We start from the raw sequence: 264,473 nt of genomic DNA on the forward strand, positions 1-264,473 counted from the left end.
ATTTTGCCAGACACTTGCCCAAGTCCCATAAAATATCCAATTTTTCACCAGTTCTGATGTGTGTGCAAAATTTCATGAGTTAGTCCCTGAAAAATGCAATTGAACTCAGAGATCAAAAATAATATCTTGTATTTTATCAGGGTCCTAAACACTGTCAGAGCAGTAATACATTTTTTTAAAACAAAAAGCACTGATAAGGAAGGTGTGTCCAGACTTTTGACTAGTACTAGGTTAGATTAGATAGATACTAAAATTCACAAGTTCCAGTATCCACAAACAATAGACAAATACTAGATGGATCGGTATTAATGATCAAGAACACATTTTACTCACATGGTTTCTTCATCGTGACTTCTGTTCTTCTGTTACAAATTCTTCGTCAAAACATTTTTCGAATCACATCAACCCCAAAAGCACAGCCGGCAATGATGCAGCCAAACAGCTTCTCCTGCAGTACAGCATCCAGAGGTCTTCCATCAATCTTAACACACCTGAGCAGACCTAAGATGATCCCAGGAGTTTGGCGGTTGTTTTCTTCATACAGCTGTCGGAGCTCCATCAGCGACAGCGTCACGTTTCTGTTGTTTCTGTGAAGCTGCAGCTCAAACTGGCTGTTCATCTCCCAGTTCATGACTCTGACTAACTGTCTTCCTCAAGTTTCTTTGGGGTTTGCATGTCATGCTGCTCTCTGATTGGACGAGGAGACAAGAAATGACATCAGTGGAGGCTTACAGCAATAGTAGGCAGCCCGCTCTGAAAAAGGACTGGTATTTTACAGATTTTTCCTGTTTTGTTAATTTACAAATAATATTTAGTACATTTATAGGAAACAAATATTGATTTAAATGTTCATTGTACACAGACAAAACAAAATTTTTAAAAAATCAAAACTTTAAAATCATGTCCACATCAAAAATCTATATTTTAATAAATGTAAATTCTACAATTTCATTTAGTAGATGCTTTTATCCAAAGTGACATACATCTGAGAGTAGATACAACACAAGCAAGGATCCAGTCAGGAGAAAACAACCTGGATAAGTGCCATAAAACAAGTTTAAGTGTGATAATCATGAAGTTCTGCATTGTTCTAACTTTCATCCATTTCTACATTAAACTGAAAAACAATCGCTTTTAAGGAAGTGGAAATGCTGGCTCCAAGGACAGAGTTGCAAAGTGACGTGTTAAAGATGTGGAAACGCTGACAACCAGGACAGAGTAGCTGCAGCCTGTCCTGTTTCAGCATTGACTGGTGTAGTTAAGACTTATTTGGTTAAACAGAATCACTGTAAATCATTGTTTAATACTTATGAAAATCAACTTTAAAGAGGCATACAATCATCAGGTTATAATACTTAAAAGCTCTAGTCCCTTATTCTGCTCACTTATTGCCAGAGTCTGCATTAATGTCTGTTCCAGGGACCTCAAAACTCAACTCCTCTTAACAGCTCATATTAATATTACCCAACACTCAGTGATCACATGTTCACCTTCACAGCTTCTGCCAAAACAGGAAGTGAGAGTCATCCTGCAGTTGTTTCCTGTTCATTTCTGCTCTTATAATTCAGAGATCACTGACAGACACAATCATTTAAATCAACGTAACACCAAGAAATTAAATCTAAATCAAACATTTAACCGTCATAACAAAACTTCTTACATTTGTTTCCGGTTATGCTGCTGAATTAGTGCCTGTATTTTTCTTTTTGTTGTTTCTGGAACCTTAAATATCATTTCAACCTGACAGGTCTGAGCTTCCATTTGACACACGGATTGTCATGTACACTATATAAGGGCTTCCCGTGCCAAGACAAAGACATTCAGATCATTTCAGTCTTGTATTTAAATATATGAAAGCACTTAACTCAGTAAGGGCTAGTGCCGTAGTGGTTAGCACTTTCGCCTTGCAGCAACAAGATCCCCGGTTCAAATCCCAGGGTGGGCCTGGGATCTTTCTGCATGGAGTGTGCATGTTCTCCCTGTGCATGCGTGGGTTTTCTCTGGGCACTCCGTCTTCCTCCCACAGTCCAAAAATATGCTGAGGTTAATTGGTTACTCTATATTGTCCGTGAGTGTGATTGTTTGTCTGTATATGTAGCCCTGCGACAGACTGGCGACCTGTCCAGGGTGTCCCCTACCTTCGCCCAAGTCAGCTGGGATAGGCTCCAGCTCCCCCGCGACCCAAGTGAGGATAAATCGGTGTATAAAGAATGGATGGATGGATTAATTCAGTAAGGTGAAGCACCAAAATTCAACAGTGAAACCCAACAAAAGCAAAGTTTCCCTTAAGCAACAACAATGAGGAGAGAAACCTCAATCAGAACCACTTTTAGGAATTTAAAGCAGGACGTTTACTTGTCCTGGAGTGTTTTCAGTCTGAATGCATTTGAATCCTGGAGCAGCTTTTATCCACTGAAAGAATATTTACATGTCAATAAGTCAAATTATTATCTGTTGACATTAGCGTCCATTTCAGTAGGGTGTTTTGCTGTCTTGGTCATACATTTGGCTGCAGGTTCTGAGGTTTTCTTTGGTTTTTATCCAGATGAGGCGAAGTGAATCGTCATCGTGCTGACACTCAGTTTGCTGTAAATTACCTTCTATTGTGAACAGCGTCAATGTGATCAGATAGAAACTTAGAACTGAATGAGACAGCAAACAAAGATGACGAAAGATGTAACAAGTGCATTCTGGGTAATCTTTCAAACCTCATATCAGCATGTGTGATAAGTGGTTGGTCAGAAGAAGTTCTAGACTATGAAAGGATCACTTCAAACAAAGAAGATACAAGGATCGTCTGTAGACAGGATTCACTCTATGGTAAAGTTATAGTTTTATATGGACATATTTTAACTCTGCTGTGCATCACTGCTCAAACTATGAAATGAGATGAAATTATGGAAAATATCCAGTAAAAAGTGACAAATGTGGACCAATCTCTATGTATTTTAAGGACCTGGAATTCTGGAAATATTTATAGTATGACAGTAGAACTTTTCAAAAACAGCAGAATACTGTGATTTGCAAAAACATTTGTAGACTAATGATATATTTAATAGATTTAAATACAGTTAAACAGTTTTACAAAATACTGTTTATAGAAATACAGCATTATGATGTGGAAATTATTTGCAGTTTTGGCCCTTTTTTTACAGTTAACATGTAAATTAATATTTTTTTTAATTATTGGAACGGACTGATATTGTTGTTGATGTTGAGGTTTCAACGTTTATTGTTCAATTGTAGATTTACCTAATGTCAGTGAACGTACCATGTTTAGTTTGCTCACCTCTGATTGGCTCAGAGTCAGCAGTTAGTGTGTGTGTCTAGCCAGAGAGAGAGGTTGGATGCATAGACTGTATATATAATGGACATAGCATCTGGCTCCAGAATTGAAGCCAACCCGGAAGTGTCAAAAACTTGCAATATCACGCCGTCCGCTAGGGTTGGCTCCAAAAAGCTTTTTCTCCATAGACCCCAATTCATTTTTGGAAAAAATAAAATTTGATAGACTGATTTTCTACAGCTCAGGATTTTTTACCCATTAGTTTTCATGGTCAAAATGAGAGATCAGGTGGCCGATCTTAAAATAAATCAATACTGAATTTTAAATAAATCGTTACAGTTGGCGGAGCCAGGGGGCGTGGCTATACTTGATGGACAGCAACAGAAGGCTCTGCGGTAAAACGTGGGCGGGATAAGAGAGTCCTCAGCCAATCCTGTCCCTAGTTGCTCTCCGGTCCATTCTGTTTGATGACGCTTTTTACGTCACTGGCTCCAAAAAATCCAAAACGGCGACCAGGAAGTAGCAAAATCCGGGCTTCATTTTCTCGGCGTTGAAACCAACAGGTGACGTCACGGTTAGTTTACGCCTGGTTGGATGCAGCGTGGGGGAGAAGTAGAAATGAACTAAAACATCATGAGGTAGGAAATGCCAGAGAGGAAGTTAGCTATAGACTGCAATACTATTAGTATTGTGGAAAATATCGGTCTGAGGAACGTTGTTAGCAAATAACAGCACGTATGAGCCTCAACCAGAGGCGGGGCGTGCCAACAGGCAAACCAGGCATTTGCCTGGGGCCCCGGTTTTTAGGGGCCCCTGAGAGACCGGGTGCCCCAAGTGCTAATACATGTACTGCACAGAAACGACAGCAATGGGCATTTACGATGCAATTATGAAACTACGACGTAGCAAACCCCCTTGGGGGCCCCCGCATGGCCCTATCTGCCTTCAATGCTGTCTGCATCAATCAGCGTGAGCCGCGAGGTTTTTTTGTTTATCGGCCACCAAGCTCCCCACTTGTGAGAGACACGATGAAGAGGAGTTATTCTAGTGGGGCAGAAAAGAAAAAGCAGAGGAAGGAAAAGGAGGAAAAAAGAAAGAAAGACAGTGGTCAGTGCATTATTATGATCTGCTTACAGACTGTTGTCACGGACTCCATAGGGGCTAATAAGCTAACAACTAAGCTATGACGAATGCTTAACAGGACACAACAACATTGAAGCTAGCTAGCAGGAGTAGATGTGCTACTCCAGTCTCAACTAGCTGAAAATAACAAAAAGTCTAGTGAGACAGACAGTCTAATAATAATAGATAATGATAATTATACTAAAGTACACCTTGTATGAAAAGCTTTGTATAATGATGAAATAAACTTGATGGTGCCCAGAGGGGGAAATTTGTGTTGGGCAGTACATATGATACGTGAACTTAATACTTGTTGAACTTGTATCTATATGAATATATGTTTCACTCTTATCTCTCCTCAGGATCATTACTAACTTTTTTAAAACCAAAAAATCCAGGGAAGGATAATGTTCCCCCTCCCATTCCTGATAATGAAAACCGTAAGTTCATTATTCCACATTAATTGATACTATGTTATGCCCTCTAAACATTCTTCATGGCAGAAGCATCAAGTTGTAGTAGTAGAACATACTGTGCACATACATAATCATATGCCTGCCCTTAAAGATTCTTATATGCCCTGTTGTCCTTTTTTGGGTTCAGTTCCATCAACATCCACCTCCAGCAGCACAGCAGTTTGCCAACCTCCTGCGCAGGAAGATCAAACAGATGATCAAAGATCAATTTCAACTGCGGATACAGATGACTGTAAATTCAATAGTTTTTACTTCCATAGAGAACATATAACAACGACAATAATAATAACTCCAACAAGAATTGGTGTAATTAGCCAATGCTAGTTAAAGATTATTGATGACAAATATGGCCTGTTGTTTTTTTTCCTATTTTTTGTCATTAGTTCCATCAAGACCCGAAGGTGAAGAGTTGATCTCAGCGGACCCTGCACAATGGCCAAGCATCCTAAGCCATACCAAACTGTGCCAACTGGTAACAAGGGGACCCATACAGGTGAAAGATATGGCTTTCCTCCAGAATACAGACAAAACTCCACGTAGATTCAAAAAGGAATATTACGAGCACTGGAGAGGTGTAATACACAGAGTCATTGCCATCATATGCCATTTAGCTGAAAGAAATCAGGGTTTGAGAGGGCATACAGAGGCTCTATATGATCCACATAATGGAAATTTCCTAGCCCAGGTGGAATTGATGGCCCAGTTTGATCCCATCATGAATGAACACGTAAGAAGGATTCAAACCAAACAAACAAAAGTGCATTACCTCAGCAACAATATTCAAAATGAAATAATTTCATTGGTGGAAGGCAAAATTAGTGAGGAGATAGCCAGACAGGTGAAAGGAGCAAAGTACTTCTCTGTCATAATGGACTGTACTCCAGACACAAGCCACAACGAACAACTGTCTATCGTCTTGAGAGTGGTGAAATGTGAGCCATCAGTTGGTGCTTCGATCTCTGAACATTTCATTGGATTTGTTGCTGTTCAAGACACCACTGGAAGAGGTCTATGTGAGACACTTTTAGAAAAGTTGGTTGAGCTCAACTTGAACATCAGAGACTGCCAGGGACAGTCTTGCGACATTGGAAGCAACATGATGGGACATAAACAAGGGGTTCAAGCAAGATTACTGCAACTGAATGAGAAGGCATTGTGTGTCCCATGCAGCAGTCACACTCTTAATCTGGTTGTAGCAGATGCCCCCAAATCTTCTGTAGGCTCCATCTCCTTCTTCAGTGTTCTTCAGAGAATGTACAATCTTTTCAGCTCCTCTGTGCAACGCTGGGCACTTCTACAGGAACATGTTAAGCACGCAACAGTAAAATCCTTGTCAGTGACCAGATGGGAAGCCAGGATTGACAGTGTGAAAGTTGTCCGTTACCACCTGCCAGAGCTCATACAAGCACTGTCTGGCCTCCAAACCCTCTCGGTGCAGAAGAAGGACTCTGAGACATTGTCCACAGCAACCAGCATAAAGGCTGGACTGATGACATGGAGATTTGTACTGTGCACTGTAACCTGGTATGATATTTTGTATCAGGTCAACCGGGTCAGCAAGATTCTGCAGAGCCCCAGTCTTTCTCTTGAAACACTTAAAGCAGAAACAAGCGCAGTGAGAACCTATCTGGAGAATGCAAGAGAAAGTGGACTTGCTGCCGCTCAAACTGAAGCTACAAAGATAGCAGAGAGCCTTGAAATTGCCAAGACATTTCTGGCAAAAAAGACAGCGAAAAACAACAAAGCAGTTTCTGTATGTGGGCAGAGAAGAAACCCAGTCCACCCCAGATGAGCAGTTTAAGAGAGAGTTTTTCCTGCCTCTAGTGGACACAGCCCTCACCAGCTTGACTGAACGATTTTCTAAAATCGAAGATGTTTTCTGCCTTTATGGTTTCCTGTTCTCAAAAGAAAACATGAGAGAGAGTGATCAGAGTGGCAAACTCACAGACAACTGCAAGAACCTCGAGAAAACACTGCAGGATGTAGAGTCTGAGGATTTGGTTCTGGAGATAAGAGCTGCAATACATACCTTCCCTGATGCTGTAGCCTCCTGTCCAAGAATGATGCTGGATTACATCTACAAGGAGCAGCTTCTGGATCTCTATGGAAACCTCAGCATTGCTCTTCGTCTGCTTCTCACTCTACCCATCACTGATGCCTCTGGTGAGAGAAGCTTCTCTGCTTTAAAACTGATAAAAAACTACCTCAGCTCAACCATGTCCCAGGAGAGACTTACTGGACTTGCTCTCATTTCCATTGAGCACAATGTGCGAAGGTCTTTGGATCTGGATGACTTTGTGACAGCGTTTGCACAAGCTAAAGCTCGCAAGCATCATTTTTAGAACAGCGGACCTGTGGGTACCCTGTTTTGCACAAGCCATGTTGATTTTGTTTTGTTCTGTTTTTGTTTTTTTGTACATTATTTATCATTCACTTTGTTGCAATTTTATTTTACATTTTATCCTTGGCACCATCCACTCAGATTTGTATATTTTGGAATTGACAAAAGTTCATATTTTATATGTCTTGTGGGTGTCAGATTATTTTCGTAAGCATCATTTCTAGACCAGTGGACCTGTGGGTATCCTGTTTTGCACAAGCCATGTCGAGTTTTTTTTTGGTTCTGTTTCTGTGTTTGTTCTTGTTCTGTTATTTATTTATTTATTTATCATTATTTATTTATTATTCACTTGCACGTCAACTTATTTTACATTTTATTTATGACAGCATTCAGTTTTGTATTTTTGTAATAAACAAAGTTCATATTTAATATCTTGTTGGTGTCAGATTATTTATAACAACAATTATTGATAAGCCAGGGCTTTCAAGGACTTCTGTTGGTCCCTGGATCTCACTTTGAGAACCCCTAATCTCTTCTATTAGATTAGGGGTTCTCAAAGTTTTTCAGTATACATATCAAATGTCCCAGAAATTGTGTGCAAAAAAACAATTTTTTTCGGTGTGCACGGATGGGGTGGGGGCCCGATGCATTTCTTGCTTGGAGCCTCCAAGGACCCTTGCCCCGCCACTGGCCTCAACCTGCATCACTGGAAGGTTAATGTGATGAAATAAACCAGGACTGCAGTCGCAGTGATGACGGGTTCAAGTCCGGCCCACGGCCATTTGGGCTTTCCTGTCATTCTCCACTGTACTATATATTAAAGCCTAGAAAGGCCCAAAAAAAGGAAGTACTAACATGGACTTCACAGACCTAAAGGTCTTCTTCACCACTTCACCTTAAAAAAAACAACAACTTTATTTTACCAGGTAAGATCAGTTGAGAACAATTTGTGATGACCTGACAAGAAACCTCATTCTAACAGGGACAGCTGCTACTGAACATGGCCCAGATAGCAAACTATGGGTGAATCAATGTTGAATCTATGTTGAGACCTAACGTCGAAATTATACAGAAAGCGCAAGGTTGATAAAATGTTGAGTCAACGTTTGCTTTTCAACCATAAATCACACTTTACCCAAATAGCAAAAGATGTTAAATCAATGTTGAATTAGGGTTAAGAAGGTTGAATTGTGGTTACGGTTGAAGACTGATGGTTGGATCAACGTTGATTCAACAACATTTTGTCAACATTGAAGTTTGTGTTTAAAAGATACCATTGAATCTACATTGTATTTTGGTTTAATTAAAATGTTTGACAGGTCAATGTTTAATTAATGTTGAATCTATGTTTGCAAACATGTAATCTATGTAAGCAAACGTTGACTCAACATTTTATCAACCTTGCGCTTTCTGTATAATTTCAACATTAGGTCTCAACATAGATTCAACATTGATTCACCCATAGTTTGCTATCTGGGGGACTTCTTCTGCTGCTCTCTAATGAAAGAAAAAGGTTTCTGCTGATACCCGTTCAGAAAAAATAACAATACAGATGTATAAATTGTTGTTGTTGGGAAGTTTCCTGTTATAATGTTATGATCGTGGCTCTGGACTCTGAGGGTAAATAGTTTTTCTGCAACAAACCAGATAAATTGTTAATGGCCTTGCTGTGGCAAACAGCTTTGGTTTTACTTGATTTGATTACATTAATGTTTAAGTTGAGATTTACAAGAAATATTTTAACTGCTACGGTAAAGAGAATACTGCTGTAAAAAAAGCACTGTATTTGTTTGAAATGTTTGCAAACCAAATGTGATTGCATTTTTGTTGGAATAGCAGTACTTGACAAATAAAAGTGCAGAATACACTACTTTTAAATTCATATTTAATTTTATGCATAAAAATGTGATTAATTTTGATTATTATTATTATTATTATTATTATTATAAGTTTATTTAAAAAGGGACCATGGACAATGTTAAACATAAATGTTTCCATTTGATGTCTAGTACCAGAGTTAGCTTTAAGCTAATTTCCATCTGCAATCGCAGTAAATCATGCAATTAATCGCCATTAAAAATTTTAATTGTTGCCCAGCACTAAATTTAATACATTTCCTGTTATTTTACTAGACATTATAGCTATAATTCTAACAAAACAGAGAAAATCTGTAAAATACCAGTGAATATGAAGAAGTTGTTTCTCTTTTTCTGTATTTTAGAACCACTGTGTGAACAGCGAGGTGATGTGACTTCATCTCCTCAGATCTGAACACGAAGCTGCTCTGCATCATAAAGAAGATGAATGCTGACAGCAGCAACGCCTGCAGCCAGAACTGTGTTTGTGAGTCATGTCTTGAAAGAAAAGTGGTTTTAAACTCTTAATGTCTGCTGGCGTCAACACACTGAATTTAGCTGCTGTGAATCCTCCTGCAGACGCTCAGTAAGCTGCCATTTAATGAGATTATAAATCAGAGAATCTGTTTTAGTTCTGATCTCAGTGCAGCCGAACTTTAAGCTGTTTTAGGGTTTCCATCATGTCACTGCACTGAGGAGAATAAACTGTAACTGAGGTCTGTGTAAGAAGCGTTTCACAGCGTTAATTAAACCTTTAATCCTATTTGTTTGCATTCAGCCCCAGTTTGTAGCATTTAATGGCCTCTATGAGGCTCTTAGATCCCACAAACAACTGCAAAGAGAAGGTCCACTGCCCATCCTACTATGTACATACATGAATGATCCTCCAAAAACACACAAGGAGAAAGCCCCGCTCTGACCAGCAGCATCCCCTCTGTCACTTATCACAGATCGGAGAGTCAGAAAACAACTCCTGAAAGACAGAACCGGCCTCATCCTGCTGCTGGGTCTCTGCCTGACCACCACCTACTTCGAATATAACAAAGGTTTCTACAGACAGAAGCTCAGTTGGTCTGACTGGCTCTCCAGGTTAACCCATAGTGGTCGACCTCCACATGGAGGACATGGAAACCAGCACTGTGCTTGTTTAAGGGAACATCTAGCCACTGGTTCAGAGATGTGGACGACACCTGGATCAGAATCAATGCACAAGAAGTAGAACCTTCATGGAGAACATCAACTCAGGGGACAACAACATAAAGTTCTCCAGGGAAGATAGGAATGATAACAGCTTCCTTTTTTGGACTTTGATGTGTATTTTGAGGAGAATGAAGCCCTCAACACTGAAGTCTACAGGAAACTTAAACACAGACCAATATCTGCTGTTAGGTTCTCACCATCCGCTGGAACATAGACTGGGTTCATCAGAACCTCAAAGCACTGGACTGAGAATGTTCCTTCCAACACAGAGAGAAATGAGAAGGAGCGTTCCCACAGTAGGAAGGCACTGTGGCTAACTGGGCCTTTATCAAATCCACAAAAGATCTAGGAGACACAACATGACAACAAACAGCGAAGAAAACAGGAGGAACAACGCCGTTATACCTGCTGCAAAACTGTAGAAATTGTCTCGCATGGGAGCACCAAAAATACATATATGTGGCAAAAAGTGTTGCAGAAAAATAAATACATAGGTAGCAAAAGTGTCGGCTGCAACACACCTAACGGTAGAAACTACACTTTATGATTAAAATCGCACTCGTTAATTTAGGGGCACCATTCTCAGCTCATGTGAGGAAATTATCAATTTAGACGAAGTCTCAAAGAGACTTTGATTGAAATGAAATGAAGTGTTGTTTGTTCTTCTCCACAAAGTAGACTTTTTTTTACACACACACACATTCTTTTTAACATAGTATTTAAGAGCACTTTACTGTCCCATACATGAGGGAAAAAAAGCACTTTAAAATTACAATGTTCTTTTTAATGTCATTTTGTCTTTTTGCATGTAATTGTGTGTCTTGCTGGGTTGTCCTTTTTAAGCTGCTTGTATGCCCTTTTTAATTGCCCCTTGTGAACAAATAAAGTTTTATGAATTGAACTGAAACACTTCAGATTCTATGTGTCCTTCTTCCATTCTGGTCCTGATCAACCTGGTGTCAGAGTCCAGATCATCACTCCGGTGATGCTGCATTTTTTTGATGTCAGGATTTAAGCTGTTCAATTCATTCCTGTGTAGAAGGTTCTGTGTGTTCCGTAGGCAAATGAGAAGGTCTGAATCAGAATCAGAATCAGTTTTATTGCCAAGTAGGTTTTTACACTTACAAGGTATTTTCTCTGGTGCTCTTGGTGCAAGTACAAATAGAATAGTAAGTAAAAAGATAGAGATAATAATAATAATAATAAAAGTCAAGGTGCAATGAAAAATATAGAATAAAATAGACAAATAGACAAAGATATGCACAGTTACTACACAGTAGTAATTAATGTGATCAACAGAGCTGATTTGCAGCGGGTTTACAGTGGGAGTTGGTGTCAGGTAGAGTGTAGGGGTAGGGGTGGGTCACAGGCAGTGTTCAACAGCGATGCAGCAGAGGGGAAGAAGCTGTTCTTGTGGCGAATGCCAATCCTGCAGAGGTTTTCCTCACACTTGACACTTAATGACCTTTATCAGATTCTAGTGGAGGTAGGAGGCATCATGTTGCCTCCCAGAGAACCGTTAGTGGTCCTTTAGCGGTAAACATCCGATCAGCAGATGTTCTATTTGGGGGTGAATTTTGGGTCAGCTGTCTTCTGAAATGGTGTCTTGCCAAATTCACAGCTTTGGGAAAGGGTCTTTGGATCTTTGTGTGTTGTTCTGGAATGTTCTGCTCCTTAGTACGTTACACACCAAACATAGCTAGAGTGTCAGAAAAACTCCAAACAAAACAAACCGCCGTACTTCAGACCCAACAACACTATGAGAAAAAAACTGGTTGATCCCAAGAATGAAACACCAACAATAATAGAGAGAATAAACTACAGAACACAGACCTTTATAAAGGAAAATAAACTACAGAACACAGACCTTTATAAAGGAAAATAAACTACAGAACACAGACCTTTATAAAGGAGAGGACTGAAGGAAGACATCTATGTCAACCTGGAACATCATCTCTAAACAGAGGAGGGTAATAACAGAAGGTCTTCAAGAGCCTACAAGATAAGTCCAGTTGGTTTCTACTGAAGCTCCTAGGATCACCATGACCTGATGACTGAGACTCTACACAGAGACATTAAGCTTTGTTGTGTAACTGTAGTTTTCTGTTTGTATTTTGTAGCTCAGCTGCTTTCAAACCACAATTATATTTAATTAAACACTGCTGCTGCAAAAACAAACTGTAAAAAGAGCAAAACAAAAAAACACATGATAGAGAAGTGAAATATTTTATCACCTTCAATATTATTTTTGTATTTTATTTTAAATGTTATATTCAATATGTTCTCATTTCAAATGTGTTTTTAAACCAAAACAATTTAAGTTCAATTTCAATATTTTTGATTCACAGAATTTCATGAAAATCTGATTTATCTGCATAAAAATACTAAAATGTGTCAGAAAATATATCATTAAATGAACCATCTTCATCTCTACAGATGTCATGTATTTGTCCCTGTAAAAATGAACTATGAAATAAATACAAAATACACTTCAGGTATGACAGAGAATTGAAGAGAAGAATTATAATGAAATGTTTTAAGAAACAGACAAAGTCAGAATAGAGAATAAAGTCATGTTGTAAGAAGAAAATCTGACTCTTAGAATTTATTCCTGTAATGTTTAGGTTTGTCTTGTACATTTTGGGATACACATATTTATTGTAAAAGTACACAAAGTTTATGCTGTAATTTAGTCAAAATGTTCAGAAGGAAGTCACTCTGTAATATAATAACGGCAATAATAAGTAATCCAAGTCTGTCCTGAGGTGAAATGAAGCTGCAGGTTTGTATCAGCAGGTGATGAAAGTAATCTGATTACTAATGAAGCCTCCATTGAGTCATGCTGCCCCCCAGTGGACGGTCACTGTTATTACACCAAAGAGTTTTCTGTCTCTTTAGGACAGTTTTGTCTTTTCTGCTGTTCTGTTCCTCATTTTCTACTTCTGTGTCTCATTCTGGTCTTTTTGTGACAGTTTGGCCTCATTTTGGTTTAGTTTTTTCTGGTCTTGTGTGTTGTTCTGACCGGATTAAAGATTCACCAGGAAATACAACGCAAACATATTTTTACGAAGCCAAATCTCACCACGATGTTCTAAGGGTCAGTATATAATTGAGGGACTTTTGAAGTACATGGGATATATCTTGCATACATTATTATCAAAAGTAAAAAAATAATAATGTTTTTTATGTTCATTATGATCATGTCTTTACAAATTCCATAGTTAGTTATTATGGAAGTAGTCACTTATTAATAAAAAAAAATACTGGGTGTCATTGAAATGTCAACAAAATAAACATCCAAATTTAATAACAACCACCCTCAAATTAGCTAAACGATAATAAAGGGAGCTTATTCAAAAATGGTTTTCATTGTATTCTTTTAATAGAGATAATCATGACGGATATTTCTTTTTTGGCAATATATCAAAATTTATATGGGAAAAACAAATTGTATCTGTCTCCGAGAAACCACTTTCAACTAAGCTCCCCCTTAGAAAAACATTTCTCAAGGTGTAGTGTGTTAATTCCAAATCACATACTGTCTATAATTCTCACGTTAAATATTTATCCTTGTGAGGTTAATTTATTTTTAATTAACTTATTTTATGTATTTTTTATGTAATATTTTCTTTTTCTTGCTGCTTGGACTAGTTGAATTGTATGACACAATTGGTGCCTATTTGTTGTATAATATTTGTTGTTGTGCAATGCTTAACGAAAAAATATTTTAAAAAATTCCAAATAAAAAAAAAATCTAAATCAAATGACCTGCTCCACATGATGTCATTTCCTCCTAAAGAAAAGACTGCAGAGACTCCAAGGTTTTCTCAGTTATTTAATCTAAAGTAGTGTGCGAGTCAAGTGTGGATTTATCGCATGTCAACAGGTTTACTACAATATCTTTATAAAAAACTTTCAATTTCAGTTTTACTCAATTTCACATATAATATTTAGAATAATCTTTCTCTAAAAATGCCATGTGGTGTTTGGTTGTAGGCAGCCATGTTGATTTTAGGCCTGAAAACAGCAAAAATATCAACTATGACACCTGTCAACTGTATTACAAAAAGTCCCGCAATTATATATTGACCCATAAAGTGTGTGAGAACAAACTTGTGGTCAGAACCAAAGGAACCAGAACACAAAGACTCTCCAGAAGTTCTGATGACACAAATACAGATTAGAAAGAGAACAGAACATGTTTTGTGCATCTTTGGGACAGTTTGGTCTCTTTTTTTGTCATTTCATGTCACGTTTTTCGTCATTATCATTGCTCTGTGTCTCTTTGTGGTCGTGTTGTCTCCTCATACTGTAGATGTTGAACTATCGCCAAGTTTCCTCTCTACTCATCCGCTGTAAAAAGGTGTTTCACCATGCTGGATGTATCTTGAACAACTTACTGCATTCATTTTATTGATCTAGTAGCTTTGATTTTCCTCTCAGTCTTTCTGTATTGGTTCAGATTGGTTTACTTTCAAAACATTTTTGAATATGAACAAAGCGATTGTGATGAAATTCAGATTTTAAGCTCAGATTTGATTCAATTTCCTGACAGAACTGCAACTATTATTTTAATTTTTGTAGACTCTGGTTGATAAATTGTGTTATCTTGGTTTTGTTTGTTTTTTTAAAGATAATGCACCTTTGAAAGCTGCTTGTAGGTTTTGTGGCTGAAGTTTCCTGCAGCAGGTCAGTGAAATAATAGATCTGGATGTTGAGTTTCTCTGCAGCGACAGCAGAGGGAGCTACCACAAACAGCATCAAGGCCTTGACATCAAAACATGTTATTGTGAGCTGCTGTGGCCCACTGAGCAGCAGGAGGTATTTATAGCCGATAACAAGCACTACACTGACTGACAGCTTCTACAACAGCTTCTCCCAAATCAAAGACACTCCACAGAGGGCTGGAAAACAAAGTGTGTTTATTAAGACAACAAAAAGGCCCTGAATACTCAGGAACATTATCAGACGCTTCGCTACGAAGCTGATTTTCTTTACACAGAGAAGAAACAAATAAAAAAAAAACCAAATGAACTCCTCGCTGGAATTCCAAACAGGTGAAGCACCACCAAAGTGTGGCAAACGGTCAGAGCAGGTAAAGGTTGGTGGAGCCTGTCTGAGCTGACATCACCACAGTGAGGATCCATCAGCTGCTGGACAACAGGGTGAAAGTCCAAGACCCAAAGCCCAAAGACAACCAGAAAACACTCACATTTAACAAGCTGCAATCACAGAATTTAGACTCCAATCAAGAGTTTAAACAGTCAACAGTAGAGAACCAATGAACTAATTATTGCAGCTCTGGATGGTTAACTGAGTTTCTGACTGGTGGGTGAACAAAAGTACTTTTAAAGATTCCACCTTTGCCTTTTAGACACTGATGGACATTTTCACCATCCTGTGATTTCTTGGAGACAAAACAAGACAAACAATCAGCGGAACAAATTGCTGATGAAAATAGTTGTTGCCCTAAAGAGGCCAGAAATACAGAATTAATAATAGTTTCTGTGTCGACTGATCAGCTGCTTGGAGGACAAAGTGTCAGAAAACGGCAAAAAATGTGGATCAGTTTTTCCACAAAATCCAAAGATCTTCAGTTTACCGTCAGAGGAGATAAATCAGAAAATATTCACACTGAAGAAGGTGAAATCACAGAATCCTCTTTTCTCTCCAGTTTAACTGGTGGAAGCTGCTGTCAGTAAACCGGTGAAACAGCCAGTTAAAGGGCAACAACAATGAGCCGAGGAGGAAGCTTCCTGCACGTACAACCAGCACTGTAAACAAAACCACCCAGGGCCGGGCACGGCGCTCCCAACCCCCACAGCACATGGACACATTCCGGGTGGTAAATAAATGAAGCTGGGGCTTCCTCAGGGTGATACAGACGTCCTGGAGGGGACAGCTTTTGTTCGATTTTACAGTCACACTCTCCCTGGTGAGCCAGTTCTCCTCCGGACCTCCACAGCACATTTACACCGTGAAAATCACCGATTTTACCTACAATCAGCGACTCTGACACTCCGACACATTCAAACATAAACAACACGCTCGTTAGCCGGGCGGCTAATAGCTAACTGTTAGCAGCTCGCTAAATTAACTGTTAGCGGCCAGTAGGGCTAACTGTTAGCAGCTAGCCAGGCTAACTGTTAGCAGCTAGCCAGGCTAACTGTTAGCAGCTAGCCAGGCTAACTGTTAGCTGCCAGCAAGGCTAACCGCTACCACAACAAACAGCAGAAACACGTCGATGAAAGTCATGAAATTAGAAAACTGAGTCTTTTATCAAATTCATCTCTAATCAGTCTGACGGTACAGTCTCGGTTCTAGAGTCCAAACACCGTTATCAGCACGGCACATTGTCCGCCGCCCGGGGGAAATCTGCACAGTCTGCGGCCGAAAACTGAAGCCGCCTAACGGCCTCCTTGATGAGGTTCCCCGACAGAATGAGTTCCTGGAGCAGCCGGTGCGGGTCGTCCTCCTCCATCCTCTTTCTGTTCCACGGTTTGATTTGGTCCCAGTCCGGGTCGCCGTGAGACCCGGGGATGTGGTACGGGCTCGCCCTGCTGCTGTTCCCTCGGTGACCCCGGAGCCGCATGCAGCATCCGCGGCGCTTCTGCCCCGGTGCACCCGCCGCGCCGCCGCCAATAAGGGCCGTGGACACGGACACCGTCTTCTGGTGGCCGCCGCCGGTGTTACTGTGGAGCTGCAGCGCCTCTCCGATCTTGGTGACCAGCGCGTCTACTTCTTTGGGGTCGACCGTGACGGACTGCTCCAGGAAGATGTAGTTCTCCTTCCGACAGGGCATGGTGGTGGTGGCGGAGCTTGGGCTGGGTTTGGTTGGGTTCGAGATGAATGAGGTTCCGCTGCTGCTCAGCGCCGCTCCGAATAACCGACGGTTCATTTGTAAACAATGGGTGACGTGAGGTGGACCGTACCATCTGCGCTGAAGGAGGGAGCGGAGCTTTGTAAACAAATATAAATCCCAGTCATATAGTCCAGGAAAACAACCAACCTTCATTTAACACTTTATTATTTTACAAAAACAGCCATATTTTTTCAGTCCTCTGCCGGAGCTGTAACACCGGGGAACTGGTGCTCTGTTTCCCGGCTCTACCCGGCCGAGCCCCGACGGTGTTCCACTCCGTCCAAATGGACATTACATAAGAGTGTCTGCTGCTGTCTGTTCAGGCAAAACAAACAAAGAACTGATTCTGCATCAGCTAATCACCAAATCAACGAGAAGCTGCAGCAGAAAACAGACATTTATCCATTCAACAGTCCATATCTGTGTTTAAACCAGAAGGTGTGCTGAAAAAAAGATGTTCAATAATACTGCACAACCATAAAATCAAACCCCACATTCAAGAGTCGGTTGAATTATCATCATGCAACACATGATCCTAAGTAAAACCACAGATTTTGCCACTTAATGTGGCTCACACAACAATATTAAAGCGAGAATTAGCGCTGAATGATTTGGAGGAACAACTATTAGAGCAATTCAGTCCAATGCATTCTGCAGAGGACAAAAATAAATGTGCCCAGACACACTGTACAACCTAAACTGCAGCATTTATTTGATGACTGCATTGTTACAAATTGTGATTTAAACCCGATTAACTGTTCTGTCTCAGAATAAATCATCAGATAAGAAAAATCTCCTTCTTCACACTTGACTTCTGCAGGCGACGATACAACAAAACTGTGTCATCTTATTTGATCACACTGTGGCTTCAATTTGACCTTTTTCTGGTGCTTTTCAAAGTTCAGGTATGTAGGTTCATAACTGGAATATTTAAAATAATCCTATAGTTAGTCAGATTATTTATCTGCTTCATCGCTATGCAAATGTAAACCGATTTAAGAGATTATGTCTCCCAAACTCTAACAATAGACTCCTGAATCATGTAGGTCATATAAAAAGTGAAATTGCGGGCACGTTTTACTGCTTTCCAACATTAAACAGACTTAAATTACATCTCTGCATGATGAAAGCAGTTTCAGCCGGCTGCAGCCCGACTGACAATGATCCTTTGAGTTCAGGTAATGAATTAATAATTGAAGGAAATCACAGTTAATATGGAGACACTGAGGATGTTAACGTGTGATGAAGGACAAAACATCTGCAGCAGTAATTCAGCAGAAATAATCCACTATTAGTTTGTGATGCAGCAAAAATGATTCTATGATAATCTGAGCTCATAAAACACTTCAGAGTGTGCGTGAGTGTGCAGCAAAGTGTGACTGTGGTCACAATAGCAGCCGGCTGGGTGTGTGTGTCTGAGAAGAACATGGTGTACATTTCTGTTTCTGAGAAGCAGCAGCCTGAACCTGATGCTCCACTCACACCGAGCCCTCATGGCCATAAAAGGAGCTACTATCAGTGCCACCACGTGCTGCAGCAGCCAATCACAGCACTGGCTCACACTTCCTGTGTGTGTCAATGAGTCCAGTCATTCTGCAAACAGTGGAGCAAATAAACCGTCACACCCTCCTGAGACTCATAACAAGAATCAGAGACACAAAGCTACAGCTCAGAGTCAAGGAATAAAAACAAACCAAGTTTAATCATTCCCAGTTCAGTGTTTACATTCCTTCATACAGTCTGATAGGAGCATCCAGCTGATAGTAAATCAATAAACTAAACTTTATTTGAACCCAACCAGCTTCTACAACTACTTTCTCTCTGTTTATAAAAAAACTTTAACTACATAAATATTTAATTCAAACAACTAACATTGTTTTCCTAAAATTGTAAATAAAACTAAAGTTTACTGTTTTGTTGTTTAGAGTTCTGTTTAAATAGAAGTGTAATAGTATGGAAGGAAGGTTATAGTCAGAGTGCAGACGTGAGGAGTTCAACAGCACATGGGTGTAAAAATAAATAAGCTCTGAATGAGTGAAGACGTTCCAACAGGACGTTCGTTGTTCTGAAACAACCCCAGCTCCACATTCTTGTCCGTCGGTTCCTCTGTTCCTCAAACTCCCGGGGTTTCTCTTAAAGCAGAACAGCACAGTGAATTATTACCACAATGTTCTGATTCAGCAGAAAACATCCAGCTTAGTGCTGCTTTTAATGTTCTACTGACTGAAAAGATTCAAACACAACATTTTACTCGTGAACATCCTCCTCCCTCCAGCTTTATTTGTCAGTGTGACATCTTATAGCTCTGAATTTTAAGAAAAAAAGGCCCAGAGTAAACAACAGATTTGTTTAAAGTCTATTAACAATTATCAATTACAATTATTATTATGATAATCAAATGTTGTGTTTTGTCCAAAGATCTTCAGTTTACTGTTAGAAGCTCATAGATTACACTAAAGGATTCATTGTTCAGCTCTGATTACACATTTGAATCCAACAAACAGTCTAAAGGACAGATTCATTGTCCGTCTTTGTGGTGGTAAACACTTTAGTTCACATTCGTGTCCTTCAAGCTACAAACTGACACACAAACTCAGTCAAACACTTCCTGATTCCTCCTCAGTGAGTCAGAGCCACTGTAAACACAATTCCTGTTAGTCTGCAGCTGCTGCTGTCAACACAGACAGACCAAGCGTCACACACTGTGAGCTCAGCCTCAGTTGCTGCTGAACCAGTTTCTAACAGGAACAACACTGTACAAAAAAGCTCTCACAAAAAACAAACAAAAACTAAAGTAAAAAAAAATGCTTTGGGCAGTTTTTGTGCAGATAAAAAAATGCGTGAACTGTTATTTTACACATTTTCAGTTTCATTATAGATAATAACTAGTAAAGAAAACGAAACTGTCAGTAGTTTTGTTTTTAAATTTTGAAAAACTGTAATAAAGTTTTCTAGTGATTATTGAAAAGCAAAAAATAAAAAACAAAAAAGATAAAAAAAATACTTAGAAATTCATTACACAATTTAAATATGTAAAGAAAAATATAACATCAAAATAATAAATATTTTTAAATATCAGAACACTTTTATTTGAAAAAATAACATAGACTAATAAAAAATCAATTCAAATATTACTGCAAAACAAAAATATATTAAGAGTTAAAAATTAAAGCAATTATTTACTTAAACATTTAAATACTAAGAAAACAGTAAAGATAAATATTATTGTTGTATATATAATTTTTTAGATTTTAAAATTGCTAAAAACCAGCTCGTATTTTTTTTCGCAGTTTGAGCTTCAACTAGAGTTTTAAAAATGAATTTAAAATACATTTAATATGTTTGTGTTCTCTTCTTCTGCTGTGGTTTAATGGCAGCAACTGGAGAATCAGCGCCACCTGCTGTTTATGTGAACAAGTAATATTACTGATCTGCTGCAGCTTTAATCTGTTTCTGTATTTGATGTCATTTTGAGTTTTCAGTTTCATCTGTTCAGTGGTTGTTTCGTATCTGATGCAGGGTGAACGCAGTGTATTTTACAAGTTAATCAGATCTCTGAGCGTCAGTGAACGCAGCAGCAGCAGGAAGAAAACAGGCCTTTGAGCTTCAGGATCAACTTTGGCAGCAGTTGGAGAAAATCCAGCCCCTTGGTTCATCGGGTTCGTTTCCTCTTTCAAACATTGGGAGCGTCCACTTCTATTTGCCCCCCTCATGGTGCAGACCACACCCCTGCTATGGACCACGCCCCTTTAAATAGGCCCACGCCTCCTGCTGGGGAATGTGAAGCACATGGCTGGAGGTCAGTTTGTGTTGGTGCAGGGAAACACCCAGAACCAAGCTGCAGCTCAACAACACAAACCGTGATCCAACACTGCATGTGGCCGAAAGTATGTGGACGCTCTGTGGACCAATCAGAACTCAGACTGGGAGTCACATGGTCTCAGCCAACAGTGTTAGACCATTCCAAGGATTGGGGCAGAATTATTTCTTTAAAAATCCATCACATACTCGTAGTAAATGTCTCAGAGCTTTTCTACAGCCACTCAGCAAGACCGACAGACAGAAAGTAGATCTGATGGAGGCTGATTTCTGAAAACAGACAAACAACAGGAGAATAAAAGCTCCTTCATTAACAGTATCTTCTGATTTATCCTCATCACTGACACTGAAATGGTCCACGAGAGAACCAGTTGTGGGCTCAGTTTGACAGACCTGCACAGGTAGTTACTCTGTTTCACCTTTGGTCCACACAAACAGGATGAAGATGATCTAGAATGACAAATACCTGTCAACTAAATGTGTAACAAATGACTCAACAGTGGATCAAAATGACACAAATATTAAAAATTACTGAAAAGGGTCCAAAAACATTTCACGAATAACTTCTTAAAGCAAGTTCCAAACTGACTCTTAAACAACCGAAAGTCTGATAGAAGCGACTCAGAAGCTGTCCACCGAGATTAAAACCTGGTGAATAGAAAATGACCAGAGCTGCAGATACTGTGCTCGCAGAGTACCTAAGTACACGGTTATGTGTGGGGTAAAGTACCTGTACTTCGTTCACCTCTGCATGGTGTTACAGTTACATAAGTGAGCATGAAGCTGCTGCAGCATGTCGGAGCCCTGTGGCATCATGGGACTGATAAACAGCTGATATGATCCAGACTGTAGAGCTTCAATGTGCAGTTACATAAGACATGCTACTGCAAGTACAAGTACACAAGTACAAGTACAGAGCTGCTGACCGTGAGGTCACAATGAAGCTTCATCTGCGTGACACTAACAGTAATAGTACTACTATGTTAATATTTTACTAAAAATATTACTAAATATAACAGTACTTTATCATTATTGTGAGTAGTAGTACTAGTGATAGTTGCAGTGATAGTAGTATTAGTAGTAGTGGTGATAGTCGTAGTGGTAATAGTACTAGTAATACTATTACTAGTACCACTACTATCATTACTACTATTATAGTAGTAATGATAGTAGTAGTAGTGATAGTGATAATCATAGTGATAGTACTAGTAGTAGTGTTGATGGTAGTAGTGATAGTAGTACTAAAAGTAGTAGTTTAAGAAAACAGACGTGATGGAAAGCTGCTGTGTGTCTTAGTTAAATTAACTTCTGTCTGATTCTATTTGTAATAATGTAAATTATTCCGACCAATGAAAAATTTGTAATTTATCTAGATGGAGATCATTAAGACAGAAAGCTAAGTGAAGAAAAAACTTAAAGTTAGAAAATGTAAAAGAGGAAAAGCAATCTGTTTGTAAACACAGAGAAAAACTGATTTAAGTTAATATTTGAAATTTATAGAACTTGTTTTAAACTCTGTTTTAATCAGGCGTGAACTAACCGTGACGTCACCCGTTGGTTCCAACGCCGAGAAAATGAAGCCCGGATTTTGCTACTTCCTGGTCGCCATTTTGGATTTTTTGGAGCCAGTGACGTAAAAAGCATCATCAAACAGGCTGGACCGGAGAGCAACTAGGGGCAGGGCCAGTCTTATCCCGCCCACATTTTACCGCAGAGGTTTCTCTGCCCTAAAAGATCAGTTAATCATTCCAGACAAGACTGTCTATCAAGTATAACCATGCCCCCTGGCTCCGCCAACTTTAACGATTTATTTAAAATTCAATATTGATTTATTTTAAGATCGGCCACCTGATCTCTCATTTTGACCATGAAAACTAACGGGGAAAAAATCCTGAGCTGTAGAAAATCAGTCTATCAAATTTTATTTTTTCCGGTGATGAATTGGGGCAGTGGTTGGCAACTGGCGGCCCGCAGGCCAAAACTGGCCCGTCAGGAATAATATCTGGCCCGCCAGATGATTTTGAAAATTTGATTTGGCACAGAGCCAACCCAGTCCGTCACCGCAACACGAAACTCACGTGGTCGGCTGCTGCCGGGCATTTCCGCGTTTGCGCTACTGGTCGGACACGGTTGTACCAGCCAGATTTCACTGAGCAACAGTGTGTGCAAAACATGTGTGTGTCTCGGGAGTCATTTTTAATACATCTGTGATCAGAAATGAGACGTGTGTCCCAAGCAGCGCCGATCAGCTGCAGAAGGGGCTAAGTAAAGTTTTATTGTATTTTTAAGGTTTTAAATGCATCAGAACTCGTGATGGGATGTGATGAAAAAAACTATTTAATTAAAGGCTTTGTAATCAATTAATCACTTATTTGTCAAATAGCAATATTTGACACAGCAAAGTTTCTCAGTTCAAATAAATGTTGGTTGACGACTTAACCGTTGAATAGATACCTGAACGTAAACAAAAATGTTTTTCTTTAATATTTATTTGCATTTTTCATCTGTCTGCTACATTCAGACTACTGCAAACTCAAAGTGAAATTATACTGATACTATTCAACATTTTAGGACTTTCTGTAAACTCAAGCACTTTCAGTGTCTTGAAAAGTGGTCTATTAAGGGACGGCTACACCGTTTGCAGTACCAGGACTGTTGTAGCTAACTTTAGCTCTTGTGCTAACAGCAACATGTTTTACACTATGGTGATGCCGAAGGTTTGAAGTGATGCGGTGATTGATTTGTTGCACAATTTACATACAACCATGCTTTTATCCAAGCTGCCATCAGGAAGATTTTGAAAACTTTCTTGTGCACTGACATCTCTCAGTGCGTCCTGTATATCTTCTTCACAGCTGATAAACAGACTTTAGGTGCATTATCGCCACCTACTGGACTGCAGTGTGCATCAGTGTTACAGGTGTGAGAACTGAGAAACGTAATTAATATGTTCAAGTCCCAGACCTAGTCAGAACTTATAAAACATTACAACACTGAGGAACCACTCAGTCAATATATCTATAGAAAACAGCAGACGGTGAAATATTGTGAAAAACTGTAAATAAGAACAGCAAAACCTTCGTCATTATACAGCAAAACTGGTGGGAGTATCTCCCCATAATGTACTTAAAAATACAATTATGCATACATAATAAAAGTAACAAATGGAGAGAACAACAAAAGTCCCCATGTACACACATTCATGTTGCACTGCCCTATGTTTCGCCAAGAGAAAAACTGTCCGGATGTATCCTTGGAGGTTACTTCTTTGAGTTTAAAAATTTACGTGCCCACGGATAAAAACAGCTCCTCAGTCAGTTTGTCCAGTATCCAGTGTTTCTGTACTTCCTGTCAGAAAGCAGGAGGTTGAAGAGACCCCAGCCAGGGTGTGAGAGATCAGACAGTTTGCAATGGGGGTACTCGATTATTTTCTGGGTTGATCTTATTACCCCCTGGAGGGCTTTTCTGTCCTGAGTTGTACAACCGGCCACACTGTGATGCCAGCACACTTTCTATCATGGAACAATAGAAAGTCTCCAGGTGACATTTCCTCAACAGTCTAAGTAGTGCAGTCTCTGTCATGTTGGTAGACTGACTCCACGCAGAAACTGTTGATCTGTAGTGAAGCAGGATCTCCCATCAACCTCCTAAAGCCCTCCACCATCTCTTTCATTTTACTGGTGTTCAACAAAAGGACATTATCTGAGCATAACGACATGAACATCAGGACCTCCTCTCTGTATGCTCCTCCGTCACCATGAGACCCACCACTGTTGTTTCATCTGTCAATTTGCCGATGATGTCTGAGTGGTGGGAGGAGACGCAGTCATATGTGTACAAAGCTGCCCTGAGTGGAGCCTGTGCTGAGTGTCAGGATGGAAGATCTCTGAGGTCCAACTCTCACTGTTCGTGGGCGATCGCACAGGAAGTTCTGAATCCTGTCACAAGTGAAGGGTGGGAAGTCCATGTCAGTTAGCTTTTTGACAAGGATGTCAGGCAGGACGGTATTATATGCCGAACTTAAATCCACAAAAAGCATTCTCACAGTCGTGCGGTTTCTCTCAGTGGCTCACGGCGGTGTGCAGGGCAGTGATGATGGTATCAGCTGTCGACCTGATAGCTCTATAAGCAAATTGGTGCTGGTCAAAGTTTGCAGGGAGGCAGGAATGGAGGAGGTGAAGGACTAGCCTCTCAAAGCACTTCATAACCACAGATGTTAGTGCCACAGGTCTACACACACATTAACAGACTGCACCGGAGTGGAGAGCTCAGAGCTGCTGCCTTCCACCATCTTGTGACGATGGACAACAAACAAGATGTGGAAACTGTAAATGACTGTAAAAAGATTTTGATTAAAGAAAAACAACAACCGTGGTTCTATGTGAGTGAACTGGCATGTACGGGTCAAAATCCTGAACATGAATGAACGTTTGTCATGTATATCAGGACTGATGGTTAAGAAATACTCAGTAAATGAGACAAATAATAGAAATATTCATTTTCAGGGCTATTGTAAAGCTTTAAAACTGACACAAAAATAATCACGCATCAGAATCAATGTTCCTGCTGATCACTAACACCCAGACTGTGGTTACCAAAATAAAGTACACCAACTGCTTAATATATGAAAAACAGAACATTTTCTGTTTTTTTTTTAAATTAAAAAAATCATGATTTATAGAGTGGTATGTTCAGTAGTTCCATCAGTGAAAGTAGAAAATCTAATTAATTCACAATAGTTTTAGCAGTGTGAGTCAAATATTTGTGTCTTAAACCCTTCTGTTGTCCTCGTTTACGGGCACCAAAAAAATACAGTTTTCTTGTCTGAAAAAAAATCCAAAAATTCAGCAAAAAATTCCTCAACTTTCTGAATGTTTGCTAAATCTTTAGGAAGAAAAATCCAATAATTCCTTAAAAAAATTCTCTTAAAAGTTTTATTTAAAAAAAAATCCCCCAAATGTGGAAAGAAAATTCTTGCAAATATTGTCAAAAAAAGGGTCACGGGGGTGCTGAAGTCTATCCCAGCTGACTCGGGCGAAGGCAGGGGACACCCTGGACAGGTCACCAGTCTGTCGCAGGGCTACACATACAGACAAACAATCACACTCACATTCACACCTACAGGCAATTTAGAGTAACCAATTAACCTCAGAATATTTTTGGACTGTGGGAGGAAGCCGGAGAAAACCCACGCATGCACAGGGAGAACATGCAAACTCCATGCAGAAAGATCCCAGGCCCAGGCCGGGACGTGAACGAGGGATCTTCTTTCTGCAAGGCGAAAGTGCTAACCACTACCCCAATGTGCAGCCCCCCAGTCATTTCTTAGTTTATATTAAGTCTGAACTCACATGAGCTCCAGTGAAGCAGCAGCAGATGAACATGAGTCTGTGCAGAGTGGACTTCGTCACTTTCTATTTCTGAGGATCCTTTAATGTTGTTGTTGAATCTGCAGAGCAACACGTGCCCTCAGATTATTTCTGCGGTCTGAAATCAGAAAAAAATAACCTGGATTTACATCAAACACTTAAACTCCAGCAGTCAGGTGTCACATACCTGCACATCAGAATGCAAACTTTGTTCAAAATGACACTAAAATTGTCCACAATGAATGAACTATGGTTAAAAAACCCACTAAAAATTAACTATAACCATTCAGCAATTGTTCATAATAAGAAAAATTAATGAATGCAAATGATGAACAGCAGTAAACAGTGAATCGGCTTGTCTGAATCACAGAAACAATTTTAAATCTTAAAGCTGCACTTTGATCGATGTTGTTTCGTTATACTTTGGTTTCATGGATTCCTCTTCACGCGCTGAGGTTGTGTCACGTTCTCATGTTCCAGTAAAAACTGAGCCAGCAGTTTGTGGGTTCTATCACAGAACACATAAAGCAGTTCCTGCAGAACCAACAGAACCCACTGACCAAAGATCCGAACACAGCAAACGTCTGCTGATCTATTTGTGTCTGAAGCTTCTGGGAAGCTGCAGCTGAAACCTGCAGCTGAATATAGAACCGAGTGCACTCACAACGTGCAGAACCTGCTGCAGCTGGTTTCAGTCTGAACAACAAAGTGGAACACACGGTTCTGCTGCAAGAACCCAGGCAGAGAACAACCGAGAATGTTCTGCTCAGGAAGTGATCCATATCAAAAATCAATCAGAATCATTGATCAGCTCTGATCTGATCTCCATGCACACTTTGTGGTGCACAGTTGTTTAATCAGTGTGTGTTGTGTCAGCAGGTGTCTCTGTGCTGTTACATCGTGTGTGTGTGTGTGTGTGTGTGTGTGTGTGTGTGTGTGTGAGTGAGAGAGAGAGATGTACAGCTGCAGGAGAATGTTCAGTATGTGTATAATGTCAGGGAACTGCACACATATAGACACACTATCAGAGAAAACAAGACACAAAAACTACAGTTTAGTGCAAACAACCACTAAAAATGTGTTAAACTATGAAAATGAGACATAAAACAACCATTAAAACATTAAAGTACCCATCTAAGCTCATCTAAAGAAGTCAGTTACACCAAATAATACACAAAAATGTCAGAACTTAAATGCAAAGAACCACAAAAAGATGTGGAAGAACCAAAATAAGGCTCAGAGGAGCAGCTGGATCTGGACCTATTGATCGGATCATGTGAAGAAACACAATCACTGATATGATCAAACTGATTGATCAACACAACCTGAAACCTTCCTGCTGCTCAACACAGTTGGCTTCTGCTTTCAGAGGTTTCTGATTATTTCCAGATTCACATGAAAATGTCAGATTTGTGATCTGTGCTGCTGCATTTATGACCAAATGAGAAAATCACATCAAAAACTGTAAACAAGAACAATCTGATCAGTTACAACTGACAGATCAATAAACTCCAAACATCTCTATAGTGTTTATCTATATCTACCATGCTTCCAATGTTGGTAACTGCTGTGGACATACTGATTCCAGGTTTTGTACATTTTTATGAAATAAAGAATTTTTTAAACTATTTTTCCTGATTTCCATCATTCTGTTACTGACAGAAGACACGTCTGGCATCTGAGCTGGTTCCTACTTTAAATTCTCCTGATCATCGATCGAACCCTGAATATCTCCAGACAATAATCTTCTGTTGCTATTCAGAAACTGCAGCTGCCTTCACTGCCTGCAGGACAACAGAAACACAATCTCAGACATCAACTTTTTACTGAACCACCAGTTGTTGTTTTAAAGTTCTAATGAAAGAAACTCTGCAGTTTAAACTGTGACTGTTTATGTTTTATTTAACTCTTTACAGGATTTCCAAAACACACAGATCAGTGAAGTGCACACACACTGGCCAGGTCAAAGAAACAAAACAAGAGAACACAACAACACAGCAACATGTGTTCTTCCAATCCTGCTGCAGCTCACTTGACAATAACTAAAGTCACACTGCTCCACCTGAGAGCAGCAGCCAGTCAGCAGGCTCACCTGGGAGCCGATAGTCACACAAACTAAACTATGCTGAAGCTGCTTTCAGTCAGTAAATAAAAGCAGCTGCAGAATCCACAGCTGGAATCTGTCCAACATCAGACAAACTGTCTACAACCACACTGAACATCGTCCACAGAACCCTCACAGTCTTCAGTTTCTGTCCTCGAAGTCTCAGAGTCTCAGTCCTTTTTAGTAATTTTAGTCCTTTCAGTCTTCAGTCTTCGTCTTCTCCATCTCCGTCCCAGACCAGCGTCTGTCCTGCCATGGACATGTACTCGTCCAGCTGTTGGTCCAGTCTTCTCCGGGACATGGACATGTAGTCATCCAGCTGTGCGTCCAGCTGCTGCCTGGTTGGAACGTCCTTCTTGGTCCTTCGCAGCTGCAAATTTGTCTGTGTTCGTCCTGCTGGAGGAAACTAATAAAGTTATTCAAACAGTCCATAAAAACTTTTGGATCCTCTTTTAGGAACTTTTCCACGATTCAATCTTTGGCCAGACAAAGGTAAAGTGAATCTGTTGAACTTCTCACAGCGGCTGATCTCAGAACCTGCATCAGTCTGAACTGAAGAGTTTACAGAGAGCAGCAGTGAGCTTAGAGCGCCTCCTACAGGCTGCAGGACTTATCACAGCAACAACAGCAGCCTCCACAACTACAAAGCAGGTTCAACATATCCACAGAAGCTTTTAAACGTCTGATAAACTCACCTGATGTCAGTCTGTGGACCTCTGTTGTCTTTAGGAAGCGACGGCGACCGACTCCACGGTTCAGGTTTCCTCTTCCTGCATCAGCAATCACACAGGTAGAAGACAGGTGAGGCTTCAGGCTGCTCTTTGGTTACAGTTACAGAGTCATAGTATGTTTGAACAACAAGCTCCGCCCACTCGCCATAACTTCTAACTACAGGAATCTGCAGCATCATTTCTCCAGGTCACAACTCTGGTTCAGCACATCTGGAAGATGCATTCTGAGGAGGTAGAACTCTACCAGCATCATTCTGACCACTTCAACCTTCAGCTGAGAACCAATACAGGACAAAGTAGATCTGATGAACCGAATCAAAAGGTCTGGAACCTGAACGACGAAGAGTCAGAATTTAACTGTAGATCTGATGAACCGAATCAAAAGGTCTGGAACCTGAACGACGAAGAGTCAGAATTTAACTGTAGATAAACTGGAATCATAACCAGTCAGAGTCCAGCTGCAGATATTCATGTTTTTAAACACGTGAAGGTAAAAGTCTTTGTCTTGGAAAGTGAATCAACCAAAGACGTCTCCAGAGAATCAGCGTTTGAAGTAAAACTCAGCTGGAACATCAGGATTTATTCAGTCTGTTAAAACACACAGACTGTGCTGACCAATGAATACATCTATTGATTTTCAGTATTGCTAACATCATCGTAAACTCACTGATCATCTCATCTGATTCTTCAAAGTTAACCTGATTTGGAGCAGCTTCGGTCTCCACGGTGACCAACCTAGTTGACCCAATTGGTTAAACTGCTCTGCTTTGATTGGCTCACTGGTGCTGCTCTGTGATACTCACTCCTGCAGCTGGGGCAGACCCTGGACATCCACCTGTACTTGTTCCTGAAGCTCCAGAAGCCCACCTGCTGCCCACCAAGTCGAGTCCAGATGCTCCGGCTCCTCAGGTGCCGCTTCACCGTCTGAGACCCGCCAGCCTCCAACTGAAACACGACAGCCAAGTTAGCACAGCTCAGCCTGCAGTGACAGACAGGTGACCTGCTCACCTGTCTGCAGCGACTCACCTGTGGGTGAGGTGGTGATGACAGATCACTGTTCCCCAGCAGGACCAGCGGCGGCCCGGACACTGGGTCACAGGGCCTCATTCTGGACCGGGTCAGCTGCTCCACCAGCACCTGAGAGAAGCTGATAGAGCTTCATTTCAGCAATATTTTAATGTGACGATGAATCAGTTGATAATGTTAGAACTACAATCTGTTTTAGAACCCTGAAACACGACATGTTGGTTTTATTCACCCGTTTAAAACAGCAACTGTGATTTAAAATACACTGTGACTGAATTAACTCAACAAGGCTAAAAAATTCAGATGCATAAATATATATAAATATAGTTTCGACTCTACAGGCTTGTAGATTAGTTGTGGTCTTTAGCTGACAGTATCATACATTAAGAAAAAGCTTTAATACTTCTAAAACCAACAGAACCTCAGAGATCTGATCATGAATCCGTGTCTCTCTCATTGTCTGCAAGAATTAAAGAAATGAAACGACAGAAATGAAGTTGGGTCTGACCGCTCGTTGAGGGAAATCTTGGAGGTGCCGGTGAGGAGGAGGCGGTCCGGCTGAGAAGGATCCATCCTCCGGTCCTGATTCATTCTCCTGCACAACACCAAACTGTACCAGCTGAACCGAATGTCGTCCTGCGGGTTCAATAAACACAGACACGTTTCTCTCAGCACAGCGAAGAAATCGGAGTTTAAATTATCGGACCAGGTCTCAGAGGTCTGTTAGGTCCAGCAATAGTTGGATTTTACCGGGTCAACTGTGCTCTTCCCGCCTGTTAAATGCTGACCTCTAGGTAAACATAGATCAACTTTGTGTTTCAACGACAGTCAAAAGTCAGAAAAGACCTCAGAGACTCACCGGTATCAGCCTTTAGTCGGTAAACTCTTAATTTCGCCGACGAGCAATGAAATGTTCCGTTTCACCGATTTTCATAGGATCTGCCATGTTGTCCCGTTAAAAAGCAGCTTCGCGGCTAACGTTAGCTTCCCTTTCTATCTGTTCATGAGTCAAACGTTTCAGTTCAGGATAGCTGGATTCAAAACTACAGAGATGCTAACTGACGTGGGTAGACACGCTTGTGCTGTCAGTGGACACACCTGTTGGCTCTTGTTACCTGACCCACCGTGATGCTAATGCTAACTGCTGTTACGTTAACCTCACAGCCTTAGCTAACGGCTACTTAACTGCGGCTGTTCTAGCTTTAGCAGTCCTACTAAAGCTAAAAGTCTTTATAAAGGTTTTAGTTGCAGGTTTTGAAGTTTTAGATTTAAGTTTCCAAAGTAATGTTGTTAATTGAAAAGTAAAGTTAAGCAGCTAACTAGCAGCCTCACCTGTCCTTATCCTCCAGTGTGCAACTCAGACTGAAGCCGGTGAAGTGTCTGTAAGCGGCTGTCAGTCACAGAGTCATACACCAGCCTCCAGACAGTCTTTCAATCCTCATTTGTATCATCTGACAGCAAATTATAGGCAATTAAATAATTTTACTCTTCTATTAATTTTTAAAATAATTGTAATTAGTTTTAATATATGATGCCACAAATAAAACTAAAAATGATTTTACTACAAAAATAAAATACATTTCTAATTTTTTTACATTTGATATATATATATATATATATATATATATATATATATATATATATATATATATATATATATATATATTTACATTTGATATGTATTAGAAGTTACATAATAAAGCTAAAATGTATATATTTTAGTTTGTTAAAAATGTTAAAAATGTTCTGAAGAACATTCACCGATGTCATTATTGACAGTGTAACAATTTTCATAAATTAGTAATTTTGATAATTGCAATAAATTTAAATAATTCCAACAAGTCAAAACTGACTTTTGCTATATTCGTCATAAAACTAAACACCTAATATTTTGTTATTAAAAATACATTTCGAACAAATTTCGAGCAAATTTCAGTATCTTTCCTAAAACTGAAATGGTTCATTATTTCAGAAGTCAAAGCTTCTACTTCTGTCATAACTAAATAAAAGTATATATAAATACAAACGTAGAATATTGATAGTTGAAGATATGTGTCTTTGTACGTTGTTTTCCGAGTTGTTGTCACAGCTGTTGTTAAAGTCAGGGTGAAACAGAAGATGAGATAATCCTGTATTAATTCCACAGCAAGAAAATCTGTGGCATTTTGCAGCAAAGGAGAAAAAAATGCAAACAGGGTAAAAATTATAATAAAATAAAATCAAAACGAAAAAAGGGAACATTTATCACACATAACTACATAGAAAAATATTTTACTGTGTGGCTATAATGATGCGTGTCTGTTTGTGTGCGTGTGTCTACGAAAATGCTCTATTTGCTTTTATTTAAAAAATAAAAATAAATGAGTAAATAAAAAACGTACATGCATTTTATGAAAGTTTTGTATAATAAAAAATAAAAATAAATAAATGATTGAAAATAAATAAAAATTTATTTCAGAAGAAAAAATGCATATGAAATGTAAAATGTCTTCTGACGTTGGTCTTCTCACCCAGCTTTAGTCTACATGAAAAGTGAATGTAATGACATAAACTAACGAGATGTCTCAGAAAATGAGAGTTGGAATGAGGAGTCTCTAAGTTTATTTTGCCTCTACTCTTATTGTCGTAAGGCCCAGAGAGCCAGACTTCCTGTTATGTCTGGCTGTCTGTGACCCCCCCACCTCACCATCCTCCTCCTCCCGGTGAGACTCTGTCTGGATCAGACGGAGACACACCGACACACCGAGCTTCGGTCCCACCGACAGCAGCAGCGGATCGCAGCCGAGCGGAGAGCGCCGAGTCCCGGTGAGTGCAGCTGCGGCGGCCAGCGGAGGCTTCGGAGCTTTTTTTTTTTATCGGGACAACTGTTGATGCAGCGGAGGCAGTTGGAGCTACAGATAGTCAGTCAGACGGACGGACGGACATACAGACAGTCTGTCGGCGGCTGGTGACGTCACTGATCAATCACAATGACGTCATGTTATTGCCAGCTTATTCATGTGATCATAAATTAATGAAGATTTACAGGATGTCATGTCTGCCTGCCTGCCTGTCTGTCAGACTGACTGTCTGTATGTTTGTATGTTTGTCTGTCTATCTGACTGACTGACTGTATATCTGTCTGTCTGACTGACTGACTGCCTGTCTGTTTATATGTTTGTCTGTCTGTCTGACTGACTGGCTGCGTGGCTGTCTGTCTATCTGCCTGACTGTATGTCTGTCTGACTGACTGACTGTCTGTCTGTCTATCTATCTGACTGTCTGTCTGACTGACTGTCTATATGTTTGACTGTCTGTCTGTCTGACTGACTGTCTGTATGTTTGTCTGTCTATCTGACTGACTGACTGTCTGTATATCTGTCTGACTGACTGACTGACTGCCTGTCTGTTTATATGTTTGTCTGTCTGTCTGACTGACTGGCTGCGTGGCTGTCTGTCTATCTGCCTGACTGTATGTCTGTCTGACTGACTGACTGTCTGTCTGTCTATCTATCTGACTGTCTGTCTGACTGACTGTCTATATGTTTGACTGTCTGTCTGACTGACTGCCTCGGTGTCTGTCTGTCTGACTGACTGGCTGAGTGTCTGTCTATCTGTCTGTCTGTCTGACTGTCTGAGGTTCTTCATGGACACTACCATGATGTCTGTTCTGCAGTTAAACTGATGTAAATGTTCTACCGTGTGGTTATGGAGGGTCTAGAGGACTGCCGGGTTTCATTTCAGGTTCTCTTCTTATGCTAATTATCAGCTGGTGTTCTGTAGAGTTCTGCATGTAGACATTCTGTTGGGCTCATGATGAGTGGAACCATAACTAACCATTATTCCAATGGACTGTTCTCTGGAGGAATCAATCAGCTGTTTGGTCTGAAATGGTGAAAATGTGGATCAGAGTTTCCTCAGATGATGTTCAGTTTACTGTCATAGAGGAAAGAAACAGAAAATATTCACACTGAAGATGCTGAAATGTAGAGAATTTACATACTATTATCAAAAATCAGGAGTCATGCAGAACGTTCTCTGTCTGGATTTAAATGAGAACTTTTTAAAATGGACTCTAGTACAACCAGGCACTGGGTTGTGGGCAAAACGAGACATTTGTCATTTTGGAATTTGGGAAACACTGATGCACATTTTTCATCTTTGTCTGACATTTTAGAGACCAAACAGCTGATCTATTCTTCCAAAAAATATGAGTTAAAAACTTGTTATTTGTAGTGTTTAACTGAAGCTTCATCAAACCAAACTCCATTTACAAACATTCTGAATGAATCATGATTTTTAGCTCGGTTTCTGTCCCCTTCAGCAGGTTTAATATTTTTAGCTTTAATGCTGAATTATGAAGCACATTGATCATCAGTGTTAGCTTGTTAGCGGTCCTGTTTGTATCGTATCAACATTGCATGGATTCTTATCATGTATTGATAATCTTTCTGCCGGTATGTTCTGATCAATAATCAGAACACATGATATCAGGGCCACAGCAGCTCTTACAGAACCTCTATTTGAAATTCTCCACCTGGTTCACAGGCTAAAAGTTCTTATTTTGTCTCATGTTTTATTCCATGTTTCAAATCAACTCTTCAGAAAAACCTCTGGAACCAACTTTTATCCTCACAATCAATACATCTGACAGGTTCATTATTCTGTGTGAAAATGTCAGAAAGTCGTGAAGAAAAATAGATTCTGACATTCTAAAACTCAGAAATGCTGACTTTACTGTCAGAAATACTCACTTTTTTAAAGCTGCAGCAAATTTTAATTTTGAGTATTGAATGACATTTTTTTTCTCCAGGATTTGTCAACATTCAGAGGACGTTCCTACAGCATTACCTACAAGTTTTGTGACATTTAACTATAATGTTCTTTTGAGAACATTGTTGAGAAACGCATTTGATAGAACAATGTTCTATAAAAGCCCGAACGTTCTCCAAACATTCAATTTGGAGAGCGTTCGGGCACAACGTTCTAAGATGTTATCACAAAACTTTTTCAGAACATCTTCAGTTTTCCTGCCGTTAAGAAGAAAATTCTGAGAACTAAAAGAAAACTTCTTGCCAAAAATATTTGTAGAATTTTGGAATACTTTGTCAGAATATTTGTGGAACATAAAATTCTAGCTGATAAATGATGACATGTTACAGCCGATTGAGAGTTTTACTTTTGATAGTGAGATGTTCAGTGTGACTAATATCATTGATTGATTGATTATTAATTCACCTACTGTTGCTTTCTGAATCAATATTTTAATCTGAACAACATTAAAAAAAACTGTGATAGGAACAGATTTAACTGTAAACTCCTCTTCTGTCTGGCCTCCGTCAGGTGACCATGTCGGTGCTTGGCTCCGCCCCCAGCAGTGCCGACGCCTGCCTCAGCATCGTACACAGCCTCATGTGTCACCGGCAGGGCGGCGAGAATGAGGGCTTTGCAAAACGGGCCATCGAAAGTCTGGTGAAGAAGCTGAAGGAGAAGAAGGATGAGCTGGACTCACTCATCACCGCCGTCACCACCAACGGAGTCCACCCCAGCAAGTGTGTCACCATCCAGAGAACGTTGGACGGACGGCTGCAGGTACCACGACAAGGTTACACGGGTCCACAATGTTCCGATCCAGGTGGATTTCAGGGGTTCTCAGAAAGCCTCCATGGAGTCCTATGTGAAAACAGGGCTTTAAAGGTTCTCAAGAACACCTCAGATTCCTCTAGTTGTACTGGAAAAGGTTCTGTGGTTCCAGAGAAGTGCTACTTGCACTTTAATCAGATCCTGATGAGTGTCTGAAGGTTTTTATTGTTGAGAATTTCAGAGATGAATTAAAGGAGCATCTGTAGTGGTTTAACTGGTTCTTGAAAAGGTTCCATGGGGTTCTTAGGAAACTCCTGTGGCTGCCATTGACCTTGAAGGATGATACCTTTAGGTCTGAAGGTTTTTGACACAGGTTCAAAATGTTCTTAAGATACCTCCACGGCTACTTAAGCAGATCCCTGTAGATTCCAAGGGGTTGTCAGAGAGCTTCCATTGTGTTCTAATGAGGTTATGTTGGGAAACATAGGTTCCAGTTTGTGACTAAGAGGCTTCAAGAAGTCTAAAGAATGCTTTAGATGACATTTAAGAGGTTCTTGATGTACTGGAGAGGGTTTTATGGTTCCAAAGAAGGGATTCTTATACTTTAGTAGGATCCTCATACTGTCCAGAGTTGGTTTGGAGTTCTCGATGATAAATGATGATTTACTTGTTGGATTGACAAGAACAGCTCTGACAGACTGCTAACTGTCCTTGAAATGGTCTCATTGGTTCTTGAAAAGGTTCCAGAGGGTTCTCAGGAGGCTAATGTTGCCTGAAAGGTGGGTCCTAGGTCAGAGGTTTTAAACAGGTTTAAGATGTTATTTTGGAACTTTCAGGACTACTTATTATGATGTCCATGCGTTCTCAACGAGGTTCCAGGCTGTTCTCATTAGGTTTTAATGATAAACAATGAATCCATTAATAAATTATGGATATTGGCCTTTAAATTTTCTTAAGAACACTTCAGAGGATCTTGATAAGGTTCTACAACAAGGTTTTTGTGGTTCCTACAACCAATTTAGAGGTTTTGTAGGGGCATTGGTGGCTCCTAAAGAAGGGTTGCCTGGTTGTAGTCACAGGGACATGGTGGAGTCAGACGTCAGAACAGGGACCCACGTGAAGTTCATTCACACAGTAACAAGCCTGCCAGACTGATCTGCTTATTGTGTGAATTAACTTCAGAGTTTATATGCGTGTTCTCCTGCAGCTGTCAGGTTCAGGTGTTCCTCACTGGGTTCTACGTTCCATGTGTCTCTGATAATAACATGGTGTGTGGCAGCAGACGGGGTGTGTCTCACTGTCACAGTAATTTTCAGACCAGACGACATAAACCTGGATGAGTCTGCAGCAGGAACCACCAGAACATCAGAGCCTTTGAAGGAACGGCTGAGCTCCTCTTAGAACCACAGCAGCTCCACCTTTCTAAGGAACCAATAGAACCATCTCATGATTTCAGAGATGAAAGATAGGAACAGCTCTGATGGTTTCTCTAGTTCTTAAAAGGGTTCTCAAGAGACAGCTGTGATCTTAAAGGACAATGGATTTGGGTCTGAGCTTTTAGGGAACATTCAAAATGTTCTGTAGGACATCATTGTAGTGCACACCAGGAGGTAGCGTGTTATTTTGATAAGTCTATGAGAAAAGGTTCATCCAGTTAGTGTTCAAAGAGCTGGAAGTTTCTAAAGAATGCTTTAGAGGATCTAGAGGCCGTTTTTTGTTCCAAAAGCCATTTCAGAAGTTTTGAAGTTTCAATGAAGATTTCCTTGTACTTTTAGAGGATACTAATGAGGTCCACAGGATTGCTGATCTAGATAGGTATTAAAGTGCTTTAAAAGTTCTTAAGAAGGCTTCAATGGACCTTTGAGATGTTCTTTGTGTGCTGGACAGGGTTCAGTGGTTCCAAAATGGGTTGTTTAGTATGATCCTGATGAGGTCCAGAGCTGGTTTCAGGATTTTGGATTAGGTTTTTTGGGAAGATTCTTACAGAGATGAATGAAGATTTAGTTCTCACGAGTTCTAGAAAATGGGTTCAGTCAGTCTTTAAACGATGATGGCTTTGAGTGTGAGGTGTTTGGCAGGTATAAATGTTCTTAAGGAGCCTGCAGGGTACAAAAGGAGATCTCTGTGGAGTCCAGGCGTTCTGAAGGAGGTTCTATGCTGTTCTGATGAGCATCCTCCTCCTCTGAGGAGGAGGAGGAGGAGGAGGAGGAAGCTGTCGTGTTGTTTTGTCTGGATCACAGGAAGTGGGTGGAGCAAAGTGAAACCAGACGGACTGTGTGTTTGTGTGTGAACATGTGTCTCTGTGAGGACTCCTGAGGGTTCCTCAGACTCTGGTTCTCTGTTTGAGGCTCCACATGTGGTTCAAAGTTCTAGTTAGAACCAGGTTCACAGAGACAGAAGGAGACAAACATGTGAGTCAGTTCAGAACTGCTGTAATCCAGTTTAAAGGCTCTAATTTAGAGATTTAGTCTCATTTCTGTCAACATTAAACAGTTTAACGTGTGAACAGTGAAGCATGAAGCACAGAAAAGTTAGTTATGATGACATTTCATGTTCTTTTATCTTTTTGTTTCAGTTTTATGATTGGTTGTGATTTCACCTTAACAAATCACATATTTTACTTTTTGTCATTTTACTCTTCTCTCATAATTATGGTTCAGTCAGACAAAGTTTGGATTTTAGATCTCTACTTTTAGTTGATAAATCAGAGATTTAACCTGAATATTTTTGCTTCAGTTGTGACTGACTGCTGTTTAATTGCACAAATGAGCTCAGTATCTTTTTAAATTTTCCATCTCAATGCCTTTAATGTTGATAAATTGCTCGTCTTTCTGTCTGCTGGTTGCTGTGTTTCCAGCTCTTTAACAGATAAAGAGATAAGCCCTTCTTTATTTTCTGTCCGTCTGGATTCAAACCACGAAAGTTGTTCCTGAATGTGTCATCAGGTGGAAATATTCCACGTTTTGTGCATCATTTGGCAGAAATGTCTGTCGTCTGACGTGTATTTGGAAACTTTGCAGTCAAACTGAAATACTTGATTCATTGTGTTTTGTTCTGAGGTTTGGATACAGTTTGTGAGAGAAAACAACAACTTCAGGCAACAGAAACAGGTTTTCTAAAACTCTTACTGAGAGCAGAGAGTTTTTGAGGATGAATAGATAAACATTATAATGAGGAAGATTGTAAATGATGGTTCCAGTAAGAGGCCAGTTTCAGATCAGTAGTAGAGAGAAACTGCAGAGTTAAACTGCAGACTGATTCAGTGTGTGTCCATGTTGTGTCTGCAGTGTGTTATCCTGCCCTTCACCTGTGAACACACACAACACATCACAGCCAACACACAAAACACAGTTTGTCTTTGTGCTTCCATATTACAGACACACTGTGTCATCAAAGGCCTTTTTAACTTTAATTTCATATTTCTGACCTCATTGTTTTCAGCAGTTCAGAGCTGAGTGTCGGACAAAACATAAAGAGTAAATATCATTTAGTAAACCTGTTTTCACTTTAAAAGATACAACAACAGTAATAACGGTTAATGACAGACACATTAAACATGTTACACACAACATGGATCGATCATCTGCTCCTTGTTCTGTGTAACACGTTTAATGTGCAGCAGACAGAGCGGGACTTTGTGCAGCTGAGGTCAGACATGATGTCATCATGGTGGTTTGTCCTCATGATGTAATTCTGACACACACACACACACACACACACACACACACACACACACACACACACACACACACACACACACACACACACACACACACACACACACACACACACACACACACAGTGTTTCCATGGTAACCTCTGCTCTCCATGACTCAGTTTGTTCTCACACAGTTTATTTAAATTTCCAAAATAATGCTTCTGTTTGTCTGTCTGTCTGTCTGTCTGTCTGTCTGTCTGTCTGTCTGTCTGTCTGTCTGTCTGTCTGTCTGTCTGTCTGTCTGTCTGTCTCACCTCTGCAGGTAGCGGGCAGGAAGGGTTTCCCTCATGTGATCTACGCCCGTCTGTGGCGTTGGCCCGACCTCCATAAGAATGAACTCAAACATGTCAAGTTCTGTCAGTTCGCCTTTGACCTCAAGTACGACAGCGTCTGTGTCAACCCCTACCACTACGAAAGAGTGGCGTCGCCCGCCGCCACAGGTAACATCTGATGTTCACCTGCCTCAGTCACATCAGTGCTCATGTCTGATAGGTCCACAGTAAAGATGGAGACTTTCTTTCTACTGTCATGGTGCCTCCGGAGGCAGAACCTGGAACTGCAGAACCTACAGCTGCATATTTCCCTGAGTTTCAGTTTGAAGCTGACGTTCTACTGAAGGTTGGATGTCTGTTGTGGTTCCTGCAGCTCTGATGGAACCACAGCAGCAGCTCAGAACACTGTTTGTGTTTCAGTCTGTCCTCTCAAACAGAAACAGTCGCTGTGTTTAGTCTGAGTGTTATTTCTGTCGCAGCACTCTGAGAACGCATCAGGAACACCGACAGAACATCTAAAGGCAGGCTGTAGATCCTGGATTTAAATGGTTCTGTGGCGCTCAGTAAAAGTCTAACAGAATATCGCTGCTCAAAGTGAAGCTTAGTGTTGCTGCTGTCAGATGTCATTGATCCTCCTTAAAGTATTCATCACATCATTGGACCAGACTGAGGCTGGAATTCATCCCAGATACTCCAAAAAACGACCAGTAGAAGGCCTCAGCTGCTTCTGATGGTTTACTGGTTTTTTTTTTTAGAGTTAATCAGATATTGCTAATAATTAATATTAATCTTGATCCTAAACATGGCAATATCAGTTTCACTTATTTCCTTTGACTTTTTATCACAGATTATTGAAAATAATTGTAATTTTTTTCCTCAAAAATTCCACTTCTTGATTTTCTGACCTTTATAGTTAGAATTGTTATTTATTTTTAATATCTAAAACTTTTTCATGTTCTGATTTTTTTCATACTTTTTACTTGAATCCTTTATATTTTGACAGTTTTCTCTGGCAAGGTGAGAGCCGAGCTTCAGGTATGTTTTCAGTGCTGTCTGTTTGTCAGATAAGCTCACCTGGTTTCAGGTAAATGTGACATCAGAGCTCATGTCAATGTGTTCAAAATAATGTCTGGCCTCTTGAGCTGCTGCTGTAACTGATGGAGACTAGTGAGGCGTTTAGGGAACATCTGGAAACTGCAGGTTCTATAGACGACTTGCAGTGTTTACTAACACAAGGAATGCGGGCGCAGATCCGGTGCAGGAAGTGAGAAGTTCATCCGCGTGTTTCATATATACAACAATGGCACAGCCGAAAGTTATTGTTAAGAAATCGTACCTTGACGAGCTGTCACCTGCCAATCGTACCTGTTACTTAAGCAAGTTGACACTTAGTACAGGTACGCAACTACCGGACCCGTATTCATTGCCGCAACAAGAGTGGTTACAGGATATGAGGCAATGGCCTCATATTCAGTGGCCGGACATCTATTTATATTTAATCAACTTGCCAAGCGTTTACACGAAAGAGAATTTAAAGACATAGAAATCCCTTGATGCTGTTTAAACTTAAATGCTATTACAGAACTGGCAAAATCCTTGGTGTGAGTGTACAAATTACCTGTCAATTTTGTTCTTAGCTTTGGTGCTGTTGGCACTTTCACGCCTGTGAGGAAATACCGAAGACACGAAATCAGGACTCTCTGAATCGTCAGATGCACGACCTGTTAAAATTGTCACAACTGCCTTCGATTTTGTTGAAATGGATGAGCCCCTCCAGGTACTGAATAAAACCTTAAATGAGGGTTGTCTTTACTTCGATTCTGACAGCCGACAGCACAACAAGAAGGCAGATTTAGTGTAATATGTGTATATAACAACACCTAGTCGAGCTTGCAATATCCCGAGTTGGCCAGCTAAACAAGCTTTGTTTGGCACCGGGTCTGCACGTGCAGCTGCCTAATTAAGTATGCATACGTCATGTGAAATCCATCTATGGACAAGCAGGTTGAGTTGAACTGATGTTTTGAGTTACTCTCCTGTCTTCCTTCAGGTCCTCAGTCCCTGATCAAGGAAGAGTTCATGCAGGACTGTCTGCAGATCGACTTGCCCCCCCACGCAGACCCCTACAGCCAGCCCCATGCCGGCAGCATGTATCCCAGCATGCCTCTCTCTCCTCCAGGTCAGTGTGGGGGTGTCGGCCTCTCAGAGTGGTGATTTCAGGTGTTTAGGTGTGTTAATGCTGCTGTGTCTCTGCAGGTAGTGGCTCCATCACACCTGCCGGGGGGGTCGGTGGGGGAATGGGCGGGGCTCCTGAGGGCCCCGGGCTCCTGCAGATTGCCTCCCCTCACGACCACGGCAACCGGACTCCCCCACCTCACCTGACCACACCCCACCCGCCTCACTCTTCGGCCGCTGCCTCCCCCCACCAGCAGAGCCCCGAGTACAACTGCCCCCCCAAACCTGGTACTGCATGTTTACTACATCTGTACTACATCTGTACTGTATTGTACTACATCTGTACTGCATTGTACTGCATCTGTACTACATCTGTGCTAGCATTAGCAGCAGAAGTAGCTGTAGCAGTGATGTCAGTTGCTACTTACTAGCAGAATACTTACTAGCAGAAGTAGTGTCAGTGATTCAAGTAACGGTATTGCTGCTTGTATTAGTAGTGGTATTGACAGTAATATTTGTAGTATTGTCTAACAAATACCTGATGTGTGTCCTGTGTCTCTGCAGTCACCTGGTCAGGTAACAGCCACGCCCCCTACAGCCCTGGAGGACCCCAGCTGAGTGGGCGGAGCCATCAGCAGCAGGCACCAGTACATCATCAGCATCACCACGCCCCCAACACACACTTCTGTATGACACACATGATGAGTGACATCAGTGAAATAATACTGCAGTTTATGCCGTACTATGTGCTGTGTAGTACTGAGAGTGTGTTTTCCTGCAGGGTCGCAGCATCACAGCGCTGCTCCGTATCCTCAGCCAGTGTCCAACCATCCAGGTGACTCGCCTGCTCTCACCTGTCTCTCCCCCTCTGTCTCTCCTCACCTGTCCTCACCTGTATGTCCTCGACCTCACAGCTTTGCGTCCGTCCTGCAGGTCCAGAGTTCTGGTGCTCCATCTCCTACTTTGAGTTGGACGTTCAAGTTGGTGAGATGTTCAAGGTCCAGTCCAGCTGTCCTCTGGTGACCGTGGACGGTTACGTGGATCCTTCAGGTGGTGATCGGTTCTGTTTAGGGCAACTGAGCAATGTACACCGAACCGCCGCCAGCCACCGTGCCAGGTGACTAGTCTAAACCAATCTGAACCAGTCTGACTCGTCTATACCAATCTGAACCAGTCTAAACCAATCTGAACCAGTCTGACTAGTTTGCTGTATCTCGGCTGGTACTACATCCAAACTGTTGGTGTCCTTTAGGCTCCACATCGGTCGTGGGGTGCAGCTGGAGTGTCGGGGGGAAGGTGACATCTGGATGCGTTGTCTTAGCGACCACTCGGTGTTTGTCCAGAGCTTCTACCTGGACCGGGAGGCGGGACGAGCGCCAGGTGATGGAGTTCATAAGATCTACCCCGGAGCTTACATCAAGGTGAGTTCATGAGAACGTGTTCAGTTTTTAGAACTGTGTCACTGAGACATTGAAGGAAACCTAAAACCAGACAGATTCTCTATAGAGTTCTGAACTGTATTCATCTCTGGGTTCTAATGGATTTCTGGAAGCTTAGTTGTGATGGACATCAGAGATAATAATGTCATGAAGAAGTGGATCAGAACATGCTTGTTTCATGTGACTGAGTTCAGATATGGCAGAGTTCTGGTTCTGAGAATCATCATGATGTTTGTTTCTAAAGGTTTTTGACCTGCGACAGTGCCACAGACAGATGCAGCAGCAGGCGGCAGCAGCTCAGGCAGCTGTAGAGACTCAGCCAGTTGTCGGTTCGATTCCTGGACAGAATGGCGTTGGAGGAATCTCACCTGCTGTCAGTAGGTATCACCTGACATCATAATACAGTGTATATGTGGAGAATCTGTCAGGAGGAAGAGCTCCGCCTGCTGGACAGGTGTTTGTACATATTACGTTTCTTCAAATAGAAAACGTTTCTGAAAACCAAAACCTTCTTCCCTCTGGTTCTGGTTCTTCAGGACTGAGTCTTCAGAGACCAACAGTGAAACATTCAGAGAGTTATTTAGGTTGAACTGCAGGGAGTGTTTCTACAGAGAGGCTGAGACGAAAATCAAAGCTACAGGATCAATAAAATAAATGCAGCATGACTCAGAAACAGTGAACAGAAGAGCAAGTTGTGGATGATACATAAAGCACGGTGAAACATCTTTCTACAGCTGATGAGCAGAGAACAGAGAAAAAGTCTGGAGAGGAAACATGGAGATAATTTAACACCTACAGTATGAACATTAGTTTCAGAGTGTAACATCTGAGGAAACATGTTGGACATCTTGGTTCAGGGTTTTTATGTTTTGTTGAATGAATAATCAAAGAAATGTTTATTTTTTTCTGATTTTCATCATTTTGAGTCAAACATTTCTGAGTTCTCTCCTTTATGTTGTTCTGTTCCCATGGAGCTGCAGGATTTCAGATTGCAGAGAAATTGAAACCACAGTGAAGAAAAGTGAGGCAGAAGCTGCTGCTGGAGTTAATATGGTTAAACTTTCTCCAGAAGAACCATAAATAGTGTTTGAACTGAGCTGGACGTCTCGTATCCAGGAACAAATATTTCTATATTTCTTCACGCAGAAATACATAAATAGACGTAAATAACTGATTATTGATCAGTGAAACTCAACAGGATCTCTCGGTCTAATGTTTGAATGTAAACAAGGCAGAGCTGCATGATGTAATCTGATTACAAACTCCATGTAATGTTACTCCTGAGGTAACACTATGTTTAATGTAGTTCTATCTTTGCTTCTCTGAGTTCCTCCTTGAGTTCAGAGAATAAATCACAGAGCAGCTGAAGCCTCCAGCTCTCAGCAGGTGAAATAATGTCTCTTAAAAAGAGAACAGAGGATTAATGTGTCAATGTGCAGCGTCCTCCAGTGGCAGAACAAGGTGGCACAGCAGGAAAACTTTTTAGACATCTGCTGGTTTCTCTTTCTTTTCTAACACAAACTCACACCTTGGTGGCCTTTTCCACAGATCAGATATTTTAAAAAAAACTTTATTGTCCATCTCTGTAGCACAAAAGGAGGAATTTATCTTTACCCTACTGAACAGTCAATCAATATGTCTGAAAAACTAGTTAAAACATTTAGTATACAATATCCGATGCAACTTTATAAAAAAAAATCCTCAGACATAATTCAACACAATTTAAATTAGTCATGTAAAATTATATAATTATTAATAATGTATTTACCTAGTCTTAATATTTAAATTGTAAAGTTGTACACCTGAGGATTCAGGTGTTCTCAGTACCCTGCTTCACTGCGTGTTCCCCTCCTTCAGGTGGGCACTCGGCGGCGGTTCATCCTCCAGGTGTGCGTTCGGTGGCAGGTCTGGGCGTGGACGACCTGCGCAGGCTGTGCATCGTGCGGCTGAGCTTTGTGAAGGGATGGGGCTGCGACTATCCTCGACAGAGCATCAAAGACACGCCCTGCTGGCTGGAGGTTCACCTGCATCGAGCGCTGCAGCTGCTCGACCAGGTGCTGCACATGCTGCCATCACGAGAACGCACACTCTGACACACACCTGTGGCGGTGCAACACCTGAACCCTGACATCTGATATCTGTAACTTGATACCTGTTTACTGACAACTGATACATGTTTAAAGACACCCAATACCACACACTCAACACCTGATACCCATTTAAGGACACCTGTCATCTGTCACCTGATACCCATTTAAGGACACCTGATACTTGTTTTAGGACATCTGATACCTGACAACTGACTCCTGACATCATCTAAACCACATGTGTCAAACTCAAGGCCCGCAGGCCATATCCGGCCGTAATACAATTATATCCGGCCCACGAGATCATTTTACATTGATTTATTATTATTGTTATTAATGGCCCGACGATATGAAGCGCTGATAACACCCAAACTACAGATCCCATAATGCAGTGCAACAGCTGCCTTGCCGAATGAGAGGTTACCTGGGAACATTTCCGCGTCGTTTAAGTCAAGTGTCTGTTATTGTCTGTAACCCTATTGTAACGTCAAAGCTAGCCCTTAACAATGGCGAAAAGAAAAGTTGATTCTGAAAGCAGAGCCTTTCAAAGCGATGGGAGGCTGAGTATATGTATGTTGACATTGCTGGTAAAGCCGTGTGTCTTATTTGTGGAGCTAATGGCTGTAATTAAGGAATTTAATCTAAGAGGGCACTTTGAGACAAAACATCAGGACAAGCTGAAAAACCTGCATGCACCTTTGCACTAAAATGTCGGAAAAACTTAGACTTATTGTTAACTTATTGTCGACTTATTATGCGATAAGTTTACTGGTCTGGCCCCTTTGAGATCAAATTAGGCCGTATGCGGCCCCTGGACCAAAAACAGTTTGACACCCCTGATCTAAACAGTCAGGATTGAGAAGCTCCGCCCACATCCTCCTCCTCACAGGAGTCAACAAACACACCGTAGCACCTCATTGGTCGTTTTAGACAATCAGCCAATCGCAGCATCTTATCCTTCCTGTCAGTCATATGAGTTTCCATCAATACCAGTGGCAAGTCTGACAAATTAAGGGATCAGTTCACACAAATTATTATCTTGTTGTGTTGTTGTATTATAATGTCAGCTCACTGACATCACCCCCTGCTGGTTGGTTGCAGTAGAGGCCATAAGGCCCACCCCTGTACAGTTACTAGTCACTGTTATCAAGAAAATTAATAATTTGAGTGAAGTGACCCTTTAACTGCTGGAAAACATGTTGACAATCAGCTGTTACCAAAAACACGCCCATCGTCACGTCTCTCCTTATTGTTTTGTTTCGTTTTGCTCTTTCCATTTTGTGTTGGACTGTTTCTTCTTCTACTTTATTTATTTTTGTCATCTACAGAACCTTCGTCCCCTCTTGTTGACATCATATCCTGTTTCCACTGTGATTCCTCTCTGACCTGTCAGATTATTTATTCTGTCATCAGGTTTTTTTCTGTCTTTTAGCACATTTTACATTTTAACTTTTTATACTGAAAAGATCTAAAACTCTGTATCATGCTGTTTATTCAAATTAAACTTTTATGATTAAAACTAAATGAATCACAACGTCTGTATCTTTGTTTCCTCCTAGTTTGTGAACAATAAACTGTAAAATTAGATTCTTTAGTCTGTTTTTTTATCCTTAAAATACTTTATTATAAAACTTCAGACTCAGTAGCTATTATAATTTTGATTTCCACATTTTAACTGTGGTTTTATGTTCCATCACCCTAAATTTTAGTACTTTTCGGAGTGAGAAAATGAAAAGTCTTCATTGTGTCATGGGATCTGATCCCTCATTGCAATGACTAAATCATTATTTTTTAGTAGAAATTAAAAAAGTACCTATTATTATTAATGACCTCTGTAAAATAAATGTACACTGCAAATACATTTTAAACTGTTCTATTTTATGTTTTTTGAGCAATTGACTGCAGATATTTACAGTTCTTTTAACTTACAGATAATATCTTGTGAAATCTCAGAAAAAGCTCCAATTTGCATGCTGACTGTATACAAATGAAAAATCTCAAATAAGTATTTGTACAAACAGTAAATCTTATTTTTACAAGATGCAACTGTAAAAATAGACTATATTATGTGCAGTTTAGATCTTGGCTTTTTAAAATTATTTCTACAGTGTCTGAACATTACAGTATTTCATCATTGTTAGCATAATTTTTTTTTCAGGCATCCTTGCTCTCGGATTTTCACCATTATTTTTGTCACAGTATAGTACAGTAAAAAAGGTATAGTAATTTCTAAATTGTAGCATCAGAAAATAGAAATACTAAAAGTTAAAGTACCAAAAAAGTGCAATGAAGTACTTGAGTAGGTGTAAGATGCTTCACTTCGGAAAACTGGACATCAAAGGTTTTTGTTGTTTTGTTGTATTATTTAAAAGGCTTTATCAAAATGTGTTGACAGACTGAGTCCAGTTCTGCAGAAAACCTCTTTATTTTCTCATTTTATTGTGTATTTCTGCTGCCAGAGAGTCGACCAGCCGCAGCAACAATTACACAACATAAAGCAGTACAATACCAAGAGGACTGTCAGCAGCTGAAGTAGCTAATTTACTGTCAAAGTTCATTTCATGTTAATAGTTTCAATTTATTTAGAGGATTATTTGGTTCCACCGACTCCAGTCTTCAAGCAGATCTGTGCATTGGTTTACTGATCTGTCATCTGCACACACAGATTTTCATGTTTTATATTTTGTCCACCATGTGACTGCCGAGGTTCCATAATAAAGCTATTTGATTGTTTTTATTCGAATGTCCAAAGCAGAGTCCATTCATTTCTGCTCACATCTACACATACTGTTTTATTCAGCTGCTCTTTGCTGGAAAATACCACAAAGGTTCTGCTGGCTTCAGGTCAGGACTCACACTGTCCAGGTTCTAGTTCCACTTTGTTCTAGTGTAGAAGCTCTTGTGTGATGTTGTTCTTTGAATCTTCTCCTGCTTGAAATATTCCTCTTCTTCCATCTTCTGCAGACTGGGAATCATTTTGTCAGCCAGTGTTTTGATTTATCATAAGACATTCTTGGTGCATCTAGAAATGTCATCAATACCCTTTGTACTCATGCAGCCCCTTATCATGACACTCCAAACCTCTGTGCTTCACTGTCAGGACTTTGCATTCACTGTGGTAGTCCTGGTCAGGGTCACGCCAAACATGCTGGACTCCATCTGAACCCAACTAATATATCTTGGTCTCTTCTGTGGTTCACTGATTTTTAATTGCTCACTGATCTTCCTAGAGCCTTTTCCATCTTCGTGAAGTCTCAGAGTCAGATTTTTCACTTCCAAAATTCAATTATTTTCTATATGGAGTCATGAGGTAGACATAAATACAGTCTATGACATAAATAGACACAGTCCATAGTTTCATTTTCAGTTGTGAACAGCAGAATTTTCTCAGTTTTGTTGTTCACAGCTCATTTTTGAACCATGTTCATCAGACTGATTGTAATCCCAGCTGGACTCAGTTTAGTTTCACTGATCAAAGCTGAATTCACTTTGGTTCTTTAAGTTTCTACTTTGAAGCCTGAATTTTCTATAAAGTGTTTCTAAAGCATTTGTTTCTAATTGTTAATCAGTGGAAAAAGTAGTGTACTTATAAATAATTCCGTGTTTGTACAATGAACCAGTGTAGAATCATTTGACATAGCAGTGATGTTCCACAAAGCTGCTGTTATAAACTGTATTTACTACCGACTGTAGTTTATGAATGGAAAACAACTTCAGCTAAATATGGCGCCAATAAGGACAAAGAGTGAGCGCCTGAAGAGTTTAAATGTTTCGTTCTCGCCTTCTCACTGGTCACTCTGAAGTACCGCCTTCGAAATTCAAACCAATCGTTGACAAGAAATCTACATAATAAGATGATAGGGAAGGCTTTAGTGAGTGGCTCGTGTTTGGACCAATAGGAAACCACAATCCACTAAAACCTGAATATTGATGAGCAGGAGGCGTGGCCTATGAGTGGAGGTCGGTCGCAGCGAACATGGAGGTTTAGTTGTTGGCTGATGTCTGCTTGAGCAGGAGGCCTCACTGAACGAGCCACTTTTCCTTTGTTATACTTTGTTTTTTCCGCCTCCGTTCGACATGGAGATGAAGAAGAGGATCAGCCTGGAGCTGAGGAACAGAAACCCCGCCGAGGTGAGTCACTACAGCGGCAGACTTGAGTTATTTCCTGGACGGACTGGTGGAGGATGCCGAGTCCAGCCGACATGACGATGCTGGAAGCACTCGACAGAAGCGGACGTCGAGTTTCTCCATCTGTAGCGACCCGAGCCTCTCTGTCCGACATTTTGTCTCCTTCTGAGGCTCTCTGAACCCAACATGGAGAGAAATGCGTGCGGAGCTCCTGTAGTCCGCCGCGTGCAGCTGCGTTCCGTCTCGCGCTCTCACGTCTCACCTGCTCGTGGGAGAGAGAGACTCGCGCGAGCCTCCTGCAGCTAGCATCCGAGCTAACACGCTAGCCGAACGAGCACCGGGCGGCGGATTCCCGGGCTGACGGTCGACGCTGTGCGCGGTCTAAAAAACAAAACACAGCCTTGTACGGTTTCTCGGTTTGGAATAAATTAGACTGAATGCCGCCTATTTACCCCAGGGCCCGAGCGGACTCCCATTTTAACATTCAGTGTTAAATATCTGGAGAGCCTCGATGCTCGGGCCAAACTCCGTTCATAAATACACAACTTTAAAGTTAACTGGGGGGCAGCCAGGAGATCTTTCCACTGCTGCGCCTTTAAATCAGTATACATGTTGTCGGCTATTTTAACTCAGTTCGGCTCTGACTCGGTCCAAATTCGGCCTTTTATTCGGGTCAGACTGTAAACTTTATGGGGAGCTTGCAAGCTGCGGTTCCCGCCCACTCCGCCGTGTTTTGGTGGCGAAGCTCTGAGATGTTTGTAATCTGATGGCGCCTCCAGTCAGACTCCGCTCTGAAGTCTCCCACTTTAAAGTTTTCCCGGTACCGACCGCGGTGCTCTCCTGCCCGCCGCCGTTAGAGGCAATTGGGCACCGCAGCTCCATTCGTCCACATTTAATCCAAACTAAGTTAAAGAGCAGGTCGCCGTTCCCGCCTGCACGGCTCTGTTTAGAAGCTCCATGGTGCACTTCAAGCCAGACTCCATTTTAAAATTCACATCTTTTTAGTCTGCGTGGTCACAGACCAGAGTGTTTTCTAATTCATCACCTTTAAATGTCTAATATATTTCCTGAAGTGTTCCAGGTCGTTTCGGCTCACACCAAATTCAACATCGGCCGGTTTCCGGATCAGACCGTAAAGTTTAGAGGTTCGGGTGCTGCCTCCGCCCAGTCCGCCGTGTTTTGGTGGTTCTAAAATCACACTAATCTTACTTGGACTTTGGTGGACACGGTTAGCGTCACAAAGCTGCTGTTTTCAGTTTGGTTGATGAAGCGAAGATTATTCGGAGTGTCAGCACAGTTTCCCTCCGTTAGTGAGACACTGCCGGTACCTGTGACCGGCAATGACTTACTTCTGTGACAGTTATCGGTCCTGATCGATTGATCAGTTGAGTCAGGTGGATCCCTCCTCTTGATTTACCTGCTCTCAGGTGTTTCCTTGCACTGTGGACTGGCGGGTACTAGAACATATAAAGTGTTGTTAATTTAAATAGTTTCACAGGAGGTTTAGTTACTTTAAATAACATGTTACTTTAAGAAGTTCCTGTCAGACAGACCTGCATTTTGACTATTTTTACAGAAATGGGTAATCAAACATAAATAAAATTGAGTAGAAAAATCAACGAGCTGCCAATTTTTGGTGGTAATTAGTTGGGTTGTTTACATTTTTAAGAAGAAACTGTATTCTCTGATTCCAGTTTTGTTGTTTATTCATCTGATTCTATGAATATGTTGTTGATCATAGAAAGATATTGAACAAGTCAGAATTTTGTACTTGCAGCTTCTTTTTCTTCTTTGGACAAAACATTTGCCCTCTTGGACTTTTCATCCAGCTCAGCTCATCAGCTGTTTGCTCTGATGTTCCCCTGTTTATTCCAGCAGCAATTGATTAGCTGAAATGTACTGTTGACTCTTACATTACTGTTGTTTTCAAATGATGTGGTTTCGATTGATTTGGTATGACTCTGTGTTGGTGGTGTCTCATTGGCTGAATCCTGGTCACATGGTGTGTTCAGGTGGCAGAGCTGGTGGTGGATAACTGTCGCTCAGGGGATGGAGAGGTGGAGGGTCTGACAGAGGAGTACACGGAGCTGGAGATCCTCAGCATGGTCAACGTCGGCCTCAGCTCACTGGCCAAACTGCCATCACTGCCCAAACTACGCAAGGTGAGCTCACATGCCCTCATCACCAGGTGTCTGAACCGCCCCTTTACTCTACTGCCACCTCAGTTAGACGTGTAAAAGTACTGATTCAGAGTCAGTAGTATCGAACAAGCAGATCTAATGATCTCTGATTTATGGCTGAGTTGAAATATGAAAAGTCTCCTATTTGACCTCATATTAAGAAAAACTGATGATCCAGAAGTCAACCAGTGATATTGTCTGAACCACATGTAGCTAGAATAAATAGAACATAGAGTAAATGATTGTTTCTAGGTGAATTCAATAGGTATTTAGTCAGAAAATGTTAAGTAAAATGATAAGAATTGAGAATGAAAATATGTTCATTCTTCAATGATGAACTGTGACTATCTACAAGTGCTCTTATTATATACAAAGATTCCATAAAAAATACGTTTTTTTAACATCTTGGAACTGAATTAGATCTATAAAATACTGTGTGTACATTACTGCAGCTGTTATAAACTGAGCATATGTATTATTTTAGTACTTTAAATACATCTTAATACACTTAAACACTTTTTCTTGGGTACCATTATAGTGTATTTTACTGTGTGGCTTTCTGCACTGTTTATTAATCAGAACCAGTTGATCGGTGACAAAAGAAAACTGAGTTTTGTTTATCAGCAGCAATGGTAATCACAAAATAAATGATCTGAGTTATTTCTGCAGACTGTATTTGTTCCCGGTGAGTTTGTGTTGTCTTGTGTCTGAGTGCGTTTGCTGTGTTTCAGCTGGAGGTCAGTGATAACACCATCACCGGAGGTTTGGACACGCTGGCAGAGAAATGTCCAAACCTGACGTACCTGAACCTGAGCGGAAACAAGATCAAAGAGCTGAGCAGCATCGAGGCGCTGGTAGGGGTCACCATTTTACTAATTAATGCACACTTACGTTAACGTTATTAAAATCCAATTAGTGTACACATTTGACAGCTGAACAGCTACATTACATACAGGAGCTTTAAGACAAGGTTCCACCTACTGAATGTATCATGTTCTGTAGGTGGAACCTTGTTGTAAAAGTACAGTAGAAGACTGTCTATATGTAACATAATGTAATAGGGTAAATGTAGTGTTAGAGGGTAAATGTAGGATCATTACGACAGGCACATTACTAAAAATTTAGCATCCGTAGTAGAAACATAATTTCAGAAGCATATTCAGGCCCAAAATATCTCCACTTATTTATGAATTAAGTTCTTCACCTAGATCAAACCAGCCAAACCAGGTCATCCTTTGGTTTGGTAATCACTCGTCAAACAGACGTTTTCTAACGTGGTTTTGAGAAATAGAGACACTTCTGCTGTTTGGACTGTCTCTCTGAGATGTTCTTTGGTGTCTTCCTGCAGCAAAACCTGAAGAACCTGAAGAGTTTGGACCTGTACAGCTGTGAGATCACCTCGCTGGACGACTACAGGGAGAGCGTGTTCGAGCTGCTGCCTCAGCTCACCTACCTGGACGGATACGACCAGGAGGACAACGAGGTGCCCGACTCTGAGGCCGACAATGGTGAGCAAAAACACAGACCGACCACAAAAACCTGCAAACACAGACCAATTCAACCTCCGAACACCAACTGAAAAAGCTGCAAATATCCAAACACAACCCAAATGCTACAGATACAGACTTAAACACTGACCAGAAACCTTCAAACAGCAATATATGTTGGGTTTTTCCATCAGAGCTTCTTCTGGACAATCTCTGATCTGCTTGAACTTTTTCAGCCATAAATGTTTCTGTATATTTTTCAAAGGATATTGAATTAAATGAATTAATTTATCGAATGCAGAATGTTGCTGAATACAAAATGGATCATACCTGCTCCACAAGCAGGTGACAGATATGAAGAATTTGTAGAAAACTTTTTGTTGTTTTGCTTCCAGACGATGACGATGAAGGAGGTCCACATGGAGACCTTGATGATGATGAGGACGATGAGGAGGATGAGGACGACGAGGAAGGCTCCGACGGAGACGAGGACGAGGTCGGCCTGTCGTACCTGATGAAGGAGGGAATCCAGGTGAGTCTACATGTTGCTGTTCCACCGTTGACCTCTGGGTGGTGCTGTTCATCCAGCTTCCTGTTTCCTGATGGTGTTTCTGCTCTTTTCAGGATGAAGAGGACGACGGTGACTACGTGGAGGAGGAGGAGGACGATGAGGAGGAAGAGGAGGATGGAGGTTTGTGATGAAGTGAATCTGTAAATATAGATCATGAGGAGGTTCTGCCTGTGTGAACAGGTGTTTCTCCTGAGAGAGCATTCAGTGAATCCACTTTATTCTTTATTTATTCTCCCAAAAAACAGTAATTCTTTGCAGCACTAAATAAAAGACGAAAATGTTGTGATTGTTTCATAGCAGAGCAGCGATACTGTTTATTATAATTCCACTTATAAAAGTATATAATGTAGTTACTGTAAAAGTGCAGCATTTTATTGACCTAATTCTTGAAACAGTTCCGTTTTTCTGGGTGTAATGGAACGGACTCCCAAAATATTCAGATTATTGTTTTTTATTTTAACTAAAAATCACTTAAATCCTTGCAACTAATGTAGTGTTCATTATGATAAATACTCGTATAGATTATATATATTTATAGATTATACATATATTTTTAAAAATTATTTTCTTGTACAGTTTAAACTTTACTATTTGTTAAAAGTAATTTTGCTTGTTTTTAATGGAATTCTCACTTTCCTCCCATAATATAACATTGCTCAATAACAGAATTCTGTAGGTGATACTGTATTTATCATATTATAAATTAATTCTGCCATTTAAACAGTTTTATGGGTGAAATATAAAAAAATTAAAACTGCCAATTTTTTTATTTTAACATTACAAATGTCTTACAATTTTGTTGCCTTTTTGCAGTTTCCCATTTTTCCCCTCACAGTTAGCCTAATAATATATTTGTTTTTCTAAACACTCAACCTTCTTCTTTAATCAATTGCATTTTTGCTGATAATATTTTGCCATTTCTCTTTAATTACTTTCATATGACTTTGTTCTTATACTTAACTGTAATATTGTGATTTAATTGAACTTAAATTATGTATTTTTTCATCCAACAACAATCTTTGGTGTCAGTATTACTTTTGTCTCAGGATCTGATCTTTTTTTTTTTTTAATTTTATGTTATTTTATGTTATTACAGTTTTCTGACGCATTTTTAACTCGTGTTTTTCATGTGACTGTTTTAAATATTTAACTGTTATTTGTGGTTTTGTCAGACGACGACGGAGCTGCTGTTCAAGGGGAGAAGAGGAAGAGAGATGCCGAGGACGACGGTGAAGACGACGATGACGAATAGTTGGACGCCTTCACCTGCCGTTCCGCCTGACCCCGCCCACTGCCTGGCCCCGCCCCCTCCAGTGACCTCTGACCCCTGCGGGCCTCTGAGCTGCAGACTGACAGGAGGCTCAGCTGAGATCAGGTTCAGGATCACTCACCTGTGTTTACCTGCTCGTGGCTGATGATGCCATCGTTACCTCGGTGATGTCATCGGCTCACAAGCAGGAAACCAATCAAAAAGCCTGATTGGTCTTTTAAAAGTTTGAACAGAAACACGCTGCATTAATCTAAATGTAGATTTTCAGCGCTGCCATTTTCTCACTTTCAGGTAACAAATGCATCATTTAGTAGTTTATTGGTCTGATGTTGATCAAGGCTTGAAGAGGTGCATTTTTCCCCGACATGTCCATTAACCTCACGGTTTACGTCTGTAAAAATCAAACCTCATTTGAATTTAATCTCATCCTGATTGAAGTGACTCCTGCTCTGCTCCAGAGACCCTACAACACTTTTACAATTACTAATTTGTTTTCAGAATGACACGTCACAGTTCACACTTTTTACTGATCCGTCCTAAGCCTCTAAACTCTCATCAGTCATTTTAACTCACTGTGGTTCATTTTTCAATCTAAAGTCCCGCAGTGGAAACAGAACAACGTGAAGAAGGAGAGAGAACTCAGAAATGTCTTCTTTTAGTAGAAAAGAAAAATAAACATTTCTTTGAGTAATTTCATAAAACTGAAAAATCCAGGAACCATCATGTTTCCTCAGATGATAAAACTCTAGGACTGATATGATCTCCTCATACTGTAGATGTTAAATTGTCTCCATGTCTCCTCTCTGGACTTTTTCTGTCTCCTCTGCTCATCACTCATCAGCAGTAGAAAGATGTTTCACCATGCAGAATGCTGCATGTCTCTTCAAACAGCTTACTCCTCTGTTCACTGTTTCTGAGCCACACTGCTTTTATTTCATTGATCCAGTTCACCTGAAACCTGTGGATTTTTCATTCTGTCATGGAAATTCATTTGCAACCAGGAGTAAAGAATTTCTTCTTTTTTCTTTTTTTTTTTTACAAAATCTGACTATAGCAAAGATTTTATTTTTGGAAAAAATTTTAAATGACACATACAGAATAAAGTGATATTAGTGAAATATCGTGATTTTTACACTCAGATTTGGTATTTTTTCTGACAAAGCAGCGCAATACAGATGACTGCTTCAAGTTGGACTTTTTGAAAGTTGATTCTTTCTGATTTTTATCACTGGTGATGTTTTAGGAGTTTTTAAAAAATCAGACCTGTTTCAAACCTGCCGGCAGGTTTTGAGGTTCAGACGTTTAATTACTTAATAGTTAAATGTTTTGCTCACAAATAGTGAAAACTGTTTTTGTTGCTGTGCTTAAAGAAAAACATGTTTGATTTAGTTAAACAGTAGATTCTGTTAAATGCAGCGAGTTTCTGTTTGATCTTTCAGTTTATTGATCATTGCTTGGAGCTGATCAGGTTTCACTGTGATCAAACTGATTTCCAGATGTTTGATCAGGTTCTCCAGTGAAACCAGATCAGCTTTTCCTGACTTCTTCTGTTTCTCCTGATCCTGAACTCGGCTTCTGTTCAAACTTTCTTCTCTTCAGTCTGCTCTGACTGAATACTACATTACCCATGAGTCTCAGCAGCTGTCACCATGGAGACACTTCCATTCAACGCTGTGACATCAGAACTATCGCAGCTGCTGATTGGTTCAAAAGTTAATCCAGTTAATCTCTGATTTGATGTTTCTCAAAGCAGATGCATTCTGGGACTCATCGTCGACTCAGGTGTGTTTGAACTGTTAATGCATTAACCCCGCCTCCTCTCACCTGGCACCTGTCCGTCTGCAGCTCAGTGACCTTCCAGCTCCTCCCTGTGGGTCTCGGGTCCTTGTAAATAGAAGTGAACTGGTCTGTGTAGGTTTTGTGGTGTCGTCTCTTTGACCCTGACTTGTCGTGTTGAGTTTGGAAACGTGAAGTCGGAGTCGACTCTACTCGTCTCTGACTTAATTTTATTTTTTTATTCCTGTCTGCTGATCGTGTTGCTGTAACCGCCGTGTTTTCGAATAAAACAACTGAATTCTCCACGTTTCTGCTCAGTCTGGTTGCTCGAAAAGGACACAAAAATCTGAAAACTTTGTCATCAGCTACGTAACTATTGAGTATAATGGCAGAGATTCAGTATTGTGAGAAAACAAAATTAATTTTACATCTATTTGTACATTTTGTTCAAAAGTGATGGTAGATATAATCAAAAAAATTTAAATAATATAAACTTTCTTTCACTTTAATTGACAATTGAGTAAACTTTTATTTTGGCATATTTTTGTGCTTCAACAGAAGAAGGAAATTGTCAGGAGTTCTTTTAATATTAAATATGAATGCAAAGTTTCACTCTAAGAATAAATCAAAATACAAATCGTTTTTTGTTTTACTGCAGGGAAGCTTTTCCACTGCAGTAAAAAAAAAAAATTTCCCTTCTGAATTTCTTTGTAAAATGTTGTTTATTCCTAAATGTGGGTAATTAAACTTTATTTGTTTAAAACCTTTCATACAACTCAGTGCTTTACAGATGACAATCGAATAAGTTCAGATTAAAAATAAAGCTGATTAAAGACATGAAAGTAAAATAAAAGCTAGATTAAAAGATGGATGCAATGAAATAAGAAAAACTAGGCATAAAATATTTTTTGAAAATAGAACTAAGCAAAATAAAAACTAGATTTGAATGTGTTAGAATTAATTAACCCTCCTGTTGTCCTGTGGGTCAAAACTGACCTGTTTTAAAGTTTGAAAATGTGGAAAAAAGATTTTCACAGTGAAATTCTGGTGTCCACATTTTCAACATTTTTGGGGGAATTTTTGAACATTTTTTTTGGTGAAAAAAAAAATGTTAAAAAAATATTTCTTTAAGAACATTCACAAAAAACAAAAAATCCAGCGAAAGTTGCTGGATTCTTTTTTAAAGAAACCATTAGAACACTTGCTGATGTATATGTAATCACTTTAGATATTTTTCGGATTTTTTTGGAATGTATTTACTTATTTCTTGAAAATATTTACAAGAATTTCTTGCCAAATTTGGGGGATTTTTTTAAATAAAAATTTAAGGGTAGCTTTTAAAGAATTATTGGAATTTTCTTCCTGAAGGTTTTGCAAAGTTTCTGAAACCTGGGAAATTTTTTTGTTGATTTTTGAGGATTTGTTTCAGACAAGGAAACAACATTTCTGGTGCCCGTAGATGAGGACAACAGGAGGGTTAAAAGAGCTACAGTTGTTGCAGCTTTCAGCCTGCAGGGGGCAGCACTGCATCACATCGTTATTAAAACACCAGTATTTCTCTCAGGTTTTTAAGGTGTTTATTGAACCTGGAAATAAAATCACATTTAAGTGTTTTGTGATCTCTATGACTTAAAATTCAGTTCAGTTCTGCTGTAAATACGACCACTGATCAATAAGATCAATAACCTCTGTGTGAGTGTCTGACACACTCCTCCCTTGCTGTCATTAACACACACATTGAGTGTGTGAGCTCTTCTGTGAAGCTTCCCTTTCTCCTTATATGGGCGTGCAGGACAGTCAGAGGCGGGGATTATCGCTGCTTTACAATAGAGCTGAAAGAAAGAAATAAAGACTCGACATTATTATTTAAACAAACTTTACTTTGATCAAAAACTGACCTTTAAACAACCTCAAACATGTAATGATTCAGCTGCACACATCAAACAAGGTGTGTGTTTGTGAGGTACGTTCATGTAAATAGTTGTGGTTTGATTTGTTTTGATACTGTGATTTTGCCTGACAAACAAATCAGATAGAGCCGACTCACTGACTGACTGCTGAGTCATCCAGGTGAGGCAGCACCTGACCGACTGACCTCTGATCTCAGGTGTATGACTGATGTTACAGGTCAGGTGGGCACACTGTCGTCATGGAAACAAATCCGAAGCACAGAGTTTGCATCCAGTTTGAATGAAACGTCTCTCACTTTCAGACAGGTGTTCTTCAGCACAGGTACTTCACACTGGTTCTACCTGGAGCACACGTGGAGCAGGTGAGCTTACACTCAGTGCAGGCTTGGTTCAGGAATGGGCAAACTACGGCCCCCGGGCCATATACGGCCCGTTGGGCTTTTCAATCCGGCCCGCGAAATAATTTCGTCAATCTTTGAAATGACGAAATTACAGTAAAGACCACATTCATTTGGCCTTCCCCTGCAGTACCCGACGTTTCTGTTGTTCCCACTAGATGGCGGGCTCTCAACACAAGTGACCTTTGTTGTTTTTTTTTTCTTCTTCTACTGCTTTGCAGCTGCATTGAGCCTTGCCGTAACAAAAAACACTAAAGAAAAGAAAAGTTCAAAGTGAGTGTCGAGTGTTTCAGAAGGAGTGGACTACTAAATATTTTTTCGCTTAAGTCCCTTCAAAGGCTGTATGTCTTATTTGCAATGAAACCGTTGTGGTTTTTAAAGAATACAATATCAACCGGCACTTTTCCACGTAGCATGCTAACTACGCTAACAACCAGTCAGCGCAAGAACGGACAGCTACGGCTCATAGGCTGGCAGCCAGTTTACAGACTCAGTAAAATACGTTTTTTTTTCTGCAAACTACGATTCAAGAATAAAGCACGAAGGCAAGTTATTTGCTAGCATTCAAAATTGGAAAGGCTAGCAAGTCTTTCTCTGAAGGGGAGTTTTTTTCACAGAGATTGGCTGTGATTTTGTTTTTGCCGTGGACATACTGAGTCACATGAATGAGCTGAAGGTGAAGCTGCAAGGGAAAGATCAATTTGTACACGAAATGTACACAAATGTGACACCCTTCAAAGCCAAACTGACTTTATTCTCAAGACAAATGTCAAAAAAATCCTTCACTCATTTCCCTGTACTGGCGACGCTGACAGAGGCCAGTGGACATGTGATGAAATACAAGGAATCACTAGAAATACTACACGGAGAATTCTGCCGTTGGTTCTCTGATTTTGAAAAAATTGACAAGACACTTCAGCTGGTATCATGTCCCTTGACACAAGACCCAGAAACAGCACCTCAGGAGTTGAAGTTGGAACTGATCCATCTTCAAAGTGACTCGGTCTTATAGGAGAAGTTCAGCTCCCTTAAACTGAATGACTTTTAGCTTCACTAAGTGAAGCCAAGTTTCCAAACATTGGGAAGATGTCACAGAGGATGCTGGTGTTGTTCAGATCTACCTACGTGTGTGAGCAGACGTTTAGCGTGATGAACATCAACAAAGCACACCACAGATCCCAGTTAACTGATGAACACCTCAGATCCATCCTGACAATTGCGACAACCAAACTGACACCAGACTTTGATGCACTGGCAAAAAAGGGTGACTAACAACACTGTTCCCACTGAAACTGAATGTGAGTATTCTTTGTCAGTATTGTCTTTATCATGTGATTCATATTAGTTTGCACGATCTCCAACCATCTGATGCTGGTCTGGTTCGTCTGTCGCATTTCAAAAGTCAATGTGGCCCCTGAGCCAAAAAGTTTGCCCACCCCCGGTTTAGACCCTTTTGAGCTGCTTTACACCTGTTTTGGAACATTCCTTGTCTGTGAGGTCTAATTACACTGAAAAAATGCACCTCTCAAAACAAGAAAAAAACATTTCAAAGAACTTTTACCTTGAAAAAGTGGGAAAAAAATCTACCAATAGAACAAGTGAAAAATGGCTTGGTAAGATTTCTTGAAATAAGATATATTTAGAATATTGAGATTTTAAAATTAGCTGGGAAAACTTATTTTAAGCTGCATTTTACCAGGATTGTCAAGCTTCGGTGTCTTAACTAGGGATGGGAATTTCGACTATTTTCCTAACCGACTAGTCTCAAAAAAAAATGCGACTAGTCTATAAAGCCACATAATGACAGTGAAGAAACATTTTCATTTATATTCCGCTCCGTAAGTCTTGATGGGATCTGTGACTTTGCGCATGCGCGATTCATCTGCCGTCTGACCGCGGAGTGATGTCTGGGACTGCTGCGGGATTACTTGACTGACAGCCTGGGCTTCAGGATGGGGAGAAGCTCACAGCAGCAGCTGCTGCTCGTTGAGGACAGTAACTGCAGAATGATCCAAGTTTTCCTGTCAGTCTCCAAAACGGCAGAAAAAGTCGCTAGTCGCTTTTGACAAAAAAAGTCGCTAGGACGCTTTGGAAAGTCGCTAGATTTAGCGAGAAAGTCGCTAAGTTGGCAACACTGGTTTCTGCTTACACAGCCGACAGGCGACCTTGTTGTCATCTGCTGCGTCAAAATACTGCCAAAGGGTGCTGATTTTCTTACGCGGGAGCGTCGCCATCTTTCCACATTGGTAGTGTCTACAGATACGGACCCGTACCCCTAGCCTGTGGCCTACGGATACGGCACTTTCCCTTCTCATAAATATTAATGAGCCTACATAAATATTAATGAGCCGGCTGATGAACGCGCTTCGTGATTGGCTGGTAATCCGACGGACATGAAAGTTAATGAGCCGGCTACGCTGATGAAGGCGCTTCCGTGATTCGAGGTGAATCTGCGTGCGGAGCCTGTCATGTCAGTCATCTTTGTGTATTAACAGTGTATTAAAGTCCATTCATTCCATATCAAGTTCCAATAAAGTTACAAGAAATATTTTACAATCAGTGTGCTGGGGTCATCGTTGTCTGTGGAAAAGTCCAACATCATTATCTGACTTTTTCACAGACAGCGATTTGGGGGTTGAAATCAGCACTACTATTAAAAATAACAAAACTTTTTATTCACGTGGCGGAACTAACAGCCAGCAAACTGCAAGTATTTTTTTACCTTCAAAAGTAGCGACAGACTATTACATATTAACAACCTAAACAAAACCCTGACGTATTTTCTGCGTCTGTCAACACAGACACTGTCACAGTCACTTTAATGTTAGCGGACTCTGTTGAATGGCTAATTTACATCACCACAAACAAATCTCACAATATCACAGTAAATCGAGTTTGTGGGGTTTTTTTTTAATTCATGCCGAATTAAAGAGCTGCTCCTCACCATTCACGAGTGTTTGTTTCATATTCGACATCCTTAATTTTATCTTGTAAATTAGCGTTCGAAATTAAATGGGAACATTTGCAATGGAGTTCGTCAGCCGCTTCCACCACTGAACGCGGTAAACTAATTAATAGGAACTGGACTTCAAACAATTTAGACAGGGCGTCTAAAAGCGTAAAAACTACATTGTCTAAAGTGTGAGAGGAGACGGTGTATTTTTGGTTAAATTATACAATGTTCGCCGTCAACGTCATTCATGTAAACTGCCTGTAATGTGCAGCAATAACCGGCGCCAGCTCTTCAGTGACCTTAACGGTCCGTACCTCTAGTACAGATGCTACGGGTACGGGTCCGTACATCTAGCATCAACCTTCCACATTACCTTTCCAAACTTTCTTCCCCAGACTGTGTATCCCTGCCCCCCGCTACGTGTGCATGTGAGGGGAGGGGAGGAGGAGCAATTCTCTCCCTGGCCGCTCAGCCTGTTTACAAAGGAGCCGAGGCAGACGCACGAAGAACAAGGTGCATGATGCTTAATGCAGCGTTTAACCGACTAGTAAAATACTAAACGTTTAATAAATGAGTAGGCGGTTAAACGATTAAACGACTCGTCGCGCACATCCCTAGTCTTAACCCTCCTGTTGTCCTCATTTACTGCACTGAAAAATATTGTTTCCTTGTCTGGAAAAATATTTAAAAATTCAGCAAAAAATTCCCCAAATTTATAAAAATTTGCAAAATCTTCAGGAAGAAAATTCCTTAAGTTTTCCTTAAAAGTTTCTTTTTAAAAATCCCCAAATTTAGCAAGAAATAAAAATTTAAAGCATAAAAAATGAAAATTGTAAAAAAAAAAAAAAAAAAAGAATAAAAATCTTTCAAAAAAATCCTAAAAATATCTAAAGTGATTACAGATACATCAGTAAAATTTCTAATATTTTCTTTAAGAACATTCAGAAAAAAAATCAACCAAAATCCAGCGAAATTCTGAATGTTCTTAAGGAAACATTTTATTAACATTTCTTTTTTTCCACCAAAAAATGTTCAAAAATTTTTGAAAATGTGGAAGTTTTCACTGCGAAAATATATATATATTTTCCCCACATTTTTAAACTTTAAAATGGGTCAATTTGACCTGCAGGATGACACAAGGGTTAAAACAAGAAAATTTCAAGATTGTTTGACTTAACAAGACATTTAAGATGCATTATTTTAAAACAAGTTCCTCCATCTTGCTGAAATGTCACTTGTTAAGTGAATTTATCTTAAACCAAGTGAGATGAGACATTTTGACTAAAAATAAGACAAACAGACTTAAGATTTTGAGTTTTTGCAGTGTAGTGACTGCAGTTTCCTCATTAGCATTTTATAATGACACAGATCCAGGTTCAATTTGCAGCTTTTATTTTAGCACATGAACTGATCACAGCACCAGAACCTGCTTCACTACTGGACTACATCTCCCATCATCCCCTCTGGGCTTCAAGCTCCAGCAACAGAACAAACAGTACCATTGAAATCCATTAAACAGGTGAAACATCAGAGAACCACCATCACTGACTAAATCCACATTTTCCAGTGATACAATGTTGGTTCTGTTTTCTTTAAGTTCACATTCGTACCTTCTGGTTGAGCCTCTGGTAAACCTGTGCAGGTGAATCCACTGAAACAGATGAAAGTTCAACATGTTGTGACTTTTATCATCTTGTCACTTCTCCAACAGCTTCATCAGTACAAAATGTAGCTTGAAAAAATAAAACTCTGAATGATTGTTTGTACCTGCAAAGGTGCTTCCATACATGTCGTTTTAATACGACAGTCATTTAGCAAACTCATGAACATTACAGTCGTGATGAACCAAAACAAAGAAATAGTAAAAAACATTCAGGCGTTTGTCTGAACAGGATCAGGACCTGATAGAAGAAAATTACTTCTAATGTCAAAATGTTGGTTTTTGAAATCTGAAAACTGCATTAATCAAATAATATTTTATGACTTTATCATTTCCAAATGTAATGAAAGTATCTTTTGTTTTATACTGTGCTTATGACATTGACTGTTACTAATTTATCTGCTAAAAGATCTGAGTCTCTGTCAAATCATTTATAGACCATTTGAACCCATGAAAACAAGTCATGTGGCTTTTACCTTTTATTTCATGTTAACATAAACAAACAATGTAGTCAGTTTGTTTTGATTATTAATATTATTTGATTCAGACTGTAACATTTTGAAACACGTTTTAGTCCAAATCATGGTTTCCTCTTCTGACGTTTCCCTGCAAACAACCATTCGTCTCTTCTTAGCTGCTGAACCTGAGCTAATCTGTTAGCTAACTTTTCTTCATAGCATTGCAGTAACTGACATATTTTTAAAATCTTTAGTTTCATGCACAGGAAGTTGGTCAAAAGATGTTAGTTTAGCATTACGTCACCTTCATCTTCACTCATTTATGAAACCCAGCTGGCTAGTACTTGCTAATGCTAAATTAATGTTAGCTAGCTAGCATTAGCCAGCTAATGTGAGCTCTCTAAATACTACAAAGAGTTCATGATGTTGAGAATGACTAAAAAAATTTCAAACGATCGTGCAAACTGTGAGTTTGTACATATACTGAGCTAAATTTAGCTTAGAACGTATCACTTAGCTACTGTTTGAACATTTTGTTTAATATTTTGTCCCACTTTCAGTCCAAAGGATGGAAAAAGTTGGTAACAGCGAGCTAGCGGTATTCTTAGTTTACTGTAGCAAGGATGGTAAACTATTATCCTGTAGCCACCACCATTAGCCAATTAATTCTAGCTCTTTCAATATTAGCTTAGCAACTACAGAAGTTTGGTGACTAGATTCAAATTTAGTGTGGATGTTTAAACAAAACATCCACACTGAATTTGAACCAAGTCAACAAAATTTGTTTGTTAGCTCAGTTAGCATATTGTTGCTGTTGTTGCAGGGACAGCTAGCTTGCTTGTTAGCCTTCTTTTTCTTTACTGGTTTTCATTCTAATATTATAATTTAAAATTAAGTTTTTATTGTTTAGTTTTACACAGTTTTTGTTTGGTAGCTTTGTTAGCACAGCAGGTCCTGATACCTGCACAGACAAACAGTCAATTTGTCTGCAGGTGTGTCAGGTTTACTGAGGATTGTTGGGTTAAATTAAAAGTGAACAGAACCTTCACATCTTTACAAACATCTACAGCTGAGACTGAAGGCTGGTGATCCCTGAAAACATTCAGAAAGAAGTCTGACGTTTAGACTTCTTAAAGGTCCACAATGTTGTACCAACCTAAAATGGGACAAACCAAAAAGGAAGCAGTACCTGTTCATGTAAACACACCCCAAAAAACGGACTGTCTGACAGAACGTACCTTTATTCTATGTACTTTTCTCCTTCTAACTTTAATCTGAGTAACAGAGTAATTGTCTGAAAACTTTGCCTCTTGAGGGATGAATGAATTATTTGAATATTAAAGCTGAACAACAAATCGATCAGCTGCCAACTGATAAATCAATTCTCCATTATTTTGATAATCAAGTAATTCTAATTGTAGAAACAGTCTAAATTCTGGGATTCAATTTGAACATTTTCTGGTTTCTTTCCTTTTCTATGACAGTAAACTGAACATCCAAGTTTTTAACTAAACAGCTGATCGATTCATATAGACAACAATCAACAGATTAAGTGACTGGAAATATTGATTAGTTTCAGCCTGAGCTCTAACAGATGACCTGCTGTTGGATACAAACTCAAATGGACCCAAAATCCAAAGAAACTGGGACGACATTCAGGGAAGACACTTCATTTCACTATAAACTCCTTCATCTACGATCATAATAAATCTACATGTTTTTAATTTTTTTATGGAAAAGGGAAAAGCTCACCAGCTTTTTCCAGAGCTTTCAATCACATCAGACGGTTTCTGCAGTCCCTTAGGAACAGAGTTTCTGTTTGGTAACAACAGGTGTTCTGTAAAGGTGGGACTGGTTTTTGATGTGAAGTTCTAAAACAGAAAACTAGACCAAAACCAGTAACACTAACTGGTTTAAAACCAGGTATCATACCTACACCTTATGACAGCAGAACCTCCTGGCAGATGTAAAGAAAGGAACCAAAAGTCCTCAAAACCGTTGATGACCCCTGAGCAGGTCACATTTTCTTGAAGAAGGCAATGAGACAGTATTGAAAGCTCCAGAAAAGATGAGTAAATTTATATGTCTACTGCTGCTCCAGTCATTACTTCTTTGTTCTGTTATTCCACACAGATGAACATCTGTGACTTAAAATAAAAGTTCTCCTTAAAGATCCTGCAGATCAATAAAGGCGATCAGTTAAAGAACCATGAGTCCAGAGGAGGCCTTCACCACTGAGCTTCACAGCTTCACCATATCCTGCATTCGTACCATTCAGCTGCATAAATCACATCATAGCAGAACGTGAAGGATCCAAAGCTGTGGACCCTTAACTCTCCTCTTGGCACATTTTCATGCACTTTGACAACAGAAAGTTTCCTTCAAATATTAAAACGCTTCATCAACAACCATCATTCAGTTGATTGGAGACTTTATGGTCCAGATGTTTATGAGGAGAATATATCAAAATAATTTAAAATTTTTCATCTGCAGCCTTCAGCTTTGTGCGTATACCTGGACTGGATCCATCTGACCTAGTTCCTACCTGTCTGAACTGGTTCCTACCTGTCTGAACCAGGTCCTACCAGTTTGAACCAGTCCCTACTGGGCTGACCCAGTGCCAACCAGTCTGAACTGGTCCTGTTTACATCAGGCTCTTGCGGTCGGGGCTCAGTTTGTTGCTGTTGGTGGGACTGACGGCGGAGGTGGAGTCCAGCTGTTGGTATAGCACCCTCAACTCCTTTACCTCCTCCAGAACCTCGCGGGCCTGGTTCCAGGCCGCCGCTGCCTCCTTCAGGAGTCTCTCAGCTTCGGCTCGCGCTCCATCAGTCCCGCCCTTCACCTTCCCCAGCTCCCCCTCGCCACCTGTCCGGACCTCCATCAGCAGCTGCTCTGTCTTCTCCAGCTTTTGACCGATGAGGTCCTGCAGCTGGTTGATGGGTGCTGCCGTTCCGGTCGTCGATGAGGCTGACGAATGAGACACTGCTTTGTTCTTGACAGCTTTAGTCTCTGAGTGCGTCAGGATCTCGTCCATGGAGGCGCAGCGGTTCTTCTCCGCTGTTGTGAGGCGTTTCCCTGCCTGAGGGGTTTGAGCTGGGCCCGTCTGTTCCCACACCACCACCACCTCACGGGGAAGGCTCTGAGACTTCCCAGAAGCCTCAGCAGTCCGAGCTGAGAGGGTGCCATCTGTTTTGGACCTCGGACAGTCTGGCGTGAGGCGGGTTTTATCGACGTCAACCCTGAAGCCATTGGCACCTTGGGGAGACACAGCGTCCTCCTCTTGGATCAGGTCCAGAGTCAGCATCCCGTCTGAGGATGAAGTGGAGGCCTGAAGGTAGAGAGGAGGCAGGTCAACCACTCATATACCTGAGACTAGGTTTGGTAATGATAACCACTAATTCATCAATTGTTGTTAATATTTTAACAGACAAAAAATATAATAACCATTAAGGCAGAAGAAGAAGGTTGTGCATGTCAGTAAATGTACTGCAGATTAGCTGTAGTACCTGGTTGTTCCACCAGGTGGAACATCTTACTGTTTAATACTGTAGAGACCAGAGGAGGCGTCACTCAGACTACAGTTCATGTTGGTAAGCAGACAGCATTTTTGGAGTTTAGCTAGCAATGGGTACCATGACAAAGACTCATATAAGCAAGATGATTTGTGTTCCACATATATACTATACGTTATAATAGCCAAGACACTAATGTTAGCTAGCTGCTCTTCTGGAGAAACTTGTGTGTCCATGGTTAAAATGAGCTATATCAATATGTAGAATAATGTTTACAAAATCCACATTGATTGATTGATAGGGCTGTAGCAACTGTTGGTTCAGAAAATTGTTTATACTTTAATTTTCAGCAGCTTTTGACACTTGTAACTGCAACTATGAGTACAAACATCCTGAACACTCCTGAATGCTGATGATCTGGTAACTGAAGCTTTTGATCGAGTCACGCTGTCTTCAACAGCAGATTCATTAACATGGGTGTGGCACTTGAGCTGAAATTTCTTGCTAATTTGAATGTGTGATAAGCTACAATTTGAATTTGTCAGCTGTAAAGAAGTTATTTAATACAATATAAGTCCAGTTTATTTTCAAATAACATTTATTGGATATTTTTTATTCAGCAGAAACAATCAATTATCCTTCTGCTTGGCCATAATTTACTCATAAACCCCCCCACTAATCACATTGTTGTGAATGTGTGAGCATCTGTTATAACTTTGCGTTGCTTTTGTGATAGATGATACTGACCACAGCCAGCAGGTGACCTCTGGTCGGCAGTCGGCGGTTGTGAGGAATCTTCACTCGATCTCGAGTCAGATGAGACAGCTGAGAGTCTTCAACCGTCACCTGAAACACAACATCAGAAGGTTTAGTACAACATTGTGAACTCAAACTAATTGATTATCAGAATAGTCGGAGATTAATTTAACAGTCGAAAGGGCCTGGGATCTTTCTGTATGGAGTTTGCATGTTCTCCCTGTGCATGCATGGGTTTTCTCTGGGTACTCTGACTTCCTGCCACAGTCCAAAAAATATGCTGAGGTTAATTGGCTATTCTAAATTGCCCGTAGGTGTGAATGTGAGTGTGATTGTGTGTCTGTATATGTAGCCCTGCGCCAAACTGGCGACCTGTCCAGGGTGTCCCCTGCCTTCGCCCGAGTCAGCTGGGATAAGCTCCAGCACCCCCGCGACCCTAATGAGGATAAAGCAGTGTATAGAGAATGGATGGATGGATGTCCTGATTGGTTGTTTCATCAGGTTATGAACAAAACATGACTGGAATGTTAAGAAATGTGTGAAGAAATGCATAAATAAATCAAAATAAATAATTTAATATCTTTATTTTATTTCTACATTTTAATACATCAACTTTTGTTTACACTGAACTGAGACAGGATTTATTCCTCTCAGGGATGACTTTAACATCACAGATCTTCAGAAGACCCAGGGTGGAACCCTGAGGAACTCCTGAGCTGTACTAAACTCCACTAACACTTAACTTGTTCTGGTTAAAGTTGTTTCTAAGTTCAGATTTGAATCATTTAAAATACTCCTGGCAGATATTCATTATCAGGAGTTGCTGTCTTTAAGAGCAAATCAGGATGCAGATACCATGAAGGAACTGTTTAATATTTCAGGTGAATAAACACCTGCAGTCTTTGTCTCTGAGTGTGTTCTTCTTGTAAGTTAGATAAATTAAAACTCTGAGTCCATCATCTGAGAGGAGTTTCTGTTAGTTGTGATAACAAGAGGAACTCAGCAGAACCAACATTTTAACACTTTAAACTGACCCTGAACATCAGTTTGTAGCTGTGAGAGTCGCACACTGCGATTCCCTGGATAGAAAACACCACAACATCAATACAACATGACTGTGGTAGTAGTGAAACCTGGAACACAGTGTGCGACAGAGTCAGAGTATTATCGATGAGAGCATTGACTGGAGTATTGATGGGTGGAAAGCAGCTCTGACACACATCCTGCTGCTGTCAGCGAGGACGAACACAAACACAGGAAGCTGCTTCGAAAGTCAGACCTGCAGACACCTCCAAATAATTCAGCTCTTAACCAAATCTGACAGCAAGCAAAGGTGGCCCTGTTTTAAAAAAATAATGTCTACCTAAAATATCTTTTCACAAACCAAACACTAAACAACCTGTTTAAAACTGCACCAAATTAAACTGAAGGAAGAGTAACAACAAAGAACCAAAACGCAACCAAACTGCAAAATCTGTCTATCTAAAAGAAAGTAAAACTCTCCAAAAACAGCCAAAAACCATCCAGCAGCATCAGAAACTGCTTTAACAGAACAACAGGAGCTGCTAACAGCAGATTCAGCTGCAAAACTGTGAAACAAAACCAATCTGAAACTCTACAAAAACATCTGAAAACATCAGCTCACCAAACAATCAAACTCTGAACAGAACCTAAGACTGCACAAGTTGTACTAAAGTGATGAAAAAGTTCCAACAATGCAGCAAAAAACGATGAAAATTGTCAACATCCAAAAAATATGAAACTTGACAAAAAGTTCCAAAACCTCTAAACTGGGCTTCTAAGGAACTGTTGAAAAAACAAACCAAGAGTCAAAAACGGTCTGCTAACAGTCAAAAATGGACTGTACATACACTGTATGTACAGTCACTGCTTTAGACTGAAAACAACGGCTGCTAGTGTTTCATTTTGTGTTTGTGTCTCTTTAGAACTTGATTCTCAAGAACAGAAAAGACCCACCTCATCCAGAATGCGGTTCTTGGCTCTGGTGAGGGCAGCGTTGAGGACGGAGATCCACGACTCTTTATCCTCTGGACTGACAGCCAGGAAGACCAGGTTTGGAACCTGCAACCCCAACAGACACAGAACACGCACACACAGTTTTACTCCGTGTAACATCACACACATTAAACATCAGAGTCCAAACTTTCTGCTGAGAGTCTGTCGTTGTTCTGACGTGTTCTAGTCGGCTGTCAGCGTAAGAACCTGTTCAGAACCTCAGGTTGTTTTAAAGCTGGCAACAGGAACAACCGCACACTGAAAAAACAAAACACACTGATCAGAATCAGCTGCAGAGTTGTGCAGTGTGGAATTGTGGGATTGTTAGCAGACAGGCTGTTCTGGTGTTCGTGGTCCTCACAAGTACAGGAATCTGTGTAGCAGAAACTGCAGGACACCTGACACCCCCAGTGCATTCTGGGTGTTCGTGTCCATCTGTTGCACTGCTGTCGAGGGAAGTGTCGCAGCAGAATGTGCAGCTGTGTTCAGTCAGCTGCTGAGTCACAGCAAAAACACAACCTGCTTCTATCTCACTGAGCTGCACATGAGCAGAACCAGAACCAGCAGAACTGAGCTGCAGGTGGACAAGATACCACACTGATTCAGTCAGGTGACAGTCGCATGAATCTGAACTTCTCTGTCTGGAACTCCTCATTATTGTTGATCCTCTATGTTTGTAACATTACAGCTGATCTGAACCAGAACCAGAACCAGACCCTCATCCAGTTGACCCAGATCCGCAGTGTGAGCCACGAACGTAGCTTTGATGTGGAAAACATGTTTCTGATTTTCTGACTTTAATGTAAAATCCACACATGGATCTTAAATCAGTTGAAACCAGAGAACTTCAAAACCTGTTGATGGATTTTACAAGACATTTTATCTTAAAAAAAATCAGAGCAGTGCAGAGAAGAGACAACCAGAGAGAGTGAGAGGAAAATCAGACTGGATCAGTAAAATAAATGCAGCATGGCTCTACAGTATGAGGAGACTACTTTAGTTCCAGTGTTTTAGTATTTAAGGAAACATAGTGGATATTAAGGTTTTTTGTTTACAAAGTAAATAATCAAATGTTTTTATTCCTGATTTTTGTCATTTTAACTGACACAGAAGACATATGAGTTCTCTCTCTCCTTCTTGATGTTGTTCTTTTAGTGATGTAGAAAGTTGATTAAATATATTTTTCTTAGTTTCATGACCTCTTAACTTTTGTGAGTCACTGCAATCGACTACAGCTGCTGACTCCTCTGAGCCAATTTAAATAGAATCCATTTGATCCACTCATTAGACTCGGACACAAACACCACAGTGGGAAAGTCTACGGAGCTCAGAGCAAATCATTGACTAGAACGAGTCATAAAGTCACTTGGAGCCACAAAGTGACATAAAGAAATGGTTAAATCAGGCTAAAATGATGAGTTTTAGACAGGTTTTCCCAAAGTCCTGATTAAACCCATCAAGAACCTGTGGACTGATGGAGAAACAAGTTTGAGTCAGAAAGACAACAGATTTAGCTGAACTGCACCAATTCTCTCCAGAGGAGTCAAAGATAGACCAGAAGCTTGTGGACAGAAACCAGAAGAAGTGAACTGAGGTGAAAATGGCTAAGGACGATTAGCCCAGTAGTAGCATTTGTGTATGTATATTTATGAGCCAGCAGATTAAGTCATATTTATCAAGATCTTTAATAAATCTAAGAAAAAAACTAAATTATTATTTTTGAAAAAGATTCATGTTTCAATGATTCCATTAAATTCAGAAATGGTCTTTACAAGCGGATGTAAAATTTTGGTCACGATTGTATAAAAGTATGTTCAGGTGTATGTACAGGTATGTTCAAAGTATGTACAGGTGTGTTCAGGTGTATGTACAGGTGTGTTTAGGTGTATGTTCAGGTGTGTGTTCAGGTGTACCGTGTTCCCTGGCGAGCTGCAGCGCTGCAGTCTGAACTTGCTGTGGTTCTTTTTGCTGCGACTCTTGTTCTTTCTGATCTCCTCGCAGCGCTCGTAGTCCGACAGGTCCAACACCTCGTCAGCCCGACCCAGTTCCTTCACCTGTAGACAGGTAATATACCAGTAATTATAACAGGTAATATACAGGTAACTATCACAGGTAATATACAGGTAATTATCACAGGTAATATACAGGTAACAGTCAGGTAACGCTCAGGTGAGTTAGTGTCCTGGTTTAGGGGGTGGAGCATAGAGAACCACTTCATCCTCAAATATATTTCCTCTCAGTTTTTGTTTTGATGTCACGTGATGCTGTGAAGATGAAGGATTCAGGCCCCGCCCACACCAGCTGAGTTCTGGATGAACTCAACCGGTGTGGATGTCAGTGTGATCAGTGATCAATATTGATCCCCGTGCTGATGTAATGTTCGGTATATCGCGGTCTACACCAGCTCATGTGTTTTCTCTGTTACTGTCTTTGTCTCTGAGCGGGAACTTCATTTCCCATGAGGCTTTCAGAGAATAAACTGGAAGTGTAGAGTTTCTGTTCAGTGACTTGGTCTTTTTTTTTTAGCTTGTGTCTGTTTTCCTGATCAATTATTGATAATCTATTAGCAGCTCTGCTGTCCAGAGACGTCTGAGAAACACATGAATAAAACATCAGATTATGAAAACCTATGGAACAATACTATTAGAATATTATAATTAGAATATTATAAAGAATAACAATAAATATTTGTTATGTAGTTTTGTTTTATGGTTTTCTATAGTTTTTGGATAGTTTGATAGTTTAAACATTGTTGGATGGTTTAATGTAGGTTTGAACAGTTTTGGACCATTTCTTGGAAGGTTTTGACAGTTTCTGACAGTTCTAGATGCTGAGAGACAGCTTAGTTTGATTTTGGACAGTTTTTCAGGGGTTTAAAAACTTTTTGATCATATTTGGATGGTGTTAGACATTTTTTGAAGTTTTGGACAGTTCTTAACAGCTTGGAACAGTTTTAGTTTAGTTTTTAACAAGGTTGGTTCCAGGTGTGTACAGGTGGTTCTGCTGTCAGGTGTCAGAGCAGCACTGATCATCTATCAGTGATCTGCTCTGTGTTTACTCTCAACTCTTTATACTGGTCAGCACTCATGTTTCCACCTACAGACAGACAGTTTACACACAGACAGACAGTTTACAGAGAGACAGTTTACAGACAGACAGGTAGAAAAGACAGACAGACAGATTACAGACACAGTTTGCAGACAGCTATTAGCCCGTTAGCATGTCTCCTGCAAGTTTTGGCCCGTTGGTCTCCATGGAAACAGCATCCATTATTAACCAGACTTAAACTGAGCCTTCCTGGGTGGGAGGCCACACCCACCACACACACACACACACACACACACACACACACACACACACACACACACACACACACACACACACACACAACTGTGTTTTTCTATCATTGTGGAGACCTACCATTGACTCCCATTCATATCTAAACCCTAACCCTTACCCTAACCCTAACCTTAACCCAGACCAAAACAATGGCTAACCCTAAAGAAACGTTTTTGCACTTTTACTTTTTTCAGTAACAACAACATGGCCAAGAAAACACTGTTTAAACTTGTGGGGACCAAAATGAGGTCCCCACAAGTTTTCCTACAGTTGTGGGGACATTTGGTCCCACAAGTATAGCCAGCACCTGAGCGCGTGTGCACACACACACACACACACACACACACACACACACACACACACACACACACACACACACACACACACACACACACACACACACACACACACACCTGTTGGCACTGGTGTGTTCGTGTGTTTGTGAGGACTCTGAGTGTGACTGCAGCAGCTGACCGTCTCTGGTTGTTTTTCGGCAGTTTTACTTCAGATTTGGACACACAGTTCAGGACAGTTTATTTTAAGTTCCTGTATATTGGTGCACAGGTGTACCACAGGTGTAGAGCAGCTGGGTTGTTCCAGAATTGGAGGACATTTTACGTCTAATCCATCAAATTGCAAATCATCCATGTACAAAATACTAAAACATGGAGCTGTTGTGTAAACTTACTTGTCCTGAGATCAAATCTAAAAAAAATGGAAGACAAGAATGTTTGAAAATGTTTTTAAAATACCAAATAAGTCTGGAGTTCCCCCTAAAATGCAATTTTTCTCTTATCCCACCCCCTTGAATTGAATTGATGAATTGAATCTCAAATAAAACTGTTAAAATGTAACCTAAACCTCCTTTTTTGGTATTTTATTGATGTCTTTTGTAATTGTGGGATTTTTTTAAATCAACAAAATATTTTAAACAATAATTATTATGCATGGAACGTGTGTCCCAAACAACCCTGTTAGCATAACCTTTTTAGCTGGTAGAAGAAGAAGAAAACAGTGAATCACATGATACACTGGAATTAACATCATCCAACAGTTTTCTAAAAGAATGGGTAGAGCAAAGCTATGTCCTCTCTGCTACATTTTTATATTTTCATAACATTGTCAGCTTTGATTGAATGTCTCACTCTCCCTTATAAGGATAACACAAATTCTTCTTACTTCTTCTTTACTTTTTTCTGTAAGTAGGTTTGTCCTCTTGGTCAGCAGCAACAGCGAGCTAAATAGCTGACTTCTACTTCCAAGAAAAAAGCTAACATTAGCATGGATTAGTAGTAGGGTTAGTGAACAACAAATACAACATGGGATAAAAATGGTACCATTAATGTGTAAGCTGAGCCAATCATGCCTTTGATAGTTTATTACCTGTTATTGATAAATATGTAGCAGAAAACTGTAAAAGACAAGGTTTATTTTTCAAAAAAATTTGAAGCCCAAATGTGCTTTAATTCTGGAATGACTCAGCTAATTGGTGAGTTTTTGGCCCTTTGTTGGAGGGTTTCTGAGCAGATTAAACAGCTCCACAGGTTCTCCACTTTATTGGTACTGAGTCTGTCAGTGTTTGAACTGAACCTGAACTGGTCTGAGCCCTGAGGAACATCACGTCCTGCATCATCACTCATTCAATCAATAATTAGTATTCATCCCTCAGCTTCACAGTTATGTAATGACTGACCTCTGACTGTCACATCCATCAGTGTTTGTTATCGAGTCAAACTCTGTATTAATGACGCTGCCAATCAGACAGCAGTGCCGGGTCCATGTGAATTAAATGACAGACCGAGCAGCCAATCAGAGCACGACTGTCTGATGGAAAACAGTCTCTGTTTCTGAACATTTTAACCTCCATCTGTTCACAATAATCCACAGTGTGCGTGCGTGCGTGCGTGCATGTTAAACATGATATCTATATATGGACACAAATCTGTCCTTATGTCAGTGTTTCTGTATTAATTAGTTGATTTACTGATATTTTGATTGATTCGATAAATTAATTAAATTATTGTAATGACTTAACAAATAGTGTTTTATAAAGTATATGATCATTTTATTGTTATTTTTACTTCACTGTGCTGAATGTATTTTCCAACAATCTGTCTCAGGCTGTACAGTTAGCACTTTCTCCTTGCAGAAAGAAGATCCTCGATTCAAATCCCGGCCTGGGCCTGGGATCTTTCTGCATGGAGTTTGCATGTTCTCCCTGTGCATACGTGGGTTTTCTCCGGGTACTCCGGCTTCCTCCCACAGTCCAAAAATATGCTGAGGTTAATTGATGACTCTAAATTGCCAGTAGGTGTGAATGTGAGTGTGATTGTTTGTCTGTATATGTAACCCTGCGACAGACTGGCGACCTGTCCAGGGTGTCCCCTGCCTTCACCCGAGTCAGCTGGGATAGACTCCAGCACTCCCCGCGACCCTAATGAGGATAAAGCGGTGTATCGAGAACGTATGGATGGATGTTCGTCTCAATGTTGTCTTTGAAATATGTGACAGGAGCCAAAAACAAACCGGAACTGCTCAGAGTTCAGAGGTTTAAATGAAAAACTTAAATATTTGCTGTGACTTAAGGACGGGATAAGTTTATAAATGTCACTTTGTTTTGTCAGAAATTATAACAGATGTTTGTCTTTAATCCATTAGTTGATGAATCTGGAAAATAATCTGTTGATGACTCCGTAATGACAATAATCATTCGCTGCAGCCCAGCAGTGACAGAAAACCTAATAAAACATAATATATTACAAATAGAAAATAGACAGGAACAGTTTCAGATAACATCTGATGAAGATGGAAAGCCGCTGAAACTGAACTACATTTCCCATCATCCCTCAGTATGGGCTCACCTGCTGTTAGTGACCTTATCTTCACCTGTGAGGAAATGATGCGTTCACTGACCTTTGCACCCGAAACCACATCTGAGACTTCACAGAGCAGGTTAATCAATAATGATGTAGTATTGACTAATCTGCTGATGATCTGTCTGATCAATCAAATGTTTGACCTATAAAATGTTTTAATCCAACAAACAAATTTAAAGATATAAAAGTGAAATAAAATGGCTCATTTCTGCAAGTTGGGATTTATAATCAATTATTAAACTGATCAACTAAACAATTGATCTGACTGACTGATCATTTCAGACACATCTGGAGAATTTCAGCTCATGTCATTCAGTGAAAATTACTGAGAAAAACAGAGACAAAGTGGACCTGAGACAGTCAGCAGATCTATTATCACTAATCACATTTATTGATCAGAAATGAATGACATAACAGGAGCAATAGTCCCTGATGCAGCGATCATGGGTTCGAACTCAGCCCATGGCCATTTACTGCATGTCATTCCCCCACTCTTCTACCCAAGTTTCCTGTCTCTCTCCACTGTCCTATACAATAGAGGCAAAAAGGCCAAAAAAAATAACTTTAAAAAAAGGAATCAACGATAGACGAAGCTGCTGAAGAGACGAAAGAAAGACAAGTGACTGTCAAATTGAAAACATGGTCAGTGTGTGTTTCTGTGTGTGTTTATTAGTGTATGTGTGTGGTTTGTGTGGTTCCACTCTCAGTTTCTATTCCAGTCAATCCGGATGTCGCTGCTGACGGTGGGACTTCTCGTGAACCAAACCTCAAACAGCAGCAACTCAGACATCCTAATTTGGTCGTGAGACAGTTTTTAGGAAGCTCTGAATGGTCATGTGACCACCGAAGAAGACTAATCAGAAAAAGGAACCAAAGAAACCAGTAGTTCTACAGTAGTTTTGTGCTTCCTAAATTAAACACAGAACCGAAACTCTTACCCTGAATGCACCACAGAGAGTCAGCTGACAGACGCTGAATCACTAACCTGAGAACTTTTTTTGAGAGAAAAAGCTTCTACAAGAATGTTCTGTGTGTGATAAAGGTTCTACAAGAACTTTCTGTGTGTTATAATGGTGGTTATACAGGGACATTCTTTATGAGATAAAGGTTCTACAAGAAAGTTTTATGTTCAATAAAGGTTCTATGAGGACATTCTAAGTATGATAAAGGTTCTATGTGCACGTTCTCTGTGGTAAAGGTTCTAAGAAGACACTCTCGGTGTGAAAAAAGTTCTACAATAACGTTTTCAGCATGATAAAGGTTCTATGAGGACATTTTCTGCATAATACAGGTTCTAAGAGGACATTCTCAGTGTGATAAAAGGTTCTATGAGGATGTTCAGTATGTTTTAAAGGTTCTGTGAGGATGTTCTATATGTATTAAACGTTCTATGAAGATGATCTGTATGTATTAATGGTTCTATGAGGACGTTCTGCATGTATTAAAGGTTCTCTGAAGATATTCTGTTTGTATTAAAGGTTCTGTGAAGATATTCTGCATGTATTAAAGGTTCTGTGAAGATATTCTGCATGTATTAAAGGTTCTATGAGGACGTTCCGCTCTGTGCTGCGGCAGTGAAACCAGAGCTCTCTGTGTGTTTGCAGCTCAGACTGAAACTCGACTCCTGCACAACGTCGACTGTAGAAAGTGGAGAAACTTTGTTTGCAGAATGAACCAAAACTGCAGAACCCAGAGGAACAAGTCAGACACTACGTACAGTACTCACAGTACTTCTTTCTTTAGTTCAAGGATGTGGTGAAGGAAATAATTATCAGAACCTGGAACTAAATCATGTTTGAATTCAAAATACAACTGAGGCGTTCTGTTAGAGTATTGATTACTGATCAGTAACCTGAAGTGATCACTGAATACTGATTCTTATTTTAGATGCTGTCAGTGACGTTCAGTCACTTTAAATCTATTTTAGTAACTAACAAGGTTAATGATGTCATGACCTCACATGTGATGTCACCCTCAGCTGTCCGTCTCCTTGACAACCTCTGACACCTGGTTGCCATGGTGAGAACTGAAGCTCCTAAGGAGGGGACAGCATCAGTCAGCTGACGGCGAGGTGGATGTCAGTACCTGTTGGCCCCGCCCCCCCGACTCACCTCCTTCTCACAGATGAACAGCTGGTCTCCTCGTAGAACCACAAATCGGTTCTTCCAGATCTCTCTAAAGATGCCCTTCCCGCAGAACTTCCTGATCCAGCCTACTTTGTCCGGCGGAGCATTCTGCTGTGCCGAGTCCGCTGGACCCTGAAACAGGTAACAGAAACTGTCAGTTTCCAGATGTTCACTAAACGCCTCACAGTCACAGAGAAGCTTCTAGCCTCCATCAGTTAGCTTTCAGAGCTCAATCTGTTAGCATCTGTCTTGTTAATTATTTGACTAACGTAGCACCTGCACAGCTTGGCATCTGTACTTCACATCTGTATTGCTTAACATCTGAACTGTTTAGTGTGTGACTTACTTAGCATCTGAGTAGCTTAACATATCTTTAGCCTAACATCAAACCTGCTTAGTATGTAATTAGCTCAGCATCTAACTAATAGTCTGGTTTGTTTAGCATGCAACTAGCTTAAGGTGCGACTATGTTAATATCTGACTAGCTTAGTACACTTTGCTATTGACAAACTTAGGGTCTGACTTGCTTAGCATGTTTAGCTTAACATCTGGTTAGCTTAGCGTATGACTATTTTAGTATCTGACAAGCTTAGCATCTATTCAGCTTAAACATTTTCTTGAGCCATGCCCTGTAATTAATGAATAGATGATCAGATATTTCCTTTTGCTCTGTGGTGCATTCAGGGCCTTGTTTTAAAGAGTTAGTGTGAGGTCATTCTGTGGTGCGTTTGGGTGTCTGTGTCAGATATTTTTGATCCAAGTCCATTAAACAGCTGTAGAGTGAAACTTGCTGTGTGTTGCTTGTGTCCTCCTTCTATAACTATGGATTCCTGCAGTCCATAAACTCACCATAATCTGTTTTTATTACTTTTTAAATCATTAATGAGGCTCTTATTGTGAAAACCGAAGTTCAGCTTTAATCAGCGGCTCTGCTCTCCTTCAGAATAAAAGCTCAAAGAACAAAAGGATTACTTTTGTTCCTCGCGCTCCGATGTAACGGTTTTAACGGTTTTAAAGCGACTGTTCGGAGCCTCTGGTGCTGCTGTGGGCTCCGTCAACACTCACCCGTTTCCCGGAGCTGTTCTTCTTCATGTCTCGTAGCTCCGCTACTTCAGCACTTTAACTCCGGTAACGCAGCGGCGGGAGGAGGCGCTGAAAGCGGCTTAAAGGCCGGTAAAGTCCGGCAGGGAGGACCGGAGCCTCCGCCTCACGCTGCGCTGCTCGACTGCTGCTCCTCGGTGTGACTCTGCTCTCCGCCCCGCTGCTGTCTGCTGCCGACGGGCTCCGCTGCGCTCTGACCGGCCTCAGCCTCTCCGACGGTCGGTGTCCGGTTACTGCTCCTCCCCTGGACTCCCGCTGCTCAGCGGCTCCTCGGCAGCATCACAGCGCCCCCATCCGGAAATAAACCAAACTCCATAAAGAACTGACCGTGTCCACAACGGTTCAGTGTTTATGCTACAATTACATAGCGAATAACTATATAAAATATAAAGTGTTTGATAAATATTGTTTCCATCAGATTTTAAATTCAGTTTCAGTTTGGGAACTTCACAAACTTTTTTTTTAAACTTCTTTTGATTGTTTTAACAAAGGGAATACAACATTATTGTGCAAATAGAACAATTAAATACATTATGATGAAATAAATAAAAAATAACCCCATTCCACCCTTTCCCTTTGGTACCTTTCCCCTACACAAAACAAATAAACCATAAAAAGGATGTGGGACAAGCCAGGCATACATAGCCCAAGTGCACATAAAGAGTTAAACAAAATAACTCATAATCTTAAGAACAAACAATAAAATTCTTCTTAGCATATTCTGTGGTGTGACCTTAGTGAATCAAGTTATAGAAATCACTCCAAACAACAGCTCAATCTGGTGTAAATGTAAATTGTGTGCTGTTAATCAGGACACAAAATGGATTCCAGATCTTACTGAACTTTTCTGATTGTCCATTAATCAACAACCTGATTTTTTCAAGTTTTACAAAGTGTAAGACATCCCTGAGCCACCGCATGTGTGTGGGAGGTAGAGTAGATTTCCATCTTAATAGAATTAGCCTCTGGGCAAGAAGAGTAGCAAAGGCCAAGGTGTCTTTCTGTGAGGAGGAGAGGCTGAGTGGGGGCAATGGAACTCCAAAAATAGCTATGAACGGACATGGTGGAATCAATACACCTATAATTATCGATAACGTGGAGAAGATTTCTTGCCAAAATTTAGAAAGAAGTGGGCATTGCCAGAACATATGAAAATAATTAGCAGGGGTATGATGGCAACGATCACAAGATGGTGACACATTCTTAAATATCTTTGCCATACGTTCTTTAGTATAGTGAGCACGGTGTAAAATTTTACATTGAATAAAACAGTGTTTTAGCCTAGCCATGCTAGATCCCATGTTTCTGACGGCACAAGGGTCTTGGGAAGCTCGACAGGGAGGGAGGTGGGCTAAAAGGTTGTCTATCAAATCCCTCTGCAGCAATTGGGTAGGTATACAACCAATCAACGCAACGAATAGGCTGACGTGGTTCCGAGAGCACCGGCGGATTGTGTGGCTAAGTCCCATTAGCTTCCCAACCAGCTGAGCCAACTGGTATATTAAGGATTTGCCATATCCCGTCAGCATAAGTCCAAATACGTCTTTCTTCTCAATGAAACACTTCAGTGCCGTCCTTTGTTTATCTTTCAAGTTGAATTTTAGCTTCAAATCTTTAAGGGCTGTGGCCAAAGCCGAGTCGAAAGATAACTGTTTATTGTGCGCCGGTTGTTTCTGTCAGAATCGTCACGCTTCTGTCGTCACTTCGTTACGCCCGCCTTCTGACTCTACACTTCATGGTGATTGGTCCGGCCAGTTTTAGGAGAATCCAGCCTCGAGGCTTATGGAGGGTAACTAGACCCTCCCTGGCAGAGAATTAAATTCGTTGCCGTGGGTTGTCTAGCGCGGCTAGGCTAACAGTGTTTGGCACAAATAGAGGATTTATGCACCCTACGTAAAGCCTCACCCCAGATGTTTCCAGAGATTTCCATTCCTAAGCTAGTTTCCCCAAGTTCTTCTATAACTCTCCAAGGAGTCTGACCTGAGTTTGTGAATGTTAGAGTATATAGATGAAACAGCTCCTTTAAGGGATGAAAAAACAATCAGGAAGCTGTCAATATCAGAATCAGGAGGTAAGGCAGGGAAACATGCGTATGTCTTAGAAACGAAACTTTGCACTTGAAGATATCTGAAAAAATGATTTTTTGGCAAGGAAAATTTAGACACTAATTCCTGAAAGGAGGCAAATATCCCATCAATAAATAAATCCCTGACGCACCTCACTCCTAGTTGTGCCCAAACTGAAAAAGCATTATCCATCAGTGATGGAGTAAATATTTGGTTACCAGATAAGGGGAGTTTAGTGGAGAGTGATTGGAAGCCAAAGTAACGACGGAATTGGACCCATATTCTCAGTGATGACAACACAATGATATTATTTGTATGCTTGGAGACCGAGGAGGAAAGCTGTGAGTATAATAAAGACTGCAATGCGACCGGGTGAACAGAATTAGCCTCCATAATTAACCACACAGGTGGAGCCTCAAGGTTACCATACTGAATCCAAAATTAAGATTTCTTATATTCACCGCCCAATAATAAAATAACATATTTGGTAACGACATCCCCCCCAGATCTTTCGGTCTCTGAAGTGATTGTAGTCTTGGATTGGGTGTTTTTTTATTCCAAATGAAGTTCAAGATAATGCCATCAAGTTTACGAAAAAAGGCGCGGGGAATAAAAATTGGGATACATTGAAACAAGTACATAAAACGAGGTAGAATAATCATTCTAATTATATTGATTTTAGCAGCTACCGATAAATATAAAAGGGACCAACGGTCAAAATCGGATTTAATTTGTGTCATCAGAGAGGTGAAGTTTCTTTTAAATAGTTTATCATATGTGTCAGTTACATGAATGCCTAAATAATCAAAACCTGACCCAGCTAATTTGAAAGGAACATTTTGAAGGGGGTAATTTTTAGAATGTTCACCAATAAGAAATAACTCGCTCTTACCGAGATTCACTTTGTACCCTGAGATCTTACTAAATGAGTCAATAATAGAAAGTGCTACTGGAATAGATTGAGATAAGTCTGAAGTGAACAAGAGTAGATCATCTGCATAAAGAGTAAGTTTGGATTCTACCCCATCTCTAATAATTCCTGTTAATTTAGGGTGGCCACGTATGGCGATAGCCAAAGGCTCTATAGCTATAGCGAACAAGAGGGGACTAAGTGGGCATCCCTGTCTGCTTCACAAACTTAAAGCTTCACTTTTATTTTGGCTGCAGATGTTTCACTGAGCCACTTAGCGGCTTCCAGTAATCAGATTACTGAAGATGTTCAATAAAATGTCACTTGGTGTACCTGATAGGATCCCAACTCTGTAGATTTTTATTATTTTAGATGAATTTTGAATTATTTTGGACAATTAAAAAAATAGACATTCTTCTATTTCTTTTAGACATTTATGTGGTTTGTTGGACATGAAGCTGCAGGAAACTCTGAAAACCACTGTGTGACCTGAACATGAACACAGAAACGGTCTGATGGAGAAACCAGGAGCAAAGCTGAGGAGCTGTGTGATCTTCAAGGTGCAGCAGCTCAGGTGAACACAGAAGCTGCTTTTTGTTTCAGTCACACACAAAATCCAGATGTGATTTAAAAACCTCATAGATGTGGTTCCAGATCAACAGCTTGGAGGTGGACTTCAGGTGAGCTCAGATAAAAACAGGTGAAATATGTCTTTAGACTTGCTCTCTGATCACCAGACATCAAAAAGTCATGTTCACACCTGCACCAAAACATCTAAAACATGGAATGATTTATTAAAATAAAATATTAAGTTGTTTTTTGTGATTATGAATCTGATCAATTAAGGGAAAGTTTTGAACTGCAGCCATCAGGTCAGCAGGTTTTACTGTCTGCAGAGGTTCACACTGATCCAGGATCTGGATCTGGATCTGATATGGATGTTGGCAGATGTTAAAGGCTCAGATGTGACCTGCAGTCGGATCACAAACTGGGTCAGACAGACGGATTATCTACTGACACGCTGCATTAAAGGCAAAACACACGCAAACAACATCAACAACAACAGATCAGTCCTGCAGTTTAATGTTCAATTGGAAACCTGATCTAAGGTTTAATCACCTCAACAGAAACGGCAACACATCTCACAAAAAAAAACACAACAAAAGAGCACACAAAATAATACAAATAATAAACAGACAATAAAAATTTAAATAATAAAACCTGAAGTGTTAAAACAATTCAAACAAAGAAAACCACAAAACTCAAAAAAGTAAAGTCCAAACAATAAAAAAACTTAATGATTTAATGATATATCATTCAAAAATAGTAAAAAATAATAATAACTAGGAAGATTAATTTCAGAAATGAAAACAAATATTAAAAACTTAAATACTGAAACAGAAAACTAAACATGAAAAGGTGTTGCTTTTCATTTCTGCCACTTAGAATCATTAAAACCACATAAACATGCAGGACTTTTATTGTGGCGCTCTGTCAGTAATTGAAAGTACATTTACTCGAGTACTGATGGTACATTTACTCTAAGTATTTCGTTATAACTCTTCACTTCACCTTTTTAATTCATTAGAAAATGTATTTACTCACAAACAGATGAAAAGTTGCAAAACATGAAGCTTTAGACAACAAATAATATTTTTATCACTATTGTTATTATTAGTATTATTATTTTCAGTCTTTGTCGTGTCACTTGATTTACACTTTCTTTCAAAAGTTTTAGAACACCCCAGTTCAAGTTTTTTTTTTTGGAAATTATGCATGTTAATGTCTCATTGTACTCTGAATTGAAAGCATAGAATAAATAAACAAATGATCAATTTAGAAACCAAAATGTATTCTAAATTTCTGGCTCTTCAAAGTAGCCACCTTTGGCAGATGTAACAGCTGAACACACTTTTGGCATTCTTTCCACAATGGAAATCAAATATTCTTCAGAAAGTTCTTCCTAACTCTGTTGCAGAAGTTCCCTAAATGTGTGGAACTTGTAGGTTGCTTTTCTTTCACTCTTCTGTCCATTTCATCCCAAACTAGCTCCACGGAGTTTAAGTCTGGAGACTGTGCTGCCACTCCATGTTTTCAATCTTTCCATCTTGATCTCTTCCCCGAGGTAGTTCTGGCATGGACTTATGTTTTGGGTCATTATCTTGCTGTAGGATGAACCCATGAACAAATAGGAACATACCAGAGGGTACTGCATGACGTTGCAGAATGCTGTGGTAGCCATTTTGGTTCAGGGTTCCTCTCACTCTGTACAAGTCGGCACCCTGGAGCCAGCAAAACAGACCCAAACCATCACACTTCCTCCTCCATGTTAGACAGTTGATTTCACACACAAACAATCCTGGATGAAGATTTCAGATTTGAATTCATCAGTCCATAACACCTTCTTCCAGTCTCCAGTAGTCCATTGGTGGTGTTTCAGTTTCCAGACAAGCCTCTTTTTCTTACTCTAACATCTTAGCAATGGCTTTCTTGCAGCAACTCAACCTGTCACATCTGCAACTCCAAGTCTTCTCTCCACAGTTGAAACTGAGACTTCTTTCTACGACCACTTTTAAGCTGTGATTGAAGCTGTTGTCCTGTGAGCTCCTATCACCAAGCTGTTGACTCTCACAAACTTGTCTTCTGATTCTGTTGTGACTTTGGGTCTTCCAGACCTCTTCCTGTCAGAGTTTCCTCCAGTTTCTGAGCCTTTTGATGGTGAAGAAAACTGGACTCACTGATACCTTGACTTTCTTTACAATTTCTCTGTAGGAAAGATCTACATTTTTAAGTGTTATGATGGTCTGTCTCTCTTCTATTTCCGTTTCCTCATAATTTTCATAGCAACACACTATTTTCTGCAATACTGGTCAAATATTTCTCTGAAAGTTATGGAGCCACAGTGTGTTCCAACTCTACTTTAATGCAGACAGAGGGGGTTGTAAGTAATCAAGAAAAGTTGGGACAATTGTAGGATTTGGAAACACCAACTTTCAAGGCACCATTTCAAGCTATTCAATTGCCTCAAACTACTTGAATTTCTATTTTTTTTAAAAAAAACTGGAAAAATTGAGGCATTCCAAAACTTTTGACCAGTAGTGTAAATTATTGAAGCTTTCTTTCGTGACATAATCTGTGATTTGAATTTAATTATTACAATAACTGCTTCCATTGTTAATTTGGTTTGTTTCATGTTGCTTCATGGTTCCTCAGGTTTGTGATGTTCTTCCTAGCAGGAAATCGAACTTTATTAGACCAACTTCTGAGAACCGACTAAGCTAAGGATTTAAAATATGAATTTAAACTATAAAATAAACAAAGAAAAGACATAAAAAGCACAAAAACATTGAAAGAACATTTTTATTTTCTGCGTTTCAGCGTCACTGTGGTTCTGTTGCTTTAACACCCTGCAGCCAATCAATAACTGATCATTAACTGATTAATAAGTGATCGATAACTGATCATTAATTGACCACAAACCAATCACGAACAAATCAGTAGAAATTGATTATAACCCTGAATCTGATCAACTAGACACAAATTCAAATCAAATTTTGACCAAACAGCTTCAGGAACAATGAAATCAGGATTTACAGTAAACTGAGCGGCAGAAACAGCAGCTTTGTTCTGGGGAAGTAAAACCAAGTTCTAAAATTCTACCTTCTAAAAATGAAAACATTTGTTGACTAAATTGCTCCAGCTGGTTTGTCATTTAAACTGTTGTTGTTTTCAGAATCTTTATCTTTATATCTGAACATCGTGAAATATTTGCTAATTTAATAATTATTAATAAATAGACATCTAACAGAAGACATTCTCTGAAAGTAAAATCACTGACAATGAAAACATTTCTGTTTGCAGCGTCTTCTTCAATCATATTTCAGATGAATGCTCCAGAAGTTTTAGTTCCAGTTTTAGGAACTGATGTGAAGAACTTTTCAGGGAACTGAAGGTTCCTTCAGTTTGTTCTCTGTGCTTCAGTCTGAAGTTCTTTGAAGGTTAAAATAGAAAATACTAAATATTTATTAACTTCACAGCACGTTCCGTTGATGTTCTCACTGTGGATCTCTGTTCCCGCTGAACGTCTTTGGTTCTTCCATCAGAAGGTTCCCTGTATTGTCTTTGTGTCAAAGCTCAAAGAACAAAACTCAAAAATGTATTTAGAAGAACTGAACACGGGATTACAGGATGGAACCTCAGATTCCTCCATGAGGTTCCTGTTCCCACAGAGCATGCTCAGTAGAACCCTCCACAGTGAAACCCGTAAAGATCAAGACTCCAAAGACTTTGGATCAATTTATTTCATTTGATCTAAACTCAGACGTTCCACGCTGGTTAAGCACACAGATCAGGTTCCCTGAGAAAAAAAAAACCTAACTGTCTGTCAGCCCTTAACAAACCACAGAGAACAGTCTGCAAACACAGAACCTCTTGTTCTCACATTCTCACAGCCAGAGGCAGAATTTCTTCAAACATCAACAAGCTGAGTCAAGGAAATGAGAAGGAAAATGACACACAGTCAACAAGAACTTGAAGAGGAACAAGAAGGACACAAAGATGGAAACAAAGGGAACACAAGGAGAAGCCATTAAAATATTCAGGGAGCTGGAAGATAAAGAGAACATTAAGGGAACTTGAAGGGAAAACAAGGGAACACTGAGGGAACATTAACAGAAACTTAAAAAGGAACAATGAAAAAATGTGAAGGCAACATTTAGGAAACAATGTGAACAACAAGGAAATGTTTTGAAAGGGGAACTTAAAATAAAAATAAGGGAACATAAAGAGAACAACAAAGGAACATGAAGAAAGCATAAAGGTAATATCAAGGTAATTTTAACGAAAAGATGAAGGAACTTCAAGAGAATAATAAAGACACACTAAGGGAACACAGGAGAAAATTAAACAGGAATACAAAGAAATATAAAGTGGATATGAATAAACATGATGAAAACATTTAGGAAACAAAGAGAACAGCAGAGGAGCATATATGGAAACTTAAACAGGAGTACCGGCAGAACTTAGTGGAAACATGAAGGGAACATAAAATATTAGGGGAACGTAAAGAGAGCAAAAGAACATAAATGGTTAAGTTAAAAAGAAATCCTAAAAGAATGATTCGCAAGTATCAAAGGAACATACAGGGAAAAATAAAGACAAGACGAAAGGAACTTCAAGAGACCATCAAGAGAACATGAAGGCAATGTTCAGGGTACAGTACGGGAACATACTCTTGTTTGAACAGTGTTCAGATCCTTTCTCAAGAGTCCAAATACTTTGGCTGTGTGAGTTAAAGAACATATGTGAATTGGACAAAAACAGAAACATGAAGCTTGACATTCAGATTAACAGAACGAGCAGATGTTGTGTTTCATCTCTTCTGTCCTGCTGGGGGCGCTGCAGCTCCATCACTTCCTGTTTTCACCATGTGTCCTTTAATCCGACCAGTCGTGCGCTCTCTTCCCACAGCTTCCTCGCTGCCACATCATCTCGTCCCTCCGGTGCCGTCTCCTTCTCTGCACAGTCACTGCAAATGTTTTATTCTTCCGTTACACATTGTTGTGTACTGGTACTGCAGTACACCTGATGTCTGGTACTGTGTATATCTGCTCAGTATGCTTGGATTCTGATTTCATGTAAAAACAATTAACAATTTTGTAAAAACAGAGATAAAACTGGGTGTATTTTTCCCTGAGTGTCCTAAAGGCTTCGTTGTCTTCCAGACTAAACTCAGGGAAACCAGACTCTCCTCCCAACAGGTGTCTGTATTTAGCCCCTCCCACTCCTACCTGAAGTAGCGTCCTGAGCATTCCTCGAGCCCCGGCGTCACGGCACAGAACACAGTGGTCTGACAGCCCTGCCACGGCGTCTTCATGAGCAGCAGCGACGGTAGCCTCAGCAGCGCCCCCAGTAGGGGGAACCAGCCCTCCACATGGCGGCCCAGTTCAGTCCGGATCACACCAGGGTGGAGGGAGAACGATGACACGCCAGTACCTGCAAGACAGATGAGAGTTCAGTCAGGGGGAGGGGTTCTAGGTGTGTCAGTCAACTCAACAGCCAATTATGTTGCAGGTCTAATGTGCTGCACAGACATGAGAGATAGCTAGACAACAGACACAACACAACTTACCAGGTACTTATACTGCAGTCCTGAAGGTTCCTCTAAGAACCCTTAGGACTGCACTATAAGTTCCTCCAGAAACCCTCAGGACTGAATTTAAAGTTCCTTTAAGAACCCTTTTAGGTTGTTATGGTTTCAGAATTTTAAGATCATTCATTGAACACAGTGGAACTAAAACTGTGGCACTGATGGCAGCCGACCAATGACTGGAGCCAAAAAGCAGTGATGTCACAATGCAACATGTTTTCAGTCACTGTTTTGTGTTTTCACTGTTTGGTGTTTTTAGTCACTGTTTGGTGTTTTCAGTCGCTGTTTGGTGTTTTCAGTCACTGTTTGGTGTTTTTACCGTTTGGTGTTTTCAGTCAGTGTTTGGTGTTTTCAGTCACTGGTGTTTTTCAGTCACTGTTTTTTATCATTTTGTTTGTGGAGTCAGTGTTTGTAGAACCTGAGAGTCTGCGGGCGAGTTCTCTGGAGAATAGCACGTTGGCCAGTTTGCTCTGCCTGTAGCTCTCCAGAGGACTGTAGGTTCTCCGGCTGAAGAACAAGTCGTCAAAGTTGATGCAACCTGAAGCACAAAGGAAACACAGAGACTGTAAAACAATACCAACTAACACCTCAGAGATCAGAGATCAGAGGTCAGAGGTCTGAGGTCGCACCTCCTCGGTGGGCAATGGACGACACGTTGACCACGCGGCTAGGGGCGGAGCTCTTCAGCTTCGGCAGCAGCAAATTGGTCAGCAAGAAGTGACCCAGGTGATTGACAGCCAGCTGAGTCTCAAAACCGTCTTCTGTCAGCCATTTTGGACACATCATCACTCCTGCAGACAGACAGACAATCAATAATCATTTAACAAAACATAAAAACCCTGAACCAACATGTTTCCTCAGATGTTACACACTGAAACTGATGTTGTCTCATACTGTAGATGTTTGAACTATCTCCATGTTTCCTCTTCAGACTTTTCCTCTCTACTCTGCTCATCATCTGTAGAAGATGTTTCACCATGCAACTTACTCCTCTGTTCACTGTTTCTGAGCCATGCTGCATTTATTTTATTGATCCTGTAGGTTTGATTTTCCTCTCAGCCTCTCTCGAAACGCTGCCTGCAGTTCACCTGAAAACTGTTGGTCATAGCTGAGTCAGTCCTGGAGAATCACAAGGTCCTGGTTTTATAGGATCTGTTTATTTTTGGAGAATTTTTACATGAGACTTGTAAAATAAACTTACTGATTATTGATTAAATGATTTTTAGCTCAGATTTGGTTAATTTTCCTGATGGAGCAGCACGTCACACATGATAGTTTCACAGTTTTGCATTTTTTTCTGTTTTTACTCTTTCCAGCAGATAAAATGTGCAATTTTAGTGATTTTTTTAAAAGATAAAATGTCTTTTAAACCCACTGACTAGTTTTGATTTTCAGTCAGTTAAAGTGGAAATAGATGAGCTCACCTGCGTTGTTGATGAGGATGTCCAGTCTATCTTCACTGTCCAGGAAGTCTTTGGCGAACTGTCTAACAGAGTAGACAGAGGCCAGGTCCAGGTGTCTGATCACCACGTTTCCGTTCCCCGTTGACCGGCGAACCTCCTCAGCCGCCTGCTCCGCCCGTGTCAGGTCCCTGCACGCCATCACCACCCGGGCCCCTGGTAAGCAAAACAAACGCATCTGTTTCAGGTGTTCCTGCAGCTTCTTTAGCCTCAGTTTGCAGCAGTTTGTCTGAACGGACTTCAGGACATCTGTGTGGCCTGAGCAGAGGTCAGACGTCACCGAGATTCTCAGAGAGGCTGAATCCCTCTGAGCTGATTATTAGGATTAACACCGTTCTGCGCGTCTGACAGCAGGAATTACAGCCACCAAAAGAAGACCTAAAGACAACCTCGGCAGCAGAACAGTAATAAATGTTGAACTAGAAACTGGGGGGCAGAATTAAACAATGAATGTGGAATCTGCAGGTTGTGGATCGTAGATGGAGACTGATGGATCTGCAGATTCTCTTCATATCAGCCGTGGTCATCTGCTTGTTACATTCTGCTGCTCCTGAAGATCACTTCAGGTTTTCGGGTACATTTAAGAACCTCCCATATTTTCAGTTTTCATGATGTGGCTAAGAGTAGTAGTTATGAAGGAAGAGGGCTGCAGTGTACAGGTGTGTTCTCGTGTGTCTACAGGTGTGTCTGGAGGTGTAATATGTGCTGGAACCAGAACCTCTTCCAGCCATGTCTCTGCTCGTCTCTTTGCCAATGCCGGTGTTCGCTCCAGTGATCAGAACCGTCTTCCCATCCAGACGAACCGAACAGCGACACACTCCACCTGCAATCCACTTCCTCAGCACCGCCATACCTGCACACACACAGCAGTTGTTACCATAGAAACAGCAGATGATGTGGACATTTACCATCAGTGCTAAAATATCTCCTGCTTTATCATTTATCTTCTCTAAATGAAACCACAATTTATTAAATGAAAATCATAATGTGTTGAAGGAGAAGTGAAACCAGCGACAGAGACAATAAACTCATGAGAAACATGTTCACTGAGAGAACAAATCAACTGAGATTTGGATCGTTTTCTCAGACTTCTATACAAGCAGTCTCCCAGAGGAGTCGCCCTCTGGTGGCTGGTTTAAGGAGATGACATCCATTGTTTACATCCAGTCTGATTCTCTTTACCAAGAAAGTACAAACACTGAAAGAATTTGCATGATTATATTTCAGATAGTTTCTTCTCAGGCTGTTCTGTATGAGAAAGAGTTTGCAATAATCAAACTTTGAATGTTGTTTGAGTTGGATTTTCTTGTTTTTTATTTGGGAACAAAGAACAAACAGACCATGTCATTTCATGTTTTGTTTTTGGTTTAAAATAAAATTTAACAAGATGCGTGACTTTTGTTTTAGGTGTCCAGATGACAGAATGGAATTGCCTTGAAAAAGAGAAATCAAACAGTGACAGAGTTGGTTTTAGTTTTCCTTTGTGAACTTCTTTATTAATGGTGCAACACAAATAAAAACTAATATGACTAATATTAATTAAAAAGCTGAAAACTTCTTCTATTGCCTGCAGACTCATATAACAGTTTATTAAATCCAGTTTAATCAGTGAGCTTTTTGTTGTCTTCAGTTCCACATCTCATAAACAGCATAGAAACAGAATATGCAAAGTTACTGATCAGAAATTAGAAGTGAGGTCTTACAGATCAGAGTGACTCCCAGCAGAGCTCCACTCCTCAGCAGCAGCCTCCCCCAGCCCTCCTCCCCCACACCAGAGTCTGGTCCAACGCCATCACCGGCGCCGCCTCCACCGGGCCACGGCAGCACCAGGAATCCTCCCGGAGCTGCAGCCTTCATCCTGTAGGTCCAACTAGACTGAGAGCGGCACAGAGACGGAGACTGAACAGCACAGATTAACAGATTACAGCAGATTATTCACCACAGGCTGATCTGAGAAACACACTGCCCCCTACAGGCAGCGGCAGGAACACAAATTGTATGAGATATTTGGACTGTTGGTAAAAATTTGAAGTTTAAAGAAATAAGAAAATAATCGTAAGACCAAATGGTAATGATAAATTTAGTGTCTGGTCTAGACCTTAGAAGTGGGGTGCTAAGCAGTGGTGCAGTCTAGTTTTTTCTAGTGGGTATACTCCAGCCTCATAAGCCAAGTCAGGTTTTTATATATGTGCGTGTGCGCTTACACGTGCACACACACACACACACACACACACACACACACACACACACACACACACACACACACACACACACACACACACACACACACACACACACACACACACAGCAGCAGCAGCAGCAGCTCCTTTATTTCAAACTACCAATTAGATACTTATAGACATTATAGCCAGCAGCTCCTCTTCCTGCCATCAGGTAGAGCTGATGTTTCCACTTCATCAGGTAGAGCTGATGTTTCCACTTCATCAGGTAGAACTGATGTTTCCTCTTCATCAGGTAGAGCTGATGTTTCCTCTTCGTCAGGTAGAGCTGATGTTTCCTCTTCATCAGGCTCTCTTTCCTAAATGTTGACCTCATATCCAGCTGCAGTGTTTCCTAAAGCGGCAGTATTCACAGGACAAGCAACAGACTTATTAAAACAATGAAATAGTTTCATTTGGCTTTGCTTTCTTTTTCTTAATTTTTCTCCACTGACTGGTGTTGGATCATTAGAGGTTGTTGACTCATGTCCCTCTTCTTCTAAGCCAGGGGTATTCAGCTAAAATTCAGAGAGGTCCAGTCAGAGAAAATGGATTAAAGCAAAGGTCCAAAACGTCATAATGTCTAACTTGAATTAGTGTGATATATGTTAATGTAACCTGGTAGTTATATTAGAGTCTGCCTGTAATCAAAAACTGACCGTCAAATAAATTCAGTACGGTTCAAAAACATTTCAACATTTATAAATAAATAACTTTTTATGTAACTGTATATCTTAAAATAAAGTGTAGAACTTAAAAACTGAACAACCTGAACTAACTTCTATACATCTTTAACAATACCTAAATCTCATAAATGTAATCATTTGAACACTTTCACATTGTTTTCTTGTCTTATATCACTCCCTGAATATCTCTGCTGCTTAATGGGAGAGCTGAGCTGCTGCTGCTTGTCCTGCCAGTGTTTTGAATCATGGCCTGAATGGTGTCAGGGCCGTTCTCAAACATATTTAGAGGAGCTCATTGGTGAGTCTGGAACAATATTTAGTTTTATGTTCATAGTTGAGAAAGCTGCCTTACAGCTGTATGTTGAGCCAAACATGTTCAGCATGTGACCACAGTCTGTCCTCTACTGATGTATAATGTGCAAAAGACACGACTCTCAGAGCTGATGCTTTGTAGTGAATCTGAAGAGCCGACTCCTAACGTATTTAATGGAGTATAGAGTTCAACACTGTCCTCGCAGAAAACATGTTACTGGATCCTAGATTAAAGAAGCTTGCCTTCAGTGACAACAGAGCTGTTGATGAGACACTTCAGAGAATAAGAGCAGCAGCCTCACACCTCCACCATTAGAGGACCAAGTGGAGGAGGAACCTCAAACTTCTGCTGTGTGGAGGCTCTTTGATGGAAGGGAGATGATTCAGGAGAAATCCTACAGCTGATGTGGTAATGGAGGATCATATCTAGAGGAAGCCCTCATCCAACCAGCAGATGACCCACTGAGCTGGAGGCAGGACAAGGCCTCAGTCTGCCCCACCTGGTGAAGGTGATGGAGGAGAGACTGTATTGTGGCATCTTCTGGTTCATCTGAGAGAATCTTCTCAAAAACACGGCAGATATTCACTGAAAGAAGAAATGTATCAGCCCATCCAAGCTCGGGCTTCTGATTTTTCTGAATGTCAGCCTGCACTGAGGACATTTATACTGTTTGAATACCAAATCTGGTTCTGGTTCTGTTCTGGTTCTGTGGGTTCATGTGCAGAGTTTTGTTCATTTTTTTGTGCAAAAAGTTTTATTGAAATATTAAACAAAAGTAAGAATGCCTGTTTTTGTAACAGAGCAAATGCACAAAATGAGTCAATTATAAGGCTTCTCATAAAAACACTGAATGAAAAAGAATTTGTCAAAACACAAATGATTCATATTTGCCTGATTAGGATAAATATGAGGCTACAAAGAATAATAAATTAGGAGCCGTTTGGGAGCCGAAAGAACCGGCTTTTCTTTGGAAGCAGGCGTATACCTGCGTGTTTACACCCCTGGGTATACGTATCTTTGTGCATTTTTAAGTGGGTATACGGGAATTTGGAAAATTTTCTCGTGGGTATACAGCGTATACCTGCGTATCACGTAGACTACACCACTGATGCTAAGGTACCTCAGCCAAGTACCCCTGACTGCAGCCTGCAGATCGGGGCGTGGCTCAACGTGGCGGAGTTAAACGTTTAACTCCGCCCGCATAGCGCAGTTGAACCTCAATGGAGGCGGAGCTAAACGTTTAACTCCGCCCACGTTGAGCCACGCCCCGATCTGCGGGCTGCAGTCAGGGGTACTTGGCTGAGGTACCTTAGCACCAGTGGTGTAGTCTACGTGATACGCAGGTATACGCTGTATACCCACTCGAAAATTTTCCAAATTCCCGTATACCCACTTAAAAATGTGCAAAGATAGATATACCCAGGGGTAACGGGCAACCCAGAAACAGTGGTCATGGGTTCGAATCCAGCCAAGGGACCGGGAAGGACCTTTGCTGCAGGTCCTTCCCCTATTCTTCTACTTACTTTCCCTGTCTCTCTCCACTGTCCTATATAATAAAGGCAAAAAAAGAAATACTTGAGTTCAGTAATACTTGCATACTATTGAAAGCTCTGCATTCAAAATAATAATAATTAGAGGCATTGTGGTAATGATTGCATTATTTATTGGGTTGGATTTATTTAAGTGATCCTTATAATTTTCTAAACTAGTCTAAATCTAAATAAAGAAAACCACCTTTATGTCAGGATTTCAATATTTTACATTAACTATAAATCTTCCCCCTATAATTTCTCTAATTTGAAAATTGGGTTGTATTACTTTTCCACTTTCTGTGTTTTTAATACCGATATTACTTTATTTAGTCAGATGTCCTTTTAAATTGACTCCGATGTGCCATCACATACATTTGTATAGAGGTGTTCTAACATTAAAATTATTTTAAAGGCCAAATATCAAACATGGGTTGACTCTGGCTTCCTAAATGTGCACATTGTCTGTTTTTGTTTGTCATGTGTGACTATAGACTGTATAATAAGTATTCCAAAGAAGATAAAGATTATTATATAGTCTGTGTGTGAGTTCACTCTCTTTGGATTTAGGGATGGGTTTTGAAGTGACGTCATGCTGGGACATGGTGAAAAGACTTTTTCTTTGCAATGTTTTACTTTTTATAGACAAACTGATTATTTGGCTAACACAGGAAACAACAGTTAAATCATTTGATAATTTAAAAAAAAAACAGTTCCAGCTGTAGTTGTAAAACTGTATACAACCAGATTGTTTGTCTATTAATTTGTTAATAAAGAAGTGCAGTCTGACTGTTTTATTTTTGGTTCAGTGTTTGTTGAAAAAGGTCATTTGACTCAAAATGAATTTCAGATTAGTAATTAATTAATTAATTTTAAAAATTTAAACAGCAGGAGCTTTAATTCATTAAAATCTTTATCTGGTCATTTTTAAAATCTCATTTAGTTTATTTAACTCATAAATAACATTTTGTAAAACTTTTAAAACTTTTATTAAAATTGATTACTCAACTGGCTGCACAGTGGAGTAGTGGGTAGCCCTTTTGCCTTGCAGCAAGAAATCCCCGGTTCAAATCCCGGGCTGGGCCTGGGATCTTTCTGCATGGAGTTCACATGCTCTCCCTGTGCATGCGTGGGTTTTCTCCGGGCACTCCGGCTTCCTCCCACAGTCCAAAAATATGCTGAGGTTAATTGATAACTCTAAATTACCCGTAGGTGTGATTGTTTGTCTGTATATGTAGCCCTGCGACAGATTGGCGACCTGTCCAGGGTGTCCCCTGCCTTTGCCTGAGTCAGCTGGGATAGGCTCCAGCACCCCCCGTGACCCTAATGAGGATAAAGCGATGTATAGAGAATGGATGGATGGATGTTTATTGTGTATCTTATTTTGTGTGTGTGTGTGTGTGTGTGTGTGTGTGTGTGTGTGTGTGTGTGTGTGTGTGTATCAGCAGATTATTTGTATGTCAGTGTATTAAAGACAATCCGGCTGTTTCATTATTTCTGTTCAGTGTTTGATAAAAGGTAAATTAACTCTACTTGAACTCAAATTAATTTAGTATTTGTTGTTTAATGAGACAAACAGCAGAAAAACTTCAGTTATTAAAACTTTATTTTGTAAACCTTGTCACTTTTGGCTTTAGAGTTCAGATTTGACGTCACTTGGCTCCGCCTCTTCACAAAACAACAAAAACAAAATGGCGGCATGGCCCCTGAGCACCTGCTGTTTTTGTGCCTCCTGGTCTCGGTTCTGACCGCCCAGTGAGTCTGCCGGTGCGGCTCCGCTTCTCGTCTCGTCAGTGAGGTTCACCGGAGCATTATCGGCCGCTGCAGAGGTTCAACTGCCTCCAGTCTGAAAACCCGCGGTGCAGAGCCGTACTTCTAGAAGAATTTTCAACGACCAATCAGAGGCAGCGCTGCCTGAAGAGGAAGTTGCGTAACATCCTTGCAGGCCAATCTGCGGCTCTGACTCGGACAGTGGGGGGAAGACCCGCCCTCTGCTATCGAACCAGAGAACGCCTGGCGAAGAACCGAGCTTCTAAGAACCCGTCCGAGGCTCTCCGGCAGCAGGTAAGACCCGCCCGGTCCCGGCCTGGCTCGGCCCGGATTACCACGCAGACCCGGTAAACCAACGGCCCGGAAGCCTCATGTGTGGGGCAGCGAGCTGCTGCCGGCGGGGCGGTGCAGGCAGGCAGGCAGGCAGGCGAGGAATCAAACACACTGTGGCGGGCTGAGATGGGCTCCACGTTCGCTCTGTGTTCACCGTGACCCGGTGCAACCGGTTTACCGGTGCTCTCTGACGCTTCTGTGCCGTCTGGAGGAGAAGTTTGCTCCAGCCGGGACAGACACGCTTCAGGCGGGTTTAAAGAAACACAAAGCTGTGGGAGCAACACCCCAGCGGTCGTAGTTGGTACTGCACACCTGAGGCCATTTAAATCCAACTTTATTGAGCTCTGCGGGACAAACACTGAATAAAGTTTAGTTTCAACCAAAACATCATGATGCCTTATGTTCAGTTCGTTTATCACTTAGATTCATTAATCTTTTGTCATGTGATAAATGATTGGCGCTGAAACCAGCAAATGTTCAAACACATATTTTCAATTGATTTTCAAAATTCTCTATGTTAAACATAATATTTATAATGTCCAGATTTTATATAGAAAGCTGCTGACTGTCCACTAAATAAACTGCCTGTGTGTATAAGCTGCAGCTACTGACTGTTAATGTAATCACCAACTCTTCTGACATTCAGTTTGAAATAATTAAAACAGTCTGAATTCAGTGATTTTAGCTTCTTCAGAGGGGATATTTTCTGGTTTCTGTCCTCCCCTATGACAGTAAACTGAAGATCTTTGGACAAGACAAGACGTCAGCCTTTGAGTGCAGCTTCATGTTCTAATGAAGGTCATGTGATACACTAGAAAGCTGCTCAGTAGACACTTGATCTGTTTCTTGGAACAATTCAAACTTTTCAGGCTGCTAACATTTTCTTTATGATGATGATGGTGATAATGTAGGACAGAGATCATCTATTGGTTCTTGTGGTGGTTTCCATAGAAACATGGATACAGAGCTGTTCATGGAGTGTGAGGAGGAGGAGCTGGAGCCATGGCAACAGGTGGACGACAGCGTGGAAGAAGACGAGATGGACTTTATGGACAACTACGGCGAGCCAGGTGAGACATACAGACATGCTGTCTGTCTGTCCTCCGTGACAGTGTCCTCTCAAAGACTCACTCTGTTGTCTGTTTCATAGTGGAGGATTCGCCGTCTCCTCTTCCTGCCTCTGAGACTCCGCCCCCCAGGGACTCCTCCACCCGTCACCCTGCTCCAACAGGTATCTGTGTGTGAAACAAAGAGACACAAAACAACAGTCTGACACAACGAAATACTAAAAGGACAAAAAGATGTAAAACCAATACAAGCGAGGAAAAACGTTATTTGTGGGCCTCAGCTTCAGGTAAATATTTGTTTATTGGTCCTCAGCCTCCCCTCCTGTGCAGATCATCTCGTCCTCTGTAGCTCCTCGTCTTCCTACGATCATCACCAACCTCCACCACCCCCCGCCTTCCTGCTGCCTCCTCACCTGCTGTCTCGGCTTCCGCCCCTGATGGCTCAGGCTCCGCCCCTCATCCTGACGCAGACAGCAGGTGGAACGTTTCTCCTTCCAGCAGCACCCGGAACCGGCAATGCCCAACCCATCCTCCTGACCACACAGGTACACAAAACAAACGACTTTCTATTTCCTACTGACTGCGTTCGATTTATTGATCTGAAATGAGGTCACTGTGAGGTCATGTGTTCTCAGGGCTTCCCGGTGATGAACTCTGCACTCCTCTGCTGCTTAACTGCAGGGTCAGACAGTGCACCGCTCACACTGATCCAGTGTAAGTTACCCGACGGTCGCACCCATTAATTGATCAGGAAACCTGATCAAATCATTGATCCCAGCTGGTGTGTTTTCTCCACAGCGCCATCACTTGGTCAGCTGGTCCGGCCTAGTGTGGGTGGTGTCCAACGTCCTCCCCAGGGTCAGAACATCCAGACCCGACCGACTGCCATGCAGCTGCCCGCTACGTTGACCATCCGAACTGGCACGACAGGACCTGGTCAGAGTGCTGCAGTCTGAGGGGCAGGGCTCAGGCAGCCACTCACACTGACTCACTGACTGATGTTCTTGTTTACAGTTAACCTCCAGGTGGACGCAGGTGGCAAAACCAGCACCCTGAAGCTCGCAGGTGCCCCCACCCTCCCCTCTGGTTCTGCCAATGGAGTCACCAGAGTCACCACGTTCAGCAGCGGTACCACTGATCAATACACCAATACTTTGATTACAGAACATCTCAGACTGAGTTCTACTGTCTCTTCTGATGGAACCAATTCAGTTCCAGATATCCAAAGTTGTTTAAATCCATCCACTGGACTTTGAGAAAGTTCCTTGAAAACGTTTCAGATGATGTCTGATATCGTCTGACATCACATGATGTCTGAGACATCATCTTTCGCCGATTTACAATCAGGTCCTTTCAAAACTCCCCAAAAAAACTACTCAGCAGAATGACTCGTGAGGTGGCTCATGCTAATGAACACCATTAGCATACGAGGGCTCGGTGAAACTCGCATTTTAATGAACCCCATTGCACTCCCTGACTCCGGCGACCATCGTTGAGGAGCCAGATGGGTCTTGCCAATGGTCATTGGAATATGAATAGCACTGACCACACCTCACAGAGGTTATAAGCTGAGGGAACTCCAACCACCAACAGAACTGAAGAAGCCTCTTGGATGAGAGGTGAAACATTTTCAGGGAACTTTCTTAAAGTCCGGTGGATTGATTTAAACAACTTTGGATAACCATGACCTGGATGAATGAGAACTACACAGACTTCAGTCCCAGTTTAATACCATGAGCTGATCATCAAATACTCACTGATATTGCAGAGGTCCACTAGTGATATTTTTCATAACTACGTGTCACAATAATTCAAACTAAACACACAAAATACTTTCAGTGTTTCCCTGGGTTGAAATGGCTGTGAGGCGGTGGGTGTAGGCAGGGCCAACGGGGGGGACCTGCAGGTTCATGAGTTCATGTGTTTCAGACAAACTGATGGAGTCTGAGGAGAAAATCATGAATCTGTTGACTGAAACATCAGCTCAGAACAACTGAACACTGTGATCAATAAATGTTATTGATTAATCCATTATTGATTGAAGTTGTTGCTGTTTTGGAAAATCACAATTAATCAACATCCACAACTTCGCACCACAAAACTGTGTGAAGAACAAACAGGGATCTGTTTAAAAGCAGCTTGATTGGAATCACAACAAACCCAGATCAAAAGTGTGACTGCATTAAGTTTCTCTGTACCTGGTCTCTCAGCTCCTGGCTCCACCCCCTCCGTCATCATGACGCCCACTGTGACCTTAGCACCGACCTCCAACTCCCGAGGGTGGTGATGAGCGTTGAGGAGTTCTACTACGGAACCTACAAAGGCGACCTGAGTCTGAGGAAGCCACTCCCACTGGGCATCAAAGCCTCCACCTTCACCTGCCAGATCTGCATGCACCTGGCAGAGAACAACCTGAGGTGTGGCCACCGAGCACCTGAACATTTGGACACACTTGAATACACCTGGACTGCTGGATGAAGGTGTTGTCTGTGTTGACCTGTTGTGTGTGTGTGTGTGGTGTGTCATGTAGGTTGATGCAGCACATGCTGCAGCACTCAGAGCTGCTTAGTGAGGAGGAGACGATGAGAGGAAGTGCTGCAGGTACTGTTACCGACAGTTCTCATCTCCAGCTCAACTGCAGAGCCACCAGGAGCAGGTGCATGGCCCCACCTCTCCTCCTGTAAGAACCACACCTGCCTCACACACCTGAGAAACGCATCACAAGAGAGTGTTGTGGACTTGTTGGTCCTGAACTCTGACTGTTTGGTCTCAGTTTGACATTTATCTTTTCAAGATCTGACCTGCTCTCACCTATCTCTCTTTCTAGGTATGTGTCGTATTTGTGAATGGGCGTTGAGAACGAGCCGGCTTCTTGAACCACATGAAGTCAAACCACAAACCGGGTGAGATGCCGTACGTCTGCCAGGTGAGTCCTGACCTCTGGCTTCTGTTGGTGCTCGTTCTCAGGTGTCAGTCTTAACTCAGGTGTGACAACGTTTCTTGCAGGTGTGTTCGTATCGCTCGTCCTCTACTCAGATGTCCTGCAGCACTGTCGGCCAGATTCCACAGAGAGTCTCGCTTCCTGCTGTGTGTGTTTCTGTCTGAAGGTGACCAGAAACCCAATCAGCTACCAAGAGCACCTGCTCCGACACCAGGTAATCACCTGTTCAGACACCAGGTAATTATTTGTTGCTTGGTTGAATTGTTTTCCATTACAATACTTTAATAGATTAAAAACATATTAATTGATGAGACAGAACATGAGACCCTGCCTGCAGACCAGCTGTAACACCTGTTTGTTTCAGCAGGTGGAGCCTCTTAACTGTGTAATGAGATGGAGTTACAGTCAGAATGACCAAAATCAGAGACAGAAAACATTCCTTTGATTATTGTTTTTACAAAAATGTGAAAACCTGGAACATGTCCAGAACAAAAAATGTTGTTCTCCACAAGCTATAGATAACTATTTAACTATTTCCCCGTTTCCAGCCTCTACAAACTTTCTCTAAATTCTTTATGATTTTGCATCTACTGGATGTTTATTTTTATCTATTTGTTTATTTTTAATATAAAGTACATTTGAAACCTGAAATTTAATTTACAATTGATTAACCTTTTTCTTTACTTTAACTGTTCTTTCAAATTCTTTATGTAACTGAGCTGATTTTATAGCCAATATTAAGTGTCAGTGACAGTATTTAATTGATTATTGATTTGAAAACATGGTCGACTATCTGCTAAGGAACCTGTTTATTAATTACATCTGTGGTTGAACACTTGGACAGTAATTCTTTGGTTTTAATTCTGTCCTCTGTGTCTCAGATAAACCAGGCCTTCCACTGCAACCGCTGTCGGCTTCAGTTCATCTTCCTGAAGGACAAAATGCAGCATAAACTGGAGAACCATCGCCAGGCTTCCGCCGACCTGCTCGGTTGGAGGGACTGCCGCCAGGGTCAAAGGTCAGGCCCTGCCTCTCCTCCACCTATTACAGGTGTCAATGCTTTAGCCACAACATCGTAATTATGGGTCCGTGTGTCTCCAGGTGACCATCCGGACATATGGGAAGATCCGGCCGATGATGACATCAGCAGGGAGCCGCCTCCTCCAGAGCCCCGTCTCCATCATCTCAGCCAATCAACATCAAGACAGAGGTTGCAGAGGTCGCCAATCCAGAGGAGCAACGTGATCTCCAATCACCACGATCCCCAACCAAGAGACCAATCAGCCGCAGCCGAGTCCACAGGTAAGTCCAGGTCACAGGTTGAAAACTGTGATGTTTGTCCAATAGGTGGCACCAGATGACAGATCATGTTGTGATCTAAATCTGAAGGATTTTCTTTCTGTTCTACTGTTTGATGTTCCACTGTCATGCATTCCACTTTCAAGTGTTCTTTTCAACTGTCAAATGTTCTGTTCTACTGTCAATCTTTTGTTTTGATGTCAGGTGTTCTCCTCTCAGGTGTTCTACAATCAGGTGTTCTTTTCAACTTTAAGATGCTCTGTTCTACTGTTAGTGTTCTTCTCTTCTGCCAGATGTTCTCATGTCAGGTGTTCTACTGTCAGGCATTGTTCTGTCAGGTGTTTTGTTCTACTGTTGGATGTTCTGCGATCAGGTGTTTCTACTGTCAGGTGTTCTTATGTGGGAACCGTTCCTCCCCTGCCAGGTCAGGTGATTCAGACAGTTGGTGTGCTTGGAGTGTGGAACCGAGGCATCGGACTTCTCAGCCACTACCCGACCCACGTCCACTGCCTGCTGTGTCCTTACAGCAGCTGCTGCTCCAGAGCCTACGCTGCCCACATGATCAAGTTAAGAACCGATCAGCATCATTGACCACTGATTGATTAGATCTCAGACAGGTTCAGCTGATCGATCCATGTCTGACGTTCTGTGATTGCAGCCACCACATTCGACGATCCAAAGACAAAGTCCTGCCCCTGCACAAACTGCCCCTCCCTGGTGAGACCCAATTAGCATTATTGATCTGTTCAGTTTTAGTCTATCTTGTCTGTCGCCTCCCCTGAGGTTGTGTCTCTTCATGCTGTTGTGTCTCTTCATGCTGTTGTGTCTCTTCATGCTGCTGTGTCTCTTCATGCTGCTGTGTCTCTTCATGCTGCTGTGTCTTTCATTGCTGCTGTGTCTCTTTATGCTGTTGTCTCTTCATGCTGTTGTGTCTCTTCATGCTGTTGTGTATCTCTTAGGGATGTGCGGACGAGTCGTTTAATCGGTTAATTGTCGACTCATTTATGAAAACGGTTAGTATTTTACTAGTCGGTTAAACGCTAGTGTGCCCCCCCCCCTCCCCCTCCCCCTCCCAGCCACGCTTCGCGGCCCCGGGTCCCGACCGTGCGCACCATGCAGCTCTACGCTCGGCCGTGCGCCGCACACTCGTCCCGTCTGGGCTACCTGGTTGATCCTGCCAGTAAGCATATGCTTGTCTCTTTTTTCAACCCCGCTATCCCCCTCATCATTAGCGGTGTTTTTGACCACTCCAGCTACACCACCACGTCCCTTCCTGCCACCCCGAAGCAAAGCATCGGCTCCACTATGTGCTGCTTGGACTGTCATGGCGCACCGACCCGCTGCCGTTACGCACAGACGCAGCGGCACTTTCTGTCTCAGTGGACGACTGAACATCTTCATCAGAGGGTGAATATTCCTCTTCAGAATATGAGTAAGCCAATACTTGACAAAGTACTTTGTCAGCGTTGACCAGACCTCTCGGTACGGTGAGTTTTCTCACTCTAAAATGTGCCGTCTTGCGCTCTGATACGCTCGACAGTGAGTCTCGTCTCCTCGGTTTTCAAACTCTGTAAACTCCAAAACTTTGCATGAAAACACGCCCACAACTGATGCTCAGATTGAAGTTCCAGATGTCCGCCATCTCCTGGTGTACAGTACATGAGGCACATGAGGCCAGTATATTTGAAGCTATGGCTTGTTATGTCAGCAATGTTGCTTGTGGCAATATTGCGACTTTGGCGCTTAAAGGGTTAAATTGCAAGTTCAATACAAATTTCCGAACCGACTAGTCGTTAATTTTATTGGCGACTAGTCGGTTCGGAAATTAGTCGAAATCCCATCCCTAGTATCTCTTCATGCTGTTGTCTCTTTATGCTGTTGTCTCTCTTTATGTGTTGTCTCTTCATGCTGTTGTCTCTCTTTATGCTGTTGTCTCTTTATGCTGTTGTCTCTTCATGCTTGTTGTCTCTTTATGCTGTTGTCTCTTCATGCTGTTGTCTCTTTATGCTGTGTCTCTTCATGCTGTTGTCTCTCTTTATGCGTTGTCTCTCTTCATGCTGTTGTCTCTCTTTATGCTGTTGTCTCTCTTTATGCTGTTGTCTCTTTTATGCTTGTCTCTCTTCATGCTGTGTCTCTCTTCATGCTGTTGTCTCTCTTCATGCTGTTGTCTCTCTTCATGCTGTTGTCTCTCTTCATGCTGTTGTCTCTCTTCATGCTGCCTTGTCTCTCTTCATGCTGCCTTGTCTCTCTTCATGCTGCCGTTGTCTCTCTTCATGCTGCCTGTCTCTTTCATGGCCTGTCTCTCTTCTCTTCATGCTGCTTGTCTCTCTTCATGTGCCGTGTCTCTCTTCATGCTGCCGTGTCTCTTTATGCTATGGCTCTCTTCATGCTGTTGTCTCTCTTTATGTTGTTGTGCTTCTGCAGTGTGTTCCTGCCTGCGGTGTTCTCAGTGTGACTTCAGGCCTCAGACTGCTGATCAGATGGCCGATCACCTGCTAGTAAACCCGGATCACGACAGCGCCACCTGCTACCCACGGAGTAAGACTGCACCACAACACCCACACAACTATGACACAATAACACACATACACCTGAGCGGTCAGAGGTGATTTATCAACCTGACGTTCTCTTGGTCAGTCTGAGTCAAATCAGACAGAATCGGGAAACCTATTCCTCCACCGTCTCGGATTCTCTTTCCTTATTTGTGATTTGGAACCCAACTAAGTTCTCTAAAATATTTGGTTTGAAGTTTGAGAGTTTCAAGTTGTCAGATCTGTGCTTTCAGTGTTTTCCCATCAGAAATTGGTGTTCATAGGGGTCCAGATGTTAGTGTTATGTGCAGAGTTACAAGCTGCTTCATGTTGTCTTAGTGTGAAATTTAGCAACATATGAGGCTGATTTTGCCCTACTTCAACATATAAACACCTTCAGGTTTCAAGTCAAAATATGCTACAACTGGAACCTTGTCTTGTCAAACTTTCCACACATCAGATTCTATCGATGTTAGAGCCTCAAAAGTTGGTGAAATGTCGACCAAAGACTGTATTTTTGTGGAAATATGGATCCTTTCAGACATACACATTTGCATCAGGCACAAGACCAGTAAAGTCTGAACATTTTGCACTTCATTCCATTTTCAAGATCAAATAATTAAAAATGTGTTCTCTGCTGGATCAATTCAGTTATTCTGAGCTGACGAAACTACTCTGTCTGTTCTCACAAGACTGTTTGTTTTATTTCTGGAGATACTGAACCCTAAAAATTGCTTCACAGTTCTCTTTGTTTTGATGAAAATGCAGAAATTCTCAGGTCTGAAAACTCATGAAATTTTCTATATATCTTATCCAACCAACTTTGGATCCGAAATACCAAATCAGTAAATATAACATTTTCCTGGATTCTGCCTGATCTGACTTAGCTGCCTGATGTCCCAGACATTTCCTGGTGGAGTCTAGAACAGTTTCTCCTCTGACAGCGTCAAGCTGTGCAGCCAAAATAAACACAAGCGACCAGAAGAAAGGGTCAGAGAAGGAGTAAACAGCAGAACAATGTGTTTATACGAAGGGGAAGTTTAACTCCGATTAACCACAATCTGAACCCTCTGAACTCACCTGCTTCCTGAGGGGAGTTGTCTCTTCTTGGTCAGTTTTCATCTCCCCTCTGTCGTTTTGTATCATGTTTGGTGAGTTGTATCTTACTTTTGTTTGTCTCCAATATACTACAGAATATTTTACGTTTTACAACCTTTACAAACTTAATCTTTCTACTCTGCACATCAGCTGCAGAAAGATGTTTTACCATTCTGAATGTACGCTCCTGGTCAAAAGTTTTAGAATGCCCTAATTTTTCCAGTTTTTAAATGAAATTCAAGTGTTTGAGCCCAAATGAAATAGCTTGAAATAGTACATAGGTAAGTCATGAACTGCCAGAGGTTAAAAAAGGTAAGGTTGCCCAAAACTGAAAATAATGTACATTCAGAAGTACACAAAATACCTTTTTCAGGGACCAAGAAATGGATTAACAACATAAAGCTGTTCTGCAGCAATGGAGGTTGATCAAGCCTTGAAAGTTGGCGTTTCCAAATCCTACAGTAGTCCCAACTTTTCTTGATTACTTACAACCCCCTCTGTCTGCATTAAAGTAGTGTTGGAAAACACCGTGGCTCCATACCATTCAGAGAAATATTGACCAGTATTGCAGAAAGTAGTGTGTTGCTATGAAAATGGTGAGGAAAAGGAAATTAAAATAGAAGAGAGACAGACCATCATAACACTTAAAAATGTAGATCTTTCCTACAGAGAAATTGTAAAGAAAGTCAAGGTGTCAGTAAGTACAGTTTTCTTCACCATCAAAAGGCTCAGAAACTGGAGGAAACTCTGACAGGAAGAGGTCTGAAGACCCAAAGTCACAACAGAATCAGAAGACAAGTGTTGTGAGAGTCAACAGCTTGGTGATAGGAGCTCACAGGACAACAGCTTCAATCACAGCTTAAAAGTGGTCGAGTAAGAAGTCTCAGTTTCAACTGTGGAGAGAAGACTTGGAGTTGCAGGTTTGACAGGTTGAGTTGCTGCAAGAAAGTCATTGCTAAGATGTCACAGTAAGAAAAGAGGCTTGTCTGGAAACTGAAACACCACCAATGAACACTGGAGACTAGAAGAAGGTGTTATGGACTGATGAATCCAAATCTAAAATCTTGGTTCATCATCCAGGATTGTTTTTATGCTGTCAAGTAGGAGAAAGGATGGTTCCTCAGTGTGTGACATCAACTGTCTAATATGGAGGAGAAGTGTGATGGTTTGAGGCTGTTTTGTTGGATTCAGTAGGTGACTTGTACAGAGTGAGAGGAACCCTGAACCAAAACGACTACCACAGCATTCTGCAGTACCCTCTGGTATGTTCCTATTTGTTCAGGGGTCATCCTACAGCAAGATAATGACCCAAAACATAAGTCTATGCCAGAACTACCTCATGGAAAAGATCAAGATGGAAAGCTTGAAAACATGGAGTGGCAGCACAGTCTCCAGATTTAATCCCCATGGAGCTGGTTTGGGATGAAATGGACAGAAGAGTGAAAGAAAAGCAACCTACAAGTTCACACAATTATGGGAAACTCTGCAACAGAGTTTAGGAAGAACTTTCTGAAGAATATTTGATTTGGAAAGAATGCCATGAGTGTGTTCAGCTGTTACATCTGCCAAAGGTGGCAATTTTGAGTTAGAATAAATATTTTGATTACATTTGGTTTTTTAAATTGACTTTTTTAACTTCATTTTTATCTGTTATATGCTTTCATTTAATGATACATTAACGTGCATAATTTCCAATAAAAGCTGGAAAAATTGAGGTGTCTACAACTTATGATTGGTAATATATCTTCTTGTAGAACTTCAAGAAAAAAACAACTGCCCAGTTGCCTTTACTGAGCCTTTAGAATGTTCTGTGAAAACATTTTTTTGACAAAATGTATAGACGTTTTGAAGACAGACACATGCTTTGTAACTAATTTTGGGGTTCAGAGGGTTAATGTTGGTTGATTTTCAGTCCTGTTCATCCTGACAGGAACATTGTCTGCTGTGCTGAGTGCAAATTTTAGTTTGTGCTGAAATCTGAATCTTCCTGAAACACTCACATGTATGATCATCACAATATTTGGCTTTGGTATTGATTTTGTTGAAACGCTGGATTTCAAGTTGTTAAAACCTGTCCCTTGTTTTTCTTTCAGCCTACACCGAACTGGACATTCAGTCTGCACATGAAGACTGAGTTCTGCAAAAGATAGGAACCCGAGAAGGACCAGACATACTGATGACTCCGGAGTCAGCGGATTGTTGGAAGCGTCAGTAGAGAGCAGCGAATCCTCCATCCTGCCACTTCACAGAACCAGTGGTCCAAACCACTGCTGTCTAGGAACAGCGATGCTCTAGACTTCTTACCTGCTCTTCCCTGCCAGCGCTCATTGAGCTCATCACCAAGGAGACCAACTCCCATGCTAAGACCTGCCAGTTCTTGGACGCCAGCTATTCAGACTGGGTCCCTGTCACCACCCATGAAGTTAAACGCTTCATCGGCCTAGTGATCCTGATGGGGATCCAGAACCTGCCCGACCCCTCGCCACTACTGGTCTTGGAATCACTACGACACAGCTGCACCTTTCTACCGTGCCATGAGCTTCAAGCGCTTCAAGCAGATCGCCACCAACATCCGCATGGGACAGCTTTGCCACCATGTGAATACTGCGGCACGGGCAACACCTGGCGACTCGCTGCCACATCTCAAGGCCAATGCTGAACATCATGATGGAAGCCATGTGGAGCACCTACCAGCCGAACTGCTGCCTGACCATTGACCGAGCGCTGCTGCCCAGCCTGGAGAGGAAGAGTTCCACCTGAAGGGAAACCCAAAAGACGCAGCCTCAGGTGTGGGTTGCTCTGTGAATCCAAGTTGGTTATTGCACCGCTTTTTTATCCAGGTGGGGCAGAAGGTGGGACAGAGGTGGCTTCACAGTGGTGCCAGAGCTGGTGAAGGTCTGGAGGGCAAACACCACCAGCTCTACCTGGCCGTTCGCTCACATCAATCCCGCTCATGCCAGAAGCTCCTAGGTCAAACATTTATGCTTCCAGCTCTTCCCTCCACCTAATCCATCCTTCCCCGAGGCTGTGGGATGAAGGCCAGCTTGAGAAGCCTGAGACTTCCTGCAGAGGCAGTGTGGCCCCTGTTGGTCATCGTTTGGAGGGACACCAAGGAGATGGGCTGTCTTTCAACGAACGCAGCGCCAGGTGACCGACACTGTTTGGAGGCGGTCTCAGACCAAAGTAGGTGGGCTGGACCCATTGACCGCCCAATGGCCTTCCGCCTCCTGCAGGAGAAACATGCGAGGCGTCGACATCTGCAAGCAGCTGCTGGCCTGTAACCCACTGGAGGAATCCACAGGATCGACACTGGCGCAGCCTTCTTCTGTTTCTGGTCAACCTGAGCATCGTCAATGCTTTCATCATGCTGCGGGAGAGCCGCAAGGAAAACCCACCCGCCTGGGTGCAGGACGGTCTTTTCACTCAGGTCAACTTCGCAAGCGTCTGGCAACCAACTTGTCAAGTGCTCCCAGAAATACTTTGAAACCATGGAGATTGCTAGCAACCGCAGCACAAGGACAGAACGTTGGGTGACCCCAGCAAAGAGAGACACAGAATGGCGAAGTTAGCAGCATCTCAAGAGGTGCAAAGAACTGCAACACGAAGAGCGTCCGTCGCGAGAGTGTGTACGGCTGCATCATCTGCAAGGCCAACCTGTGCAAGCAGCCAAGCTGTTTCTGGGAATTTCACGGCCTGTCACCTCTCAACAAAGGTCAGTGTTTCACACAGTCACTCAAAAGCAACTTGCTTTAATACGGCAATACTTCACACAACTAAAGATGTGTTGATGTTTTCAACAGGACCAACAAAAGTCGGATTTCTCAAGGATAGACTAAGGTAATTGATTACCAGTGATATGTTATTTTTTTTATTTTTTATGCATTGTTTGTAAGAATTAACCTTCGTACAGCAGGTTTGAAGGGTGGGTTCTTTTTATTTCTAACAATTTTAAACTTTCTGATGGTCCTTGAAATAATCACAGGAATACTAACCAAGTCTGCAGTTAAAAATTGCGACTATTTCATCAAAATTATTTTATTCTAGGTGACAAATTTTAAAATTCACCAAAATAGACTATTTGCTGAATCCAAATTCTGTAAAACCAGAACGTCTTCCCTCGTGGTTCCGACTGATTCTCCATGACTAACTCAAACTGTGAGCTCATTAGAGAGAAAAAGTCTGTTGCTGAAAACATGGAAATGGTTCAATACAGGGGGTCCTCCACTTACGTTGGAGTTCCGTTCCTAGAGCCCAATGTAAGTCAATTTTCGACATAAGTCGGAACGCCAGTGAAAATGCAAAGCCGTCTGTCAACATGATATTCATCGATTCTTCGGAAAAGTCATATGAAATTACTAATGACTTTCATGCATGTATGAGTAATTTTACAAGAAGATAACAGAATATGTTGCACTGTTTTTCCAACTTGATCTACTTGATAACGCTTGGGAACCATAATGAAAGGGCAAAAAGTTAGTAAATGTACCAATCCAAGGTGTGGCGTACAACCGGCAAATGTAAACAAAGCCCTCTCAAAGTGCCGCATGATGACGTACTCGTCCGCTCTGTTCACCAACTAGTTCCAAGTGACCAGTTCCAACTAAACGCTGTACGTCGTAAATCGAGGACCCACCCTTAAGCCATTCGGACGTAACGCTGTAGGTCAAAGATGTTGAAAATCGTGGACCTCCTGTATCTACACTATGTGTAGACAACAATGAGGACACATTAGACAGGAGCCAAAAAAATGCGGAGCTCGGGGGTTAAAATTTGCATTGTGTCTTTTGTTTTCATTTGAAGTGGCTGCTGTGGTTTCATATTGACATTAATGTTGTTTGTCTTTTTTGTTTGCTGTAGCGGTGAAGTTGAGGTGGACGAGGTCGACAGCGTGGACCAGACGATGGCTCCTGTGGAGGACTTGGACTTGTCTGATGATGAGAAACTGGACGATCTGGACGACATTGAAGAAAATGACGCTATTAAAGAAGAATTTATCCAAGAAGAGAGAAGTCTGGAGTCTCACTTGCCATCGACAACAAACAGCCATGCCCAACCGGCTGCTATCTTACCCGGGTCTAAAGAGCGGGAGGATTTCCTGACCGCCGGCAGCTGAGGATCGCCCTGTTTGCTTTGTGCGATGGACTCCGTCAGGCCTCAAGGGTGTTTTCCACTGAGACGCAGCAGATCCGGTCATGGCTGAAGGAGGCCAGGAAGCGTCTTAAACAAACCGTGCAGGAAGTCCACAGTGATGGCGAGGACCGCATGGTGGCATGGGTACTGTCCATGCGGGAGCAGCAGCTTCCAATCACAGAAAGCAACCTCTTCCACAAAGTGTCAATGCTGAAGAAGAAGGGAGGCTTCGGCGACAACTTTCGCATTTCGTACGTCTGGGCGGTAAGTTTCCTGCTACAGCGGCGGCTCGGTGTGAGGACCGCTGGCAGGGCTGCGTCTCTGGGTCGCATCCTGCCTTCATCTCTGGACGCCAAGGTCTTGTCCTTCAGACAGTTTACACAGAAGGTCTTCCGTGTCCACAGACTCACAGAAAGCTCTGTGGCTTCCATGGATGAATTGTGCCTCTTTGTGGACGTGAGATTAGCTCAGGACAAGTCCCGATGCTCAGAGGCGCTGGAGTTCACTGGGTCTTCACCACTGGTCACTGTGTACTTGTCGGCACTGGCTGACGGTACTATGCTACCATCTCTGGTGCTGGCTAACCAGCAGGTAGCCTTAAAAACACCGCAAGAGTTCATTATGGTGGAGACGAGCCCAGAGGGACTGCTGGTCGAGGAGGCATTGGATCTATGGACGAACAAGGTTTGGCTGCAGAATCAGTCCGGTCTGGCTCATAAATCAATGCTGGTCCTGGATCGGCACAGGGAGCACCTGGGAGATCAGTTCCTCACTGCTGTCAGTGGGTCTGGCACCCTGCCGGCGGTGATCCCTGGAGGCTGCTCCTTCTGCCTGCAACCGTTGGAGGTCTGTCTGAAGCCGGTGCTGCAGCGCTACCTGCTGGCACGCTGGTCCAAGTTCACCGAAAGAAACCCAAAGGAGCTGGACGAGATCTTACCTCGCCAACTTCAAGCTAACGTGGCTCAACTGCTGGTCGACTGGGTGACTGAGGCCCTGACACACCTGAATAAACTTCAGCAACTGTTGAAGAAGTCATTTGACCTGACAGAACTCCTGCCAAGGTCCAACGACGATGACAAAAAGACAAAGGAGGATGAAATGAGTCAGAAACCAGAGGAGGTTCAGTCAGACCTCCTGAAAGCTCTGACAGAGATCCTGCTGGGAGGTGAACAGGAAGATTCACCTGATCTGCTGGAAATGGAGGATGAAGAGGACGAAGAGGAAGGACAGGAGACAACAGAAGAGACGACAGAAGAGGTACAAAAGAACAAAGATGATGGTCGGAAGGAGGAGAAAGAGGAGAACCAGACAGACGACAGGCAGAAGATGGAGGAGGAAAGGATGGAAACTGAGGAGGAAGGAAGGAGAGAGGACACAGAACAGGAAGTTCAGGAGACAGTGAAGGATGAGGAAGATATGAGGAAGCACAGCGAGGATAAGGAGGACAAACAAATAGTAGCAGAGGACAGTGAGGAGGACAAGAAAGAAACATCAGCAAGGAGAGGCGAGGGACAAGGATCCGTGATCGGGAGAAGACTTGGGAACGAATGGGAGATAACAGTGCAAGAACCGAAACGAAGGCATGGAGGAGGGCAGGACAGGAGGGCAGGACGATGAGGGCGGGACAGAGAGCAGGACGTGGCTCTAACCTTGAGGAGGATGGGACGCGAGAGCAGATACGTGAGGACTGGGACGGAGAGGCAAGGACGCGGAGGATGGGGCGGAGAGCAGGACGGAGGATGGGACGGAAGCAGGACGGAGGATGGGACGGAGAGCAGGACGGAGGATGGGACGGAGAGCGAAGGATGGACGGACGGAGGAGGACAGAGAGCAGGACAGGAGGATGCGACAGAGAGCAGGATGGAGGAAAGCTGAAACTGTTGATAAGGACATGAGACTAAACGCTGGTTGAGTTCCGTGTAGCGACTCTGATTTACTGGTTGGACAGTAAACAGATACAAGTCCAGGTTGGACCAAGGGGTTTGTTTCAGATTTAAGGTGAACCGTGGGACAGAAACTTGAAAAGAAATGCCAGACGTAGCCTGAAATTTAAACATTCAAACCAAACTGACAGCAGAAGGTCAGATACGACCTTGTTGTTTTTAAGTGAGTGGGATCTAGGGGATAACAGAAGAACTGCAGGTGGATTGGACTTTTAATCATGGGTTTTACAGTCTGGAACTTTAATTTGCCACAGATTTTTTGTTTAGATGTCATTATTTTTAAAGTTTTTGCTAATAAATAGCAGGAGCAAAAAGACAGACGATTTTTACGCAGGGCTGATCATGCAGTTGGAGTTGGTGGAACAAAAGCAGTATTTTCAACTAAGTTGTTCCTGGATACAATCAGGATCCAGCAAGTTAAAGGGAAGCTGGTCCACAGATGTAGCATCCAGGCCAAATCAGACATTTGTAATGGAGTGTGAAGATGAATACTTCATCACCCTTGTGTATCTCCCAGGTTCATGACAAACCCAGATAAGCCTCCAATTTGTCATTTGGTGGCAGTTTTTGTTAAATAAACTTCAAAGCCAATCAAGGTTTGTCATTCTGATAAGTTTATTCAGCCTCTCCCAAAATCACATATACGGTTAGTGAATAGTGCAGAACCTTGGTTTTAAAATCAGGGTTATTGCAAGGTGCCCGACTAAAAGTCATAGTGCTTTAACTGTGTATGAGAACCTGTAGTCCATTAAATGACCTGCATTTGTTTAGAAATCACATTCCCCCTTTTAGCTTCTAAAAGCTTATAATGTCCCGTTAAATCTTAATCAAACTAATCATACAAGTATTAATTAGGTTTAATTACACACGTGGACAAAATTGTTGGTACCCCTCAGTTAAAGAAGGAAAAACCCACAATTCTCACTGAAATCACTTGAAACTCACAAAAGTAACAATAAATAAAAATTTATGAAAATTAAATAATCAAAATCAGCCATCACTTTTGAATTGTTGATTAACATAATTATTTAAAAAAAACAAACTAATGAAATAGGGCTGGACAAAAATGATGGTACCCATAACTTAATATTTTGTTGCACAACCTTTTGAGGCAATCACTGCAATTAAACGATTTCTGTATTTGTCAATGAGCGTTCTGCAGCTGTCAACAGGTATTTTGGCCCACTCCTCATGAGCAAACAGCTCCAGTTGTCTCAGGTTTGATGGGTGTCTTCTCCAAATGGCATGTTTCAGCTCCTTCCACATATGTTCAATGGGATTCAGATCTGGGCTCATAGAAGGCCACTTTAGAATAGTCCAACGCTTTTCTCTCAGCCATTCTTGGGTGTTTTTGGCTGTGTGTTTGGATCGTTGTCCTGTTGGAAGACCCATGACCTGCGACTGAGACCAAGCTTTCTGACACTAGGCAGCACATTTCTCTCCAGAATGCCTTGATAGTCTTCAGATTTCATCGTACCTTGCACACTTTCAAGACACCCTGTGCCAGATGCAGCAAAGCAGCCCCAAAACATTACTGAGCCTCCTCCATGTTTCACCGTAGGGACAGTGTTCTTTTCTTCGTATGCTTGGTTTTTGAGTCTATGAACATAGAGTTGATGTGCCTTACCAAAAAGCTCCAGTTTGGTCTCATCTGTCCAAAGGACATTCTCCAGAAGCTTTGTGGCTTGTCAACATGCATTTTTGCAAATTCCAGTCTCGCTTTTTTATGAGTTTTTTTCAGCAGTGGTGTCCTCCTTGGTCGTCTCCCATGAAGTCCACTTGGCTCAAACAACGACGAATGGTGCGATCTGACACTGATGTACCTTGGCCTTGGAGGTTCACCTTTAATTTCTTTGGAGGTTGCTCTGGGCTCTTTGGATACATTCCAACGATCCGTCTCTTCAATTTGTCATCAATTTTCCTCTTGCGGCCACGTCCAGGGAGGTTGGCTACTGTCCCGTGGGTCTTGAACTTCTGAATAATATGAGCCACTGTTGTCACAGGAACTTCAAGCTGTTTAGAGATGGTCTTATAGCCTTTACCTTAAGATGTTTGTCTATCATTTTTTTCGGATGTCCTGGGACAATTCTCTCCTTCGCTTTCTGTTGTCCATGTTCAGTGTGGTACACACCTTTTCACCAAACAGCAGGGTGACTACTTGTCTCCCTTTAAATAGGCAGACTGACTGATTATGAGTTTGGAAACACCTGTGATGTCAATTAAATGACACACCTGAGTTAATCATGTCACTCTGGTCAAATAGTTTTCAATCTTTTATAGAGGTACCATCATTTTTGTCCAGGCCTGTTTCATTAGTTTGTTTTTTTAAATAATTATGTTAATCAACAATTCAAAAGTAATGGCTGTTTTTGATTATTTAATTTTCAATAAATTTTTATTTATTGTTACTTTTGTGAGTTTCAAGTGATTTCAGTGAGAATTGTGGGTTTTTCCTTCTTTAACTGAGGGTACCAACAATTTTGTCCACGTGTGTATTAGGTAAATGCAAATCTGGTAAGACTAATGATAATACAATCACACATGGTTTCGCCAAAGGAAATATTAAGATTAAAAAATAAGAGCTCAAGAGTTTTATTGTCACATGCTCTGCAGTGAAGTGCAAAGTGACGGTTGTCAAGGCTGGGCAACAATAATTCATGAAGGACAAACTTTAGAAAAATAGAATTTTTTTTAAAAAAAGTCTCAATGTCATTAATAATGAGGTAAATCTTAAATAGTGCAGAGTATGTTGTGCAAGAGTGCAGTTCCATTGGCGCTCCATGATCCTGCTGGTTCTGGTGTCCTGGAGCGTGGAGTTCTATGTTCGTGGTTCGCTCTGCTGAGCTCAGCAGACAAGTATGTAAATGCTTCACACACAGTCATCATCATCATAACTGGATAATGGTGTCCAGTCTGGGAATCAGAGACACTTGTTTTTCAATTTGTTTTAATTTAATCTCACTAAATTATTCACATAAAAAATAAATTTTCACATATTTTCAGCGAGACTCTCACAGGTCTGACTACATCGATCACATCTGAAAACCTTTGGGATACATCTATGAGAGGTCAGTATGAGGGTGTGGCTCTCAGGTGTAGGATGAGTGTTGGACTTGGTTCAGTTCTGGGCTCCACCAGGTTCTCTTTGTGTGTCCCACTTTTCGCCGTATGAATCTGGTTTCACATTTCACTCGTCTGCTTGTTTTCTGTGCTTCTGTTTTCTTCTGTCCCTTTTCTTCTTCCTCATCATCTTATTTGCTGCCTCAGACTCTTGTTTCTAATCGCTGTCACAGATCTGTGGTTTCATGAAGCGTCTCGTGGGTGAACTTCTTAATATTCAGTTCGGTGAGGATGAATGGTGATATTTTATTAGCATACAGTCTTAATGAAAAAGTGTCTTTTATCCTGTTAGTCCTGCACATTTTCTTCGTCGTCTCGTCTCCTGAGGTCAATCTCAGATCAACTATTTGGCCAATTGGTTTCCATATGAGTCATGAGAACATTTCTGCTCAGACGAGGTTTGAAGTGCTGATAAGAAATTCATAGCTGAAATAAATTCCTGCGTCACTGAACTTCACCAAACTCCTCCTTTCTCTCCTGTGTAGCTGAGTCTTTTAGCTCCGGTTTGTTCTTGTCCTTGATGGAGTCATGTACCTCCAGCTTCATCCAACCACAGAAAACATGAATCCAGTCAAACATATTTTTCTTTCTCCTATTTTCTGGTTTTCTTCCAATCCAGCTCTCAAAGATTGTAGTTGTTTCATAATAAACTCATTTGTTCAACAATCTTTTTACCATATTCATCATATATTGAATATTAGAACAGTTTGGTGGATTATCAACTACGTCAACCATTTTTCTTGATTCTCCAGCAGCGATCAAAACCATCCCAGTGATAATCAGCCGGCTCCTCCTCACCACTGTTCTTTATGTTATCTGTGGAGACGATCAGTGTAAGAATCTAAACCTTTAACTCAACATCACAGTTTTCTACAGCAGTCAGTTTATCCCAAAAACACGTCGGTCATGGCGCTAACTTCCCCAGAAACACTTGGTTCTGATCTGCCGGGTTCTTGTATCTCTGCGTTCACATTCTGGTTCCTCCTGTTATTCCTCTGTGACGCTGAGTTCGAGGTCAGTCTTCATCCAAACGTTCTTCATGATCCGCTGACACCTGGTTTGGTTCTTTTGGTTTGATTCAGACTCACAGGCTGTCAGTCTGTTAATCAGCTGCTCTTAATGTTCTGTACAGTCTGAGGAGGAAAATCTGAGGATCACCTGAAGGTCGCTGGTCTGATATTTGAGCATCACCTACACTATCAGTTAAAAGTCTGGGCACATCTTCTCATTCAATGGTTTCTATTGAAATATGTTCTGTATTGTAGATTAATACTGAATACATCAGAACTATAGCCTAGCCGCGCTAGACAACCCACGGCAGCGAATTTAATTCTCTACCAGGGTGGGTCTAGTTACCCTCCATAAGGCTCGAGGCTGGATTCTCCTAAAACTGGCCGGACCAATCACCATGAAGTGTAGAGTCAGAAGGCGAGCGTAACTAAGTGACGACAGAGGCGCGACGATTCTGACAGAAACAACCGGCGCACAATAAACCGTTATCTTTCGACTCGGCTTTGGCCACAGCCCTTAAAGATTTGAAGCTAAAATTCAACTTGAAAGATAAACAAAGGACGGCACTGAAGTGTTTCATTGAGAAGAAAGACATATTTGGACTTATGCTGACAAGATATGGCAAATCCTTGATATACCAGTTGGCTCCGCTGGTTGGGAAGCTAATGGGACTTAGCCACAATCCGCCAGCGCTCTAGGAACTACGTCAGCCTATTAGTTGCGCTGATTGGTTGTATACCTACCCAATTGCTGCAGAGTGATTTCATAGACAACCTTTTAGCCCGCCTCCCTCCCTGTCGAGCGTTCCTAGACTCTTGTGCCTTCAGAACATGGGTCTAGCGCGGCTAGGCTATCAAAACTATAAAATACATATGGAATTTTAGGCTGAAAACAATCAGCAAAATTATTAACTCATCAAAATCCTTCTTAGCTGTTCTTCTAAAGAGCTACAAAAATTTGCATATAATACAGTCATTTTTTGGATTCATCGATCAGCTTTTTGTCTCTCAAATGTCAGAAAATGTTGAAAAATGTGGACCAGAGTTTCAACAAATGTCTTGTTTAGTCCAAGATCTTCAGTTTACTGTCACAGAGGAGAGAAACCAGAAAATATTCACACAGAAATCAGAGAATTTAGACAGTTTTAAGAGAGACTGATGATGACTGACTGAGAACTGGAAGTGTTTGTGCTGCTGATGGACTCTTGTTATGTAACTGTAGCTTCCTGCTGACTGAACTTTGACTCACAGATTCCTCTGAGATGTTGAAGATTGTCATCGGCTTTTTATCAAGCGTCTCTGCTGGAACCACAACGCTGTTCAAACACAGCTGCAGTCGTTTTCACAGATGAATTCAGATTTAAAGTGAATTCTTCTTCTGGCTGGAAATGGCAGAAACAAGTGACAGACAAAAAAAATGAACGAAATTCAAGGGTATGAATAATTTTGAACATTGCATTTTTAGAAAAAACAAACCCACAACTAAACCGAATTTATCATTAACATAACATCACTTCCACCTGTTTGTGTTGGTTCCAAAAAACAACAAAACAAAAACTGTAACTTTACACTGATCACATCTGTCTGATGTCTGACTTGATCACAGCTACTGGTTCTGGATGAGTTCAGTGGTTCAGAGGAAAACGTCCAGCAGGAAGGTCCATGTTCTTCCAACCAGAACCTCCAACCCAGCAGAATGCTTTTTTTTAATTCTTTATTTTGCCAGGTAAGCTCAGTTGAGAACAGTTTCTAATTTACAATGATGACCTGGCAAGAGGGCTGCACAGTGCCGTAGTGGTTAGCACTTTCGCCTTGCAGCAAGAAGATCCCTGGTTCAAGTCCCGGCCTGAGCCCGGGATCTTTCTGCATGGAGTTTGCATGTTCTCCCTGTGCATGCGTGGGTTTTCTCCGGGTACTTCGGCTTCCTCCCACAGTCCAAAAACATGCTGAGGTTAATTGATGACTCTAAATTGCCTGTAGGTGTGAATGTGAGTGTGATTGTTTGTCTGTGTATGTAGCCCTGTGACAGACTGGTGACCTGTCCAGGGTGTCCCCTGCCTTTGCCCGAATCAGCTGGGATAGGCTCCAGCACCCCCTGCAACCCTAGTGAGGATAAAGTGGTGTAGAGAGAATGGATGTCAGGTGGTCCAAAACCCAGCACTTAATTAGTGCTGACAAAGTAAAAAAAAAAAAAAAAGGGGGGGGGGGGTTGGCAATTCTTCTGCAACTTGATGGCAACACCTTTGACCAATCGCACTTGAAGCACTTTTTGCACTTACTACAGGTTTTTCCTTATGTCTGAATTCTTTCTTGTGTTGTACGTCGCTTTGGACAAAAGCGTCTGCTAAATGAAATTGTAGAATTGTAGAACTGGATGGATGGATGGACCTGGCAAGAGGTCCCAGCAGGAAGAAAGGTAACAAATAAACAATACATATGCAAGAAAGGACACACAAGTGTTTAAACAGAGATTAAAAACACCCTAAATTAATACTGAATGCTCCTTTTCTGATTAAATGTTCAACAGATTTTACAGCCTCTAATACTTTGGCTTCTTTGTGTCTCCTCATCCATCTGCAGCCTCCAATGGTTAGTTATTGTTTCTGACCCACTTCTGAAACCAGCTGCAAGTAAGTTCAGTCACGTAGCTGGTCAGGTCTGACAGTAAATCAAGGTTAACTTATAACCCACCCCTCCTCTCTGATTGGCTGGCTCCTCACAAACAGGCCATGTAGGTCCTCCCCCTGGTGTTATGTCAGTGGTTCTGGTCTGAGGGAGTCCAGACCTGCAGGATTGGACCAGCAGCTCAGATATGGGTGAGTTTATCTCTACATCACTGATGCAGCTGCTTAAAACTGGAGTTTTTCTGGTGGAGTCTGGTTGGTCTGCAGCTCTCAGGCTGCTCATCTGCAGCTTCTCTGCAGCTCACGATTAATGAATCACTTTTTTATTTAAATAATGAAATTCTAAAATGGGTTTATTGTGCCTACTGTTTGGCAACTGGCTTAGTGTTTATTTTGGTGTCTTATAAGCCCATGTATGTAAGACACAATATTAAAAAAAAAATTCATTTATTTATAATGAAACTGCATTTTACAGGCTGTTTGCACAAAATAGAAATCAAGTTTGTGAGTTTTACGCAATCAGCTGCTTAAACCTGGAGTTTTCCTTTTGGAGTCTGGGTGGTCAGAGCTGCAGCTCTCAGGCTGTTACTGACCTTTGTTCTGTTTGTTTGAATCCACTGTGGAGCTGCTTCTCTGTAGCTCCGGACAAATGAATCCGCATTCCATCACATTTTAGTGCTGTTTGCACAAAGCAAACCGAAGTTAGTGAGATTTAAACAACCTGCAGCTTAAATCGGATGTGTTTCTGGTGGAGTCTGGCTGCTGTAACCTGTGCAGCTTAAACTGGTCAGACATGGAAACAGCTGCTAGTAAAAGTTTTCAACCGTGGTCATACGTGTTTTTAGAGCTCTCTGAAGAGCTGCTGTGGTTTTCTAGAGGTTTTAGGAGCTGGATGTGATGAAACCCTTGTATTAGTGGGTGCATGCAAGCAGTCTGGAAAACAGGACATTTGTGAATGCAACAGCCAAATTAAATCAGACACAAAGAAACACAAAAAATACCTGAAAATCTATCTTTTGTATTGATTAATCTGATTATTGATAAAAGCTTTAAACCTGATCTACAGCAGCTGATCAGAGTCCGTCCTTATTACTGATATTATTGATTATTGAAGCTGTGAAACTGATAGATCAGTAATGATTAACAGGAAAACAACTGACCGAGCCTTGTGCGTGTGCATGTATGTGTGTGCATGTGCATGTATGTGTGTGCGTATGTGTGTTACATAAGGCTGCCTGTGTTTCTCTTCAGGAGTCCTCAGTAGTCTCGAGCTGCTTTGTTTATTATTGCAGCAGATTTAGAAGTTTGTAGACTTTTGTCCCCCGTTTGTCTCTGTAGATTAAAGAGTCCAGACTGGATTCTTCTGGGGTGATTCAAGCTGATCTGGAATCAGTTTCACAAAAAACCCCAAAAGGTCTCAGAAACCAGCAGTTGGTTTCAGTCCAGTGACCAACGCAACAGTGACAAAGGTTGTAGCTGGTTATTCACTAATAGCGGCAACGACTGTGACCTCTAAGTTGTGTTGGGTGTCTTTGCGGTTGTCTTGGGGGGGGTGCGGCCGCGGCGGCACAGCGATTTCCAATGGCTGGGCCGTTTACAATCAAAGGACAGCTTGTTAACATCGTTAACAAGCTACCGTTAACGTAGCCGCGGCGGCACAGCGATTTCCAATGGCTGGGCCGTTTACAATCAAAGGACAGCTTGTTAACATCGTTAACAAGCTACCGTTAACGTAGCCGCGGCGGCACAGCGATTTCCAATGGCTGGGCCGTTTACAATCAAAGGACAGCTTGTTAACATCGTTAACAAGCTACCGTTAACGTCATTACCATCTCGCGGGAGTATCAGCGACAATAAAGTGTTCAAACTTGAAATGAAATCCGCGGAAATCCGCGGAAATCCGCGGATCCACGGAAAAATCCCATCCCTGAGTCTCTTGGTGGTTTTGTGTCTCATTGTGGTAGTTTTGTGTGCCTTTCTGCTAGTTTTGTGTTTCTTTGTGGTTGTTTTGTGACTCTTTACGGTTGTTTTGTGTGTCTTTCTGCTAGTTTTGTGTTTCTTTGTGTTTTTGTGACTCTTTGTGGTAGTTTTTAATCTCTTTGTGGTAGTTTTGTGTCTCTGTGGTTGTTTTCTGTATAATTATTGCTATTTTCTCTCTGTGTGGTAGTTTTGTGTGTCTTTGTGGTGGTTTTCTGTTTCTTTGTGGTGGTTTTCTCTCTTTGTGATTGTTTTGTGTCTCTTTGTAGTGGTTTTCTGTGTCTTTGTGGTTGTTTTATGACTCTTTGTGGTTGTTTTGTGTCCATTTGTGGTCATTTTCTGTCTTTGTGGTTGTCTTCAGTTTCTTTGTGGTGGTCTTGTGTCTCATTGTGGTAGTTTTGTGTGTCTTTGCGGTAGTTTTTAGTCTCTTTGTGGTAGTTTTTAGTCTCCTTGTGGTAGTTTTGTGTCTGTTTGTGGTTATTTTCTGTCTCTGTGAGACAAGGGCGTAGGTTTGGTCTCAACATTGGTAGGGACGATATAACAGCATAACCTGCATGTACACTTTTTGCTGGGGACGGGACATTAATAAGACCAAAGAGATTGGGTGAACGGGGGTCAGGGCTACATTTCTCACGAATATGAACCTAATTAATTGATAAGCTAAATGATCAATGCAAAATAAATCTGTATTGACTTATACTAACTTCATGTGTATTGGTTCAGGTGATAGTAATTAAATACATTTTAATTAATAAATAAATGCACTAATAGGTATTTGGTTTCAAAAGTGTAAAGTCACAACATGCTCTAGCCTTCTTTCCTTCTAAACCAGGCCGTTTACAAGAAGAAAAGCAGCAGCATGTGTTTTTTTTTTGACTGTCAACACTTTCCTGTGAAACACAGACTGGGACCTCTCTCTCTAAGCAGCTTCTTGCTCACGTTTTTCTGGTTCTATATTTTCCAGCAGAGTTCACTACATTTCTCACAGTTTAATTAACGTTAACAGTAGAAAACACATACAGGAGGACAGTTCTCTCTAAGCAGCTTCCTACTCGAGTTTTGCAGGTTAGCAAGTTCACACAGTTTAATGTTATGCTAACTCTGATGCAGGTCGGACTTTCAGTAGCAACATTAGTGGTGTGTTCCCCACGTCCACAATATTGACGTCTTTTTACATTACTTACAGTGTCGTCTGCTGCTGCTGCTGGCCGAGAAAAACTTCTAATATCCCTCCTCTTCGAAGGGGGCGGAGAAGGTGGCATGTTTATTTCTTGTGTATTTCTGCCGGGGCTGTGTGAGTGTGAGTGTGAGTGTGCGTGTGGGTGGCGCGGGGGGGGGGGCGCAAGTCATCAGCCAATCAAACGCACGTTTGATTGGACCGGCACATTCAGCAAGTGAAAAGGGGTAAATGTAAGTCTGAACCTGGTCTGAACATAATGTAAATAATTCACTTAATAATGGTAGGGTCAATTCTATCCTTAAAACATATGGGAAGACAATCAAAATTACCTATATAACTGAACTCATTATATAATGCAAATAAAGTTGCTTAAAAGTTGGTGGGGACAATTTGACCCTCTTGAAAAGTTGGTAGTGTTATGTCCCTACAGTCCCTATGCAAATCTACGCCCTTGCTGTGAGAGTTTTGTGTGTTTTTTTGGTAGTTTTTAGTCTCTGTGGTAGTTTTGTGCCTCTTTATGGCTGTTTTCTGTCTTTGTGGTGGTTTTCTGTCTCTTTGTGGTTGTTTTATGACTCTTTCTGGTTGTGACTCTTTTGGTGGTTTTGTATCCCTTTGTGGTTGTTTTCTGTCTCTTTGTAGCCGTGTTGTGCATTGTCGCTGTAACCAAACCCAGGTCAGTGCGTTAGTATTTACTGATCACAGCGTCGTGTTGTTGCTGAGTGTGAACAGACAGATGAAGGTTCTTGACAAACGAAATTCTGTTAAAGTATCCCTCAGTTTCTGGAAGTTGTGCTTCTTCTTTACGTTTGGTCCAGCAGAGTGCTCAGATCTTCTGGATTCACAAGCTGTTAATTTCTCCTGTAATTCTGTTGGTGGTTTGTAGACTGATGTCCAGTGTGAAGTTCTCCTGAGAACTTCAGCTCCAAGTGTCGTCTTCATGCCCTGGTTCTGCTGTTAAAATGTTCCCACTGCAGGAACCATGTAGTTCCAGGTTCAGTCTCTCCTCAGCCTTTTACGGCAACCTGCGGAACTTTTAGCATTTAAACTGGAGCATATGTTTGCTTCAGAATGCTTCAAAGATGATGTCAGGACTGAAGAGCTGCTGACTTTTACTGGACGTTTCTTTGGAGGTTTCTGATGAGGGTTGATCTCTGTTGTTCCTCAGCCAAGTGTTCAGGATGTGGACCAGGATACCGCAGCCCGCTGGACGCCATGAAGGGTGAGTGACATCATCATTTCACTTAGCACAACTTTATCAAACAGGAAACTCGTCTCAGAGTCACGTGATCACTGAAACCCCACTGCAGAGACCTGAACTACAAAGCCAGATTAGTGTGAAAATCAGAGATTTCAGTATCATGAAGGTGGTTGAACCTGTTAGATCTCCATGGTAACTGATGCTGTGGAGCTAACTTGGTCCAGGTTGTGTTCACAGTCTGGATTCAACCAGATGGTTTCCAGATGATTCTCTGAGTGATTCAGATTCTCTTTGAGCTGTCTGTTAGAAATAATCTGCTGTATTGATCAGTAAAACAAATATATTAACACATGATTAACAGTTTTCTACCAGCAGTCCTGTCCTGCATCATTTACAGTAGCACCTTTTTACCATCATAAATTTTTATATTCCTAATTGTTCTCCATTAAAACAGCCTGCTGACTATAGGAGGAACATGATTGGTCCATCTACTGATGATAAGTTTAACACCTTCTTTTATGTGAAGAGATTATGAGTGAATAAAGAAAGTTGATAAACACCGTCATGATACCCGCTGACTCTGAGGTTCTAGTTTTTGTGGAGCTGATTTACACAAAGAAAGTCTGGATATGTTGTACTTGTTACGTAGTTCAGCCCTCTGGTTAAACCGCACCTGAGATTTAACCCGCTGTAGACTGGGTTTAACTGAGGTTTAAGTTCAGCCCGAGGACAGATTTTACAGCTTCCAGGAATTCCTCAACTGTTTGATGTTTAAACTTCTAAAAGCACCGCTATCAATTCCTCCTCAGTTATCTATCATGTCAGTTGCTGATTATCTGACCAACAGAACACGGTAACATCAATAAAGTTTTTATATTGCCTTGTAAAACATTACATCTTGGCAACCAGCCAGGGTAATAAATAAAATCACTGCAACTGTTAAAAAATAATAATTTACACTTGTAGTTCAGGTTCTTTCAGCGTTACTGTTTTATTCTACAGACAGATTCTCCATGTTAAACACCATCCTGTCACAGTGTTATGGCTGCTGTTGCTTTCAAAAAACAAGACGTCCAAAACAGTCCGGTTCGTCTTTTGAGGAGGAGGTTTATGACTCACTAATTTAATAAGCACATACGGAGATCTATTATGATTCAAAAACAAGTTTTATTTACGTAAACACAAGTTAAGTATTCTCCGTTGTTGACTTTCTCAAAATGCAAAAATAACGAAATTTAGTGGTTGATAAACTGTCTCACTCCTCACTCCTTCAACACAAAAAACAGAGCCCTCCAAGCGACAGCTGATCGCTCTCCCTTAATCAAGGGAGTGGGATGGCTCAACAAGTAGGAGGCAGGTGAGCAGTTAATCATAATCACAACAAGCAAAATGATCAAAACAATTCAAACAATCAATCATCAATTAATAGAAATAGGCTCCAACACTCCGGCCCCTAATTGTTGGCCTTAGCAAAACAATTACACAAACAAAATTCTAAAGGAGCCAAACAAACAATAACAATATATAAACTCTTTATGTTCTAAGTCCATTCACTTGATGACCATCTGTCTTTTCACAGTCCATGATTGTGTAAACAGTCTATGGTGGAAGCTGTAGAATCACAGCCTCATGTTTAGTTCATCACGCCGCCTCCATTAGGAGACAGTTTATCTATTGGTCGTTGAACCATGTTGTTTTTGGTTTTAACCAAAACACTTCTCACAAAGCCTCTGGCATCAGGAAATGTCTTCACCACACATCCCATAATCCACGAGTTTCTTGGTGCTGTGTTGTCAGCAATGATGACCAGATCTCCAAGGCTCAAATTCCTTTTTATGTTGTGCCATTTCTTTCTTTCTTGCAGCAGTGGAAGATACTCTTTTGTCCATCGCTTCCATAAGAGATCAGCGAGATATTGGGCTTGTCTCCATCTCTTTCTGGAATATTCATCCCTTTTCTCAAATACTCCTGGTGGCATGATTGTCTTCGCCTTAAGCTGGAGCAGATGTTTGGGGTCAATGGCTCTAAATCATTGGGGTCATTTGACACTGTGGTTATAGGTCTGTCATTTAGGATAGCTTCGACTTCACATAGTGCAGTTGACAGTGTTTCATCATCCAGTGTTTGTTCTTTTAGAACAGATGTGAGAATTTTTTTAATTAACCTGATTAATCTTTCCCAGACTCCGCCATGGTAGGCTCCAAAAGGTGGGTTAAAGATCCATTTCACTCCTTCGGTTAAAAATGTGTTTTGAATTTTCTGATGATTCAGCTCTTTCAATGCTTCTTTTAGTTCTTTCTGAGCTCCAATAAAGTTGGTTCCACAGTCTGTTCTGATACTTATAACTGGTCCTCTTCTGCATACAAATCTGCGTATTGCATTTATGCATGAGTCTGTGGTTAGGAAGTTTGCCATCTCCAGGTGGACAGCTCGACTCACCATGCAGGTGAAGATGACACCCCAGCGTTTCACCATGACTCGGCCTCTCTTCACTTCAATGGGACCGAAGTAGTCAATACCAACGTGACTAAAAGGTGGTAGATCTGGATACAAACGCTCCTCAGGAAGATCCGCCATTTTTTGTTCTCCAAGTTTTGCCTGCATGCGTCTGCAAAAAACACAGCTTCTGATAATTTTTCTGGCTGAGGAGTTTGCATGAGGGAGCCAATACCTCTAATGTAACTTGGAAAGCATATGGCTTCTTCCTGAATGTCCAACTTGGTGATGGATATGCTGCAGAATCAGATGGGATATGTGAGAACCTTTAGGAAGAATGATTGGATTCTTCTGGTGCACTGGCATGGCACTTTTGTTTACTCTGCCGCCTACTCTCAAGATGCCATGATCAATGATTGCATCCAGCTTGATAAGAGTACTTCTTGCACTGATCCTTTTGTAGTTTGCCAGACTCGTAAACTCACTGTTATAATAGCGCCTTTGTTCAAAACAAATGAGAGCGTTTTCTGCCTCTTGCATATCCTCTACCGATAGATTTTGTAGCCCATGATCGCTTTTGAGTTTTCCCTTTTTCTCTGTGGAAACGTGTCTGATCCTTTCGCTGCTGATTTAGAAGTTGGAGTAATTTTTCACCTTTAATATCCAGGCAACAGCTCTCTGAAGTCGTTTCCATGATGAGTAATGTTTGATCAGTTTACATACAGGGTTGTCTTGGTTGTCAGTACTCACACTATGAACTGTAACTTCCTTTCTCACTTCAGGGTCTTGTGCAGATATTTCTCCCAGGTCTTTTGAGCTCTTTGGCCATTTCCTCTTCTCTTGACCCAGGAATTCAGGACCTTTCAGCCATCTTGATCTTAAAAAAGATTCCACATGCAACCCTCGTGATGCATCGTCGGCCGGGTTATCTCTTGAATGAACATATCTCCACTGACTTGTTTGAGCTAGATCATGGATCACTGCAACTCTGTTTGATACAAATGTATGGAATCTCTTGGTTTGATTGTGGATATATTTTAACACAGATGTGCTGTCTCTCCAAAAAGTGGAATCAGTAAGTGGGAGCTGTAACTCCTTTCTCAACATCCGATCCACTTTAACAGCTAGTGTTGCTGCAGTGAGTTCAAGCCTGGGTATTGTGATCTGCTTGAGAGGTGACACCCTGGCTTTTCCAAATATAAAGGAGGTGTGGATTTTTCCTTGGTGGTTTGTGAGTCTGAGGTAGCTTGCTGTGCCATAACCTGACTCACTTGCATCACAGAAGTGATGTAGTTCTACAGCCTCTACTGGATCGAAGTTTTCAGGCTTGATGCATCTTCCTATTTGAAATCCACTTAATTGATTCAATTCCCTGACCCATCTCTGCCAAGGCTTTGCAACTTCCTGGGGAATAACTTGATCCCATCCACACCTGGATCTGCAGAGTTTTTGGAGTATCTGTTTGGCTGTTAGAATGAATGGAGACAGAAAACCTAATGGGTCATAAATCAAGCTTACTGTCAAGAGTATACCTCTTCTTGTTGCAGGACGGCTCCTGAAAGCTACTTTAAAGCTGAAGGTGTCACTATGAATGTTCCACTGGATTCCAAGTGCTGGCTCGACTGAGGCTTGACCCTTTATTTCATCATCATCCAGGTCCAGCTCTTTGACTGTCGTCGCTCTGTGTGGTTCAGGAATGCATGCTAAAACTTCACAGCTGTTACTGACCCATTTTGTTAATGTGAAACCTCCCTGGTAGCAGGCTTCTGTCAGATCTTTTATGAGTTTAATTGCTTCGTCCTTGGTTGGCACAGATCTGAGGCAGTCATCCACATAAAAGTTGGTTTTGATTGTTTTTATGACCTCATCTGAGTAATGTTTCTGGTTGTCATGAGCAGTTTGATGTAGGGCAAAATTAGCAATGCTCGGGGATGATACAGCTCCAAACAGGTGGACTTTCATTCTATAAACTTCAAGTGGTTTGCTGAGATCACCCTGTGGCCACCATAAAAACCTCAAAAAATCTCTGTCCCTCTCATCAACATGAACTTGATAAAACATTGCCTCAGTGTCTGCCATAATTGCGATTTGCTCCTGTCGAAACCTCAGTAGGACTCCAATAAGTGTGTTCGTTAAATCTGGTCCTTGGAGGAGCTCCTTGTTTAGTGACGTCCTTTTGAATGAGGATGTACAGTCAAACACCACTCTCAGTTTGCGCTTTCGTTTGTGGTAAACCCCGTGATGAGGGATATACCACACCTGCCCATCTTTCCTGTGAAGTTGTTGAGGTGGAACTTTGCATAGCCCTTCTTCAGAATGTCCTCCATGAATGCTGTATACTCCTCAGCATACACTTCATCCTTTCTAAATTTTTTCAGAAGGTGCAGTGTGCGTTCTCTAACCAGTTCGTAGTTCTCAGGCATAACCTTGTCTTTATCCCTGAAGGGCAGTGGCAGATGATAGTGGCCATCTTTAAGGGATGCTGAGCTTGAAGCAATCAATTAATAGAAATAGGCTCCAACACACAGACATGTTTATTTCATGGACATGTGCAGAGTTTCTCCTGCTTTCATGATGTTTGTCAGACATGTTGAGCAGCAGATAAAAAACCACAGTAAAGGAACAACAGGTGTATTAATGATAGCTCAGTTCCATTTGGTGTCTTTTTTCCTGGTTGCAGGTCCTCGGGAGGAGATCGTCTACCTGCCCTGCATCTACCGAAGCACCGACATCCTGAAACCCGACTACCTGGCCACCGTCGACGTTGACCCAAAGTCTCCGACCTACAGTCAGGTAGACCCGGACCAGTCTCTGTTTGGTCCTACAGCTCAAACTGTTCTGTGGTCCATCATTGGTCCTGGACCGGTTTAGACTGATTTGGGACTGGTTTTAGACAGGTGCTGGATTGGTTTTAAGCCTGCTTTAGGACCTGATCTTGGATTGTTTTAGGAATTGGATTTTAGAATAGTTTTAGTGCTGATTTTAGGACTGGATTTAGACAAATTTTCGACAGGTGCTAGACTGGTTTAAGGGCTGCTTTAGGACCTGATGTTGAACTGGCCTTACAGCTAGTTTTTACATTGGTTTGGATGCCTTTAGATTACTTTTGGACTTGTCTAGGACTTGGACTTTCTTAGTTCTGATTTTTGACTGGTTTAGGGATTATTTTAAACTGTTTTGGACAGTCTTAGGGATGGTTTTAGACTGATTGTGGTGCTTGTCTTAGACTATTTTTGGGCTAGTTGTAGACTGATTTAAGACTGGTTCAGGATTTGTGATAGACTGGCTTTAGGACATATAGACTGGTTTTGGACTTGACACTTGCTGTAGACTGGATTTTGGACTGGTTTCAGACCACTTAAGGGTTGTTTTGAATTGGTTTTAGAACCTGTAGACTGGTTTTCGGACTAGTTTTAGAAATTGTCTCAAAGTGGTTTTCGACTGGTTTGGGAATTGTTTTAGACAGTTTTTTCCCATCTGAATTAATCAGCTGATTGATAACAAACATCTTTGTTCTCGAACAGGTTTTTCATGCTGCTGCTTCATACATTTCTTTCTCTTCTTCTTCTTCTTTAAGGTGTTTGTTTTTCTGTCTTAATTTTTTGAATATCTTTCTGTAACCGTGTTCTTTAAACATCTTATGAATTAATCAGATCCACATGTTCTTGTGATTTCTGTCTCTACCTGTATAAATATAAACATGTTGGTTCAGGTGATCCACCGGCTGCCGATGCCGAACCTTCGTGACGAGCTGCATCACTCCGGCTGGAACGCCTGCAGCAGCTGTTTTGATGACCCCTCCAAGACACGAAACCGTCTGATTCTGCCGTCGCTGATCTCCTCGAGAATCTATGTTGTCGATGTGGGGACGAATCCCAGGGCACCCAAAATGCACAAGGTACAGTCATCACTACAGTTTCACCAAGACACATGTTAAGTCCACTACTGCAGTCACATGACCAGCTGCTCCCACTAAAACACAAATCCAATGCATCTCTTAATGATTTACTGCAGTGCTGCTGCTGTCCATGACCCCACCTCCACCACATCATTCACCCATGAGCTCAAAAAAGGTGATGCAGACATCAGGGTGCTGATTTTGGCCTGGTTTTAGACTAGTTTTAGGGTTATGTTTTAGAACTGGTATCGGATCAGTTTCTGACAGGGTTTGGACGTAGTTTTGAGGGTGGTTTTGGACTGGTGTCAGACCTTTTTAAAACTAGTTTTAAACTTGGTATTGAACTGGTGTTAGACTGGTTTTGGTGTCGCATAAAAATAGAAAAAAGAGCATTAAAAAAGATAAGGACTCTGGACTCTGTGGGTTCTGTTTGTTGCTGTCATTCTGCTACAGGATGAATTTATGATGCTGAATGAGACCACGGTGACCAACTTGAATTCAACAATTGAGTTCAAAGCATCTTTCACTTGAATTTCTGAGTTTAGTCAGTTTATATAGTTTAATAAGAGACTGTCATTTTTAATAAGAACTCTGGATTTATTCCTAGAAATAAACGTTTCTCACTGTTCAGAGTATTGTATGTTTCTCATGTGTGTCAGAGGCAGCTGTTATAAATCTGACCTTGGGTTCAGGAAGAACCAGTACTGACTTGTACAGAATGAATAAAAACAGGGAGATCAAATTGATAAACACTCAACTGACTAATAAACCATCTGTTGATGTGAAACCACAAGAATCTGTTGGACCATTGGACCAAAAATAAATCAGAATATAAACATGTCTGAGCCCGCTGTTCCCTGGATTGGGAACTTTATGTGCTCTGATGGAGGTTCTACAGTGAAGGGTTTTGTAGTTGGAACCCGCTCAAAGATTCAGGTTTCCTTAAAAACAGCCTGCAGCTTCCATTAGTGAAGAGCATCATTCAGACTGAAGTTAGAAACCCAAAGTTTCAGGTTCTGATCACCATAAGTGTTTGGACAGAACCAGAACCACCAGGTTAATATTCAAGGAAAACTCCAGTCAAAAACACAGAGGTCAGAGTTCCCGTTGTACCAAGACCTGAGGGCTGAACTACGAAGAAAGTTCAACATATCCAGACTTTCTTTGTATAAATCGTCTCCTCAGTCAAAGTTAATGGGTATCATGAAGGTTTTCATCAACTTTCTTTGTAACTCAGACTTCCTGCTTCATACTCTGTTCAGATAGAAGGAGGAGTTTAACTCGTCATGTGACTCTTCTTCAGTAAATTAAACGATTGTGTGCTGCTGCTTCAGTCAACAGGTTGTTATAATGGATAACAACAAGGAATATAATGTGCGACGGTAAAAAGCTGCTTCTGTAAATGATGCGGGACAGGAATGCTGGTAGAAAACTGTTGAATGTGTGCTAATGTATTTATTTTACTGATCAATGCATTCAATGGTTAGTAATGTACAGATCAACAGGTTTCCAGACAAAACATTTTCCCTCAGAGAGAATCTGAATCACTCAGAGAATCATCATGAAACCATCTGGTTAAATCTAAACCGTAAGTCTAAATCTAAACACAACCTGGACCAGATTAGTTCCATAGTATCAGTTACCATAGAGATCTAGCAGGTAAAAGACAGCCACCTTTGTGATACTGAAAACTTCAATCTCAATATACCTGCTGACACTAATGTGGCTTCGTAGTTCAGGTCTCTGGTCTGTTGCTGTTGTGTTATTGTTGTTATTGTTGCGTTAATTTTTGTGTTGTTGCGTTGCTGTTGTATTATCGTTGTCTGGTTATTGGTTATTGTTGTTATTTTGTTACTTGTGTGCATTCAGATGGTGGAGCCAGTCGATCTGTTCTGGAAGTGCGGTCTGGCGAATCCTCACACCAGCCACTGTCTGGGCAGCGGTCAGATCATGATCAGCTGCATGGGAGACCCAGCGGGGAACGGCAAAGGTAACACAACAGCGACAACACACACAGCTACACACACTCACCTAGTGCAAATGTTCTAATGAACCGTTGTGTTCTCAGGTGGGTTTGTTCTGCTGGATGGCGAGACGTTCGAGGTTATCGGTAACTGGGAGCACCAGGGGGAGGCTGCGCCGTTCGGCTACGACTTCTGGTACCAGCCGAGACACAACGTGATGATCAGCACCGAATGGGGGGCGCCCAAAGCTCTGGTCAATGGATTTAACCCTGCTCACGTTAAAGAAGGTGAGGAAGCTTCTGATCCTGGCAGGGTTCCACGAGGTACCGTAGGGTGAAATCTGAGAACTTCATCTTGGTTCTTTGGTTCTTTTTCAGGCCTCTATGGCAGCTCCCTCAATGTTTGGGACTGGACCACCCACAGGAAGCTGCAGACGCTGGAGCTGGGTGAAGACGGCGCCATTCCTCTGGAGGTCCGGTTCCTGCACGACCCAAGTGCCACCGAGGGATATGTGGGATGTGCTCTGAAGTCAACCGTGTTTAGGTTCTACAAAACACCCGTCAGTACCACAGGGTTCTGATGGACTCTGTTGTTCTTACACTGCATGTTCAGAATTAATCAGTTAAATTTTTGTGATAAAGAGCTATAAGATTAAATTAGCTTGAACATTATATCTGTTCTAATTAGAACTCTGACTGAAGCAGGTCAGAACCACATGAAGAAAATATCCTGCCAGTATAAACTAATCAATTAATTAAACTGACCACAAATCAAAACTTGAAATCGATAATTGCAGGTGTTGTTTTTAGAATGTTTACTGCAAATTAGCTAGTGGTTGCATGCTCACCTAAGATGACCAGCACGTTAACACTGTAAGCATGGTTATGTTAGCCTATAGCTCCTGTGCGAGCATGATTGCTGTAACCTCAGTATCACATGTTAGCATGCTGGTGTTATCCATTAATATCTCTGTTATTGTGCCTACAGCCTCAGTACTGCATGTTAGCATGTTGATGTTAGCCTTTAACTCCCCTGTTAGCATGGCTCAGTGTGGCATCTGTGTTTTAGAAAGGTGACTGGGCTGCAGAGAAAGTCATCAGTGTTCCTAGCAAGAAGGTGGAGGGATGGATGCTGCCAGAGATGCCAGGTGAGTCTGTCTCACCTGACACCCTTCTATCATACCTGTCACCTATCTGTCTCACCCATCTCACCTGTCACCTGTCTGTCTGCACAGGTCTCATCACAGACATCCTGATCTCTTTGGACGACCGTTTTCTCTACTTCAGTAACTGGCTGCACGGTGACATCAGACAGTATGACATTACAGACCGGAGGAACCCCCGATTGGCCGGCCAGGTCTGAGGCTGATACACCTGTCCGATGATGTAGAACAGATGACACCTCAGAGTGAGACAGCTCACCTGTCTGTCTGTTCCAGGTGTTTCTGGGAGGAAGTCTTGTGACTGACGGACCAGTCAAAATCCTGGAGGATCCAGAAAACCAGCCGCAGCCCAGCCCCCGTATAATCCAGGTACTACAGACAGGAGGCAGCCCAACTGTCTGTCTCTGTCCTCTCTTTCCCTGTCACCCGTCTCTGTCTCACCTGTCTAAATTGCCTCTGTCTCTCTCAACTCTCTGTCTCATGAGTCTGTCTGTCTGTCTGTCTGAAGCGATATGGCCCAACAGATGATCCCAGGGTGCTGGAGAAAGACTTGACCATGTACCTGTAATACTACTGTCTCCGATGTCTTTGTTTGAATCATCGTCTGTCTATCTGTCTTTCACACCTCTCTCTCTCAAATCTGTCTCACTTGTCTATCTGTCTCTCAGGGGAAACGTATCCCTGGAAGTCCTCAGATGTTGCAGCTCAGTTTGGACGGTCGCAGACTTTATGTGACGACGTCTCTGTTCAGCGGTTGGGACAAGCAGTTTTACCCCGACATGCTCAGGTACCGACCCGGGAGCCTCCAGAGTCCAGGTCCTGGAATCTGTACTCTGGAGATTCTGTAGTCGTCCTGCTGCAGTTTGTACTGTTATGTATGTTTAACACTAAAGTATGTGACAGTTCTGCTGTACAGTGGAGCTGTGGGTGTCCAGATACTTGTGATCAGGTGAAGTCAGAGTAAATCCTGTGTGCTGAGGTTCTTTCTGTGTTGTGCTTGGTTCAGAGAGGGTTCCGTGATGATGCAGATCGATGTGGACACTGTCAACGGCGGTCTTTCCCTGAATGAGAACTTTCTGGTGGATTTTGGTAAAGAACCCGACGGTCCGGCTCTGGCCCACGAGCTCAGGTATCCTGGTGGAGACTGCACCTCTGACATCTGGCTATAAACAAGACGCCTCAGCTGCTGCTTTTTACTTCATCTCATGATTTTCTGATTCTTTTTTTCCTCCTCAGGCGCATTTAAAAACACAAACACGGCAAATCTGAGATGAATAACACGCATGAATGAGAATATTCAGCACAGATCAAATGGAAGTTTCTGAAAACAGAACAGGAAGTAAAAATTGTTTGTCCTTTTCTGACTTCAGAATCAACCACTAAAAAAAACTTTGTCTTACTTCATAGTGTAAAAATGTAAATCAAAAAAAACAGCACAAACACATTTAAGTACACGATGTGAGAATAAAACGTGGTGACTGTTCTGAGAGTCACGTCCTTATGTTGTCACATCCAGCAGAAGATTTTACATTGTTGTTGTTGGCGGCGTTGTTTGTTGTTGAATAACAACAAACGGCACCGAGATTCATGACTTCAGCTGAAGAAAACTTTGATTGCTAATAGTAGAAACACAAATTACAAGATTTAGGAAATTTTTCAGAATAGAGAATGAAGGGCATTAAATGCTCCATTTACTTTGACTTTTTTTGTTGTTCTTCTTGTTCTTAAATGATTTTTACTAAAAGTAAATGTTTAAAACATTTTTAAAATGTCCTGTGATACAATCAAAAAGAGTTCAATAATATTTTACTGGTGAAAAAACACAGCAGCACCTATAAACAGATCTATGGAATAAATTGTGGTTTTGATGAGCCGCTAGTGATTGCGGCCTGCAGGGGGCGCTGCTGCAGGAAATATCTGCTGCTGTTACCTGCAAAAAATAAATATGAAAAATAATTTTCATTAAATAACATATAACATATGTTCAGATAGATAAACCAGTCATGTTTTCATAAATCAGATTGTCAGAATGAATTGACTTGATCAATTAAAACCAATCACAGTGATTGATTAACCTGCAGATCAACATGATGTCAGTCAGAAATAAGATTTTTGACTGATTTTATTTTCTCTCTTCATCAAACTGTACTTTCATATTAAAAATGAAATCTTCTTTCTGTGTTTGCGTCATTTTTCCAGCAGCTTTCTGACTGGTCAGGTGAATGTATTCTAGAAACCGACGTTTCAAAAATAAATACTGAAAGTCTAAATAATTGACCTTAGTAATAAAAGAAGTCAGAGCGTCATGTCTGAGGGCATCAGTAAATGTATTCTTAGCTGCTGTAATAAATTGTTGATGTATTTTAGTTATTTCATCCACAGCTCCAATATTTGCCTCCAAAAACGCTTCAGATTTTACAGTTTTTAACCATTTTCATTTTAACCAGGTTCATCTCTTCACAGTCTGTTTAAACCAGACTTTCTCCCTGCTGTGTTTCTATCCTAAGTTTATTACTTTATTATTTATTATTAACATGACATCTGTTGTGTTTAATTCATCTTCATACTGGATTTGAGACCCAACGAACAATAAAACAGCACCTTTTATCCTTTGTTTTTGTTGGTTGAACAGTCGTTTTTCACACTGTCAAACTGAACTTGGTGTTTGTGAATATTTAGACTTTGAAAACTTTAAATTGTTTGAGTTTCACCAATTTCAACTTGAAGTGGTTCAACTGATGAACATGTACCCTTGTGGATTATATAAAACATTTTCAGTACAACGATATTGCTAGAAAACGACCTCACCAGGTCATTTTTGGCCCACTTATGCATCTAAAGGTTAAAACAATAGTGACTGAGACAAGTGCTGTCCAGCAGAAACAAAGACTAATACTATACATTTATCCAACAACATTTAGTATAAATTCTGCAGGTTCATACAGGAAAACACAATGAATCAAAACAACTTCTCATATTCTGTTTATTTATTGTTGTATTTATTTGGTAACTGGTTAATTTGTTCAGTTTTTACCATTCAGCATTACAGAGGTATTAAAGTGAGGACAAACAGACTTAAAAACAACTTCTTTCCAAGAGCCATCACCACCCCTCATGTCTCATGTCTCACAACCAGCAAACAATATAATTTGAAATGTGCGATATATACCACTGCCTCATTCACTCTGTTTTTGACATTCACTCTGTTAATTATACTGTATATTTGTAAATAGACTGTTTGCACTATCTTTAAGATTTCTTTGCACTGAAAAGGAGAAGCTCTCCAATCTCGTTATATACTGCATAATGATAATAAAGCGTATTTTATTCTATTCTATTCTATTATGTCAGTTTACATGATGATACACGTGAAGCTGTGTAGGTGAAGCGTGACTCCGCCCCTCCGGCAGGTGGCGGCATAGGTGGCGGCGCAGCAGCGGAAGAAGAAGAGGCAGCAGTGCAGCGCAGCCTGCTGGCTGTTAGCTGAGATGAAGAACAGACAGAATCAATGGAGGACACAAACAGTACCTAAAGCATCATTTCAGAGCTGCTAAAACGCAAGCAGGTGAGACCGACACACCTGAACACGACACTGCACCTGGAACCCTCACCTGTGCTAACGTTAGCTTAGCATTCAGCTGTAATGAACTGCTGAGCGGCAACAGTTGGCCTGGTTTTACTGGCTAATGCTAATGCTAACTGTGTTTCTGGATTAACACTGCCTGTAGTTGGAAGCTAACGCTGCTAATGGTTAGTTAGCTGGTTATCACTGTGTATCTGGCTAACTAACTGTCCAACTAACTAACTGAGTCAGTGTTGACCATCAGCGACTGAACCGTATTTCTCATGTGGCAGCAGACAGTCACGGAGCTAACCGTTAGTTTTTACAGAAGTTTTTAAAGCTTCGCTGCTTTTAAAACCACGAGGTTCGTTTTAAACTTCTACAGCTGTTCTAAAAAATCTTCCTAGACTCATCGGAGACTCTTCTGAACATCTGGATGAAAATAAATAATCTCTAAAATGTGTTTTAGTAAACGTTTTTAACTTGTTTCTGAACCAAAACAAAGCTGGCGGCCCAGTGGCTAACTGCACAGACTATGCAGACTGACAACTTTAATAAACCAGTTAAAACCTTCTTTGTCAGTCAATGAACCAAATAAGTTTAATCTGACCGATCACAAAAGTCTTTGAGATTTTTAGAAACACCTCCATAAAACTGTAATTCTTTGTTAACGATCTTTTAGTGTTTTTTTAAACACCGTCGGATGGTCATGTGTGATGAAAGCTCACGGTTAGCTTCTCTGATAACATTTGCAGGAGCTGCAGCTAAAGAAGCTAACAGTCTGTTTTACTGGACTTTAAACTGTCACTGGCTGCTAATGCTAACGCCGACTAACTGGGCGGTGCGTGTCTCTGAGCTAGCTTTGTGCTAAGCAGCACTGGCTGAATAAGAGGATTAATGCGTCTGTGGCTTCTGCTCAGTGTTTGGGTCCGTCAGACTGTATCTGGTCTTAAATGTCGGACAGGTGTGGAACAGCTGGCTGCTAACATGGAAACAGTCTGAGCAGAAAAACAACAGGCTGAAAATGATATTTTAAAGGAAATAAATCACCTTATAACATCCTGTGATTTACAGTTTCACCAAGAAAACAGTTTAGTTATCTGATCAATCGCTCATTTTCTGATTTATCAACCAGCTGATTTAATCATTAAACCACTTTCAGTCAAGCAGATAAATCAGAGTCTGTGTTCATAGCCTAATCAATGACAGTGATTAGCTGATTATCAGTTGTTTGTAAAACTGTCAACTTCAGTCTGAAAGGTGTGTGTATGAGAGATAAATGAGTATTTCTTATCATTAAGTCACTGTTTTTAAATGTTCTGATATCAACTCATAAACTGCACCTTTGTTTTGTCAATAATTAAAATAGTTTTATTCTACTTTTATTACTGAGTTGAACATAACATTTCTGCAGGAAGATTCAGTCACAGAAGCAGAACCTTACATGTGTAAAACTAAACTTTCATGTTGGAACATTGACGTCATAGATATTTGCATTTTGTTAACAAAGAAATCAGGCAAAGCTCTAGTAAGTAAGAATTTAATATACTGATAAAAACTGGATTGGAGGTTCCAAACTGAACCGCTGAATATTGAACCATTATCAAATAACAATATGTCAAAGTGTAATATCTGAATTACTGGAGCTGCTGTTTATTGATAAATTGCATCACAACATACCTTTACAATAATATTAAAATCATGTTCTCTGCGTTTTTTATTTGTGTCAGTGGAAAAGGAATGAAAAAACAACCTTTGATGCTAAAATCCTGATTTTGATCTTAATATCTGTCAGAATAATAACAGTATGACATTTTGCTGCAGAATATTTTGTGCTAACTTTGATCCAGATCAGTGATCAAAAGCTCCCTCAGGTCATCTAAATCTGTTTCTGAACGGTCTGCTTCTCTGTATTCTGATTCTGAGAAAAATAAGCAACAGAGACGGAAAAGCTGCAGATCTCAGATGAGCTTCACATTTGTGTGTCTGCAGGCTGTAATCTATAATCTGCTCAGTGGATTACAGACTGATGATGGTCATTTAACCAGATGCTCATCATTTCATCTGTTAAACATCAGGAATCTTTCTGATTCTTCGGTTTTGTTGGCTCCACACAGGCCAGAAAGAACTTTTATACTTTTATTCTGCTGCTGTCAGATCAGATCCAACAGGATTCACAATCTCAGAGTTTCCTGCTCAGATTTAGGCTTTTTGGGAGGTAAAAATATGCAAAATATACGTAAGTATAATCAGTAAACACGGTGTGTGTTACTTTATATGCAAACACCTGTTTTTTCTGACCATCAGATGAACAGAAACGTCTGTTATGTTTCAGTAAATGAAATTACAACTCAATAAACTGGTGAAATATGGAATCACTATTGTTATTCTTAGTCCTTATGATATTGGTGGGCATCAAAAATTCCTCTGCACAGTGAAAAACACCCAAGTTTAGTGAGAAACTGTATTGAAGCAACTCAAATCAGCTTGTGTTTGGACTGTTTTTGTGTAGATTTTTCAGTTTTTGAGAAGTTCCTGGACTGTGTTTGCAAGTCTTCTTGGCAGTGTTTGCTCAGGTGTAAGACAGTGGTTTTGATTCTTTCTTCATCACTTTTCCATCTGTTTTCTTTGGTACAATTTGTGCAGTTTTAGTCATGTTTTGTTCTGATTTTGGATGAAATTTGTGGATATTTCTGATACTTTGTTGGCACTTTTTCATCTGAATTTCTTGGTTGCGCTTAGATTGTTTTGATGGATACTTTTCACAGTGTAAACATGTGAATTGTCTGTCAGCAGCTCGTGTCTCTGTGTGGCTCACGGAGGTATTTTAAACTGTTTTTGAACACTTCGGATGTTTTCACTAGTTTTTAGTGTTAAAATTTGGCCATTTTTTACACAGATTATGTTTCATTTTTGGAAGTTTTCTGACACTTTAATTTGAAGTGCGCTGAGATGAATGTTAGAATTTGGTGCTGTATCAAAAACTGAATGTCAGTTTTATGAAGATAGAGTTTGATATTGTTTTGATGGACGGTAATAAAGCAGCTGATCAGTTAGCAGCTCCTGTGTTTGACAGTTTTTGTGTTGCAGGTAAACAGATTTAGATTTTTTTGAGAGTTTTTGTTCAGGTTTTTCCAGCCCTTGTCGGTGTGATTACAGTGAAATCTCAACGTCTTACTTACAGAATTCTGCATTTTCGTGATATTTCTGATTGTTTGATGAAATGTTTCAGTAAATAAACTACAGTTAATTAACCCTGACCTGAACCTTTGACCTCTGTTTCAGCGGAGGTGGGTGGAGCTTCCCAGCGGCCATGATGGAGGAGGCAGAGCCTGACATTTCTCCCATCCCTTCTGACCAGAACAGCCCCTCCCCCTCTCTCTCATCCTCCCCCTCCCTCTCACTGCCCTCCACCCCCTCCTCCTCCTGTGGCCCTGCCCAGGCCGCAACCCCGCCTCTGTGCGTCATCAGTGAGGGCGCCAGCGAGCTCAGCCTGGTGATCGACGCTGAGGTGGCTCAGCGGGCGTGTCAGGAGGTGCTGCAGAAGGTGAAGCTGCGGCAGGTTGAAGGTGACGTCACTCACCTGCAGAATGGGGCTGGGCTGGAGGCAGAGCCCGCCGCTGCCAAAGCCTCCAAGATCCGCGAGGAGGACGACCACGATGCACCGGCGCCCGGCTCGGTAAAGAACGCCCGGCGGCGGCAGAGACACAACCCCTCCAAACAGTCGTGGTTGCTGCGCCTGTTCGAGTCCAAGCTGTTTGATGTTTCCATGGCGATCTCCTACCTGCACAACTCCAAGGAGCCCGGTGTCCAGGCGTACATCGGCAACCGGTTGTTCAGCTTCCCACACGAGGACGTGGACTTCTACCTGCCGCAGCTGCTCAACATGTACATCCACATGGACGAGGATGTGGGCGACGCCATCAAGCCCTACGTGGTGGGTGTGGCCTCCAACTGTGTGTCCAATCGGGGGCTCGTAGCTTACAGCTGCATCACATGATCATAATCATCAGATACGGTTTCTAAATTCTTAGCAACCATTAGCACACCCGCAGCATCTGCAGTTACTCTAGCGATGACCTAGAAAGACAAAACACACAAATCAGACAGAACACATGCTGTCTATTTTAATGAGTTTCTTGTTCTGTGTTGTTAATCGTGTGGTTGTTTTCTGCCCTGCTGGTTGTCTGCAGGTGCACCGCTGCAGGCAGAGCATCTCCTTCAGCCTGCAGTGCGCCTGGCTGCTGGGCGCCTACTCATCCGACATGCACATCTCCACCCAGCGACACTCTCGAGGAACCAAACTGAGGAAACTCATCCTGTCTGATGAACTCAAACCGGTGGGGCCTCGTGCCCGCAGAGATCCCCTGACTCTTACGCCGTTCTGCCCGACAGCAGCCCACGGCGGCGGCTCTGGACCGCTGGGAGGAGACCACGGTCTGTCGCCGTCCAAACGAACGCATCAGCGCTCAAAGTCTGATGCCACCGTCAGCATCAGTCTGAGCAGCAACCTGAAGAGAACAGCCAGCAACCCGAAGGTGGAGAGCAGCCAGGATGAGGTAACAGCGGCCCTCAGGGGCCCCAGTTAACCTGGTTTAACATGTGTCTGCAACTGTCTGTGCGGCTGATGGAGTCACAGACGTTCAGTTTGAAATCAGGATTTAACAGACCAGAAGCCAGAGTAGACGTTCAGACGTCTCACTCACAGTTCTGCTAGTTTTCATCTGGACTCCAACTTTCTTTATTAATCAATCTCATCAGCCCTTTATGAAAAAAACAATTATTATAATACAGAATGTGTTCTATATGACACAAAATGACAGAAATAACTTTATATTAGTGAGAAATGAGACGGTTGTAGTTGACTGATCCTCAGTGACAGAATTAATATATTTTCAGTCCGATCAATAATCAGCTGGTAGCTGAACGTCCTTCAGCAGCTTCTTCTCTCTGACCTCCAGGACAGCAGCTCCAGCTCCGACAGTCTGGAGTTTGATTCTGGTTCCGTAAGTCCATCAGCTTCGTGTTCTGACCTCCAGGGTGCATTGCGGGATATTATGGAGGCTGTGGTTCTGGTTCTGGTTCTGGTTCAGTCCACACATGAGCTGCTCGTCTGTGGACTGAACCACTGTGATTCTGCTGGATCCAATCAGCTGTTGGAGGTTCTGGTTGTGGACTGATCACACTGATCATCTTGTCATTGATTGATTTATTTATTGACTGTTTGTGTGTCAGGTCTGATCAACAGTGAGGCTACTGATGTCAGTATGATCAATACTGTTACTTTCTTTGTCCGTCTAAATGACCAGAGTCCTTTGAGTATCTGCTGATTTAATATCAGTTTGTGCTTCAGCGTTCATGATGAATATTAACCAAACCCCAGTCAAGAGTCTCTCATATTTAGTTTAACTAAACTAAACTACATAAAAAATGGTTGTTGTTGTTGTCACTGTGGCATTAAAATCCTGTAATATGTAAAATACTGTAAATATTTCAAACACTCGGTGACTATTACAGATCAAAGTAAACCATCAACTCTCACATTCAGTTTTAATCAGATGACCACCAGGCTATTCAGTTTTCTATTTAAATAAAGCAGGAAATTACTAAATACACAATCAGATTCTGTTAACTGGATTCTTCTGGTGATTCTGCAAATATGAAAGAGTTCGGTCCTGTTTTTTTCACATATGACAAAAGCATCAGAATATTATATTTCCAAACTTAAAGCTTCCCACCAAACACATAAAAGGAGTCGACTAAAACACACAGTGATTTTCCAATAACTATACATTCAAGAGTAAATCAAGAGTAAAAATGACATTCCAGTGTCCGTAAAAGTTAGTTAAAGAGAAAGTGAATGATTCAGCACTGCTTTACAGAACCTGCAGCTCTACACTCTGTTTAAACAAACACTTATTTACACACTTTATAACTTGTTCTTGAAACTTTTTGATGCTTCTGTAAAATGTCTTCATTTCTGACCTCTGAGAGCTTCTAAACTTCATCTGTGACGTTCAGACGTCGTTCTGCTGCTTCAGTCTCAGGTTTCAGTGACGTCATGCTGTTAATTTTGATTCCTTTTAGATTTTATTCCTAAAAACTATTGCAACAGGCATTTCTGAGCAGCTCTTTTTGAATACATAGCTTCTTTTAGTCTGGACAGAAACCAGTCAAAAAGCTGAGTTAAAGGACCACAAACCTGACACACAAACATCACAGCTTTACCTGTCTGTCTCTGAGCTCACCTGAGCTGTGGCTCCGCCCCCTCCACCTGTCTGACACTGTGTGTGTCTGCAGCCGGTGCGTCTGGCTCCTCAGAGGGAGTTCATCAAGTCTCTGATGGGCATCGGGAAGCGTTTGGCGACGCTGCCGACCAAAGAGCAGAAAACTCAGCGGCTGATCTCAGAGCTGTCGCTGCTCAACCACAAGCTGCCGGCCCGAGTCTGGCTGCCGACCGCCGCCTTCGACCACCACGTGGTCCGAGTGCCACACACCCAGGCTGTGGTGCTCAACTCCAAGGACAAAGTGAGTCTCACCAAATACAAGAAACGCTGACTGAAGAGTTCATCAGAATCATGTTCAACATAACAGCCACAGACATTCACTCATTTAACAGGAAATAAATCCAGCAGAAACCGTCAGATTCCTTCTGTATGAGATCCTGCACATTTTAAAGGGCTTCTTAATGTTTTAATATTTTTCATTGTTTTTATTTTAGAAACATTTGATCCGGTTTGTCTTTAGTTTTTTGCTCATGTTTTTGTGCAAATGTCACGTTACAGGAGCATTTTCTAAAAATCATCTGAGGATAATAAGAGTTGAAAACATAGACATTAGAACATTCTGTCTTGTTGGAAATGAGAAATGTATATAAGCTCTGTCAGAACCTGCAGAGAACCTTGAAGGAAAGTTTCTAATGCGCTGTCACCCTCAGGCTCCGTACCTGATCTACGTGGAGGTTCTGGAGTGCGAGAACTTTGAGACGTCCAGTGTTCCGATCCGGATCCCAGAGAACCGGATCAGGAGTACACGTTCTGTGGAGAACCTGCCGGACTGCGGCATGACGGCCGAGCAGCGAGCAGGAAGCTTCTCCGTTGTCCCAAACTACGACAACGACGATGAGGCGTGGTCTGTGGACGACATTGGAGAACTTCAGGTGGAGGTGAGGCCCCGCCCACACAGCAGTGATGTCATCACCATGGCAGCCGTGGATCCACCCAGAAACATGTTGGTGCTTAGAATTAATACGCCGCAGTTTAGATTAATAACACTGACTTCTTAACGTCCTCATTTAAACTTGTAAGCTGAATTTCTCTGTTTAATCAGCGTCTGTTGTTTTAAATGTGTTTAAGGAACCAACAGACTGAATTAAAGCAATATTCTAATTATTAAACAGCTGGATTGAGATGTTACAGCTGTTTGAGTCATTTAACTGGTGACAGTAGTAACAAACTTTACACAAATACTCATTCTACTGAGCTGCTATAGAACATGTTGAATCTACTGTATCTGTACCTTTCACAATAAAAGTAAACCACGTAAACATGAAAATAAAATGGAGAATAGAATCTGATAAAATCAGGAATTCAGATTGGTCACGTCTAAACGAATTCAACTTATTGATTTAAATGTGTTTGTGGAACCTTTAAGTGGGAACCAACAAGAACTCCAGCTCAGAACCAGCAGGACCAGAATAGTTCTGTCATAGAACCACCAGTTTCATGTTGTTAGATGGATGATATAAATCTGACCGACTGGTCCTCCTCCGTCGTCCTCTGTCCTTCTCCAGCTCCCAGAGATTCACACCAACAGCTGTGACAACATCAGTCAGTTTTCAGTGGACAGCATCACCAGCCTGGAGAGCAAAGAGCCAGTGTTCATCGCAGCTGGAGACATCAGGTACCCAGTACACCCAGTACACGCTCAGAGTATACAGTACACACTCAGAGTACACAGTACAAACTCCTCACCTGGTGTTTGTGTTCAGGCGTCGGCTGTCCGAACAGCTGGCTCAGGCTCCCACCACCTTCAAACGGGACCCTGAGGACCCCTCAGCTGTGGCCCTGAAGGAGCCCTGGGAGGAGAAGGTCAGGTAGGTGACTCCACCTGTCCTAGTCACCTGACAGGACTTCACCTGCACATCTGTACTTCCCTCAGTTTAGTCTTTAAGGCAGCGCCTCCTCCCAGACTGCAGAGTCCTGACAAACACCTGAAGCCTGCAGGTCAAACTCTGGGAACAAATATCCACCAGCTGCACAGAATGGATATAGTTATGATTGTAGTTTGTAAATGTCTGACTGTAGATTTTATAGTTATGATTGTAGTTTGTAAATGTCTGACTGTAGATTTTATAGTTATGATTGTAGTTTGTACATGTCTGACTGTAGATTTTATAGTTATGATTGTAGTTTGTAAATGTCTGACTGTAGATTTTATAGTTATGATTGTAGTTTGTAAATGTCTGACTGTAGATTTTATAGTTATGATTGTAGTTTGTAAATGTCTGACTGTAGATTTTATAGTTATGATTGTAGTTTGTACATGTCTGACTGTAGATTTTATAGTTATGATTGTAGTTTGTAAATGTCTGACTGTAGATTTTATAGTTATGATTGTAGTTTGTAAATGTCTGACTGTAGATTCTGATGGTAAGATCTATTTTTTGTGTGTGTTTGCAGGCGGATCAGAGAAGGTTCTCCGTATGGTCACCTTCCAACCTGGAGGCTGCTGTCGGTTATTGTAAAATGTGGTGATGACCTGAGGCAGGAGCTTCTCGCCTTCCAGGTGCTGCAGCAGCTCAAGGTAACATTGTGACATCACGTCACATGACCCTGAGCGGCCGACCTCTCCTCTGACCTCACATCTCTGTTTCTTTGCAGTCGATCTGGGAGCAGGAGCGGGTTCCTCTGTGGATCAAACCCTATAAGATCCTGGTTCTGTCGGCGGACAGCGGCATGATCGAGCCGGTGGTGAATGCTGTGTCGCTGCACCAGGTGAAGAAGCAGAGTCAGCTGTCGCTGCTCGACTACTTCCTGCAGGAGCACGGAGCCCCGACCACCGAGGCCTTCCTGTCGGCTCAGAGGAACTTCGTGCAGAGCTGCGCTGGATACAGCCTCATCTGCTACCTGCTGCAGGTCAAAGACAGGTGAGGAGTCATCTGAGCTGCAACGCTCAGACCAGCCAGCAGTGTTTAACTGTCTACGTCCTCTCAGGCACAACGGCAACATCCTGCTGGACGCCGATGGACACATCATTCACATCGACTTCGGCTTCATCCTGTCCAGCTCGCCCAAAAACCTCGGCTTCGAGACGTCGGCCTTTAAACTGACCTCAGAGTTTGTGGACGTGAGTTTAACGCACTGAAGAATTTAACCTTCAGAGTTCACACCTGTCCTGTAGAAGATGGCTCCTGTGGGTGTTTGTAACCCTGTGTGTGGTCTGTCAGGTGATGGGCGGTCCAGACGGCGACATGTTTAACTACTATAAGATGCTGATGCTGCAGGGTCTGATCGCAGCCAGGAAGCACATGGACCGAGTGCTGCAGATCGTGGAGATCATGCAACAAGGTGAGCACACACCTGCTGCAGCACTGCCCTCCCTAACTGCCCTCCCTAACTGCCCTCCCTATCTGCCCCAGGCTCCCAGCTGCCCTGCTTCCACGGCTCCAGCACCATGCGAGGCCTGAAGGAGCGTTTCCACATGAGCCTGACGGAGGAGCAGGTGCAGCTGCTGATCGATCAGCTGGTCGACGGATCAATGAGGTCGCTCACCACCAAACTCTACGATGGCTTCCAGTACCTGACCAACGGCATCATGTGACGTGTCTGTGTATGTGTGTGTGTGTGTGTGTCAGCCGTGCTTGTCTTCGGTGCAGTTCATGTCTGTTTGTGTGTGTGTACACTGAGGAGCTGATGATCTCCAGCTTTTAAAACTCCACCTTCTTCTTCTTTTATTTAATTGTTATTCCATTTTCTGTTTTTCTCTTCGTCTCCTTTCGTTTCTCCTCTTCTTCTTTTTCCATATTTGGGCAGAAGCCCCTGATTGGCCACTCAGCCGGACTCGTAGCCAATCAGAGAGTGGCCCAGTTTTAGTTTGAACTGTGAACCGTCAGCCGGCGGCAGGTTTTTATTGTCTCTGAGGCGCAGCAGACTGACTAAAGGACCACTCTGTGTTTCTTCATGTTTAGCTGCAGATTGTGTGAACCAGTTTGACCCAGTAAAACCAGCCGATGTCGACCTGCAGCTCCAGTTTCATTTCATTGCTTTACTGAAGACGTACGTCAGTGTCGGTAATTAACTCTTTATTAACTCTGAGACTGAAGCAAACTGCTGCAGGTTTAGTAAAAGAAGAAGAATCCGACTTTGACGTTCAGACATTTGATGGTTCAGGTCTTTTCATGGAAACAGAAAAGTCGCTTCAATAAATAAAACCTGTGGTGTTTAATTCATCTGCACACGTCACACGATTCATCAGGTCGACTCCTGGCCTCGTCTCAGATCATCTTCAACTTGTTTTTGTCATAAAATGTGGATATTTGAAATTTTGGAATGATGTTTTACAAACTTTGTGAGATAATTTCTTTTTTTTAAAATCTGCCCTTTGACCCGCTTTCAGCAGGTTTTTTCTCACATTGAAATGTGAGGCTGTTTGAACAAAAATATCTCAGAAACCTAAACATAAAAACCTTAAATTTTGTACTTTTTGTACAAAAATCAGTATTCAGGTGAGTGTTGTAAATCCTGATCATTAGACTAGATGGTTTTCTGCTCTGAGCTCACGTCACGTGCACGCTCCTGTTTTCTATGTGCACAGGTTTGAGGTTCATTTAAAGCCTCAGAAACCTTCAGTTCACTAAGAAAATGTCAGGAAAAATCTATTTTTATGAACCGTTTTTGGGATTTCAGCAGCAAAACTTTCAGTTTTCTTGATGGATTTTCTTCTTTTTCCAGTAACTCTGACCTCAATAAAGACACAGGAACAAGCTGAGAGTCATTCAGAGATGTGGAGGATGTTTTTCTATTTTCAGACCCTGAACACACTCTTAGTTTATAAACTTGTGCTGCTTTTAAAACAGAGACTTGTTTTATTTTTAAACTGCAGGTTTCCTTGTGAACGGAATCGATGATGTTTGTGTACAGTTTCTGATCTTTTCTCAGAGTTTAATCCACCGTGATGATGAACTTTTCTGAAACTAAGAGAGAAAGAGAAGCATCGTGTGATGGGTTAGAGTCGAGTTCGTCTGCACAGAATAAAAGATGCTGAAATGTTTCAGAGCCTGATGAACGAAACCTCTATTTATTGTTCTGCAGTAACCTGAGAAAACTTCATGTTTGACAGCAGGTTTAAATCACAGAAGGATCAGAAACCGACTAACTCTGAAATCAAGCAAAAAGACGATTAAATTCTACGAAATGCTACATTTGAGGTTTCTGATCAATGTGTGGTCACTGCCACAGAATGTTTTTATTGCTTCATTCAGACTTTTTCTGAAGTGTTGGCAGAATTGAATCCTAAAAGTCCAGAGAAGTTTGTTTAATCTTAGATCATCACATTTTTACAGTAAATTTTGCTCCATGGGATAAAATATAACTATTTAAAAATGATACTTCTGGAAATGTAGTTTGCTATATCAACAACTCTTGAGATAATTGCAACAAAAAACTATGAAAGAGGAAAAACCTGAAATGTTCTCTATTATTTCTCATTGTGTCACTGATTCAGAATCTAATACTGGAGTGGTAGATCGATAATTGATTATTGGGGAGTTGAAATATGAAAAACTTAAAAGTTCAGTCTTTGGGGTCATTGACAAAAAATGATAAAGCAGAAGTCAACAGGTGATGTTTTCTGAACCACATGTAGATAAAAAGTAAACAGAATACTTTCATTGTGAAACACTAGAGTAAAAGGAAAGCAGCACATGCAAGGATCTAGTCAGGAGAAAACATATTTTTATTTAATTACTTTCCTTGCAGTCTGTCAAGTGCAAATGTGTTCAGTTTTAGTTGAACTTTGAGAACTGATTGATCGGGTTTGACAATTTGAACCACAACAACTAATGTGTTGGTAAATAGTCTTATCCAAGCCGATAAATAATAAACTAACAACTGAAAACAGAATAAAAAGCAGCTTCAATTTCGGAATTTTTCACGTCTGTTTTAGCAGCAAATAAAAGTCAGTAATAAATGAAGTTTCACTTTTTGTTCTTCAGGATTTTATTAGAAATGACTTTGAGAACCTGATTTACTGACAGTCACATGAGACAAAATTATGAGGAGCCTTTAAATAATCTTGAATTAAGGCCCGAAAAAAGTGTGAAAATGTCTGAAATGTCTAAAATCGTTCATTCTCACTTTTCAGTTTTCTGATGTTTGGTTTGAAATAATCTAAGAGATCATAGAGATGAAAAGCTTCTTCTGTTTTCAGTTTTTTTTTTTTTTTTTTTTTTTTACTGTTTTTAGACAAAATTCTGAACAAGCCTGAAACAAATCAAATCTTTGGGCAAAAAATCTTCGAACTTCTTAAAGCAGCTGATTAATGAACATATAAAGAAACAAACAGTTCAAAGAAATGATGCCAAAAGGCTGAAACTTATTTATTTCCAATAAACTTCCTGTTTATTCTTATTTTATATAAAATTAGCAATTCATTCATATATGAATAATAACAGATAAAATGCATTTAAAAACTAAAAAGAGTAATTTTATACAAATATAAATAAATACAAAATAATTAAAATAGCTGAATATTGACTCCTGGCCTGAAAAAAATCCAAAAAATAAGCAAAAAAAAAATCCTGAAATTTCTGAAATTGTGCAAAACCTTCAGAAAGAAAATTCCAACAATTCCTTAAAAGTTTTATTTTTAAAAAAAGTCAACCAAAATCCAGCGAAATTTGCTGGATTTTGGTTTATTTTTTGCGAATGTTCTTAAGAAACATTTTTTTTAGCATTTATTTTTTTTCCAACATTTCTTTTCTTCAGAAAATATATATATATTTTCCCCACATTTTCAAGTTTTAAAACGGATCAATTTGGATAACACGAGGGTTATTGAATATTCTTCCCTCTGCTGTGGTTCTGGTTCTGGTCTGTGCGGGGCAGCAGAGCTTAGCTGGACCGTCTTCTGACCAGATTACCCAGAGTTCCAGAGGCCTGAGGAGGGGGCGGAGCCTCACCTGTCCACACCTGCATAGAGCTAAGACGCTGAAGACTGAAGGAAGAAAAACAGACGAACAGAAAAATGTTGTTCAGAACTACAGAATCCATCTGAACCGAACCAAAGCGAACCGAGGAGGTCTGATCTGATCCAGATTCAGTCTGGACTCACCTGGACTCACCTGAGACCCTCTGAGGACTTTTACCTGAATCAGGAAGTGGAGCAGCTGCAGACATGGTGAGTTCGGCAACTTCGGTATCACTTAAAATGTTTCAGCTGCAGAGAAACACTGAATGTGGTTCTGGTTTTGATTCTGGTTTTGGTTCTGGTTGTTTGAGCCTGTAAAACTTACAGCTGAAATTTCTCTGCTGGTGTTTTGTTGGATTTAAATTTTTTTCTGATCTGAAAATTTATTCATTTTAACTTAATACAAGAAAAAAAAAGAAGAAATAAAGCAGAAAAATAAAGCATAGAGTCAAAAAACATCTGATTAAAATATCACAAATAAATCAAAGATTAAACAAAAATAAATTAAAAATCATTAAAAAAATCACAAATTAGTATAAAATTATTACAAAAAAATTAATAAAACAAGAATAGAAGAACAAGAGCAAATACCAAGAATATTTGTAATTAAATGAACATAAATAATAAAATGCAAGTAACACAAATATTACAAAGTAAGATTAAAAACTAACAATAAAAGTATATACAAAATAAATAATGTGATAAATAAAATGAAAGTAATATAATAATTTAAAACAAAAATATCTTCAATATTTGTGATCAAATGCATTTAAATAAAATAACATGAAAAGTAGATCAAAATTGCAGAAGCAAAAATTAACAATCATCAGTAAATAAAACACATTTATGAATATCACATTTAAATAAAATTAAAAAACTTAATGGGATAAATAAATAGAAAAGCATTGTGAATATTTGTAATTAAATAGAAATAAAACAATATAAATAATATAAAAACAGCAAATGAATAATCCTGTTACCATGGAAACCATGTTACCATGTGATCAGGTTGTTTACTTGTTTGTTTGTTGTAAATTGAGACGATTATTATTCTGAGCTGATGTGATTCGAACCAGCCAATCAGAGAGCAGGAGGCGGCTCAGCGCAAACAAAATCACAAAAAACCACATTTGGTTTGTAATTTTATTTGTTCAGAAAAATTTCTTGTGACTCTGGAGGAGAAAACTGAGAAAATTTTAACATTTAATGGACTCGGAGGTTTAAACTGAAGAGTTAGCCTCTGGTTAGTCTGAAAACTTTAGTTCACAGACTGAAACGCTAATCACAAACACACACAGACACACACAAACGCACTTGTTTGTATAGCTAATCCACACTAATCTGAACCTAAATCTAAAATCAAATCAGAACCCTTTAACAGCCTTTGAATGGCCTGAAGGTCCTCACTTTGATATAAAACTCAAATTGTCCCTCAGAGAGAGTCTGATAACCACACACACACACACACACACACATGTTTGTACTTCTATCTTAGTGAGGACATCCATAGGCGTAATGCATTTCCTAGAGCCTTACCCTAACCTTAACCATCACAACTGATCGCCTAACCCTAATCCTTACCCTAACCCTAACCAAACCTCAATTCATACCTGTTCTCTAAAAACAAGTCTTCACCCTCAAACATGGCTGTTTCAAAGTGAGGACTGGCCAAAATGTCCTCACTTTGTAAAAATGTCCTCACTTTGATAGTTAAATGCAGAAAATGGTTCTCACAATGTAGCAAGTACAAGAACACACACACACACACACACACACACACACACACACACACACACACACACACACACACACACACACACACACACACACACACCCTGCAGTGGGTTTTACATGTTCAGGCGTCTCTTCAGGTCGACAAGATCCAGCAGGACAGAAGAATGTTGAGAATCCAGGAGATGTTTCCTGAGACGTTACTGAGATGTTGCTGAAACGTTACTGAGACGTTACTGAGATGCTGCTGAAACGTTACTGAGATGTTACTAGGGCATTGACTGTAGGCTCCGTTAAACAGAACCAGTCTGAAGGTTCCTCAGATTTTACCAGCGGAGAACATTCACATGAACACACAAAGACACAGACATGTTGTAGGTTTCTGTCAAACCTCTGCATCAGTCAAAGTGAACAAACGAGCTCATCAATATAAATGATCATCAGTAATTATCATCATGGATCAATCTGCACTCGATTCCTCTCCACGTGAAAAACGCACGATAAATATGAAATGAAAACAGCTCAATTATTCTAGAATATAAATCAGTAACAAGCCTGTTAGATATCCCAGACTTAAGTGGAACATGATAAAAAATATCAAATTTAGGTAGTCACAAAGAAAATATCGCAAATCATACAATTAAATGTAATATAAATTACTGTTTTACATTTTAATATGTAAGTAAAGTTATAAATTAAAATGAGATCAGTTTAACGCAATCTGGCATTTTAACAAAAAGCGAAATAGGAACCAATATATAATATAAATAAATGAAATAAAATTGAAATTGTAGATTTAAACACTTGTAAAGAATTATAATCAGTAAAGAATAAAAATAACAGAAACAAATAGTAAAATCAATAGTGAAAAGCTAAATGATACAAATAAATAAGAATATGAAACAAAGAAATTAAAAAAAAGTTTATCCCACAGTGTAGTGAATCTTCTTATGTTTTCAGTATTTTTTTTGCTTTTTTAAATCAATATCCTGAACAAAACTCAAACAAATAAAATTTTGGTTAAATAAACTTTGATTTCGAAAAACAGCTGATTAATGATCATAAAAAGAAGCAAAAACAGTTCAAAGAAATGATGCCAAAAGGCTGAAACTTATTTATTTATTATAAAGTTCCTGCAGATGCCTGTTTATTTTACTTTTATGGGAAGTTAGCAATTCATTCATCTAATATCACGAATAAAAAACAGATAACCCTCTCTGTTTGTCCACAGGGCAGTAAGGAGCGCTACCATTGGCAGGCTCAGAACGTGAAGGTGAGTGGAGTGGACGACATGGTTCTTCTGTCAAAGATCAACGAAGACGCCATCACAGAGAACCTGAAGAAGAGATACATGGACGACTACATCTTCGTATCCTAATTAGTGATTCATTATTGTAGTTATTCCTTCTTGTGAGTGAGACTTGGTCCTTGACCCGGTGGTGTCAGACCTACATCGGTCCAGTTCTGATCTCAGTGAATCCGTTCAAACAGCTGCCATATTTCACCGAGAGAGAAGTGGAGCTGTACCAGGGAGCGGTGAGACAAACAAACAAACAAACAGATACATAGACAAACACAAACCAACAAGCAGGTAAACAAAGACAAATAGACAAATTAATGAACAACCGTGAACACAAACAAATGCACAAACACACAATAACACACACAGTAACACAATAACGCACACAGTAACACACACGGTAATACAGTACCATACACGGTAATACGGTAACACACACAGTTGTGAGATTGTGTGTCTGTCTCCCCCTCTAGGCCCAGTATGAGAACCCTCCTCACATCTACGCTCTGGCTGACAACATGTACAGGAACATGATGATTGACAGCGAGAACCAATGTGTCATCATCAGGTGGGCGGGACTTCACAGTATATCACAATGGACACACAAACAGGTGTAAGTGTGTGCAGTGTAACATGTATGTTGATCTGTGTTCTGTCAGCGGCGAGAGTGGAGCTGGAAAAACTGTCGCTGCCAAGTACATCATGAGCTACGTGTCCAAAGTGTCAGGGGGAGGAGACAAAGTACAGGTCAGTACACAGAGGAGTACTCAGATTACACAGCGGAATACTCAGATTACACAGAGGAGTACTCAGATTACACAGAGGAGTACTCAGATTACACAGCGGAATACTCAGATTACACAGCGGAATACTCAGATTACACAGCGGAATACTTAGACTAGAGGTCAGTATTCACATTACTTTGCTCAGTACTCAGATTACAGTTGAGTACTTAGAATACAGGTCAGTACATGGGTATCCATGGTTACCGCTGTTGTCGCTGCCGTCTCCATGGTTACGCTGTTGTTCTCTGCAGCATGTTAAAGACATCATCTTGCAGTCCAACCCGCTGCTGGAGGCCTTTGGAAATGCTAAGACCGTCCGCAACAACAACTCCAGCAGATTTGTGAGTCCAAATACTACGTGTTACTCAGATATGAATACACAGAGAGACTGTTTGGAGTACTACACAGACACTCTGTGGTTGTTTCAGGGGAAGTACTTTGAGATCCAGTTCAGTCGAGGCGGAGCTCCTGATGGAGGAAAAATCTCCAACTTCTTACTGGAGAAAAGTCGAGTTGTGTCTCAGAATCAAGGAGAGAGAAACTTCCACATTTACTACCAGGTACTGCAAAAAGTACTGCAACATGTACCACAACATGTACAACCAGGTACTGCAAAAAGCATGACAACAAGTACTACTAGGTATGCTGTGCTATTCTATCACATGTGCTACAGGTCCTGCATGTGTTCAATGCCTGGAGTAGTGGTAACCTTTGATCACTGCGACCTTTGTCTGACCTCTCTGTGACCACTGACCTCTCTATGATCTCTGACCTTTGACCTGTTCCAGCTGTTGGAGGGGGCTAGTGGAGAGCAGAGGGAGAACCTTGGGGTCACGACCCCTGACTACTACTACTACCTCAACCAATCAGGAACCTACACAGTGGAGGACGTCAACGACAAGAAGGAGTTCTCCGATACTCTGGTACCTGTACTCACCTGTATCTATGTAGTGTCATACTGTGTCGTGGGTTTGTTTGTCTGAATGACAGAATGTGTTACTTTAACACACCCATGAAGCAGCAAAGTGTTAAACTGTTGTATTTGTGTGACAGGGAGCGATGTCAGTTGTGGGTCTGTCTATGGAGGATCAGGATTCGGTTCTTCAACTTGTGGCTGGAATCCTTCATCTGGGGAACATCAGCTTCAGAGAGGAAAACAACTATGCTGTGGTGGAAAGCCAGGACTGTAAGAGCGACGGATTACATTACACAATCTGTACTACACACCCTGCATTACACAATCTACACAAACTACTGCACACAGAGGAGACATGAACAAGTGTCTATAAAGTGACTCAGCTCAGGCAGATTAAGTCCTTTACAACACTCAGAAACTGAATGAAGAACACTGTCGGCCTTCTCAGAGTCAGAGCTCTATCAGATGAACTCGCACATATGAAACGCATATGTTCAGATTCAGAGTGACGTCCACCACCTGAGGAGATCATCATCACTGATGTACACACCAACAGACCTCCAGAGATCCTCTTCGTTCAGATCTCCGTAGAGAATCTGTCTGATTTTAGTTTCATTCAGTGTCACAGTGATCAATGGTGTTTTGAAGCACATCAGTGATTCTCTGCATACCGGAGCTGCTCACACAGTTCTGCTGCTTTAACGTAGTGATTGTAAACTAGTACAGAGTTAAAAACAGGAGCTGCTCACACAGTTCTGCTGCTTTAAACTGACCGTCTGATTTGGTGTGAACTGAAACAGGCTGAATAACAGACTGAAGCTGTAGTTCACAGGTGACTCACTACATCCAGCAGTAATATATGTAATACAGAGGTATTATTGCAGCAATATTATTTAGAAAGGTGTGTGTGTCAAGTTGTGAAAGTGTATGTAGACTGTGTGTAAATGAGTGAAACTCTAAATACTGAACAGATAGTTCTTCATGTCCATTTGTGTCTCGTCCGTCAGTCCTGGCATTCCCGTCCTTCCTGCTGGGAATCCCTCAGGATGGCCTCTGCAGTAAGCTGACCAGCCGGGTGATGGACAGTAAGTGGGGTGGGAAGACCGAGTCCATCTCCGTCACCCTGAACACCGAGCAGGCCTGTTTTTCCAGAGACGCACTGTCCAAAGCTCTGTACGCCCGACTCTTCGACTTCCTCGTTGACGTCAGTCCAAGCAGCCTCTTCACTCTGCTTCAGTCTCTTTGTGGGTTTAACGTCTTGTCACTCAGTTTCTTCTTTTCTCTGTCAGTGTATCAATAAAGCCATGCAGAAGGACCAGGAGGAGCTGAACATCGGAGTCCTTGACATTTACGGCTTCGAGATCTTCCAGGTACTAACACACCTTAATGAAACATAAACCTGGATTTCTCTGAACCTCTAATCCATGTCTGAGGGTTCAGTCCCCACAGGCTAGCCCTGTCCTGGTCCAACAGAACAAAGATTAAACTGAAAATTCAGGCTCCACAACAGAAACTCAATGCACCAAACTGAGTCCAGCTGTAATTTCCAATCAGGCTAACTGCGTGAACATGGTTCTAAAATGAGCTATGAACAGCAGAACTCATTTGCAAAAAGTGTTGATGACATTTCTAGATGCACAATGAATGTGGGAGGATAAACTAAAATATTGGAAGACAAGATGAGCCCCAGTCAGCAGAAGATGCAAGAAGAGGAATATTCTAGCAGGAGAACATCCAAAGAACAACATCACACAACAGCTTCTACACTAGAACAAAGTGGAACTAGAACCTGGACAGTGTGAGTCCTGACCTGAAGCCAACAGAACATTGTGGTATTTTCCAGAGAAAGATAGAGCAACACAACCCCTCCATCAAAAAGCAGCTGAAGAACACACTGTGTGAAAAATGTAAGAAGATGTGAGCAGAAATGAGTGGACTCTGGTTTCCTCGATGTTGAGTCTAACATCAGAAATAAAGGTGGACATATGAAGGATTGAAGGAACCAAAGAAGCTAATGAAACCTGGACTCACTTTATTTCCATTCATGCATGAAATGTATGTGAATCAAATTATTGATTATTATCTACTTCTTTTTTATTTTCAGAAAAATGGCTTTGAGCAATTCTGCATCAACTTTGTCAATGAGAAGCTGCAGCAGATTTTTATTGAACTCACTCTAAAGGCTGAACAGGTGACTTCATCTTCAACTCTCAATGTAGAAGAATTGATTATCGATGAAGCTGAGCGATCAACGTAAATTCCAGATTCAATAAGAAATAATTTGGCAACACGTAATTTTGGTGATTAGAGATAAATCAGGAGTCTGTCTGTGGCGTCTCTCTGCAGGAAGAATATGTTCAGGAGGGAATCAGCTGGAAGCCCATCGAATACTTCAACAACAAGGTGGTCTGTGACCTCATCGAGTCCAAACTGGTGAGTCGACCAATCACAGAGCAGGACTCGGAGCATGTAATAAAGCAGGAGCGTGTTAATACGTGTCTTTTTAAATTCATCCCACACATGAACCTTCAACAGAAATTAGATCCACAGAATCAGAGGTGGAGGAGGAACTTTACTCAAGTAAAAGTACTGTGACCACACTGTAGAAACACTGCAGTAGTAGTCAGAGCAGCATAAAAGGATTTCACTGGTGTAGTCTGAGTATTTTCATTCTGGATTAATCAGCAGATTATTTCTTCCATTATCTGATAGATTCAGAATAAACAGAAGCTTTGTCACAGCGTCCCCTTCACAACACCAACCAACAGGACAAAATCTAGATCATTTTAAATACAGTCAGATCAGTCCAATTATTCAAAGGAAAAGCAGCAAAGTTTTACATTTATAAAGTCATGAAATGTTTTTCCATGAATGAAATTAAACAAATTAAATTAACTGATTAATCATTGATCATTCACTGACTAATCAAGTTCTTTGTGTATTTTCTGTAGAAAAATAATAATTTTTAAAAAGCTGTCAGATGAATATAAAAAAGAAGAAGTAAGAAGATGTGGTGGAAGGAGAATGTGTCATGAAAACCTAAATACAGTAGTGATTAAATGTACTTAATTACTTTCCCCAACTGAACAGTCTGATTTCAAAATCAGTTATTGATCTATCTGGAAATACGAGATGAAACCTCCACATCTCATTCCCACTGATTAAAAACAGCTGCTTTGAATTACTGTTGACCGAGTGTTTATCAGGTTAACTGGTGAGCACTGCTGGTTATTCAGTAAAACTAAGTTTATTCTCTTTCCTGCATGGCAGACAGAATATTTTATACACAGATGAATATCTGTTTTCAACATGGGCATCAGTCTTTGAATTAATGTCCGCCTCCTGGTGACACCTGAAGCAGGTGAAACCTCCAGCAGACATGATGCTAACATTCGTTTGGATTAATCACATCTAATCATTTCCCAGAGTCCTCCCGGGATCATGAGCATCCTGGATGATGTTTGTGCCACAATGCACGCTAAAGGTGAGGGGGCGGACCAGACGTTGCTGCAGAAGCTGCAGGGACAAATCGGATCGCACGAACACTTCAGCAGTTGGAACAGAGGATTCATCGTCCACCATTACGCTGGCAAGGTGCTCTGCACACCTATACACCAGTACACCTGTATGCCTGTACACCTGTCTGTTACTGACCACACATGTACACCTGTCTGTGTCCAGGTGTCATATGATGTCAGCGGGTTCTGTGAGCGGAACAGAGACGTTCTGTTCAATGACATCATCGAGCTGATGCAGAGCAGCGAGTTGTGAGTCTCAGTGTGTGTTTATATCCTGGTTTGGTGTCTCTCTGAGGACTCCACACTCCTGATCTTCGACAGTAGAAATATCACAGCAAGTTGTTCTCATGCTTCAAGTCACCAAAAATTACAGAACATCCCAAACAAGGCCTCATCACATCTCACTACATGCTCTTGTTGATCTGAGTTAGTGTTTTCATCATAGAATATTTGTATAATAAAACCACCTATGCGCTGACTGGTGAGTACAGATGTAGTTTCAGGATTTGAGCAACAGGTGGTGCCATTGTCTCTAGAGCAGACAAGTGTCGGAAGTCGAAGTCTTCACTGTGTAGAAGTATCTGTGATGAGCTCCTGATAACTTGTGTCTGTGATGTGTTTGTGGTCAGTCCGTTCATCAGAGCACTGTTTCCTGAGAATCTGGAGGCAGAGAAAAGAGGGCGACCAAGCACTGCCAGCAGTAAAATAAAGGTGAGAGAGACATTACAACTCCACCACCACTAACCTCTAAACTGCAGACTCATGTTCCTGATGGAACCATATGTCACAAACGATATGTTCAAGGACCACCAGACTGTTAAAAATCTGATCATCCTTTCTGTTTTTCACTTCTGATGAATGGGATCATTTTCATGATTTTTTTAAGATAACATATCTTTTCAAGGCTGCACAATGGCTTGGTGGTTAGCACTTTCGCATTGCAGATCCCCAGTTCGCATCCCGATCTTCCTGGGATCTTTCTGCATGGAGTTTGCATGTTCTCCCTGTGCATGTGTAGGTTTTCTCCGGGTAGTTTGACTTCCTCCCACAGTCCCAAAATATGCTGAGGTTAATTGGTGACTAAATTGTCGGTAGGTGTGAATGTGAGAGTGATTGTTTGTCTGTATATGTAGCCCTGCGATAGACTGGTGACCTGTCCAGGGTGTGCCATGCCTTTGCCCTAAGTTGGCTGGGATAGGCTCCTACCGACCCTAATGAGGATTAAGCGGTGTATAGATTAATGGATGGATGGAAATCTTTTCAAATAGGCTGACAGATTTTGGGGTTCAGATTTAACAGAGTAAACTGTTTCCTTCTCTGTAGAAACAAGCCAACAGTCTGGTGCAGACCCTGATGAAGTGCACCCCTCACTACATTCGCTGCATCAAACCAAATGAGACCAAACGGCCCCGAGACTGGGAGGAGAACCGGGTCCGACACCAGGTGGAGTACCTGGGTCTCCGAGAGAACATCCGAGTCCGCCGAGCTGGATACGCCTACAGACGGGTCTTCAACAAGTTCCTGCAGAGGTCAGAGGTGGAACACGGTTAGAAGCAGGATTGCTTCCTGCTGTTAACGTGCTAATGGAGGTTTGTGCTCTTCAGGTACGCCATCCTGACCAAAGAGACTTGGCCCAGCTGGAGAGGGGACGAGCGTCAAGGAGTCATGCACCTTCTCAACTCTGTCCACATGGACCAGGACCAGTTCCAGCTGGGGAAGACCAAAGTCTTCATCAAAGCTCCAGAGTCGGTATGAAATGCTCATGAAGTGGGTTTTCCACTGGAAACTGTAAAAAAAAATGCGTTTTTTACAGTTTTTAAAACATCCTCTCGTGTGAGTTTTAAGGTATACTCAATCACAGTTCAAACTGGGGGTTGAAATTTAGGTGAAATAAATTTCTTCCAAGTTTTGAGTAAAAACTAAGCGGAAGTTTAAATGTAATCTTTATTCGTTTTCAGGCAGTTTTAAAGTTTGATATAATATACACTACCATTCAGATGTTAGGGGTCACCCAGACAATTTCATGTCTCCATGAAAATTCATGCTTCTATTTATGTGTTAACATAATTGCGCAAGGGTTTTCTAGTCATTAATTAGCCTTTCAACACCATTAGCTAACACAATGTACCATTAGAACACAGGAGTTGTGGTTGCTGGAAATGTTCCTCTGTACCCCTATGTAGATATTCCATTAAAAATCAGCCATTTCCAGCTAGTATAATCATTTACCACATTAACAATGTCTAGACTGTATTTATGATTAATTTAATGTTAACTTCATTAAAAAAAAAGCTGCTTAGCTTTCAAAAATAAGGACATATCTAGGTGACCCCAAACTTTTGAACGGTAGTGTCATTTCGGGTTAACCAGGATTTCACCAGGTTTAAGCATTAATACTTGCAATCCAGCATGCGTATTGCTAATTGTCCCTGCTGAATATACCATAAATGAATCACCATCAGTGACTGGATGTTCTAGTTCAAAGCAGCTCTTGGTTCTCTCAGACAGCCATGTTCTGTTTTTAGTTTGGTTTCATTTTGTCACTGCAGCTCTTTCTGTTGGAGGAGATGAGGGAGCGGAAGTATAATGGTTATGCTCGAGTCATTCAGAAGGCGTGGCGTAAACATGTCGCCGTTCGCAAGTACGTCAAGATGAGGGAAGAAGGTAAGACGTTCTTCCATCGGCAGATAGGAGTCATCTAAGTTTGTGTCCTGAATGATATTTTGGTTCTTCCAGCCTCTGACATCCTGCTGAACAAGAAGGAACGCCGCAGGAACAGCATCAACAGGAACTTTGTGGGCGACTACATCGGCACCGACAACCATCCCGAGATCAGGCAGTTTGTTGGCCGCAGGGAAAGGATTGACTTCGCCGATGTTGTGGTGAAATATGACCGAAGATTCAGGGTAAGAGTCACAAACTTTTAGCAGATCCTTATTATAAACATCTAGAACATTATCCCAGCCCTGAAATTCCTGTTTTTGATTGGATACGTTAAACAGGGTCCAAATCCAAAAGGCTCTTAAGAAGCAGCTGAACCAGATCAAGTCTGTTGCCCTGAGCTAAAATACTAGAACCAGGGCTAGAACCAGTACCAATGGCAACCACTTGCACAATCAGTCAAAAGTAGAACTTGAACTAGAAAGCTATTACCAGGATCTTAACTCCAGCATATTCAATATTCTCAGTAGATGGACTAGTCCATTATCCGGAACTAGTACTATGAACAAGACCAGGTCCAGGATTAAAAGTAGTTTTAGTAGTTTTAAAACTGGAAGAAGCATTGGAACAAGACCAAGAGCCAGTTTGAGAAGCAGAGCCAGAACTTGAAATACAACTTGTTTAGGATCTGAACCATATTTTGGTTTCTTAATGTCAGAACCAGAGCTATGACCAAGACTAAGTCCAGAACTGCATTTGTTTCAGATCTAGACCAAGAACCATATCTAGGACTACAACTAACGGCAGAACAATCCCTCTGATTGATGGATGGCCTCAGCCTACAAGAGAATGTGAAACTAAGGGGTCACTAAGTTTACTGTTGCTGGAAGTCAAACCTGCTGCTCCTTTACCTGAACCGTCTGTGTCCTGTTGTTCCACAGACTGTGAAGCGGGACCTCATCCTGACTCCAAAGTTCCTGTACCTGATTGGTCGTGAGAAGGTGAAACAGGGTCCAGATAAAGGTCAAATCCGGGAGGTTCTCAAAAGGAAGATCGAGCTCAACAAAATCCAGTCTGTTTCCCTGAGGTAAACTAGGAACAGGATCAGAACTATAACTAGAATTAGAACAATCAGAATTGTAACTGTAGAACTAGAGCCTGTAGAGCTAAAACATGAGTGAAACTAGAGCCAGGGTCAGAGCTAGACCTGTAATGTAAGACATGGACCATAACTAGAACCAGGACTAGAGAAAAACTAGAGCTATGGGAATTAGAACTTCAACCAAAGTCATCTCATCAGAGCACCAGCTGAAAGTACAAATGATACTAGAATTACCGCAAAGATCAGAACTGCAACTGGGGAATCGGAAGAAGGACCAGAATGAAATTGGAACTAGGGTCAGAATTAGAATTGCAAATACAACCAGGGCCGACACTAGAGCTAGGATTTAAAGCTGCTGTCCGGAGTTTGAATCGCAGCGTCTCCCAGAACACTGTTGGTCCCACCCTCCCTCCCTCTGATTTCGCCCCTTTATTTGTGCACGTGCGCAGTACATGAGAGAAGTGCCCGGAGTGCTGCAGCATCTCGCCTGTTTTGCTGTTTTCCCCTCTTCTACATTTAGTACATTTAGTAAATAATAAAGGAATTACGTTAGAATGCTGTATTGAGTCTAACTTGTCCTAATACCAAAATAATCTGCTAGGACGAACTAGTAAAGTTTCAATATGTGATTACACTCGTGTATCCCTCTCAATGACGTTGTTTATCAAACTTAGTGCATTTACGCGTGTATATGTGTTACATTGTTTATTTATTTCTATCTAGAGTTCAGAATTGCATGACTCCTCTGACGAAGAGTATGTCCCAGACGCCCCAACATCTTCCTCCAGAGGTCGGGCATCTAAACGAAGCCGTCAGGCGGGCTATGGAGGCCGTGGTCGGGGAGCGACGCGAGCACCCCGAGCCAAAAAACGTCCTGCAGTCTCTTGGCCTGACAAGCCGTGGGATTGGTAACTTTTCTGGAAGTTGCTGAGCCCTGATGCTCTCTCCTCCACAAGCAAAACAAATGTGCGCACGGTTGCGTAGTGCGTAGTTCGCCCACCTCTGCATGGGCTTGCTTGCTGTGCGCGTAACCGTTGATTGACAGCATGACAAAGCTGAAGCTCGAACTTGATTGGTCGGCAGCAACCGGCGCTTTTTGGAATAACATGGGGGTCTATGAGAGGAAGGCGGAGCTCAGGAATAAATTTTCATATCGCGTTATTCTAACTTTATATTATAGTATCGAACTAGACTAACACATTTAAGCTTTGTTAAAAAACGATACATAGATTGAAAACAAACGGAAACTCCGGACAGCAGCTTTAAGTGAAACTGGAACCAGGGTCTGAACTGGAACTGTAGAGAAAACCTTCAACCAAAGCCAGAACTAAAGCTGTAAATGTAGAACCGGGACTAGTGTGAATTTAGAACCACGATCTGAACTACAACTACAAACGGCACCAGAGTTAGAACAGCAGAACTAGAACCAAGACCATAATAAAACTGGAAAGAAAGAGGAACTAAGGCCACTAGGCCTGAGCTACACCTGCAAGTAGAGTTGGAACTGGACCTTGATCCAGAATCATAACTATAAGCATGAACCAAAACATTTGGAAAGTGTAGCATATAAGTTGTTTCCTGTGAGAGAACATAACACCTGATGAGGATTATGTCTTTCTACACCTGTCTGTCTCTCAGCACTCTGCAAGACGACATGTTCATCGTCCACGAGGAGGAGTACGACAGCGTTCTTCAGAGCATCTTTAAGACAGAGTTCCTCAGTCTGCTGGTGAAACGATATCAGGAGAAAACAGAGAAGAAGCTGCCGCTGAAATTCAACAACCTGTCAGTAATAAACTCAGTCAGCACCTCCTTGTTATCTGTTCACAGTACAATGAACTGTTACTAACCAGTTACATATTAACACAGAAGTTCAGTTTGAGTTAAATAAAACCAGTTCACAACATCGATCATCTGAAGTAAAAAAAAACTGACAGTATTCTGTTGTACAGAGGAAGAACCAGACCTACTTCTTCAGACTAACTGTCTCCATCTACTGTCCCTATCCAGTCTGGAGTTTAAGGTGAAGAAGGGCAACTGGGGTCCGTTCAGCTCCTCGGGGTCCAGGCAGATCCAGTTCCAGATGGGTCAGGGTGATGAGGTGGTCCTGAAGCCCAGTGGGAAGGTCCTACAGGTCTCTATTGGACCGGGTCTGCCCAAGAACTCCAGTAAGTTCTCGATTCAGTTGCCATTGTACAGTGCTGTTAGCTCAAACTCACTATCTGTCTGTTTGATCTGTAGGACCAACAAGGAAGGACAACCGTAAGAGTCGCTACATGGGCCACCAGGCTCCACCTATCGGCCATTACAACTCGGGTATGGGTTAAACCTCCAGGTGTCAGGATGTCGTCTGTGTCTAGGTGGATGTCAGGTTCTAAAGGTTGTTTTGTTTCTTCAGCTCCTTACTCCAGAGGGATCGGGGCTCCAAGAGGAGGCTCCTCCTCCCGAGGCTCCCTGCTGAGGCAGCAGTCCAGCATGGAGCAGCCCACGCTGCCCCGTCTCCAGAACCAGCACCGCCCTGACAGCCGTCGCAACCAACACCATGACATGGGCTTTATGAATGTCCCCGACCAGGGAGCTGCAGGGTGAGACTGTCCGGAGTGACCGAGTGTCACCAGCAAAATCAGAACAACCAGGAGAACCAATACAACAAAGATCACCAGTAAAACCTGTAGAATCAAGACCACCAGCAGAATCACTCAAAAATAGTAAAACCAGGGTGACCAGTAGGACCAATGTAACCAGTATAATCAATATAATCTGACTCTCTACTTAAACCTCTAAAGCAAGTGTCATGTGTTTAACCAGTATGACCAGTACTACCAATCACCTGTCCTTGCTCTTGGTCCAAATGAGTACAGTAATCCCTGTATTGCCTGCAGGCTGCAACGGCGACGGTCGAAGGAGGTGAAGCCTGTTCCTGGAGCAGGTCGGCCCAAACCAAAGCCGAGAACTCCTCATTGCCGAGCACTCTATGCCTACGACGCCCAGGACACCGATGAGCTGAGCTTCAATGCCGATGACGTGATCGAAATACTCACTGAAGGTACCGCTAGCACTATTACTCTAGTAGTACTGCCACTACTGTTGTGCTACTGCATATCTGCATATACTGCCTTACTATGGCTAATGGTGCTAACATTGTAGTAGTATTACCGCTGCTACTACTGCTGTTTATGTTATTGATACTACAATGTCACTGCAACTGCTGCTGTTGGCACTGTGCCTAATACTACTCTTAGCTCTGCTTGCTAATTCCATTGATTACGCTGCTGCTAATGCTGCTGTTAGCACTGCTGCTAATGCTGCTGTTAGCGTTGCTGCTACTATCAATCAGTATTGGTCAGGCCTGTCGTCTTCAACAGCATCTTTATGTTCATGCAGATCCATCTGGTTGGTGGTTTGGTCGGCTGCGTGGCAGAGAGGGGATGTTCCCTGGAAACTACGTGGAGAAGATCTAGGCTTCCTGTCTGGAGTCAGAGGTCACCAACCTGCTGCCGCCGCAGTGTCATCAGGAACCTGAATGTGACGAGTTCATTCATAAACAAACACATAAATGGCAGCTGTCAGTCAACCAGGGCTGCAGAGGTTGAGGGTCAGGTTCAGGTGTTTCCACCTGCTGACTCCTGGACTCCCAGTGTCCCCATAACACGGTTCACAGTCCTGCTAAAGGTCCCCACATGGCTTCAATCTCATGCTGTATCCAATCGGCTTAAATGTTTCTGTGTGACTTCAGTCTCTGATCATCTCAGGTGTTTGTAAAACAGCAGCTTGATCAATTCTCACATCAGTGTTACCGTCTGATATAGTGTTTTGTCCTGCCAGCGCCCCCTGCTGGCTCCAATGTTCATTACAGGCACAGAATAAACAACTTAATCTTGACAGGAGGTTTAAGGTGTTGAACACGGACAGACAAGATGATCAGGAACTGAAAGTCACGCTGGAATTTATACGTGTAAAACTCACTCCTTTTATTCTTCTGAAAATGTTAAACATCCCTGCTGAAAACACACCAAAGGTTTTATTGTTGATTAAAAGATTAAATACAGATTTATTACAAATATAATCTTTATAAATGATTGAACATTTTTACACTGAAATACTGTCCTGCTTGTTTTCTGCGTAGGTCTCAGGTTCAGAGTTTAATCAGTGATGGTGAGTTGTTGTTTTTTTTTTTTTTAAACTCAGATCCTCCAGCTGATCCTGGAGCAGTCAGTTTCACCTCTCTGAGTGACACACTTGCACATACAGCCACTTGCAACTTTAACTGGTCAGTTTTTGTGCTGCTGGATGGAATCAGGGTCTTTTCAGCTGTAAAACAGACAAAGTGAAACTGCAGGAAACTACATTATCCATTGTCCCATAGCTCAGGAGGACTGTGCTGCCTTTAAATGCTTATGGAAATGTGGCTTTTGGTCCAGTTTCTACAAACTGAAACTGATCTGACATTTTCACTTTCATAGTTACTGCAAAAAAAAAAAAAAAGTGAGTAACATCCAAATATGAAGAGAAAATGTCACAATGTCATGTACTGACAAAATGTTTTTACTTAAAACATGCCATTTCAGTTGTACATTGATGTGTGTGTAAGCTGATAGAGTTTATGGTTTTATCTGGTTTGGAGCTAGTCATTAATGTAGATCTTGTACGTTTATGACTTTAAACCCAAAGTGTGCAGTTATTAATATTTCCTATAAAATTATTTCTTTGATATTACAACAGCAATAAAAGAAATTACATATATTTTAAGAAACTTTTTTCCAGGTAAAGACAAACTTTATTTTTGAAGACAAACTTTGTTTTTTTCTCATAAAACTGAAAATGTGACTTGGTGGTTAGCACCGTCACCTCACAGCTAGAAGGTTCTGGTTAGAATCTGGTTCTGGTCTTTTTGTGTGGTGTTTTCATGTTTCTCTGCTGGCTTCTGACCAGATTCTCCAGCTGAGGATAGTCTGCGATTCTAAATTGTAGGTGTGAATGTGCAGATTGTTTGTCTCTGTGTAGCCCTGTGATAGACTGGTGACCTGTCCAGGGTGTCCCCTGCCTTCACCCTAAGCCAGCTAGGATAGGCTCCAGCCCATAGACTGTCTGGCTCCAGCCCCCTGCAACCCTAATGAGGATTAAACAGTGTATAGATAATGGACGGATGGATAAAATTGAATTATTCACATAAAATAATATTTGCTTTGTCAAAATAACATTTCTATTTTAGAAATATGACCCTTTTAAAAGCAATTTTATTGAATAATGTGTTTGTGTGGTATTCTGCAGTTCACTGTTCTTTAATGTTCTTATTCGATTGTTTTGGTTCGCGGTGGTGTCTTCCATTAACAGCGGGAATATTTCCGAGCTTTAAACGTGTCCCTGAACGTGCCCTGACCTTTTACCCGGTCCGTTACCGACGGTACGATTACCGGCAGCCCGCTGACCGTTAGGTTTTCCTGGACCGTGTGCGACTGACCCTCCGCCGTCCGGTGAGTCGGCTGTTGCCGTTTACCGGAGCCATTTCCCGGTCAGAGAGAGAGCAGTTCGCGGATCAGAGCGGGACGGTTGACGGTTAGCGGCTAAGAGGCTAGCAAGAGATGGAGGAGTTCCTGACGGCATGCCAGCGGGCCGTGAAGGTAACACTGTTAGCCGTTAGCACAGCTAGCCGTCAGGCTTGCGTTAGCCTGTTAGCTCACACAGTGTTGACGTTCAGATATTCATTAGTCAGCTTTTATTCATTCAATATGGACGCTGTCAGGTTAGCATCAGCTGCACCTTTCAGGTTAAAACACGACACGAAATTAATCATTAAGACTTTAAGCAGGTCTGACAAACACGGCATCGTAAATAAAAAGTAGAGACTGAAAAATGTTTGTTATTCATATTTTAGAGTCTGAATATTTAATCGTCGAAGGAGGACTGAAATCAGAAGAGCAGAAAAAGTTCTTTGTCTGTTTTCCAAAGGTGTAGTCCTGAGTCAATCCTGTAAATTAGTATAATAATTAGTACTCTAAGGGTTTAGTATTTAAATCAGTCAGGTAAATAATAAATATTATAATCATTGACAATTTTAATCTTAACATTTACAGAATTCTGAGTGTTTTCATGAAAAATTTACTCAACTAATCAATTGATTATTCAGATTTTTTGATAATTAGTTAAACAGCCTTTATTTAGTGATAAATCGACTTATGGTTTCAGCTCCACACAAGAATTGATTGAATAATGCAATGAGAGACGAATGAATGTTAGAAAACATTTAAAAGCAGAGAAAATACAAACAATATAAACACAAAACTCTTAAAATTTGAAAAAATAAATAAAATGATGATGAAATCTTTTAAAATGAGGCAGAGATAGAATGTAACGCTATGTTCAACAGAAGCACATTAATAGAAAGACTTGCATCCATAAATTTGTATAGTTTAAATAATTGTTTAAACACTCGAATGAGTTTTTAAAGTAAATTCTCAAGGAATTTAGGTGACTCTTTGGTAAGATTTGTGCAATCATGGTCAATCTAAAAGAATGAATAAAGAATAAGTGTTTTTACCGGCTTCAAAGTAAAATACCAAAACTTACACAAGCTGACTTATACAATGCAAATATTTGTAACAATAAATAATACAACAAAAGAGAAGACATTGTTTAGATAAAACCATGACATCTAACTTTTCAAATGAGCATTTATGTTTTTTTTAAACTATCTGGTGATACTTTAGTGAGATTTATGTAACTGTAGTGGATCCAAATCAGCATTAATTCACATTAACGCTTAATGCCTTTATTTAAGGCACTTTGGATCATCTCTTTTGGTTGTAAGTAACAGTGATTGGACTCATGATTCCTGGTTCTTCACTGACATGGAACCAGATTTGAGAAGGACTCTTGATTGACTCTTTCAGGTGGTTGAAAGGTTCTTTAGGTTCTATAAAAGTATCAATATATTTTACAATGTTTGGATTATTTGTTGAGACTCTCGTGTTCAAAGCCTCTCTGGTTCTAACTAAGGTGAACAGAGAGGTTTGTTTTGATCTCATGTTCTGCTGTTCTGGTGAAACTCAGTGGTTCTGAGTGTTGTATACAGAACTGGTCCTGTTGTTTGTACACTATTTATAAAACTGTCTGTGTGGTCTGTCCTTGTCTTCATCCCCCAGGCGAACATGGGTCCGGCGGCTCCAGGGTTCCATGTTGTTCTGGGGAACGAGGCCTGTGACCTGGACTCCATGGTCTCTGCTCTGGCCTATGCCTATTTCCTGTCTAAGGTGAGTCACCGTCAAATCAGCTGCCAGGATTGGTGAGCAGCGTCTGAAGTCTCTCTGTCTGTCAGACTGCACACAGTGAGATGCTCGTTCTGCCGCTGCTCAACATCCGTCAGTCAGAGCTGCTGCTGCGATCAGATAACGTCTTCCTGCTGCGTCAGACTGGTTTGTCTCCAGACCTGCTGCTGTTCAGGGATCAGCTGGATCTGCAGGCGCTGCAACGAGACAGACGCCTGCGGCTGACACTGGTCGACCACAACGTGCTGCCCAGGTAACCAACACCTGACAGCTAACCAGACAACACCTGACAGCTAACCAGACAACACCTGACAGCTAACCAGACAACACCTGAAAGCTAACCAGACAACACCTGAAAGCTAACCAGACAACACCTGAAAGCTGACCAGACAACACCTGACAGCTAACCAGACAACACCTGACAGCTAACCAGACAACACCTGACAGCTAACCAGACAACACCTGACAGCTAACCAGACAACACCTGACAGCTAACCAGACAACACCTGACAGCTAACCAGACAACACCTGACAGCTAACCAGACAACACCTGACAGCTAACCAGACAACACCTGACAGCTAACCAGACAACACCTGACAGCTAACCAGACAACACCTGACAGCTAACCAGACAACACCTGAAAGCTAACCAGACAACACCTGAAAGCTAACCAGACAACACCTGAAAGCTAACCAGACAACACCTGAAAGCTGACTCAGCACCTGAAAGCTAACCAACACCTGAAAGCTAACCAACACTTGACAGCTAACCAGCACCTGAAAGCTAAACAAAACATGAAAGCTAACTCAGCATCTGAATGCTAACCAACACCTGAATGCTAACTAACACCTGGAAGCTAACTCAACACCTGAAAGCTAACCACCATTTGACCATTAGCTACAAGCACATAACAGCTAACCAACATCTGGCAGGTAATTAACACCTGACAGCTAACCACAAACAACTGTCAGGTAACCAATTTCTGACGGGTAACTGCAAACACCTGACAGGTGAGTTGTAGGTAGATGTGAGCACACCTGTGTAATCAGTTTGCCTCCCACCTGCAGTTCAGACAGCGACCTGGAGGTGGCGGTGGTGGAGGTGATCGATCACCACCTGCAGGAGAGAGAGCCCTCTTCCTCCTGTCCTGTTACTGTGGAGACGGTGGGATCCTGCGCTACCTTGGTAACTGAACGCATCATACAGAAATCTCCACAGATCCTGGACCAGCAGCTCGCCCAGCTGCTCTACGGTAATCACCTGGTCAGATACACGGGATAATCAATACCTGATAATCAATATCTGATCACACACACCAGATTTTTGTACCTTGGCTGTCTTGGGTTTCAGATGATTGATGAGGCTCCTTCTGTCCTGAAATGTATTGATTACTGTGTGTGTGTGTGTGTGTGTGTGTGTGTGTGTGTGTGTGTGTGTGTGTGTGTGTGTGTGTGTGTGTGTGTGTGTGTGTGTGTGTGTGTGTGTGTGTGTGTGTGTGTGTGTGTGTGTGTGTGTGTGTGTGTGTGTGTGTGTAGCTGCGGTGGTGCTGGACTGCGTCAACATGTCACCTGCTGCAGGTAAAGTGACTCCTAAAGACAGTCAGTTTGCTGCAGCTCTGGAGACGCGATTCCCTGCTCTGCCACCGAGGGGCGCTCTGTTCCAGGCGCTGCAGAACGCCAAGTTCGACGTCTCAGGTGAGTCTCTCCTGAACCTGCAGGTCTACACACAGGTAGACTCTGAAGTATTCTGAAGTATTTATGTTATTTATCTATAGTATTTATTTATTTTATTTATTTATATCCCTTATTAATCCCACGAGGGGAAATTCTGATTTTCGTGTATCCCCCCATCTGGGGGGGTCAGAGCGCAGGGTACAGGAATTAGGGACACCTCGACATGAGCACGACAGGATCGAAGCGCAACCCTCCAGTTGCGAGACGGCCACTCTACCCACTGAGCTATGTCGCCCCCCACACACATTGTGGTAGAATTTTCTCTTCAGTTATAAACACAGAGGAGATGCAGTATTTGTACGGGTAATGCTGTTTTAGCAGTATTTATTGCAGTATTTGTGGTATTTCTTGCCATGTTTGTACTATTTCTCACAATAGTTTTTCTCGTAGTATTTCTAGCTGTATTTTGTCCTCAGGTCTGAACACTGAGTAGATGCTGTGTTTGTAGTATTTTGTGCAGTATTTATAGCAGTATTTTGTCCACAGGTCTGAACACTGAGCAGATGTTGTTGAAGGACATGAAAGCTGTTTCAGGAAGTTTGAATCTTGCCGTCTCTGTTCTCTACGTCACTCTGGAGGTCAGTCAGCAGTACATATTGTACTACACACTATCCTACAAACTTCTGTTTACTGTGTTTAGCTTTAATACTGCCTCTCACACTACTACATTATACTGCATTATACTAAACAGTAGTACAGTTACTAGTTACTGTAGCTGAGCATCATGTACGTGCAGTCCCATTATTTAGTGTCTGAGCCTATAGAGGTTTTATTCTGGACAGCGCCACCTACTGCAATGGATGATCACTACAGTTTTAAAGGTTGATTACACTCAAAATGTACATAAAATTTTAAAGGTTTATTCCATCCGAAATACTACTTATTACAATAATAATAACTTGATCACTAAGACTTGCATTAGAACAGACTGTATAATTATCAAACCTAAAATAATCTAATCATCTGCTGTAGCCTTTGTGGTCTCTAATGTAGTGACAGACAGAGTTCAACAGGCTTCTATCATCTGATGAAGGATTAATTAGTATGTTGACTGGAGTTAATTTTCATCATCTGGAGACAAAACCTCACCTGGACTCAATGAAACAAATCAAGCAGCTCAGAGTTAGTTTTACAGCAGCTTTCATGATATAAAACTGGCTGTTTGCAGGTTAAATGATGAGTTCAAACTGTTTGTTTCTCTCAATCTGGCCGGTTGACAGGAAGACATCAGAACTGTATTTATGGTTAAACAAATAAAAATGTATTTACACTCATTACTCAGACAGTGACTGTTGTTCATCATGGCCAGAAATGCCGCTGCCTCCTTGGTTGTAGACATTCAGCTTCCACTACACCTGCAGCCCCAGCTGACCAATCAACTGCAGGGATGTTAGTGTGCCAACAGGTGGAGTCAGAGAGCTGCAGGACTGAACGCTCAGCATCTTTTCTCAGGCAGTAGTTTGTCAGCAGAAGGGTGTGTGTGTTTTATGTTGATTTTTATGTGTGTGTGTTTTGTGTGTCAGGAGTTCCTGCAGAGGGCAGAGTTGGAGGCGGACCTTTCAGGTTTCTGTCAGAAGTTTGGATTTGATTTGCTGCTGCTGATGACAATCTCCTTCACTGAGAACAAAGAGCCAATCAGAGAGCTCGCTGTGTTCAGCCACAGCACCACCTGCAGGGACCAGGTACACACTATACTACATACTACTAAACACTGTACTACAGGGCTCCAGACTGCAACTAAATGGTCACATTTTGCGACCAAAATTTGAGCGAGTGTGAGTAAATTTTTCATCTACTCGCGCAGGTGCGACCAGTAAATTTGCCGATTTAAAAAAAATAAAAAAAAATAAAAATTTAATTACTATTGAGTATTTTTTGGTGCTGACAAACTTCTGCTCCACACTTCAGCCCAGTAGACAGTAATGGGCAAATGAGCTGGTTTACCAACCGACAATAACTCCAAAAGAAGAAGAAAGGAGACGAACACCAAAGAAGAAGAAGGTGAGCGAGAGTGAGAGCGGGGCGGGGGGGCGAATAACGGTGAAGTTCCTGCTGTTTCACAAAGCCTTCATTTACGTTCAGCCTTATTTTTAACACAAAATAAGGCTGAATTCTCCTTTCTTGTTTCCATTCCAGCTGCTTCTAAGTTTAGACACATCCTTTGCTAGACAGCAACAGCATGGAACAGTTTTCGTTCGTCTTTACGGGAATTTTCAGACTTTTCAGCAGCATCTTCGTCATGTCAAGAAACCTTTCCTTAGAGAAACACTTCCTGTGCTGCTGGAATGGTCACAAAATAAAAGCCCGTAGCATTAAAAATATGCCTTCAAAATAAAAGCCTGAAGGGAACGGTTATTTTAGCACTAGAAAAGAAAGGCTTGCTAAAATTGATGAACTGATCAAAAGACATTTATAAGAGTAATTTACACGTGATTTGGTATAAATACATAACGTGCACATGCATAACACATGCCTGTACTCAGCACAAGGTCTTTTTTTATTACGGATCCGACGGAAATGATACATCAACTAAGTAGCCTTGGCGGAGTACTGCACTTTCTGAGTGCTTTTCTTGTTATGTTTTGTCAAGTGCTGCACAGTGAACTGTTAATTGAAAACATAGTTTCCGCATTTACTGTGCAAGTATTTATCAGTAATACAGTTAAAATGAGAGGAAATGTGAATATTTACTTTGCAAGTCGATTTTGGTGTGCGCCCCTAAATTTTCTGGTTGTGCTCCTAAAATTTTAAGTTCGGGGCCACTGTGCTCCTCGGAAAAAAAGTTAGTCTGGAGCCCTGTACTAGACACTGTATTACATGTTACTAAACACTGTACTACATGTTATTACACACTGATACACACTGATGTGAGTTGTGTTTGTCAGTGTTGTCATGATGACCCAGGTGTTCTCCCTCCTCAGGTGAGCCAGTACCTGGAGCAGGCCCATAGCCCCGCCCTCGACCTCAGTCCAATCAGCTGCCCCCATCGTCTTCTCTCAGCCTATCAGCAGGGTAAGATCCCGTGAACTAACAAACAGGTAAACATGGCAAGAAGCCCTGATTGGTTGTCTCTCACCACGGTTTCTGTCTCCTAGGAAACACACTGGCATCCAGGAAGAAGCTCCTCCCCATTGTGAAGGATTTCCTGAGGGAGAGGGATGGAGACAGTCGCCTTGCAGATGGCGAGGAGGAGGAGTCTGGGGTCCCTCCCACCCCGATGAACAGCCTAGTAGAGGGCTGTCCTCTGGATGGGGGGCTGCCAAGCATCAGTGCCCAGGACCTGGAGGAGAAGTTCAGCAAGATGGCCAACAACTGACCAAGTTCTGATCCATCATCCTGATCCAGGTCCTTCAGAACCAACAGGTTCTGATCTAGATCAAAAAGATCCTACAGATTCAGATCCAAAAGATCCAGATGCAACAGATCTAACCTTCAGAATAAGAGCCTTCAGAATAAGAGCCTACTGTTGGTGGGATTGGTGGCCTTCTGGAGTTTCTCAGCCAAAAACAGTCGATGCCAAACTGAGAGTTCAGATCATCAGAGACGGAAACAAAGACGACATGAACAGACACACTGAGCTGAACCAGAACCTGCTCACAGAACAGAATACCTTAGAACCTGAGTCTGTTGGTACACAGAGAAATCAGCACAGAGTCCAGATCACAGAACCAGAACTAGCTACAGAACCTCAGCTCTCAGAAAACTCACAGCAGAAGAGCTTCACAGATTTAAAGGTTTATTCTGGTTTGTTGCTAATTAATGTCTATTTTGTGTCTGTGGGTCAGAATATGTGGCTGTTGGATGATCTTCATTATTCATCTGTGATATACAGTTCCCTAAATGCCTCATAGTCATCTTTAATGCTGCAGTTTCCAGATGTTCCCTAAACGCCTCACATTCATCAGTAGATGCTGCAGATTCCAGATGTTCACTAGACGTCTCACTAGTCTCCTTCAGTTACTGCAGCAGTTCAGAGACCAAACATTCGTTTGCAGAGTCACGAGTTCTGATGTCACATTTACCTGAAACCAGGTGAGTTTATCTACCTGAACTGTTTTCTGTTAGCTTAGCTTTTCATTAGCACAGTTGATGGTTTTCATTTAGCTGTGGGAAACTCTGATTGTCATGGTTTGTAACTCTGCTGCTGTGACTTTATGTGGTGTTTTTCTTCTTCTCTGGTTCACTTGGCTGACCTGCTCTCTGCTCACCAGGTTAGTCTGTCTCTCTTCGAGCCTCCTTCTCAGCTCATATGTCAGAGATAAAGTCAGTGTGACCCACAGGTACATAACAGACACACTAATGAAAACACAGCAGCATGATCCCATTAGGAAATATTAATAAATAGAATTTAATTCACGTCATCACCCTGAGTTTTGTTTTGTATTTTACAGACAACAGCGAACATATTAATAAGAATAAGCTGTAGATCTTGATTTGTTTTATAGAATGAAATTTGAAATGAGACATTTCCAAAGACAATCATCTGTTTCTAAATGAAGACATTCAGGTTTAAAATAAAGATTCAACTGAAACACACTGCAGCTTCAGTCTGATCATGACTGCAGGACTTTCACAATAAGGGCCCCAAGAAAGGCAGAGCTTTAATTGTGAAACGGGAAGAGGAAATCTGCAGAAATAGGAAGTTGCCACAAACAGTTAAAGATGAAGCATTTGTTACCTAAAGGTTGGTTTGGACTTTTCTGATTCCACCTGCTGCAGTTTAAATCTTTGACCTGAAACCTGCTTTTCATATAAACTGTATTTGTGTTTGTCGTGAAACTGAAGATAAATGTGAGAATCAGGACATTTTAAAGGCACAGAAACATGAGCAGCTTTTCTCTTTCTCTATTTCTGTTCTTCTACTGAAGCTTCTTGGTCCAAATCATCACAAACAAGTTTTACTTTTGTAATTTGTAAGGTACTAGTGAAATGTTTGACTTTAATGTGTTATCATTTATATTTTTAAAAACCTGTTGTTTTCTCATAATTCTGACAGTTTCCAAATAAAAAGTCCAACTGCAGATATTTGAGCAGTGTCTTCTCACAGAAAAAACATTCGACTAAGTGAAAGAAACGACTGATTTCTGATCATAAAAAAGATAAATATTTGATTTCTGATCATTAAAGTTGAAGAAATAAATAATTTTTCTCATGTATTTCTAATTTGAAGCTCAGAAACATGTAAATTCTTCACTTATATTTGCTGGTTGTTAAAACACAATCTGTTCACATCAAACTCTAGGGCGGGCTTTAGGACCCTGAGGGCTCCTGCATCTTCCTCCTGCTTTAAATAACCTCTGCAGCTGATTGGTCGAACTTAATGAGTCAGCCTGCAGCTCCTTTGTGCCTCACCTGTCTACACAGAGCAGGTGAGTGTCAACCAATCAGACGGTGGCTTTGTTGTGAAATGCAGACTGACAGGGCGAGCAAGTCCCACGCAGTCAGAGAGAGAGAGAGAGAGAGAGAGAGAGCGAGAGAGAGGAAAAAAAAGGCACACAGACACCAGACATCCAGCTGGTCATACATGCCGGTCAGAACACATCTTGATATCACTGTGACATCATGAGCTCCTCTGGTGAGAACGTGGATGGACATACGGAGAACAGGTACGTTAAATATTCAGAACCAAGCAGATCGAGTTTCTGTGTGTGTTTGTGTTTCCTGTCTCTGAAAAAACAGGAACATGCTTTTGATGCTGACACTGGTTCCTCCTGAGGGTCAGTTAGAGCATCGTCATGCTGTGTTCACTGCTCTATGTTGATGAGTTTCCTGCAGCCTTCTTGAGAACCCACGTAGACCCCACAAGAACCCTGGAAGTTCCTCACGAACATGGAATCTCTTGAAGAAAACCTGAACCCTGTAAAAGTGAACCTCCTTTAAACACCTGAACTCCTCTCATTTAACATTGAGAATCTTTTAGGAACCCTGAAAACACTTCAAGCAACCTGGAACCTCTTCAGACACCGTTGCAATCTCATCAATTACTTATAGAAAAAACTTCAAGATCCATAGCAATTCCTCAATATGCCTCTTCAGTATATCTGGTTCTTCATGAGGAACTCCTTTAAGTACTCCTGGAACATCTCGAAATTCCATGGGAAGCCATGATTCTCTTTAAGCACCCTGGGTTATCTTCAAAAACACATTTACCTTCTTCAAACTCTACTGCAGCTTTTTAAAGGAAATCACACCAAGAGCCCTTGAGCATCCCAAAGATACCCTAAGAACGTCTCAATTGAATTAGAACCTCCATAGAACACCTGCATTCCTCTCAGGTAAACTTTGCTCTCTCTTAGTAACTCTTGGGTGACTTCAAAAACACTGGCACCTCCTAAAGAGACTCAAAGCCCATTTCAAGAGTCTTAGAATCTCCCTAAAACACTCAAATTCCACTCAGGTAAAATGTGGACCCTCCTAGGAACCCTTGAACCCTTTCCACCAACCTGGAACTTCCTCAGGAATCCACAGAAAAACCACAAGACCCCTGGAAGTTTCTCCTTCTTTGTTTTATTTTTTAAAAAAAGCATGTGGAATCTCCACCAGAACCCGTGAACCTCCCTAAACGAGTCTCTGAACCTCCTTAGAACACCTGAATTTCTGTCAGGTAAAATGTAGGAACCCTGGAACTCTTTCAAAGAGCTCAAAACCTCCTCAAAAACACCTGGAACCTCTACAAACATTATCGCAGCCTCTTCAACAAGTATGGGTAACTCCATTAGCAACCATGGAACCACGCTGAGCCTGTGTCAAGTCTGAGAACCCCTTTAGGACACCTCTCAAGTAACATTGGGATCTTCTTAAGAACCCTAAAATGCCTTCAATTACACTGGGACCTGCTCCAACACAGATGCTATCTCCCCAAGTATTTATGATAATCTCATTAAGAACCCAGGAAATTACTCCAGCACCTTCTTCATTTTATGTGCAACCTCCTCAAGGACTTATGGAGCCCACCAAGTAAGCACACCTGTACGGACCATGCTGACAGGTTCTCCTAAGTGGATGTTTAGTGTTGCTTTATCCCAGTCAGACACTGAAGGCACCACAGTGGAAACATGAGCCCTAACCCGAAGAGGTCCGCCCACTTTCTGCTGCACACCTGATCTCCTTCACCTGTGACCTGCACACAAAAACATATACACAGGTGTGGTTGCCTGGCTGGGTGTGTCCTCTCAACTACAACAAACACAGGAACAATAGAGCCCCGCCCCCCTCACCTGCTCAGATATGTCAGTCTGAGTGAACTGGTTTGTTTAGTCTGATCCGATTAAGATTTTCAGAGAACGACACGACAATTTCTGGACCGACATGCCGAACTGAGGAGCGCTACCTGCCAAACCAGACAGGTGAGAGTCACTGGACTGCACCTTTCTGTTCAACATGCAAACCAGGAAGAAGCTTAAAATGAAAGAAAAGTGAATGGAGTCTGGTTTAGAGGAGTTAACAGCTGTGTGTGTGCAGGTGTTATACAGGTGTCATTGAGGAGATCTGACGTGGTATTTTTAGACATTTACCAACTAAAAAAAAAAAATCTGTTAATCAAAAACTAATCAGCAGATGGATAAAAATATTGATCAGCTGCTATCTGTCCATACATATATATGACACCAACAGATTTTACAGCTGAAACAGTGAAATGACCTCAGATCTAATCAGCCACAGAAACATATGACTCCTCTGAGCAAATTACAGTACTTCACGTTGTCTGGCAGTACTTTCACTGCAGCGCTGGACCTGAATACTAAGTGATAAAAACCACAAACTCCTGATTCTAGTTTCAGCTGAGATGGAAACAAAAACTGAGCAGCTTTAACTGTGGAGTCAAAGTCAAACAGCAGCTGATCCTCAGGAGTCCAGAGTGTCCCTGAACGCAACGTGGATCAAAGATTCGCTCATAGAGAAACAGAAATCTAAAAGGCTAAAAATAGCAAATATTTTTTACAGAACTTGATCCTAGATCTAGTCTGCATGTCTTGTGGAGGTGGGGGAGCTTGGGGTGGGACACTGTTATTGAAGAATTTCATGAATTGTGGAAAGAAGCTGTTGGCCATTCTGGAAGTTCTTTCTCGGATGGATCTGAACCTTCGACTTGATGGTAGCTGCTGAAACAGATGATGGGCAGGATGTGAGGAATCCCTGATGATTCAGTCTGCACGTTGCAGGGAGTAGGAGGTGTAGATGGTGGTGATATCTGGTAGTGGAACCCTGATGATTCTACCAGCTGTTTTTATGACCTGCTGTATGACTGCCTGCTCCACCTTCATGCAGCTGCTGAACCGGATAGCCACACAGGAGGTCAGCACGCTCTCAATGGCACACCTGTAGAAATTTATCAACAGTTTCTGTGGTAGCTTCTCTCTCCACAACTTCCTCAGGTAGTAGAGATGCTGCTGGTCCTCGCTAATGACTGATTCATCGATTTACTGACACCTGAAGCACAGCTGGTTGCAGATTTTCTCTGTTGATGTTTGCAGACATCACTTTGTTCTGTTTACTGTTAGAAAGTAAATGAGTTATTTTAGTTTTTAACCTATGTTAATTTATTTGTAATTACTTGCACTTTATAACAAATACATCCGCAGAAGAAGAAACCTCAGAGATGTTATCATCCAATCAGAGAGACGACATCATTCACAGATGCTACCTTTGTGTTTGGCTCCTACAGAGCTGCTGCAGAGCCCAGCAACATCCAGGACATGGAGCTGAGAGAGGAGTGGCAGGACGACGGCTTCCCCAGGTCACACCTCACCTGACTGTTAAAAAGAGACAGGGGGCAGCAGAGGGGAGTTAACTGAGGCTAGCTTGATTAACACTGATGCTGACTGATGCTGACTCATACTGACAAAAATTGACTAATGCTAATCCGTACTGGCAGATGTTAAAAGAAGCTAACTGGTTCTATCTGATACAAACTGATGCTAACAGAAGCTAAAAGATGCTAACATTGATAGCTGCTTACAAACATCTGTGTGTAATATGCAGAACAGTATCTTTAATAACAATATTTTTTTATCTCTCTGGTTCTGTGTCTGGGTGTCGGTGGTTCAGACCGCTGCCAGAAGACTGTGGGAGTCCGGAGGAGGCAGAGAGTCCAGCGAAAGGCGCCAGAGCACCTGGTGAAAATAGAGTTTCTATTTCACAGCTTTATTACAGTCTGATTCCACTATCAATGAACAGACGAGTGCTACCCTGCTATCCTCCTCCCTTTCATCCCCACGGTCACCCCAATTCCCCAAGGCAGATGGCGCCTTCTCTGAGCCTGGTTCTGTCTGAGGGTTTTTTCCCCTCCCTGTTAAAGGGTTTGGGTTTTTTGGTTCCTTCTCACCGTCCCTGACAGTTTACTCAAAGCTAATCCAAAGGAAACTTTGGATTGTTGGGTTTTCTGTAGTTCATAAGGTCTTTAATATGTTAAATGACATATGTCGTAAATTAGCGCTACATAAATAAAAAAATTAAACTGAATGAAACTGAATTTGGGCTGCACAGTGGCGGTTAGTTGCTTTGCCTTGCAGCTAGAAGATCCCCGGTTCACGTCCTCGCCCTCACAGGATGGAGTTTGCATGTTCTCTCTGTGCATGTGTGGGCTTTCTCCAGGTTCTCTGGCTTCCTCCCACCATCTAAAATATGCTGAGGTTAACTGTTTATTCTAAATTGTCTGTCAGTGTGAATGTGAGTGTGATTGTTTGTCTGTATATGTAGCCCTGTGACAGACTGGTGACCTGTCCAGGGTGACCCCTGCCTTTGCCCCAAATCAACTAGGGTACATTCCAACCCCCCGCGACTCTGATGAGGATTACATGGTGTAATGATGATGGATGAATTGAACTGAAAAATAAAAGTGTTCAGCTGTAGCTTATGCTACCTCTCTGTATTTCCTGCTTCGCCCCCTGTCTTCTCCTTAGCCCCGCCCACCAGCCTTGCCCTGTCAGGTACAGTCGGAGGCGCAGCTAAGAAGCGTCTAGTGGCTCCATCTCTCAGTCTCACTTTGGGCCGCCGAGACTCTCATGACCTGAACGATAGCTTTTCAGCAGCAGCGCTGTCTGCGACGGACGATACACCATCTCTCGACATCAACCTGGAGGCTCTGGAGACGCCGTCAGACAGCGAGTCGGGAACGCTGCCCGACAGCAACCCCGACCTGGAATGGGAAGGTAAGACACAAACTCACTGAAGATGCAGATTTACCTTTCTGATACTTGACCTCTGACCTCTAACTGACAGATGACCTGCCTCGTGTGGGGAGAGGCGGGGCCGTGGGCGTGGCCACAAGCCCAGTGGAGATATCTGAAGGTCTGATGGAGCTGGACCGGGTGGACAGCAAAGGGCGCCGCTGGAGGAGGTTCTGTATCGCTGGACACGAGTACCACGTAAACATGAGCGTCCTGGAACCGTATCTGCAGGTCCTGTCACATGGAGGTCAGAGGTCAAACACACACACTGAAACACACCTGTAACACACATGTAGCACAGCTGTACCACACCTGGAAAACATCTATAACAGACCTGAAATGCACAAAAGACACAGTTGTAACACACCTGGAACACAATAGACGAACACCTGCAGGGAGGTCAGGTCTGGTGTGCACCTGTGTCACTGTAGCCATGACGTATTTGTTTGGTTGAATATGACTGTCTGCGATTGGTCATCAGGTTACTATGGAGACGGGATGAATGCCATCATCCTGTTCACTTCCTGTTATCTGCCAGAGAACACCGTGGAGGACTACGAGTATGTCATGGACAACCTGTTCAGGTGAGTCTGGATCTGTAGACAGGGGAGGAGTGTGAGCACTACACGAACACCTGGTGAACACCTGGACACAGCTGTAACGGCATGTCTGTGTACCTGCAGGTATATTGTGGGGACCCTGGACCTGATGGTGTCAGAGAACTACCTGCTGGTGTACCTGTGTGCCATGGCTCCCAGGAACAAACTGCCGGCCATCAAATGGCTGCACCAGTGCTACACCTCTATTGACAGGAGGTATGCTGGGTTCACTCACCCAGACAGCCCTGTGGCGCAGAGGCGACACCTTTAAGGGTTGTTAGTGAGTGCACCTTGTTTCCATGACAACAGAGACATCACTACTGTCTCTCTGACCTGTCTGCTTCACCTGTCCGTCTCTCTCAGGTTGAAGAAGGACCTGAAGGGGCTGTTGGTCGTCCATCCTGCCTGGTACATTAAAGCTCTGATCACGGTGGTGAAACCTTTCATCAGGTCTGAAAACGCACACACACACACGCACACACACACGCACGCACGCACGCACGCACGCACGCATGCACGCACGCACGCACGCACGCACGCACACACACACACACACACACACACACACACACAGAATCACCATAGCAACAATCTGTGTCCACAGTGAGAAGTTCAGCAGGAAGATCCGGTTTGTTCAGAGTCTCCAGCAGCTCTCCCAGTTCATCCCCACAGACCAGCTTCAGATCCCCGACGCCATCCGACAGTAAGTCCTGAAGGTCGCTGTGATCCTCAGAACTCAGCCACTATGCTGGACTTGTAGGTTCTTTGACTCATTTTCAGTGTTGTCCAATAAGCTCCCATTCTAACTGCCGGGTGGGGAGTCCCAGGTATTTATTGTCACCTCAAATCAAATGACTCATGGTGTGAAATCACCAGGTGAGGGACATCTAAACTGCCAGGTGATGGATAACTGAAGGTGACAATAGTGGTGAAAGACAGTAAGTCTGGACAGAAGACATGAGAGAAGGAAAACGTGTTAACTGGAGGGTCTACAACACCTACCAGCTATTGTCACAGCACACCTCAGATCCTAACCGGAGAGTTTCACAAACATTAACCAGACCTGTGAGTTCTGGGTTGGTAATGGACTAGTTGCAGTGAATACTAGAATGTCCTACCAGTCAGTTAGAAATGAAGATGAGTCAAAGAGCCAAAAAAATCCAGATTCCTTCTACTGAAGCTCTGAGAAACCCACCAGTAAGAACATTAACTGTGCTGTAGCTGATGTCTTCCTTCATCCATCATGATTCTACTGATTCTACTGTTGTTCTAAAGAAAGATACTGTTTTATTTATGTTGTTATCTTCGCAGCTGATTTGTTGGGTACATTGCTGCTGAAACTTGATGCTGCTTTGTTCTGAGCGTTAGACAAACAGTCTGGATTCTATTTCTGAGCTGCGGGAGAACCTCCATGCTTCCTGGTTTATTGGTGGGAATGATAACTGACTGGATGTAGACGGAGTTCGGCAGCAGATGGCTTGGTTGGTTTCAGCTTCCCGGTGTTTGGTTCCACAGTGAACTGATGCTCTGATGTCCTTCTGCAGGTTTGATGAGAAGCAGAACAGATGACAGTGGATGAAGCTGGAGGTCAGAGGTGATGAGGAGAACGTCTGTCTTGCTGCTGTACAGACGAACAGACTGAGGGTTATTACTGATGCTGCCTGAGTGTTGGAGGAGATTGGTGTTCTCCAACACCCACAAGAACATCAGGTTCCCTGAGGAAAGTGTGGAGATGTCTTCAGTCTGAGATAAGAACAGCGGTGTTCAGACTCTGGGTGACTTTTCCTTTAACTGATCTGGGAGGTTTGCTTGAACTGTTTCAGATGCTTCAGTGATCTAAAAACATCAGATGCTGATGTTATTGAGAAATCAGCAGCATCCTGATGTTTCTATGCCGACAAACTGAACTTGTTGTCATAGCAACAGCGTGAAGCCTCCATCCTGTTTATCTGCTGCCTTTACTTGGGTTTAATCTCCAGCTGCAGGAACATGTGTTCAACCTGCTGCACGCCTATAATAAAAGCACCGGTCGAACAGGTTCTACAAGTCCATTCTCTGGTTTATTTTATGGTTCTGATTCCGGTTCTGGTTCTGGCAGGTGTGAGTGTTTCAGCCTGAAAACATGAAGCAGGAAGCGTTCTCTTACTGTCATGTTTTTAACTTAAATACAGTTTCTTGAACACGTTACTGTTGTTTTACAGATATTTTGTGCTTTGTTAAATTGCAAATAATAACCAGTAAATCCACAGAAGAAGTATTTATATTTATTATTTACACACGTGGACAAAATTGTTGGTACCCCTCAGTTAAAGAAGGAAAAACCCACAATTCTCACTGAAATCACTTGAAACTCACAAAAGTAACAATAAATAAAAATTTATTGAAAATCAAATAATCAAAATCAACCATCACTTTTGAATTGTTGATTAACATAATTATTAAAAAAAACAAACTAATGAAACAGGCCTGGACAAAATGATGGTACCTCTATAAAAGATTGAAAACTATTTGACCAGAGTGACATGATTAACTCAGGTGTGTCATTTAATTGACATCACAGGTGTTTCCAAACTCATAATCAGTCAGTCTGCCTATTTAAAGGGAGACAAGTAGTCACCCTGCTGTTTGGTGAAAAGGTGTGTACCACACTGAACATGGACAACAGAAAGCGAAGGAGAGAATTGTCCCAGGACATCCGAAAAAAAATTATAGACAAACATCTTAAAGGTAAAGGCTATAAGACCATCTCTAAACAGCTTGAAGTTCCTGTGACAACAGTGGCTCATATTATTCAGAAGTTCAAGACCCACGGGACAGTAGCCAACCTCCCTGGACGTGGCCGCAAGAGGAAAATTGATGACAAATTGAAGAGACGGATCGTTGGAATTGTATCCAAAGAGCCCAGAGCAACCTCCAAAGAAATTAAAGGTGAACTCCAAGGCCAAGGTACATCAGTGTCAGATGGCACCATTCGTCGTTGTTTGAGCCAAAGTGGACTTCATGGGAGACGACCAAGGAGGACACCACTGCTGAAAAAAACTCATAAAAAAGCCAGACTGGAATTTGCAAAAATGCATGTTGACAAGCCACAAAGCTTCTGGGAGAATGTCCTTTGGACAGATGAGACCAAACTGGAGCTTTTTGGTAAGGCACATCAACTCTATGTTCATAGACTCAAAAACCAAGCATACGAAGAAAAGAACACTGTCCCTACGGTGAAACATGGAGGAGGCTCAGTAATGTTTTGGGGCTGCTTTGCTGCATCTGGCACAGGGTGTCTTGAAAGTGTGCAAGGTAAGATGAAATCTGAAGACTATCAAGGCATTCTGGAGAGAAATGTGCTGCCTAGTGTCAGAAAGCTTGGTCTCAGTCGCAGGTCATGGGTCTTCCAACAGGACAACGATCCAAAACACACAGCCAAAAACACCCAAGAATGGCTGAGAGAAAAGCGTTGGACTATTCTAAAGTGGCCTTCTATGAGCCCAGATCTGAATCCCATTGAACATATGTGGAAGGAGCTGAAACATGCCATTTGGAGAAGACACCCATCAAACCTGAGACAACTGGAGCTGTTTGCTCATGAGGAGTGGGCCAAAATACCTGTGGACAGCTGCAGAACGCTCATTGACAAATACAGAAATCGTTTAATTGCAGTGATTGCCTCACAAGGTTGTGCAACAAAATATTAAGTTATGGGTACCATCATTTTTGTCCAGCCCTATTTCATTAGTTTGTTTTTTTTAAATAATTATGTTAATCAACAATTCAAAAGTGATGGCTGATTTTGATTATCTGATTTTCAATAAATTTTTATTTATTGTTACTTTTGTGAGTTTCAAGTGATTTCAGTGAGAATTGTGGGTTTTTCCTTCTTTAACTGAGGGGTACCAACAATTTTGTCCACGTGTGTAACTGTGTAAAAAATTAAAAACAAAAAAATAAACAGACCAAACTGTAAATAACGTTCACATCAAAAATCTGTATTTTTATACATGGTAATTTTTTTCTTTAATAATTTGTGACAATAAATATACAGTATTACTGTATTTATATCAGCAAAAATATCTTCATTTTTTCCAGATATTTGCTGTTAGTTTCACAGTTTTCAAACGTTTCACTAGTAAACATTCTTCTGTCAGATCTTCACAAGTTGTTTTACAGGCTTTATTTTACAGTGCAACATCTCCATGAGAGTAGAAATGAACTGAACATTTGAACATTTTGAGGATGTTTGGATGATGTCAGATTATATTCCATGATAACTAAAGAAGAATGTTCTCAAAATCACATTCAGAAAATATTATTTTAAATAACATTCAGAAAACATTCAGAAAATGTGTTACTATACCATAGAAGACAGACCGTTCCAGTAATGTGATGTTTATATATATATAAGATAAAATGTTCTGAGGATGTTCTGGAGACGTTACTATAGAACATTCTTCTATAAAATATTCCTAGTGTTACATGTTGACAAAGAAAGGATGTTCTCAATACAATATTCAGAAAATTTACTTTATGTTGCTTTTAAGAAGAACATTCTGGGAACTAAAAGAAAACTTCCTCATAAAAATATTACCAGAACTTTGCAGAACTTTCTCTGAATGTTTTAAAACTAGAAGACTTGCGGCTGTGATGTTTTCTAAGCATCCAGCAGGTGGCAGCACCTCACCTGAGCTTCTTTGTTCTGTTTCAGGTTTCACTGAATTCAGACTGAACATCGGCCGCTGGTGAATCAGTGATCACCGATCGATTGATCCGTTCAGATCAGACTGTTTCACAGAGTAAACACCTGATTCTTTATCAGATCTGGAACAAATATTCAGATGCTTTACTTCAGTTAACTACAACAAAGTAAAACTACCCCATCACTACAATTCTACAATTTCATTTAGCAGACGATTTTGTCCAAAGTGACGTACAACACAAGCAAGAATTCAGACATAAGGAAAAACCTGTAGTAAGTGCTTCAAGTGCTTCAAGTGCAATTGGTCAAAGGTGTTGCCATCAAGTTGCAGAAGAACCCCCCCCCCCCCCCCCCCCCCCCTTTTTTTTTCAACTTTGTCAGCGCTAAATAAGTGCTGGGTTTTGGACCACCTGACTTATTTTACCCCTAAGGTGAAGTCAGATTAAGTGGTGATTTCTGAACAATTGAGTCTTCAATTGTCTCTTAAAAGTAGAAAGGGACTCAGCAGAACACACAGAGTTTGGTTCCACCATTTGGGAACAACAGAGGACAAGAGTCTGGCTAGAGATATCGAGCCGTGATGGGCTGGAAGCACCGGCGTCTCTCACATGCAGAGCGAAGTGGGCGTGAAGGGGAGTAGACCTGGATCAGGGAATCCAGGTAGGCTGGGGCCGTTACTGCAGTAAACTCCTGCTGACTGATGATCAGATTATTAACAGAGTTTAGGCTGGAGCCACTTTACCCATTTATATCCACTTTATACATTTATTTTAACATTTTGGGATGTTTTGTTCACATTTTGAGACTTTTTGTTTCTTCTTTTAAGTCATGTTTTATTAAAACCTTTGGGGACTTTTTACTGAATGTGGCAGAGTTATGTGACGATCGGTAGACGTTTGTCCTTCTGTTTGCCGTTCTGTGTGCAACTTTACTCAAAAATGGGCTTAAAGATTTGGATTAAATTTTCAGGGAAGGTCAGAAATGACACAAGGACCACCTCATTAGATTTTAGAAGTGATGCGGCTTATAGTCTGGATCCATGGATTTGTTAAAGATTTCTGTATCATTGCGAGATAGCAACACAGTGTCACTGTAACTATGACAACAACTGAACACTATGTCAGCTACCTGCTGACGATCACATGATTGCAATCCTACGATAAATCGATTGCTGGAGTTATTGGGACTTATCCATCGGAAATCATTCGACTGAACAGCTTTAGTGGAATACTGTGCTCTCTGATTGTTTTTCTTGTTTTTAAATAATTATCAAAGTTTAACTACTTTTTCTATATGTTTTTGGGGCTTCTGTAAGTTTCTTAGCAGCAGGTTACTGTTGGAACTGCTGCCATGGTTAGTTCAGCAGGTCTTTATCAGGCAGAACCAACTGTTCTCACTATGAGGTGTTTCATCTACCGGGTGTCACTGCACGAAGGGGCAGAGCCTCAGGTGTCCATGAAAAGGTTTATTGCACTTCTACTGGATCCAGCTTGGATGACACGGCTACTGGTTTGACTCTGGTTCTGGTCTTTCTATGTGAAGTTTCTATGTTCTCCCTTTGGTTCCCTGAAGGAGTTTCTGAGTGGACCAGATTGGTTCTTGTTCTAAACACCTGACTGCACTCACCTGTGGGACAAACACTTGTGATGCATCAGATTTAAATTGGGCTCAAAGAAACCATCATGATTTGAAGCAGCAGGTTAGGGTTAGGTTAATGATGGTTACCTATCATCATTAGCCATCCATTGACCATCAGTTCACCGTCATTCAACCATTACTAACCACCAGTGAACCGTTATTTGACCATCATTAAATCCTGACATTTAAACCAGATTATAAACTCACAGTAAACGCCCTGCAGTCACCGACTTCTCTGCAAAGCTGGTTAGCGTTTAGCTTCCTTTTATAGCTAGTTAATGCCGCTAGATACTTTTTTTACCTAGTCAGCATTTAGCTAACTTTAACTTGATTAAAGCTCAGATTTTAGCTGGATCAAAGGTCAGATTATGACTGGATCAAAGCTCAGATTTTGGCCGGATTCAAACTCAAATTTGAACTGGATTAAAGATCAGATTTGAAATGGATTAAAACTCAGATTTTAGCTGGGTTAAAGCTAAAATTTGAATTGGATTAAAGCTCAGATTTTAACTAAATTGAAGCTCAGATTTTAGCTGGATCAAAGCTCAGATTTTTTCTGAATTGAAGCTCAGATTTTAACTGGATTAAGGCTCAGATTTAGATGGATTAAAGCTAAGATTTAAAGATGTGCACTGTCAACGTGCAGGAAGCTGATTCACAGTTCTAGCAGCTGTTTGTGAGGATTAATGATGAAGATTTTAATCTTTCTGTTTCAGTTTCACTGTTACTGTGGTTTAAATTAAAGCTAAATTAGTGTGTTGACGACCACTAGATGTGTTTGGTTCTAAACGTGACACCTGCTCAGTGTGTGTGTATTTATTGTAGTTGTGTGTCAGTGCATTAACGTGTTTCTATTCTCATTCTATGTACTCTGATCTTCATTTATGGCTCCCAGCTTCAGGCTCCGCCCCCTTCTTTGCACTATGTGTTCACGCGCCCTTCTCTTCGCTCTGATTGGCTGACACCTGGAGCTGACCAATCACAGGGCTCCTTCCTTCGGGGGCCCGGCGTGTCCACGCTGTGTCCACGTGCTGCTCAGTGTAGGAGTAACGGGACACCGGACAGTAACACACACACACACACACACAGACACACAGTCCGGTATAAAACTGGATCCTCTGTTTACCGACAGAGGCACCGAGAACTCCGGTGATTCATCAGCTGTATTTTAAGATAGATCCAGACTAATTAACACTAATTATTAAATTATATTGTATTATATTACATTAAATCAGGCTATATTATATTAAATTAAAAACCATGGTTCTGACAGCGGGTTCCCGGCTACAGCTCTTCCAGCTGCAGTTCTCGGATGCCGGACGCTCCTTCTACAGCAGCGGGGACAAACTGAGCGGCTATGTGCAGCTTCAGGCAGCGCAGCCCTGCAGGCTCTCCGGCCTCCGGGTCACCGCCGCCGGCTGTGCCCGCGTCGAACACCGCGGAGGAAAGAACCGGAAGAACCGCAGCCAAGAGGTGGAATACCTGAAGTATGAGGAGGAGCTGCGGCTAGAGGAGGAGCTGAGCACAGGTCAGACTCACCTGGGCCTCAAATAGGCCTACCAGCAGGAAGAATTAATCTGACCAATCAATAACGGAATCGGTGTTTTAATCAGACATGAACTCAGAATGATCGAATCAATCAATCAGAAACTGATAGAAATAAATCAATAAACATCTCAGATGTCAGATTTTTCTCAGGTTAATTGCGATTTCATATTTTGTAGGTTTAGATGTTTCTGCTAACACAATCATCTGAGGAAAACTGGTGTTTAATCAATCTGGTAAATTAATCAGCAGGTGAATTTAAATCCAGAAATCTAATGTGTGTTTCTCTAATTAAATGTTCAATAAAAACAGAAGTTTGAGCTCAACTTTATGTTTACTGATTCACTAGTTTTGTATTTAGGCTAGCTCTTTCACAGCCACAGAAACGTCTTGTTGTTCTCAGGAAGCTGCAGATGAAAATAGTCCAAAAACAAACTGAGCTCACAGCAGCTGCTGTTATATAACACTGAGCTCACTTCTGATTGGTTCACACAGCTCAGGTGTAGAGTACACACCTCCTCGGTAGTTAGAACAAGTGAATAAGAATGAACTGAATGAGTGAAGTCAGTGTTAATGAAGACAAACGCTGTTGATCCAAACATTTTATTTCTTAGTATTTTAGATTCACTGTAATAAACAACAAAGCAGAAACAGGAAGTTTGATTATTAAAGAAGCTGTTTGTTAAATTCCTGTTTTGTTGTTTCAGATTCTGACGGCTGCTTCCTGCTGCCAGCAAACAAAACCTTCAGGTTCCAATTCGGCTTCGAGCTGCCACCACCAGGGTGAGATTGATTTCTGATCAGTTATTGATTAAATATCGGTCAGTTATTGATTAGTCACTGGTGACCCCACTGACACTACTCTGCTTTTTTCAGGCGTCTGGTTTCATCCTTCAAAGGGAAGTTTGGTTCAGTGCGTTACTATGTGAGGGCGGAGCTTCAGAGGCCCTCCCAGCATGCTTTGCAGTGTGAGAAGGAGTTTGAAGTGGAGGAGCCGCTGGATGTGAACCAGGCCGACCTGCTGGTACTGCCCCTGATCACACCGGATCAATAATCAAACATGCAGCCCGATGTGTCAACGCAACACATTTAAGACTTTAACTAAAATACACCAGCCAACGATGAGTCGTAGAATAATCCTCTCCCTCCTCAGGCTCCGGCTGCAGCCTCCAAACAGAAGAAGGTCACCTGCATGTTTATTCCTGACGGTCAGGTGTCCATCACTGCTCAGATCGACAGGAAGGGGTTCTGCGAGGGCGAAGACATCAACATCAACGCCAAGTTTGAGAACACGTGTTCACGGATCGTGGTACCAAAGGCTGCCATCATCGCCAAGCACTCGTACGCGGTGAACGGATCCACCAAGGTGAGGCTGGAGACAGTTCAACAATTGAGGGTTTTAGAGGAGGTCTGAGCTCTGGTTCTACTGGTTCCATTGGTTCTAATGGTTCTTCTGGTTCAGGTTCTGCGTCAGAAGCTGTCAGCAGTCCGAGGGAACCACATCATCTCCGGGATGTGTGACATATGGCAGGGAAAAACCATCAGGGTCCCCAAACTGAAGCCCACTCTGCTCGGCTGTGACATCATCAGGGTGGACTATGCTCTCATGGTGAGTCAGAGATGATGTCATCATGATGCATTGAGGACAGCCAATGAGAGGACAGAAAACAATAAAACATGTCAACATAAAAGAATTCAAAGTCAGAGTTAGTTAAAAATGTGAGTGTGAGATAAAATTAAAACAACAGAATCAGTCGCATCATAGAGGAAATAAATTTAAATGCGATAAATAAAATACAAGATAAGATTCTGTAAAATCCTGAGTTAGGAGATGAGAAAATCAGTCAGAATTACTCGACGTAAGATGAAATAGCATGAGATGAAATATGACAAAGTATTTTGCTTATCAGTGAACCCGAAGAAAATAATAAAATAAAATTTGAACAAAAGTTAAACATCAAGAGATAATTAAGATATAATGAGATCATATACAGAAAAAAATATAAGATGAGATTAAACAAGCTGACATACAAGTGACAAAAAGTTCAAATATGGAGGAAGATGAAGCAAAATAATATGAAATGAGACTGGGAAGCATGAGACAAAATATATAAGTGAGATGAAATGAAATAAGATGAAATAACATAAAATAAAATCTAAAAGGAAATCATGAGATGATGTGAGGTGTGACGACAGATGGACTGTTGCCTCCAGATCCAGCAGAGATGATGGACAATAAGACGAGAGAAAATAAAATATTTAAGACAATAAAATAATCCAAAATAACCTCATTTAAAATCTGAAATCAAGTCAGGACAGCAGGAGAACGTCTGAATAAGATGAGACGACACAGAATCAAACTGTGGTGATGTGAAATAAATTGAGATAAAATTGAGGTTAACCTAAAGCTCCACCCCCTCAGATCTACCTGCACATCCCCGGCAGCGAGAAGCTGGTTCTGGAGCTGCCACTGGTCATCGGTACTGTCCCGTTCAGTGGCGTCGGCAGCAGAACCAGCAGCATGAGCAGCCAGGCCGGGTCCATGAGCAGCTGGTCCTCCTTCCCCTCGGCGCCGCCCAGTTACAGCAACATCCACAGAGACCTGCGGGTTGACGGTCCCAGAACGCCGCTGCTGCATGACTACGACGACGGTGATGAGGACGACGAGGACGGTCTCTTCATGAGGGCGCCGGAGGTCCGATACCAACCTCCCCCCTACAGAGAGGTGAGCTCACCCGAACCTCCCCATAGGTCCAATTTGATTTGTTCCGCCTGATGGGGAGACAAGATGGTACACAAAACAAGATTTTATCTCCTAAAATGAAAAAAGAGCTGAAGAGACAGGATTAAACAAGATGATCTGAGATGTAAATTAAAACAAGATGAAATAAATTTAGGATTCATAAATGATCACATGAGACTGAAAAGTTAAATGATGTAAGAAACAAAAACAGCTTGAAAGAAAAACATGAAATGATCTGAGATGGGGTGAGATACAACTCTAGAATATTAATGGGAATGAGATCATGTAAAACAGGATGATGTGTAAAATGTGAATTAGATGAAGGAAAGGACAGTAGAAATATAATTCAAAATTAGATAATGTTAAAGGAGATTTACTAAATTTAAGATAGAAATTGTAAATTGAAAGGATAAACAAGATGAAAAGAAACAGGACTTGCAGACTGTTGGATTGAATGCAGATAGATTACAGTTCTACAAGATTAAAGAGAGACTGGACAAAATAAATCAGGATTTGTTGAGACATGGTGAACTTGGTGAGATGACATATTTAGGATTCAAACCTGATAATATGAGATTTAAAAAAGTACCATGAAATGAGACACTGAGATGAAAGTCTTTGCTCTCAGGTGGACGATGACTCTGTCAGCCCTCCTCAGGCAGTTCAGGTGTTCTGAGGACGTTCTGCCTACGACCAGACGAGGACACTGTCCACCACGACGGGACTGAGGGCGGGGCCTAAGGGGGGAGCCTGAGCTCCATGTGTGGTCAATCATTCCCCGTCCAATCAGGACTGACGCTCTGAGCTTAGTCAGGACAGTGGCTTAGCATTTTCTAATGGTGACTCATCAGTTTTGTAGTAGTGACTCTGCTTGCTTTGGCACTTAATGGCATGGATGAAAACAGAAAAATAGTTTGTTGTGAAAAATGTCTCTTTTTTTGTATTTATTATTGACTCTGCTATTGTTTTTTTACCGCAATATCCTGATGTTACATCTGTATATATTTTGTAAAGAAGAATTTTATTTTTTCATTTCACCAATAAACATCTTTAGATCGTGAAAGTGTATTGTCGTTGTTTGTTGAGCTGTGCTTGTTTATTCTGAAATATGGATAAACAACAAAAACAAATCAACAATAATATGAATGTCAGCGCAACCAGCTGATTAGAAAGAATCTGTGTATGAATTAAATGCTTATTCACTGCAGCTCAGTGCACATTTCAGGTATTCAAACTTTCTGTACTTGCTGTATATACTGCATATATGTATACACTATATACTATATTTATATACTGTATATACTACATATACTTTATACACTATATACTATACATATACTGCATGTATTATTTATACAGTATATACTCTGTATACTGTATATATACACTACAGGCTACACATTTGGAAGTAACTTCAAGTCCAGATGGAATTCCATAATGCTCAGGCTCAGCAATTCCTTGGACATTCCTTAAAAAACCTTGTGTATTTGCCTTGCTGTTGTTAAAGCCAATGGAGGTTACTTTGAAGAAAGCAAAGTCTAAGCAAGAAAAACCCAAATACCTGATAATTATAGTAAAAAATGTATTGTGATGAGTGACTCTTTATATTTTTGTTAATATTATTATTATTATTATTTCCCTCATATATATATTTTACATACCTTATATATGTCTGTGTGTGTGTGTGTATATATATATATATATATACATATATACATATATATATCTACTGTATATACTGTCCATAGCTGACGATGTGAGCAGCTGCAGTCTCTGTGCAGACATCTATTTAAAGCTGCTATAAGAAGTGGGTCAAACATCAGGGAAAATCCAACTACAGCTCATCTGTGTGTTTCAACTGTTTTACCAACTGTATGAAGGAAACGTCCTGTGACTTTTGTCCATAAACAAGGGTTAGTCAGCATCACGTTTACTGACATGCTGGATTAAATGTGGCAGAGCAGAAGTGGGCTAAAGTTCAGTCTGTGTTTGGACATCAAATATTATCTGTGGTTTATTTCAGAGCACAACAGGTGGATCTGATTTATTTCCGCTCACTGATGCTGTCGTTCTGAGAATCGTCTTCTTAGAAAGTTACAGATAACTCAGAAATAGATTAGGTTTTTAAAAGGCAATGACATACCTCTGAAAAGAATGCTTCATATTCACAATATGTGTCTATCAGTTAACATGAAATTCGGGTTTTAGCTCAAATTCAGCTCAAAGTCACTGTAGAACACTGAATGTGTCTCTGGGTCTGTGTAAGTGTAATGTGATCAGTTGTTTACTTCTACAGCACCTGTTCATGGTCAGTTCAACAACACACACACACACACACACACACACACACACACACACACACACACACACACACACACACACACACACACACACACACACACACACACAGACTTCAGTCTGCTGTCAAACATCTGATAAATATCATTGAATTTTAATATCTGGATTGTATTTGAGATATGGACGGAGACATTTCAGTGCTCCGTCCATATAAAACATCCATCCATCCGTTATCTATACACTGCTTAGTCCTCATTAGGGTTGTGGGGGACTGGAGTCTATCCCAGCTGACTAAGGGTGAAGGCAGGGCACACCCTGGACAGGTCACCAGTCAAAGACAAACAAGCACACTCACATTCACTCCTACAGGCAATTTAGAATCATCAGTTAACGTCATGCATGCCCAGAGAGAACATACAAACTCCACGTGGAAAGATCTCAGGCTGGGACGTGGGCCAGGAATCTTCTCGCTGTGAGGTGACAGTGCTAACCACTGAAACACTGTGCAGCCCTCCATGTAAACATCTGTTTTGGTCCATAAAGCTTTATTTATCCAGTTTTATGTTCCTTTTTAAAACTAGTTGGTGTCTAGGCTATTTTTAGCTAATAAACTTAAAGGTAGTTAGCATATAACCAGCTCTTAGGTAGTAATTTGTTAGCTTATTTTGTAGCTAGTTAATAGTGATTAACACTGGTTATGCTGGTTTTACAGTTTTTTGTACTGGTTTTACTGGATATGCTGATTTTACTGGTTAAACTGGTTTAACTGGTTTTAACAGGTTATACTGGTTGCAGTAGTTTTAACTGGTTATACTGGTTGCAGTGGTTTTTATTGGTTTTACTGGTGTAACTGGTTGTGTTCTGCTCACTGGGGCAGTTACTCCTCCAGCACATCAGCACTTTTCAGGTTTCAGGTGACCTCGATCCCCAGCTCCTCTTCTTTCTTCTTCTCTGTCTTTGGACCTGCAGTCCTCGTCCTCCTTCCTTCACTCTGATTGGCCCGCGGTGGCCCCCAGGCTGTGTGTGATTGGCTGAGGTTACTGGTTCACATAGTCAAAAATATAAATACCTCAGGTACTTAGGTGCAGTACGTGTATGAGTAAATGTACTCAGTGAACCTGCTTGTTCTAAGTCACTGTTTTCTTCTCACGTTATTGAAGTCATTAGTGTTATATTGTTGCGCCGAAGAATGGGAGTCTGAGGCGGAGTATCGAACACAGGTGCTAACCACTTTACTGACATTAAAAGAATGAATACAGCACTCACAGTACACGTGGAACCCCACCGTAAACAGGAAGCGTAACAGCCCCAACAGTCCGTGTGCAAATCACAACCACAACACTAAATGTTCCGTGGGTGAATTATGTAAACCCACTACACAAGCCCCCCAAGAATTCACCCATAGTCAAAGTCCGTGCGCCGGGGAGGGACAACGGCCCGACCCCGACTGGTACAGACGGCAGAGGCGGGGAGGGGGGGAAGAAGGGGGAAGGCGGGCGAAACAGAACCAACCACCAGTCCGGGAGGCAACGGTCCCGAAGGAGAAATGGGGCGGGGGAGAGAGGGGCAGCCCCTGTGCGGGGCCCGAGCCAACTCTAACAGCCCGGAAATGTCCACGTGGGCAGGCTTAACCCTGTCGACGGACACAGTCTCGGCCCTACTGCCAATGTCCACAACCAAGTTCTTATCCCCATGCTGCAGGACCCTGAACGGGCCGTCGTAGGGGGGGTGCAGAGGCCCTCGGTGGGCATCATGGCGAATGAACACAAAACCCGCCGAACGCAGGGCGGGAGGCACACAGGAGGCAGGGGTGCCGTGCTGTGATGTGGGGACAGGGACGAAAGCACCCACGGCCTCCGGCATGGAGGACCGCTGCCTGGCCGCTGACCAAGCGGTCGAGGCCTCCGGGATGAAGTCTCCAGGGACCCACAGCACCTGTCCATAGACGAGCTTGGCCGACGAGGCTTGTAGGTCCTACTTGGGGGCAGTCCTGAGGCCGAGCATGACCCAGGGGAGTTTGTCCACCCAACCGCCGTCCGTCAGACTGGCACGCAGGGCAACCTTCATCGACCGATGGAACCTCTCGCACAACCCGTTAGCCTGAGGGTGATAGGCAGTCGTGTGGTGCAGCTTGACCCCCAGGCCATCGGCCACCACGTTCCAGATCTCTGAGGTGAACTGCGCGCCCCGGTCTGAGGAGAGCTCAGAGGGGGTCCCGAAGCGTGTGACCCAAGTCCTGACGAACGCACAGGCCACATCCGTGGACAAGGTCGAAGCGAGGGGCATGGCTTCAGGCCAACGAGTTGTCCTGTCCACCACGGTGAGGAGGTAGGTGAACCCGCGGGAGGGGGGAGGGGGCCCACCAGGTCGACATTAACGTGGTCGAACCTCCTCTCAGGAACAGTAAACAGCTCCAACGGGGACTTGGTATGGCGGTGCGCCTTTGCACGCTGACAAGCCACGCATGAATCGACCCACGTCCGCACGTCCTTCTTCAGTCCCCTCCAGACGAACTTCTGAGCCACCAACCGCACAGACGCCTTCCTGCCGGGATGGGAGAGGCCGTGCACGGCCTCGAAAACAGCACGCTGCCAACCAACGGGGACCAACGGCCTAGGCTGGCCAGTGGAAAGGTCACACCACAACCAGACACCCGAGTCACCGACCGCGACCTCCTCCAGGCACAGTCCCGTGTCCGAAGCTTTAAGGCTCCAAACTTCATGGTCCGAGGCTTGCTCCGCCCCCATACGGGCGTAGTCGAGCCCCAAATGGACCGTGCCGACGATCGCCCTGGAGAGGCAGTCCGCGACCACGTTGGACTTGCCAGAGACGTGGCGGATGTCCGTGGTGTACTCTGAAATGAATGACAGCTGGCACTGCTGACGGGCGGACCATGGTTTGGCAGCGTTGGACGTGGAGAACGTGAGGGGCTTGTGGTCAACGAAGACCGTAAACTCACGGCCCTCCAGAAAGAAACGGAAGTGGCGGACCACCAGCCAGACGCCGAGCAGCTCCCTGTCGAACGCGCTGTATTTGCGCTCTCTCAGGACCAACTGTCGGCTGAAAAAGGCGAGCGGTTGCCAGGCACCCTCGACCCACTGCTCCAGCACAGCGCCAACGGCAAAGTCAGATGCATCGGTAGTGAGAGCGATCGGGGCACCGGGGGACGGGTGGGCCAGCATAGCGGCCCGACACAGTGCAGTCTTAGTGTCCTTGAATGCCCTCGACCTCTCGAATGTCCAGTCGATGTCCTGGTTTGGGCTCTTGTGCCTGAGGGCCTCGTACAGCAGGTGCATGATATGCGCAGCCCGGCGGATGAACCGGTGATAAAACGTGACCATCCCGAGGAACTCTCGGAGCCCCCGGGCCAAACGTGGGCGGGGAAAAGCCAACACAGCCTCCACCTTCGACGGAAGGGGGGCAGCCCCATCTTTATTGATGAGGTGTCCGAGGAACTGGATGGCCGGCACCCCGAAAACACACTTTGCCGGGTTAATAATGAGGCCGTGCTGGTCCAGCCTCGTATAAAGGCCCCGGAGATGTGTCAAGTGCTCCTCCTCCGAAGAGCTGGCGATGAGGATATTGTCCAAGTAAACGAAAACAAAAGGCATGTCTCTCAATACTGAGTCCATCAGCCGCTGGAATGACTGGGCCGCATTTTTAAGTCCGAAAGGCATCCTCAGGAACTCGAATAAACTGAAAGGTGTCACCACCGCCGTCTTCGGAATGTCCGCGGGGCGAACGGGAACCTGGTGGTACCCCCGCACCAGGTCCACCTTGGAAAACACGTTTTTCCCCGCCAGGTGTCCAGAGAAGTCTTGAATGTGGGGGACAGGGTAACGGTTGGGCGTGGTGGCATCATTGAGATGGCAGTAATCACCGCACGGTCGCCAGCCAGCATCCGACTTCGGGACCATGGGGAGCGGCGAAGCCCATGGGCTGTCCGAACGACGGATGATCCCGAGGCACTCCATGTTGGCGAACTCCGACTTGGCCTTGGCCAGCCTCTCCGGGTTGAGCCGCTGTGGTCTGGCGTAGATAGGGGGCCCTTGGTAACGATGTGGTGCTCAACCCCGTGTCTAGTCGCGCCGGCAGAAAAGGTGGGCCGAGTCAGGCTGGGGAACTCACTCAGCAGCCGCTGGTAACTGTCCCCTTCGGAGACCGCGCCGGAGAGACCATCGTACGTCCCCACATCACGGACGCACTCCAGGGAGGAGAAGGTCAGCACGTCCACCAGGCGCTCGTTCTTGACATCCACAAGCAACCCGTGGGCACACAAAAAATCAGCGCCGAGGAGGGGAAAGGACATGTCCGCTGTCACGAAGTCCCATGTAAAATGTTGACCGTTGAAACATAAGTCCACAGTTCTCAAACCATACGTCCGGATGGGAGCATCATTGGCAGATGTTAACGGCGGGGCGTGCGTTCCGCCAGCAGCATTGTCCGCCGAAGCAGGACTCACGCTCCTCTGGGCACCTGTGTCGCAGAGGAATTTACGCCCAGAGAGAGTGTCTTTGATGAACACCAGCCAGTTCGTCGGACCTGCGCTCATGGCCACTACTGAACACAGGTCTTGTGGTTTCCCTCCGCGCCGTAGTTGCAAGGGGAACGGCACCTCCTAGCCTTGGCGCCGAAACGTGTGTCGAAGTAGCACAGACCGGTGCCTGCACGGCTGTCGGTGGCAGCGCGGCTCTTACCGGCGGGTGCGCCGGTGCTCGGCGGTGCATAGCTGCGCGTCGGGGCCAGTACCTCAGGGGCGAACCGCTGGGTCGCTAGGAAGAATTGGTCCGCCTCTTCAGCCAGAGCGTGGGGCTCCGTGATAGCTGTGTTAGCGAGCGCTGTCTGGACGTGTGGCGGCAAGTGTCTTAAAAACAGTTCAATGAAAAGGAAATTCGGCTCCTCTGCACCCAGCAGGTTAAGCATCATCTCCATGTGCTCAGAAGGCTTTTGGTCCCCCAGGCCCTGGATAGCGAGGAGACATCGGGCTCGTTCCGAGCGTGACAGTTCGAAAAGCCTCAGGAGGTAAGCTTTGAGCCCAGCATATTTCTCTTGGGCGGGGGGAGCCATGATGAAACTCACCGCCCTGGCCGCAGTGGAGCTCCCGAGCGCTGACACGACGTGGTAATAGCGTGTGTCGTCGTTCGTAATCCCCCGGAGGGCGAACTGAGCCTCCGCCTGTGCGAACCACATAGCCGCGGATGTCTCCCAAAATTCCAGCAGTTTCAGAATGGTGGAATTTGCCATGTCGTTTTGCTCAAAAGTCTGTACAGTCTCTGAACCTTCAGCAGGACTGATGTCGGGGTCACCAATGTTGCGCCGAAGAATGGGAGTCTGAGGCGGAGTATCGAACACAGGTGCTAACCACTTTACTGACATTAAAAGAATGAAAACAGCAGTCACAGTACACGTGGAACCCCACCATAAAAAGGAAGCGTAATAGCCCCAACAGTCCGTATGCAAATCACAACCACAACACTAAACGTTCCGTGGGTGAATTATGTAAACCCACTACAATATCAATATTAGTATAATACATAATTCTATACCACAAATCGTCTTCTTCATTTTTGTCATCAAGCTGTTTTAGATGTTTTGCAGGTTTGTGGAGGTTTAACCTGCACATTTATTTCGTTCTGCTGCTCAAACAGGATGGTTTCCTCTGGAGGCAGAATCAGTTCTGATTTTAAACTTTTCTAATCAGGATGAAACTCTCAGAAACTCTGGCGCCCCCTGATGGACACGTGTGCCGCTGTGAGGACGTCTTCTGTAAACTCAATATGAGCTGCACTGTGTTTGTGTTATCATACACAATAAATAAATAGTTAGTAATAATACTATATCAAATATTACTTTACTATCTCAGTAGAATTGTCAGTCAATCTAACTGCAGCTTCTGAATATCTGAAACACTTTCTGAGAAACATTCAGGAGATGAAATAAATCAATCTGGACCTGAATAAACCCAGATTTGAGGTGGTGAGGTCCTGCTTTAGTTTCCGGATCAGAAGCAGCTGATCGTGAAACATCACAACCACATCCAGTGTATCAGTGAAATACAGTCAGACTGGTTCTGACCCACTGAGATGTGACTGGATCAGAACCACTCTGGATCTGGTTTTGTTCAGCTCTGACTCTAGTATTTTCTGGCCTGCTTCATGCTGTCTCTCTCTGAATGATTTGCTGTGGCGCTCTGTGTTGGGGTGGGTCTGTGACCGGGTGGGTCTGTGACCAGGTGAGCTCTTATGGCTGAGCAGCTTGTTGTGGAGTCGGAGTTCAGGATGTAACTCAAGAGTCCAGTTCCATGTCGTCAGTGGCCTTGAAGATCAGTCTGTTGGTGTTTGCTGCCCTCAGCCTTCTGAACCAGTACTCAGCGGCATTAAGGACAGCCCTGGATACCACAGACTCTTAGAACATCCTGAGCATAGTCCTGCAGATATTGATGGAACTCAGCTGCCTCAGAAAACGGACTACTTTGGACCTGCATAGGTGTTCTTACCTCAGTCCAGTTTATTGTCAGTGTGAACCCCATTGCATTTAAACATGTAGATGTGGACAAGAAAACTTTCTGAAGTTCAAACCGAGCATCAGAATGTGGATGAAATCAGATTTAAGAGACTTTGAATGTGGCCTGTGATGCCAGACAGGCTGGTCTGAGTATTTCACTAACTCCTGATCTACTGGGATTTTTGCACATAACCATCTCTAGGGTTTACAGAGAAAATATCCAGTGTGTTGGACAAATTGTGTGGACGAGAATGCCTTGTTGGTGTGAGAGGTCAGAGGAGAATGGGTAGATTGGTTGAAGATGATAGAAGGGCAGCAGTAACTCCAATAACCAGTCGTTACAACCAAGGAATGCAGAACACCATCTCTGAAAGCACAACACGGCCAACCTTGATAAAGATGGGCTACAACAGCAGAAGATCACATCAGGTGTTCCTGTCAGCAAAGAACAGAAAACTGAGGCTACAGTTCACACAGGCTCACCAAAACTGGGCAATATAAGATTGGAAAAACATTGCCTGGTCTGATTAGTCTGTTTCAGCTGCGACATTCAGATGGTCATATTTTGGCGTAAGCAACATGAAAGCATGGATCCATCCTGCCTTGTATCAATGGTTCAGGCTGCTGGTGTAATGGTGTGGGGGATATTTTCTTGGCACACTTTGGCCCCTTAGTACCAGTTGAGAAACGTTTAAATACCACAGTCTACCTGAGTGTTGTTGCTGACCATGTCTATCCCTTTATGACCACAGTGACCATCTTCTGATGCTACTTCCAGCAGGATAATGCTCCATGTCACAAAGCTCAGATCATCTCAAACTTGTTTCTTGAACATGTCAGTGAGTTCACTGTATTCCAATGGCTTCCACAGTCACCAGATCTCAATCCAGTAGAACCTTTAGGATGTGGTGGAACGGGAGATCTGCTTCATGGGTGTGCAGCCGACAAATCTGCAGCAACTGTGTGATGCAAGGGGACCAAAATCTCTGAAGAATGTTTTCAACACCTTGTAGGATGAGAAAGTATGCCATGAAGAATTAAGGCATTTCTGAAGGCAAATGGGGTCCAACCTTTTACGAGCCAGGTGTACCTAATAATGTGGCCAGTGAGTGGAGATAGATGGATCCATATTTCTACTAAAATAGTCTTTGGTCGACACTTCACCAAATTTTGAGGCTCCAATATCAGTACTGTTTGTTGTGTGGAAAGTTATGCAAGACAAAGTTCCAGTTTTTAGATATTTAGACTAAATTTTGATGTAGACTCATTGGTAGGAAACAGAAACTGGTTTTCATAAGGGTCTAGATGTTGGTGTTCTATGAGCAGAATTACAAGATGCTTCATGTTGATTCATGTTTAATTTAACATGAGATGAGGCTGATTTCACTGAATGTTTCCATTCAGATACTGACATTAACACTGAAAATAAAAACTGACAATTCAACACATCACATTAAATCTGATGTTTACTGAAACACATCATGACAACAAGATTAGTGAATCAGGAAGTCTATGCTGCCCTAAAAGCAAGCGTCTGCAGCCTGAATGTTTCACTGTGGAGCTGGACACGTCGCCTTCGCTCGGCGTGAACATCAGCGTGCACAACTGGTGGAAGCTGTGGTCGTTGTCTCCCTCTGACGTTAGACAGCCATTTTTAGGTCACCTGACTTTGACTGAAGAAGAAAATGAGGATTCACGAAGCAGAAAAGACTGTTTTTAACTTCCAGGATGGACGCATGGTGACTTTGGTAGTTTCTCTTTTGATATGTGAGTGATTCACCAGATGATTTAGTGAAATCTGTCAGATTTACTGATTATAAAGAACAGTTAAAAGTGGTTCTATGTGGAGAACTGGTGAATGATGGTGAGCTGCCCTGATCTGCTGCAGGAGGAAATGACACAAGTGGAGGGGATGGAAGATTCCTCCAATAAAATCCTTCAAATATGCAACAAAGGAGGAGGATCCAACAATCAGCGGTCATTGTCTCTATCTGCAGAGACGTTCTTGAGGTCAGAACTTGTTTAGAGGTTCAGTCTGCCCTAAAACAAGTTCCTGCGGTAGAAAACGGCCTACTGAATTACACTAGAACAAAAAAAAAAGAACAACTTTGTCCGTCATCTGCAGACTAATTTCTCTTTTTGTCAAATGTCTGTGGACATCAGTGGAACCAGACAGCCAGAGGTCAGAAGAACCTTTCAGTTCTGGGTACTGCAGGTTAAAACAGAACGTGCTGTTTGTGCGTTCTAAAGGTGTTCTAAGAGACTCAGGTCAGTGGAAGCAGTTGTTGGTTTGTCTTTGTGACAGAACAGGTACCAGTAGACTTCATCACAACCATCTTTTGGGTTCTGTGTCTTTGGCTTTGTTCAAGTGAGAAGTGGAACCAACATTTCCAGGATCAGTTCATTCAGTCTCTACTATGGACCCAACAGCTTCCCATTAAGTTCTACGCATTGCCATGGTAACCGACGTTCCAGATAAATGACAGAACACCTTCATGATTCCTGCAGTGTGAGAACATCAGAGCGTCAGGAAATTTTTCTGAAATATGACCAACCTTTGCTGCAGATTGATGTAAATCTGGACGGACTTGGTTTCAACATCATGTTCATACAAATACAACTGTTTATTCAACAGAACCCAGTCAGAACCGGACAGGATGGCCAACGTTTATAAAAACGGTAAAAAACGTGTAAAGATGCTCAGATAAAAGCTTAATCAGCTCAGCTCCGCTTACACACTGTCTCTGTTTCTCTAACAGGTTGATGTAAAGCTGGATGCTTCAGAACTGATCAAAACCTGATCAGATCAGGGATGGCAGGAGTTGTGTATGTGCTGGTGTTTCAGTAAATAGCCTCATCCATGTTGTCATCGCTGTCTCCTCCAAAGTCTTCTCCGTTATCGAAGTAGGACATGATGTAGTCGGTCTCCTGCAGAACAGAACCTTTAGTTAGTCCAGAACCGGTCCACATAGACTGGTTTGATCCATCACATGTCACATATAGAATCACCTCCTCGAACTCCTCCTCGTCGTACTCCTCCTCTCCGTCGGCGTCGTCATCCTCCTGCTTCTTCTTCTGCTCTGCGTTGTCGTCGTCCTCTTCGCTCTGCTGCTCCTCTTTCTTCTGAAGAGTCTGAATAGGAACCAGAACATCCTATGTTATTAGTTCAGAACAGGAAACCTTTCAATAATCAAAGCAGAATCAAAAACTGAATCTCTGAATGTCTAACAGGTCAACATTTAACTACAACTTCTCGTAAAACACATCAACAGGAATTCAACTGAATCATTAGTTGTACTTAGAAACTGAATTTAGTTTGTTTTTACTTTGCATCTTGGACTTTTTACTTACAAACATAAATCCTGCAAGTCTTTAGGATTTTGTTTTGTATTTTAGAGAAAACATAAATTTTACATGATGGAATTCAGAGGAAGCAAAATTTGAAATGTTTCCTTCTCCTTCATTTCAGAGCAGGTTCTGAAGGACCTGCTGCCCGTTACAACTGTTCAGGTTCTCGGTTCCTGCAGGTGTTTCCAGTAAATCCCACCAATAGAACTGGTTTTCTCACCTCCAGTTTTAACAGAACTTCCTCCTTCTCCCTGACTTTCTTCTTCTTCTTCTTCTGAGCCAACTGAGCATCTGAGCGAGTGACTGACACACCTGAATACAGAGTCCAGTTACCGTATCTGACAATGTAATCAGACTATTGAGAAAAATCTGATTACTGAGAGTACTAACCGTCTCTGGCAGGTTTCTTGACATGGATTCTCAGCTCTCTAGGGAATCTCTGCCAGTCTGAAACAGCAAGAAACAACAAACTCATCTCTGACCAGGACGTATTGATCACTGAGCAGAACGTATTGATCAGGTGGAGTCTCACCTGGAGTCCAGTCCATCAGTCCGTCTGTGTGTTCACTGCTGTGGTATTTATCGGAGTAACGCTCCACATCTGGACAGAAATGGTAGCTGATTAATAATAATTTTTCTGTTGTTTGTTTTGCATAGAAACTGATTACTGCCCTTGGAACCTATTGGTTATTGATCTGACATGCAGTTGTGTGTCTGGCTGTAGCATAAGATCTCTGAAGACTTGCGGTTGTAGCTGGCAATAATTCACTACAGGAGACTTTAAAGTCTGACCTCTGAGTGCAGCAGCTGGTTGGATGAAACACGGTAAACTTCTCATGGCTCCTCTGAAGTCCTGTTTCAGAGCCAACAGGTACTCAGCTTCCTCCCCACCTGTCAGGGGGAGGGGCTTCTGCTCCATCACCTGGACAACAACAGGACAGTCAACATTTCAGATTGTTTCTGTTCACTCAGACTGTCGGATGATCGTAGTTCTGTCTGAAGAGAATCACTCCTGTTCAAACATCAATGTGAGACGGAAGGAAACTAAAAGACTTCTGACACACATGTAGCAGGTTCAGAGAACACGTATGAACAGGTCTTACAGGGAACACAGGTGTGGGCTGCTGCAGGGTCGGAGGTAGAGATTCTCCTCTGTTGATTCCGACTGAGTCCACACTGAAACTCAGGGTTCTCCGACTCCGCCCACGAGCCGCCATCACTGCTGCTGAATGGACTGGATCAGAACCGACCCTCAAAGACCGGATCAGATAGGACGCAGGTGAATCTGGATCCTGACAGAACCACCAGAACACAACTTTATTTATCTCTGGATAATCAGAGCAGTGCTGGAACATGAACCACACAGAACATGAAGAAGGTTTCACTTGTGAACATCTGAAAGCAGAACAGAACCAGTACATCATCTTCTCCACATTAGAACTGGGCTGGTTCTTATCTCCGACTCAAACATAAACACTTCGGAAGCAGAAGATATTCTCTGCTCTCTGTACAGTCAGGCTGGATGGATGAAGAAATTTTCATCTTGCATTATAAATTCATAAAGTTCTGTTGTTTACTTTAAATCTACAGAACACAGCAGAACCTCAGATGTTTCTCGGGAACCCACAGAACTGGTTTTATGCACTTTGTAAACACAATGAACTACAGACCACCTTCAGCTATCTTGGAGTTTGTAAAATTGTTTAAACATTTGTTTTATGAATATTTATTTCATTGAAGTGTGCTGACTGTGTGACTCTGAGGGTTCTGCTCTGCTCGGGTCTCTCTGGAGCAACAGATGGACCTGAATAAACCCAGATGTAATGTAACTATCACTGAAATACAGTCAGACTGGTTCTGATCCACTGAAATGTGACTGGATCAGAACCACTTTGGGTTTGGTTTTATTCAGCTCTGACTCAGATATTTCCTGGCCTGCTTCATGCTGTCTCTCCAGGTGAGTTCACCTGTACCTGCCAGAGGCCACGCCCCTTATAAGTGCAGCTGCTCACCTGGATGCGAAGCTTCACCTGCTACTCTGCTACCTTTGCTCTGTTGGACTTTGTGAATTCATGTTCTCAAATGTTCTATTTTAGTTTCTGATTGACAAGAACCACACAGGGAATATAAAGAACCTAAACCAGTAAAAGTTACTTACATTTTAATATTTTTTTATCAAATTTTTATTTCATTAATGTATTAATATGCTGTTGAAGGTTACTGTATGACTGAATTATGCTGTTTCAGTCAATAGATGTGTTCTGTCAGGAAGGTGAAGCTGCTGTACCGCCTCAGGTGTGTTGGTGACACAGGTGTACCTAACATTTACTCCCTGACATGTACTGAAACTGTTGGAGCAGTTTTTACTGAGATCACTGATCTGAACGGTTTCAAACCCCAGATCAAAATGTGTGGACAGAAAACTCGACTTATTAACGGAGTTAAAAATCTCGTTGTTCATTCAGTGAACAGAGTATTTAGAATATCCTTTATTAGCCCCACAATGGGAAATCTGCAATTTTTGTGTCTGTATTTAAATCTGCTCGGTTCAAACTTCCCCAGTCTATCAGCAGATCTATGAGTCTATGCTGAAACCTGAAAGGAACAAACTGAGGCTCTGTTACCTTCGTCGGATTTGTTTTATTAGTTATATTAGCAGCTGTAAGCTTGGTTGACCTTATTAGCTTTGTCTGTTATACGAAATCTGATAGTTTAAATGACTCCGTTGGAAATATTAGCTCTGTTTATTCTGTTATATCAACTACTAGTTACATTAAGTCTTGAGTTCCGTCAGTTATATTTACTGTTAGTTATAGTGTAATAGCAGGTGTTAGCTTTGCTCACTGTGTTTACTATATTTGCTCTGTCAGTTATATTAAATTATTTTCTTTAACACTGTTAGCTATATTCGTTGCATTAGTTATACAGCAATAATGATGGTTCTGTTCACTCTCAGTTACATTAGTGCCTGTTAGCTCTGTTAGCTCTGTTAGCTGCAGTTCAGTCTGACCTTCAGTCAGTGTCTGGCTCCGCAGATAATCCGGGTTTTCCTCCGCAGTGGGTCATCTTCTCTCCAGACCTCCTACCAGAGACTCTACCCGCTTCAACCGGAGACTCTGTCCCGTTTCAACCGGACTGTTTACCTCCTTTTTGTTTACATCCCGCTCGGCGCCATCGCTGCTTCTTCTTCGGTGGTGCCGCTGCGCTCTGCTGCCCCTGCAGGTCAGAGTGTGGAGCAGCAGCTTGCTGCGACCAGGGTACAGTCAGATTCACACCAAATTCATTCTGGTTCTGCCTCCTTGTCTTTGTTGTTTGTTGTCCCTCTGATCCATCCTTTACTTCTTTAGGTCTGTCTCCTGATCATTCTTTAAATTCATCTTGTTCTCTTTTCTTTAATTATTTTATTCATTGTTACAGTTTCTCCTTTGGGACGCTGTTTCATTCAAATGTCCAATAATTACATACACAAATAAACGTTCCTATAAAATACATAAATACATCATTCTAAAACGAAAGCCCTCTGAAAAACATGGAGGTATTTTATTTCTTTAGTTCAGGATTTATTACATATTTCATAGTAATGTATATTTACAGAATAAAGGAGCTTCCATCCTCCATCTTTCTGTTTAGATTCTCCTCATTATAATTCAGCAGCTTCAGGGTGACCTAAGCTGACCCCACCACCCCCAGGGTCACCCCCACACCCCTCCATCATCATGCCCTGCCCCCTCAGACAGAGACTCCGCCCCTCTGCTCCATCAGTGAGCATCAGTGAGAATCCGTCCATCAGTCTGCTTCAGCATCCTCAGAATCTCAGTCCATGAAGGGAAGAAAAGAAGAAGAAGAAGGAAAATAAGTAGAAATTAAACAACCAGAAGAAGAAGAAGAAAAAGTGGATTAATTTTACAACCTGACTGAATGTTTCAGTCTCTGATGTTTTGGATTTGATGAAGATGAAGATGTGGAGCTGGAAGCTGCTGCTGCTGCTGGAGGGACTCTGCTGCTCAGGTCTGTTTGTGTTCACTACATGTTTACTACACATGTGGTTAAATAACATGTTTACTACACGTATTCGCTTAAATAACGTTAACTACATGTATGTGATTAAAGAACATGTTTACTATGTGACTAAAAGAGGATTCACACAGTCTCAGATTTCAGTTGCAGTTTTGAATCAAACATCACAAAACGTGTGAAATCTGACACAGATTTTGGTCTTTGAATTGGAAAAATGGGAATAAAGACAAATTAATTTAATATTATAAACATGTCTGACCAACATTTGACTTCAAACTGCAGTCAGTAAAAAAAGCTGTAATGTCATGTTGTAAGATTTGGATTTAGCTTTAAACGATGTTTTCTGTTACTCTTTATTTTATTATTATTGACAATATTTCTATTGATATCTGTATTAGTTTATAATCCGCAGACAGACGTTCCAGAGTCTCATTGAGAAAATGTAAAATTTAGATGTGAAGCAGTTGAAATAATTTCTGATCCCTCAAAGCAGATTAAACACTGAATATTTATAGTAAAAACTCAGCAGAATTCACTGAAAACACTAAAACGTAAATTTTGAGCAAATGACGGTAAAATGGATTTAATGTGTTTTATTAAACAGCTGCTGTCTCTTCATTTGAATCCATTCAGTCTTTTTCTTTATTTCCATCTTTTCTGTGATTCTTTTTCTCTCTCTGAAAGGAATAGTTTTTAGTTCCTTTTAGGTTTTATTTTATTAATTTTTGGTCCTTTTCTCCATCTAAATTTTCCTCTTTGCACTGTCTCATTTATTTCTTCTTCCATCCTTCCATCATTGTTTCTTAGAGTTGTTTTTCCTTCTGTCCTGGTTTGTTACTTTTTTTGGTTTACTTTCCATTTTATTTGTTTGGCTCTGAGCTGCTGTTTGTTGTTTTCATTCTTTATTCCTTCAGACATTAATGAATCCTTTAGTTCTTTTTTTATTACTTTCATTACTGACTTCTTCTGTCCTGCGTTGTTTGTTTGTTTACTCCTTCAGCTGTTTGTTTGCTTTGCAGATGATTCAGTCTGATTGATTGTCCCGTTAGTCTGTTTATCACACAGTGTTGAACTTGAACTTGCATTGTTCTCATTATTTCAGGCCACATTAACGTGTGTGTGTGTGAGAGAACAGACGGTCCATCATTCGTATTCATCAGTGTGATTTTCATGGAGCAGACGAAGTGTTTTGCATTTTTTCTGAGCTTTTGTTCGTCCATCATCAATAATTTATATGAAGTCTGTTTTTCCACACATTTAAAGCAGTGCTTCACAGTAAAACAGATGATGTCAGTAATAAATAGTTCAGTTTTCATATTTATTTGATTGATTTAAATATTCAAGTTCAGGTGCTGTGGTATCAGTTGTTATTTAGATTTTTAAAACTGAAATATTCCAGCATCTTAGGCACCATAAAAAGATTTTTCTCTTATTTCAGTGTTTAATGAAGAGTATTTACATGTACAAAGTAAAAAATAAACATTCAGTGACCTACAAGATATAAACGGATATTAAACTTGTATAATCACATCTAATGATTAAGGACTTGTAAAGATGAAAACTGTATTTTGACAAGTTATTGCTGTTTATAAATGTAATTAATAAAAACGCTTTTATTCAATATTTCTGCCGTAAAAACTTCAGTTATTCTGAGAAATCTTTCATTTAACAAACAAATGCGTGAAATAATAAAAACAAACATCTTTTCTGTTAATTGTCACTAATTTGATCTAATTTTAAGAATTTTTTGCAGTAAAAAACTGATTCAATTTCACATATTAAAAGACAATATTTTTTGAATTATGAATCTGTTTTAGTTTAACTTCTTTCTCTAACTTCTTGTCAGAATTTACTTCTTTTGTGGTATTGTACATTAGACACTGAAATTCAGTCTTTTTTCATAATTTCACTGAATTTTTAAGTCTTTCTGTAAAAATCTGTCAAATAAAAAGCAAAAGTTCCATAAAATTATAGAAGTTTAACGCCTGAAAGAATACATGTTCTATTAGATCATTTCCTCATTAGGATCAGAATAATATATGACACAAAGAAACAACAAACTGAGGATGGAAAATAAGAAAAATGACCTGATAAACCAGTAGAAAAATCCGACTTAAACCAGGGACACAGAAAACAGATGAATCCTCAGCAGATACCTTCAGTCTGATCAGATTATGGATCTCCGATAGCAGATTATTGATCAGTGACTCTCAGGCTAATTAACAGTTTGATGTGACTCAGCAGCTTCCTAATTGGATTCAATTAGAATTATTGTATGGACGGAGGGAGACTTGAGACCTGATGTAGAGGGTGGGGGGTTCTCAGTCTGGTTCTCAGGCTGCTGAAGGATTTACTGAGTTCTGGTCTGTTCTGTTCTGTTCTGGGGGGGTCGATGGTGTCATAGAAAGCGTGAAGTTCACGGTCGACATCAGTCTCATGACCTTTAGCCTGGAGGGGGGGTGGTTCAGGGGATTTAGAGGTCAAAGTGAAGGATGGGGGGGGGGGGGGGGGGGGGGTCAGTCTGCTGGTTTAAATGAAGCCACCCAACCCCCCAGTATTAGTAATGAGGACGCAGATGGAGGATTTAATCCTGAATCAAGAGATGATGTTCAGGTTCATCCAGCAGCTGGTCCACAAGACGGGGAGATACGAGGTATCAGCAGGCAGTGTGGGGTTTCATAGGAGATAGGAGGTTTCACTGCTCTGCAAAGAACCAGGAAGTGATGAGTGCTGCAGGCATCATGGGAAACGTAGTCTGGTCCTGACTGGTCTGATCTCAGGTTGATGAAGGTTCTAGTGTTCAGATGTGTTGGATGTTTTCTGAGCTCAGCAGTTTATCAGTTTGTTGGCTGATGTTGATCCCAGCTGTGGTCTAGAGTAGAACTGCGACCAATAATCAATTATCAGTTATCTATTGATTATTAGCTAATTCTGCAGACTAAGCATCAATAAACAGTTTAGATCCTGTGACTGCAGTTCTTCAGCGTGGATATTTTATGTTTTCTTTCCTGCATCTTTGGACAAAACACAGAAACACAAACAGACATGACTGAAAATACACAAAACAACACACAGCCTGGCTTAAAAAGAGCCACAAAGAACCATAAATATTGACGATATGATGCTTCTCCGATCAATAAAATCAAATCTGATCAATCTCCTGCTGTTCTCATAATCAACTGAAACTACAAACACCAAAATATTACCATCAAAATAATGTTTGATACATAGAAACAGTAAACTATGGGGTTCCGGGGTTCTGGATAGAGAATCGGTTCTTTAATTGTTTATTAATACTGAGAGAATCCTGCATGCAGAAGTTCTGTTGGGTTCCTTCAGTCTGATGTTAAAGAACCTGGAAAACATCTGTTCAGTCTGTCTGAAATGAGTTCAGTTCTGGTCCGGATGTGATGAATGTCCAACACAAATGCAGATCAGTTTGGACTCTGGAGGTGAGACTGAGATCATCTGTGGTCCAGAACCAGAACCAGGTCTGTGCCTGAACAGTAATAAGATTCTCATCACATCAGTAAGAACTAAACATCAACTTAATATTTTGTCTGATTCAAATAAACCTGTCGGTTGATTTAAAACTAAATTCAAGTTGCAGACACTTAAAAACAGTCGTAACAAACCGTTGATTCCTCATCAACTCATCAAGTTTGTTAGTTCAACGAAACTCAATTTAAAGTTGTCTGAACATTTGAAAACTGAATTATTTTTAAAGGAAAGTTCTGGAGGATCATCAGAACCTGGAGTTTCTAAAGTCAGACTCTATAAGGCTGCAGAAGAAGAACCACAGAAGGACCATTTAGTTTGTCTGAACGTTCTTCAGCCTGATGTTCAGATTGAAGCAGCTGCAGCTTCACGGGGTTCTGTTGTGTTTTTGTGAATCTGTTGTGTCTCGATGCACTTTTGTTGTGCTGATTGTCTCTTTGACGCCGCAGACGGAGGTTCTGGGGGAGCATTCGGGAGGTTTTATTCCTAGTGTCGTCTCGTTTCTCCTCCCACACGACCTGAAAGAGCAGCTGAGTGATGGAGGAGCTGCAGGGTTCAGATCTGGAGGTTCAGATGTGGAGGAGGAGGTGGGGGAGTCAAGGGAGAATTAATGAATGATGGGGGAGGAGAGGTGGGGAGGGGAGGGGAGGGCCTGGGAAAGTCGACCAAGTTCAAGTTGAAAGCCGGCGAAGGAGACGATGAGTTCGCCCACAAATCAGATTCATATTTTGTGTTTTAAGCTGTGAAAGTTTCTCCATGTATCGATTCACTGCTGCTTCTGAGCTGAAGGTTGAGGTTTGATCTGATCTGAGGTCTGCTCCTGGTTTGGTTCAAGTCAGTCGGATGAACTCACGTCAGGCTGAAACTGTTTGTGCTGCTGATGAGGGAAAACTGATGAATAAAAGTCAGATTTCAGGGACCGTGTTACCTTTATGAACAGAATCTTCATCAGAATTTTATTTCTCAGTTAAATTATCGGTTCAGATATTGAGATTTAAATTGATAAATTCTGACATTAAAACGCTTCATTCTGAAATCAAATGACTTGAAATTTGGTCCAAAGTATTTAAACATGTCCAGAATGTGTTCTCTGTTTGATTTACATCAGCAACACAAAGATCTGAATCAGAGATAAACCAGATAAAATCTATTTTCATTTATTCTTCATTGTCTTTCATAATTTCTTTAATTAGAGCCACTGTCTCTTTAACTTATAGTGAAACTCTTGAATCCAGTTTACAGATTTAAAGGAGCAAATCTGCCGCTACTGAAATAAAAATGCAGAGACAGACGTCAGGTTTGACATCAGCTGTTCAGAGGTCACAGGTCAGAGGTCAACCCCCCTCTATTCATATGACTGGTCTGCCAATCAAACCACACAGAGTTCAAGTGCAGCTTCAGGAACAAAAGACCAGAAGAAGAATGAGGACGACTGAAACATCCGATCGGAGACACACCATTTAAATCCCAGAAAAACATTCATTTCTTTGATCAAATACAAGCAAAATATCAAAATGAATCTAACAAATCTGTAGGGCGACAAAGAACTGGAACATGTCATAAATATAAAGAAAACAAATGTGTTGTGAGCTCATCAGTTTATTCTCTGATTTGATCTGAGTTACAAAACCAGACGATGATGTGTAACAGTGATGTTAAATTAAATCCAGTTTTATTACCAAAGTTCAGCAAGTCATCAGGAAAATAAAAGAGAAAACAGTAAAACCTCATGAAATAAATTATAAAACAAAACAAACCAGAACACACTGAAGACGTTTTCATGTTCTGAGAGGTAAAAAATGAAAATTTGAGTTTCTCAGATGCTGTAAAAAATTTCAAAAACTACAAGATTCTGATCAGAACCTGAACTTTTTTCAGAACTGTAGATATTTGACTTTCATCTGCCAGATGTGCTTCAGTTCATTGACTCTAATGAGGAAATCTAAACGTCTGGTTCAGAACCTCTGATGTTCTTTTACTGAGACTCTGTAGAAGAAGCTACCAGCAGAACACCTGGAGGTTCCTCTGCTGGTTCTGACGTCTGTGATTTTCATCTTATTATTACTGTGAGGAACCAAACAGGAACCTGAATTAAAGCTTTAATCAGGACAGCTTCTGTCAAGACGTCCTGAGATCTGACTGCGGAGATTGTTCTCATCTCACCTGTTTCCTAGCAGCACATCCTGCAGAGACCATATGACATCGTCATCACCTTCATTATCATCATCATCATCACCTTCATCCTCTTCCTCTTAGTGAGTATTACTTACTTTAATAGGTTTCCAGATGAACCAGTTAACTGGTCACCAGTCTCACTGGAGACTGACCAAGAAGCTGATTCAGTTTAAAACCAGTTTGATAAAATGAACACATAAAAAAACAACTTGTAGTTATTGTTTTTTTTAATTATCACCGATCAATAAAAGGATCTGAAGCAGTTCAGATCACTGATTAGTTGATAAAAGCTGTTTTCAGCTGCAGAGTGTGAACATTTTTATCATATATGACAACAAATGAAGAGTCTGATGAACTGCAGGTTAAATGTTAGAAACTAAGAACTACATTAAAGGAAACTGAGATGACTTCTGAAATATTTTAAAATAGCAGTTTAGCAGAAGTTTTACAACCGAGAAATGAATCAATAAATGAATGAAATAATCAGTAGTTTGATCAAAAACAAGAAACTTTTAACAGAAACAAAGTTTCACCTTCATTCTAATGAGAAAATTCCCTTTATGTTATTTCCTGGATCTGAACTCTGACTCCGCCCTCTGACTCACCTGTCCACTCAGGTGTCCTCGGAGCCTCAGAACTCGCCTTCCTGACGGAGCCCAATGATGTCATCGCGGTGAGAGACCGCCCTCTGATGCTGGACTGCCAGGTGGAGGGGGAGGGGCCTATCTCTATCACCTGGAGACGGAATGGCATTCCCGTGGCAACAGGTGATAGGGCAGTAGTGCTCGGCAACGGCACGCTGCTCATCAGAAACTTCTCCAAGAGACGAGAGAGCAACGAGACAGATGCTGGCGAGTATGACTGCGCTGCCCAGAACCGCTACGGCATGTTGATCAGCCGCAAGGCACGCGTGCAACTTGCATGTAAGTAACAACATACATGGAACATACAACTAACATATGTGAAACAGACAACAAAGACACAGCAAAAATAAATGAAACATGCATGATACATTCAGCTAGCATACAGTGAACATACAACAAACACACAATTAATATACATGAAACATGCAACTAATATACAGCAAACATCCAAATAACATACATGGAACATGCAACTAACATGTGTGGAACATACAATAAACATAAATGAAACATACATGATACATTCAACTCACATACAGTAAACAGGCAACAGCACTCAACAAAAACACTCAACACTTTTGTTTTTGCTCCCATTTTTTATGAGATGAACTCAAAGATCTAAAACTTTTTCCACATACACAATATCACCATTTCTCTCAAATATTGTTCCCAAATCAGTATAAATCTGTGATAGTGAGCACTTCTCCTTTGCTGAGATAATCCATCCCACCTCACAGGTGTGCCATATCAAGATGCAAGCCTGTCCTCAAACCAAAAACGACCACATAGGTCGTCTGTACACGCCCGTATTACGACCCAGTGTTACGTTTTGACTATGCGACCTCTGGCGGTTGAGTAAACATCGACACTCTGGAGTCGCAGGTGAAACGTCATCATGAACAAACTTTTATCTAACACTATCCCTGTCCCTATCCCTAACCCTAACCTTAACCATAACCCTAAAAACGTGTTGGGAAAGTGAGAAAAAAGCCGTTTTGCGACGGAAAAGCCGTTTCGCGAATTAAATCCCGTAATGCATTCGTTTTCCCCGTAGGGGCGCAAACGTTCATATGACCGCATAGGTCGTATTCCGGTGCACGGTGCAAACGACCAATGCGGTCGTATGAATTGGAGGACTTGTTGCAAGATGCTGATTAGACACCATGATTAGTGCACAGGTGTGCCTTAGACTGCCCACAATAAAAGGCCACTCTGAAAGGCACAGTTTTATCACACAGCACAATGCCACAGATGTGGCAAGATTTGAGAGAGCGTGCAATTGGCATGCTGACAGCAGGAATGTCAACCAGAGCTGTTGCTGGTGTATTGAATGTTCATTTCTCTACCATAAGCTGTCTCCAAAGGCGTTTCAGAGAATTTGGCAGTACATCCAAGCAGCCTCACAACCGCAGACCACGTGTAACCACACCAGCCCAGGACCTCCACATCCAGCATGTTCACCTCCAAGATGGTCTGAGACCAGCCACTCGGACAGCTGCTGAAACAATGGGTTTGCATAACCAAAGGATTTCTGCACAAACTGTCAGAAAGCGTCTCAGGGAAGTTCATCTGCATGCTCGTCGTCCTCATCGGGGGCTCGACCTGACTCCAGTTCGTCGTGATAACCGACTTGAGTGGGCAAATGCTCACATTGGATGGCATCTCTCATGTTGGAGAAGTGTTCTCTTCACGGATGAATCCCTGGTTTACACTGTTCAGGGCAGATGGCAGACAGCGTGTGTGACATCATGTGGGTGAGCGGTTTTCTGATGTCAGTGTTGTGGATGGAGTGGCCCATGGTGGCGGTGGGGTTATGGTATGGGCAGGCGTCTGTTATGGACGAAGAACACAGGTGCATTTTATTGATGGCATTTTGAATGCACAGACATATCGTGACGAGATCCTGAGGCCCATTGTTGTGCCATACATCCAAGAACATCACCTCATGTTGCAGCAGGATAATGCACGGCCCCATGTTGCAAGGATCTGTACACAATTGTTGGAAACTGAAAACATCCCAGTTCTTGCATTGCCAGCATACTCACCGGACATGTCACCCATTGAGCATGTTTGGGATGCTCTGGATCGGCGTATACGACAGCGTGTACCAGTTCTCGCCCACATCCAGCAACTTCGCACAGCCATTGAAGAGGAGTGGACCCCCCAATAAAACAAAACTGCACCTTTCAGAGTGTCCTTTTATTGTGGGCAGTCTAAGGCACACCTGTGCACTAATCATGGTGTCTAATCAGCATCTTGATGTGGCACACCTGTGAGGTGGGATGGATTATCTCAGCAAAGGAGAAGTGCTCACTATCACAGATTTAGACAGATTTGTGAACAATATTTGAGAGAAATGGTGATATTGTGTATGTGGAAAAAGTTTTAGATCTTTGAGTTCATCTCATAAAAAATGGGAGCAAAAACAAAAGTGCTGCGTTTATATTTTTGTTGAGTGGAACATACAATAAACAAACAGCTAACATACAGTAAACATACAACTAACATACATGGAACATACAACAAAAATACAGCAAACATAAATGAAACATACATGATACATTCAGCTCGCATACAATGAACATACAACTAACATACAACAAAGATACAATTAATATACAGTAAACATACAACTAACATACAACAAAGATACAATTAATATACAGTAAACATACAACTAACATACATGGAACATACAATTAACAAAAGTAAACATCCAGCTAACATACATGGAACATACAGTTAACATACCATGAACATACAAGTAACATACAATAAACATCCAGCTAACATACATGGAACATACAGTTAACATACCATGAACATACAATTAACATACAATAAGCATACATCTAACATACATGGAACATGCATCAAATAAAAGTGAAATATACAACTCCCATACATGTAACATGTTGTGACTGCCTCCCCAGCCCTCCCTAAGTTCCTGTCTCACCCTGAGTCTGTGGCGGTGGATGAAGGGGGCGTGGCCAGACTCACCTGTCAGGTAAATGGGATCCCAGAGGCCAAAATTGCCTGGCAGAGAGACCGCCGTCCACTGAGCACTGCCGATCCCAGGTATGTTCCAGACGTGCTAAAAAACATGCATGATGAAAACATTTAGTCCACCAAATGCTGTTTTAACACGTTATTACTGTGTAGCTGATGTGTGTTTAACGTGTAATTAGTACCAGTTTTATATTTAAGTTAACGTGTTTAATGTGACCATGAGTTAGTAGAAAAATCTCCTGGTTCTTTCACTCAGCCCCCTTGGGGTTCATCTGAGCTGTACTTTACCTCAGACCTTAGCATGTATTTGTCATGTTCAGGTACACGTTGTTGCCGAACGGAGTCCTGCAGATCACTGGAGTCCGCCGCATCGACAGCGGTTTGTTTCGCTGCGTCGCTTCAAATATCGCCAATACTCGCTACAGCCACGAGGCCCAGCTGTCCGTCGCTGGTAAGACAAAACTGAGGGCAAATAAAGTTATCCTGAGAGACCAGACAGAGGGCAAAGTACCTGAGACACCAAACTGAAGGTAAATTCAGTGTCAGGTTGGAGGAGACAGGTTCATCTGTTGACCCTCCCGGAGGTCTTTGAGGTTCTGGAGATCTCTGAGGTTCTGTAGGTCTTTGAGATTCTCGAGATCTCTTAGGTTCTGGAGGTCTCTGAGGTTCTGGAGGTCTCTGAGGTTCTAGAGGTCTTTGAGATTCTGGAGGTCTCTGAGGTTCTGGATATCTTTGAGGTTCTGAAGTTCTTTGGGGTTCTGGAGGTCTCTGTACTGATCAGGTTCTCTAATTCTGATCCAGTTGCAGGTTCCAGGATCTACCAGGAACCCGTCATCCTGTCGGGGCCCCAGAACCTCACCATCAACGTCCACCAGACCGCCATCTTGGAGTGCATCGCCACGGGCAACCCCCGGCCCATCGTGTCCTGGAGTCGCCTCGGTAACAGATGGACCAATCACCTTCCAGTTATCGATCGGTTATCGATTAGATGTATTGATGATATGTCCGTGTCCCTGTAGACGGACGTTCCATCGGCGTGGAGGGGATCCAGGTTCTGGGAACGGGGAACCTGATGATCTCAGATGCCACTCTGCAGCACTCAGGTGTTTACGTGTGTTCAGCCAATCGGCCGGGCAGCAGATCCAGGAGGACAGCGCTCGGACGCCTCGTGGTCCAAGGTAAAATGTTCGGCTCGTGTGGTTCTGGATCTTCTGCAGGTTCTTCTGTTCTCTGAGATCAAACATTTGAATCCACGTGTTTAAATCTTCTGTCAGCGTCTCTTCAGGTAGAAAACGTGTTGCTCCGTCCATGAAGTTTGACCCTTTTTTAAATCTGAAATCTGCAACAGAGAGTTAAGTTAAAGGAAAGTTTACTGAAGTTCAAACAGTTGAACTTCATTCCAAAAACTCAAAAATTAAGTATTTCAGCAGCTTTTTAAAAGACCTTTCCCCATCCTCAGCACAATCAATTCTGCTAAACATTTACATTATGTGGAGACAGAAATCATCAAAAACAAAACACAAAATGAGAAAAACATGACAGTTAAGAGACGACCTGCCAGAGTCTGTAGAGGCTGCAAAAGTGAAAATAGTTAAATATAAATAAATATAGTCTTAGGAGACCAACATCTGAGGAAACATGGTGGACATGAGGGTTCTAGGTTTTTACATTTTTGTAAAATAAACAATCAGTCATTTCAGTTTTTTTGTGATTCGCATCATTCTGTGTGGGACCCACAGTGAGGAAAATAAAAGTTTCTACGTTAATAAATTAAGTTGCTTCGATTAGATTTGCTTCTCTTTTATGTTTTTTTTTTCATGCAGCAGCTTTTAGGAAATAAATTCACTCACAAACATTCTGTCTTAACTTTTTAAATTTTTTAATTGCTGTTGAACACAAGATTTAATTCCTGAAAACAGACAGTTTGAAGTCGATGCAGCTTTATCACATCAATCGTCAGCTTAAAGTTTGAGGCCTAAATCTTTGATGTGAATCAATAAATTCGATTTTTCATCTTGCAGCTATGAGTTTAATAAAAAGAAATCTGGATCATTTTTTCACAGCATAAAAGCAGATAGATGCAGCAAAACAGAAGTTTTAAAACTGACCAGACACTGAACAGCTTTAAATCTGATGTGTGTGTTAAAAAAAGCGTAATTTTACAGTCAGTGCTGTGATAGAACTAATTACTATTCATGAAGCATATTGTTTGATGAAAACATTTAAAGTTACAAACTGGTAAACGTTAATTTTCAGTTCTGTCATTGTGACAAATTGGCGCCAGTAGTCAGAAAAAAAAACAGTTTTCTCATGTAGGGTTAAAATGTTGTAGAATCGGGTTGTGAGCAATCATCTCAGTTAAAAAGTTCAGAAAACAGACAGAAATAAAACTGTAGGTTTGTGAAAGCAGCAGACAAGGAGATCCATGGATCAGAAAAATATTTTATATATTAATACAATTACCAAAAGTGCAAGAAAATAAATAATACGCCTTCAAAATGTCTGAAAATTAGGGTTAAAATAACATCTGCTACTTAATGGATTCACAGTTGCTGTCTTTACACATCATGTTTAGATGTTTACTTGATTATTCGATTGTGTAAACATGATATAAACAACATCTAGAGAGATGGAGGTATGCCCTGAAAAGAGAGGAGTGAAGGTTAGCTGCAGCAAGACAAAAATCCATGTGTGTGAATCAGAGGGACCCAAATGTAAGGGTGAAGTTACAGGGAGCAGAGATAGAGAAGGTGGAGGATTTGAAGTACTGAGGGTCAACAGTCCAGAGCAACGGAGAGTGTGGAAAAGAGGTGAAGAAGCAAGCAGGTTGGAACGAGTAGAGCAAAGTGTCGGGTGTGATTTGATAAAAGAATATCAAGAAGAATGAAAGGAAAGATGTAGAAAAGAAGACGAAGAAGAAACATGATGTAAACAACATGTTTGCCTGTTGTAAACATGCTGTAAACATCGGCTGTGGTGGTTCAGGGCGCGGTTGTTTCAGTCAGCTGCAGCTCAGACAGTGGAAGGAGGAGGGGAGGGGTCAGAGGTCAGCAGCTCTTTGTCTGTCTGTGTGTGTCTTTGTGAGAGCTTCATTATAATGTGTATTAGCATGAGAAGAGTTGCACTTCACAATAAGGACTTTATTCACCCTGAACCCCGTCTGTCAGGAGCCTGATCAGCCTTAATTCAGTTCTCAGGGTTTAATTTAAACAGACAAATATTCAGGAAGGTTTTAATATGCAGAGTCTGAAACTAATCCATTCAAGCTGAATCCAGTCCTGAATGTTCAAATCAGTTCAAACAAAATAAAAACCTTCCTCACAGCCATCTGTATCTGCAGTAACTTTATCAATGATCGAAGTTTTACCATCATACTATGAATATTTACAGACTTACAGGCCCTTGCGGTACATAGAGGTGGTTTCAGATTCAGCATTTTTTTAATGGACTTTTTCCTTCATTTCTGAGCCTCAGAGCTTCATCAGCACAGCAGAGAGACACATTTTAGGATCAAACACACATCTGAGTTCTGGAAAAAACTGACACCAGATCAGTTTTATATCCATCCACATGTCACAGTCTAAACACTGAATCTGCTTTTGTTCATGTTTTCTATAACCAAGTGTAAGCATCAGTATTTAATAGAAAATATTTTCCATAGAGTGATTCCTGTCTATAGATGATCCTGGTATCTTCTTTAATTGTTCTGACCAACCTCCTCTCACACATGCTGATACAAGCCTTAGAAGTTTACCCAGAATGCACCTTTTAAAGTTTTCTCTGGTGAATTACCAGAAACCAGAAACACATCCAGGGAACCATTGATTGTTTCTTTGACTCTATGACTACACTGTTCAAACTATGATGCATCCCGTAATAATGATGCTCAAAGTTGGCTGTAGAGAATAACAGATACCAGATGTAGTGTGTGTGTTTTGCTCTTCAATATTAAATCATTTCTCTGATGACCCCCACCCCAGCCCCCATCTTAACCTCTGACCCCCCCCTCTTCAGTCAGACTGGAGAAGGGGTGGGGCTTCCAGAGGTCATGTGGGGTGATGGAGTGTTTCTATGGTGTCTGTGTCGCCGTGGAGATGGAGGCGAGACAGCACCTGTCTGTCTACTGGGGGGGTCAGAGGTCAATGACGAGTTCAAGTTCAAGAGTTTCACACGCAGATTATTAGTGACGGACACTTCATTGAAACAGAACAAACAGAGGCAAAGAAACTTTAAAAAGATTGAAATTATCAATAAATATAGAAATTTATTAAATAGAAATGACTGCAAAGACTAAAACATCAATAATAATTGTAGTAACCATTAGATTTACTGATTATGGAGTGATGCCAGTGTTATTTATAAAAGAGATAAATAAAACATAAGACATGTTTGAGTTTAAACAACTCAATGAAATAACCTCATCTGTATTAAACAGAGATATTTAATTCAAAAGAAAAATGATTCTTAATAATAATTACAGTAATAATAAAATGACCAGCAAGAAAATGTTACTAAAATATGAAACTGGGTCTCTGTAAAATCTGTACTTTGTCTATTTGATGCCTAAAGTCTGAAATATTGAACCTGAAATAATGAAACGTCTGCTTCAGGGTCACAGTCAGAGTTGGAAATCTGACACTTATTCAGTTCACAGTTTACCCATTAACACACAGTGAATCAGTTACTGTTCTGTGAGGTTCTGCTGCCCTCTGCTGGACACTGCTAGGAAACCCAGCTGAACCCACAGCATGGGTTAGTGGTAGTTAGTGATAGTAGTTAGTGGTAGTTACTGGTGTCTGCAGACCTGGAGGCTGCACCCATAGAGCCTTTATTCTAGACAGCTCCACCTACTGCTATGGATGATCACTACAGTGCTCTATTTACAGTTTTAAAGGTTGATTACACTCAAAATATCCTTAGAATTTTAAAGGTTTATTCCACCCAAATACTACTTATCACAATAGCAATACAGTAGTAACTGGGTCGCTAAGACTTGTATTTGAAAAAACTGTAGTGACAGACAGAGATCAGTTCAACAGACTTCTATCATCTGATGAAGGATTAATTAGTGTGTTGGTTGTAGTTGTTTTCATCATCTTGAGTTAAAATCTCACTTTGACCCAATGAAACAAATCAAACAGCTCAGAGTTGGTTTTACAGCAGCTTTCATCACATAAAACTGGCTGTTTGCAGGTTTAATAATAATTTAAACAATTTGTTTTGGCAGATTTACCAGCTTTACTGTGCAAATGAAGACATCAGAACTGGTTTTATGGTTTGACAAATGAAACTTTGTTCACATTCAATACTCAGAGTGTGACTGATGCCTTTAACTTCAGGCTCTAGAAGTTCAGTCTCCAGGTAGCAGATACTAAACTCTCCTCATGTTGTTTCACCCTCTGAACTTCTTTTATTCTAAAGGATTCAGGATTTTCCATCTTTGCCAAAATAGCATCAGTTCTTTTAATTCTGATGTATTTTGTACAACACCATGAAGCAGCAACATTTCAACTGTAAAACTCACATAATCACAACTTTACTGAAAAATTGATTCTTTTATGTGAATCCTCTGGGGGTTTTCTGACTTTAGTGAGAAACTTCTAGGCTTTTCTTTCTGCCAACATCTCGTTCATGCAGACAGACATTTAATCTGACTTAGCTGTTTAACTGATGACAGTGAAAGAATGAAGAAAATGAAGGATTTATTGTAACACGGTGAATCACAGAAACAGGTCACAGTATTCAAATTTGTGCATGTTTCCTTCAATAGCACATTTTATTCAACCTGTTGTTGTGAAGTCACTGATCAGTCCTTTGGTTACATCCAATAATTATACCATCAGCTTTATTTATTTATATTTTTTTTACATTGAATCTGTTTTAACTGTATATTGTCAGGAAGTTTTCCGCACATAAAGGAATACTTTACTGAGTACTGTTTCTGCTGCAGCTCCAGTCCTCATAGGAAAAATGAACATTATTGTGTAAAAGCTGCAATCAGCCTGAACTTTAAAATGTCAAATTCTAAATTTAAACTGCAGTTTGAATAAAATTCTTTAACACCTCATGCAGATCACACAGAATAAAGTTCAGAATTATGCTGCAAATTGAATCTTTTGAACTGAAGTGAAAGGATTTCTGACGTTGACCTTTGTTCATGCAGCTCCTCCAGAGTTCGTCCAGTGGCCGCAGTCCGTCTCCAGACCAGCAGGGGGCAGCGCCGTCTTCAGCTGCACGGCGTCTGGAGCCCCAGAACCGCATCTCATCTGGCTGAAGAACGGCAAGCTGCTGATGCCAACAGGAAACGTCAAGCTGACCAACGGCAACACGTAAGACCGACCAACCGATCGGTTATCCGACCGATAGATTAATCGACGATACATTAACTGACTGATCGATTAATTGATCGATTGACCTCCCAGATCGTATTTATGCAGCTCAAACAGCTGTATACATCAGAGGTTTAATTCTGATGTAGGTTATTTTCATTGTGATGACCTCTATTCATTCTCCCCTCTCTTGCAGGACGCTCGCCATCACCCGCATCACTGCCGAGGACGAGGCCATCTACCAGTGCATTGCTGAGAACAGCGCTGGGACCAACCAGGCCAGCGCCCGCCTCGCCATCAGCCAGGGGGCGGAGCTTCCCGAGGCACCCGCCGGGCTCCAGGCCACCATTCTCAGCACCACCAGCCTGCAACTCACCTGGGAGCAGCCCAGTGAACACGCCAGCCAGCACATCATCGGATATGTCCTGCACATCAGGAGGCTGGGAGGTGGGATTAAACCTGGGATTAAATCTCGCATATAACATGAGATTAAACCTGGGATAAACCTGAGATTAAATTGAGATTAAACACAAAGTTAAACCAGCATCCATCTCACCTGTTTAACCTGTGTGACATCCTCAGAGCCGGACAACGCCGAGCTGCAGGAGGCCGTCAGTAAAACCACCTTCAGACACGAGTTCCACAACCTGGAAGCTGCCACCACCTACTCCATCTACCTGAAGGCCTACTCTGCTCTGGGAGGCAGCCAGCGGTCCAACAGCATCACGGCCACCACGCTGGGGGGCGGTAGGTCACCTGACGCTTCACCTGAACCTGAGTCTGTATATTGATAAACAATGCAATCAGCTGCTGTCAGCCTCCATTTAGAAACACTCTGTTTTAGTTCTCCTTTAACCTCAGTGGAACATTGTTGGAAATGACAAATAGAACATTCTGTAAAAGTTAGATTATAATGTTGTTGCAATTTTTATGTGAGGTGCATGCAGTAAGCACTTCTGACTCTCACGACAAAAACAGCTTCCCCTTTAAAGATGATGGTCTAAAGACGTTTCTCTCTGCCTCTCCCACAGTTCCCAGTCCTCCCAGTTTCTTCACCAAGGTCCTGAACCAGACGGCCATGCAGGTGTACTGGGAGCTGCCCAGCAAGGCAGGCAAACTGGAGGGCTTCAGACTGGAGTACCGGGGGGTCTCCAACCCCGACGTCCAGGGACAGGACATCTTCCCAGGACACATCAACACACACACCATCTCACACCTGGGTCAGAATAACACAACACAAACCAGCATTTTCCAGTCTAAACTATTATTTCTGTTATGAACTGGTATTTCCAGTGAATCTGATCATCACTGAACTGGTGATAATCTAAATGTTCTCCTGCAGAACCGGCTGCTGTTTATGAGATCCAGCTGGTGGCATTCAACGGGAATGGAGACAGTCCATCCACCCGCCGCCTGGTGTCTCTGGCAGAGGGAGGAAACCCTGGAGCGGGTAAGAGCCCAACCCTCCAGCAGAACCAGCAGAACCAGTAGAGCCAGTAGAACCAGTAGGAGCAGTAGGACCAGTAGAACCAGTAGGAGCAGTAGAACCAATAGAGCCAGTAGGACCAGTCTAACCTGCTGTGTCTCCCCCAGCTGGTCAGAGCTGTAACTGCGCCCAGTCTGATGAATCCATATCGACTCTGCTGGTCGGGATCCACAGTGGCATCGCCTGCATCCTCTGCTGCCTGCTACTGCTGTTGCTGGGATACCGACGCAGGTAGACCTTCATCACCACCACCACCACCATCATCATCGTCTTCACCACCACCATCATCATCATCATCTTCACCTTTTTCATTTCCATCACTTTCTTTATTTCCATCTTCATTCCCACCACCCCCATCATCATCATCATCATCAACACCACCACCACCATCATCATCATCTTCTTCTTCATTTTCATCATGAACACCACCATCATCATCGTTATCATCTTTACCTTCATCATCACCATCACTGATATCTTATCATCATTTCTCTGTTCTCTATTCAGTCTTTTCTGCAGGAAAGCAGCGAGCTGGGAGACTCCGCCCACCCTGAACGGTGTCAGAGGTCCTAAACCTGAGGGCATCGAGCTCAGCCAGGTAAGTCAGTGATCCAGGTGATCTATTTTATCATGTTTTGTCCATTTGACGATCTGAATCAAAAACCTTTATCTGAACCACGTCGACAGTATGAGTAACTGTAGTAACCTGCAGCCTCCTTCTGATGGAAACACACCTGAGCTGATGATGTCGCTAACCTGTCTGTTCATCAATTACTCTTCCCCCTCTGCTCCGCCCACAGAGAGCTGACTCCACCCCTCCTCCAGTGATGATCATGGTAGAACCGACTCCACCTGTCCAATCCGGCTCAGGCACCGGATAAACTCCGCCTCCTCCCCACATGACCCCCACCCCCACCACATACCCCTCTAGCCGGCATTGCCTCCTGTCATCCTGGCAGCCTTTAGATGATGATGATGATGATGGTGATGTTTGTCTGAGGAGCGTCCAGCGAGCATCTGATCCCACAGAGAACCAAAACCTTCAAACACCAAACTAACCAGAACCAGCTCAGATGTCCGCCTGCTTCGACTCCAATTCATGATGATGTCAGACTGAAACCAAAGCTCCTGATCCAACTTTTAAAATGAACTGGCAGCTGTTGGTCACATGACTGCGGCGGTTGGTCACATGAATTGCTCCCTGTGGGATCAGATGCTGACGTTGTTGCGTCCTGGTCGCCTCCTGTTGAAACCAAAATATTTTTTCTTCATTTTGGGCTAATTTTTTATTTAGTCACCGATGGTGCCGAGTTTACGCAGACGATGAGGCCTTTAGCCGGTCTGACCAGAGTCGGGTCCTCAGAGGATACGCCTGAACAGGTAGTTCACCTGAGCATTGGTCCTCTGAGGCCCAGAGCCAAAGGGAAAGATTATTTCTCTGGTCAGCCGGTGACTGTAGAGGACATTACCGCTCCTCCGCTCTGCTTTAGCCTTTCAGTGTTTGTTCGTCTCACCGAGTTCGCCTCAGATCAGGATGTTCAGGAGGTTGATTGTCGGCTGGATGTCCCCTCTCCACCCCAGTTCCACTCCCCCTGACTCCTCCCCACACTCTTACCTCCAAAGACAGCTACCTCTGGCTCGATGCCAAACACCTGAGTTACAGGCGGATGTTAGCCTCCTGCTGCTGGTCAAGCAAACCTACCTCAAAACCAAAAGCTCCTTGTGGGGCCAGTTGCCATGTTTCTACCAGTTTGTCCCTTTACTGAAGTTTGACTGTCACCTGGAAACCTCTGAATGTCCTTCAGCGATGGATCTGTCCATAGAGAAGATAATGAAGACAAAGTATCCCACCTAACATTAAGCTTTTAACTGACTCCTCCTGACATTCTCCAGAGCTGCTTCAGGCCCCCAAAAGCTTAAAAACCTGATAAATATCAAAACTGAAGAACCTTACCTCCGGAGTCAGTGTTCTTGGTCTACAGATTGACCTTCTACACTCCAGGAACTTGTCCCAGGGTCTTCACAACATTCCACTTTAATTGTCACAGTTTAAGGTCCACCAGCTTGTAGCAGATCTGAGCTTTTACCTTCTAGAACTCTTCAGTAAATGTGTCAGCCTGGCTTTCTGCTCCTTCAGGTCTTTAGACACCTGTTCGGCTTCAGCTGTGACACTGTGGCTCCTGTTAGCACCTACAGAAGATAACCAGCCACAGTCTGTTTGGGTCCTGAAGCTCACTGGAGAATTCAGCATTCACCTGCAGAGGAGTTTAAGGTGTTTGATGTGTTGAAGGCTGTTCGTCATGGAGACGCCTCCTCATCTGCAGGCATCTCATCTCCACCTAAAAGGAGTCCAGTCATCGAACGCTCGACACCTGAGAGACAAACAGGTGAAACAGGAAAGTTTGGACACTGATGTCTCAGTTGGGATGTTCTGGCCCTTTTCTGTCCGAGCGTTTGTAAAAGTTTTGATGTTTTATTTTGGCAAAAGCACCTCTTCCTGTGGTACCGTCAGCCACGTTTGAACTGACCTCTGATGTCTTATATATGAAATGATTCCAGTAGTGAAGAACACACACAGTCTGTAGAGTTTCAGCCAAATATCCTTTAAAAAACAAGCTGAACGTCATCCAAAGAAAGAATAACAGTTTCTTCCGTTTGTTTTCACTCTGCGTCGAAGAACAAACCAACCAAAAGATTTACTCACGTCACAGTTTATATTTCAGATTAAAACTTTGGAAAATGGAGAAGTGAAAGTATATTTTCATACATAATAAACACATGGATAAGTTTAACCAAATAATGATAGAAACATGTTTTACCAAAAGCTCAGCAGTGATTCTCTATTATGATGTTGGTATTTAGAGTGGTTGAATGTCTTTACAGTGTGCCGAGCGACTCACCAACCTGCCGACCCTGAGGACCTGCAAAACTCTGCAAATGTGATGTTTAAACATTTATTTTCTGATCGAGTCTCATCAAGTCTCTTGGTTCTCAAGTCCTACCATTAACTAGATTCATAAAGTCTGAATTTATTCATTCAAACTTGAACATAAATCTGATTGGAAAAACAAACTCTGCTTCAAAGTTCAAACTATGTTCATGGATGAGTTTGTTAACTCGGCTTGACTTGATCATTATTCTGCAGCAACGTGACTCGATATGACTTGTCCTACTGAGCAAGACTCAGAAACTCATGTTTAATTTTATCAGTTACCTGATTTTGTGAGATTCATGAGCCCTGTTGACTTTCATGTTAGTTTCAGATCCACGTTGAAGTTACTTTGAGTCACACCAACCTTTGTCACACTGAATATAGTTCTCATCGAGTCACATCAGTGAAATTTATGCTGAAACATGCACATTGAGTCTCGTGCAGTTATGTCAAGTCACATCAATGAGACTCAGGTTGAGTTACACTGAAACATCGAGTCACGTTTAGTCTCATCAAGTCTGATTTGGAACCATATTGAGCCTCAAGTCAGTCTGATCAGGTCACATCGAGTCTTTCAAGCCTCCTCATCCTCTCTGTTGCCCTCAGGGTCCAAGGTTGAAGGTCCGAGTCGGTCGGAGCGACTCACTGCCTGTGTCTCGGTTCAGCACCATGTCGAGAACAAACTGAAGCGTTTATTGACGTGTTGATGATAAATTTGGCTGTTCTTTTTCTAGAACTTTCTTCTTTCTGTTCAGTGTTATTTTTCCATCACTGCCGTCGGTGGTGAAAAGGAAACTGCCAAAACAAAGACCTCTTAAATTTTTATTATTATTGCTAATAATATTATAATTCTTCCCATTTTCCCCTCACTGTTTTATATTGTTTGATTTTTCCTGATTCTTTCTGTTTGTAGTTGAATGATGTGAAAATGTTTCTAGAATTTGATAAAAGTTGTTTTCAGCTGAAGGTCGATCCTCTGATTAAACTCACTGTCAGGTTTAATTTAGACTTTTTAGCCATATTCAACAAAAAGCCATATTTAATAATAAGCCATATTTAACAAACTATGTTCAACAGTAAGAAAGATTTAATAAGAAGCCATATTTAACAATAAGCCATATTCAACAAAAAGCCATATATGTGATTTCAAAGCCATACTGTTGTTTTCCATAAAAGCTGATTATTTTAGTGTTAGTTTAAACTCGGACTACCTCTTGCTGTCGACACGCTGTAGAAACTAAAATGTAGAAATGTTAGAGACTGAAGGCTAGAACCAATGAGAAAAGTGATGCTTTAATGTTACTGATTTCTTTTCTCTTAAAACATTTTACTTTTAATAATGATGTGTCATGAAGATAAAAGCACCCAAAGCTTTAAACTCTTTTAAACAGAACAGATGGCAGATGGAAGAGGAACATTGAAGGTTTGATCTAAAACCAGATTTACACCTGAACTATTAAACTAAATTTGTATGAAGTTTGTTTGGAACTATCCTGAATAGGTTGTCTGTTTTTCAGGTTTGAGTGTCTGTGTTTTAAAGATGATCTTTTAAAATTATGTTTCTGTCACCATCTGAAAGAAAATATTTCTGTCTGTTCTCATTTCTGCTATTTAGACACATAAAAACCAAATAAAATAAATTTGAAGTAGAAATCAAGTTTCCATTTGTCTATTTTGTCTAAAGCTTCTGAAAGGCAGCGACTGGTGAATGACTTGATGTTAGTCAGATTTTGTTTCACAGCTGCAGCTAAAAACAAATGATTATTAATAAATGATTACTATAAAGGACTTTCGGTTGGCCTCAAGGAAGTTCTGGCAAACTGTTTGACGCCTCAGGAAGGGGAGGTTTTGCTCAGGCTGTGTACAGTCGGGGTGGAGAACTGTTGGCCTGTACTGGGGACATTGTTGGGCTTTGGAAAGAGCACTTTGAGGAACTCCTGAACCCAGTAAACACGTCCTCTGTGGAGGAGGCAGAGCCTAAAGACTCGGGGGAATCTTTGTTCATATCCATGGCAGAGGTCGCCGAGGAAGTTAAGAAGCTCCTCGGTGGCAAGGTGGGGACGAAATCCACCCTGAAATGTTGAAGGCTCTGGACGTGTTGGACTGTCTTGGCTGACACATCATAACTCTCTGGAGGGATTATATATCTCGTCTGGCCTGGGAACGCCTCGGCATCCCCTAGGAAGATCTGGAAAGCGTTGCTGGGGGATGGAAATCTGGAATGATCTGCTTCGTCTGCTGTCTCCACGATAAGAGGAAGAAAATGGATGGATGGATGATTAAAGTTTAAGTTTGAAGCTCAGGAACATGAGACTGTTGTACAGTAGCTAACTTTCAGCCAAAACATCCAGTCACAGAGTTTCAGATCCTGTCATCTGATCTGTTGAGTGAAGGTGTTTGCAGTGCTGTTTCTCAGAGATGGGGGGACTCCAGTCATTGACTTGACTCGAGTCGGACTCGAGTTGCCATATTTGTGACTTGCTGCTTACTTGATCAATATAAGCAAAAGACTTGACTTGACTTGGACTTGCTCCACCTGACGTCCGACTTGACTTGACTTGAGCCATTTGACTTGCCAAGTCACTGCAGTCTTGTTACATTTTTTACAACCTTTTTTTTTTTTTTTTTTTTTTTTACAAATAAATTATTAGAACATTGCTTTATTGTGCGTGAGTGCACTTGAATTGCAGCATATAATCAGCAAACCTGGCAACCCCTCTACCACGCGACAAGCCTTGTGCCTGCAGTTTGGCAGAGAGCACTGAGACAATATGGAGGACATTCGTACCAGCCCCGTCCCGAAAATAATAAAATTTTGTTACACTGACTTTTCTACATCACACAACAAAAGAGTTGCTGTCTGCAAATTTTGCAATATAAAAGTGACCGATACCGCGAGCACCACATCAAATTTCGTAAGACACCTCAGGACAGGGCACAAAAAAGGTGAGTAACATGCTGCAAAGCTTGCTAACGTTTTGACCATAGACTGTATATAAGAATTTTTTTTTTAAAAAGTTTTGACTGTAACTGTTTCGCGATTTGGCTGCAGACTTTGGAGGGAGTACTAGGCGAGTGGCTTGCTTGCTATGTTAACATTTTTGCTAAACAGCTAGTAGCTAGCTCTCACACCACCAGCTGACTAACATGACCTTATTTGCCTTTACAAATTAAATGCTCTGTCGAATGACTCAAAAATACTCGTGTGGACGACTGGTAGGGTATGCAGTCGCCACGGCACGAAAAAATAATTTAATAGTACAAGACAGAGTTGTTTTTAAGCGGAATGCGCGGAACAAATTTCTTCCGCAGCATGAAATCACTCCTCCCAGCAGTCCATTTGGCTTATAAACAACTCTGTTTTGTACACTTAAATACTCTTTTCCAGAGCCTTAGAGATAATAAGAGTTGCGACACTCCCATAGGGTGCCGTTGTACGCTTTCTTTCGGTCTACTTCCGGGTTGTGGAGGCTTGTTTAGTTCCAAGCACGGCTTCGACAGTGACAGCTACCGTTCATTTGCACTGCAGGTTGTTGAGTATATGTGGAGGTGAGTTGATGAAATGCCTACCTCTTTTGAATTGTCAACTGCCTATATTTTATCAGAGGCTCTTTATGATGCATATGCTGAGCTTTATTTGTATTTGCGCAGCGTAATTATATATATTTTTTTATTTTGGTAGACGAACGAATTTTTGCTACTTTTTTTTAGCTCGACTCTGCTGTTAGCTGTGAAGTTATCTCCAGGGATATATTGACGGATTAATTGTTGATGAGTCGCTACCTCTTTTTTAATTTTAACGTCTTTATATTATATCAGAAGCCCTTTCTGGTGCATACATTTATCTGTATTTGTGAATATTGGCAGATGACCGACTTTCAGGCATTGCCATGTGCTTGTTAGCTCTTCTTTGAAAGCTACCTAGCTACATCGCTACCTCTTTTTAATTGTCAAGACTACGTCCTTTATATGAGACCCTTTATAATGCATAAATTTATACTTGTAAGTATTTAACATATATATTTATTAATATCTATTGTATCTATCTATCCACCAGTATCCTGAGAGCCCTCACTGAAGACACGAAGACCCTCATTGTTTCTCCCATTGTCAATAAAACATACTATTTCATTCATCAAAGCATAATGAGTTGTTATTCTTGAATATATATTTTGTGTATGTCTTAAAATGGTTATAGTGAGTCAACTCCTGCCTCATCAGAAGTGGCTGGACACTATCTGCTGAATGGACTGTTGTTACTCTGCTTTTCAGTAACTCCCAGACTACGGGTAAGTGAATCAGAGAAATATAGACATTGTCTGGAAATACAATCATCCAGCTGGGCAAAAATTAACATCTTCAATCATCTTACATTTCTGTGTAAAAGTCGATTTTCCATGCTAACACGAATGTGAAACATTCCAAACTCCAAAACCCCAAAAGTGTCTTTAATATGTCACCTTACGGCTCAAAATGTAAAACTGACATTTACATACATACTCCAATGAATTAATAATCAAACAAGTACTTGGAGGTGTGATTTTATTCCTTTTTTACCGTGAAATCGCCGCTCTCAGTCCCATAGAAGGAAAAGACAGCGCTGCCTGTTTGGAACTATTCAGGCTTACATGAACCACGTGACCGCCCCGCTGCGAGAGCATGAGTGTCGCAGCTCTTACTATCTCTAAGGCTCTGCTCTTTTCGTAGCGTGGTGACTGCGCAACCTACCAGTTGTCCACACGAGTGTTTCTGAGTCATTTGGTGGCGCATTTAATTCACGATAGGCGATCCAATTCAATTAAATTCAAAGCGCTCAGCTGATCGTCTCTCTCTCACTCTATACTGTAAGTGCAGAACGTATAAAACTTCCTAATTGGGTCATTCCTACTATTCGGTGCCATTTGAGTCCCCATGACAGAGTATTACATATTTTTGGTAAAAATGTCCTAATACTAATTTTCAAAAGCCTGGCTTATATGGTTAACAGTTCTCTACCATAATATACAATGATATGTATGCAGGAATATTTCAATTTTAAAAAATTACCCTTATTTTTGGATGAGTAGGTCAAATTCCCATGTCCCAACTCATGTTTGCTCAATCAGAAATACATATAAAAGTAATAGTAATAAAATAAACCCAACACTTTTCACTATTGCTGCACAGCTTCGTTTATAATCTACCTCCCCAAATGTTATTTTTTGTTATTTATACATTTTTACTGCTTAAAATATTCAAAATATCTTGTGTCCCTGAGTCAATTGTCCACCCTGTTACTTTGATACAAAGATCTCTGCAAACGCCCCCCCAATACATCATCTAGTCACTTGATATAGGAAGTGGCTTACACTTTTGGAGGGAAAATCAAACTAATGGAAGCAAAGTAAGTACCTCTCTTTAAACAACCTTTTTTAAGTGTTTTAGAATGCTTGACTGACGTGGTAAAAGCATAAGATGTCCACCCTGTTACCCTGTTTTATAGCAGAAAATTATATTTTTTGGTAATTTCAAAAATATGGTTAATAAATATGCTAAAAATCTTCCTTGGTTGTCACTAAGTGCTATCTTGTTTTTCATCACATTAGCAGTAAGGGACAGCTTTAGCATTAAATGTCCCCCCTGTTACCGTCCACCCTGTTACCGTTTTGTAGAGTAACAGGGTGGACACACAGTAACAGGGTGGACATAACAGAGGTGGATAAACCTCTTTCTTCAGCATATGTTGTCTTCTGTTATTATTTTTGGTTATAAATTGATTATTTTATTTTTATTTTTAGTTATTGAATGAATTTCCTATTTTAAATTATTGAATGAATTTCTAATTGTTAATGAATTATATTGTTCAGTGAATTTGTATGTAAAGCTGATGCTAATAACGTTTTTGGTGTTTTTCATATGATTAGTTAATGATATTTTTATTTACTTGTTGGAAGTATTTTTTAAAAATAATTTTAATGTTCATGTAAAGGTTAAATAAATGTACTTTTTAAAATAAAATTTTGTTCACAAATATTAGGTCCATTCTGTGACGTCTTGTCCACCCTGTTACTCTTCTGTCCACCCTGTTACCTTATTATTTTTTGATGAGAATTAGATAAAAAGTCTGAAATATTTAGCATGTCTTTGTGTTTACTTGCAGTTTCTAATTAGTATAATGAAATCACTAAAAAAAAATAAATGCAGATTCCATTGAAATTATCTTAAAATTGAAAAGAAATGTGTTCAAACTGTGTTGTGCCTTACAATAGAGCACATTTTTTGTACATATACACACGTGGACAAAATTGTTGGTACCCCTCAGTTAAAGAAGGAAAAACCCACAATTCTCACTGAAATCACTTGAAACTCACAAAAGTAAGAATAAATAAAAATTTATTGAAAATTAAATAATCAAAATCAGCCATCACTTTTGAATTGTTGATTAACATAATTATTTTAAAAAACAAACTAATGAAATAGGGCTGGACAAAAATGATGGTACCTCTATAAAAGATTGAAAACTATTTGACCAGAGTGACATGATTAACTCAGGTGTGTCATTTAATTGACATCACAGGTGTGATGCACCGTCCTACACACACACACACACACACACACACACACACACACACACACACACACACACACACACACACACACACACACACACACACACACACACACACACACACTGCTGTAACCAAGGCTGTCCAAAAAAAAAATCTAATCTGATGATCTTAGAGAAGCATGCCTGTGTTTTTGTATTGTTGTTGGTTTGGGAGTCTTGTTAGCAACATGTTCGGTGACATCACCTTTACTACTTACCCATAATATGAGAATAATGGACAGATTATGAAAAGAAGACACCTGGTCCTCTGCACACAGAGCCACCTGCTGTTGAAATTGGTACATGGTTGATAAGGGTTTTCCAGTGATGCAAGGTAACAGAATAAAAGTGTGTTAGGTTATGTTATGTGACCGTCCAGATCTTGTTGAACCTCATTGCGACTCCAATTGTTTCCACTGCAGGATTGGTCAGAAAACATGTGTTTCTTGATTTAAAATTCCTGTCAATCGTAAATGAAAAGGATGGCCAAACCACACACACACACACTTTGGATAAGGTGCATTCTAGCTCCAGTTTCACTTACAATGTATCTTTTCATATGATGTGATTGTTCCATCTTCCGCTAATAAAAAGCTGTTTGTAATTCATTCATGTTGAGGTGATTCATGAACTTCAGCTTGCATTAAAAATAAGATATTGACAGCAAGCTTGTTGCAATATAGACATTTGAAAAAGTAATTAATTTGATAATGACTTGACTTGCTTGACTAAAGCTATACTTGGACTTGACTTGCTTGACCAAAGCTCTGCTTGGACTTGACTTGCTTGATCCTCCTTACAGACGACTTGGGACTTACTTGAGACTTGAGGGCTAAGACTTGTGACTTACTTGCGACTTGCATGTATGTGACTTACTCCCATCTCTGGTGTCAGCATTCTGAACTTGTACACCCTTAAGTATCTGTTCAGAGCCCGCAGATCTAGGATTGGCCGTAGACCCCCGCCCTTCTTTGGGACTAGAAAATATCTTGAATAGAATCCGCTCTGGCTGTGCGCTGGCGGTACTATTCGGACAGCTCCTTTGCTTTGTAGAGTAGCAATTTCCTCTAGCAAAATGTGAGCTTTGTCTCCCTGAGCTAGCGACTGGACAATCCCATTGAAACGGGGTGGAGCACACATAAATTGGAGTTTGTAGCACTTGGATACAGTCTTTATTACCCAATCTGAGGCTCCGCATGACCGCCACTGGTGCGCCCGATCTGAGAGTGGACTGAGGAGTGCTCCCGACGGCGTATCTGGCTGCGCTGAACCAGCGCTCATTTCGCCCATCATGACAGGGAGTCTGGCCTGCAGCTGTGTTACAAGAGGCATAATAACGTCCTCTTGTGGCTTTATGCACAGCTGCATAGCCATGTTATGTTCCTTTTGAGTTTTCACCAATTTTTTCATGTTTTCTGGCGGGCATGCCCTCAGCTCGTGGCCTGGCTGCACGCCTGGTAACATTTTTAATGAAAATTGTGTGGAGGGGAAGGAATGAGTGTCTGGGCACTGGTATGTGCTTTTGCACTGGTGTGTGCTTTTGAAACGCTGCTGGAACTGCACGGGGTTTCGTGCTGGTTCAGCTCTCCCTCTCTTGGCTGGGCAGTGAACTGTGAGGTCCGCAATGGCCTCTGCACTCCTCTTGAAGGTTCCGGAACGTGGCCCTGACATGACCAGAACATTGTTCGGAGGGGAGGAGACGAACGTCTGGCCGAGTCCGCTCTCCCGCCCCGGAGACAGCACACTAGGTAGTGCGCCTCTTTTTCTTGGAGCTCGTCGTGGCGGGTGGACTGTGTTGACCTCCCAGCATCACGCTGGCGGTGAAGGGCTTCTTGGCCCACGCGCCCTTAAGCTCCTGAGGCCTCTCCTGGCCGTGGCCGGCCAGTGGGGGCTGCAGCGGACATTTTGGGATGCGGAAAACAGGTCTGCTTGCTGCCTGGCCAAACGTCTGCCGTGGTACAGCCGGGGGGTGGGGTGGCGTCTTCCTAGGCAGGCAGAGCTGAAGTTCTTCACCCTCCCTCTTCCTCTCCTCGCAGTGTCTCTGCATGGTGGCCACTGCAGGGCCGAACAGGCCTTTGGGGTCCACTGGGATGTCGAAGAGCTGGCTCTTCTCCCTCTGATCTGAGAGAGGCTGGAGAGGTTGAGCCATCTAGCCCTCTCTTGTGCCACCATCAGGGCCATGGCCCTACCAGATGCCTGGACGGCGCACCTGTGCAGGCGTAGGCAGAGAAACCTGGGTGTCATGATTAATGACCAGCTGACCTTTAAGGTTCATGTGGCCTCAGTTTCTCGATCTTGTCGTTATGCCCTTTACAACATCAGGAAGATCAGATCCTTCCTGACCCAACAGGCCACGCAACTTCTGGTTCAGGCTCTTGTGATGTCACGCATTGACTACTGCAACTCTCTTCTGGCAGGTCTCCCTGCATGCACAGTCAAACCTCTACAGATGATCCAGAATGCAGCAGCATGTCTGGTCTTCAACCAGCCCAAAAGAGCTCATGTCACTCCCCTGTTCATCTCCCTTCACTGGCTTCCAGTTGCAGCCAGAATCAAATTCAAAACTCTCCTCCTGGCTTACAAAACATTTACAAGAACGGCCCCAGCCTACCTGGATTCCCTGATCCAGGTCTACTCCCCTTCACGCCCACTTCGCTCTGCATGTGAGAGACGCCTGGTGCTTCCAGCCCATCATGGCTTGATTTCTCTAGCCAGACTCTTTTCCTCTGTTGTTCCCAAATGGTGGAACAATCTACCAAACTCTGTGCGTTCTGCTGAGTCCCTTTCTGCTTTTAAGAGACAATTGAAGACTCAATTGTTCAGAGAACACCTAGGCACTTAATCTGACTCCACCTAAGGGGTAGAATAAGTCAGGTGGTCCAAAACCCAGCACTTATTTAGCACTGACAAAGTATAAAAAAAGGGGGGGGGTGTTGGCAATTCTTCTGCAACTTGATGGCAACACCTTTGAACAATCGCACTTGAAGCACTTTTTGCACTTACTACAGGTTTTTCCTTATGTCTGAATTCTTGCTTGTGTTGTACGTCGCTTTGGACAAAAACGTCTGCTAAATGAAATTGTAGACTTGTAGGTCTGTCACCACGCACAGCTCATCCCACACAGGAGGGGTGGGTGAGGACGACATGTCGTCCTGCAATTCAGCCTGATAGGCTAGAAGCAGCGATGACGCGTTCAGTGCCTTCACCGTCATAGCCGCCGCCTTGTAACCTTTTTCAGTCAGTGATGACTGAAAATTGTCCGCATTGGAGGGGAATGCGGGGCTGGCAGAAGTCATGGTGGACTTCTGTGTGGGGTGGAGATGGGAAGCCAGGAGGGGCACGACTGGAGGCAGGTGAGAAAAGCCCTTCTCCTCCATGTCGACCCGGTCTAATGCCGACCCTCCCTGGACGGGGTTTTTGGTGGAGAGTGGATTGCTCCACGACCGGGTTGCCTCCTCCAGGCACTCAGGGAAAACCGGCAGAAGCTGTTTTGTTGAGGATTTGGCCTTGGGTAGCCTTCTTCCCTCGTAGCGAGACATGGGGGTCTGTGTGAGGGCTTCTGGCCATGAGATGCCCAGCTTTGCAGCTGCCCTCTTACATGCTTCGTGCAGGTCTGTGCTAGCAGTCGGGCTCGAGGAGCCGCTGCTAGCGGCCCCGACGTCCGGCGGCTTCACAGCTGTCGGGAGGACAAAGGCTCCCACATCCTCCTCTTCCTCATCAGTACAGAGGCTAATGGACTCGTCCCCAGTGTCGGAGTTGCCTCCTAGGACGTCCAGCTCCAATATGGAGCTAGCCTCGTGCTCGGCGGGGTCCATATATAATGTTTTGAGAGAAAGGCGCGCACAATGCATACAGGTAGCCAGGGATGCTAAAGCGTCCTGGGCGTGTTGCAGCCCAAGGCACGCTGAACATACGGAATGGGTATCCGCCCCCGCTATCTTGTTCCCGCATGTGCATACCTTGACGGAAGGCATATCCTTATCCATGGCGAGGCAAGGTAGCTCCGTAATTAGCAGCTGGTATGGTGGTTAGCCGCAGCAGTTACTGTTTGGAGACAGTCCAGCTACTTAACTCAGACAGCGATGCCACAATAGGTAGCTTTCAGGGACCGAGTTGTTAGCTCGCTCTGAGAACAGTTTAGCTAGCCCGTTAGCAACAAAGCAGTCTGAGAGATACTTCTGGGAGCGAGAAGAGGTTTAAGACTGAAGAAGATGACGTTACGTCAGACTCTTATATCAGGAGGAGGTCCGTCCTTCAGTGAGTCGATGTCACGCTTCTCAGCCAGTCAGGACTGGCGTAGTGTTACAGAGCTTCTGGGGAACACAGCGGAGTGCGTGTCCCATAGTGAGATACCGAAACGAATGTTGAAAGAGAACCCGGCGTTCATGAATTGGAAACAAAATGGCGCCCATACATCTTCTTCTTTTCCTTTCGGCTTTTCCCTTCAGGGGTCGCCACAGCGAATCATTTGCCTCCATCTAAACCTGTCTTCTGCATCCTCTTCTCTCACACCAACTACCTTCATGTCCTCTTTAACCACATCCATAAACCTCCTCTTTGGTCTTCCTCTAGGCCTCCTCATGTCGCAACTCTCTTAATACAGGAACTCTACTGCCCCCCCGTGTCCCCACGGAAGAGCCATCACTGTGTCCTGCCCCCTTCAGGAAGAACATGTTGTCTGCTGCTGTGACTGACAGTTTAAACTGCAGCACCATTGGTTCGTTTTCTGAGGCAGCTGCGGGGTTAACTCGCTCTGGCAGGCTGAGTATCTGAACAGCTTTTATTTTACAGTTTGTGGCAAAAAACACACAATGAAATGGTTTTCATGAAGTGAGAACATTTATGGACAGACTAGAGGCAGAAATGCAGATATTTACTCAATGCAGTACAGAGATATTGAGCTCTGAAGTTAAATAATGATTTTTTTTATTGGATTTAAATACAATAAAAACGTAGTTTTTCAGTTCGACACAAAAATATAAATTACTGTAACAATACAGATATGTGATTTGGACAAAATGTACAGTTTGTTACAATCAACATGTAAATCATTTAATAAACCAATCATCTCTCCACCTCTTAATGCTCTGTATGGCATAGGTGGTAGGGGGGGAGTTTTGAATCATCAGGAGAAAACCCAACAGGGAGAACAAGGAAACTCCACACAGAAAGACCAGAACCATATTCTAACCACAACCTTCTAGCTGTGAGGACACAGTGACAACCACTGATCACTGCACTGCCCATTACTAGATATTATGTGTAACTTATCAACATTTTGAAAATCTGAAAATTAACGGTAAATTATTCAATAAATTAGTTTAAAACTGTTAAACACTGATTTTTCACCATGTTCTCCATCACTACGGTTGCAGAATAATCATGGCTGCATCACTCCCTGAAATGTCGCCACAAATGCCAGATTTAAAGCTGAAATACAGACACCGCTGCAGGAACTCATCTGAATGCAATGGATGCAGATTTAAATTTAAATCTCTTCATATTCACACCTCTGGCCAGTTGCTTCTCCATGGAAACAGGATTCACTAGTGAAAAGGATTAACGTGGTTTCTCGGAGATGAAGTGTAAAGAACAAATTGGAGGTGAGAACATGAAGCTGCTCCAGAGTTTCTGTGTTCAGGAGCTTTCTAGGAGTAGATTAAAACAGGACGATGCAGCATCGTGGTATTCTCAGCTTTGGTTTGTTTCTATCAGGTTCACTTGTTTCTTCAGTTGATCTGATGCTTCGTGCTGCAGAATGAACAAATTTTACACAAACCCAAACACAACTCAGCAGCAGACTTAAGGTATAAACCATTACAAGACTTTTGCTGCTTTTAAAATCTCTTTACTACAGGAAACAACCTCTGAGCAGCAACCTGCTCGCTGACAGTGTGCTGATAAAGACTTGGATACTGGTTTTAGTGATTAAACAGAGTTTATTCCTCTACAGCAAGACATGAAACATGAGGTTTTATGTTTTAAAGACCAAAAAGGTTCAGGGAGATTCTTTGATCTGACGATCGTCTACATGATCGATTCACTTGGATAAATTGCTGTTTTTTATTCCTCATGATCATCTTCAGATCTTTATTTTCTCCAAATGTTACTAAATGGCAGCAGAAAGGTTTCATCACTAAGAGCTTTCAGCTGTTTCGCTGTCGAGCAGCTTTCTGCAGGAAAAGGCTGAAGAGGCTCAATTCAACATTTATTACATGCAAATTAATCATAAAGCTGCCATTAATAAAACAGTCTGTGAGGCTCTGAACGGATTCAGGTTGTGATGGCAGATAAAAGATTTAAATCAGCTTACCAAGATGGCACACCAGTACTGGTGTGCCATCTGGTTTCTGGGGTGATGTCCTTTTGGGCCTTTGTGTGGTACCACAGACCACTTCGGTCTGTAGACAATCGTGGTGAGTGCTACAGACACTGTGGGCTTAGTGAAGAAGCCATTCGAGTTTTGAGTCCTCGTTACATGTGTGGTCAATACATGTGACTGTGAGGCACCAGTTTTGTTTAGTTTGTCTTTGCACTGTTGTATTAGTTTTTGTTATTGGTGGTGGGTGTTGCTGTTGTACTTACGTGTGGCTAGGGAGTTCAGTTGCTTTGTTTTGGGTTTAGATAGTTTTGGGAACTCTGTTAACCTTTGTTCGGTTATATTATGTTCTTTGATTTAGCAACACTCACCAGTCTTATGTTCATTGTTGTCACTTATGTTCCTTTGCCACTAAGCAATAAATCCCTTCACCTAAACGAGTTACACTCTGGTTTTTTGTTGTGTCCCGCTGCCCCCTAGAGGTTGGATGGTAACAAAGGTCAAGACACAAATGAAGAATGAAACTTGGTAATGGCTGTAGATTAATCTGTGACTATTAAGTCAAAGCTTGAGCGCTGAAACAAAAGTGAAAAACAGTCAAACGCTTTAAAATGCTTCATTTAGTTTGATTCGGTGTGATTAAATCTGATTAAAGAAAAATAAAATAATCTCAAAAATCCCCTCTGAACAAAAACCTGCACTTTAAACAAAAGTCCTTGCAGTCACATGGCACACCGCTGCTCTCTGATTGGTCAGCGTCAGTTTGCTGCAGCCTGCTGCTCGCTGCTGTGAGGGCTCTGCTTGGCCGGCAGTCGGTCCACAGATTGCGGCGAGGTGTCGCTCCTCGTCCAGCGGTGGCAGCAGGCAGCCAGGTCGGCCCTGAAGGATGGTGTGTAGAAGCCGTAGATGACAGGATCGCAGCAGGTGTTCAGGTTCCCGAACACGAAGAGAGCGTGATGGATGTACTCAGGTGTGACCCGAAGCATGTCGGGCTGGAACCAGTACCAGATCCCCAGCAGGTAGTATGGCGTCCAGCACACCACGAAGGACAGCACAATCACCACTGTCATCTTCAGCGTCTTCATCCGTGCCTTTGGTATGATGTCGGTGCCACTGCGACGCAGATGAGATTCACCTGCTGAGAGAGGGAGGGGCTACGTCAGTGATGTCACATTGTGTCCACATGAATGACAGCCAATCAGGGGGATGTATGATAGTTGCGTGTAGGAGGAGTTCAGGAGTAGTTTCATTTGTAGTTCCAGGTGCAGTCACCTTTGTTCCTCAGGTGCTGCTGGTGGATGTGCAGCAGGATGCGGCTGTAGCAGCAGCTCATCACCAGCAGTGGAACGATGTACAGCGTGATGAAGTGAAACATGTTGTAGACTGTTTCCTGCCAACGATGCTGGAAGCTGCCATGAGACGCACACTGAGTGAAGTTCACTGAGTCCATGGAGATGGTCCTGAAGATAAAGAGCTGCGGACAAGCAGACAGACAGTTTACAGACAGATATTTAATAAGACTGTCTCTGTCTCTATCAGATGAACCTCCTGCTCTGTATTTTTTACTGCAGAGCTCATTTTGTTTAAACTGCTGCTTTCTTAGCGTTGCTAGCATTCTTTATAGAAACCAAGGGGGTTGTTAGCCTGAGCTAACAGCAGGAGGTTCCACACATTTAATCCATCCATCAGAACATTCCTGCAGGGATTTAATGCTCAGGCAGCTGACGCAGGAGTTACTGCTGCACCTTTCCCCTGGATCACCTGAGGCCAGCAGCAGAGACAGAAAGAATCTGAGGACAGGTGAACTCTATCTCAACTGTCCGGACCACAGAGCATCAGGAAGCCTCAGGAGGATTCTGAAAAATGTGTGGTCACATTACCAGCTTATAATAACTGTATGCGTCACTGCAGCTCCGCGGTGCGACCTTCAGCTCGTCCTCATTATTATCTCATACATGTTAATGCAGCAGCAGAACGGTCAGCTGCAGCTTCACTAACACTGCAGAGAAACTCCTCCTCAGGTCAATAATCAGATCAGCTCTGTTTGAAGATGCTGCTGAAGCTTCAGTTAATTTGTGACAGAAATTGTCTCTGATTTCTTTCCAGAAACTAATAATAACCATCTGGTTATTATCTGGTTTAACCATCTGGTTTAATAACCAGATGAGCCCAACGAGAAGCTGAGAAGTGCTTACTTGCTGTTAATGTTAAAGAGTCAGGTTGAACCCAAAATGGAGACTGAAGACACTTTAGAGCAACTGAGCTCAGAATGAATATTAATAACAATTATTCATTATTGGATTATTTTACACAGCATCTACTTGCTGATGTCTACCTTGCCTACCTCGACCATAATTCATCCATGTCAATAACCTCCTCTCCTCCTCCACTACTTCCCTAGCACAAGGCGTCCCCCAAGGTTCGGTGTTTGGCTCTTCATCATTTATGTCCTCCCCCTTGGAAACATCATCCATCATCACGGTCTCCTGTTTCACTGCTACGTGGATGACATCCAACTATGCATCTCCACCAAACCCATAATCCCTCTCCACCCTCTCAGATTGCCTTTCTGAAATAAAGTCCTGGATGCAAACTAACTACCTTCAACTCAACTTGGACAAATCTGACCTCATGATCATCAACTCCAAACCCCACACCCAGTCCATCCATCCCTTCTGCCTCAATGTTGACAGCTCATCCCTGATTCCCTCTTCTCACACTAACAACCTTGGACTAATCATTGACACCCACCTCACCTTAGAAACAACAGCACATCAAACACATCACAATTACAGTCTTTTTCCATCAAAAAAACATTGTTAGTCACCAGAATTCTCTCCCTCCCTGCAGCTGAAACCCTGATCCACACCTTCATCACCTCCAGACTCAACCCCTGCAAAGGCCTCCTCTACGGTCCACCCTCCAAACTTCTCAATAAACTTCAGCTCATCCACAACTCTGCCGCCTGTCTCCTCACTCACATCCGCTCACAAGAACAGATCACCCCCGTTCTCTAAAATATCCACTGGCTCCCCGTCAATCACAGAATTCAAAATCCTTCTCCTCATCCATACAGCCCTCCATGACCAAGCTCCCCCTACCTCATTGACCTGCTCCAGCCCCACGACCTTCGAACCTCCAATGCTCACCACCTTACCCCACCACCCAGAACTAAGCATTAAACCTGAGGGGACAGAGCTTTCTCTGTCGCTGCTCCCACCCTCTAGAACTCTTTCCCACTACACATGTAAGAATGCTCAGACCTCCACACATTTAAATCTCCTATAAGAACCTTTTTAAGATCAATTTTTACGTTTAACTACCTGCTTTCTTTAATTTGATTGGTTTTCCTTTTATTTCTTGCCTGTAAAGTTTCTTTTAGTGCCCATACAAATAAAATGTATGTTTATTACTATTATTAGCTTCTTTGGACATCTACCCATGCTGACATCTACCTGTGGTGATGCGAGCAGCAGGCTGAGGCCCCAGGCCAGCAGCAGCATGCGTCTGTTCCTGCAGTGCGCGCTCAGAGCATCCAGCGGGTGCAGGATGGCGTGCTGGCGGTCTAGACTGATGACGACGAGGATGAAGGCAGAGGCGTGCATGGCGAACAGCTTCAGGAAGCAGAGCAGCTTGCAGAGTGCGTCACCACCATACCACTGAACCGTGACGTTCCACACTGCGTCCAGTGGCATCACCACGAACGTCATCATCAGGTCGGCCGATGCCAGGCTCAGCATCAGCGGCCGCAGGTGAGACGCCAGCCGCCGGCCACGCCCACGCCACACGCTGACCAATAGGGCGAGGTTACTGCAGGCGGCGAACAGGAAGAGGACTAAGGTGGCTCCGACTCTGAACTGAGCAGCTCGGGTGAAGCTGGGAGCCTCCCATTCTGACAAGGGTGGGTACTGGGAGGTGTTGAGACAGGGTGGGGCCACAGAGTTGGTGGGTGGAGCCAGTGATGACAGCCTCAGGACGGACCAGTTAGCTGCCATCCTGCAGAGAAGAAGAGAGGAGCATTATAGGAACAGCTAAATTAATCCGGATGTACTCCTTTCAGGTAAAACTCTTCTTTCTGCTGCAGAAACAAAAAGTTGCACATCGTCTGTACATCTCCTACAATTTCAGCTCACATTTACTGAGTTTGTCTCCCAGTAGGAGCCTGTACAAAAGATTAGTAAATGAAATTGTACAGATAAGATTCACCTGTCTGAGTAAAAAGTCAGTAAATCTGCAGAATTTTTCCTTTTATTTTCCTTGATTTTATTTTTCCTGAAATTTTGAAATACGCAAAAATATTAATAAAATTACAAAAATACACTGAATGTAAATTTCTAATGTAAAATCCTACTAAAGATTTTTATGTAAAGCTATATGTAAGCATCCATCTTAGATGTAAGATATACATCTAATATCTATATATATTATTGTACACTGTAAAAAGAAAACTGTATTTTTTCAGAAGCTAGGCGCCAAAAACTAACAGTGTAAAATAAAGAGAAAATAACCATCCTATACAAATACAGTAAAATCAGAGTTTCAGTGTTGACCCTCCAGACACAGTTATTTTCCCCTTAGTGTGACAGAGGCTGCAGGTTTTGTTCTGAGATCAGCAGCTCAGTTTCTTTATGTTCCTGTCTGACTGAAGCAGATTCACCTTTTGTGCTCTGATTGGACACTGCAGATCACCTGTCTGTCTGATGTTTTATCTGCTGGCTTCCTGTCAGTCAGCTCTGATTGGACGGAGATCTTCTGTCCATCAGCTCTAATTGGACGGAGACTTTGATTCTGTCGGCGCTCATCAAAGATCCCAGATACGGGTCTCGTTAATGCGCTACAAGACGCAAAGGGTTTCCATGGAAACAGATGCACAGCATCCAATGAGGAGTCAGCTGATGGCGGGCAGAACCTTGACGAGTTCACCTGCTGCTGCTCTGACCAAAGATTATTAAAAGACTAGGAGCTGAGTGGACTGTGTTCACCACTGACCCGGTTCTGGATTACAACGGATATGGTTCTGGTTCAGGACAGATGGTGGTTGTGGTTTTTCTTCCTGAACATTTTCCTGGTGAAGATTATCTAATTATCTAAATCATGTTTGATAAATCAAGACGGTTGATAACTGGAGCTGCTGCGTTACCAGAACCAACAACAGAGAAGATTTAACATTAAATTAAAGCTGCAAGCAGCGATGGACGGGTCCTCGCATCCACGCTGGTCGGCGAATCCATGCACGTTCACCAGGTGGCACTGTGACTGAGAGTGTGTGTCGGCCTCTGAATCACATCTGGACCAGAGTTTAATCACACGTAAAATTTCAGCCAGATTGGAGCATGTTCAGACTAGTTATACAGCATTTCCTGCCCATCCACCACCAGGTGGCGCTGTAACTCAGAGTGTATTTCAAACAGTGGATGTGATGAGGGCTGGACTCTGATCACTCATGAAAAGTTTCAGGCTGATTTGATCATGTAGAGGCCAGTTATACAGCATTTATTGTCCCTCCAACAGGTGGCGCTGCAACTGAGAGTGTCTGTTGGCCTGTAGATGTGATCAGGATTGGATTGTGATCACACATGGAAAGTTTGAGGCAGATTGGATCATGCAGAGGAGAGTTATACAGCAGTTGTTGTTTCATGGCGAAGCATCAAAACTCTAATGGTCGCCATGGCCACGCCATTTGGCTTCTGGTTAAACTTTTGATAACTTTTCATCACCAAGTCCTGCTGTGTGGACTGACAAAATTTCAGGTCTCCTGGAATTATCCCCAAGGAGGTATTAACTCTCAAAAATGAGAAAAATCATCAAAAATCTCACAATTAATCCAAGATGGCCGACTTCCTGTTGGGTTTAGGACATGGCTCCAAGAGGCTTTTTTGTGCGTCCTGATGTGCTCTATAAGCCTCCCAAATTTCATGGATGTAGGTGAAACGTGCTGGGGGGGCTGTTTGTTAAAAATACTGTAGGGGGCGCTATAGCATGTGCAGTGCCGAGATGCATACAGTGTTGTTCCTTGGGTCAATGGTGATGTGTGTGGTAATTTTTGTGAGCATTGGAGTATTCCTAACCTGTGAGAAAGGGCTTTGTTTTTCATGGCGATATTTGGTTGCTACGGCAACAGCGTTGCATGAAATGTCACACCCTTCACAGTGTGTGATTGTCAAGAGGTGAAGACTCGACTGACCAATTTCCAGCATGATATCACCAAGTTTGGGGCCATTGTACCTGAAAATATAAGGCCTTAAACTTACTATTACCAACAGGTGGCGCTATGACTTTTTCAAAATTTATGAGTGTGGATGTGTTCAGACTGGACCTGGTATCCAGCATGTGAAGTCTGAGGCAGATAGGATGTTGTTCAGCTGAGATATGAATCGTTAAATTTTCATGGCGAAACATCGAAATTGGTTTGGCCGCCACAGACACGCCCTTTGATGACAAGTCACCATTTTCACTGGGATGCATCATCAATGTGTTTAGGCTGTTGTCACTGCATTTGAAGTGAATATGATCAACCGGGTAACAATAGGGCATGAAAGTGTAAAAGATGTCTATTTCCTGAAACCACAAGGTGGCGCTATGACTGTCAATGAATATCCCTATGTGGATGACATCAGGACAGGACTGTCATCATACATGTAAAGTTTCAGGCAGATTGGAGCATGTTGAGAAGAATTAGACACCAATTCCTGTTTCATGGCGAAGGATCAGTTGTTTGAGGCTCCGCCATGGCCACACCTTTTGGCTTCTGGTTGAGTTTTTGATAACTTTTCATCAGAAAGGTCTGGTGAATGTACTGGCCAAATTTCAGTTCTCTCAGACTTATCCACCAGGAGCTATAAATTTTGACAAATGTACAGCAAATTCAAGATGGCCGACTTCCTGTTGGGTTTAGGGTGTGGCTGTGATTGACTTTTTGGTGTGTCCTGATGTGGTGCATATGCCCACCAAATATTGTAGCTGTAAATAAAACATTGTGGAAGTTGGCCTAATGACCACTTTTTCAATTTTGCAGGTGGCGCTATAGAGCCATTTTTCCACACATATGCGCAACTCCCATAAAATATCAAATTTTTCGCCAGTCCTGATGTGCACGCCAAATTTCACGCGTTTTGGTTCATGATAAGGCCGCCAAAAAGGCAAGTCATTTCCCGAGGAGCGATTAAGTTTGAAAAATTTACAGCAAATTGAAGATGGCCGACTTCCTGTTGGGTTTAGGGCGTGGCTGTAATTGACTTTTTGGTGTGTCCAGATGTTGTGCATATGCCCACCAAATATTGTAGCTGTACATAAAACATTGTGGCAGTTGGCCTAATGACTACTTTTTCAAGTTTGCAGGTGGCGCTATAGAGCCATTTTGCCACGCACATGCGCAACTCCCATAAAATATCAAATTTTTCGCCAGTCCTGATGTGCATGCCAAATTTCACGCGTTTTGGAGTATGATAAGGCCGCCAAAAAGCCAATTTACTTTACGGGAGAAAAAAAAAATAATAATAATAATAATAATAATTAAAGCTGCAAGCAGCGATGGACGGGTCCTCGCATCCACGCTGGTCGGCGAATCCATGCACGTCCACCAGGTGGCGCTGTGACTGAGAGTGTGTGCTGGCCTCTGAATCACATCTGGACCAGAGTTTAATCACACGTAAAATTTCAGCCAGATTGGAGCATGTTCAGACTAGTTATACAGCATTTCCTGCCCATCCACCACCAGGTGGCGCTGTAACTCAGAATGTATTTCAAACAGTGGATGTGATGAGGGCTGGACTCTGATCACTCATGAAAAGTTTCAGGCTGATTTGATCATGTAGAGGCCAGTTATACAGCATTTATTGTCCCTCCAACAGGTGGCGCTGCAACTGAGAGTGTCTGTTGGCCTGTAGATGTGATCAGGATTGGATTGTGATCACACATGGAAAGTTTGAGGCAGATTGGAGCATGCAGAGGAGAGTTATACAGCAGTTGTTGTTTCATGGCGAAGCATCAAAACTCTAATGGTCGCCATGGCCACGCCATTTGGCTTCTGGTTAAACTTTTGATAACTTTTCATCACCAAGTCCTGCTGTGTGGACTGACAAAATTTCAGGTCTCCTGGAATTATCCCCTTGGAGGTATTAACTCTCAAAAATGAGAAAAATCATCAAAAATCTCACAATTAATCCAAGATGGCCGACTTCCTGTTGGGTTTAGGACATGGCTCCAAGAGGCTTTTTTGTGCGTCCTGATGTGCTCTATAAGCCTCCCAAATTTCATGGATGTAGGTGAAATGTGCTGGGGGGGCTGTTTGTTAAAAATACTGTAGGGGGCGCTATAGCATGTGCAGTGCCGAGATGCATACAGTGTTGTTCCTTGGGTCAATGGTGATGTGTGTGGTAATTTTTGTGAGCATTGGAGTATTCCTAACCTGTCAGAAAGGGCTTTGTTTTTCGTGGCGATATTTGGTTGCTACGGCAACAGCGTTGCATGAAATGTCACACCCTTCACAGTGTGGGATTGTCAAGAGGTGAAGACTCCACTGACCAATTTCCAGCATGATATCACCAAGTTTGGGGCCATTGTATCTGAAAATATAAGGCCTTAAACTTACTATTACCAACAGGTGGCGCTATGACTGTTTCAAAATTTATGAGTGTGGATGTGTTCAGACTGGACCTGGTATCCAGCATGTGAAGTCTGAGGCAGATAGGATGTTGTTCAGCTGAGATATGAATCGTTAAATTTTCATGGCGAAACATCGAAATTGGTTTGGCCGCCACAGACACGCCCTTTGATGACAAGTCACCATTTTCACTGGGATGCATCATCAATGTGTTTAGGCTGTTGTCACTGCATTTGAAGTGAATATGATCAACCGGGTAACAATAGGGCATGAAAGTGTAAAAGATGTCTATTTCCTGAAACCACAAGGTGGCGCTATGACTGTCAATGAATATCCCTATGTGGATGACATCAGGACAGGACTGTCATCATACATGTAAAGTTTCAGGCAGATTGGAGCATGTTGAGAAGAATTAGACACCACTTCCTGTTTCATGGCGAAGGATCAGTTGTTTGAGGCTCCGCCATGGCCACACCTTTTGGCTTCTGGTTGAGTTTTTGATAACTTTTCATCAGAAAGGTCTGGTGCATGTACTGGCCAAATTTTAGTTCTCTCAGACTTATCCACTAGGAGCTATAAATTTTGACAAATGTACAGCAAATTCAAGATGGCCGACTTCCTGTTGGGTTTAGGGTGTGGCTGTGATTGACTTTTTGGTGTGTCCTGATGTGGTGCATATGCCCACCAAATATTGTAGCTGTAAATAAAACATTGTGGAAGTTGGCCTAATGACCACTTTTTCAATTTTGCAGGTGGCGCTATAGAGCCATTTTTTCACACATATGCGCAACTCCCATAAAATATCAAATTTTTCGCCAGTCCTGATGTGCACGCCAAATTTCACGCGTTTTGGTTCATGATAAGGCCGCCAAAAAGGCAAGTCATTTCCCGAGGAGCGATTAAGTTTGAAAAATTTACAGCAAATTGAAGATGGCCGACTTCCTGTTGGGTTTAGGGCGTGGCTGTAATTGACTTTTTGGTGTGTCCAGATGTTGTGCATATGCCCACCAAATATTGTAGCTGTACATGAAACATTGTGGCAGTTGGCCTAATGACTACTTTTTCAAGTTTGCAGGTGGCGCTATAGAGCCATTTTGCCACGCACATGCGCAACTCCCATAAAATATCAAATTTTTCGCCAGTCCTGATGTGCATGCCAAATTTCACGCGTTTTGGAGTATGATAAGGCCGCCAAAAAGCCAATTTACTTTACGGGAGAAAAAAAAAAAAAAAAAATAATTAAAGCTGCAAGCAGCGATGGACGGGTCCTCGCATCCACGCTGGTCGGCGAATCCATGCACGTCCACCAGGTGGCGCTGTGACTGAGAGTGTGTGCTGGCCTCTGAATCACATCTGGACCAGAGTTTAATCACACGTAAAATTTCAGCCAGATTGGAGCATGTTCAGACGAGTTATACAGCATTTCCTGCCCATCCACCACCAGGTGGCGCTGTAACTCAGAGTGTATTTCAAACAGTGGCTGTGATGAGGGCTGGACTCTGATCACTCATGAAAAGTTTCAGGCTGATTTGATCATGTAGAGGCCAGTTATACAGCATTTACTGTCCCTCCAACAGGTCGGGCTGCAACTGAGAGTGTCTGTTGGCCTGTAGATGTGATCAGGATTGGATTGTGATCACACATGGAAAGTTTGAGGCAGATTGGTGCATGCAGAGGAGAGTTATACAGCAGTTGTTGTTTCATGGCGAAGCATCAAAACTCTAATGGTCGCCATGGCCACGCCATTTGGCTTCTGGTTAAACTTTTGATAACTTTTCCAAACCAAGTCCTGCTGTGTGGACTGACAAAATTTCAGGTCTCCTGGAATTATCCCCAAGGAGGTATTAACTCTCAAAAATGAGAAAAATCATCAAAAATCTCACAATTAATCCAAGATGGCCGACTTCCTGTTGGGTTTAGGACATGGCTCCAAGAGGCTTTTTTGTGCGTCCTGATGTGCTCTATAAGCCTCCCAAATTTCATGGATGTAGGTGAAACGTGCTGGGGGGGCTGTTTGTTAAAAATACTGTAGGGGGCGCTATAGCATGTGCAGTGCCGAGATGCATACAGTGTTGTTCCTTGGGTCAATGGTGATGTGTGTGGTAATTTTTGTGAGCATTGGAGTATTCCTAACCTGTCAGAAAGGGCTTTGTTTTTCATGGCGATATTTGGTTGCTACGGCAACAGCGTTGCATGAAATGTCACACCCTTCACAGTGTGTGATTGTCAAGAGGTGAAGACTCGACTGACCAATTTCCAGCATGATATCACCAAGTTTGGGGCCATTGTACCTGAAAATATAAGACCTTAAACTTACTATTACCAACAGGTGGCGCTATGACTTTTTCAAAATTTATGAGTGTGGATGTGTTCAGACTGGACCTGGTATCCAGCATGTGAAGTCTGAGGCAGATAGGATGTTGTTCAGCTGAGATATGAATCGTTAAATTTTCATGGCGAAACATCGAAATTGGTTTGGCCGCCACAGACACGCCCTTTGATGACAAGTCACCATTTTCACTGGGATGCATCATCAATGTGTTTAGGCTGTTGTCACCGCATTTGAAGTGAATATGATCAACCGGGTAACAATAGGGCATGAAAGTGTAAAAGATGTCTATTTCCTGAAACCACAAGGTGGCGCTATGACAGTCAATGAATATCCCTATGTGGATGACATCAGGACAGGACTGTCATCATACATGTAAAGTTTCAGGCAGATTGGAGCATGTTGAGAAGAATTAGACACCAATTCCTGTTTCATGGCGAAGGATCAGTTGTTTGAGGCTCCGCCATGGCCACACCTTTTGGCTTCTGGTTGAGTTTTTGATAACTTTTCATCAGAAAGGTCTGGTGCATGTACTGGCCAAATTTCAGTTCTCTCAGACTTATCCACTAGGAGCTATAAATTTTGACAAATGTACAGCAAATTCAAGATGGCCGACTTCCTGTTGGGTTTAGAGTGTGGCTGTGATTGACTTTTTGGTGTGTCCTGATGTGGTGCATATGCCCACCAAATATTGTAGCTGTAAATAAAACATTGTGGAAGTTGGCCTAATGACCACTTTTTCAATTTTGCAGGTGGCGCTATAGAGCCATTTTTCCACACATATGCGCAACTCCCATAAAATATCAAATTTTTCGCCAGTCCTGATGTGCACGCCAAATTTCACGCGTTTTGGAATATGATAAGGCCGCCAAAAAGGCAATTCATTTCCCGAGGAGCGATTAAGTTTGAAAAATTTACAGCAAATTGAAGATGGCCGACTTCCTGTTGGGTTTAGGGCTTGGCTGTAATTGACTTTTTGGTGTGTCCGGATGTTCTGCATATGCCCACCAAATATTGTAGCTGTACATGAAACATTGTGGCAGTTGGCCTAATGACTACTTTTTCAACTTTGCAGGTGGCGCTATAGAGCCATTTTGCCACGCACATGCGCAACTCCCATAAAATATCAAATTTTTCGCCAGTCCTGATGTGCATGCCAAATTTCACGCGTTTTGGAGTATGATAAGGCCGCCAAAAAGCCAATTTACTTTACGGGAGAAAAAAAAAAAAATAATAATAATAATAATAAACCCTAGGGTTTCAATAGGGTCCTTGGCACCGCTGGTGCCTTGGACAGTCGGTGCCCTGGCACCGCCTGTCCTTCGCACCCTCGGTGCTCGGACCCTAATAATAATAATAATAAACCCTAGGGTTTCAATAGGGTCCTTGGCACCGCTGGTGCCTTGGACAGTCGGTGCCCTGGCACCGCCTGTCCTTCGCACCCTCGGTGCTCGGACCCTAATTAGCTGTGAACACGTTCTGAAGCAAAGTTATGAGACAACCGAGTGTTTCAGCATAAATAGTTGTTTATAAAATTATTAGCAGAAAAAAACACGTAATTTAAGTTAACTTACACTCAACAAAAATAAAAACACAGCACTTTTGTTTTTGCTCCCATTTTTTATGAGATGAACTCAAAGATCTAAAACTTTTTCCACATACACAATATCACCATTTCTCTCAAATATTGTTCACAAATCTGTCTAAATCTGTGATAGTGAGCACTTCTCCTTTGCTGAGATAATCCATCCCACCTCACAGGTGTGTCATATCAAGATGCTGATTAGACACCATGATTAGTGCACAGGTGTGCCTTAGACTGCCCACAATAAAAGGCCACTCTGAAAGGTGCAGTTTTATCACACAGCACAATGCCACAGATGTGGCAAGATTTGAGGGAGCGTGCAACTGGCATGCTGACAGCAGGAATGTCAACCAGAGCTGTTGCTCATGTATTGAATGTTCATTTCTCAACCATAAGCCCTCTCCAAAGGCGTTTCAGGGAATTTGGCAGTACATCCAAGAACATCACCTCATGTTGCAGCAGGATAATGCACGGCCCCATGTTGCAAGGATCTGTACACAATTCTTGGAAACTGAAAACATCCCAGTTCTTGCATGGCCAGCATACTCACCGGACATGTCACCCATTGAGCATGTTTGGGATGCTCTGGATCGGCGTATACGACACCATGTACCATTTCCCGCCAATATCCAGCAACTTCACACAGCCATTGAAGAGGAGTGGACCCCCTCCAATGAAACAAAAGGGCACCTTTCAGATTGGCCTTTTATTGTGGGCAGTCTAAGGCACACCTGTGCACTAATCATGGTGTCTAATCAGCATCTTGATATGGCACACCTGTGAGGTGGGATGGATTATCTCAGGGAAGGAGAAGTGCTCACTATCACAGATTTAGACAGATTTGTCAACAATAATTGAGAGAAATGGTGATATTGTCTATGTGAATGAATGAATGAATGAATGAATGAATGAATGAATGAATGGTTTATTTCGGTTACAAAGATTACAGCAAACAATTTTTTTTCTTCCTTCCCCTTCCCGCCCTTTTCTTCTCTTACTCTTTCCTCATCCTCTACTCCTCTCTAAAAAAAAAGAAAAAAAGAAAAGAAACAAGCAAAAAAATCCCAAACCATCAGAGAAAAAAAAAATATATATATATACACATATATACATATACATATACACATACACATGTATATACAATAAGAAATTTTACACGTTCTGTAACCGAAAGAGGAATAGGCAGAAGCCGAAGCTTATTTTGCCTATCCTATACAATCCCTAGAATCAGCGAGCATTACAGTAATACATGAAATAGAAGACACAAAGGATGAAAAAAAAACAAGATTTTACTCTGCATTAGCCTTCTTAGTTTTTTTTTTCTTTTTTTTCTGTCCTTCACATATCAGTCATTTACATTGTACTCTTTTATTATTGTCCCTTTCAGTGCTTTTTTAAAACTCAACAGAGAATTACACAGCTTCAAATCCTCACTCAGTCCATTCCATAATTTAACACCCAGATATGAGACACATCTGTATTTAACATTAGTTCTCACCTTACCCCTTTCAAAGACACTCAGCCCTCTTAAGTTATAATTTTTTTCTCTTAATTTAAAAAATTGTTGAATACATATAGGGAGACCTTTATTCTTTACTTTAAATAGTATTTCTAATGTTTTTAAGTATACAATATCTAAAAATTTCAAGGTACATGACTCTATAAATAGTTTCTTGGTAGATTCACATAAAGAAGCTTTATTTATTATTCGAATAATTCTTTTCTGAAGTTTAATGATAGGGCCTATATACGTTCTATAAGTATTACCCCAAACCTCAACACAATATGTCAGATATGGCATTATAAGTGAGAAATACAATATATGCAGACCTTTCTTGTTCAGAAAATGGCTTGTTTTGTAAATAATACCAATACTTTTAGATAATTTCTGTTTTATATATTCTATATGTGGCTTCCAACTGAGTTTATGATCTAAAACTAATCCCAAAAATCTGGTTTCATATACTCTTTCTATTTCGACTCCATTTAATTTTAAGTGAATTTCACAATTATCCCTAACACCACCAAACACCATAAATTTTGTTTTAGTTTTGTTTAATGATAACTTATTGATATCAAACCATTCCTTTAATCTGATCAACTCCTTTTCTACAGTTATCAACAATTCTTTAATGTCTGGTCCTGAACTAAATAAGTTTGTATCATCAGCAAATGTAATAAATTTCAACTTATTAAGTGCTGTACCAATATCATTCAAATAAAGTATAAATAACTTAGGTCCTAATACCGAGCCCTGTGGAACACCACAACTTACTTTTCTAGAATGTGACATAGTATTGTTAAATTTTACATACTGAAACCTATTAGTTAAATAACTTCTTATCCAGTTTAATGTAACGCCTCTGATACCATAACGCTCCAATTTCTGCAGAAGTAAGGAATGATTAATTGTATCGAATGCTTTACTCAAATCCACAAAAACTCCTACAGCATATTGTTTCTCATCAATAGCTGTAGATACATTTTCCACTAATTCCATCACTGCTAAAGATGTTGACCGATTACTCCTAAACCCATATTGGTGATCACTCAGTAACTCATACTTCTCTATAAAATCATCTAGTTTATTTGCAAACAATTTCTCAAGTATTTTTGAAAACTGAGGTAACAAAGACACCGGTCTGTATTTTGATAAGATGTGTTTGTCACCATTTTTATAGACTGGGACCACCTTAGCCACTTTCATCTTATTAGGAAATATACCTGTTTGGAAGGATTTGTTACATATATAAGTAAATGGTTTGAGGACAGAGTCCATTACTTCCTTTATAAGTGACATATCAATAGAGTTATCGTCTGTAGATTTTTTACTCTTAAACTTCCGGACCACTTCTAATACATCACTCTCACAAACTGCACCCAGGAACATTGAATTCTTAGTGTTGAATGCAAACTCATAATTATGGTCTACACAATTAATTTCCCTTGCTAAATTTGGACCTACATGAACAAAAAAATCATTAAACTCATTAGCAATTTCATCATTATTTTCAATTCTTAAATTGTCATTATTTACAAAAAATGATGGAAAAACATTTTGACTATGCTTTTTTATGATACTATTAAGCACTTCCCAGGTACCCTTAATGTTATTTTTGTGTTTTAGCAGCAGTTGATCATAATAGTCTTTTTTATGCACTCTCATAATAGAAGTCAATTTATTTTTATATTTTTTGTACTTGTCCTCCTTATCCTTTGTTCTGTGTATGACAAATTCCCTATAAAGCCTATTTGGGTGATTCTCACGAAATTAGATTCATGAGGTGTCATGAAGCATTTTTATGATAAAAGTTGATGCTATCAAAATAATAAGGATAACATTATAAACACATCTTTATATACTATTTTGCTCATGATATTAAATGACCATCATTAATACAAATTTTATTGTTTTTTTCACTTTTAAGGCGAAATTTCTCATTACCGCAACGTGTCCATAACTAGATTTGGTTCTATGAGATCGAAATACTATTAATTAAGAAGGATAAAAAAGAATAAACTTTAATGCATGTTATACTACAAACAGTTACAGTGAAGAAGCATGTAGAATTTGGTAATTAGTGGCAAATGTAGTGAAAATAATAAGGAATAGAAATGTGTCCAAGACGAATTTTCTCATTCTCCGCAACAAATTTCAATCATTGTTTAAGTCCTCAAGGAACTTACATTTGCAAGGAATTTTGTTGGATGGGACAGTACTGACTGTAACACTCAAGATGGCTACCAGGTAAGGAGTTCATTTGCTATCTCTCCAGATAAAAGTTAAAAGTTTGATTGTAATAGTGCCTCCACGACTTTTTAGTTCTCATTACCGAAACATTAAGTTTTGAAGTTTTGAAAAGAATTGCCGTTTTTATTTTTTTATCCGTATATACCCTATTTTGGTCTAAAAACAAACAGCTAAGAAAAGTTTAGCTAGCCCACATGGTGCTTCCACAGTTAGCATAAAACGTTACAGTCACTCATCCACCGCAACACCATTATCATTCACCGCAACAATTGAGGGCCTGTTGCGGTGGAGAGACTCAATGTTTCGGTGATGAGAAACAGACTAATAAAGGAGGGAAATGTATAATATCTCTTGTTCATTTCCATATATAACATGATATTTATCACATTTAACACTTTTTGAACAGATTGTGTAATAATTCAGCTATTACAACCCAGCCAGCAGGGGTCACTAATTATACAGTTTCATTTAATGCTTCCACAAAAAAATGTGTGGATGCAGGACAGGCAACCTACTATAATTTGTCTGATTAGTTTTGCAGTAGTACAATCTCTGTCTATCTTTTCTGTATTTCTATCTTTTTAATGAAATGTTACATAAGAATGGTATTTTGTTAGCCTAGCCGCGCTAGACAACCCACGGCAACGAATTTAATTCTCTGCCAGGGTGGGTCTAGTTACCCTCCATAAGGCTCGAGGCTGGATTCTCCTAAAACTGGCCGGACGAATCACCATGAAGTGTAGAGTCAGAAGGCGGGTGTAACCAAGTGACGACAGAGGTGCGACGATTCTGACAGAAACAACAGGCGCACAATAAACAGTTAGCTTTGGCCCCAGCCCTTAAAGATCTGAAGCTAAAATTCAACTTGAAAGATAAACAAAGGACGGCACTGAAGTGTTTCATTGAGAAGACAGACGTATTTGGACTTATGCCAACGGATATGGCAAATCCTTAATATACCAGTTGGCTCCGGTGGTTGGGAAGCTAATGGGACTTAGCCACAATCCGGCGCTCTAGGAACTACGTCAGCCTATTCATTGCGTTGATTGGTTGTATACCTACCCAATTGCTGCAGAGTGATTTGATAGACAACCTTTTAGCCCGACTCCCTCCCTGTCGAGCATGCCTAGACCCTTGTGCCTTCAGAACATGGGGTCTAGCGCGGCTAGGCTAGTATTTTGTTGCAGGCAAGCTTCAGTTGAAAAGAAGAGGGCATCAGCTAAAGAGAGGCTGGCAAAGCATAGGGCAGCCATTTACAGCGATCCAATTTCACATGAAGAGTACAAAAGAAAAGAGAGAGAGAGGTTAGGGTGATTATAGGGGAAAATATAACTTGGGTTAAGTTGACCAACACTTGTACCCTCACTCTCCCACAGACACACATTCAAACACTGTACACAATACACACAGACATGCATGTACACAAACTTGTGCACATACATACTGATGTTGACATGCAAACGTGAAAGCACCCACATGAGACACTCTGTCAGACAAACACACATCACACACAGACATACATGTCCACACACTCAGGCACACACAATTTTTGTTTTTTGAATTCCATCCTAACAGCTGACATCAACAAAACCAGGAGTCATCAACACACGGGAAGTGTCTTGCTTTTGTGGGGAAAACTGCATGTGCTTTCCTTCAGTGTGCCATGTGCTCTCTGAGGGAGGAGAAGAGGAACCCGACAGCACCAAGGCCACCATTGAGGTTGGACAATGGGTCCTGGTCGAGTATGATGGTGACTTGTTCCCTGGTACAGTCACACAGGTGAATTACATTTCAAGATTTCTGTTAATATGTCTATCCACTTACATTATTATATGCTTTTAAGACAAAATTTGTAGAGACCATAAAAATATTTCTTTAAACAGATTGCTGAAGAGCAGTACGAAGTCGACACCATGACTCGTATTGGGGAAAACCGCTTCTATGTCCCGAGCATCAGATATCCAGGAGAGAGTCTGGTACTATCGTCAGGACATATGGGACATAATCCCAGAACCCCTTCCTGCCACCTCCTCTGCTAGACATTTCTGTGTCCTACCAGACATATGGGCAAAACACAAAAAACGCTAATGAATGAGTTACAGGTGGGAAGGAAAAGTGATTGGTAAAAGCAGTTGTTCCAGTTAATGTTTAAGTTGTTTGACCAACTTGTTCATAAATATTTTAGTTGCTGCTTCAAATTAAAATTCTTCACATGAAATCATTCTCAGAAATAGATGTGTTTGATAGAATGTCAGGACTAGTGCTACAGTGTTGACTACAAGACATAATTGTTTATTAATTAAGATTGTATATTGTACTGTGATGTTTAGGAGAAAATTAAATACTGTTTATGAAATAAATATTCTTTTAAAAATGGTATGTGTTTGATTTGTCAAATATGGTTAAGTATTAGAACCATTGTCTCATTTCCGAAATATTGTTCCTCATTACCGACATAGCATTCTCATTACCGAAACATGGACTTTTTTTATGAATTCAGTAATAATTTTATTGTGATGGTTTGTTTTAAAATGTATAAACATATTATAAAACACTTCTTATTTCATGCCTGCTATATGTAAAATGTGTGTGTTATCTTTTAACAAAGCAATTCAATAAATAAAAGTGTAAATCGTTACAAATGTTTCGGTAATGAGATATTTAAGGAAATTACACAAAATAAAAAAAATGAAAAATTAATCTCTACAGAGTTATGCATAGCTTTGAGCATGAGTAATAAGGCTATACTTTAACATTGCCAAAAATTCACATTTTTAGCCATATAATTAATGTAATGTTATGTTGCGGTAATGAGATTTTTTTACGGACTTCATCTAAAAAATGTAAATAAACATACAAAAAATATTTAAAAAATCTTCTAAAAATATGTTTTATAGTTAGTTCAGACCATAATAGTGCATGTACAAAAGCAAAATTTTCTTCAAGGGCATTTTGAAAATCCTCGTACTGGACACTTTATAAATCTGGATTTCATGAGAATCACCCATTTTTCTTTTTACAAGCTTTTTTCAACCCTTCTGTAATCCATGGTTTTCCCGTCTTTTTACACTTTGGTCTACATTCGTTCAATGGGCAATGGCGATCATAAAAAAACAAAAAAGTATCTAAAAACGCATTATATGATTGATTGGTATCGTTCACATAAACTTCCTGCCAATCATGATTTATAAGATCTATCTTGAGTGCCATAATTGCCTCTGGTGTTTTTGTTCTACTTAAGTTACTAGTTTGTGTATTTGTTCCTACTTTTAACTTTTTATTCATTTCTAACACAGCAAAGACAGGCAGATGATCACTTACATCAGTCAATAATAGTCCACTAACTATTCTCATATCGATTACATTAGTGAAAATATTATCAATCAATGTTGCAGCATCTTTGGTTATTCTACTCGGTTTTACAATTAATGGATAGAGACTTAAACTAAACATAGTATTAACAAACTCTGCGGTTTTCATATGATCATTAGATTTTAACAAATCAATGTTAAAGTCACCACAAACCAAAATAGTTTTATCATTACGGTTTTCATATAATTCATAAATCTTCTTTTTAAACAGATCAATACATGACCCCGGTGTTCTATAAATGCAACTGATTAATATGTTTTTGAGTCTATCAACCTCAATTTCAATGGTTATACATTCCATCAATTATCAATAACCATGGTCATATCTCCAATAACTTTACATTTAAAGGCAGACATCGCAAACAGGGCAACGCCTCCTCCCCATTTATTGCCCCTGTTTTGCCAAAACATTTCATAACCCTCAAATCCATCCTGTAGATCTTTACCATCACTCAACCATGTCTCTGAAATTGCGACTATAGTAAACTTGTGTTGTGGCTGTTGAAGGTAATCTTTAATTTTAGAGAAATTGCTGTAGAGACTCCTACTATTAAAATGAATTACTGAGAACCCCTCCATCTTCACACTGGAATTAAACGTATCTTCTAAATAATATTCACACTTCATATCAATGTTCTGGTAGAAGTGGATCTCTGGATCAAAGAAATTTTCTAACTCATAAGGCCTGTGATCTTTAAGGTCAAAACACTTAGAATGTGTAAATTCACACATTTTTACTGTGTCTGTCCCTCACAAGCAATATTTGGCATATACATATATTTCACAACAAAATAACTATCTAATCTCCCTCCACTATTCCACCTCCCCACCATTTGATTCCTCAGTTTCATTTGTATTGGTCCAGCTCTTTAATGTCTCTGACTACTATCACTCGAGCCTGTTCTGGTGTACCATTTAATCGTATCATTATCTTACAATTCCTTGTTCAAGTGTCCTGAATCCGCTTTTCCTTTTTCAGGATTCTAGCTTGTCTTGCAATTTCACCATTTCTCTTCGTCAGATGCTCATTTACATATACCCCAGTGCCCTTCAATTTTTTTGCCTGCTTTAACACCTCATGTTTGTCTTTTCGACTCACAAATCGCATGATGATATTGGACCTGTTGGGCCTCTTGTCTTGTCTTTGGGGTATTGTGTAGCAGGCAGCTATTTTTTGACTGTCTATAAAAATGTCTTTACTCCTGAAAAAGTTAATGACTTGCTGCTCCAGTGTGTGTAATTCACCTCTTGGTGCATCCTCACCCTCCTTATCACCTGCAGTAGTCCGGGCATAGGTACGGTGGGTTGTCTGAAGTCCAGATATCACCAGGTCATCCATCCTTGTGTACTGCTCCAGGTCCTCTACTCTTCTTTCAAGGTCTTCGATTTTTTTATCCTTTTCTTTAATCACAGCCTTCAGTTGTCTCACTTCTTCAATTAAGTCCAGTAGGCAAATCTGTTGCTTTGCCACCTTACTTAACTCATCTGACATGAAGTTCAGAGATTTTTTAACCTCTTCCATGTCTTCTCCTAATTTCTTTGTAGCCATGACTTTTAATTAATTAGGACAGTATTTATCAAGGCAACACACACACACACAACTTTCCTATCGATACTCCAGGCGATCCAATATTGCTGTTATGTCAATGCACTGCGGCCGAGGAGCTTCGGCGTCGTTATCTCTCACACGCCACAACTTGTTCACTATACTCGGGCGATCCGGCTAGGTAGCCCCGCTAGCTGCTGGTTAGCTTAGCCGCCAACGCCTCCGTGAAACGACCCACCGCTTCGTACAGATTTAGGACTAAGAATTGCCACTTCTGCTCCGTCTGCGTTTCTGAATCTCCACACCCTCCTCATTTAAACTGGATCTCCCGGTGCTCCTTTTGCGTCGTTACAGTCAATGTGGAAAAACTTTTAGATCTCTGAGTTCATCTCATAAAAATGGGAGCAAAAACAAAAGTGTTGCATTTATATTTTTGTTGAGTGTACGTGATTGAAATCAAGTCAAACATTTGATCAGATTTTAGTCCTTTCAGTCAGAACATGATTGCTCTCTGGACTTTAGATTGATTTTCTGCAGTAAACATGAATCATTGAAACCTGCTGTTTCCTGTAGAATGTTCTCTGGATTAAAACAGAACTTCCCTGAACCAGAACCGAGAACCAGAACCAGAGTCTAAACAGAACCGGAGTGAGTTTTTGCCTGTCTTTATCAGAAACCTCCAGCTGAGCTGTTTCAAAGTTCAGTTGTACATGTTAATGAACAGAATCTGCAGCTCCACTGATGTTACAGCAGCTGATCAGTCGATCTGTTCACACCTGAGACAGTAAAACCTGGTTTTAAAATATCTGAACTATTTTTCTGCTGCTTTGACTGTAAACAGGTTTTAAATGATTCTGATGCTTTTAGCTGCAACAACAATCACTATAATAAACCAACAGCCGCTTCTATCAAATGACTGCAGCTCATCACTTTACAGGGATCAGATCCAGAACCTTTGAGTCCATCAAACACTGACAGAAGAATAAGGGTACAAGAGTTTATCAGAATAATGCAAAGCATGCTGGAA

The 264,473-nt window shown here is 41.8% G+C and overlaps 14 protein-coding genes and 1 long non-coding RNA gene across 18 annotated transcripts; 10 read left to right on the plus strand and 5 right to left on the minus strand.

Moving 5' to 3' along the window:
• Window positions 1-15,186: 15,186 nt before the first annotated feature.
• gbp (glycogen synthase kinase binding protein) lies at window positions 15,187-17,200 on the minus strand. Its single transcript, XM_022208412.2, has one exon. It carries the CDS (start codon window positions 17,177-17,179, stop codon window positions 16,622-16,624), a length of 558 nt encoding a protein of 185 aa, XP_022064104.1. The 5' UTR covers window positions 17,180-17,200; the 3' UTR covers window positions 15,187-16,621.
• A 6,805-nt stretch (window positions 17,201-24,005) lies between these two features.
• On the minus strand, window positions 24,006-29,067 carry LOC110960973 (uncharacterized). Of its 2 annotated transcripts, none has more exons than XR_007945639.1 (2): window positions 26,314-29,067; window positions 24,006-25,084 (listed from the first exon to the last, which is right to left on the minus strand). It is a non-coding gene; the product is annotated as an uncharacterized LOC110960973 (long non-coding RNA). The 2 variants fall into 2 exon arrangements; XR_007945638.1 differs by having other exon boundaries at window positions 24,006-25,297.
• Window positions 29,068-32,852: 3,785 nt separating this feature from the next.
• On the plus strand, window positions 32,853-47,032 carry smad10b (SMAD family member 10b). Its single transcript, XM_051957186.1, has 11 exons — window positions 32,853-32,997; window positions 35,515-35,763; window positions 39,735-39,912; window positions 41,795-41,923; window positions 42,001-42,207; window positions 42,484-42,606; window positions 42,701-42,754; window positions 42,853-43,036; window positions 43,172-43,340; window positions 43,603-43,735; window positions 45,216-47,032. The coding sequence occupies exons 2-11, from the start codon at window positions 35,521-35,523 to the stop codon at window positions 45,449-45,451; spliced, it is 1,656 nt and encodes a 551-aa protein (XP_051813146.1). The 5' UTR covers window positions 32,853-32,997; window positions 35,515-35,520; the 3' UTR covers window positions 45,452-47,032.
• A 2,351-nt stretch (window positions 47,033-49,383) lies between these two features.
• LOC110960971 (acidic leucine-rich nuclear phosphoprotein 32 family member E-like) lies at window positions 49,384-57,160 on the plus strand. Its single transcript, XM_022208410.2, has 7 exons — window positions 49,384-49,576; window positions 51,586-51,735; window positions 52,485-52,607; window positions 53,102-53,261; window positions 53,636-53,772; window positions 53,865-53,931; window positions 54,984-57,160. Exons 1-7 carry the CDS (start codon window positions 49,523-49,525, stop codon window positions 55,061-55,063), a joined length of 771 nt encoding a protein of 256 aa, XP_022064102.1. The 5' UTR covers window positions 49,384-49,522; the 3' UTR covers window positions 55,064-57,160.
• A 6,333-nt stretch (window positions 57,161-63,493) lies between these two features.
• plekho1b (pleckstrin homology domain containing, family O member 1b) lies at window positions 63,494-80,201 on the minus strand. Its single transcript, XM_022208409.2, has 6 exons — window positions 79,927-80,201; window positions 78,847-78,993; window positions 72,434-72,574; window positions 70,482-70,586; window positions 68,496-68,594; window positions 63,494-67,564 (listed from the first exon to the last, which is right to left on the minus strand). Exons 1-6 carry the CDS (start codon window positions 79,951-79,953, stop codon window positions 66,881-66,883), a joined length of 1,203 nt encoding a protein of 400 aa, XP_022064101.2. The 5' UTR covers window positions 79,954-80,201; the 3' UTR covers window positions 63,494-66,880.
• Window positions 80,202-87,221: 7,020 nt separating this feature from the next.
• On the minus strand, window positions 87,222-92,423 carry si:dkey-23o4.6 (retinol dehydrogenase 12). The gene is made up of 7 exons (XM_022208408.2): window positions 92,250-92,423; window positions 91,265-91,399; window positions 90,511-90,702; window positions 89,716-89,877; window positions 89,505-89,624; window positions 88,728-88,932; window positions 87,222-88,465 (listed from the first exon to the last, which is right to left on the minus strand). The coding sequence occupies exons 1-7, from the start codon at window positions 92,401-92,403 to the stop codon at window positions 88,360-88,362; spliced, it is 1,074 nt and encodes a 357-aa protein (XP_022064100.2). The 5' UTR covers window positions 92,404-92,423; the 3' UTR covers window positions 87,222-88,359.
• A 4,495-nt stretch (window positions 92,424-96,918) lies between these two features.
• On the plus strand, window positions 96,919-113,079 carry pogzb (pogo transposable element derived with ZNF domain b). Its single transcript, XM_051956387.1, is given in 26 exon segments — window positions 96,919-97,357; window positions 98,348-98,466; window positions 98,547-98,627; window positions 98,777-98,897; window positions 100,674-100,885; window positions 101,040-101,168; window positions 101,322-101,389; window positions 101,470-101,488; window positions 101,491-101,618; window positions 102,286-102,375; window positions 102,378-102,456; window positions 102,506-102,706; window positions 103,128-103,269; window positions 103,362-103,482; window positions 108,611-108,814; window positions 108,816-108,920; window positions 108,922-109,219; window positions 109,222-109,260; window positions 109,263-109,386; window positions 109,388-109,480; window positions 109,482-109,625; window positions 109,627-109,760; window positions 109,763-110,044; window positions 110,133-110,169; window positions 111,190-111,431; window positions 111,434-113,079. Coding segments are annotated over 25 exon segments (4,854 nt in total). The 5' UTR covers window positions 96,919-97,357; window positions 98,348-98,351.
• Window positions 113,080-120,271: 7,192 nt separating this feature from the next.
• selenbp1 (selenium binding protein 1) lies at window positions 120,272-136,147 on the plus strand. Its single transcript, XM_051956669.1, has 12 exons — window positions 120,272-120,351; window positions 124,482-124,535; window positions 129,631-129,743; window positions 130,663-130,848; window positions 132,718-132,838; window positions 132,917-133,099; window positions 133,190-133,371; window positions 133,881-133,959; window positions 134,047-134,168; window positions 134,251-134,343; window positions 134,643-134,761; window positions 134,981-136,147. The coding sequence occupies exons 1-12, from the start codon at window positions 120,348-120,350 to the stop codon at window positions 135,141-135,143; spliced, it is 1,419 nt and encodes a 472-aa protein (XP_051812629.1). The 5' UTR covers window positions 120,272-120,347; the 3' UTR covers window positions 135,144-136,147.
• Window positions 136,148-137,397: 1,250 nt separating this feature from the next.
• Window positions 137,398-148,807, plus strand: pi4kb (phosphatidylinositol 4-kinase, catalytic, beta). Its single transcript, XM_022220283.2, has 12 exons — window positions 137,398-137,539; window positions 140,822-141,473; window positions 141,730-142,095; window positions 143,837-144,064; window positions 144,474-144,701; window positions 145,329-145,438; window positions 145,527-145,631; window positions 146,218-146,341; window positions 146,419-146,684; window positions 146,752-146,884; window positions 146,985-147,105; window positions 147,177-148,807. The coding sequence occupies exons 2-12, from the start codon at window positions 140,850-140,852 to the stop codon at window positions 147,356-147,358; spliced, it is 2,487 nt and encodes an 828-aa protein (XP_022075975.1). The 5' UTR covers window positions 137,398-137,539; window positions 140,822-140,849; the 3' UTR covers window positions 147,359-148,807.
• Window positions 148,808-150,693: 1,886 nt separating this feature from the next.
• Window positions 150,694-166,803, plus strand: myo1eb (myosin IEb). Its single transcript, XM_022220290.2, has 27 exons — window positions 150,694-150,934; window positions 153,687-153,824; window positions 153,902-153,991; window positions 154,229-154,323; window positions 154,415-154,502; window positions 154,792-154,881; window positions 154,969-155,100; window positions 155,329-155,463; window positions 155,594-155,726; window positions 156,464-156,660; window positions 156,746-156,826; window positions 157,561-157,647; window positions 157,803-157,889; window positions 158,883-159,050; window positions 159,138-159,223; window positions 159,604-159,685; window positions 160,298-160,503; window positions 160,579-160,723; window positions 161,524-161,638; window positions 161,711-161,880; window positions 162,577-162,722; window positions 164,376-164,522; window positions 164,748-164,905; window positions 164,979-165,053; window positions 165,136-165,322; window positions 165,620-165,783; window positions 166,122-166,803. The coding sequence occupies exons 1-27, from the start codon at window positions 150,932-150,934 to the stop codon at window positions 166,196-166,198; spliced, it is 3,282 nt and encodes a 1,093-aa protein (XP_022075982.1). The 5' UTR covers window positions 150,694-150,931; the 3' UTR covers window positions 166,199-166,803.
• Window positions 166,804-168,105: 1,302 nt separating this feature from the next.
• On the plus strand, window positions 168,106-176,757 carry prune (prune exopolyphosphatase). Its single transcript, XM_022220285.2, has 9 exons — window positions 168,106-168,358; window positions 169,880-169,987; window positions 170,053-170,255; window positions 171,071-171,255; window positions 171,539-171,697; window positions 172,223-172,314; window positions 173,260-173,418; window positions 174,658-174,748; window positions 174,832-176,757. The coding sequence occupies exons 1-9, from the start codon at window positions 168,320-168,322 to the stop codon at window positions 175,050-175,052; spliced, it is 1,257 nt and encodes a 418-aa protein (XP_022075977.1). The 5' UTR covers window positions 168,106-168,319; the 3' UTR covers window positions 175,053-176,757.
• A 112-nt stretch (window positions 176,758-176,869) lies between these two features.
• Window positions 176,870-184,543, plus strand: bnipl (BCL2 interacting protein like). Of its 3 annotated transcripts, none has more exons than XM_022220287.2 (10): window positions 176,870-177,342; window positions 180,402-180,473; window positions 180,785-180,852; window positions 181,639-181,887; window positions 181,958-182,152; window positions 182,387-182,489; window positions 182,589-182,720; window positions 182,868-182,954; window positions 183,109-183,207; window positions 184,049-184,543. In XM_022220287.2, the coding sequence occupies exons 1-10, from the start codon at window positions 177,299-177,301 to the stop codon at window positions 184,071-184,073; spliced, it is 1,074 nt and encodes a 357-aa protein (XP_022075979.1). In that variant the 5' UTR covers window positions 176,870-177,298; the 3' UTR covers window positions 184,074-184,543. The 3 variants fall into 3 exon arrangements, with proteins under 3 accessions (XP_022075979.1, XP_022075980.1, XP_051812999.1); XM_022220288.2 differs by having other exon boundaries at window positions 176,870-177,105; XM_051957039.1 differs by lacking the exon at window positions 176,870-177,342 and adding an exon at window positions 177,443-179,082.
• A 5,357-nt stretch (window positions 184,544-189,900) lies between these two features.
• Window positions 189,901-194,180, plus strand: LOC110946948 (thioredoxin-interacting protein-like). Its single transcript, XM_051957319.1, has 7 exons — window positions 189,901-190,357; window positions 191,082-191,157; window positions 191,251-191,398; window positions 191,528-191,740; window positions 191,837-191,983; window positions 192,797-193,099; window positions 193,746-194,180. Exons 1-7 carry the CDS (start codon window positions 190,090-190,092, stop codon window positions 193,791-193,793), a joined length of 1,203 nt encoding a protein of 400 aa, XP_051813279.1. The 5' UTR covers window positions 189,901-190,089; the 3' UTR covers window positions 193,794-194,180.
• A 9,187-nt stretch (window positions 194,181-203,367) lies between these two features.
• Window positions 203,368-208,488, minus strand: polr3glb (RNA polymerase III subunit GL b). Its single transcript, XM_022221360.2, has 8 exons — window positions 208,278-208,488; window positions 206,371-206,559; window positions 206,060-206,189; window positions 205,800-205,868; window positions 205,658-205,714; window positions 205,488-205,579; window positions 204,929-205,051; window positions 203,368-204,847 (listed from the first exon to the last, which is right to left on the minus strand). Exons 2-8 carry the CDS (start codon window positions 206,482-206,484, stop codon window positions 204,761-204,763), a joined length of 672 nt encoding a protein of 223 aa, XP_022077052.1. The 5' UTR covers window positions 206,485-206,559; window positions 208,278-208,488; the 3' UTR covers window positions 203,368-204,760.
• Window positions 208,489-209,070: 582 nt separating this feature from the next.
• On the plus strand, window positions 209,071-227,104 carry LOC110971037 (immunoglobulin superfamily DCC subclass member 3-like). Its single transcript, XM_022221363.2, has 13 exons — window positions 209,071-209,275; window positions 215,575-215,880; window positions 218,535-218,679; window positions 218,931-219,061; window positions 219,412-219,549; window positions 219,630-219,788; window positions 224,774-224,939; window positions 225,136-225,386; window positions 225,522-225,686; window positions 225,971-226,159; window positions 226,282-226,389; window positions 226,533-226,656; window positions 226,933-227,104. The coding sequence occupies exons 1-13, from the start codon at window positions 209,215-209,217 to the stop codon at window positions 227,033-227,035; spliced, it is 2,046 nt and encodes a 681-aa protein (XP_022077055.2). The 5' UTR covers window positions 209,071-209,214; the 3' UTR covers window positions 227,036-227,104.
• Window positions 227,105-264,473: the final 37,369 nt, after the last annotated feature.

This window comes from Acanthochromis polyacanthus, chromosome 12, assembly GCF_021347895.1.
Source record: "Acanthochromis polyacanthus isolate Apoly-LR-REF ecotype Palm Island chromosome 12, KAUST_Apoly_ChrSc, whole genome shotgun sequence".
In the NCBI taxonomy this organism is placed as follows: Eukaryota; Metazoa; Chordata; class Actinopteri; family Pomacentridae; genus Acanthochromis; species Acanthochromis polyacanthus.

Excerpts from the sequence above, each read along its gene's own strand:
- myo1eb (XM_022220290.2), top strand. Across the intron at positions 155,727-156,463 it reads TGTGGTGGAAAGCCAGGACT|TCCTGGCATTCCCGTCCTTC; the intron begins GTAAGAGCGACG and ends CTCGTCCGTCAG. Across the intron at positions 165,323-165,619 it reads CCCGACCAGGGAGCTGCAGG|GCTGCAACGGCGACGGTCGA; the intron begins GTGAGACTGTCC and ends TATTGCCTGCAG.
- polr3glb (XM_022221360.2), bottom strand. The coding sequence starts at position 206,484 with ATGGCGGCTCGTGGGCGGAGTCGGAGAACCCTGAGTTTCAGTGTGGAC. Across the intron at positions 205,869-206,059 it reads ACCAGCTGCTGCACTCAGAG|ATGTGGAGCGTTACTCCGAT; the intron begins GTCAGACTTTAA and ends ATTTCTGTCCAG. Across the intron at positions 204,848-204,928 it reads ACGAGGAGGAGTTCGAGGAG|GAGACCGACTACATCATGTC; the intron begins GTGATTCTATAT and ends TCTGTTCTGCAG.
- gbp (XM_022208412.2), bottom strand. The coding sequence starts at position 17,179 with ATGAACCGTCGGTTATTCGGAGCGGCGCTGAGCAGCAGCGGAACCTCA.
- LOC110960971 (XM_022208410.2), top strand. The coding sequence starts at position 49,523 with ATGGAGATGAAGAAGAGGATCAGCCTGGAGCTGAGGAACAGAAACCCC. Across the intron at positions 53,773-53,864 it reads TGATGAAGGAGGGAATCCAG|GATGAAGAGGACGACGGTGA; the intron begins GTGAGTCTACAT and ends TGCTCTTTTCAG. Across the intron at positions 53,932-54,983 it reads GGAGGAAGAGGAGGATGGAG|ACGACGACGGAGCTGCTGTT; the intron begins GTTTGTGATGAA and ends TGGTTTTGTCAG.
- pi4kb (XM_022220283.2), top strand. The coding sequence starts at position 140,850 with ATGATGGAGGAGGCAGAGCCTGACATTTCTCCCATCCCTTCTGACCAG. Across the intron at positions 145,439-145,526 it reads ATCGCAGCTGGAGACATCAG|GCGTCGGCTGTCCGAACAGC; the intron begins GTACCCAGTACA and ends GTTTGTGTTCAG. Across the intron at positions 147,106-147,176 it reads CGTGGAGATCATGCAACAAG|GCTCCCAGCTGCCCTGCTTC; the intron begins GTGAGCACACAC and ends TATCTGCCCCAG.
- bnipl (XM_022220287.2), top strand. The coding sequence starts at position 177,299 with ATGAGCTCCTCTGGTGAGAACGTGGATGGACATACGGAGAACAG. Across the intron at positions 180,474-180,784 it reads CAGGACGACGGCTTCCCCAG|ACCGCTGCCAGAAGACTGTG; the intron begins GTCACACCTCAC and ends TCGGTGGTTCAG. Across the intron at positions 182,955-183,108 it reads GTGGTGAAACCTTTCATCAG|TGAGAAGTTCAGCAGGAAGA; the intron begins GTCTGAAAACGC and ends CTGTGTCCACAG.
- smad10b (XM_051957186.1), top strand. The coding sequence starts at position 35,521 with ATGTCGGTGCTTGGCTCCGCCCCCAGCAGTGCCGACGCCTGCCTCAGC. Across the intron at positions 42,755-42,852 it reads GCCAGTGTCCAACCATCCAG|GTCCAGAGTTCTGGTGCTCC; the intron begins GTGACTCGCCTG and ends TCCGTCCTGCAG. Across the intron at positions 43,736-45,215 it reads AGGAATCTCACCTGCTGTCA|GTGGGCACTCGGCGGCGGTT; the intron begins GTAGGTATCACC and ends CCCCTCCTTCAG.
- si:dkey-23o4.6 (XM_022208408.2), bottom strand. The coding sequence starts at position 92,403 with ATGAAGGCTGCAGCTCCGGGAGGATTCCTGGTGCTGCCGTGGCCCGGT. Across the intron at positions 91,400-92,249 it reads GCTGGGAGTCACTCTGATCT|GTATGGCGGTGCTGAGGAAG; the intron begins GTAAGACCTCAC and ends GTGTGTGTGCAG. Across the intron at positions 90,703-91,264 it reads CAGAGACATGGCTGGAAGAG|GGGCCCGGGTGGTGATGGCG; the intron begins GTTCTGGTTCCA and ends TTTGCTTACCAG.
- LOC110971037 (XM_022221363.2), top strand. The coding sequence starts at position 209,215 with ATGAAGATGAAGATGTGGAGCTGGAAGCTGCTGCTGCTGCTGGAGGGA. Across the intron at positions 219,550-219,629 it reads CGTGTCCTGGAGTCGCCTCG|ACGGACGTTCCATCGGCGTG; the intron begins GTAACAGATGGA and ends GTGTCCCTGTAG. Across the intron at positions 224,940-225,135 it reads AAGCTGACCAACGGCAACAC|GACGCTCGCCATCACCCGCA; the intron begins GTAAGACCGACC and ends CCTCTCTTGCAG.
- LOC110946948 (XM_051957319.1), top strand. The coding sequence starts at position 190,090 with ATGGTTCTGACAGCGGGTTCCCGGCTACAGCTCTTCCAGCTGCAGTTC. Across the intron at positions 191,984-192,796 it reads GGGTGGACTATGCTCTCATG|ATCTACCTGCACATCCCCGG; the intron begins GTGAGTCAGAGA and ends CCACCCCCTCAG. Across the intron at positions 193,100-193,745 it reads AACCTCCCCCCTACAGAGAG|GTGGACGATGACTCTGTCAG; the intron begins GTGAGCTCACCC and ends CTTTGCTCTCAG.
- selenbp1 (XM_051956669.1), top strand. Across the intron at positions 132,839-132,916 it reads CCCAGCGGGGAACGGCAAAG|GTGGGTTTGTTCTGCTGGAT; the intron begins GTAACACAACAG and ends TTGTGTTCTCAG. Across the intron at positions 133,100-133,189 it reads CCCTGCTCACGTTAAAGAAG|GCCTCTATGGCAGCTCCCTC; the intron begins GTGAGGAAGCTT and ends GTTCTTTTTCAG.
- plekho1b (XM_022208409.2), bottom strand. The coding sequence starts at position 79,953 with ATGAAGAAGAACAGCTCCGGGAAACGG. Across the intron at positions 78,994-79,926 it reads AGAACAGCTCCGGGAAACGG|GGTCCAGCGGACTCGGCACA; the intron begins GTGAGTGTTGAC and ends TACCTGTTTCAG. Across the intron at positions 70,587-72,433 it reads GCAGCTCGCCAGGGAACACG|GTTCCAAACCTGGTCTTCCT; the intron begins GTACACCTGAAC and ends TTGGGGTTGCAG.
- prune (XM_022220285.2), top strand. The coding sequence starts at position 168,320 with ATGGAGGAGTTCCTGACGGCATGCCAGCGGGCCGTGAAG. Across the intron at positions 170,256-171,070 it reads GACCACAACGTGCTGCCCAG|TTCAGACAGCGACCTGGAGG; the intron begins GTAACCAACACC and ends TCCCACCTGCAG. Across the intron at positions 173,419-174,657 it reads GCACCACCTGCAGGGACCAG|GTGAGCCAGTACCTGGAGCA; the intron begins GTACACACTATA and ends CTCCCTCCTCAG.